At 41.4% G+C, this 233971-nt stretch overlaps 2 protein-coding genes across 2 annotated transcripts; one reads left to right on the top strand and one right to left on the bottom strand.

Annotated features, from left to right (window-relative positions):
• Positions 1-29550: 29550 nt before the first annotated feature.
• On the top strand, positions 29551-128219 carry DGKQ (diacylglycerol kinase theta). The gene is made up of 23 exons (XM_060763721.2): positions 29551-29969; positions 50760-50839; positions 72358-72457; positions 74107-74189; positions 74848-74973; positions 76984-77137; positions 80173-80241; positions 83843-83943; positions 84653-84876; positions 85691-85781; positions 88047-88101; positions 88369-88430; positions 91090-91240; positions 91829-91867; positions 92332-92447; positions 97842-97993; positions 100814-100962; positions 103130-103311; positions 110205-110305; positions 113892-114038; positions 117239-117350; positions 117936-118088; positions 120082-128219. Exons 1-23 carry the CDS (start codon positions 29663-29665, stop codon positions 120178-120180), a joined length of 2853 nt encoding a protein of 950 aa, XP_060619704.2. The 5' UTR covers positions 29551-29662; the 3' UTR covers positions 120181-128219.
• Positions 128220-133445: 5226 nt separating this feature from the next.
• On the bottom strand, positions 133446-169021 carry SLC49A3 (solute carrier family 49 member 3). Its single transcript, XM_060763722.2, has 10 exons — positions 168748-169021; positions 154106-154264; positions 145807-146026; positions 144660-144736; positions 144424-144561; positions 143209-143325; positions 138035-138187; positions 136695-136852; positions 134902-135014; positions 133446-134358 (listed from the first exon to the last, which is right to left on the bottom strand). The coding sequence occupies exons 1-10, from the start codon at positions 168862-168864 to the stop codon at positions 134204-134206; spliced, it is 1407 nt and encodes a 468-aa protein (XP_060619705.2). The 5' UTR covers positions 168865-169021; the 3' UTR covers positions 133446-134203.
• Between the last annotated feature and the right edge of the window lie 64950 nt (positions 169022-233971).

Below are 233971 nucleotides of genomic sequence, written 5' to 3'. Positions count from 1 at the left end.
AGTCTCTTCCTTGGCTATTTGGGATCTCTTCCACAAATTGGATCTTTTCCACACTTTCTCCTGGTCATCATGGCCAATGGTAGCCTATTAGGGTGTGTATACACCAGTGAGACAAACACCTTCATCTGACAGAGACAGTCTAACCAGAGTCGCACCATCTCCTGGGATACACAAGGTAGTCATTCTAGTTTCTTCTCAGGCATGAGCAAACTTCAGTCCTCTAGATGTTTTGCCCTTCAACTCCCAGAAATCCCAGCTAGCTTGCCAGCCATTAGGAATTGTGGGAGTTGAAGTCCAAAACACGTGGAGGGCCAAAGTTTGCCTATGTCTGTATCTAACCCAAATAACAGTTGTTAGCATTGGAAAAACAAGCAAATACTATCTTAACTGTTTCAGATATTTATGACTTCATGGGATGTTTTAACTTTTGTACTGTATGTTTTTTTTCTGGTGTAGCCGCCTTGGGTCTGTGCTCAGAGAAAGGCGGGAAATAAATTTCTCAAATAAATAAACAGAGCGTAATAAACTCCAGAAGATATTTCAACATCCATTTGATGGTCTGAGCAGCTCCTTGTGCTTGTTAATATTTTCTTTTTCACAGAACAACTGTTAGGAGAAATGGGACCAATAAAATGATTCTTCCTTTGGGTAGATGTTAATGGATCCAAAATTATAATAAACATGGAGAGAGTATGTGCTACATTTGTGAGCAATGCTCTGCTTATGTGGGCCTGGATCCACTTGGATGTTTGTTCTAAGAGGAAAAGCTCACCAATTACTTTCAGAAGAGGTAAGTTACTCCCTTCATACAGTGGCAATGCATTTCTCTCCGTTTCCTGCAATGTGGGGAGAAATCCATGCTAGGTTTGGCTTTCCCTTCATGCTCCACAGGCAGGGCTAACTGTCCAGCATCCATAAAACTCTTAGGCAGAGAGTTAGACCCACCTTTCCAGTTCTGTCCTGCTTCAGCTTGCCATAAGAGAGAGCTCAGTCCTCTGGGTAATCTTGGGCCTTTGTGATTATTGTGGATCATTGCCACTTACTTTTGGTCTTTAGACCCAACCTTTGTCTGAACTTTATTATCCCAATGTTGATGCAGACACTCAATTTATAAAGCAAGAAAGTCCCTGGAGTTCCATTCTAATATTTACATTTCTCACCCTGCTGTGGATGAAGTGCCAGAAATCAGGCTAAGGCTAAGCAAGAAAATCCTGTGGTACCTTTCCCTGAGGAGTTTACAGATGTTATAGAAGGGTTGGGTTCATCATGGGGCGGCACATCCAGTTCCTTTTGTTGCAAAGCACCTGTATTCATTACCTTGTGGCATTATGGGATAACTAAAGCTGACTTTTTTTTGCAATTCAATTTTATTGGTGAAAGACATGGACATAACATACACATAGACAAATATTAACATTAAAGGAAGAAATATCTATCTAACTATATATATATATATATATATATATGAAGACATACACATACGTGTGTGTATATATATATATATATATACATACAAACACAGTTATCTATAAACATTCACACAAAAAGTCCTAACCTTAAGAGAGAGGAGAGAGAAAAAACAAACCATACATATTGATCAAAGATAAAAAGTCACTCACATGATTGCGATAACTCGTTTCTACTAAAGTGATGAATGGACTGCTGTTGGAATCGTCATTCCCTAAACTTTTGAAATGGGGGCAATATCCTTAAGATTTCCGAGGGTCTACTGTGTTGCGGTAAGTCATAGCAGGACCAAGTGTGTGTGTTGAAGAAAAACCTTATGGTGTTAAATATGTTGTACAGCTGGTAATGTAGGTCAACCAGCAAGCTTGGACCACACCCAATGGTGTATATCTGTATGGGCTTTTTAGAGGCATGGATGGTGGAAAGCTTTTTCTCTGAGGAGATCTATGCTCAAAGGCTTTGCTTTGGGGAGCAACATGGAGAAGCTACTCTGAAGGAGGCTATGGTGGAATAGCTATTTACTCAAGGTTTATTTTTGCTCTCATTTGATGTAAGATGAAGATGCCTTATTTTGTGGATTATGTAAGTTTCTTGCATTGTTTGATTTTTGTATGCATTGCAAGTTTATGTGTTTCATCTCTGCTATTGAGAGTAAAGATTTGTCTGTTCATTTTACTCATGTCTGTGAGTCTACTGCATTTGGATTTTGGGCATTGGGTAAAATCCGCTGCTGCGCAACATACTCTGCCTTTCTTCGCAAGAATGTTAGTCACAAAAAGAAAAGACTCAGTTTTGATTTCTTGGTATTTAAAAGGCAACTTATATCAACTCATTCCTGAAAAATTATTTTATGTTTTCAGTCATGCTTCCAATATGCTGCAGTGGCACAGTGGGTTAAACCCTTATGCTGGCTGAACTGTTGACCTGAAGACCTGAAGGTTGGAAGTTCAAATCCGTGAGACAGTGTGAGATCCCGTCTGTCAGCCCCAGCTTCCCATGTAGGGACATGAGAGTAGCCTTCCACAGGATGGTAACACATCCAGCCATCCCCTGAGCAACATCCTTGCTGATAGCTAATTCTCTCACAACAGAAACAACTTGTAGTATATTCTCAATTTGCTTCTGATATGATAAAAAAGTCATACTTTCAAACACCAAATAAAAATAGAGTTAAGTTGTTTTAATAGGTTTTCGGAAATGATGGGATGCGTTAACGCTAATTCAGTGTATAACACTTGATAGCACACCTCTTTTTCTGAAGGCTCCCATCTGCCAGTTCATGTGAGAGCACCATGTAGAAACTTCTTCTGTCTCTCCAGAGACTGTCTGGTGCTTATGCCCCAGGTCTTTCCAAATGAGAACTTGTGACCTGATTTTGAAGAAGCAGAAGAATTAGTGAACAGTTTTCTGGAGCTTAAAAATGTTGGTAACTTTTGAACATGTTAATAGTAAATTGCTAGAAATGTAATAAATCAGTATGTTTACAAAAATATTTCCAGGCCCTGTAGGTTTCTTTTCCACAATCTGCAACTAATATGCAGGCATGGAAAGGAGCATGAACTACTCACACTTAGTCTACTGACTAACTGCATTTTTTTGCCATGAAGACTATAGTAGACAATTAGTTTCAAGCAGCAAATTGGAAATGTGGAAAATCATACATGCACCACAAAGTGATTCTTCCATCTCAGCATGGATTTTATACTCTCCCAGCACTATCTGCTGCTGAAACTCCAACACCAATGCTGAGATCACCCCCAGTTAGCACTAGCCCTTGCAATACCTTTCAGTCTAAGAAACAACATTTAATAAGACATGCACACTTATGCAAGGATTGAAAAGATGGCAAGTTTGTGCAATTGTTCTGGACAGCAGAACATGTCCTCTGTTCACTACACTGAATGTATGATAGTCAGCCAAGTGCACTGAAGCTTTATTAACAGGTGGCTTCCCTACACGCACATTTACTGTGACAAACGGATTTGAAAAACTTTCTCCCCTCTTCCGAAAGATCTTGTATTTTCACTAGATTAGAAGAGCTAAGGATTTTAGTCAGTTTTATTTAGTTCCAACCACATCTACTCCTTTGATCTGAAGACAGGTATTTCCTGCTGACAGAACGTGTTCAGACTGAAAGTGCTACTGGAGAGAGACATGAAGGCTGTTGTTGTGGCTGGATGTGTTGACCTTCATGCGTTTTGCTGACGATGAAGAACTTTTAGTTCTCAAGATATTTTGAGCATCAACTCTCAGAAGCTGCTGGAACTTTGTGAGTTGGATTAGAGGTTGAACCAGAATGTAAATATTTGGGTTCCCTCTAACACAGTGTTTCTCAACCTGGGGGTCGGGACCCCTGAGGGGGTTGTGAGGGAGTGTCAAAGGGGTCGCCAAAGACCATCAGAAAACATAGTATTTTCTGTTGGTCATTGGGATTTTGTGTGGGAAGTTTGACCCAATTCTATTGTTGGTCAAGTTCAGAATGCTCTTTGATTGTAGGTGTACTATAAATCCCAGCAACTACAACTCCCAAATATCAAGGTCTATTTTCCCCAGACTCTACCAGTGTTCACATTTGGGCATACTGAGTATTCGTGCCAAGTTTGGTCCAGATCCATCATTGCATGAATCCACAGCGCTCCTCTGGATATAGGTGAACTACTACTCCCAAACTCAAGGTCAATGCCCACAAAACCCTTCCAGTGTCTTCTGTTGGTCATGGGAGTTCTTTGTGCCAAGTTCAGTTTAAATCCATCACTGGTGGAGTTCAGAATGCTTTTTGATTATAGGTGAACTATAAATCCCAGCAACTACAAGTCCCAAATTACCAAATCAATCCTCCCCCCCCCCCCAACCCCACTAGCATTCACATTTGGGCATATTGGGTATTTGTGCTCAATTTAGTCCAGTGAATGAAAATATATCCTGCATATCGGATATTTACATTACGATTTCTAACAGTACTAAAATGACAGGTATCAAGTAGCAACGAAAACAATATTATGGTTGGGGATCACCACAACATATGGAACTGCATTAAGGGGTCACGGCATTAGCAAAGTTGAGAACCACTGGTATAGATTATTATTAATAATAATAATAATAATAATAATAATAATTTTATTTATTTTTATTTATAATAAATTTGTGATTATTATTTTATTTATTATTATTAACGAAAACAATATTATGGTTGGGGGTCACCACAACATATGCAACTGCATTAAGGGGTCACGGCATTAGCAAGGTTGAGAACCACTGCTCTAACGGTATATTTGTACCAGTTGGGCCCTTCCACACAGCCGTATAACCCAGAATATCAAGGCAGGAAATCCCACAATATCTGCTTTGAAGGGGGTTATCTGAGTCCACACTGCCATATATCCCAATTCAAGATATTGTGGGATTTCCTGCCTTTATATTCTGGGTTATATTGCTGTGTGGAAGGGCCCTAAGATGCCACTTTGTACTGACATGACAACATCCTATGGAATCCTGGGCTTTGTAATTTGGGGAGGCACTAGAGTTTTATGATGGAGGATACTAAATACTTTTTCTAAATCCCAGGATTCCATAGACATATTCCATAGGATATAGCTATGGCTATTAAAGATGAACTATATCACTAGAAGTATATAGTGCAAAGGACCCAGGGGATTCTGCAGTGTAAACAGGACAAATAGGAATCTTGTGGCTTTTGTACACAGTAGAGGTAGCTTATATTCTTGTATAGTGGGAGGATCGTCTGTCTCAATATGGTTGATGCTTGGTATCAGGGACAGCATAGCTAGTGCATCTGGAAGATGGCCAAAGAGATAAGGGTTCTATGCACCTTTCGCTGCCTGGACCAAAGAATTACCGAGAAACAAAGATTTGCCTGCCTCCTGGACCCTGGTGGCAAATGTGGCTGTTTTTGTTCTTGGCTTAGTGCCACTTGTAGCTCTTGGCATGCAGCTGTTTGAAGCAAAACCAATCCCCTGCCTCGCCGCATCCTCTGTGGTTGAGAGATGGGCCCCTTGTTTCCTTTTCTCTGAAATGTCAGTCACTGAGTTGCCTTTGCAGTTCACACACAGGTATGAGTTTTGAAAACAGTGGGCTAAATCTGTTTCCATTTTTTTTTACATAGACAAGCATAATTGTAAAGGTAAAGATTTTGCCCTGACATTAAGTCCAGTTGTGTCCGACTCTGGGGGTTGGTGCTCTTCTCCATTTCTAAGCCGAAGAGACGGAGTTGTCCTCCAAGGTCATGTGTCAAGCATGACTGCATGGAGCACCGTTACCTTCCCACTGGAGCGGTACCTATTGATCTACTCACATTTGCTTGTTTTCGAACTGCTAGGTTGGCAGAAGCTGGAGCTGACAGTGGAAGCTCACGCCACTCCCCAGTTTCGAACCTGCGACCTTTTGGTCAACAAGTTTAGCAGCTCAGCAGTTCAACCCACTGCGCCACTGGGGGCTCCTACTACGAGCATATTACTAGCACCAAAGATTGCACCTGGCTTGCCCACTTTGCTTTGCTCCACACACTGTTAGAACACAGTCTCCAAGACCTTCTATTATTTTCATAAATGGAAGAATTATTGCAAAAAGTTCATAGCCTTTAGACGATGTAACTAAGACAGCAGCCACCATAAGAATCTCGAAAGGGAAAAGACAGAGTCTCCCAAGAACAATAAGGCCAAATAGGCTTGTAGCCCCGCTGATTCCATTAGGAATATTTCAGGCCCTTTTCCTGAGTTTTCTAGTTCTTGACACATAGAGAAATAAAGCAACTGTATTCTGCCAACTTGCTGTCTAAGACATATATTTGCTTATACAGTCTTGTGTTTTGGCCAGTCTGTCTTAAGCTTGTGTCCCTTCAACTTGTGCTGGAAAGAAAATTCTAGCCAGCATGCAGGATGATAGGAGCTGCCATCCAATAACATTTGGAGCCCCATAAGTTATCCACTCTTGGTATAAATATTGTGGGACAGTGATTGAACACTAAATTGGAGTATACTTTAAAATTTATAACATTGGCCACCTCTACACTGACCATTTAATGCAGTTTCAAACCGGTATTGAAGAAAGTGGTCTCACTGTGCAGATGATTACACAGGAAATCCTGGTACTAGTTTGAGGCCTGGATGGTGATTACACAAACCACAGAGCATTGATGCACATATTATTATTATTATTATTATTATTATTATTATTAATATTATTATTATTATTATTTATACCTCACCACCATCTCCCCAAAGGGGACTCAGGGCGGCTAACATGAGGCCAAGCCCTAAGGTACAATACAGCAAAAATAAAATACAAACTACAGACAACATAATTTGCATCAGAATAAAATACATACAGTACGAAATAACATAAATAAAGCAAATATAAAATCAAACAGAATGGGCAGGCCAGTGGACAAGTTAAAATGATAAAACCCTGGATGAGGTAGGAATAAAATTGATGTGACTGAGGAGAGCCCAAAAAAAGATAAAGAGTGAGATAGGATTTCAGTTTAAGAGCTTTCTTTTGCACACTTTTGTGGGAGTTTGTTGTCTGGCCACTGCCATTTGAAGCTAGCTTTGGACTGCATTAAATGGTCAGTGTAGACAAGGCCATTGGCCTTTCTTTCAAAATCATGAATACAATTGTTGTTGTCATTACTATTTCATTCATTTATATCCCACCTTTCTCCCAGTAATGGGACTCAAGGCAGACAACCACATATTAAAACAAGGACAATAACGATAACAAGAATATATTTTTAAATTTAATAACATTGCCTTTATTTCAAAATCTTTAGTACAATTAGTTTTTATCATGTTTCTAGGTTTTTTTCTTCTTCACGGAAAGCCATAAATTGTCCCTATATAACCTTTTCCTCTTGATCTACAACACTTTTGGCAATAGGCCTGCAAAACACATAACTAATCCAGATGTGGATTAAAGGAAAAGATTAATTTCCCCCATGACAAAAATGGCTGAAGATCATTTAAGAGTCACCTTTTCTACCACCTAAACTTCTGATCTGGAGTAGATTTTGAGGACATGGGGTTGGCTGCGTAGGAAGAGGAACTCTTCAAGATGCTGTGTTTGGGAGTCACAAGGATGAGTAATAATTAGTTATTGGTGCCTGGACTAGTCACTCGGTGTCCTACACTGCATAACTTTCCCTATGGCACATAGGTACTTTTGTCCAATGTGAAATATTTGTATTCTGTTCAAAGTTGTGGAACTGCAGTTAGGCATGGGGCACTATTAGAAGCACAGATACACATTAGGCAAGGTTACATGTGCACAGCAGGCTCCGTAGCCAGCAACCCGAGTCATATTTTGGTTCACTTATGCAGTGCCCTCATTCATCCAGAGTTTTGGAGTTCGGTATCATCTGTATGCGGATGATGCCCAACTCTATTACTCATTTCCACTGGATGCCAAGGAAGTGGTTCTGGACCTAAGCAATTGCCTGAAGTCAGTAATGGGCTGGATGAGGGTAAACAAGTCGAAACTTAATCCAGACAAGATGGAAGGATTGCTGATCTTGCATAAGATGGATCTGGGAATAGGGTTGCAACCCAAGCTGGATGGGGTCACACTCCCCTTGAAGTCTCAGGTTTGCAGTTTGGGAGTTATCCTGGACTCTGCCTTAAACCTGTAAGTCTAGGTGGCGGCAGTGACTAGATCGGCCTTTGCACAATTAAAGTTTGTGTACCAACTGTGCTCGTTCCTAGAGAAATTGGACCTGACTACAGTGGTATGTGCAATGGCTACATCCAGATTGGATTATTGTAATGCGTTCTACGTAGGTCAGCCCTTGAAAAGTTCTCAGAAACTGCATTTCGTACAAAGATCTGCAGCCGGGCTTCTAACGGGGGGCTGATTTCACTGAGTATACTACTCTGTTACTGGGACAGCTCCACTGGCTGCCTATAAGTTTCCAAGCCCAATTCAAGGTGCTGGTTCTCACCTATAAAGTCCTATATGGCTTTGGTCCAGGCTACCAGGAACACCGTGTCCCTCTATACATATCGAGTCAAGCATTGAGATCCTGTGGGGACACCCTTATCTCGACATGGGTCCCCTCTAACAGGCTCTTTTTCAGGGATGGCACCAGCACTTTAAACACCCTTTCGGAAGAATTAAGATCTGCTCTGTTCCTGTTGAGTTTCCAGAAGGGGGTAAGTACCTTCTTATTTAAGAAGGCTTTCAACTAAAGACAGAACCATATATTCTAGGGCTGGGCTAAGATTTAAGGTCTAATACTTTTATGTTGAAGGGGTTTATATATTGGGGAGGTGGTAACTGGTTATATCAAATATTTGACTTTAACTATGTTTTAACTTCTGTATTGTATATTTTATATCTTGTAAGCCAACTTGGCTCCGCTTGCAGAGAAAGGCGGAGTAAATTTATCTTAAATAAATAAATGCAAGGGTCACATAGCACAATTAATGCACAACTCCACCAGTAGACCACCCAACCCTAAAGTGGGTTCTCAGCTGATTTGTGGTGCACTGGGTTAAACCCTTGTGCCAGCAGGACTCCTGATTGAAAGGTTGGTGGTTCGAATCCAGAGAGTGGGGTGAGCTCCCATCTGTCAGTCCCAGCTTCTCATGAGGGGACATGAGAGAAGCCTCCTACAGGATGGTAAAACATCCAGATGTCCCATGGGCAAAGTCCTTGCAGACGGCCAATTCTCTCACACCAGAAGCGACTTGCAGTTTCTCAAGTCGATATTGACACAAAAAACAAAAGCTGATTTGCTGTCCATTATGGTTTTATTTTTACTGCTATGGCTGGGGAGAGCTTCTTCCATTAGGGATGATGGGGCTGCTTTTTCAAGCAGGAAATTATGTGAAGCAGTAGCAGCAAGGTGTACCTCAAGCAGTCTATCCCATGCTCTCTAGCTTTACTTGCAAGTTTGGTCAATACTGAAGACAGATTCATTTGCCATGTTAGTCAACTTTTACACATAGAGTGGAAGAAGGTGCTATCTTGTCCTTTCCCTCATGCAGCAAAATCTCTTCCAAAGGCCCCAATGCTAAGTTACACTGGTTGCTAATTCAGTGGTTCTCATCCTGTGGATCCCCAGTTGTTTGGCCCACAACTCCCAGAAATCCCAGCCAGTTTACCAGCTGTTAGGATTTCTGGGAGTTGAAGGACAAAAAACCTGGAGACTCACAGGTTGAAAACCACTGTTCAAACTGTTTAAACCTATTTTAATTTGTGAGCCTGATTCCTGATATTTACCTATTGGTTTGAAATATATTTCCTTGTCTATATATTTCAGCTATTGTAACATTCAATATATTTTGTGGAAGTTATGTTATTAACTGAAATTACATCTTAAGCAGTATGTGTCAGGCGAGTCTCAATAAAGCAAACTCTGAGAAATACTGCAATCGTTTATCCAAGAAAAAGCAGGCTCCAGTTTGAATAAAATCAAAACCAATCATGGTTAGAATTACATGTTGGGGGTAGAAGTTATTTTGCTCACTTTAAGCCAGCGGTTTCAAACTCATTTTTATTGAAGGCTGCATCAACCTTATGGTTGCCTCCAAAGGGCCGCTAAATTTATGGATGGAAAATATATGGCTACAGAGGGCCAATTATAATTTTTTTTGCATAGTGACCAGTGCTCTTTATTTTTACTCAGTGGATCTCCAGATGTTATTGAACAACTAGCATCAGTCTTGATTATCAGCCATGTGAATTGGGGATAATGGGAACTGTCGTCCAACAGCACTAGTAGCTCTGAGATTGGGGAAAGGTTAAAGGACATTTTTAAAGTTAGCCATCATTTCCAGACACCTTGTATTGAAATCCAAATCCTACTCTCCTGGCTAAACAGAGCAGCCTTCCAGATGTTACTTTATCACAGCTCCCATCAGCTCTAGTCATTGTGTCTAATGATGAGGAATACAGGAGTTGTAGTCCAGCATCTGGAGAGTCACATAAAATGAAACAGCGGGTTGGATTTGAGTTTGACACATTCACTTTAAGTAAATATACAGGGATGTTGGTATAAAAAAAATTCTTACTATTTGTTAGACAGCCAAGAATTGTGTTTTCGTCGCTCACCAGCAAGGCTAGCCCAAAACCATATAGAAATGTTTTAAATGGGGTTGTGAGTATAATATGTAGGTTGCGAAACCATAAATAATCTCCTCTATTTCTGATTTCCAGGCAGTGATGGCTGCTATCTATATATCCAAAAACATCGCTACATATTCATGGTGCTTCCCAAACCTATTCTTATCTCCCTCGTATGAATACATGTTGAAAAAGTTGTGAACAAATTGAAAGAAATATATGCAGAAAAATAGCTTCTTACATCATTCAAAACAACCCCAAGTATTGATAGAATGCTGACTATAGGGGCAAGAACAGATCTGGAAATCCTAAAGAGAGATCCGCCTGCAATGCAATGTTTTGTTGCACGTCCCATTTGTCCTCTAACTTGTAAACAGCATTATGAAGAGACTATTCTACATCAGTTCCCTTTGGGATCTTGTCTGAAGCTCAGATGTCCTTTACGTTTGCGTGTCACTCAGCAGATGGAGCAGATAAAGGAAGGCTTTTTGCCAGACTGAGCATCTCACTTTCCATTTATGAGATTGCACTTTATCCCTTTTGCAAAACACAACTCATGAAAGGATTGCATACGCATCTGCACTACCTGCAGTGGTGCACCTTACATCATCGTTTATAATTGGAATATTAAAAGGACAAGCGAATTGACCTGGACTAAAAATAGAAGTTATTTCCTGTTTGCATTTAAGCTTCTCTAGTGGAATAGATTAAGGTTTTTAATGTGGAGGGCTTAAAATGAACAGAATTAGACATTTGAACAAAAGGGGAAAAGAACATACCTGGGATGTAACCAGTGTAATTTGGAACCGGAGCCCAGTCACTTCTGTACGTCAGCCAGCTTTGTTTTTTTTGAAGGACATCTCTCTTCTCACAAAATGATGCCTTTCTTCCATCTGGTCTTCGTACTTGTTCTGATTCTGGATTGGTGCTACTTGAAATAATCTCAAATATATTTTTATCAGGCAGATTCGGTGATGAAATCTAGCATGACAAATCACAGAGAATTAAACGATAATTGCTCTGAGTTTGCTCCACCAATTGCTCCACCAATTGCTCTGAGTTTGAGAGTAAGAATGCCAATTTATGCATTGCCATAAAAAAGGGGGGGGGGGATGCATCAGCCAAAAGGGGCAAAGTAGAAACAATTAGCATCATATTTGCATATCTTAATCTGTAATCAAGATAAAATTATTAAAATTTGAGCAGCAAAACACTTCATTGTACTAGTGTGTACTGAGGAATGATGTCAAACGGTTATTAAAGGGCTCAGTGTCTCCTGGTGGGCAACTTCAAAGCCCCTGCGCTCCTTCCTTTCTTCTGAATTTGCTTTGTGGGTTTTAATACATTTTTATACACTTCTGACATAATAAATAAAATCTTTCCTCACATTGTTTTTTCACTCACTCACTCGCTCACAATCAAAATGTTCTTCCAGGGTGGGATGACGTGCAGATATTTTTACACTGTTCTTTCAAACACACACTTGTGCGCCAGTTGCACCCATACCTTGAGAAGCCTGACTTGGCCACGGTAGTCCACGCTCTGGTTACATCCTGTATTGATTACTGCAACGCGCTCTACGTAGGGTTGCCCTTGAAGACTCCCCGGAAGCTTCAGATGGTCCAGCGCTCGGTAGCCAGGTTGCTAACGGGAGTGGCACTCAGGGAGCGTACCACTCCTCTGTTGAGCCAGCTCCACTGGCTGCCAATCTGCTACTGGGCACAATTCAAGGTGCTGGCTTTAGCCTATAAAGCCCTAAACGGTTCTGGCCCCACTTACCTCTCCGAACGCATCTCCACCTATGAACCGACTAGAACATTAAGATTGTCTGGGGAGGCCCTGCTCTCGGTCCCGCCTGCGTCACAGGCGCGCTTGGTGGGGACGAGAGACAGGGCCTTCTCAGTGGTGGCCCCTCGGCTATGGAATGCCTTACATCAGACAGGCACCATCGTTGCTGGCGTTTCGGAGAAAGGTCAAGACCTGGCTTTATGAACAAGCGTTTGGTTAAACAGTGCAACCGAACATAGGAAGACGGTAAATGGAACATAGGAATGGCACAAGGATTATGAGATCGGATCTGATTTCACTTGAGGCGCTATGTTTGTTTTATGTTGTTTGTTAATTGTTGTGGATCGGTGTTGTTGATCCTGTTGTTACATTTGTTGTGTTTTAATTGCACTGACATTGTTGTGATAATTTGTACCATGTAAACCGCATTGAGTCGCCTGTCTGGGCTGAAAAATGCGGTATAGAAATAAAGCAAATAAATAAATAAATAAATAAATAATAGTTATGATGATGTAATCATAATAATTAATAACTCATATACCACCACTGTCTCCTCTTTTGGCTGGGCTGGAATTTGCTGTCTAGTTTTGCTTGATTTTGCTGGAGATGTTAAATCGCGCTTAGCCTTTTCTATTGCATGAATAGCAGAAGTGGATGAAGGATCACCGTCATAGATGAGTCTTCGATAGGTCCTTGTGGGTAGGCAATCTGAAAATAGACAGAAAGACTATTTGCTACAGTTCACGGGGATTAAAAACCAAATATGCATTTGAAATCAGGAAGGCATTGCTTTAATCCAAGATAATAAAGCTTAATGTTTGAATTTCATGCTTGGTTATAATCTTGAAAAGGCAGACAATTCAAAGTATTGGTGTCTTTTTCTTTCCTCATTCACTTGCTCATTAAGATTGTAATTTCATCTGTGCTTTCTTATTAGCATCAAGCGGCTTTTGCAGTGACGCTGGAAATATATTTTGCATTTGCTCGGTATTGGGAATATGATAAGGTGGATGTTTTTGTGCTCTTTTTTGTTCAAAAAGAAAGTGGAATTGAGTTACTGTAGAATTCATTTTAGGAGGAATTGGAAAGATTTATTCGAACTGATCAGAAGTAGATTTCCTGAGGGTATGTGGCAGGGCTACCCATAAATATGCAGCTATTGAATTCAGAGTGGAGAGAAGGTCTTTACTTCCTCCTGATTCAGGGCAACAAAGACAGGGGTGGCTGTGAAAGCTACGCTGCTTGCTAGTCTGAAGTTGGGCCAGGCAGGGGCAAACTTGGGGGCCACATGTTAACACTCCCTTCTCGGAGGACTGGCTGCCCTATGATGGAAGGAAGAAAGGGAAGGAGGAAGGAAAGAGAGAAGAAAGGAAGGATGAAAGGGAGGAACAGAAGGATGGAAGGAGAAAGAGGAAGAGAAGGAAGGGAGGAGGAAAGAGGGAAGGAAGGAAAGAAAGAAAAAAGCGAAGGAAGAATGAAAGGGTGGAAGGGAAGAATGGAAGGAAGGAAGGAAGGAAGGAGGAAGGAAGGAAGGAAGGAAGGAAGGAAGGAAGGAAGGAAGGAAGAAAAAAGAGAAGGGAGGACGAAAGGGTGGAATGGAAGGAGAAAGAGAAAGAGAGGGAAGGAGGGAGGGAGGGAGGAAAGAGAGAAGAATGAAAAGACAAAAGAGAAGGAAGGGTGAAAGGGAATGGAAAGAGGGAGAGAGCAAAGGAGGGAGGAAAGTGAGAAGGAAGACAAAGGGGAAGGAAAAAACAGAAAGGAAAGAGGGAGGAAAGAGGGAAGACGAAAGGGTGAAAGGGAAGGGTGTAAGGAAAGAAAGAAGGAAGGGCAGGGGGAAGGAAAGAGAAGGAAGAAAGGATGAAAGGGTAGAAGGGAATGAAGACAAAGAGATAAAGGGAGGGGAGGCAGGAAAGAGGGAAGGAAGGAAAGACAAAAGGAAAGGAAGGAAGGAGAAAGGAAAAGAGGGAAGAAATGAGGGAAGATAGGGTGGAAGGTAAGAAAGGGAGGGAGGGAAGAAGGAAGGAAAGAGAGGAAGGATAGGAGGGAGGGAGGGAGAGGGGGGGGGGAAAGAGCCCAACGGGCTGCACCTGGCCCCCAGGCCTGGGTTCACCCATACGTGGGTTAGGTTCAAGTAGGTAATTATTTGTATCTGCTATTAAAAGGGGAGAGGAATAGCAAACTTTGAGATTCAGTCCCCAAACCTCCTTTTCTGTCGCACGCATCTGTTTCTGCATACAACAAATGTTTTGTCTGCACAAGATTGGCTCAATTGAGCCTGGAAAGACTGCAGTCAGAAATACAGATGTTGACAGTAAACTCTTTTCAGAATCCCCAATTATTCTGCTAGAATCAACCACATTTAAAATGATATTCATCTAATGCACTCAATTTATCCGATCAATAATTGTTGTTGTGCTCCATTCCCTCACAAGCCTGCTGTGAAAACTCAGAGGTTTGTTAAACCAGTTTCCTATAATGTCCAATCTAGAAAATAGTGGCTAAGGTTCTGACAACAAATCAGGATTGCCAAAAATAGTTTGATCCTGGTTTATTGACAAAATGAAAATCACAGCTTTCAAGTTCAGTAGTAACAGGAAACTGCTTCAACAAATTTCAGAAGTATTATGTTAAGGCAAACAGTGGAGGAAAGGAATGAAAGTGTCTTCAGGCATAAAGCCTGACTTCAATATGATAAATGATAGTCTATCACACAAAGATCATTTTGATCTGAACTTATTTCCATTCTTAATATTTTACACAGTCTGTTTTTTTTATTTCAACAACACTTTACTGGTAGCACAACTTGGGAAGACAGCCAGCTGACTGCCATAACAGCAAATATATATGGATACTGATGATGACAGAAAAGAGAAATGACAAATGGGAGGGAGGTGAATATAAGAGAATCAAATACTGATTTAAATATTTGAAAATTTAATGACTGATAGGCAATGTGAGGCAGTCAGCATGGTAAAGTGATCTGAGTGACGGACTAGGCCTCTGGTAGATCAAGGTTCGAATCTCCTTTGTCCTGCCATGGAAACACACTGGGAATCTTGGGCAAGTTGTACTCTCTCTACTTCAGAGGCATATCTTGAAAGAATAACCCTGTAAGAAGGTTGCCATTCATCAGAAATGACTGGAAGGCACACAACAACAACAACAACAACAACATGTATGCTCAAATTTTCCAGAGTTTCGATGTCATTTATTACTTTTCTGGTAAGCTATTTTAGTACAGTATGTCGATGGATGGATGGCATCCTTGAAGTAACTGAATTGACTTTGGAGGAGCTGGGGGTGGTGACGGCTGACAAGGAGCTCTGGCGTGGACAGGTCCATGAGGTCACAAAGAGTCGGAAACGATTGAACGAATGAACAACAACAACAAGAACAGTATGTCACTTTTTTTGTTCAAGAACATGAAATGTTATTTTAATTGACATGGGAATTCATTAAAATATGCCTACCATTCCAGGATGGCATTGACAATGCCTTTAAAAAATCCAGATTATCTGCTTTGAGCTGGATTATATGGTAGTGCAGACTCATATAATCCAGTTCAAAGCAGACAAACTAGATTATCTTTTTAATGATCTGGCTTATATGGCAGCGTAGATCCAGCCTAAGGGATGTTGATTCTAAAGTCCTAAATTTTTAAAATCTTTAGAATGTATTATGTGCAATGGATGAATTGGATTGGACCTCTGGAAATGAACCTGACTATAGCCTAAATTAATTGATATCAGATGGGGTTTTAAATGTATTGTTGTTGAATTATGTTGTGCAAGTTGCTAATTATGTCGTGTTAGGTTTTTATAATTGTTTATTTTGTTAGATATGTTTCTTTATGATGGTATTGTTCATTTTATTATATGTCATATCTTTTTGCTTTTATATGCTGTTCGGCACTTTGAGTCCCAACTCGGGAGAAAAGTGGGATAGAAATAATAATAATAATAATAATAATAATAAGTTTTATTCTTAACTATTTTGAAGTGTTTGCTAAATATCGGTATTAATTGGACCAGAATAACAAGCTATGTTAAAATTGGCATTGTCTCTGGAAATTAGGAACTACTTGAAATTCTCCTTCCCTCTCTCATAAAGTTAAGACTTAGGGCCCTTCCAGACAGGCCCTATAGCCCAGGATCTGATCTCAGGTTTTCTGCTTTAAAGTGGATTCTATGAGTCCGCACTGCAAGATAATCTGGGATAAACAGAAAACCTGAGATCAGTTCCTGGGATATAGGGCCTGTCTGGAATGGTCCTTGGGTACCCTACCCTGACATTTTCATGTTTTGCATTTCACTGCCCTCAATAGGGATAGCCAATTATATGGAATAAGTCTAAAGAAATTCACCACTTGATGCTGCATAAATACAATAGGATATAATGAAGAAATGCAATTAAACAACAACCCTTAATGGACACATATTTCCCAGATGTGGCAGTTTAGGTAATTGTATACCAGACGTCTTCAACAGGATAATCTCCAGATGTGTCAGACTGCAACTCATCCATAGCCAACATGGGTGATAATGATTGTGGAGAAACTGTTGTTGTTGTCCTCATATTCCTTTAAGTCTTTTCTGATTTATGACAACCCAATTACAGAGTTTTCCATGCTGAAAGTATGTAATTCATCCAAAGTCAACAAGGCCCCTTCTACGCTGCCATATAAAACAGATTATCAAAGCAGATAATCCACATTATCTGCTTTGAACTGGATTATGAGTCTATACTTCCATATAATCCCATTCAAAGCAGATAATCTGGCGTTTATATGGCAGTGTAGAAGTGGCTCCAGTTGATTTCTGTAGCAAAGGGAGAAATCAAACCTGGGTCCACAGAGTCATAGTCCTCTAGCCACTACACAACGCTGACTGCATCTGAAAACCAAACAATTTTGGTGACATCCCTGTGTTTCACTCAATATCAATCCTTAAAAGGCATCATTTCTTTCTGGCAAGGAAAAGGAATTCTTCCATTCTTGTTTTCCATTCTGAACTGTATTCAATAACTTTAGAATGAGAGTCATTACCATAGATGCTCTTTCTGTCTTCTGCCAACCTTGTTAAGTGTTGCTTATATGGCTCTCTGCCTGTTCTGTTGAGAAGATACTTGTGCCCAAGGATGCCAGCTTCCATCTGTCTTAATTGCAGCAACTTTGCCCGCTGGGCAAGCAGTATTCGTGTAGCATTGCCATAGGTTTCACCAACTACATTTTCAAGTTTTGGAATAAAGCCTGTGTACCTGTGGAGATAGTAACCAAAACATATTGTATACATCCTTATGTTTAAAAGGAAGTTTTCAGTAAAACAGACAACACATATCAAAGAATTAGGCTATGATCTTCAGGGTTTTTCAGGATCAGAACCATTATCTCAATTAGGCAAAGTCTAATTAGGAGAGAAAATGATTGATGAGGGACAACGGGAGCCCCCTGCCTCCAAGCTGATCTGACATGCAGCAGGGTGTCCTGCAGTTCCTGGTTATCCAGTTGGGCCAGCATCGCTGAGAATGTGGCCACAGCAGCAGCTTTAAAAAGAGACTCTTTTTCTGCCTTGCTTTCTTCCTCTTGCCCTAACATTGTAACAAATCCCCCAATAAAGTATCTTTTAATTGTATCCTTTTTCTCACCATAGTGATACCTTGTTTCCTTTTACTGCCTCTAACACTCTCCAGCATGAACCTTCCCTCTTCCGAGCCGCAGGTTGTTGCTGGCTCACTCAGGATGCTCTTCCAGCGTCCCGGGAAGGCCGAAACTGCATTTATCTGAACCGTGGATATGGAAACCCATTGGGGCCCCGTATCCGCGGGTCAACGGATTGCTTCAAAACCAGTGCCATTTTCTTCCTAGACAAATTCTCTTCAAACCCCATGGACTCTTACGATGATTTATGAACTTTCAGTGGACTCTAGTGGGTGGGATGGGCTGATATGATTTCGTCTTCCCTCTATATGAATGTATCCCCTATGGTCCCCCTGTATGCCTCCCTTTCCCCTTTCATATCCCTATATGTAATATAAAATATGAAATGTCACCTCTTCGTGAACCCAACACCCCAGGGCTACCGGAAAAAACCTCACATTTCCTGAAGCCCACTAAATCCTCTGACAAAAGGACTCAACAGAAACTCTTGCATGGACAAAAAAATAATGAGTATAATCCTTCGGACCTCGGGGTAACCCAAGTTAGCCCATCTGAAGGATGTGCCCCATGGCAGATTTAATCACTCCTCACAAAAGGTGACATCTCACCTGCGGAGGATCTAGATGTTGCCACAGCCTCTCTGTTTCCATTCCTCCGACTGACACTACAGTCAGATATCATCACTAAATCCATATCCTGGATCTAAGGATTACAAAGGGCCAACTTTTGAGTCAAAGATGTATATTTCAAGCACTCGGGACAATAAAAAAGCCAGCTTGAGGACTTAAAAAGTTATTTCCGGCAATTGTACAAATATTAGGTCACCTAATCCGGACTTATCATCTGTCCTCTACTAGGCAGAGAGCCTTCTCGATTGTAGCCCCTTATTTATGGAATGCCTTGCCAGTTGAAACCCGAACTATCCGAGATCTACTTGCTTTTCAGAAAGCCTGTAAAACCTTTCTCTTCCGACAAGCTTTCAATGGGTGAATAACTCGGAACTATGTCTGTTCTTGTTTTATTGTATTTTAAAGTTAATTGTATTGTTTTAATCTACTGCTGTAAACCGCTCTGAGACAAATTGGGAGTAGCTGTATACAAGTCAAATCAATAAAAATAAAATAATCCATTCATCTTTTCCTCCCGGTTCATTGTTTCCCACTAGGACCGCCTCCTCGCTCCCCATTGGCTGGGAGGCCAAAGTGGCGCTGGTTCTCCGATTGGCCAGCCGCACCTCCCCTCTAGCTGATGACTCCAACCAATCAGCGCAAAGCTGGCGAGGGGGGTGGGAGCAGCTCTGTTTCTCTATAAAAATATATTGTGCTTTATGTTGGCTTTGGCAAATGATTGCAGTTTGGCATCCACTCTAGCTGGAATGAAATAAACAACTCGGTGGCATTTTCTTCAACTTTGGAGATTTATTTGGGAAAACTAGGAAAATTACATTTGGGGCTTCCTTCCCGCCAGGGTTAAAATGGGTCCTCTTTGGTGGGTCTGATTGGTCTCTGTCTTCAAGGCAAAGACCCCCAAATTCTTGCTTAACATCACGATGAAACAAGAAGGATACCAAGCTTTCAGGCTGCTTCAAAAGCAGAATTTTCTTTAGCAGATTACCCATGATTGTAAAATGTGAAAAAAAGAAAAGCAGACTCTGATGATATACCACAATGTTTCCCTATAGTGATGTTCTAGTATATGTTAACAGTGTACAGGCAACCCCCAAGTTATGAACTCAGAGTTAAGAACGGGAATGAGACAATAGGAAGTGAGAGAAATCTACCCATCAGAAGGGAAATTCACTCTTGTAAGAGTTATCATAGGGGAAAAGGTATCTCAACTGAAGATTTATCACTAATCCTTGTTTCCACAGCAAGCCAAATTTTTCAAATCCAATTATCAGAGGGACAGAAAGTGAGGTGGCACAGACAGCAAAACAAACACTCCAAACCATATGTTTGTGTGTGTGTGTGTGTGTGTGTGTGTGTGGCTAGAGTTGCATTTTAAAATGGGGCTATGAAATGCTTTAATACTCAACTCATGTCTTTTTATGAAAGTCTCACTGGTCAACACACAATTGGGCACCACAAATGTTAGCCCTGTGTCTGGATATTTTTGATTACAATAATAGCACCAGTTTCCCACTATCAGTTCGAAATTTTGAGTTACAGAACATATGCTGGTGGACGATGAAAGCAGCAGCTCCCCTGGCGGCCAGAAAAAAGTTAAATAGCTTCTGTGTATTGTCTGTATATGTTGTTTGTCAAACTGGCATCGAATGTTTGCCATATATGTGTATACTGTAATCCGCCCTGAGTCCCCTGCGGGGTGAGAAGGGCGGAATATAAAAACTGTAAATAAATAAATAAATAAGCCATATACCAGTCTTCCTCTGCTCACCCATATAAAATCATGATAACCATATCTAAGAAACTAGAACTGATGCGGTCTATCCAATATAATTTTCTGAATCAGCACGCCAGATCTAATAACCAAGACAAGAAATGTTTGTTGTAGTTGTAATCTGAATGCTCTGCATGCCTTAGCTTTTACTTAGCTAAACACTTGCTGCTTCTCTAGTTATTAAGGCATGATGTTTAGTACTGAGTTATTCCTTAACCCATAGCCTTTTTATTTTTGAATGAATTTTAAATCAGTTTTGCAAGTGAGTCAAGAAAAAAAATCATATCAACTTGCCCAAACCCAGAGACCAACAAAATGTGTTGTTGCTATTGTGTGCCTCCAAGCTGTTTCCAACTTGTGAAAACCCTGTCAGAGTTTTCTTGAAAAGTTTTGTCATTCCCTTATTCTGAGGCTGAGAAAGAATGATATGGCCAAGTTAACGCAGTGGATTTCCATGGCCCAATGCACATTCAAGCCCTGGTCCCCAGCGCTGTTGTCCAACACACAAACCACTATACCATGCTGGTTCTCATGACTAACAAAATATTTGATTTTTTTTTTGGCCCTGTTTCATGATCAGTTTGTATGTATAACCTCCCCCCACCTCAAAATATAGTCATTTTTATTAGAAACCAGAATTTCTAGTACCTGGCATAGATCTAATTATATATAGTAGAAACTAACATTGACACATGGCTAATTATGGAAATATCTCTGTAAAACAGCTGTTGCCGCAAAGTTCCATTTTATGTCCTTACCCTGGTATGTAGACAGAAGTATAAGAAAGCATTGTCTTGACTGATTCAATAAATGTTTCAGGTATTTTAGGTCACAGACTTGACAGGCAGAATTGTTCCTTCAGATTTCAAGCTCTGCACAGCAATAAGAATGTCAAGTGTGCCTTAGGCAGACTTTGCTTGTATAATAGCAACGGCTGGTCACTTAAGTTTCGTCACCATAGCTACTCAAGTCAGGTGGGGATAGAATAAATAAAATATGACAAAGGTAACATGCCAACCCATACCACAAACTGTCAACACTACAACTTGATTTACTAAAACAAAGGAGAAATTTCTGATCAGTTCTGTAATGTTTGCGTTCAAACCATGTTTACTTTGGGAATACAAATGTATTCATTACTAACAGTGTGTGATTTATATGCCTTATAAAACCTGGGAAGTATAATTTGGACAGCTGAGTGTAAGTTATGTGAATACTCCCATGGTTACTGCGGAGGGAAAGAACAGACTGCAGAAAAGAAACCATTCAAATAGTAACCATCCCAGTTTGGAAAAGTGATGAACTTAAATAACTCCTCATTGAAATATTATCTCACATTGTTCAGAAAAGGTCAGTAAGTTAGAAATGAATTGAGATTAAGGCTTTAAGATCACTTCTACCATTTATCAGCAGTACCTTTATAATAGAAAAGATTATGTGGGAGGGAAAAGGTAAAGGTAAAGGTTTTCCCCTGACATTAAGTCCAGCCGTGTCTGACTCTGGGGTGTGGTGCTCATTTCCATTTCTAAGCCGAAGAGCTGGCATTGTCTGTAAACATCTCCAAGGTCATGTGGCCAGCATGACTGTATGGAACACTGTTACCTTCCCACCGGAGCAGTACCTATTGATCTACGCACATTTGCATGTTTTCGGACTGCTAGGTTGACAGAAGCTGGGGCTGACAGCGTAAGCTCATGCTGTTCCCCAGAATCGAACCTGCTCATCGCTTTAACCCACTGCACCACCGGGGTGCACTATTTCCCCCTCTATTTCGCAGCATTTAAAATGCCCACAAAAAATCTGTTACCTCTTTATGGCATGAAATAGAATCAATACAGGTTAGGGGCAAAGAAGGCACAATACATTTACTGCCTTAAGCAGAGTATCAAATGGGAAGTCTCAGCTCTTCACAGCCCCCTCCCCTCACCACCACCGCCAAGTGCATAAATCCAAGTTCACAGAACTTAACTCCAGCCAAGTTGTTTTGGCACAAGTCAGGAAACCAGGCAAACATCTCTCCCAATGCCTGGCAATAAAAAATTAACAGTAACCATCTGATGAAGTGGGTTCAATCCATGAAAATGTATGCTGATGACATTTATTAGTCTTGAAAAGTGCCAGAGGACTTTTTGCTCCTTCCAGTGACAACCAAAGGAAATAAGCCTCACTCGCTCCAGTAAATAGTAAGCACAGACCTGTCTAGAGGTCATTTGTAACCAAGGATGTTCAGCACTTGCTGTGCATGTTGTGAACAATGGGTTCCTTGCGTGTATTCAAAAAGTTTATTTTGAAATGGGATGCCTGAAAGAGTTAAATGGGAATATGACAAATACAAATTGAGAACACGCATAATGAAGTTAGTTTCCAATAGACCTCACAATCTCTGAGGATGCCTGCCATAGATGCGGGCAAAACGTCAGGAGAGAATGCTTCGGGAACATGGCTATACAGCCCAGAAAACTCACTGCAACCCAGTGATTTTGGCCATGAAAGCCTTTGACAATACATAATGGAGTTCGTTTGTTTAAAATATTTCTGTATTGCTGTGCAACTCATAAGGGTTCCCAAGGGGATGGAGAAATAAAAACCAATTATAACAGTACAGAGCTGAGACTGAATGAGACTGCATGTCTGCACTATGACAATGTCTAGATTTGTGGTTGTATTGTGTATGAAATAACACCACAGGTAAGTAAGTCTTAGAGAAGTGTAGTGGTTTAAGTGGTGGACCAGACATCCTCAAATTGCAGCCCTTCAGCTGTTTATGCCTCTAACTTCCAGAATTCATGATCATTGGACAAGCTGGTGAAGGCTTCTGGGAGATGGAGACCCAAACAGCTGGAGGACCATCGTTTGAGGAGGCCCATTCTGGACTACGACTTTGCAAGACCAGGGTTTGAAACTCAATGAGGGATCTTGGGCAAGGTGCAATCTGTCAGCCCAAGATGAGACCCTTTCAAACAAACTTTGCCAAGAAAACTGAGGTAGATTTGTCATAAATCAGACATGTTTTGAAGTCACACAGTGGAACAGATAGAGCCTATATATCCTGTGCTGTCACCACAACTAGAGTTACAAGCTGGGTAGATGCAGGGAACGCCATGGATGTAAGGTATCTGGATTTCAGTAAGGCTTTTGACAAAGTTCCTCACAACCTTCTGGCAAGCAAAGTAGTCAAATATGGGCTAGGCAAAACTGCAGTTAGGTGAATCTGTAATTGGTTAAGTGGATGAACCCAGAGTGCTCACCAATGCTTCCTTTTCATCTTGGAAAGAAGTGACAAGTGGAGTGCCGGAGGGTTCTGTCCTGGGCCCGATCATGTTCAACATCTTTATTAATGACTTAGATGAAGGGTTAGATGGTATGATCATCAAGTTTTCAGATGACACCAAATTGGGAGGGATAGCCAATACTCCCGAGGACAGGAACAGAATTCAAAATGATCTTGACAGATTAGAGAACTGGGCCAAAACTAACAAAATGAAGTTCAACAGATACTCCACTTAGGCAGAAAAAAATAAATGCAAAGATACAGAATGGGGGACGCGGCCGCCTGCCTAGAGAGCAGTACATGTGAAAAAGATCTTGGAGTCCTCGTGGACAAGTTAAACATAAGCCAATGATATGTGACAGCTAAAAAAGCCAATGGGATTTTGGCCTGCATAAATAGGAGTATAGTGCCTAAATCCAGGGAAGTCATGCTACCCCTCTACTCTGCTTTGGTCAGACCATATCTGGAATCACACCTAGGCAACACAACTGAAGGGAGATGTTGACAAACTGGAATGTGCCCAGAGGAAGGTGACTACAATTATCCAGGGTTTGGAGAACTAGCTCTATGAGGAGCGGCTTAAAGAGCTGGGCATGTTTAGCCTACGGAAGAGAAAACTGAGAAGAGACACGACATTTTGGCCACATCTATGGCCAGAGGTGGCCCTAGGTAATTTTCAATGGTAAGCAAACAGTATTTTGGCGCCCCCAGCCCCCCAACCAATCACTGATATATATTTTCTGTTCGTCATTGAAGTTCTGTGTGCCATATTTGCTTCAATTCCATCATTGGTGGAGTTCAGAATGCTCTTTAATTTTAGGTGAACTATACATCCCAGTAACTACAACTCGCCTATGTTAAGGTCTATTTTTCCCCTAGAACGCCTCAAGAGCGCCCCTGGGCAAAATCAACTATACTGCGAATGCTTACTTTGCGTAATGGTTGAGCCACCCCTGTCTATGGCAGGCATCCTCAGATGCTGTGAGGTCTGTTGGAAACTAGGCAAGTGGGGTTTATATATCTGTGGAATGTCCAGGGTGGGAGAAAGAACTCTTGTATGTGAGGCCAATGTGAATGTTGCAATTGGCCACCTTGATTAGCATTGAATGATCTGGCAGCTTCAAAGTCTGGCTTCTTCTTGCCTGGGGGAATCCTTTGTTGGGAGGTGTTAGCTGGCCCTGATGGTTTTTTGTCTGGAATTCCCATTTTTCTGAGTGTTGCTCTTTATTTACTGTCCTGATTTTAAGAGCTTTTCAATACTGGTAGCCAGATTTTGTTCATTTTCATGGTTTCCTCCTTTCTGTTGAAGTTGTCTACATACTTGTGGATTTCAATGGCTTCTCTGTGTAGTCTGATATGGTGGTTGTTAGAGCTGTACAACATTTTTGTGTACTCAAATGATATGCTGTGTCCTGTTGATTTATCCGGTGTTCTGCTATGTCTGACTTTTCTGGTTGAGTTAGTCTGCAGTGCCTTTTATGTTCCTTGATTCGTGTTTGGGCACTATGTTTGGTGGTATTAAAAAAATTCCAAGGATTCCCCCAGGCAGGAAGCAGTCAGGCTTTGAAGCTGCAAGGCTTTTCAATGGTAATCAGGGTGGCCAATTGCAACATTCACACTTCCCTCCAACAGACAAGAGTTCTTTCTCCCACCCTGGACTTTCCACAGACATATACATCCCACCTAACCAGTTTCCAACAAACCTCTCAACCTCTGAGGATGCCTGCCATAGATGTGAGTGAAACATCAGGAGAGAATGCTTCTGGAATATGGCCATACAGCCTGGAAAAATCACAGCAACCCAGCCTTCCAGGTGTTTAGGCCTCCAACTCCCAGAAGCCCTTGCCAGCTTGTTCAATGGTCAGGAATCCTGGGAGCTGAAGTCCAAAGCACCCATAGGACCAACAGGTTGAGGCCTGCTCTACACTGCAGAATAGATGCGGTTTGACGCCACTTTGACACCTGGCTTTTCTGATGTGCCTGTGATAAGTAGGTATATAATCCCACATGATTGCTCTGCCTCAAAGTTCTGTCACTGGAGTATACATCTCCCCTCATGGGAAAGTTTGATTCCACAACTCTCGCTAAAATGAGCCCCCCTCCGTAAATTACCTCTTTGCCCAAGTTTTTAATTAGTTTTAATCAGTTTGTCTTTTAATCATTACCTGTAGCCCGCCCATTATTACTGCACCTGTGCATATTGTAATTTTTATATTGTTACGTATTCATATGTTTTTATGTAACTATGATGTTATTGTTTATTGTTCGCGTTTTCAGTTTGTGTTTTGGTTTTTCTTTATTGTAATTGTCATTTGGGCTTGGCCTCATGTAAGCCGCTCTGAGTCCCTATCGGGGAGATGGTGGCGGGGTATAAATAAAGATTATTATTATTATTATTATTATTATTATTATTATTTCACTGTTATGGAGTGGTACTTTCATAGAATAATAGAGTTGGAAGAAACTTCATGGTCCATCCAGTTCAACCCCCTGCCAAGAAGCAGGAAAATTGCATTCAAAGTACCCCCAACAGATGGCCATCCAGCTTCTGCTTAAAAGCCTCCAAAGAAGGAGCCTTCAACAATCTCTGGGAGCAGAGAGTTCCACTGCTGAATGGCTCTCACAGTCAAGAAGTCCTTTTTAATGTTCAGTTGGAATCTCCTTTTTGTAGTTCGAAGCCATTGTTCAGCGTCCTAGTCTCCAGGGCAGCAGAAAACAGCCTTGCTCCCTCCTCCCTATGACTTCCTCTCACATATTTATACATGGCTATCATGTCTCCTCTCATTCTTCTCTTCTTCAGGCTAAACATGCCCAGCTCTTTAAGCCGCTCCTCATAGGGCTTGTTCTCCAGACCCTTGATCATTTTAGTTGCCCTCCTCTGGACACATTCCAGCTTGTCAACATCTAATCACCTCTCAACAAAAGATTGCCCCAGGCCCTACCAGGCCATCAAATGCTAATCAAGATGGTCAGTTGAAACATTCACACCTAGCTCCAGCAGACAAGAGTTCTTTGTCCTACCCTGGTCATTCCACAGATATATAAACTCTTCTTCCTCTGAGGATGCTTGCCATAGATGCAGGTGAAATGTCAGGAGAGAATGCCTCTAGAACGTGGCTATATAGCCCAAAAAAACCTACAACAACCCAGTGATTCCGGCCATGAAAGCCTCCGACAATACATGCCTATCATGTCTCCTCTCAGCCTTCTCTTCTTCAGGCTATTATTATTATTATTATTTTTATTAAACTTTATTTGTACCCTGCTAGCATCTCCCGAAGGACTCAATGCGGCTTACAAAGGCCAAGGCCTCAACACACAATATAACAATACAAAACCTAAGGCAAATTAAAAACAATTAAAGCAATATAAACAACAAGCAATAAACAATACACTAAGACACAATAAAACTGGGCCGGGCCAGAGTAATGGGTACAGGATTAAAAGTGCTGATGTGACAGGTGGTATATAAGGCTTATAGGGCAAGTGCAGTGTGCGGTGTGCAGCAATCTTAGTTCTAATAAAGTGCTTATGGGACTTGGTATTGGAGATTTCCTATTCTGGGAAGGCACATCGGAACAGCCAGGTCTTCAAGTTCTTTCTGAAGACTGCCAATGTAGGGGCCTGTCAAAGATCTTTGGGGAGGGTGTTCCAGAGTCGGGGGGCCACCACAGAAAAGGCCCTGTCTCGTGTCCCCACCAAACGCGCTTGCGACGCAGGCGGAATCACGAGCAGGGCCTCTCTAGATGACCGAAGTGAACGTGTGGGTTCGTAGACGGAGATGCGGTCACGCAGGTAGGATGGTCCCAAACAGTTCAGGCTAAACATGCCTAGCTCTTTAAGCCACTCCTCATAGGGCTTGTTCTCCAGACCCTTGATCATTTTAGTTGCCCTCCTTTGGACACATTCCAGCTTGTCAATGTCTAATCACCTCTCAACAAAAGATTGCCCCAGGCACTGCCAGGCCACCAAATGCTAATCAAGGTGATCAGTTGAAAAATTCACACCTAGCTCCAGCAGACAAAAGTTCTTTGTCCTACCCTGGTCATTCCACAGATATATAAACTCTTTTTCCTCTGAGGATGCTTGCCATAGATGCAGGTGAAATGTCAGGAGAGAATGCCTCTAGAACGTGGCCATATAGCCCGAAAAAACCTACAACAACCCAGTGATTCCGGCCATGAAAGCCTCCGACAATACATGCCTATCATGTCTCCTCTCAGCCTTCTCTTCTTCAGGCTATTATTATTATTATTATTATTTTTATTAAACTTTATTTGTACCCCGCTAGCATCTCCCGAAGGACTCAATGCGGCTTACAAAGGCCAAGGCCTCAACACACAATATAACAATACAAAACCTAAGGAAAATTAAAAACAATTAAAGCAATATAAACAACAAGCAATAAACAATACACTAAGACACAATAAAACTGGGCCAGGCCAGAGTAATGGGTACAGGATTAAAAGTGCTGATGTGACAGGTGGTATATAAGGCTTCTAGGGCAAGTGCAGTGTGCAGTGTGTAGCAATCTTAGTTCTAATAAAGTTCTTATGGGACTTGGTATTGGAGATTTCCTATTCTGGGAAGGCACATCGGAACAGCCAGGTCTTCAAGTTCTTTCTAAAGACTGTCAACGTAGGGGTCTGTCTACGATCTTTGGGGAGGGTGTTCCAGAGTCGGGGGGCCACCACAGAAAAGGCCCTGTCTCATGTCCCCACCAAACACGCTTGCGACGCAGGTGGGATCACGAGCAGGGCCTCTCCAGATGACCGAAGTGAACGCGTGGGTTCGTAGACGGAGATGCGGTCACGCAGGTAGGAGGGTCCCAAACCGTTCAGGCTAAACATGCCCAGCTCTTTAAGCTGCTCCTCATAGGGATTGTTCTCCAGACCCTTGATCATTTTAGTTGCCCTCCTTTGGACACATTCCAGCTTGTCAACATCTAATCACCTCTCAACAAAAGATTTCCCCAGGCACTGCCAGGCCATCAAATACTCATCAAGGTGGCCAGTTGAAACATTCACACCTAGCTCCAGCAGACAAGAGTTCTTTGTCCTACCCTGGTCATTCCACAGATATATAAACTCTTTTTCCTCTGAGGATGCTTGCCATAGATGCAGGTGAAACATCAGGAGAAAATGCTTCTAGCACAGGGCCATACAGCCCGAAAAAACCTACAACAACCCAGTGATTCCGGCCATGAAAGCCTTCGACAATACGTGGCTATCATGTCTCCTCTCAGCCTTCTCTTCTTCAGGCTAAACATGCCCAGCTCTTTAAGCCGCTCCTCATAGGGCTTGTTCTCCAGACCCTTGATCATTTGAGTCGCCCTCCTCTGGACACATTCCAGCTTGTCAACATCTCCTTTCAATTGTGGTGCCCAGAATTGGACACAATATTCGAGGTGTGGTCTAACCAAAGCAGAATAGAGGGGTCGCAAGACTTCCCTGGATCTTCTAGACACTAGACTCCTCTTGATGCAGGCCTTTCCCCAAGCCTTCTCACCAAAGGACAGCCGAGCCATTGACAGTGAGGTGTAATGAGCCCCAACATGCCAGGTGTTTCGGACTCCAACTCCCAGAAGCCTCAGCTGCGTGGGCCAAGGGCTTGGGATTCTGGGAGGCGAAGTCCAAAACGCACTTGAGAGAGGAGAGTGAGGGGGAGAACTATGAGAGGCACCCCAAGGAAGGAAGGGAGGAAGGGAAGGAGGGGGGGGGAGCGTCCTCTGTGAGGGACTTCCGACCCAAACGACGCTTCCCTCAGAGCCGCGCCTTCCGCTCCCTTCTGAAACCAACGGCCTGAGGCGTTCCTGTCCGCTCCCAAAAGGGGGGCGTGGCCTCCGGAGCCCCGCCCCCTCTCCGCGCGGCCACTCCCTCCCTCCCTCTCTCCCTCCCTCCTCGGTCTCCTGGCTCGCGGGCACCGCGGCGGAAGTCTCGCAAGCGGCTCGCGCGCCCCTCTTCAACGACTGAAGGAGAAAGAGGAGGAAAAGCAGCAGCATCATGGCAGACGGCGCCCGCTCCTCCTCCTTCTTCGGCGGGAGCAGCAGCCGAGGCTCCAGCCCGGCGTCCAGCCCCTTGGTGGGCAGGGGCCCCAAGAGCCGCTCGCTGCCCACGCCGTCGCCCTCCTCGCCCGCGCTGCGAAGCCAGACGCCGCCCGCCTCCCCCAAGCAGCAGCAGCAGCAGTCGGCGGCGTTGTCTCGTGTGAGCGCGCCCGGGCACGGCTTCAAGCGGGTCACCCTCACCAAGCCCACCTTCTGCCACCACTGCTCCGACTTCATCTGGGGGCTGGCCGGGTACCTCTGCGAAGGTGAGGCGCCTCAGGAGGCAGGCAGGCAAGCTGAGGAGAGGCTTCTTGCCTCTGTATGGACGGGAGGAGGCGGGATGGGAGCGCCTCAAAGCCAGGAGAGAGGGGCCTCTCAGGAGGTTCCTCTGGAAGTAGATAGACAAGCTCACTGTCCTCCTGACAGGCAGAAATGCCTCAGGTTGAGAGGCCTCTTCATCTATTCCTCCTTCTGTATCAGCAGAAGGACTCCTTGGGAGCAAATGGGGCTTCCTTTCTCCATAACAGACAGACATTTGTCAGGTTGAGAGGCCTCTTTATCGTTTCCTCCCTCTGTATTAGCAGAAGGGCTCTTTGGGAGCAAATGGGGCTTCCTTTCCCTATGACAGACAAGGAATACATCATGCAAAGAAGTGTCTTTGGAGAGTTGGCTTTCCTTCCTCAGAACAGACCAGGTTGAGAGAACCCTCTTCACCATTTCCTCCCTCTGTATTAGGAAAAAGGCTTCTTGGGAGCAAATAGGGCTTCCTTTCCCCATGACAGACAGGAATACATCATGCAAAGAAGTCTCTTTGGAGAGTTGGCTTTCTTTCTTCACAACAGACACATATCCACCAGGTTGAGAGAAGCCTCTTCATCCTTTCTTCCCTCTGTAGCCGCAGAAGGGCTTCTTGGGAGCAAATGAGGCTTCCTTTCCCCATGATGGACAGGCAGACAGACATTTGCCAGGTTGAGAGGCCTCTTTATCTTTTCCTCCCTCTGTATTAGCAAAAGGGCTCCTTGGGAGCAAATGGGGCTTCCTTTCCCTATGACAGACAGGAATACATCATGCAAAGAAGCCTCTTTGGAGAGTTGGCTTTCTTTCTTCACAACAGACACATATTCACCAGGTTGAGAGAAGCCTCTTCATCCTTTCTTCCCTCTGTATCAGTAGAAGGGCTTCTTGGGAGCAAATGGGGCTTCCTTTCCCCATGACAGACAGACATTTGCCAGGTTGAGAGAAGCCTCTTCATCCTTTCTTCCCTCTGTATCAACAGAAGGGCTCCTTGGGAGCAAATGAGTCTCCCTTTCCCTATGACAGGCAGGAATACATCATGCAAAGAAGTGTCTTTAGAGAGTTGGCTTTCTTTCCTCACAACAGACATGTGTTCACCAGGTTGAGAGAATCCTCTTTATCCTGCCTACCTTTGCATCAGCCTAAGGGTTTCTTGGGAGCAAATGGGGCTTCCTTTCCCCATGACAGACAGACATTTGCCAGGTTGAGAGAAGCCTCTTTATCTTTTCCTCCCTCTGTATTAGCAAAAGGGCTCCTTGGGAGCAAATGGGTCTCCCTTTCCCTATGACAGGCAGGAATACATCATGCAAAGAAGTGTCTTTAGAGAGTTGGCTTTCTTTCCTCACAACAGACATGTGTTCACCAGGTTGAGAGAATCCTCTTTATCCTACCTACCTCTGCATCAGCCTAAGGGTTTCTTGGGAGCAAATGGGGCTTCCTTTCCCCATGACAGACAGACAGACATTTGTCAGGTTGAGAGGACTCTTCATCCTTTCCCTTTTCTGTATCAGAGAAAAGGCTTCTTGGGAGAAAATGGGACTTCCTTTCCCTATGACAGGCAGGAATACGTCATTCAAAGAAGTCTTTTTAGAGAGTTGGCTTTCTTTCCTCACAACAGACACGTATTCACCAGGTTGAGAGAGGCCTCTTCATCCTACCTCCCTCTGCATCAGCAGAGGGGCTTCTTGGGAGCAACTGGGGCTTCCTTTCCCCATGATAGACAGGCAGACAGACATTTGCCAGGTTGAGAGGACTCTTCATCCTTTCCCTTTTATGTATTAGTAGAAGGGCTTCTTGGGAGCAAATGGGTCTTCCTTTCCCTATGACAGGCAGGAATACATCATGCAAAGAAGTGTCTTTAGAGAGTTGGCTTTCTTTCCTCACAACAGACATGTATTCACCAGGTTGAGAGAAGCCTCTTCATCCTTTCCTCCCTCTGTATCAGCAGAAGGGCTCCTTGAGAGCACATGGGGCTTCCTTTCCTCATAACAGTCAGACAGACAAACATTTCCTAGGTTGAGAGGCCTCTTTATCCTTTCCTCCCTCTGCATCAGCAGAAGGGCTTCTTGGGAGCAAATAGGGATTCTTTTCCCCATGACAGACAGATAGACATTTGCCAGGTTTAGAGGCATCTTCATCCTTTCCCCTCTGTATTAACAGAAGGGCTCCTTGGGGGCAAATGGGGCTTCCTTTTCCTATGACAGACAGGAATATATTTTCTCTCTCTGTATCAGGAGGTTTTTCTGGGAGCAAATCGGACCTCCTTTGCTCATGACAGATGGACTTTATCAGGTTGAGAGAGGTATTTTCATCCTGGCTGCTCTCTCTATTAGCAGAAGAGCTCCTTGGGAGCAAACAGGGCCTCCTTTCCTCATGATAGACAGACATTTCTCAGGTTGAGAGGCCTCTTCATCCTTTCCCGTCTCTATATTAGCAGAAGGGCTCCTTGGGAGCAAACAGGGACTTCTTTCCTCATGACAGACTGACATTTCTCAGATTGAGAGAGGGCTCTTCATCCTTGCTCCTCTCTATATTAGTAGAAGGGCTCCTTGGGAGCAAATGGGGCTTCCTTTCCTCATTATAGACAGGTATACCTTATGCAAAGAGGACTCTGGAGAGAGATGGATTTCTTTCCTCACAATAGACAGGTGTTCATTGTATTGTCAAAGGCTTTCATGGTTGGAATCACTGGGTTGTAAGTTTTTCGGGCTGTATGGCCATTTTCCCCAGGGAACAAAACAGACAGCACACTTTCCTCCTGACAGACAGGAGGTCTCTTAATCCTTTTTGTATTACCTGAAAGTTTTCATGGAAACAGAGATACAGGGCTTCCTTTCCCTATGACAGCCAGAAATTCATCAGGTAAAGACAGATCTCTCAATCTTTTCCTCTCTGTGTTTAACTGAAGGTTTCCTTTTGAGCTGATAGATACTGCTTCCTTTCCTCACATCTGACAGGAACCCATCAGGTAGAGAGGTCTCTTCATCCTTTCTGTATTACCTGAAAGTTGCCCTGGAAATAGACATACAGGGCTTCGTTTCTCTATGGCAGATGGAAATTCATCAGGTTAATACAGGTGTATTAATCTTTTCCTCTCTATATTAGTTGAAAGTTTTATTTTGAGCGGATGGACAGTGCTTCCTTTCCTCTTGGCAGATAGGAATTCATCAGGTAAGGGGAGGCCTCTTAATCCTTTCCTCCCTGTATTAGCTGAAGATTTCCCTGGAAGTGGATAGACAAGCTTCCTTTCTCCATGATAAAAAAAATACTGCAAGTAAAGAAGTCTCTGGCCAGGAAGTAGTGGGAAAGAGCTTCCTTTCCTCACAGCAGACAGCAGTTTGTCAGAGAGTTATCTTCATCCTTCCCTATCTCTGGAAGCAACTAGAAAAAGCTTCCTTTCCTCATGACAGAGGAATTTGCCAGGTAGAGAGATCTCTTCATCCTTTCTGTATTAGCTGAAAGTTTTCCTGTATAGATAGGCAGGGTTTCTGTTTTGTATGTCAGACAGAACATTCATCAGGTAAAGAGAGGTCTCTTCATCCCTTCCTCTCCCTGTTAGCAGGGAGCAAACAGAAAAGGCTTCCTTTCCTTGTGTCAGACAGGAATGTGTCAGATAGAGAGATCTCTTCATCATTTCCTCTCACTGTATTAGCACAAGGTTTCCCTGAGAGCCGATAGAAAGGGCTTCCTTTCCTCATAACAGCAGGAATTCCTCATGTAGAGGGAGGTCTCTTGATCCCTTGCTCTTTCTCTATTAGAATTCTCTGGCTTCCTTTCCTCATGAGAAAAATTCATCAAGAAAAGGGTTGTCTTCATCCTCTCCTCTCTTTGTATAAGCAGGTTTTCCAGGGAGCAGAAAGAAAGGACTTCCTTTTCTCACAACGGACAGGAATTCCTCAGGTAGAGAGATTTCTTCATCATTTCCTCTGCCTATAGTAAAGACAGCAGAGAGTTTTTTTCCTTATGGAAGACAGAAAATCATCAGGTAGAGTCATCATCCTTTTCTCTCTTTATTAGCAGAAAGTTGCCTTTGGAGAAGACAGAAAAGGCTTTCGTCAACCTTTCTTCTCTCAGTATTAGATTTCCCTGAGAGCAGATAGAAAGGATTTCCTTTCCTCAGTTTGTCAATGTTTTCTTCTCTGCTCGTCACACAGGCAGACAGACGTTCATCTGGGAAAGTTCCTGACACTTGTCTCTGCTTTGAGAAAAAGCTCTTCCCACCGCAAGTAAAGCTTAGTAGAGGCTGGCTAGGACTCCTGTTTCTCAAATGCCTGCCATGTTTATAATCCATCCAGGGAAGGTTTTCAGTGAGGTGTGGAGGAAGCTCTTTGTGGTTAAAAATATATAAATGTCAGAGATTGCCCTTTATAAGTTTTGCAGTGTTTTTCTTTCTTGGGCTCCAGTATCTGAACAGCTGCCTGCTTGGAAGGTTTGGATCTGTCAGGCTAGTCTTTCCTGTTAATTCCCAAGAAGAAGGTCCACATTGCATTGAATTTTCTTTCTTGCGGCTGATAGTGTTTCTTAATGAGCAGAAATGTAGCAAGAGGGAGGAAAAGCTTAATCAGGGCCCTTCCACACAGCCCTATATCCCAGAATATCAAGGCAGAAAATCCCACAATATCTACTTTGAACTGGGTTATCTGAGTCCACACTCAGATAATGTGGCATTTTCTGCCTTGATATTCTGGGATATAGGGCTGTGTGGAAGGGCCCTGATTAAGCTTTTCTTCCCTCTTGTCAGGAACAAAACTATACTTGGGTTTGGGTTTGTTTTGTTTCTTGTATAAATAAGCAGCTAGTTGTTACACTTGGGACGTGCATGGTATGTAGAGTTAGCTCCCTTCATAAAGTAGTGCGCCTGGGGATTTGCATGTATCAACCAAACTCTTAGCATGTTAGTACTTGATACTTATTATTTTAGTACTTAGTTCTTATTACCTGATAGGTGGCCAAGCTGAAAAGCTTATTTCCCCTTTATAGATTTTTCATAATAAGTCAGATATGGAAAGTTTATAACTGTATCCAACACCTTATGGAGTAACCCTTTTTAGGGATGTTAGTGTAAAATTGGAAGGTAGATTAGTGCATTGACGAATTATTTAGACAATGCATCTCAAGCTTTCTGATGTGGAGGGGTGGCAATCCCCCTCCCAACCCCCGCACACATTGTGCTAGATCCCAGTGCTATATTTGTGTCTATTGACTGCACTTGTTTCTTTCTTTCACGAAAACTAGCCCCGGATTGAAAGTTAGTGGTCTGAAAATTGGCATCAGTCTGTGGATCACTGGTATTAGTTTAAATGTTGCAGTAGAACCAGCATGCTTTAAGCATTAGGCTGTGACTCTAGAGACTAGGGTTTGATTCCCCACTTGGTCATAGAAATCCATTGGGTGACACACACTCCCCAGAAAACCTAGTAACAGGTTTGCTTTAGATTCACCATTAGATGAAAATTCCTTGAAGGCACACAGTAGCGAAGCAACAACAAAGCTTGCATGTTCTTCTCTTACTCTCTCCCTTTGAATGCTGCCAGTACAGAGGAAGACTCAAAACCTTAGTTTTTTGCAGGGTAAGAACAAGGTGAACAAATAGTCTTTTCATACATGCACTAAAATTCTGCTTGGGGTTGCTTTGGGACTTCTTTTTTGTCGTGTCAGGAGTGACTTGAGAAACTGCAAGTCGCTTCTAGTGTGAGAGAATTGGCTGTCTGCAAGGACGTTGCCCAGGGGACGCCCGGATAGTTTAATGTTTTCATCATCCTTGTGGGATGCTTATCTCATGTCCCCACATGAGAAGCTGGAGCTGATAGAGGGAGCTCATCTGCCTCTCCCCGGATTTGAACCTGTAACCTGTCGGTCTTCAGTCCTGCTGGTCGGTCTTCAGTCCTGCGACCTGTCGGTCTTCAGTCCTGCCGGCTTTGGGAATGTCAAAGTATGACTTAGTCCTGAGTGCTTTCCATGGTGAAGGTGCCCTGTAACAGATTAATGTTTCGTTAATCTGCTATTTTCTACTTTTAGAGGTTTGCAGGTCATTCATGTGCTAATATCGTGTTTCCCTGAAGAGAAAAGAGTTTTGCACACAAGCTTCCCTTGTATTTTGAAGCAGTTGCTCATGTAGGACCTGGCCATGCTAAGCATCCAGGTGAATGAGAAGGGGCAGTGTACATTCACTGAATGTCCCACACAGAGCTTAGTTATGCAAATGGGGGTACTAAGCTAGTCTTATTTTCACTCCCTGTCTGCGGCGGAGCTCTAGACATGGGTGTTGGCTAACTCATATGCCTTCTGATACTCTCACATGTTTTCTTTAATGTGTGAATGGCAGACAGACAGGTGGTGGCCTTCCACTTTCCCCCACATTTATGAAAAAATTGACAATTTGTAAGTAGTTCGTGTTAAACACCTCAGTTGCTCTCAAAGACAGAATATTGGGGTCAGAATATTTTTTAAGCTTTTCAGTAATTGGGCACTTTGAATCTATCTGAAGTTACTCTGTATTTTCCTTCCTTCCTTCCTTCCTTCCTTCCTTCCTTCCTTCATGTTGTCCTTGGAGGAATCCACTGTCCTTCCTGTTTGTTCTATATGCACATATATTAGGGTCTAAGTATCTTGAATGGCACACTGATTTGCTCTAACTTGCTAAGACATGTACTCTTTAAGATGGCCTTGAACTGGAAGGTTATACAGTATACAGAAAGAGAAGTTGCTGCTGGTGTCTAAAGAAGTGAAGCCCTCGTCTTATGATTAAGCATTGCTCATATCCATGTTACATAAAGAAGCAAGAGGGTGTGAGCCAGGTAATGTGAATAACTTGCTGTAGCTGGATAGAGTTGAGCAATAATCTAGTATTTGCATATGCATGAAGGGAGGAATTGTTTTGCATCAGCTATTTTTGGAGAACTTTAAGCAAAGACTACTCAAGTGTTCCATGCCTCTGTATGCATGTGTGTAAGAACAGGGACATCTTGTGTCAGTCGTGTAAGCTATTAAGAAACAATGACAGACAATTTAGCATAAATACAGGTGGATAACCTTAAAGACAGGTAAAAGAGAAATGATATTGCTTGCATCAAAGCAAAGTCATACTGCAATATCATGAAAATGTTCAATTTGATCTTGGACAGACACGTTCTTCTGTTACTTTTTACTGTTTAGTTTATAATTGTTGGAACTGTTGCCCTGTATCTATAAAAATGATGCTAATATTAGTCTGTTCAAAAAGTCTGTTCCCTTTTAGGCCTTCTAACCCTCTCACCTCCTTTCATACATTGTCTCATTTTAGCGAATACCCCATGCCTTTCTCTTCATAACTTTGTTGACCTTTCTTTCATGCACATACATATCACATAGCTAGTTCCTTGGCTAGAGGAGAAGTCAACATACAATTGTTGTTGAATGTGGTTATGCTCTGTGTATTTTAAACAATGAACCTAGAATATGTGAGGTGAACTTTTGTATTTCACAGATATCTATTTGAACTGCTTGGTTGGTACGACTTCACTTTTGAGTTTGTTTATTTAACCTTAGAGTTATGACTTGGAATAAATTAAAGAAGTCTGGTGTTTACTGTCTTCTTAAAATAGTGTCCTAACAATATCTTCAAAATCACCTTTTCATGGCTGGGAATGTTATAGTTCAGCTAGCATAACGGCTTGCATGTTTATTTAACTAATTTTAGTCCCTTGCACTTCTTTGAAAACTATTGTTAAATTAGAAAACATTTTTATTTGATGCAGAAAGTACTGTAAGAATTAGGAATATATGCAGCTCAATAATGAAGGATTAAGGGAGCTGCAATTCATTAATGGCTGAGGGGACAATTTTGAGCACAGTTGCCCCAAAAGTTATTGGACCAATTACAAGGAAAAGTGATTGGTATTTTCCTAGATCATTTCTCCAAGCGCTGGTTGGCATCTTTTTTAGAGAAGTCTTAGTTTGTGGAAAAATACATAGTTGCATTTGAACGCAAATACAAAATGATTTGTCACTAATTACAAGTAGACGTGTTTCTATATTTTATATGTAGGTGAGGCAGGGATCACAAAAAAACAGAATAATGATTTGTAGAAATGCTTTCATATATCTCCACCATCCTGCTATGGTTTTCTTAATTGGCTTCAAGCTACTTACTTGCTGCTTTTAAAGCTTCCCTAGTTGACTGTCTTCACTGTCTTTTCTCCATCACTGTGCCTTTTCCCATACTTTGTGCATACACTAGCCTTTTGATTGACTTGTATTCCTCAACTCCTTTAAGTTGTTTCGCATTTCTTCTGCAGTAGTTGAATCATCCCTAGTCTCACTTCATTTCAACTTCCTATGCTTCCACTGTTACTCTACAATTATTTGTTATTTATTTAACACTGTCTGGCTTTGCTTCCTTGTCTGCTTAGAGTAGATTCATGAAAGCTTTTTACAGTGAAAGGACTGCGTTTTGCGCAATGTTGAATCATGGTAGCAGCGAGGAAAGTGTTTCTTCAGGCATGATATCATAACCAATATTCAACAGGATGTTTCAAATGTTGTTACCTTTCTGTGTGAAAATACTGCAAAAATCTCTTGTGTCAAACATATATGTTAAACATAACTTTATTATCTCAGATCATATATTTTTTTATGAAGAATGCGTGTTTTATACTTGAAAATACCTGATGAGCGATTTTTTTCTTATTTGACTCAGGGCCCTTCCATACAGCCATATAACCTAGGAAATTGCAGGAAGTCCCACAATATCTGCTTTGAACTGGGTTATCTGAGTCCACACTGCCATATATTCCAGTTCAAAGCAGATATTGTGGGATTTCCTGCCTTGATATTCTGGGTTATATGGCTGTGTGGAAGGGAGCCATCTTTTAAGAAGTTCAGGAGTTGTGTCAATATGTCAGTCTGTTTGGGGAATTGGTTGCTTTATTATTGAAATATTATTGACTTATTGTATGTATACTTTTGGATGCCTCATTTGAAATGAATTTCTTAGCATGAGTTGACAGTTTCTGTAGACTAAAAAAATGGATTTGAAAGAAATCTACATCTGATCAAGTATATGATTATAGCTCCACATATGTTATGGGTCTAGTACAGGCATTACTCATGTCATGGCTTGGAGTATTTTTTGCCCTCTGGATATTTTGCCCCAGAATCCCTTACTGTTGGGAGGGTTAGCACTTCTGGTGCCTGAAGTTCCAAACTTGTGTAGAGCCAAGGTTTCACCTCTTCTAATATTACTTCTGGAAAACTGTTAGGCTTCCCCAGTGCTGGCAGCCACCTGATTGTACTTTAAAAAAGAAAGAAAGTCTTAAAGGGTGGTTTTCCGGCTGATGTAAAACCATTGGTGAACAGAACGTTAGACAAACATTGTAAGAGAAAATCACATTAGTTAAATATATTTGTTGCAATATCTCTTTATTTTCATTGTAGTGCTGCAGCAGTGGTTTTAAGTTAATAATTGCTGCTTTTGTTACTTCTTTTGGGGGCTTCTGTGTATTTATCTGATTTAGCTTTTCCTCATATGTTTCTGAGCCTAGCTTAAATTCCTTCCTTGAAAGACACCCAATGATGACCGAATAAATATTACTTTAGAAATAGCTATGCTTATTTCCAGTTTTTCTAAAAACAAAACAAAAGCAAAACAAAACTATAAAAGGACTTTTCTAGATATTTTTGAGATCTATATCCCTTTGGTAAACTGAAGAAGTAGAGGTGCAGAGTCCAGGAATATTGCTCTATAGTTGGTTCTGAGATGTTTCTTGGCTGTTTATGACGTGCTCTCCTCTGCTGGGTGTATAGTAAAAATGGACTGGAGAAAATGCTCTGTATCTTAAATAGTCTTAAAAGTCAATATTTAGGGAAGTGATGGTACCACTGCTTTGATCAGATATCACCAGGAATACTGTGTTCAGTTCTGGGCACCACGGGACAGGAAATATATTGTGATAAGATGAGTGTGTACCAAGAAAGGCAACAAAAATTATTACATGTATGGAAGCCAAGCCCAACAGAAGTTGGACTACAAAAGGTTAAGAAGGAACATGATAGCCATGTTTAAATATTTGAAAAGATGTCATACTGAGGATAGGGCAAGCTTGTTTTCTGCTGCTCCAGAGACTAAGACAAGAAGAAATATTTATTTATTATTTATCATATTTATATACCTCCCCGCTCAACCCGGAGGTGACATGAGGTGGTTTACAGTTGGCAGTCAATGGTCCCAAACAACATAAATACAGTTAAAAACATTACATATAATATAAATCATATAAAAGCAATAAAACAACAAAACCATAAACACAAGTCCTCAGCATCTCATCACTAAAATCATTTTTCCGTCGCATCATCCAGTCATTTTGTGGATCTCAATTAGTCTGTTACACTGCATCTGCAAATGCCTGCTCAAAAAGCCAGGTTTGACTCTCTTTCGAAATGTTAGAAGGGAGGGGGCGATCTAATATCCCTAGGGAGGGCGTTCCACAGCTGAGGGGCCACTGCTGAGAAGGTCCTGTCTCTCCCGGCCAATCGCATCTCTGAAGGGAGCAGGACTGAAAGCAGGGCCTCACCAGACAATCTTAAGTGCCTAGATGGTTCATAGGGAGAGATGCGTTTGGACAGGTAAATTGGGTTGGATCCATTTAAGGCTTTAAAGGCTAAAGCTATCACTTTGATTTGTGCCCGGTAGCAAACTGGCAACCAGTGGAGCTGCCGCAACAGAGGAGTTGCGTGTTTCCTGAGCGCCGCTCCTGTTAACAACCTGTTAAATAGATTCAAACTACAGGCAAAGAGATTCTACTTAAACATTAGGAAGAACTTCCTGACAGTGAGAACTTTTTGACAGTGGGATACACTGCCTAGGAGTATAGGTGTCTCCTCTGTTGGTTTCTAAGCAGAGGCTTTAATTGTGTTTGACTGGATGGCCCTTGTGGTTTCTTCCAACCCTAGTCATTGGTTATGCATGATTTCCTGTATTCATAGAATTTTCTTTAATTTCAAGGTTTGTGTTACCTAGTCAATCTGTCAGTGCTCCCCCCATCTCATTTGTTGTTGTCCTCTGGGTTTCATTACCACTTTTATATCATTTTTGTGCAATGCAAACACTTAGTGTTCTCTCCAACCAGGCACGTGTCTTAACCTGAAAAATGCTAGTAAATACTCTAAAGGTACGCTCAGAGTAAATAAAGTATTGCCCTTTCTTTTTTGACCTGAAAAATATTTAACAATGTTGCATTGGGAGAAAAAAAAATCATTGTGTGACATGTGCAGTATAGGAACACTTACCTGTACCTCCAGGATAGTTACCCATGGTTTCACTTATCTGCATCTGACAAAATATGTATTCTTCAGGAATTTACTAGGTCCTGCGGGCCAACTCTATGTTAACTTCCTGTGAAAGCTGTCCATTTCAATAGAGTTTGCTATTATCCACAATTTCCTATTCCTGTGATAAGTACAGAAATCTATCTCCTGTACTATATTTTCCCCATCCCAATGAGAATTCTAATTCATTACAGGAGAATGTTTTTAATGCTTTTAGTCAAAAGAGTGTTTGTGTGTATGTTCAAACAAATATATAAAGCTAGAAAGTACAAGATGGAATGAAATTGAAATAGTATATTGTTAAAGCAAATGCCCACTTCTTGCAGTTGGTGATATTTCCTAACCCCAGTGAATACTAGTTTCCCCCTTCCCTCTGAATTAATTTCCTCCAAATAGCACTAAGCTGCTGGCAAACAGAACAAATCCCTCCAGCTTTGCCACATCATGGTTTGTTAAATAACTGAATGGGTCATTTTTTGACCCAATATGTTGGGTTGGTCAGAAAAAAAGTATCCAGATGGCAAAAATCAATATGTTTGTTGCCACTTTTTAACCCATGCTTATGAGGGAAAACAACTGCCTGGTAGCAGCTTGCAGAGATTTGCAATTTTGAATGCAATAGTTTTACTGCGTGCTAAATAGGAGAGTTCATTCCATGTGGATTCTGCAGTAAAACATAATCTTGCAGAATTAAAATGTTCTCCCTAATAACTAGGGTTAATTAAATGCTATGAGTGAATGAAAAAAGTGAAAGGTAGTTTTTTGAATTGTTTGTTCCTAGCCAGATACACTTCTCATACACAGATAATATCAAAAAGCAAAAACAAAAACAAACAAAAACAAAAAACAACAACCACGGAGCAAAGTATTTACTGCTGGAATTGTACCCTTCAGAAGCAATTCTAATAAGAGGAGATGGTATTAAAAGGGGAAAGAGGCTAATTTGCAGACAGGTGCTGAAAATCAATGCATTGAAACTAGTGGCAGGAATAGCCTCTTATAACATAGAACTTCTGAATATTGTTGGTAAAAAAAAAAAGCTTTGTGCTACCTGGCTGAGAATCTGGAAGGAGCAGCAGTTTCTCAGACCTCTTTCAAAGTACCTTTTGTAAAATGAGAACTTTTAGCAGTGTTTCTACAACTTTGACCCACCAGCAATATGTCAGACCCTGCCGGAGTTCAATAAATGTCATTATTTAGTCTGTGTACTTGAGCCTCTAAACAATTGCCAAATAGCGATATGTACTTGATGTGGGCTCCATTGTGTTGACTGACTCCAGGAGCTGATATCTAAAAAAGTATTTTTTTCTAAACTGTCTAAAATAACATAGACATGCAATTTTTCCTGTGGACTTCAAACTACTATTTGCGAAGAGTCACACTGTTATTATTTTATATGCCTGTCGCCATATCATACTGCCTATGACTGCCTTTTGAACTATTAACTGATTAAATCAAATATATAACCATAATGCCTGTCTGAAACCAATTTTGGTCAGATTGTAAAGTAACGAATCATAAGAATCAGTAAATGCTCACTAAATAATATGCAAAACTAGGACAACTTGACAGAAAAAGTTATTGAAGGCTTGTATAAACCCAATGAATTTATGTCACTTATTTTCCGACCATATCGCCTGTGCTTTCATCTTATCTGTAAATGGAGTAATCCAGCAACATCAAGGAAAGATCTGTATTAGCCAGTTTCCTTTCCTAGTGACTGCATTTCCCCTTCTTAAATCTACTGTTGAACAGAGTTTTTTTTCTTGAAGATAATTGGGTGCAAGTGCTATAGCTCTTTAGTGAAACTTTCAAGTAAAAGGCCCCTAGTTCAGTTCCTACCATTTAGTGGTTAAAATGGCCAGCAGAACTGAGGAATATCTGAGCCCAAGACAGTAATCACTCAGCCAGTTGACTTAGGGTAACAAAGCTCCTTATAAAGGGGTATTTCTCTGGTTTCACTTTTTCTACAAAATGTTGTCTACAGAAAGTTACACACCGGCTTTCTTCCTTTTTGTTGACCATTCTTCACTAATTGACTGAGATATTTATAGAAATGCATGCTTCTTGTTTTCTTTCCCAAATAAATATTTTGGATGGGCTCATCATTTTCCCACTGGTGCATCTGAGTAATTTTATCTCCCCCATATGCTTTTCCTCTGCTTACTCCCTTTCCCACTTACTCCCTTTCTTTCCTATATTGTTACTGCCAGCTCCAAGACAGTTGATATCCAGAGTTCAATTGATTTTCACAGAGGGCAAAACTATTCTGCAAAACTAACAAAGAGTCCTGTGTTGACTTAACAATCATAATTCAGGACTATATCCCTCTTAATCAGATGCACGATTAGTGTTAGCCTGAATTTCAGGTAGATATGCACGGATTCCGTGACAGGAAGTGAGAGGCAAAAAGTAGCAACAGTTACAATTTCTGTATTTTTATACTTTCTGCAAGATTTTTTGACTTCTCTATATACTACCTCACGTTCTAACACATGCATTGTATTCAGAGTTCTAGATAATAATACTTCAAGCAGCCGATGAAACAGGATATAGTTCATGCACACTCATGCTGCAATAAATCTTCTCTAATGTGACACAGCATTTTTTGTAATTAAATTTAAAACCATAATTTAAGTCATAATTTTAGAGTTAATTGATGAGCTGTTAAGCATGGTTTGAAGGTTTTCACGGTTGGAATCACTGGGGTGTTGTGTCATTTCCGGGCTCTATGGCTATGTTCTAACAGCATTTTCTCCCGACATTTTGTCTGCATCTGTGGCTGGTATCTTAAGAGAATCATAACATGCTAAGCAAGTTATTCAGAAGTATGTGTTTTTTTTTTGTTCAATTGAGCTTGTTCTCAGCTAATTTGGTAAGAGATTCCATCTTATTTTCTATTAAATTGCTGAACGATAACATCAGCTTTTTCTTTTTCTCTCATGGTTATTTGAAATTGTAATTAAAGTACTTCACACATGGAAGCACAATTCTCTATTCATGAAAAACAAAGGCGTTCATCCAAACTTATAAACCAGTGCTTGTCTTCCAATCAACTAGGTAGATGGGTATATTTTATGATACAAAACTGGTTTTTCAGTTCTTTCAATAGGGCCACACATTAATTTTAACAATTATGACATTCTTCAAATAGCACCAGCACAGCTCAACAAAAATATATTGTTGAGTATGTAAATATTACAAAATGTGAAATTTTGTGGAGATATGGGGGGGGGGGGCGGTTTGCCCGGGAATAGGATGTGCAACCTATTCCATGTAGGATCACACTTGCCTCAAAAGAGCTGTTGTTTGACTTGACGGAACTCCCAGGTCTAAGTTTATTAATGGAGGTCTCAGAACCATTGCTGTTTGTATTCTTTTTTTTAACCAGACACTGCTATTTGACACCTATGACCATTCTTAGAAGAGGATAGCCTAGCAACAATGGCTTATATTCTGTTAACCTCCCAATTATACTACTTTACTTGAAGATGTGGCATGAAAGATTTACAGATAGCAGATCTGTAGTATTTGTGGTGTAAAAACGTCTATATTGCAGAAGACTATTTCCTCCTAATCCTAAATTGCCCAAAATCATTTGAGTCCAAAATTGTTAATCTTCTTAGTTTTTTTAATGGCTTAATCATTTGCCTTCCTCTTCTCCTACTGAGCCGGAAAGAGATCTAAGATTACTTCAGATACGGGGTCTGCTCCATTAAAAAGACAGCAACCTGAATCCGTTTCCCAAAGTCTACTTGCTAGAACTTAATGCAGAAAGCATACACTGAGAGTTAATTCTGGGCCCTGGAATTTGGCTTGAGTTGATTTGATTGCAGTTAATAACAACATACATAATTGAATTGAAATTGCAACTGTTCCAAGAAATCCATTCTTGGTTGCTTCAAGCTTTTGACATTTCCTCATTGGCAGGGTGGCAAATTATTATTTTGTTGCTATAGTTGAACATCTGGTTGTCAGAATTCCTTGCTGATGTGCCACACATCACCCAAAGATCTATCAATAAATCTAGTTCTACTTTCTGCCCAGTTGCCAGGTAGCTTTCTTGTTGTATCTAGTGACTTCCTTTTCTTATCTTGAGAATGAAGCACCCAGCAACTGGTTGCCTGATCCTGAGGTGGTTGTGTACTTCAAACACTAGGCAGTGGGAAATTTCATTCCTGGAAAAGTGTTGTGTAGTGGACTAGAAATCTGAGGGCCAGAATTAAAATTCCTGTTTAGTCATGAAAACCCATAGGATGATGTTGAACAAGTCACACTGTCACAGCCTTGGAAGAAAGCAATTCCCCTCTGAGCAAATCTTGCCATGAAAATCCTGTGATGGGTTCACCTAAAGCAGTGGTTCTCAACCTGTGGGTCCCCAGATGTTTTGACCTTTAACTCCCAGAAATCCTAACAGCTGGTAAACTGGCTGAGATTTCTGGGAGTTGTAGGCCAAAACACCCAGGGACCCACAGGTTGAGAACCACTGACTTAAGGTTTCCATAAGTCAGAATTGACTTGAAGGCACTCAACTGCAACAAATAAGAATAAATTGTGCAATTTCCCTGAGGAATGAGAAAATTTTAGAAAATAAGTTATTTTGCAGTGTGAATCCTCAAATCTTCTGGACAGCGTAACCAATGACAGGAAGATTTGGAGAGGTTTTATCAAAATAAAGTATTTCACACTGTGGTGGTGAGATGTTTGGGGACTGGGATGAGTGACTGCAATTGGCTGCAGGGAGAGGAGGGACAATCTTATGTCCAAGGACCATAGTGATTAAAAATGTCTCTGTGTTTGTGGGTGATGGTTGCAGCCTGTTTAAAGGGCAATTTTAGTTCCTTCTGAGTGTTCCCTGGAGGGTTGTTCACCCCAGCCTTGATTGATTGATTGTCCAATCTGCAGCTTTCGGTCTACTGTTATTTTGTATATCCTATTGGGAGAGGAAAATAAGAGTAAGTCATCATCTCCAACATTTTTGAGCATGTACTTGTCATTTCCTTATAAGTAGAAATGGCTGTCATACTTTGGGACTGACAGTTAAGCAACCTTCTGTACACTTACAGTTTCTCCTCTCCATTTCCACCAGACACACAAATACCGTCTATTCAGAATAAATATATCAGTTTTGCATTTGTTGATTGGATATAGACATGCATGCTTTTCAAATGAGAAATGAAATTACATTCACAGTTCTGTGGCCCTTTTTTCGATATATACTTGTCGTTGTCAGGCCCTGTTTAATTACATTAACTAAATAAATTATTTGTTAGTGTATACTGTATTGTCTCTTTTCAGTATACTTAATGAGTTCTGAATATTTCATATTTTTGTGATATGTACAGGCAGTCCCAAGTTACAAACAAGATAGGTTTTGAAGATTTTCTTCCAAGGTAATTGAGCCATTTTTATGCTTCCAGTATTCAGCCAGGAGTTAGTATTTTGCTATATCCATTGGAACACATTAAAATAATGCATCCTAATATCATGTACTAAGGTATACTTTCCCTCTTAAATGCGAGAATGAGTCAACGCCTTTGTTGATCATTTATTTGTATACTAAAAACAGCAAATATCTAAAAGGTCACATATGGCATTTAATGAGCTCTATAGATTTGAAAATGCCATCTACTAAGGCGTGATTTAATGTAATCTATCCAAAGTGTATATTTTTTTCCTTTCAAAGCATTGTTTTTAAATGTCTTCAGACTTAATAAATTAAACTCACATGACTGAATTACACTGCATTTTCCCACTCTGGTGGATTGTGCAGGTGCATTTAGGTGCAGCCAAACTGGCATGACATGATTTCTAGATGACAATTTGGCTTTTTATTTGGCCTTTAGATTTCTTTTGTATTCTGAGAAGGTTGGGGTGTAGGTCAGGAGAATCAAATCACTATGTTTTCAGTATATCGTCGGCAGTTTTGGGGCAAAAGAAACTCCTGACACCAACCTGGATTTTAAAAAAAGGACATTTGGAAACTTTGAGGGGCTCAGACACTGCACTTGGGGGCTTGAGGGCACATCATGTCTCTGCTTTGCATGAATAGTTGTATGGGAGATTTCCAGTGAATGCCATGTGCTCTAGCTATGTTTCAGAGGAAAGGACTGGCAAAACTACTTATGAGGATTCCTTGCCTAAGAAACCCCTCTGAATTCATGACATTGCCATAAGCCAGTGGTTCCCAAACTTTTTTGACCATGGACCATTTGACCAGGGACCACTTTGACCATGGAGCACTCTCCATCATTATTAGCAAAAGGGTTTTGGTCAACTTTTGATTCGGTTTGATTATTTGAGGTGCTGATTCAGAAAATTGCATTGGATAGATCACATCGGCTTTAGTTTCTCATACAGAACATATGCCATCCAGTAGTCACCATCTGCTTGCCCAGAAAAAACCATATTTAATAATCTAGAGATGATGTGGTCTATCCAGTGCAATTTTCTGAATCAGCACCTCAAATAGCCCCAGGAACAGGCCTAAAAATGAAGGAGGGAAGAGGAGTAGAAGCAGCAGTCAGGAGGCTTGTTGACGTGGCTTTCGTGGGTAGTCAGCCTTGGCACTATAAGAGGGTTTCTCAAGAACACTCACTCTCGTAGTAACAGTGAGGCCACGGACCCTATTGTAGTTCTTGGGCACCACTGGTGGTCCACAGACCACAGGTTGGGAACCACTGCTATAAGCAGATAGGTGACTTGGAGGCATTGTATACAAATATCTGAAATTTGATTTTGCATGGCTAAGAAAACGTAACTACCATTGCTTCCTAGATGAGTGGCTTGGAAACTTGTCTTGTACTCTCTCTTAAAAAAATAACAACAAAGGTTTAAAACATTTAAAATATTTTAATCAATAATGTGGGAAGTTTTCTCAGTATTTTTTTCTCTATTACATATAGAAGAAATAACATTGGCATATGTCATTTTATGGGTAATGTATTGCAATCAATCACTGGAGAGAAAAGATTTGTTTGTTACTGGATAGGCACAGAAGATGGGTGAGGGTTAGGCCTAGGATCTCAGCTGCTGGGCCATATGGGAGAAAGCAGACCTTAGGATTTTAGGACCTTACAAAGCAAGGATCCTTCCCAGCTGGTGGATTAATTTTCCCAAAATGTTTTTCTAAAGGCTGTGTTTTGGTAGATGTCACACAAAAATAAAATCTTTGTTTTTAATAACTGTAGAATTGCTTTGGCATAGTATATTGGGAAATATGAAGATCTTAATAAAAAAATTACTTCTGTCCTAGCCAATAATTGCCTTTATAAAAAATAAGTTAGCTCTAATGTGAATGGAAACATTACAGCAAAGTAGAAGATAACAAAAACATTTTGTGTTTTTGTGTTGTGGATTTAACTCTTTTCACTTCATACTATTTGATAAGCACTTTCAGGTTATCATCAGCTTAACATCACTTAGCAGAATGTAACAGTATCATATTGGTAGGTGTTAATTTAGCTTCTAACACAGACATGTAATCGAGATGACTTGAAAAAATGCGTGGGTGAGCAATAAGGAAACTTCCAAGATGCTTCAGTTTAGAAGCTACAAACAATAAGAGCTGATAACTTCAAGGTCATCTTTGATCAGCTGCTGCGAGGACAATGGGGAGAAATGAGAGCAATTTAACTCCAAGCAAATTGAGGAGCACATAATGAAAAGACAGCAAGTCTTTTAAAATGGACGCTGAATCTTTATCATCAGTGACACAGCCATTTCCTCTTTAACGTTGGTGTTGCCTATCAAAGTACAATTAAAAATGAAATTGAGCCTTACTAAGTTCAGTAATTATGTGTGGAATTGAGCCACAGGCAGTATTTAAAATGGGAAAAGCTGACTTTTGACGGTATGTTGATATGTTTTGAATGAAGGGAAATATGAGCATAGGTCTTGTATACGTAAACATTTAAAATATAACAGCAGTTAAAATGCTAGAATGCATGTAATGTAATTATCGAGTAGTCACAATCCTTTTATGCAGGCACCTTTCACTGGATTAAAGTTCTCACTAGGCTAATCCTTGCCACACCAAAATATTTTCCCTGGTTAATCACTACTAATTGAAACCCTTTCAGTATACACCTAACAACAGAAAGTTTGGCCTCAATATATGCTCCTTTCCACTCATTGACATTCAAGTTAGTTTGCCATTTTGTTGCCCATTTGCTTCATCTGGAGTTCTTCACAGTGTGGGTTTTCACTATCCTGAAAATATTTCTCAGTGTAGCACAGTACAGTGTTTCAGACTGCTTCACTTCTATTATCTCTGTGTGGGAGGCTCCTGTTAGAACTTTATAGATAACAGTGGGTGGGATATAACTGCAGAAAAGGATATGCCACATTATATTTGTTCAGAAAGAGGTCTGGGGGAAAATATAATATCTTAATGTCCTGATAAAAATTGTAGTGCGACTACAGGTGGAATATTGTGTACAGCTCTGGTTGAACTAGAAATGGTTCAGTAAAGGAAAACTAATGTGATTGGGGAAAGAGACCCTTTATGTAGAATACTGTACTACAAAATTTCTGCTTTTTCCTGTAAGGGAGAAACAAGAAAATGAAGCAATAAAATGTCAAATTAAATACACAGATTACCATGTATACGTTGAATTTTTTTAAACAAAAAGTCAACCCAAAAACTTTGGTCAACATATACATGGGTCAGTGTAAGTGTTGTATGTCCTGCAACATATTTTCTTCCCTTTCTGAATGCCTGGGGGGCAGTAGTGACACTAGGAGACATGCAGAGTGTATGTAGGGGGTTTATACCAAAATGATTGCCACTGCTGCAACCTTCAAAATCCCCCAATCCACTGAGATTCATGGTGTTGCCCACATGGAACTTCTCTTGTGCATTATGCCTTTACTTCTAGGCCACCCAAAGCATTTTATTCATGAGTAAGAAAATGGAATGTCAGTCTTGCTTTCCCCTTTGCCTAGGTTTCCTCACATCTCATTCATTATTGCGGCATTAGCCACCACCGCCACTCCTTCCTCAACCACTCTCTCCTCATGCACCATTCCTTTCCTTTGGCTCCCAGGCTCCCAGTGACACTGTAGGGCTGCTCCAGATCTGTTGCCACTATGGATGCAGCGGCCACTGTCACTAGCTCTCAGGCTTGCCATGGCCATCCTGTCATCCAGGTGTCAAAGGAGGGGAGACAGATTCACTAACTTGACTGCGGTGTGAGGTGCCCTGTTTCCAGCAAATGAATTTGCCATTCTGATTTTTCTCATCTATTTTTAAGTCTCCCATTTTGTTTTTTTCAGTTCCCCTACCTCCATCACAACTCCTCTTCAATCTCCCACCCCCACTACACTGGATGCAGGAAATAAATAAATAAATAAATAAATGTTACTCATTACATAATTAAATCCAGTATATATGATTTCATTTGAATTACATTTTCTGAATAAAAAGATAAATTTACACAATACTTTATTTTCCACAGTTTGCAACTTTATGTCTCATGAGAAGTGCCTGAAGCATGTGAAGATACCATGTTCATGTGTTGCTCCAAGTCTTGTGAGGGTAAGTTAACTATGCTTTAAGATTAGCTCAGTCCATAAATAAGTAAATATATACACACACAATATATTTTATATATTTACATATATAAATAAATGTGTATTTATTAAGCAGAGCTTTGACTTCCCTTCTCTTTTCACTTTTTTCTTTAAACTTAAAATAGGACGTTGTTGGCCCTAAACATGGGTGTTAACATTTTATTTTGAAATTTTAACTAATTCAAATATCAGTTACAAGAAGAATGAGTAAAAAAAAGTATCATAATCCCAAACAGCTGGAATGTATTCAGTGTTGAAATACTGATTAGCTGAACTGAATTAAGATATTATCTTCATGTTAAAACCCTTTGATTATACTATTTATGTCTGTTTTAATACCCGAACTATATTTTGAAAATAAGATTATTGTAGTATTACTAACATTTTTATGCTGGGTGTGTGTTCTGATTTGTACTGTATTTGCAGTAATGATAGTGGAATTTGCCTTGATGCAAATAAAATTTGACTTGACTTAAATAGTTTATGATTTGTAACAGCATATGGCTGTTATAGGTCCATCACTAAAGATTTGACTTTTAAAAATAAACTTTTAAAAGTTTATTCAATATCTGTCATAAATAAATGTGCCTTTATTGTTCATGTGAAAATATTGGTAGATAATTTCCTGTCGGTACACAATGAATACAATGCAGATGAGACTATCTATCTCATGTGGTGTAGCTCTCTGTAGTCCTGTGATTTTATAAGTATCTGCAGGTGCGGATCTTGGTGAATACAGATTTTTAGTTTTAAACACGAAAAGATGGAGAGTCATAATTTACTACACTAGATAATGAATCCACTTTAAATCAGGCTGCTGCCTCCTGCAAAGTTCTGGAGTTTGTAGTTTAGGGAGGAGCCTTTAACAACCTCACTAAACTACAAACCCCAGAATTTTACAAGTAGATTCATTCTCTAGTATGATGAAGTAGTATATTTCTTTATTTCTAAAATTATATTAATTGTATGATGCACACAAATTTCAGTACCAGCAACAGAAAAAAACTCCCTATCTATCTATCTATCTATCTATCTATCTATCTATCTGCAGTCCCCAAGTTACAAACAAAATAGGTTATGTAGGCTTGCTCTTAAGTTGAATTTGTATGTAAGTCAGAATAGGTACATTTTTGAAGTGTAACTTCAGTCACACTTTCACACACATACGTACGTACATACATACATACATACATACATGCTTTAGATTGTATAAGGAAGGTTTAACACTCCCATGATGTTTGTTTTGTTGTCTGTACTCATGTTCAGGAGATTTCACTTCACTTTCTGTCCCTGTGAAAATTGAATTTTGAAAAAAAAATTGGCTTGTTGTGGAAACAAGGATTAGTGATAAAGCTTCAGTGGAGACCCTTATCCCCTTGATAACTCTTTCAAGAGTAAGTTTACCTTTCTAGGGTTAGATTTCTCTCCCTTCATGTTGTTCCTATGAGTCATCTGTAAGTCAGATGTTTGTAACTTGGGGATTACCAGTATAAAAAACACCTGCAATTCTAAGTCACACCTCATTTTAGAGATACTTATATGGGGGGCAAAGTGCATCAGAAGGATGGTGAAGACCTGGCTGTGGGACCAAGCCTTTGGGGCAGTGCAATGAGGCAAAATGATGTCCTGAGATGGTTTTAAAGCAATTTTAATGTGAATATAAGCGATTTTAATGTTGTATATATTTATGGTTTTATGTTCCGGCATTGAATGTTTGCCGTATATATGTTGTACTCCTCCCTGAGTCCCCTGTGGGGTGAAAACAATATGTGTCCACCCCAAAGTGTGGATAGTTAGTGAGGTTTTAACTTTGTCCCTAAATGATAACATTTGCACCAGCCAGTGCTCCAGTGAAAAGTCATTGCACTATACCCAGCAACATGACTAGAGGTGAGAAGTTCTTGCTTAATCCTCCAATTTATTGCTCCCAGTGTTGGATCTGAATCCAGCCTTTGCTCATCCAATGTTTTGTATTACCCAACACAGACTTCCTCCCACCAGGATCCACAGTTGTTTGTTTGTTTATTTAAAACATTTATATTTTGCTCTTCTCACTGAAGGGGACTCAGGGTGGAGCACAGCATATATACTCAAATATTGAATGCCAGGACAAAAATTCATATAAGCATACATAAACATTAAAAACATTTATCACAATATTAAAATACACCATTTAAAACCGTCTTGGTCAATACATTGCAATGTTTTGGTGCTAAATTCGTAAATAAAATAACTATAAAGTCACCAGACCCTGTGTAGTCTTGTAAGCTAATCAGGGGTCAACCTTGGTGAGTACATGAATACCACTAATGAATACCAAGTGTTATAGGTTTTATTTCAAAACAAAGGAGCTGGCAAGTGATTAAGAAAACCCTATGAAATTCTTGGGGGTCACCATGAGACAACAGGCGACTTTGAAGTGTGCACACAAACACATAAAATGTCAATGGGATTGGTGCCCATGACTGGAGGCTCTTTTTGCATTTTCCTCATTCTTCCATAAGGTAAATGGATCTTTCAGTGGCTTGATTTATATTTTTCAAATTGGACGCATTAAATCTATTCCTAGAAGATAGCTAAGTTTGTCATCTGATCACAAAGGAGCTTAAAATCAATTCTCCTAGAACACTGTCTTATATTGATTCAAGTTCTAGTGTATCCTTTTTCCCATGGTAGGAGAAATTGGAATTCATCTGAAAGGACTTGGATATTCATTGCTGAAGTTGAGTTCAATAGAAATGTGGTGGCTTTTCTTTCCAGTCCTGATGTAGTCAAGCAAGAATAGTTCCCCAAAGATCTGAGCATTTTGTACAATATTCTTCTTGGGGAGAAAAAAACCCCCAACAGTTACTTTTGGTCAAAGCTCATCAGTAGCACTGTCACATGTGATCTCTTGTCACTCCAGCTATATTTCTCTTGGAAGCTGCAACAATAGTAATGGCCACCTAGCAGCGGCCATTTAATATCCACACAGTGCCCCAGGTATAATATTGTTATAAGGCAGGGATAGACAAGTGAAAAGTTTGGAGACCACATTTGTCATCTAGGAGACCTTGGAGGGCCATGTGTGCTCCCACTGTATATGTGGGTGTATACACCCCCCAAACACCTCTGGGAGCTCTGAAACCATTTTTATCATGTTTTTTAAAGTCCTCAACTGGGCTTAAATTCGTCCAAGAGCCCTACAGAAAAATGTGGTGGAAATGCATCCCATCCCCATTGGATATTTTTCAGCATTTCAGGGTGAAATATTTTTGAACATCTTTGCAAACATGTTTTTTGACCTTGGGAAGTCTCCAGATGTGGTAGAAATGCACTGTACACCCCCTGGAGTGCATTGGGGGGCAATCTGGAGCAAAACGTTTTTGAAACAAATATTTGCCAAAATCACATTTGTAACCCCATGGGGCCCACACACTTTGCCTATCCCATTTTAAAGGTATTGTGATGTTGTGGGAGTGTCCATTTAACTATTCTTCATCTTCAAATGGTGGTGTATGTTTGTGTGTGTGTGTATGTGTGTAAGAGAGATAATTTTCTTAAGAAATTCCTCTTGTTTGAAATTTTTGCTCTGTTCTCGTGGGATGCCTTTCTCCTTGTCCGATACAGAGAATAGATCCAGAGACAAAGAATGCATGAAGAAAATTGTGAAATTTGTTTCTGGTCCTTGAGTTCTGTTTGAGTCAGATAAAAATGTTTAGAAGGTAAGCTAGTGTTTTAGCAATGCGGAAAACACAGATGTTTAAGTATAGAGCACTTCTGGTCAAACTATTGAGATAGTGAAGGACAGAGGATAGATAGCACTTTACATGGAGTATATGGGGAAGATCAGGAATTCATGTATTACTTCAGTACAGAGGCCATACAGCAGTTCTGTTGCATAGTTAGTTAATGTAGATAGAGTGAGCACAAGAACACTTTGATTTGAAATATACTGACTATTCATCCTTAATACTAAACTGATATGGCAGAAATAAAACCAGATCCCCCACTACATATTTTCAAAAATCATTGCTGCCACAAAGTGTATGAGGGCCATACTATGTGCAGAGTGTTTTAAAGCCTTGATCTTTCTTTGTCCAAATTCTATTTAACTCTTAGGACAGAGGTGTCAAACTTGTAGCCCCCCCGGGTGTTTCAGGTTCCAACTCCCAGAAGTCTAGTGAGCTTGTGCAATGGGCAGGGATTCTGGGAGCTGAAACCCAAAACACCTGAACGGACACAGGTTTTATACCTCTGCCTTAGGAACTCCTCTTTTTTAGTCCTTTGATTCCTTACCCAAGAAAACCATATGAAGTCCAGAGAATTGCCATGACAGACTACCTGAAGGCATGTATATGCACACACGTGTGTGCACGCGCACACACACACACAGTTTGTTCCCTGCCCTTTTACAAATTAATTGGTGACTTAATCTTTATCAAGACTACTTTGTGTCAGCATAGGATACAGAGTTCAAAGTGGTTTGCACACCCTGTTTAAGAGTAAGTCTAATATTAATAATGATTAGTGCTAACTAGATTTAACACTGAAGGGAGTGAGGAGAAGAAAATTGCAAGGGACTGTATCTGGATGAGCAAGGCATGTCTTGCTTGCACAAGGGAACCAATGTTGTGTCTTCATTGTTTCTCCATGCCATTAGTCACACACATATGTGTACTCACATGCACATATATATATCCAAGAAATTTGAGAACATAAGGCTGTTTTGAAAAGGTGTGGTTTGTGCACAGCAGGCTGTGTGCTTTGCTTTAACAAAGCAGGCAAATTATCTTACTGACAAGATTATGAAGCAATAACACAGCTTTATTTTCCCTTAAATGTTTATACAGAGATGAAGGTTTGATTAGTTTACCAATCCATTAATGCTAACTCTCAGGCTGTTCTTAATAGCAGAGTTGGACAGAGAGAAAGAGAAAAGCAAAGGGTTGCAGCTCACCAAACAAGGTAGTAGGGAAACAGTGAGGCATAGCTTGGGAAGCTACTTGACAAGTTTTGTTTTGTTTTTTGATTGCACAGAGTGTGGATAAATTTGGAACAAAAGGAAAAGATGGTCAGAGGAGGGGAACGCAAAGTGCCTTGGATCCCAGTTGACTACCACTCCTTATGGATGGAGAGCAGAAGCTTTCTTCTGCTCCATTAGATTTATTAAAAATGAATTTAAAGTGGAACAATCACTCCCAGGCAATTTCAAGCATCTGGCTTTCAAGGAACAGATCTTAAATATGTCCATGATGGTTCTTAAGAGATAGGTGGTAAGAAAGAGACCAAATAGTTGGCTTAAACATTCAAGTGGTTGATATTATGATTACTTGCCAATTTCAGATTTTCTTAGAGGAAACAGATTATTCAAATCCATTTCAATCGAATTTCAAGTCATAATGTAATAACAAACAGTGACCAATGACCCACTCCAGGTGAAAAATGGGGAGTGGTGTTATCCTGTTAAATCTCCTGTATCTCACAATAGCTGCTGACACTATTCACCACAATATCCTATTTGACCAGCTTTGTCAATTGGAATGGGAGGCACTGCATTGCAGTGGTTCCTCTAATAATTTGGGGATTGTGGGGCTCCTCTTTAGCTCCATCACTATTAAGCTGTGAAGTGACATAGAGTTAGAATCTATCTTGCTTGCTGCCTAATATTTATGTAAGGTTGCTGAGATTCTTAGAACACAATGCCATTAGTGTGCCTTTCTAGTGGTTGGACTCCACTGGGACTATGCAGGTGCTGGACCATTTCCTGGGCATTGTAATGGGTTGAATGAGAGCAAGTAAAGTGAGGCTGAATCCCAGTAGAGGCTCCAGTGGTTCCAGGAATTGGTTAAGCATTCTGCTCGATTGTGATACTACTCCCCTTGAGGTGGGAGCTGATTGATAACTTGGTCATAGTCTCAGATCTTTGTCACTGAAGGCTGAGGTGGATGTTGCAGCTTGAAGTGCTGGGTCAGTATCTACAATCTTTCCTAGTCAGAGATATTCTAGCTATATTCTTTCATGCACTGTTTTTTTCCCCAATTAGATGGCTGCAGTGCTATCTATATGGGGCAGTTCTTGAAAATTATTCAAAAAGCTTAATGCAAAGTGCAAGGGCTAGAATTCTGACAAGAGCATCGGCTTATAAATCCAACATTACAGCAACAACTGCACAGGAGCTTTTCCAACAGAAGAGATGCTATAAGCAACTGTTTGCTTGCAAGGAAAGGGAAACCATGAAAAACAACTGTGCACAGCTTATTCAGGCAGTCAGATCCAAAGACTCAGCCACCTTCCGGCATATTATATCAAGCGTTCAAACTTATGATTGACCCATGGTGAACTCTCACATCCCCGCAGGGACCTGAGAGGCATATTTCCAGGATTTATATATGGACACCGCTGCTGGATGTGACCGCTCTAACCCAGATATAGAAAATCTTCCATTGTGGCCACTGGCGACAGAGATCAAGAACCTGGATGCTCAATTAAGATCAGGAAAGTCCCCAGGAGAAGATCTAATTCTATCAGAAGTCATTAAGAACAATTTGGATTTCTGGACCCCTGTCTTAGCCTCATTGTTCACATGGATCAACAAATGTGGCCAAATCCCCAAGAATTGAGGACTTGAAATCATTGTCCCCATTTATAAAAAGAAAATGGATGACTCTGCAAATTATAGCCCAGTTAGCCTCCTCAATACAATTAGCAAATTATATGCAAGACATCTATAATGGAAACTTCAGGATTAGCTATAACAGGAAAACATACTTGCCAAGGAGAAAGCTGGCTTTAGGGAAGGCTGATCCACCATAGACCAGTGTCTAGTATTATAACATCTAACAGAAAATTACTCTTCCCATAACACATCATTGCTCTATGTCACCTTCATAAACTTTAAAGCAGCTTTTGACTCCATTTCCTGAGTTAAACTATGGGGCATTAATACAATACTGCAATGCAGACCAGCTACAAATCAATTACCAAACACCAAAATCATGGTATTTGCCAAAATTCTAAAGAATCACTCCTGGAGCGTAGATGGACATAAAACTGAGCAGGTCCCATGTTTCAAATATCTGGGAGTAGTCCTCTACTCTTCCAACAGTAGAAAAGGTCATGGGGACCATGTGGCTGAGATTGCGCAAAGGAGCTGTATAGCCATTCTAAAATACTTCAAGACAAAAGGGAGCCACTTCATACTTGCAGAACTCCAGGGCTGCTACTCAGTATGGGATGTGATCAAGTCAAAGCTCTAATAAAACAATGTATAATAGACACAGAGTGTCAGTCAGCTCTAGCTAGCGCCTCATCCTTTATCAGCAATGAAGCCAGTAGATATCTCACCCTCCCCTATTGCATACTTAGCCAATCTAGAGGTACCCAACAAACAGAGAGCCTTTTCCCTGGCACTATGTCATGCCATCCCATCTGTTGTACTTGAGGGTCGATATCGGACAGCCTCCTACTCAGAGAGTCTGTGCACCTGTGGCTCTGGACACATACAGACAACAGAACATGTGCCTCCAGTATTTGTTTTACAGAGACATTCATAATAGTCTCATATCACCATTGCTTTACAAACACCCAGGACGCTCAGGACAATTTTACACCACCATGCTGCTCTCGGACACCAACTTCGTTACAGCATATAAAGTTGACAAGTTCTGTGTGGCAGCACTTAAAATTCGCTGGGTAATGACCAGTACCATGAGCTAGCATGTTAACTTATTGGAAATTTGTAATCACTGTTATAGTTAGTGCTCCATTCCCTAGTCCTTAGAAATGTGTCCAGCTGTGTCCCTCCCTTCTTGTGCCCCCTCGTGTTCCTTGTATTATTTAAATGTACAAGTTTTAATGACATTTTAAATCTTATACGTAGCACTGTTTTTTAAAACTCACTTTTTAAAAGTTGTATTTTAATGCCCAAATGTATGTTTTACTCATGTCTTCCTGGTTCTTTTAATGCTGGTCATTGACCAAAATCAAAATGTTCCATGACAGAGCACTTTGTAGAAACCATATGACAAAGTTTTAAAGGAATTATACTGATTTTTATCTGATTTTGGGGTGCTAGTTGATGGTCTTTAAAGCCTTAAATATTATAGGACCTCAAGATATGTGGGAACACCTTTTCCCTTGTATGCTTGCCCAAACATTGAGGGTCTACTAAATTGGCCTTCTCTGAATCCTTCAATTGTGGGATTCTTTCTCCTCAGAGATCCAGTTGATGTTGACATTGATTTCAGTGCCTGGTGAAAACATAATAATAAAACTTTATTTATATACTTCTCTATCTCCCCTAGGGGACTCAGGGTGGTTTCAACAAAGCAAACACAAAACGTACAGAGTAGCCATTAAAAATATAGACATAACTTGTTAACACATTCCTATACATTAAAACAAACCAATTCCAACATTATTCCATTGTGCAAAATAGGTTACCAATGGCCCAATTTACAAGTGGGTTTAGACAGTTTGAAAGGGCTGCTTGAGGTTTTTATTAAACACTAGCCATCCCCTGCCATGCGTTGCTGTGGCCCAGTCTGGTGATCTGGAAAATAAAGTAATGAGAAAGTCTTGGTTTCTAATATATGTAATTTTTTTATATTTGCGGGTAAACAGTATTTCTTGTTGTTGTTTTGTCAGTGTTGATGAAGCGATTGTCTGGTTTACCTACTCTGGAATGTGCAACATATAATTGTCCTTTCAGATCTGTGATACTGTATTTGTCATATACATATATGTGTGTGAATCATATATATATATCCATATCTATGGCTGGATGGCTCTTTGTCAGAAGGGCTTTGATTATGTGTTCTTCCCCTGGTGAAGGGAGTTGAACTGGGTGGCCTTAAGGCAGCTTTTGCCAGCCTGGGGGCTGGGATCCCTGGGGGGGAGGGCGGTCATGAGGGGGTGTCAGAAGGATTGCCAAAGACCATCAGAAAACACAGTATTTTCTGTTGGTCATGGGGGTTCTGAGTGGAAAGTTTGGTGGGGTTCAGAATGCTCTTTGATTGTAGGTGAACTATAAATCCCAGTAACAACAACTCCCAAATATCAAGGTCTCTTTCCCCCAAACTCCATCTGTGTTCATATTTAGTCATATGGAGTATTTGTACCAAGTTTGGTCTAGATCCTTCATTGTTTGAGTCCACAGTATTCTTTAAATGTAGGTGAACTACAACTCCCAAACTCAAGGCCCACCAAACTCTTCTAGTTTTTTGTTAGTCATGGGAATCCTGTGTGCCAAGTTTGGGTCAATTCCATCATTGGTGGCATTCAGAATGCTCTTTGATTGTAAGAGAACTATTAATCCCAGCAACTACAACTCCCAAATGACAAAACCAACATTTTTGAGTGATGGTCACTCCTTGGGTTAGTAGCTCTCTTGTGGCCAATTTGGCGGCAATTCGCCCAGTGGTTTTTGTGTTATGTTAATCCCACAAACAAACATTACATTTTTATTTATATAGATTTTGGGGGTGTAGTAATTTTGTCCAAATGTGTCACCTGTACACAGTTTTACATTGTGTTTACCTGAAAAATTGTTTGATATGTTTTTAGAATGTTTAATTTACATCTTACTATTTTACATTTTAAAAGTTCTTCTAGTTGTTCATTTAAAATGCCTTGATTGTATGCTGCCTTGTACTGTAACTGTACAGGGCAGAATATAAATATTTTGATGATTAAAAATTAAATTTGGACTTCATAATGAAATGTTTCTAACTCCAAAGTCCCTACTCTGGGGGTCCCTGCATGTGTTTTGTTTGAGCTCCAGAACAGTATCCTAGGTTCAGTTTGTGACTACTTGGCAGAATTTGTTTGAGGGGTTTATCTTCCTCTGAGACAGATCACATAGACTTAGATTTAGCTGTTCATAAGGGGTGATTTTCCTTTTCTGCTTTCTATAATCCCAACAGCCATGCTTCTGAAAGACAGTAAAATGTACAAAATCAAAAAGTGTCACAAGGTATTCCAAGATGGTGCTCTAATTTGCTGATCTATTTATGGGTTGCCGATGCTTGTTGTTGTATGCCTCGAAGTAATTTCTGAGTTAGAGTGACCCTAAGACAAACCTATCAAGGGGTTTTCTTGGCAGAATTTGATTTGAAGGGTTTATCTTTCTTTGAGACAGATCACATTACTTTCTCAAGGTCATGCAGTGGGTTTCCATGGCTAAGTGGGATTTGGACCCTGTTCTAGTGTCCTGGTCCAACACTTAAACCACTGTGTTTCGCTGGCTCTCTGTAGATGCTTAAGACTGGCCAGTTTAACAGTACCCTTATTAGTTGTTTGGCTGGAGTAGCATCAGGGGAGTTAGGAGTACATTTCCATTTCACCAGACTTCGTAAATGTCACATAGTGAAATAGAGCAACTCTGGATTGAGTCACAGTAAGGAACACATAGTACATTGAACTACAGATTTCACAATAGTCAGACACTATGATCAAGATCCTCTTATTGCAATCTGCTATGGATTTCCTGCACGTAAAACTTTTATCTGAGTAGTATTACATTTTAGACAAGGCATTAAGATGATGCCAAAGGGAGTGAAAATATAGAGTACTCTTGAATAAAAGTGATTAGGGCTTGAGGTGCGCATTTATATCCCTGACTATACATTTAGGGTGTAGAATGAATAGGAGAAGAAATAGTTTCTTTGTGGCAATTAATATGACTAGATTCATAGAAGTGGAAGCAAGCACAAGAACCATCTTATCTAATCCTGCCATACAGCAATACACAACTAAAGCATATTGAAAATTGCCCATCCAACCTCTGGTTAAAGACATCCAAAAATGGAGATAACATGGCAATCTATTTCACCCTCAATGAGGGAGATTCTATGTCAAAGTATATTGACAACTGTTGCTCCATGCTGCAGGAGAGAAGATGTGAAATTGGTTTTGTCTAATTCTCATTTGAAATCAAAATCACAAATAGCTGTCTGCAAATGTACAGTATGTCATCCATGAGATCATTTGAAAGCCATGTTCAAATATGATGTCCATTATTTAATTCAACCGTATTAATTACGATCCTAGTTAAGGTTTCAACAGATTGCAATCAGGGGTTATCCTTGCATGTTAAGTTCCTAGTGTGGTTTAATTCAGCATTCTGTGTCAAACTATAACCAGCCGAAATCTTGTCTTTGCGCTAGGTTTCCTGTCATTCGGTGCTGCCTCAAGGATTGCTTTTGATTTCTTGCCAAAACTCAGAGACACTTTCCCTTTTGGAAAATAAGCATTCCCGTTGAGTGCATGGCTTTGGGGACTTTGACATTACCAGGTGTCAAGGAATATTCAACTACTGCTGTTAATGGCAGATGGACTGATGGGCTGGCGAGTTAATCTTCAGCTGTACAAAAGCAGCCAGATGGGATGTCTGTTTTGTGTGTTGGCTTCAGAAAGCAAACATTCAACTTGGCTCTTAGCTTAAAACACACAACAGAAGGCTTAATGACAGTTTATTCTATGTATGGGAAGCTTTTATTTTTGTCTCTATTCTCCTTGCTAACTATACAAAGTGTCTATTTATGGAAAGCTGTAATATATGAAGGGGTGTTAAAGATTTTTCCCTGCTGGATGCTTAGAACAAGCTAATACTGTGGAAGAAATAAATTGCATTTTTTTTAAAAATGCAGCGAGGGTGGAAAATATGGCAAAGAGCTTCATCTGAATTTTTTGTTTGATCTTCAGTGAAACTGGATAATCTAGCTGTCTTGCTGAAAATGTCACACTTAAAACAGGACTGAGAATTCAAGGTCAAGTTAAGGCTCATGAACTCAGAAGGATGGCATGAGTCAGATAAGTTCTATGTCCACAACTTTCAAAGACTGAATTACAGAGTTTACTTACTGTGACTAATCTTGGTTGCTTGGACTTGCTTATGAGCTGGCTGAAGGCCATGATTCTTAAGAAAGTTTTCTCTGAAATGCTTATATTGTCAAACTGACCATACCTATTTTTGTTCAACCAAGGGGATGTACAGTTCTTGGGAAGTCCTACTTCTTCCGTTTTGCAGAACTCAAAAGTTTGTTCATCACTTTGTGGCATATAGTGTGTTTCAGAAGTATTCACACAGGCACCTTTATTGATTCACAACATTTCTACCCTGCCTTTCTCCACCCTGGAGGGGACTCAAGGCGGCTTACACTTCAAACAATGTAGAGTTAAAATAAACATTAAAATAGAATTATAAAATACATCAAAACATTTAAACATATAAAACAATGTCTTCACTGTTAACTATGCTATCCAAAGTGATAGTCTGGGCCATTCCAATGGTCATTGCACATAATTCCCTATTTATCTATTGCAAAAAATCTTCAAAGACTTTGTACATTTAATTGTGTTACAAAGCAGTATTGAAATTGATTTAATTTGTAGTGTTACCATTTAGTATACTCAAGATGCTCAAAGCTATGAAGGAACAAAGTACCTTTTTTGGGACACAGAAGTGAATGAAAAAATCAGTACTTTTTGATTATATAACTCTTTATATACCTGGCTCATTAATTGATAAAAGTATCACATGCAGCAATTACAGCTGTGAATCTTCTTAAGTAAGTCTCTGTCAGCTTTGCACATCCAAATCTCGTAAATTTTGTCTGTTCTTTTTGGCCAAATTCCTCCAGCTATATCAACTTGGATGGGACCATTAATTCATATCTTGCCACATATTTTCTTTTTCACTTAATTTTTATGAGATTTTCACAAGACATTAAAACAACAATACAGAGATTAAAATAGAAAAACAAAAAGAGATCAAATACAATATAAACCCCATAAAATATTCCCACATGTCTCATCACTGCCAACTAAAACTGACATATAAACCCCATCTGTTTCTTTAAAAATGAACAAGTAAATAAATATACAATGCCCACCTGTTTTAAATAACACACATGTTAAAGGTTTTTTGAAATCTACACATCTTTTGTAATAGTAAATTTAATTATCAATGAACTTTAGTGCCTCAAGTCTCTACCGGAGTTTGTAAAATTCACTAGATTGAAGACGCACAATTTGTCTAGGACTATAGCTATTAGTGCATTTTTTCTCCACTCAAGATTTCCCAGTGGAATTGCCATATAACTGAAGTTGATAGAGTAGTATCTTGCAAAGACATCTAGTCTTACGTAATTGTTCCAGAGCTTTCTTATAAAAGTGTATGACTTTGGGCGCTTGATGCAATAAAGGTATTGTGGCAAATGTAGAAATTAGTGGTGGGCCACTTCAGACTTCAACTGCTGTGGTGATACTGATTTTTATGTACACATGAACTATGGTGTTGTCCTTTGTATTACCCGTATTTATTTATCTATGTTCTACACATAGAGCTGAGCTTTGAAGGCTCCTTGTTTTGTATTCCTCCTTTTGGCAAATTTCTGGAGAAGGACTGTTGATGAAATAGACTGTGTGTGGACAGTCCCCCTCTTGACACAATGTAAAGCTTCACATAATTAAATACTATGCAGAGATTAGCAAAATATGGTTAGATTCACAAAGATGAATTGTGGCTTATAACTGAATTTACATAAAATGAATTTTTGAATAAAATCCATATTATAGCCAGTTGTCACTTTCCATCATGCAAAGTCAAGCTACCAGTATGAGCTAGCAATTGACACTAAGGAGCTTTTGGAGAAAGGCATTTTGCTCTGATACCAAACTGAAAAGTCAAATTGGCCTTTTAGGATATACCCTGTCCTACAAAGAAGAGGTGGCTATAGAATGAGGTGATTGCGCAAGAAGAGTATGAAGTGGATAAGAAAAAGGATGAAACGGTGCAAAGCTACTACTTTTAACAAATAATTGTGCTTACATGAAACTGGATAAAACCAAGTGCCATTGAATTATTAAACTTCTGGTCTCAGCATACCATGGGAATGCTGGCTATATTTCCTTTCTGGGAACTTTTTAGGCCTTTCAATGCAACTCTATGGTAACTTTAGGGGGAAGCATATAATAGCGTCTCCTGGAGGATATATAAAATTCCTAGAGAAACCCTTTTCCTCTGGCCACAGGTAAATGATACTGTGGATAAAGGTTTCATGGTTGCTTGGTCTTACTGTAGGCTCTATGGGTCTGGTTATGTTGTATAGAGCTGTATAGGTCCTAACCAGCATTTTGAGTTATGCTTGTGTAACCCACTATTTAGTAATCGTTAGGCAAGATTCATTCTAATGAGATGGTTGGTATCTCATCCATGGCTACTTTAACATTTCCCATGCATACAAATTTGGAGGGGAGATAATAACAAATTCTCAAAAATTATTTTCTTAATATGTTTTATTTAATTATATACATACAAAATCAGCTTCTTCAACAATCCACTGCCTGCATTTAACATTACAATAATAAGTCCTTGAGCTGAATCTGAATTCCTACTACTGAATTCCCATTACTGAAGTTGTTTCAGTAATGGAATTATGTGTTTCATACAACCAGCCATGGTCACTGAGGTTTCCAAACAGTTTCCAAAGGCTGAAATTAAAGAGACATGGGTATAGCCAGGCCTTTCCTCACTGTTACCAATATGATTTAATGGACTCTCTGTTGGTTGTTCAGTGATGATAATGATGATGATAGATCTTTATTTATATCCTGCTTTTCTCCTTAAATGTGACCTAAAGCAGCCTACAACATTATATAAATGACCATGCAAAACAATATGCATATGTAAAGCAATAATCTATAAAAGCAAATTTACAATAAGAAATAAATAAACATATTTAAAAACATTTGTCAAGACAGATGGTAAACATTAGCATGACTCAATAAAAGTTAGCCTTCCTGTCATTACAGCTAAGTGTCTTCATCTAAGACAATTAATATATTTTATAGAAATATAAAGTCTGAGGGGAAGAGGAGGAAATTTTGGGGAAAATATCCCATGCTTATTTTCCCCCCAAAATTATTATTACTCCAGAAAAAAAAAAAGAATGTGGATCATGGAATATTTCCTTTTAGAATGAACAAAATGTCTAAGAGAAACTGTTCATGTATTTAAATTATTTCTAAAAATGATGTAATAGAAAAACATTTATGTAAACATGCAATATCAGATCATTAGTATTCCTGGGGCCTCAGTTTCCCTTTCTCAGTTCTGCTTGATGCTGTGAATTACTGTTGGAGACAAAATAATTTTCTCTGTTTCACTAATGTTGATAGTTTCTTCTGTTTTTATTGGGATTCTTTTAGTTGCAACTCAAAACGACAAGACCAGAATTATCTCTTATAATTTAGGTGTTTTTTTTTTTTTACCCTTCAGGACCTTGTAGTGTCATTTGTAATTATTTTTTTAAACAAACAAAAACTCAGAGATGATAGTTTTATGCCGCCCTAGTTACATATAATGCATATTGTATCCGTGATGTTTAGTCTGTATTTGTTGTAGTTTTAATAGCCTTTGAAATGAGAAAGTCTTGTTTTTGTCTTGGGAAAAAAACATTAAAAACTTTTCCATGCCTTCAAAAGGTCAAGAAATGTTTACAAAAAGTGCAATGTTCAGCAAAGGACAAGAGGGATCCTCTCACCTCTGCAGGAGTCTACTGTATACCATGCAACTGTGGACAAGTCTACATAGGGACCGCCAAACACAGCATTGCCCAAACACGAATCAAGGAACATGAAAGACACTGCAGACTAATTCAACCAGAGAAGTCAGCCATAGCAGAGCACCTGATGAACCAACCTGGACACAGCATATTGTTTGAGAACACAGAAATGCTGGACCACTCCAACAACCACCATGTCAGATTTCAAGGAGAAGCCAACAAAATCCACAAGCATGTGGACAATTTCAACAGAAAGAAGAAAACCATGAAAATGAACAAAATCTGGCTACCAGTTTTAAAAAAAAACTAATGTCAGGACAGTAAGTAAAGAACAACACTCAGAAAACAGGAGAATTCTGGACAGGAAACAATCAGGGACAGCTAACACCTCCCAATAAAGGATTCCCCCAGGCAGGAAGCAGCCAGGCCTTGAAGCTGCAAAGCTATCCAATGCTAATCAAGGTGGCAAATTGCAACATTCACTCTTGCCTCAAACAGATAAGAATTATTTCTCCCACCCTGGACATTCCACAGATATATAAACCCCACTTGCTTAGTTTCCAACAGACCAAATAGCTGCAGCCTATTTACCACCCAGGTTATATTGATCCATAACTAAGCCAACCCTAATTTTTAGGGTGGATTTTTTTGGTCAAATTTGTCTCAACTTAAAACATTATGTATGGCAGGTCATGCTTCAGACAAGGCTTTTCAGGATAAATTATTCTGTTTCTTATTTGGCTTTTTTGTCATGGTAAATACTTTTCATCAGTCTTTGACAAGGTATATTGTTTTCAGTTTGCAATCTTGCGTGTCATTGTTCAAAGTCTGTCAATGTAACGAAAACTTGCACGGCAAAGGGAAACCCCTACCAAACTGAAACAGGAAGCATAACTGCTGAAGATAGCTAGAAATAGAATAGGCATCCTTGTGCTACAAATAGCTATTAATGCTTCATTCTTTAGAAGTAAGCTATTTATTTTGTTTCTGTTCATTTTTTTTTTTAAAAAAAGCAAGTTCCATTCAATGTTGTTTTTAAGGCCTGTATTGCCAGTGTTTCTCTGTTTTACTTTGTTATTAAAAATAACTTTAGTGTTGCAGCTCCCTGTTGTATTTCCCTCATTCAATCATTTGCAGGAGTAACTCTCACCCCATTTAAGAGCCCATTTACACGCAGTTCTAAATCATGTTAAGGTGTTAGGAGTTTAAGCTATAGCAACCCCTCACTATACACACACTAATCACTTTACTCTGTGAAGATGTCAGAAGATTACACTTCTTTATTATTCATAGTAGTAGGAACTCATGTCATATGAAGTTGAACCCAAAATTATGGTCAGTAGAAACCGGAACTCAGAACTCTACTGATAACGAGTGTTAAGCAATGCGTTAGTTTTTGCAGTAATGAGAAAGCAGTGATGTCAACCGCCATCTCCGTTTATATCACTAACACCAAAGTGTTAAAGTTGGGTGCAGTGAATACTTTAACTAGGGCTTTGGGAGAATAATTGGTGTTACTTCTCAAATGTTTTTAAAACTCATCTTGGAGGCATGTTTGATAATAAAATAGTAAAACATTTTGGGGAGGAAGAGACCAAAAACAACTAACAATGGATGAGTGAATAGGTTAGTAGGTAAAGGTTTTCCCCTGACGTTAAGTCCAGTCATGTCCGACTCTCGGAGTTGGTACTCATCTCCATTTCTAAGCTGAGGAGCTGCCGTTGTCTGTAGACACCTCCAAGGTCATGTGACCAGCATGACTGCATGGAGCACCTTTACATTCCCACTGGATGGGGTACATACTGATCTCACATTTGTGTGTTTTCAAACTGCTAGGTTGGCAGAAGCTGGGGCTAATAGGTGAGCTCACCCCGCTCCCTAGATTTGAACCACTGTCCTTTTAGTCAGCAAGTTCAGGAGCTCAGTGGTTTGACCCATTGCACCACCAGGAGCTCTGGATGAATGAATAGCACATGGTTAATGTGCTGTTTGTTGTTGTTCATTCGTTCAGTCGTCTCCGACTCTTCGTGACCTCATGGATCAGCCCACGCCAGAGCTCCCTGTTGACTGTCACCACCCGCAGCTCCTTCAAGGTCGGTCCAGTCACTTCAAGGATGCCATCCATCCATCTTGCCCTTGGTCGGCTCCTCTTCCTTTTACCCTCCACTTTCCCTGGCATAATTGTCTTCTCCAGGCTTTGCTGTCTCCTCATGATGTGGCCAAAGTACTTCAACTTTGCCTCTCGTATCCTTCCTTCCAATGAGCAGTCGGGCTTTATTTCCTGGAGGATGGACTGGTTGGATCTTCTCGCAGTCCAAGGCACTCTCAGAACTTTCCTCCAATATTTTATTCCTCCAATAAAATATCATTTTATTAATATGATATAAAAACATAAATAATGACTAAAATAATGTGTTTCCTATTTTATATCTTCATTCTAAGCTTTGATAGGAAGAAAGTTCAAGTTTGTAGAGCGTCATCTGAAGTTGGATTAAGAATAACTAACTAGAATAATGCAACAAATCCTGATTCTTTTAAGTATTCTCAATACTGTAGTATAGAGAAAATAGGGAGAGTGTTTGGCCCAAGGCTTGCCTAGGCTCATTATTATAATAATGATGGTTTAGCTTTATAGCAGAACAAGCCCTTGCATGTGCTCCTAAAAACCATAACAGGACATTAAAAACTCATAATATGATTTTATTGCTTGATCTCCAGACCTCAAAGCTGGAGTGAAGGTTGTAAAAAAAGAAAAGAGGAAGAAGGGAAAGAGGAGGAAACAGTAATAGTTGCTGTGGTTGGAAGTAAACCGATTGTTAATGACCTTTTTTTTTGGGGGGGGGGGGGAGGTAAAACCCCAGTATTGACTGTTCCATATGTATATATTTGATGTAATAAGGGCTCTTGGGTAACTTTAAAAGCATTGCATATTTTTCAGATTGATTTCAGGGGCTCATATACCGAGAGTATTCTAGAAAATGGTTTCAATAATAAATGAGGAGCAAACACTATATAGCTTTGCCATGGCAATGTGTTCCATCACTGCAAAGAATCAATGTAGATACATGCCCATGGTGCTCATTAAGAATAGGAATAATTGAGGGTGTTATGCAATGAGATTGTATGAGCCGTCCGTGTTTCCTTAATATTTTCTGTGGGGAAGGGAGGAGTGAGAGGGACAGGATGCTGCTTGATAGAGTAATTAAAACTGCAGACCTTCCTCTCCCCATTTCTGAAGTAGAAAATATACATATACAAGCTCACAAGCTATTACGTCTGTTGTCTTGGAACCCATTTTCTTCATTTACTTACGGGGAAGAAAGAGAAGCAACACAATTGTATGATTTTTTTTAATTGAGGAAAATGAAATAACTCAGTAGAAACTGCGTCATTTGATAGCTTAAAGAAGGGAGATTGTGTCTTTTGCAACGGCTTGTGCAAGAAAGTTTTTATGATTGGGTTACCAGGTCAGAAGTAGTTGGCAGTAGCCCAACCTTATCTTTAATGGTAGAATTATGCTGTCTAAAATTGGAACACTGGGTTTCTTTCTTTCTCTTCAACAATTTATCTTTTTTAAAGAGTGTTAATTGTGTCTGGTTGATGTAGTGTGCAGGCATATGATGCCTTTCTGAGGTTCAGAGTTGCATATCTTAATAATGTGTACGCTGAATTTCATTTCAAGTATCTGTGCTAGATAATTGATCCTTTAGGAGCCCCTGATGGTGCAGTGGGTTAAACCACTAAACTTGCTGACTGAAAGGTCGGCGGTTCAAATCTGGGGAGCAGGGGTGAGTTCCCGCTGTTAGCCCCAGCTTCTGCCAACCTCGTAATTTGAAAACATGCAAATGTGGGTAGATCAAAAGGTACCACTTCAGCAGGAAGGTAATGGCACTCCATGCTGTCATGCCAGCCACATGACCTTGGAGATGTCTACGGACAAAACTGGTTTTTTGACTTAGAAATAGAGATGAGCACCACCCCTCAGAATTGGACATGACTGGACTTAATGTTAAGGCGAAACCTTTACCTTTTAATATGTGCTAGATCAATCATATCCTTTAAAAGGAAACTGAACTCCTTGGGTGATCTTTGGCTAGTCACTTTCTCTTTCAGATCCTCCTACTCACAAGGGATATCAAGAATAAAAATGTATATGGTGAAACCATTCATGCTACCATGAGTTGCTTGGAGAAAAGGAAGGATGTAACAAATAATTTTTCCTTCATTCAAATATACATTTACTAATACTCATAAAGTCATCACTTCATATTTGTGAATTTCCTATGGCCAGAGTGTCAGATTCATTTTCACCAAAGGCTACATCAGCCTCATGGTTGCCTTCAAAAAGGTGTTTGTAATTATAAGACTATATAAATGTAGCAATGCTGCCCTGGCATTGCGGGCCACATAAAATGACGTGACGGGCTGAATTCAGGACATAAGTCTTGCATTTGATACTTGTGGATTATGGTGTACCCACATATGATATCTGTGGGTGGCAATCTCATTTTAGAAAGTTCTGGTTAAGACTGTTGTCTATACAGTGGGCCCTCCGTATCCATGGTGAAATGGTTCCAGGAACACATACCCACCATGGATATCCAAGAACACAAGAATTCAAGTCCTTGTTTAAAATGGGTTAGAGCAGCATGGAGCCTACCAGTCACCTGCTTCCACCTTTGAGCAGCTTTGGCAAGCAATCAGCCAGGAGCGCTGCTGCTGACCATGTAACTGTAGAAGATGTTTAGTATTCTGTAATTGGAAGTGGTTTTTTGATCACTGATTATAGCTTCTCTGGTGATACAGCATGTAGCAGCAGCATTGCTTTGTGGTAGGATGCATCTGTGGATCATGAACCTATGGGTATAGTAGGTTCAGAAGATCATTTATATGGACATGTGTTTCTGGGTGTTTGGAGTGCATTGCATATATTCTCACAGCAGCCTTAGTAATCCCCCCCCTTTTACATTGAGCAGTGATTTTATGAGCATGAATTGTCACACAGAATTTTTTAAAGTTTCAGTTGTTTTATAAACATTAACAACATTAAATGTCAATAAGAATAAGCTGAATAATAACCCTGCAAGATGGCCAGACTCAGTGTAAGGCATCTTCCATCTTCTTTTTGCTTAGAAGCTGAGAATGAAAGACCTGTATTTGTAGGGGTGAGAATCTGTGGACCTAGAGCAGAAGTGGGCAACTGTTGGAGGCTTGGGGATTGCAGAAGTCTCTCAGGAGACCTTTAAGCACCCCTCTTCTGAAAATAAACAACAACTAGTTTTGATCCTCAAATTATCTCAATTGGCTTCTGTGTGATATGGGAGCATATTTGTCATATATTATGTCACTTGGGAAGATGCATTTTAAAAAGGATTTGTTTAAGATGCCTCTCCTGGCCTGGCGGAGGAACAAATAGTGAAGGAAATACCGCTATATCTCTACAAATTGATTATGAGGTTACAAATGGCATGTTGCAACCCTGAGACCACAAAAACAGTCCTGAGGGCTGCATGGAGTCCGTGGACCAGCCTTTGCCCACTGTGGCCTCCAGCAGATCACTGTGACTAGTATTTTCCTTAGTCACCCCTCCTACTTCCCTGAAGCCATGGTTACTGATAAGGGAAATGTGATAGGAAGGAAGAAAGGGAAGAGATGTGATCTAACCTTAAAAGTGCCAGAACCTATCAGATCTTGGAAGCTAAGAAAGCTCAAATTATTTTGAAGAATGGGCACTCAACTGCACCATCTGATTTGTTGGGGGAAGTTGTACATCTGAGATATTCATATGCTTCAGCTTTGTATTTGTTTGCTTCATGTGGATAATTAAAAGAGAATGAGAGAAGTTTATTTTTAAATTTTCCTAATTAAATGTATACTGCACCTGTAGATTTTCAGAATTTAACATACAGTGAAACCATTTTCTAACTATGTGCAGGTCCCAGTTGCACATTGCTTAGGACCTCCAGGACATTATAAGAGAAAATTCTGTGCTGTGTGTAGGAAGCCATTGGAATCCCTGGCATATCGCTGTGAAGGTAAGGCAGAGTGGTAATTGGTTGTATTTCTATCCATATAACTTAACTCTGATTTTAACTGGGTGTCACACTGATGCTGGTGTGATTTTGGAGGACAATTCTAGTATCATGTGAAGATATTTTATTGACAGAAGAAGGTGTGCTGTGAGGTAAAAGGAAGTCTCTTGGAGAAATTATATGTCTTATTCCCCCAACATTATCAGAGTTTCTTGATCAAGTGGTTGTTATTTGTGGGTTTCTGTGATTTCAGAGGTTACTTTCAAGATAAAATTCTAATGCAGTTTCACATAGATATGACTTATTCTGAGCCTCGCCATTATTTTAAAACATCTAAAGTTCTTGGCTAATAGTGGCTTCCCAAAATCTTTCCCAGAAGTGTTTCTCTGAGAATCTCGAACTGTTATCTTCTGTTGCAAGGCATATTCTCTGCAACTATGGACAAAATTAAGCTTGGATGCCACACATGCAATTAGGAACTGGTGACTTTTTAAGAACTGTAAATAGAGACAGGGGCATTCGATCTGGTTAAGAAAACTGTCAAGGAAGGAGGTCTCTATTGTGTCTAATACAATGATTCTCAACCTGTGGGTCCCCAAGATGTTTTGGCCTTCAACTCCTAGAAATCCTAACAGCTGGTAAACTGGCTGGGGTTTCTGGGAGTTGTAGGTCAAAACACCTGGGGACCCACAGGTTGAGAACCACTGGTCTAATACCGTTCAAAAACAATGTATTTGGTCATTAGTTGTGTGAATGGTATCAAATCTTGTTTGGCTGTAATTTGCGTTCCTCCAGATCTACACCTGAATCTAGGTTTTGAATGCTATAATATAAATGTATAACGATCATCCTTTCACATCTGTTGGGTTTGAGGAACAGTGCCTCAGTGAAAGTAAAGAACTACAAATAAAGTAATATTATTTTTACCTCTCCAGAAATCTCTTAAGTCTTCTAGCACAACCATTATGGTCAACTTCTGCTTAGCTGAACACAGAATTATATTGAAGGACCAAGAGATTCTTAAATAGGTGTTCTCTCTCAAAATGACTAGGTCCTATAACTCAGGATTTCTTAATCTTTTCTAACTTTATGACCAAGAATTTTTTATGTGACTTTAATAGATATAAAAATCAAACATTTACTGAAAATAATCCAGTATTTGCAAGGCCTGCTAAAAGACTGATTTTTCTCTTTATGAAGTACATTTGAAGCACTTTCTTCAGGGTCCACCATAAACACTGCATGTTGTTGCTAACCAATTTGTGTAATTGGGTGGCATTCAGAAATCATTTACTGTTGCCATTTTTCATGAGCCCAACATTGAGCTAAAGGATTTGGGATGGGACCCACAGTTTAAGAAGGAGTGCTCTAATTTGACTGGAGCAATTTGACCATAGAGTCACACTAGAGAAGCTGGAAAATTATAGAGTGAACATTTTAAATCAAATACATGATTAATCATATCTGCAAAAGTTAAAACCACAAATGTGGAGGATGACTGTACTATATGATACTATATATATATATATATATATATATATATATATATATATCTCAAGACCTTCTCAGAGATAAGCATGAAATAAGATACATAGAGGTAAAGCCCCATGCAAAACAAGTGAAGTGAATCCTCCTTTTTATTTTACTTCCAGTGTGTGAGCTCCATGTACATACAGATTGTGCTCCATTTGCTTGCAGTGACTGCCGTCAGTGCCACCAAGATCATCAGGATCATGTGAGTACAATGCATTTTGGTTAAAGGATGTGGGGTGAATTCATTAAGATGCATTAGAATGTTTCCTTCTGAAGCTGAGATGTTAAAGTGGGTTCCTAATTCCTCAGTCATCTGTGGGTTGGATTTCATTGGTGCTCATAGACTGAAGAGGGAGCTGCCATGATTCCAGCTGGAGCTTTGATTGGGTTTGGTCTTTTACCCTATCCCCATGTAAGGGAAGGTGCAAGCACTCTTTACTGTACTTCCAGGAGGTTTGCTGGATTTCCATAGTGGGAGGTGATGTCTTTGATTTCACTCTGCCTTTTTCCTCTTGGGGAAAAGGAGCTCAGCCAAGTACTGGGTTTGAAAACACCATCTGTGAAAGCACAGGTTGAGCTCATTATTCCGCATCCCACTTGCCTATTCAGTAGTGGATAGACATTTTGCAACTGGAGATGATAAGCCAGAACTTGTGGGAGAATCCTCCACCCAAACCATTCTGGGATGGCTTAGGGATATCCCTGGGCTTCTCCTGTGTTCTAAGGCTTAGCACATTCAACGCTGCTAACATTTTAAAATTTTTTACACACACAGGATATATATTTATATTCACCAATATGTGATGTTCAACCTGGGAGTGCATTTTTGAAGGAATTGATTTATTTATGCTGTTTGACAGGATACATACCATCATCACTGGAGAGAGGGAAATCTTCCTTCAGGTGCACGTTGCAAAGTCTGCAAGAAAACATGTGGCTCTTCGGAGATGCTGTCGGGTATGAGATGTGAATGGTGTGGTGTCCTGGTATGTACAAATGTTGTAATTTCCAAACTTTACACTCTTAGTTTAAGGTCCTTATCAAGATCCTCAAGATGATGTATAAAAAAGATAGCTGTATATCCTTAGGTACACAACAAAATATTGAAATACATTTGTAGCATGGTGTTTAGTCTTGATTATATCAGATCATGTCCTTTTTTAACTAATGGAATATATTTAGCTGTTTAACAAAATAAGATGACTTAACTGGATGGAGGTGGCTAGGAGTTGACCCTGTGCATGAAGGGGTTATGTTTTGTTACTTAGCTCTGTTTATTTACCTAAAATAAACAATAGATAAAATGTTTCCTTTTGGTTATATTTATATGTACTTTTTTGAAAATTGGAAGGAAAACCAGTTTGCAGCTTCTAAAAAGTGGTTAACTGGAATGTCTCAAGTACGGTATAGGTAGTAGACTAGTTGTTTAGTCCAGCTAGTGCACTTAACTCCTGGAGTCTCTGGTGGCGCAGTGGGTTAAACCCCTGTGCCGGCAGGACTGAAGACCGACAGGTCGCAGGTTCGAATCCGGGGAGAGGCGGATGAGCTCCCTCTATCAGCTCCAGCTCCTCATGTGGGGACATGAGAGAAGCCTCCCACAAGGATGATAAAAACATTTTAAAAATCATCCAGGCGTTCCCTGGGAAATGTCCTTGCAGACGGCCAATTCTCTCACACCAGGAGTCACTCCTGACATGACAAAAAAACCCTTAACTCCTTTATACAGTTATCTTTCCACATTTGCTGGTGGCATGTGGATGTGCAGGCTTATGCAGGAAGCAGGACAGTGGAAGGGAAAGAGGAGAGAGCCAAGGGACTTGAGTGAGTGGGCTGGTGGCACTAGGAGAGCAAGGGAAGTGACTGTGGCAGCTGCTCTTACAGTGGTGGCTTTGGCAACTCTGGGCTTTATAGGGACTTATAAATCTCACCTCATGTTAAGCTCCGATGTGCTGAGATACTGCCCTTCCATCTGTCCAGCCCAGATACGTGTGCACCAACTACTTGCCCTTCTTCCCATCCCTTTCCTACCAGAGTGAATGAGGGAACACACATATAGCTGTACCCAGCCAGCACACTGGTTTGATTTCCTCCCAGAGACCAAAGGTTTATCTACCGACTAAACCTGATGTAACAGAAGACAGTTCAAGATGGGCACTGGTGTTATCATAGTTCCTATTAAAATGGTATAAGGCAGCAGTGAAGATTATGGCTAATCCTCTGTTGATTGTGAGGATTTTGTGTATGTTTATTATATACAGTGGGAGGGAAATTAGGGGTATTAATACTTCTACTTTCTCAGGAGTCCTGCGCCCCTTATTCTTGCGAAAGTGAAGGGATGACTATAACAGAAAATGTCTTATTTTATACATGAATTAGAAATTCTTTAGTTGTCTTTAAAAATAACTACTCCTCCATCTTGGAATTGCTTTTGCATTAATTATAATGTGACTCACTGATCACTGTGGGTTTTTGTTTTTGTTTTTACATTTTCTGTGCACTGAACTGTCAGGTTTGTGTGGGCTTCTCTGAGTTTCTACAGAAATTCTGAATTTGGGGGAATCTATGTGGTGCTATTTTGTAGAAATTAAGGGGTGCAAAATAATTATGAAATATTCATAAGTGTATATGTAATAAATTTCTTTCCTGAGGAGGAAATACTTCCTAATTTTCCTCACAGCTGTCTTTGCTACTGTTGGTATGGACTTTGCTACTGTTGGTATGGACTTTCACAAGCTATAAAACATGAACATAGATCAGATGTTGGAATAATGTAGCTTTCCAGATGTTGTAGGTCTACAACTATCAGCACTCCCTAAATAGACTGTTGGGACTGCTTGGAGTTGCAGTCAAGAGATATCTTAGAAGCCTGCAAGATTACCATACCTGTTGTAGATGTATACAATTCTGAAATATATTGGGTGATTAGTTGCTGTCTTGAATTAACCTTTGTTAATTAGACGTGACTTTAGAAGAACTTGATTCTTTGTTTTCCATAGGCTCATGCTGCTTGCTATGGGATTGTACCTCCAGAATGTACATTTGGAAGACTAAGAAGCATGATTCTTCCTCCAAACTGCGTGCGCTTATTTTCTCGCAATTTCAGTAAAATGCACTGTTTTCGGATATCAGAAAGCTTACAAACAGAAACAGGTAAAATTCAAAATGTATGAACTTGTATAATTAGCTGTTTAGTTGACTTTTCTTTTTATTTCTATTAAAGGGGTAAATGTGTTGTTGTCTAAAAGTGCAGGATATGGAACACAGACTCCAATGGTCTCATTCAGCTTCCACATACTTCTGACATTCAATTCTGGCAATGAGTGATTTTCTGACAACTGGGCTAACTCTGCAAAAGATTCTGTAGCCATAAAAAAAGATCTGAGAAGCTCTGTCAGATTTGAATTGTCAAGACACTTTCTGCATTCTGAAAATGTGATTGCTGTAGGGGACAGGTACAGAAAGTTAATAGCATCATTTTAGATAAATGTTCAACATTTGCAAAAGGTAGATAATTTTTCCTTGAACGGGTTTACACCGTTAACTCATGACGATTGATCTCTTTTGCAGTAGAGAAGGAAAATTGCTTGCTTTTATATGCAACTGGGAACTTTGTAGCAATGGAACAGGAAAGATTGTAGTCCTTTAGTGTGTATTTTTCTCTATATTTACGTCATTGCACTTTGATTTCGATTAAGTACAAGCAAAAGTTCTAATCTTTGCACAGGAAAAATCTTTGGACTATTGACAAACATTCAGGTAAGATAAACAACTTTTTAATCAAACTGCATAATATAACACAGAAAGACTTCAGCCTTGGGCAAAAATCCCCTTTTTTTCCGTTCTATCGGCTGGACTGTTCTAAAAAGACAGTTGAATTGCAAGAAAAATATTTTACTGCCACCTAGAGTACACCTACGTATATATGTACTTTCTCCATTCTAATTTTCAAGTGCATATATGTCTTGTACCTTCAATGTGAGGATATGCTTGTCTTCACATGTTAGCCACATACAAGGATCTCTCATTGGCTAATTATTTCTAAATGGAATCTCTCATTGTAAGAGGCAGCATTGAGAACAAAAGAAAAGAAGTGACCACCTTCATCGTCTCCTTCATGTAAACTTCTGTAGGGATCTGTTTGGTCATGACTGGAAGTAGAAGGATGGAGTAAAAGGATTCTGCTCTTGATCATTGCTGCCTTAAACATTTAAGTCCTTTACAACAGATATAATCACAGTTTTATTAAGGCACTTTTAAAATGCAGCTGTTCATTGGTCTTGGAGTTTACTGAGCTCTAAGGAGATATAAACTATGTATCAGTAGTAACCTGTGTAGTAACCTATGGATGTGAGTGCTGGACCATAAGGAAGGCCGAGTGAAAGAAGATGGATGCTTTTGAACTGTGGTGTTGGAGGAAAATTCTGAGAGTGCCTTGGACCACAAGAAGATCAAACCAGTCCATACTCCAGGAAATAATGCCCAGCTGCTCACTGGACGGAAGGATATTAGAAACAAAGATGAAGTACTTTGGCCACATAATGAGAAGACAGGAAAGCTTGGAGAAAATAATGATGCTAGGGGAAATGAAATGAAAAACCAAGAACAAGATGGATGGATGGTATCCTTGAAGTGACTGGCTTGACTTTGAAGGAGCTGGGGATGGCTGACAGGGAGTTCTGCCGTGGGCTGGTCCATGAGGCCACAAAGATTCGGAAGCAACTGAACGAATAAACAACAACAAGGGTGTGTTGTCAGATTTTTTGTTGAATGTGGTTGTCAGCACTTCTGAAGATGGTGACGCTTATGTGGTGCCAGGAGTTATTTAAAGTGAAAATTTAATCTCAGGTGTCCTTAAGATGATTGATGATTTTATATATAATGTGCAGGTGCTGTTTGCATCCTCTGTTCAGTAGTGTATTATAAAAGAGGCTGGTTGCTTTTTGCTTATGCCTATGTTGCAGTCTTACAGTTTTTAGATAGTGGGTTCCACTGCAATAAATAAGGCTTTGAAAAAAAATATTTAACATTGCACTGATAGTGTTGTTGGGTTTAGAGATGATGGTTGAATAAGGACTTCTGGTTTATTTAACTTCTGCTTAAAGTTGGTGCTAAAATTTCTCTTGAATTCAATTATTATTATTATTATTATTATTATTATTATTATTACTACTACTACTAGTAGTAGCAGTAGCAGCAGACTGGGCCATGTGTTGCTATGGCCCAGTCTGCATAAATGGAAAAGAAAGAAATGAGAAAGACCTGGTATAAAGCAGACATTATAGATGGTCTGCCTTGATGTTTTGGGTTATAGGTTTCTAATATATATAATTTAACCATGCTTGTGGATATACAATATTATTAGTTATTCCATTGTCTGTGCAGATATAGAGATTGTCTGGTTTGCTGACTCTAGAACATGCAACATATAATTGTCCAAGTGAGAAGCAATCTGTGTCTAGATCTAAACCGCACAATTCTAAAGATGTTTGTTGATGGTGATTGCAAACGCCAAACCTATTGGGAATTGCAATCTCTGAAATTGAAATGGCATATCCATTGGAATCATAGGAATGCAAGGAATGAGGACATCTTCAACCCAGAATATCAAGGCAAATAATCCACAATGTCTGCTTTGTATGGATTATATGTCATAGTAGACTTAGGGCCCTTCCTTATAGCCCTGTAACCCAAAACATCAAGGCAGACCATCTATAATGTCTGCTTTATACCAGGTTATCTGAGTCCAGACTGCCATATAACCCAGTTCAATGTGGATCATATACAGCTGTGTAGAAGGGACCTAATGAAAGACACAGGGTGCCCAAAGGATCCCCAGTGTAGTAAATAATAAACATACAGCGGCATTCCTGAGGGCGGGAGTGGCATTGGAGGAGGGAAGGAGGGAGGAAGGCCCGCCCTCCTCAGATGAGACAATGATTGACAGTTTTTGATTGTGAGTTGCTTTGAGGCCCTTTCCACACAGCTGAATAAATTCACATTATCTGTTTTGTACTGGGTTATAGGCAGTGTGGACTCTTGAGTGTACCTACCCATTTCCCTAATAGTTCAAACTATGGATATGCTAAAATATGAGTTTTGGAAATTGCTGCTTTCAATACAATGCTTACATTAAACCATCAATTGTTTTGTGCCATAGACATTTAAAAAACACTTTATTTTTACAGATGATGATGACGATGTTGACAATTCGACACAATTGTCACAGAAGGAATCACAGACGTCAACAGACTCAAGTAAGGAGTGTTTTCTTAAAAGAAGGAAACTTTTCAATACAACTGTATTGCTATGGCCATTTTGAGCTGTTTTTCTTAATCAGGCAATGTAGACAATGTCAAAGAATTGAGAGGAAACATAGTAAGTTGAAAGATTTTGCGTGTTTTCTGTATCGCTTCTTACTTTTTGGTACTTAGGACCACGTATTAAGAACAATGCAAAATAAAAATGCAATCTTTGTCCATGTTGCACAAAATAATGTGTTTTGATGTTTGTTTTTGTGTGTACATGTGTGTGGGGGGGTGCCCCTTTTGGCATAATCTCAGATAGCAGGAGATGTGATCCTGGGGGCTGCACAGACTAGGTAAAGGAAAGATGTTTGAAATCTGTCCCATGTTTTAGCTCACTCTAGGTTGCCCTTTCAGCCTACCTTCTGTGGTTGTATACTAGCTTAGTCTGTGGAAGAAAAACCATAATCTACAACCTGGTTGTGAATAAACAGGCTGATCTGGTATGTCTTGTAGAGGCCTGGATGAATGAGCTTAGTGGTGTCAGCTTGTCCTAGCTACTAGGTGCTGTGTTGGAGGGAAGCGGGGGGAGGGGGAAAGGAGATGGAGTTGCTGTCACCCATAAGGGTTATGTTCCTCTCACAAGAAAGCCTATCTGTTCCAAAACCAAGTTTGAAGGTTTGAACCCTGTGTTGAGCCATGGAGACGGAACAGGGATGCTGTTAGTATACTGTCCACCCTGCTACTGAGCAATCTCCATTTCTGAACTAGCAGAGGTGGTTTCGGAAATGGTGTTGAAGACTCCTGGGGTGCGGGAGCTTCAGCTTTCATGTTTATGTTGACCTTGTCAGGGCCTCATTCTACTATGACAATCATGTGCCTGACTCAATAATATAATTGTTTCTGCTACATGTGTTGATATGAGAGGACCCTTGATTTCTGCTACTGGACAGATACAGAATGATCCAGTTTTGGGATGGTGTACAAAGGAACCCATTGTCATGGTCAGAGCCCTTCCCTGTGAAGTTTGATTTGGCTGTAACTGGCCTTCTTTGCAAGGGTGAGGAACAGCTTAAAATAGTCCTCCCCAAGAAGCTTGTGAAATCTGAATGTTCTGTGTGATTTTCTAGCAAACAGGGTTGGTCTTTTTGTCAAAACCTTGCTCTCAATAATGAATGGTAAGATGAAAACAAGGGCTATTGATGCAGCCCGTTTACCTACAAATATTTGCTCATTTTATAACAAAACAGCCTTTTAGCCATGCCTTTGTAATGGCCTGGTGTGAATGTAATCTGAGAGTTTCAAAAGGAGAAGATAAGTAACAGAACTTTACACACAATTGAGTCTTAAAACTGGTTTAGACACCTAGTAACCTAATATTAAGGCTTCAATTAATGCATACAATTGAGTCTTAGAACTGGTTTAGAATCTCAGTAACCTAATATTAAGGCTTGAGTTAATGCTTCTGTTGTTGGCTTGCCAGCAGCTCCAGTATTTTATATAAATGTATATAATTTATATGCATTTTGTATAAATTCTTCTGGTCCATATGCTATTGGTTTTAGTTGTACAATCTGGCTTAGCCAATCTCAGTGAAAATGAGGGGTGTATCTTAAAACAATTTTGTGTATAATACAAAGTCTGTCTACATCGAACCAGCAGAAAGCGAAGGTGTTACCATCTTACCCACCTATCTGGACAATTTTAGATTATTTTGGATTTTAAAATTATACCTAAATAATTTTGGTTCATTATTAGCAGAACAGTTCCAAAATAGTTGTCAGATTTTCAGCTAAAAAATGAGCCAACTAAAACCCTAAAATGCTCAGGGTATGAATACACTGCCATTGGCCAATGAACAGACTGTGTATTAATGTTCCTGTGAATACTCTGGTGAAAAGTAGACATTGAAGCAAAAGGGGAAACATTAATGAAATAAGAGGATATTCCAAGTACAAGTTAAAGTAGAAAGGTTGGCTAACAGTATGCTCAAACATTTTCTTTAAGCCACAGCTTGGGCAGCAGACTTTTCTACTGTCACCTTTCAAGCAAATAAACTGCCAGATAAAACTGGCATTCAATATGTATATTCATAAGTTTTGTTGCCAATAATAGAGTTGTCACATTGGTCTCTAGTCCTATGCATCTAAAAAGTCACTAAACACTTTTAACACACCTATAACCATTGACAAAACCATGACAATCCTTAAAGCAGTCACAAATCTTAATCTGACCCTATAGTTTGTAGGCCATAACAAATAGTTTATTGATTCCAATCAAGGAAGAGAAGTCGGTATTTAAAAAAATGTTTTAATGCTTTAGCTATATTCAAGTTAGGGGTAAAAGGTACATATGAAACATCAATACAGTTTGTGTTTAGGTTTGGGTTCCATCTCCAATATAATTTTATGTGTATGCAAGTGTATCAAAATCCAAACAATGGAACACATCTGCTTACAAGCATTTTTCATAAGGAAAAAAAGTTTGATCTGATTATAGATTGAAGTGGGGGATGTCATAAATTGCATCTCAAAGGCACCCCCCCCCCACCCTTTTCAAAAAATAAAATGCAGTATTTGGAAACTGAAAAACATTCTTAAATATAACATTGCTGCATCAGATGAATCAAATACTGTAGATCAGGGGTTCTGAAACTTTTTCAGCTGCGGAGCCCTTTATGAAGCAAAAGTTTCTCATCAGGCCCTAAGAAATGCTTATATATTATATTATATATTATATATAGTGTATATATGTATGTGTATATACATACATAGACACATACACACACATATATATATATATTAGATGTGGAAAAACTGTTTGACGCATTGTGCTTTAAAATTTGACAGGCCAGCAGGGCCAGTGGCAGATCAATAGAGAGTGTTTGTGTGAACAAATTGGAAAATAATGAACAAATTCCTATGCACACTGGACATATGTTGCTTGTAATGCAACAAAAAGGAAAGGAAAGAAAAATAAAGAACATTTTTAATCAACATAAACTTAACAGTATTTCAATGGAAGACTACAGAGGCCATCCACTCCAACCCCCTTCTGCCTTGCTGGAAAAACACAATCAAAGCACCCCTAACAGATGGCCATCTAGTTATTGTAGTAGTAGTAGTAGTAGTAATAATAATAATAATAATAATAATAATATAATGCCAACAGCAGAAACCCTAGGTGCTATCCAGTCCAACCCCCTTCTGCCATGCAGAAAAAGCACAACTAAAGCACCCCCTGAGTGGTGAGAGGGAGATAAGGTTTTGGAAGAAAGGAAAGTGAGGGGGAAAGTATCTGGATGCTGAGGGAGGTGAGGAAAAAAGGCTCTTGGAGGCAAAAAGGTCTAGAGAAAAAGGCTTTTGGCAGCAAGGGAGGTAGGGGAGTGGGAAGAGTAGGAAAGAGGAGGAAAAGCTTGGAGGGGCAGGGGGAAGGAACCGCGGAACCCCTCAGTATGCTTTGTTGAACCCCAAGAGCTCCATGGAGCACACTTTGAGAACTGCTGCTGTAGATTTAAGATTCTGTTCAACTCCATCTTTAAAAGTTTTAATAGTTTGGATGTGTATAGCACTTTGATTCCTGTATGAAATTAAAAATGCAATTTTGCTTCTAGGCAAGCAGATATTAAAAATATATGATGGGAATGATGCAGTAAAACGCAACCAGTATCGGCTTATTACAGTTCCAAGGATTGCAAAAAATGAAGAAGTTGTGGTAGGAAAGACGGTTATTTGTTGTCTTCTGTGTATCTAAAAATGAAGTACTGGTAAATGTTAACTGTTAATGTATATGAGGCAACTTGTTTAATTGTAGTTCCATTAATGTTATATTCCAGATCGTTAAGTACTTATGAAATCAAGTAATAAATTAGGAATTTGAAATCCAGTTAATATCTTGTATCATAGCTCTATTATTATAAATGTAGAAATGACAAGTTGAAAAGCTTCTCTTTACAAATACTTTGTCCTTTTGCTTTTGATAGTCAGAAAATTGAACCTTGTGGGCAATTGTATTATATTACCTATGGTTTCTTGTTACCTCTTTAAAATCTATTTCCTTTTGAATGTTAGTATTCTGGTTATTTAAAACTTTGATTTGTCTAAGTTTGGTGGCCAGTAATGGAAGACCTCAGACTAAATTTTGCTTACAGGGCAATGCCATATTGGCCCATGGTTGAAGTGAAAAGACAAGGGAGATTAGCTGAAATGGTGCATAGTGAGTCCATGCAGTAAAGCAGGGAACTTAGAGTCTTCTGTTTCTCACTCTTGTCAAAAGTCCTCTTGAGAAAGGCAATTGCCTGCAAGAACTGTATTTGATCATAGCGTCTATCATGGACATAAAAACAAAATTAGTTTCAATTCAATCATCTCCATGTGGTCTTTTAAAAGACAAAATATAACTGTGTGTCCCTGTGCTGTTTTAGGAGGCTGCCCTGAGGGCTTACTACATCAATGATGATCCACAAGATTATGAACTCCAGACATTCACTCAGCAGGGCTTGTTTTGTGATGACATAATTAATAGGAATGATACTACAGAAGAGACTCAATCTGGATCTGTATTCCGAGAAGCTGTTCCTGAAGCTTGGATCATCAGAGCTAAACCCAGGGACAATGAAGTCATAAAGATTTTCCCTGGTTGGCTGAAGTGAGTGATATTTCCCTCTCTAAATTCAAAATCAATGAAGGCTTGTCATGCCGGGAATGACATTTACAGCCTGAGATGTACATTGGGATTAAGGAAAGGAGAGATCATTCTCAGTATATGTACCCTGCTTTCCCTTATAAATAAACTAAAGCAGCTTAACGTATTATTGAAACACATAAAAGCAATTATTATGCTGCATCTGTGGGCAATGAGAAGTGTAGTTAACGGTACCTTTTACTTTTACCAGAAGTTTAGTCTGAGCTCCACATCTCAACAAGGCCAGGCAGTAACTAGTTCCTTTGATTCCTACTGCAATGCAGCAACATCTGGCAGGACATATTATCCTTTACTAGCTAGAAAGTTGAAAGTATTGTCATTTTCACAAGAGTAATGTTGTATTCCTGTTCTATTTTCATAAATCAGGCAGCAATTCCAAATTTTCAGTACTGTGAAGGTAGAGTTTATTAAATAAGGTCTAATATTAATATGCAATATATTATAATACAACTTGGAAGCACTTGGATGGTTGCAAATCCATCAACTTAAACTCTAATCTGAACCAATGTGAAGGAAGAGAATAGGTGAACCTGCACTTTTAAGGCAAAAAGGTTGGGCAAGGGCACCATGCTCTTCCTGTTTATTGTTTACCTCTGTATATTGTTTTCCTGATATTATTTATTCCTTGTTTAGAGTCTGATTCTGGAAATGAGTTTGGCAGGAAAAAAGCATTTGTGGGGAAAGTGAATTGTGGGGGTGGAGGGGAGTCCTTTGCCTATATTGCTTAGTGCCTGCATAAAATGGTTTTCCTCTTTAGGGTTGGGATGGCTTGCGTGTCAATACGGATAAATAAGGAAAGCACTACTCAGACAGTAATTAAAGAAGTTCTTCCCCTGCTTGGATACCAGGTAAACAATATCCGATGGATAATTCTATTTTCCCCATTTTGACTAATATTCAATAATACTAAGAGTATAAGCGTCATATTGGTTTAGATCAAAGACCTGTTTAATCTTGTATTCTCTTCATGTGGTATTTAAGTAGTTAAAGGTGGAAAGCCCAGCAAATGAAAATGATTGAAACAGTGTTTTTGTTCACACATTCCCCAACATTTGATAATTCAGAAGCATTCTGTCCCTGATACAGGAGAAGTTGTGTCCTGTTTAGTAGCCATCAATGACTTATTTTTCCTGAATTTGTCTGCTCTCATTTTGAATCTATCCAGGATGGCACCAATTGTGGCAATAAATTTCACATTTTAATCATGTTGTGTTTGAAGAAATACTTCCCTTCATCTATTATTATTTATTTATTATTTATTTATTTCTTGCATTTATTAACCGCCGCTCTCAGCCCTAGGGCGACTCGTGGCGGTGTACAGTACATAAAAGACAATTTACAAAGAAATCAGGACAGCCAACTAACATCACTAATACACAACATCTAATTACACTAAAAAAAAATAATAAAATCATTCCCCCACCATTCAGCCTCAATAGATGGGCTGGAGTTCTAAGATTATGAGGAAAAAGAGAACAGCTTCTCTCTGCTACTATGTATTGCATAATTTTCTGCATCACTATCATTAAAATCATTTGCTATCCTCTTTTCTAAGGTGAAAATCCCCAGATTTGTAAACCTTCCTGGTAGGAAATTTTCTTCTTTTTCATCTTTTTATCGTGTACAGTGCCCCAGTTTAAGTGCAATAACTAAAATTGTATTTAGTATTGTGAATGTGGTCACATCTGTACCAGGAATTTGTATGAGATCATAGAACTCTAGGGTTTGAAGAGACCCCCAGGACCACCCAGCCCAAGCCCCTGCTATGCAGGAAAAGCACAATCAAAGCACCCCTTACAGATGACCATCCAGCCTCCATTTAAAAGCCTCCAAAGAAGGAGCTTCTGCCACACTCTGAGGCAGCACATTATGCTGCCAAATACATAGCTCTTACTATCAGTAAGTTCTTCCTAAGGTGGAATCTTTTTTTCCTGCAATTTGGATCTGTTGCTCTATATACTAGTCTTTAGAGCAGCATAAAACAAGTTTGCCCCTTCCTCGATGTGACATCCTTTGAAGTGTGTAGGCATGGCTATCATGTTGCTTCTGAGCCTTCTTTTCACCAAGCTAAACATACTCAGATCCCTCAGATGTTCCTCACAAGGCTTGCTTTCCCAATGTTGATCATTTAGTTGCCCTTCTCTGGACACCTTCCATGTCAATCTCCTTCTTGAATTGCTGTGCCCAGAACTGGACACAGTATTAATCCAAGTGAAGTCTGATCAAAGCAGAATAGAGTGGGACTATGACTTCCCTCGATCTCAACATTATACTCCTCTTCATGCAACTTAGAATTGCATTGGCTTTTTCAGCTGCTGTACCACACTGTTGACTCATGTTCAGCTTGTGGTTTACTAAGGGAAAAAATATTAATATTGGCAGCTTTATTTGTGATCCTTTTTCTTATTATGTCCAACATGGAATTTGCTGCTTATGGGTTGAGCTGACTACTGCAACCCCTAATTTGTTACTGCCAGTTTCTCCCAGCTCAGTGCATATATCAAAATAGGGATGGGTGAATGTTGGCCCTACATACATGACTTGCTTAATATCTAGCTCATTTACCATGTAGTATAATTAGTGGAATTCTGAGAAATCTTTTTAGAGCTTCTTATAATCCGTTTTTTCTTTCTTCCCATGGTAAATAACTCCAGGTCATCTACAAGTCTGGTCATCTCAAGACTTATCCCTAACTAGGTCATGTTTGAACAAGTTAAAAAGCCTTTGTCCTGATATTATTCAAACCAGTATATTGTTTAAACCATAATACAGCTAAGTGCAAAGGGCAAAGGTATTCTGTTGTGTATCTTATATCTTCCTTTCCTTCAGATTGTTCACAGTCATCCTGGCAACTTCTGGGGAGACAAAAGGTTGAATGATATTTCTCCAGGGTAGCTACTGTCCTCTCCTGTTGGAGGAAAATAAGGAGATGCAGAGTAGAAATAGCCATGAAACTAAGCCACTTCCTTCTTTCCTTCAGAAGGGTAATGGAAATCTACAGGATTGAACATGGGAATCTACAGAATCTGCAAGTTGAACATAAGCCAACAGTATGATGCAGCAGTTATAAAAGCCATTTCAATTAATGTGCGTATGTTTTTGTCTCTTAACAGTTGGAAAACTTCCAGAATTTCAGCTTGGTCGAGGTACTTATGGGTTCCAAGCAAGGCAAGTCTTAAGTAGCCTTTCATTATTATATCCTTATAATTATATGTTCGCTTTTGTTTTCAATAGGCTGGATATTAAATTTGAGTAAAACGATCCTGAGGTTTAATTTTTAAGTTGTCAATCTTGTGGTTTCATTTACTTCTCAGAAAATTAAATTTAATTGGATGAATTGGGAACCAGATTTACAATTCCAAACATGTTAATGAGTTACATGATTGATTTTAATGAAAAGGAAATAACTCAAGAATGTTCCTTTTCCCCACTTAGTTCAACGGATGGTGCTGGATGATCTTGAACTGATTCTTGGCAGATTCCAAGATATAAGAAAGGTAACCATAAAACAAAAGTTATTTTTATTCCTGGATTCTTTTTTCAATGTTAGTATCATAACAAACCCTGTCTCTATACTCTGACTCATTAAGAAAGCCCCACAATACAAAACCCAGTTCAGACAACACACAATCCTCTTGACATTCAGGTTAGTTTTGCCACTACCACTGGCAGGACACATCAGAAGGTGGGGACTATCAAGCTGCTTGTGAAGGATGAACAAATGACATCAAAGCAATGAAATGCTGTACGTTGAGTTCCCTTCTTACCTGTCTCATCTTATGATTTGGGCAAAACCACTGTTGCTCATGACAACTTAATACTTGGATTCTCTGTTCGTATTTCTGTTCTTGTTTTGATAGGGAGAAGAAAGACACTTATGTGGCACTTTTTTTCATTTCTGCTCATAAAAGAAAAAAGAGTAAAACAATTCTAGGACTTAGTTTTAAAAAGACCTATTAGAAGTGCTGAACTTATTTTAGGGCTAAATTTCGGCACCTTGGATAGTTCCTTAAAGGAATTCGTTACTCTATTGCACTGCTTCTTAAAATGTGGGTTCCCTTAGCTCAGTGTCGGGGTCTTCAAAAAATTGGCAACAATAAAAGGTTTCCCAATGTCACCTAATAGCTGATTTAGACATTTACCTGAATCTGTTGTGCAGTGTTTACAGTGCATGCTGCAGAAGATGCTTCAGCTGTATGTCATAAAAAGGAAAGTCAGTCTATTCAGCAAGCCTTGCAAATGCTGGTTTGCTATCAGTAAATGTTTGATTTCTATGCCTGTTTTATATACTTATGTATCCAGGGTCACATAAACATTTCTCAGGCCAGGAAGGATCCTGAGTGGAAAAGTTTAAGAATCCCTGTTATATTGAATAGTCCAGAAGGAATTTGTTGCTCTATTGAATGGGAAGCCCCCTGCTTCCATGATTTCCCATTGCTGTTATTTCTCCTCCTGTTGCTCCTCCTCTTCAATTTTTAAGCCACTGTCTTTTAGTCATTGAGCAGAGTTTGAAAGTGTTTTTGTAGATCATGGGAAGGTAGAGGAGGAATTGTTAACATTCGGCTTCTCCTGAGAGCATGCTGCAGCTTCTTTTTCTCTTCACACTTTCAGAGCTGACTTTAGTAAATATTAGACATGGTCTACTTCACATGAAGGTTGTGTAGGAAGTACTAAGTAAATTACTATGTGGGACATAAGGTTTGTGAACCTTTAAAATATTATTTTACTCCAACATTCACAGCATCTCTCTGGAGTTCTTTTGTCAGCATTATTAAAAGGTCCAGAAACAGGAAAGTGATGATCAGCACATATGTCTACTGGTCCGTGACTTGGGATTTTAAGATCAGAATCCTGCTAGTACTACTTAGTCCTGTTTATAGTTATAGTGATGAAAGGCAGATAAAATCTGAGACTTCTGAGTAGTCTTCTTCTCCAGTGCCTCATTGATCACCACTCAAAGTGGTGCTACATGACCAGTGCTAGACTATGACCCAATAGCTGCTGGTCCCTTGAATTTCCAGGAAGTAACAAAATGTTTGTAATCAATAGGCACAATTTTTTTTCTGTGTCAGGAGTGACTTGAGAAACAGCAAGTTGCTTCTGGTGTGAGAGAATTGGCCGTCTGCAAGGACGTTGCCCATGGGATGCCCGGAATTTTTGCCACCCTGTGGTAGGCTTCTCTCATGTCCCTTCATGAACTGGAATTAGTTTTTAATGGTTGATTATTGTCTTTTATAGGATGTATATTTATGTTTTACAGTGTTTTATTTTTGTGTGTCATTTTGGCAATTGAATGTTTTGGAAACCACTCTTGAGTCCTCTTGCAGAGATAGGGCGCTATAGAAATAAAGTTTATTTTTATTATATTGCATGAGAAGCTGGAGCTGACAGACAGGAGCTCACTCCGCTTCCCGGATTTGAACCGCTGACCTTTCGGTCATAATTCCTGCTGGCACAAGGGTTTAACCCATTGTGCCACCGGTGGCTCCTACAAGTATAGTATTATTTTCTTGTCCATTGGTAGAAAGCCATTGCTGGTTTCCACATCAGATAACTTAAGAAGTACTGACTTAAGGCATTTGCCTCATGGCCACTGTACCTATTGGCCTTGTTTCTTCCTGCTGCTGTTGCTTATGTCAGTGGAATAAAACAAAAAGATTATGGCCTAATATTTCCCTTCGACCCTTATTCTTTCTCCTTAAAACATGGAATTGTTTTTTCTGCTAAGCTTGTCCCAGATATCTTTCTCCAGAATACTTTCCCCCACAACTATCCTGGCATAAGCTGGTTAACTGAAGGACAAAAGCTTTAGTAAGCTAAGTAAGTGACATGAAATGAAATATAGCACAGTACATTCTTGCAATGGAACTTGGAATTCTTTAACAAATTATTCTAGGTTATGTAAGAGACCACCCATAATTGTGGCTGTCCTCTATTTTCACCAGTATATTCCACAAATGGCACTAAATGGGAACAAACATGATATTCCAAGAAAAGGGAAAAATCTCTGGATAAGGACAATGCAGTTAGGATGAATGATCTGCTAACTGTTTTAGTGACACTAATTTGTTCTTGTAAGGGTCTTAACCTTCTCTCTGTGTGTATGCTATTTCTTTGCAATGTGATGGGCTTTCATCATTCTTTCCTCTTCCACAGACTTCGCTACGTCAGATGAATCAAACAAGGTTTTACATTGTAGAAAAAAATGCGTCAGTTGCACGAGTCCATTTGTTTATTGGTGGTCTGCCATCTCATCTCTCTAATGAAGAATATATGAACATCCTCAAAGATGAACTGGCCATCAAAAGTAAGTCAAATGCTGTCATTGCTTCTGTTTAAATTTCTGTGGCAGAGGCCGGCTAGTTATATATAAATGAAAATTTTCAAATAATATGAAATCACTTTGATCCATGTTTTGAAAAATGCATTTTATAAAAAATGAATGCACATCCTCAGCACGTTTTTTTAAAATTCCTTTAAAATTTGTTCAGATGGATTTGGTAGTTTTTGGAAATACATCCACATATAGGTGTTCTCAGAGTCTCTGCTTGCCTTCAGCAATTTAAGTTATGATTAATGGGTGACTTAAACAAGATTTGTTTTTATCACTGTGTAGTTAGTGTATTCTATCAGTAATATTTGGACCTAGTTATGTTCTGCTGTGGACAGTTAATCTCCTTTATTGTCCTGAAGCATTTAGCTTAAAGTCCACGAGAAATTTGTGTTTATCTTTCACACATCTTCAAATAAACCACAAAATATGGGTGGAATGGGATGGTATTACCAAATTAAGCTTTATTTAGGCAATGTGGAGTTTGTTTTCATTTAGAAAACATAAACATTGTAGTACAGCACTTTGAAAATAATTCTTCCTTTTTTATTTCACCTTTTACAGCAAATGTAGTTTCAGTGAGTCATGTATATTCTTCTCAAGGTAAGAAGATAATACTTTAACTGGGATTTGGTGGGAATGTGATGAGTGTTTGAATCTGTAGGGCTGTTCAGATATGATGTACAATGAAATTGGGAGTGTTCTTTGGGAGTGCATCCTCCTAATTCCTTTTGCAGGAGGTGACACGTTTATTTGAGACTCTCCTACTTCAGCCGTTAGATTTTTAGTATGTCAGGATATCATTTTAGTGAGGTCTTCCTGGTCCACAGCTTATCTTTTGGTGTGTGATATAAATGTGCAAGCCTGATTTCACCATATGGATAAGTCTGTCATGGAAGATCTTAGTAGGTTCTGGGTTTTAGCAAATATTGAAGGAAGGAAAACCTGCTCTGAAATGCATCCTTCTACTGAAAATCAGAGACAAAGCTTTTGCATCATATTCCACATGCAGATGTGTGTATTTCACATTAACCAGTTGATAATATTATTGCATCTGTTTGTTGTAGGTGCTGTTGTTCTAGAAATTTCATGTTTTGCCGAAGCTGAAAGGCTGTACATGCTTGCTAAGGACACCACTGTTAATGATAAGCTGTTATCTTCAGTGGTCATCCCAGAAGTTCTGGTAAGACTCATTGGCTACAAACTGTTAGTTAATAAGTGAACATATGCTCTAGTTCTAAACACAGCATACTTTTGGATATAGTACTACCCTAGTATCCATGAGGGATATGTACTGTGGAAACAAGAAACCAAGGATACTCCTGAACCTATTGGAAAGACCTGGAAAGTTCCTATAGAGCAGGTATGGGCAAACGTGGGCCCTCCAGGTGTTTTGACTTCAACTCCCACAATTCCTAACTGCCTACTGGCTGTTAGGAATTGTGGAAGTCCAAAACACCTGGAGGGCTGAAGTTTGCTCATGCCTGCTATAGAGGATATATTTTGTCTAGTTGGTGGGTGAAATTGCTGGTACCGGTCCTGGAATGCCATACTGTAATTTCCATGATAAAAATGGAATGTTAGACGTTTGGAAAATATGCTAGATTCCACCTGTGTAGTTATTTTAAGGATTTAATTTTTAATGAACACCACTGATGTTTAATTCTGTTTTAATCTTCGTATATTTTATGATTTTATATTGAATTGAAATGTTTTTATTGTAAGCAGCTCTGAGTTTCTTTTGTGAAGAGCAAAAGCAGGGTATAAATAAAATAAACAACATTAATATTTATTTATTTATTTATTTAGAACTTTTATATACCGGTCTTCTCGACCTCCGGAGAGGGACTCAGGCCGGTTTACAACAAAGATTCATAAACAATAGTTAAAACATCACACCCCATAATACACTAATACATAAAATACATTAAAAAGCAATCATATAAATACATATGGCCAAGTCGTCAAATAAAATCACAATTCATCACCAGCCGTCCATGTGGTCAAGAGTTATTGACTCACGAATCAAATGCTAAATTCCAGAGCCAAGTTTTCACCAGCTTTCTAAAAGTCGGGAGAGAAGGGGCAGTTCTAATCTCCAGTGGGAGAGAGTTCCAGAGCCAAGGGGCCACCACCGAGAAGGCCCTGTCCCTCATCCCCACCAGACGCAATTGCAAGGGTGGTGGGACCGAGAGCAGGGCCCCTTCAGAAGATCTTAACAACCTTGATGGTTCATAGGGGAGAATCCGTTCGGACAGGTAAACTGGGCCGGAATCATTTAGGGATTTATAGGTCAACACCAGCACTTTGAATTGTGCTCGGAAGCTAATTGGCAGCCAGTGGAGCTGGCGCAACAGAGGAGTAGTATGCTCCCTGTACCCCACTCCTGTTAGTAATCTGGCTGCCACTTGTTGGACTTATTGCAGCTTCCAGGCAGTCTTCAGAGGCAACCCCACGTAAAGAGTGTTGCAGTAGTCTATACGGGATGTAACCAGAGTGTGGACCACCGTGGCCAAGTCAAACTTCCCAAGGTACGGGCGCAGCTGGCATACAAGTTTTAATTGTGCAAAAGCTCCCCTGACCACCGCCGAGACCTGGGGTTCCAGGCTCAGCTATGAGTCCAGGATCACTCCCAAACTGCGAACCTGTGCCTTCAGGGGGAGCGTATCCCTGTTGAGCACAGGCTGTAGCCCTATGCCCTGTTCGGCCTTTCGACTGACCAGGAGTACCTCTGTCTTGTCTGGATTTAGTTTCAATCTGTTGGCCCTCATCCAGTCCGTTACAACGGCCAAGCACCGGTTCAGGACTTGAACAGCATTCTCTTAAAACAGTTACATATCTTACTTACCATTCTGTTTCCATCCTGACTCCATCATCGCAGTACTGTTTGCTAAAGGCTTAATATGCCCATTACTATTTTTTTTTTGAGCTTCCTTTTCCTGCACTAGCCAGAGAATAGAAAATTCTAACTCCACACAGTGAGAAGATGGTCTGTGCTATGTTTTTCAAGATTGGGGAACTTAATTATTTCAATCCAGACAGTTTGGAGTTATACTGATTCTATTATAATGAGGAGAATGCATTAGTCTTTGAATATCTTGCGTGCCAGGAGTCTGAAACCCAAGCTGATGGAACAGGTCACCTTGGGTCTTTTCACACAACATAATTAGAGCATTACGAATCCACTTTAATGACTGTGGTTTAATCCTGTGGAGTTCTGGGAGTTGTAATTTAGGGAAGTGTATTTAGAATTTTCCGCCAGAGATCTCTAGTGCTTCACCAAGCATCACACTATCTAGGACCCAAGGCTATTAAGATAAAATCACATTCCTGTAATTAAGAAGTGTGCAAAGGCCTCTTCTAATCTAAACTACACATCATTCCATTTTTAAAAATCCACACCTCTTTCTGGCATATATGCATATGATGTTTTGGTTCAACATAAGTTATCTTTCAGAACCATGCTTAGCATTTCCTAATTAGGATTGTTGGGACGAGGTGCGGGGATATCCTTGGCATTTAATTCCAATTCTGTGTGATTTGATAATTTGCTCCTCTTACTAGGAAGTTTTGATTAAATCTCCGTATTTCATCTTGTTCAAATATCAGTGCCAAGGGAGACTTTTACTTCACAAACCAAGTTTATAAAATCTGCAGCAGACAGAACTAATACTTCAGTCACACAGTTTAGACCAGTGGTTCTTAACCTGTGAGTCCCCAGGTGTTTTGGCCTACAACTCCCAAAAATCTTAGCTAGTTTACTAGTTTCGGGGAGTTGAAGCCCAAAACATCTGGAGAGCCACAGGTTGAGAGCCACTGGTTTAGACAGTGCTTACCTGTGGCATTTTCTTCAAAGAGAACTAGAAAGGTGGTGAGGAAAAATTATATTCCTAAGAGAGTAATTAGAATCACTGTTGAAAAATTAGGAGTTCGTTGATGGTCACTAACAATTTCTGCCTTGTATTAATGTTTTTTCACCTTTCCCCCTTTGTATTAAATGATTTCCTTCATTCGGAATTTAAAAATAATTCCAGTGTCAGTTTTAAAAGCATGTTTATGCCTTTTTCCTTAACCCAGGACTGTTCATTTTATGTTGGGCTATTAAAAGAAAGCACACATACAATGGGAAAGAATGTATTTAATGTTGTTGCATGGTGTTTTGAGATGGTTTTAAACAACTGATTTAAAGTAGATGTAACTGTTTTTAATGTTTGTGTATATTTATAGTTATTTTATGTTCCGGCATGGAATGCTTGCCGTGTGTATGGTGTGCTCCATCCTGAGTCCCCTTTGGGATGAGAAGGGCAGAATATAAATATTTTAAATAAGTAAATACAAATATTTTTAAAAATAATTTTTATTGCATTTATATTCATTTCATTTCATTTCAAAAAAAAAATCTCTACAATTCATATAATTACTTCTTCTCCTTTCCCCGTTGTGCTACCCCTTGGGCTTTCCATCTCTGGAGTTTTTCTTTTCCTTATGCTACCACCAGAACCTCATTTCTTCTGGTGGGGGTTGGTTTCCATCTTCTTTTCTTAATGTTTCCTCAATAAATATTTTTCGTATATTTTCAAAATCATTTCCCTTCCTTAGGCCCTTTTTAACCTTTAGATTGCATGTTAATTTATCATTTATTGCTAATTTCCAAATTTTCTTGTACCATTCTTCTATCTTAATTTCCACCTCTCCTTTCCTATTAGTAGCCTTGCAGCCGTTAACAACATTGTTATCAGATTCTTTTCATTTTCCTTCCATTCATCTGTATTAAATATTTTATATACCAATTAATTTTTATCATCCTTTTACATTAAATTTAATTAAATGTGTACTCATTATTATACAAAATTTAACTTACTATTCAAAGTAGAATAGTATTCTTTTAACCAGAGTAATGAATGAAAGTAAGTTAAATTAAGCCCAGTCTTATTTTGCTGTGCTATTGCACTCCGACGACAACGAGAATGAAAGCAATTAACAAATAAGGAAATGGGGCATATTTTACTCCCTTCAAAGGAATGTGTGGTTATAAACAAAGAACAGTCATATTTGGTATTGGCGTTCAAAATAATGAACTATTTTTGTTCTAGCTACAAGAAAAACAGATAACACATATATCTTTATATGCAGTTTTTTTTTAAAAGAAGCAAACAAATAATCTTCCAATCTATCTTCATTCACTAGAATTAGGAGCATAGGACCCTTGAGAATGTGAAGAACCATAAATAAAGAAATTGCTGTTTTTTCACTTGAAAGAACAACTCTGTAGGAATTTCTGGATCTTCCAGCATGACTTCTTCTGGAATTAAGCCATATAATAGCCTTGGACGATCTAGAGATTCCTAGAGAGATGTTCCCTCTAGAAATCTGTAAGTCTTCCTGCATGACTGGAGGAAGTTGACCACAGATTCACACTAGGAGGACCTAGGGATTCCTAAGAGGAGATTTTACATTAAATCTATGAATAATCAAATCTGCAAAGTTCAAAACTGAAAATGTAGAGGGATGACTGTTTGCTTGGTTGAGTTAAACATTCACTCTTCTTGCTGCTCTTTCTAATTTTCTCAAGCTCACAAAAGTTGCATTCTTCACCCAACTCTGATATGATGAATCAGAGGCAGCTGCTTAGGACAACTGGTTCCTTATTCTCTGTTCAGATGGCAAAAGAAATTGTTGAAGCCTTGATTTTGCCATGAACCCAGGGTGGCTCCATAATCCCCTTGTATTGTATTCAACATGCTGGCTTTGTGTCCTCTAAGTGTGGCTTGCAGTGAGCAATAATTACGAATGACATGCCGTCAAAATATTCTGTGTACCTCTGTTGGTGTCTCCACCCAAGTAGTGGCTCCTTAGGCAGAAATTCAGGGTTGTTTAAAGAAGCAGATGTGTTGATTGTACGGTTAAGTGCACTAATCATGTTTGCTGTGTAAAGTCTGGCATTGTCTTTATTATGTTCTTTAAGACGTTTTGTTATCATCTGATTAATACTATCTGTGCTGTTAGTTAGTTGTAAAACGTAATTATTAGGATAAGACTGGAAATGCCCTTAAAACACTTTGAATCACTTTTGAAACACTTCGGAAGTTTATAATGATCTGTATATGTTTTCATTGTCATTGGTTGTCATTAAATGTGTATCAGAGCAGTGCACTGAGTACATCCTACTAATTCCAAAGTTCAAAGGTAACTATACAAGATAAACCTGTGTTATATCGCAGAATATGTCTTTTTTTTAAAGAATAATTTTATCAATTTCAAAGAGATCGGTCATTTCTACATCATACGAGCAACAGCAGTGTGCCAGAGAGAATAATAAATAAGGTTCAAATCTGTAATCAGTGAAATTGGGATTTTCTTCTCCTTTCCCTGCCATTGTAATGAAAAAAGGTCCTGCTCCAAAGAGTTTCTTGACCTCTAGAACAGATTTTTTTTTGTAGTAGACAGTTCCTTGAGTCAGCTGTGAAGACTTTGGTTGTAAAATATGGCATTCTTTCTTGAACATGGTTAGCTATTTTTGGATTTGGGCCTTGTTGAACTCATAAAATATTCTTTAATTGCTTTTCTTTGCTCCTAGCAAGCCAAGCTTCCACAGAACTGCTATCCATTGCTTGTATATGTGAATCCAAAGAGCGGGGGACTTAAAGGCCGGGATCTGCTGTACAGTTTTAGGAAACTGTTGAATCCTCATCAAGTCTTTGAATTGACGAATGGAGGTCCACTTCCTGGGTAAAATATATTACAAATTTCCTGTTTCTCAGTGTGCCCCCTCTGCCAAAGTGGGACTTATTTTGATCAGTACAGGACATGTTAGGAGGAATTGTATGATAGCCGTGTGGGTTTCTAGGAGAAAGGGTATGATGTATATCTAATAAATAAAACCACTAATCTTTTCCTGCTCTTCAATTTATTATTTTATTTATTTATTTTGAGTGCTTCTGCCCCGCCCTTCTCAACCCCCGAGGGGGGACTCAGGGCGGCTTACAAAAAAAGGCACAATTCGATGCCTATACAAAATACACAAACGTACAAAACAGCAGTTAAAACAATTATCACAGTTAAAAACAATTTTGTTGTTTTTAAAACAATAAAACAATCTGCTGTAGCCATTTCCCTTCCCAGGTTCTTTATGTTAGTTAACTTCTTACACAATCCTATTTTTTAAATATGCAGGTTTTGTTTTGTTCTTACCTAAAATTACATCCTTATAGTATGGATGATAAGGCAAGTTTACGTTCAGTGTTGTCCAACAACAAGCACAGTCTTTGGGATTCTCAAAACTATTCCAAATATAACTGCCTAGTGGATTGTGAGGTTTTGCCCCCCATTGAAAAGGAAAGTCAGATGCCATTTGATTTTGAAAACTAAGTAGGGTCACCACTAGTTAGTAATTGGATGGGAGACTGCCAAAAATACTAGGTGCAGTAAGCTATATTTCAGAAGAAGGAACTGGGAAAACCACCTCTAAGTATTCCTTGCTTTAGAAAACTCTATATACATCATGAGGGTGCGGTAAGTTGATAGACAACTTGAAGGCACATACATACATGCCGTATCATACAGTTGATTTTGAAACTTGTCCAAATTGAGTTTGGAACTTAATATTTGTGAGCTGGAAAACAAAGGCCTTACTGAAGTCATCTAGCAGGTTATTGGACATTGCCTCTTGGTTTTAAAAGTTTTTAGTGCTTGAATTGAATTGAATTTGGCAAACCCACAGTCTGAGGATGAATAATGTTGATAACAAAAGGGACTATGGAGTGGTGATTTTTAATCTTACTGTCAAACAATAAATCTTTCAGTTATTTTCAATAGCTTTTAATGTCAGTTAACAAAATTGTAGTTGTGAGTTTAATAAATGGCATTTCTATTTTTATGTTTGGAATTTGGCAGCAGTTGCTTTTAGTAACAGAAGCTCATTTGTCAAAGAGACTGCTGTATTAAGGGCGAAATAAGGGAGAAGATCGCCAAGTCTAGTTAACCAACTCATCGTTTATTGTAAAGTGGAGTGAACATTTTTTATGTTACTCTAAGAGTCAGTGGATTTATTTTATTTTATTTTATTTTATTTTATTTTTGCTATATGCTGTTCCTGTCAGTCCTGGTCAACTGCTGCTGCTTAAAATAAAACATTGTATGGCTTTAATTTTAACCATATACACCTTGCCCACATTTTTAAAAAATAGTTTGAAGCAGGGAGCCTATTTCAGACTAGCTGAAGTACTTACTTTTTCTCTTTCAGTTTTGTACCTTATTTACTGAATGGATTTATTACTGACCCAACCAGCAAGGAACTTGCCTTGGTTTCATGTTGAAATATTCAAATCTGTAATCTCTTTTTCGATGCAGCATGATTTGGAAAGGGAAGGTGTAAAACACTACTGGATTCGCTGTAGTTCACAGACTTTTTGTAATTATTTGTATAAGTTATCTCAGTGTAGTTTTTTTTAGTCTGGATCTTTTTTTAAAGTGTATAGTAGTTTTTATCTTCTTTGTGCTGGTCATGGACTGTAATAAAGTTTTGTATTGTGTTGTACTAGTTTTTAAGTGTACCCTATGGCATTTTGGAATTATATGTCCAAAATTACATTATCTCTTAACGCATGACAAACATGGTTTGGGATTAAGGGGAGTTTCAAAACCAATATGTGATAAAGCATCAGGCATCCAAGGAAGAAAGTCATGTTTTCCTGAAACAAAGGAGTATCTAAGACAGATCTTTAGGACCAATCTGTATTGTTAAATGAGTTAGTAGAATTGATGTTTTTAATAGTTAATTCCTGTTTCAATTTGCTAATATCAGATTGAGACAAAACTCTGTTTCTTACATTTTTTATAGTAAGAGTAATATTATTCTATGATCTTCTATGATATTTTGTGGTTATGACTAATTGATTTATAATCAGATTTGAAGTTAAGAAAAATTGAAATTAGGATGCAGTTGTTATAGTCATTGTTTAAATGAAAGTACAAAGTGGGGGAAAAGAAGAAAAAGCACACAATGGGAGTGTTTGTTGATTAATATTAAAGTAAAAGGAATTGGTTAATAAGATTTAAATTGAGTAAAATTGCTCAGAGTTAAGAGCAGAATTTATTAACAATACTTTCTAGTTCAAATTCCTCTAAACCTTTTATTACAAGAACTGGCAGCTTTTTATTAATCTGTGATCTGTTAACTTCGAGTTTCAGTGAAGTGTTATACTAAATCTTTCTGAAGTTGGGATCCAGAGAACAATTTTAGAAGCATCCGAGACACATGAGCATATCGAATAAGATTTTTTGACTTTGGCTTTTGAATGCCAGAGATCAGGGCCAAACCCTGGGTACTTTAGAAGTAGAGAGTGCTTTGTGCTTGGATATAATCAGTTCCCAAAGTCACCTTAAACATGCATAGAAGTTTTACAGTTCTATGGATCCTGATCTCTTAAAAGACAGACCAGTTTGTTTATTTATTTTAACTTGGCTGAGAAAACTAATGAAGTCTAAATGTCTTTTTTGACGTTACTGTATTTGCAGAATAATGTTGTGCTCACTTTTTAAATATTGCAGATTACATACGTTCTCCCAGATTCCATATTTCCGAATACTTGTGTGCGGTGGTGATGGCACTGTGGGTTGGGTCCTTGGTGCACTAGAAGAGATCAGGCACAAGCTTGTCTGTTCAGAACCATCTGTCGCCATTTTACCTTTAGGAACAGGTGAGGCTGAAACTCTTTTCCCTTAAGGAACAGGTGAGACTGAAACTCTTTTACTTTAGAAACAGGTGAGACTGAAACTTGATTTCAGGAATGAAAATGACAAAATTATTGGGCTGAGATCCTGCATTGGAGGCTACAATTCATAACTTTGTGATGACCTAACTATGTATCTGACATGATACACAGCCCTTCTAGTCAATTGCAGTGATACATATCAAGGGGGCCTATATGATGTCCTATTGGGTAGTGGGAAGGTGTGTTGAGTGACAAGGCCTTGTTTCAAATGAACATTGCAGAGATTCTTCTTGCACAGTGATCCCAAACATGTGGATATATTTCTGCTCTTCTCCTAAAAATACAAACATTGTGAACTGGCACAATTCAGATTTGGCTGATTGTAGGTCAATTTGCAATGATGCACCTAACAAGAAGCAGGCCTTAGTGTGTTGATAAATTCACAGATACCCTTCTCCTCCTTGAGCCCTTGTGTGCCAGGATTTTGAAAAAAAAATGTGACATTGAATGTTTTGTGGGATATTTTTTGAGCCCAGTGGGAATTCCATTGTACTGCAGGTACTGTACCGTACTGGTACTGTTAGGACAATCAGAATATGTTGCTTTGTGTCTTGGCATTATGGTTTGCAAGAAAAATGACTCTGTTTAGGATGAAAAAGTACCCCAATTAACAAACAAACAAACAAACAGGAGATCTGCTGGAATAAACAAACAAACCTGCACATGGCAAATGACTGAAACATGAGGATGCTGTTTACAGCTCTTCAGGCACCAATACTTTTATTGGAGATATAGTTCTATGTGAATTCTGCAACAAAATGTGAAAAGTTTGCTATACTGCCCAGTCTTGATAAATGGGGGGTCTTGATAAATGGAGGTTAAAGAGATGATATTCACTGTTGTAGAATTTATTTATTTTAAATGTATTATTGTTGACACAGGTAGAATAGCATCACAATCAGTTACCATTATTAAATATTGAATTACATTATAAATACATATCACATATTGTTTTCCTAGTGATTTTATCCAACCCACCTTTACCTTGCCCTTGTGTCTAACGATTTTACACCCCTCACCTCCTCCCACCACCCTCAGGGAACAGTATTTATTTTAATTCAGATATTAATTTAATTGAACAATAGTAAAAAGAGAATGGTTCAACTCTTTATATCTTTCTTTTCCTTTGACTTTTTCTATCAGTCTTTTCCATTTCTGAACCCAGGTCTTCTTAAATCAGCACAGGGATGTAGCCGGAGAGGGGGGGGGGATTTTCATGGTGGTTCGCAAAAAGGCCTTATTGGTGCATTATTTAAACTGTTATGGTTATTCATATCATGATGTGATCACCATACTCAATATGCATGGGGATATTGGGGTAATGATACAAAAGGTTTGCTAGGCCAGACCCTCTTTCACTCAGACTCAGCCCCCCCCGAAACTCAGCCCCCCTGAAACCTCCCCTGAAAAAAATCAGCCCCCCCCCCCCCCCCAAACAAAATCCTGGCTACGGGCTTGAATCAGCATGTTGTATATTTGGCTCTTCTTTCATAAATGTAATCCTGAAGCATATAATCTGCTAAATAATCATACCATTTTTTAACCTCCCACTTTCTATGGTCTTTCCATCCCAAAGCCACAGTTGCTTGGGCGGCTACTATCATGTGTTTTATAATTTCCCCCCAGGCTTTGATATTTTCTTTTTTGTCTAATTTCTGTGTGAAAAATTCTTTTTTGTTCAAAGCCAGTTTATACCCTATTAATTCTTCCATTTCCTTCTTTACCTTATTATAAAAATCTTGTACTCTGTCACATTCCCACCACATGTGGGAATAGGAGCCAATTTCCCGACATCTGTGCCAACAAAGTTTTTTGGTAGTTTTTGTTATGTGGGCTATTTTAATTGGGGTTCTGTACCATTTAGTCAATATTTTCCTTTGTGTTTCTCTAATCTTTAATCTGTATTGAAATTATTGTCAGGCAATTACAGTAAATATTTCAAGGTACTTAAATTTGCAGATGATTGTTAAACCAAAAACATTTGCTTAACCCCTCCTTAAGCCATTAGAATAGGTGGCTAACACAAAAAAGAACAACTCTTTCTTCTTTGTCTGTTGTCACTATTCATGATAATGTGTCTTTTTTAAATCAGGTAATGACCTGGGTCGGGTACTGCGCTGGGGTGCTGGATATAGCGGTGAAGATCCATACTCCATTCTTATATCTGTGGATGAGGCTGTTGATGTACTTATGGATCGTTGGACAATCCTTTTAGATGCTCAAGAACCTATTGAAAGTTCAGAAAATGGTGTGTTGGAGCCTGAGCCTCCTAAGGTATTTCCTCAGGTTTTTTTCGTTCTCACAAAACAGAAAGAAAGGAAGGAAGGAAGGAAGGAAGGAAGGAAGGAAGGAAGGAAGGGAGGGAAATAGAAACTAAAAATCTTAAACCAAGGGTGGGCCTTTGTGATTTCTCAGATGATGTTGAACAGTCATGTCTAGCAGTCCTAGCCAAGATTTGGTGAAGGATGATGGACGTTGCACTTCAGCAACATCTGGAGGGCCACAAGTTCCTCCACCTTTGCCCTAGCAACTGGTAAATTCCAGCAACTACTGTATTTCCTCTTTTCCCTTTCCTTCCTTCCCTCTCTCTTTTTCACACACAGTCCTCCATGATTGCTATCATCCTAACTACCCAATCAAGAGAAATACTTTTTTCTCAGAAAAGGACAATGTTTCTTTTCTCCCAATCTTTGAGATGTGCTTGTCCATCCATCAGTAACATTTTTTTCCTTGTCAGGAGTGTTGTCTATGCTAACATTTCACAAGAAAGCATGCTCCAGATAAAAAAATACCATCGAAAAGGGTAGTTGGAAATATATAAGAGGCCAGGGTCTCAAGAGGCGCTGGAAATGGCTGCCAGTCTGTGCAGACTGATGAAATCCAACCAGTTAACTATTAGAGTTTTCTTTTTCAAAAGATCTAAGAAAAATTGCACACAACGTGCTGCCATTTTCCTTTGTAGATCAGCAGATCACAGTGATTTAAGTATAAATAGTGGCAGAATAAAAAAAAATAGACAGTATTTCCAAATAAGAGGTCATTCTTCCAGCTTTTTAAAATATGGTAGAAATTTTCTACAGTAAGATGTGAATTTTTTGTAAGCTGTATTATATTTCATAAGCTGCTCTTAAACTTTCATTTGGAATAAGTACATCCTTGCCTTGGTATGGAAGGATATTGCCTAGCAATATTTGTGCTTTTGAATAATTTGTTTTAATTTATAAGAACATTTATAGAACTTCTTCATATTATTCAGAGCAGAGTACATTGTTCAGATTGGTATCTGAGATATAAACCTAAGATTAAAGTACATTTAGTTATAAATTGGCCATCCCCACTTTTTCTATCTGTACTGGTATATTTATAATTTTACTTGAACTTGATGTATACTGTATCTTGTGTTTATATTGTCTGTTTTGATTTGGCCAATTGGCTAATCGATAAAATTGTTTCTTCTGCGTGGTGCTGTGAAATCCACACCTGTGGTACTTCTCTGCATCCACGCAGCTGAATCGGATCTTTCTTGAAAGCTTTATGCAATTAGGGACTCCAAGCCCGCCCATTTCCTCCCAATAAAGCCAGGCAGCGGGGCTTGGAGCCTCAGTTCTTTTCGTCCGTGAAAGCTGGAACATCGGATTACTTTGTCTCCACTTTTTTGTTTGGGACTCCTTAGGATTTTTTCTTTCATTGGGACTATCAGGCCAGTATGTCTGCCCCTTTGGCTGTAAAATGCCTTAAATGTGGGGGTAAATTGCCTCAAGGGGACCCCCATCCCCTTTGTGTGCTCTGCCGCCGAGCAGAGCCAGCTGCTTCCTCTCGTGCTGGCGCCGCGTCTTCTGAAGCGCAGGCGGCTGTGCGCCTTGATACGGCTGCTGTAGCAGCCGGGGAAGCTCTCCCTCTCCCTGCATCTCAAGCAGGGAAAAAGCCTGCTAAACGGCCCTCCGCCACCCCAGCAACCGCTAGAGAGGAGGCAAAGCCGGCACCTTCTGAATGCCGCCGGAAAACCAAGCGGCTTCCGGCGAGCGACACTGAGGAGGGGCAGAGCCTGTCGGGCCGACAGGACTCGCGTTCTTCTGTTCCCTTGCCCTTCATTCCTCCTCAGCCGGTAAGAGAGGCTCCCCCTCCCACCCAAATGCCTCAGCCTCTTCTTACCTCAGCAGCCACGCCGCCTGGCCGAGCGATGGCTTGCCGCTCCGTTGGGACTCAGCCCTTGGAAGATGATCCCATGGAGGGCCCCTCGGGTTGCCCTCCCTATTTAGACTCTCGCCAGCTGTTGCCTGGGTTCCCTCCTTCCTCTTATTTTCCCTCTCCTCTGACACCTTGGCCTGGTGCTCAGCAAGGGGGTTGGTATTTTGTGCCCCATCCCCCAATTCCTTCCCATGTCCCTCAGGGATTTCAGGCTCCTGGGATCCAACCTGTTAATAGGAGCTTCCTTCCTGTTCCCAGGGCAACTAATGAGCCTATTAATGATTCTGACTGTGATTCTGATTCTTCTGAGGATCAGGATTTGCTTTCTGCTCAGGAGGATTTCTCCTTTCCAACTTCTGCTTTAGAAGAGGCTTCTTCGTTTGCTTCTTTAATTTTGCGTTTGGCTCATTCCCTTCAGTTGCCTGCTGTTTCTTCATCAGATGAACCTGTTGATGATTTACTTTTTCCTGCCGATCAACAGAATGAGCAATCACCTCCTACTGTTTTGCCTGCACTTAATTATTTGTTGAAGCTGGCTAAGACTCAAAAAGGGCCACCAGCTTCTGTGCCTCCAGTGTCAAGGAAAGTCAATACTCTTTATCGCGTGGATACCTCCTCTGCGGAATGGTTGGCTAGACCTCTGCAGCCTAACTCTGTTGTTGTGAAGGTGGTGCAGCCTAAAAAATCCAAAAGACTTCAATCGGCTCCTCCTGACGCGGAGGGCAGGAAGATGGATGGTTGTGGCAAAAAGATTCATTCTGCAGCCAGCTTGATTACTCGCATGGCTCATTATCAGGCGTATATGGGGGAATATCAGTCTTTTTTGTGGAACCCTTTAACCCCTTATTTGGATTTCCTTTCCCAAGAGCACCAGGAACTTCCTAAGACTTTGTGTCAGGAAGGCTTGATTTTGGCTCGCCATCAAAAGAATATGGGCAAACATAGTGCTGATACAGCAAGTAGGCTATTTGCAACTGCAACAGCTCTTCGACGACATGCCTGGCTGCGATCCTCTACATTGTCTGAGGAAGGACGATCTATGGCGGAGGAGTTGCCTATGTCACAGGATAGTCTCTTTCATCCTGAGACTGATGCTCAGTTAAAGAGTACGCAGAAGATTCGTGTTGCTGCACAGGATTTTGGTTTTTCATCTAAGCCCCCTGCTCAGTTTAAATATAGGTGGCCAGCCCCTCAGCCTTTGTCTCGTCAGCCTTTATGGCCTACTCCTTTTCGACCTTTGCAGGGTCAAAACCCTAGGTTTCCTGCTCCTGCAGGCAGACGTAATTCCCAACCATACAAGGGGAATAAACAGGCTAAAGGGAAGCAACAGGACCAGGGTCGGCGTCGTTTTTGATGACCATACCCCTTCCTCTCTTGGTGACGGTTCTTCCCTTTCTTCACTTGGTGTAGGTAATGCACCCTCCTCTCCTGTTTTTGGAGCTCGTTTGGCGCCATATCTGGAAGCTTGGCGTGCTATCACTTCTGATTCCTGGGTATTGGAAATCATTGAACATGGTTATGCCATTGAATTTTTTGAAGAACCCCCTGTGGGGATGGTTAAGGTTACCCCTCATTCCTCTGTTTTGTGGCAGGAGGTCCTTACTTTGTTAGAGAAGGGAGCGATAGCACCCTTACCTCCTTCTATGTTTTCCGTTGCCTTTTTTTCCAAGTATTTTTTGGTATCCAAGAAGGATGGAGGACTTCGTCCTATTCTGGACCTCAGATGTCTTAATGCCTATATTATATATCGTAGATTTCGGATGGTGACATTGACAACCATTCTCCCCCTCCTGTCTAAAGGTGCCTGGTTTGCTAGTATCGATTTGAAGGATGCTTATTTTCATGTTGCCATTAGGGCGCGCCATCATAGATTTTTGTCTTTTTCCACCAATGGTCAGGCTTTTTCGTTCCGAGTTTTATCTTTTGGAATTTCCACAGCCCCCAGGGTGTTTACTAAGGTCATGTCGGTGGTGGCAGCTTACCTTCGGTCACGTGGTATCGTTGTCTATCCTTATATAGATGATTGGTTGTTGGTCGGTAAGACCGCTGCCCAGTTACACGACAACATCCAGTTTACTTTGTCATTATTGCAGAATCTGGGTTTGATTATCAACGAGAAGAAATCTCATCTACAACCAACACAAGTCACCCAGTTTATTGGAGCAGTTCTCAACTCTCAGCAGTCCAGAGCTTACCTACCAGACGACAGATTTCAAATCCTTCGCACGCTGGCCCTCCGGATCATGCGCAGGTCTTCGGTCCGAGCAAGAGACGTCCAGTGTCTTCTAGGGCACATGTCCTCCACAACGGCTGTGACTCCCTTGGCTCGTCTGCATCTTCGGCCTCTACAGAGTTGGTTTCTCAGGACATTTTGTCCCTTGGTCAACAGTCCAGGCAGACGTTTGGTCGTCCCTTTTTCTGTGCGCCAGTCTCTGGACTGGTGGACTCATCGGTCCAACCTTTGTGTGGGGGTACCTTTTCAGCCTCCAAAACCCTCTCTTATCCTGACTACAGATGCCTCACTTCTGGGATGGGGTGCTCATCTCGAGGACTTCACCAGCCACGGCCCCTGGACTGCAGCAGAGGGGACCAAACATATCATCTATCTAGAACTGCTGGCAGTAGAGAAGGCACTTCATTCCTTCGGCCACCTGCTCATGGGCCGTGTTATTCAGCTAACCACCGACAATACTACGGTGGTCTTCTACATCAACAAGCAGGGAGGAACGCGCTCTCGGACTCTTCTTTCTTTCACCCTGCGAATCTGGAATTGGTGCGTACTCAACAACATCTCCATCTCAGCTGTTCATGTTCCTGGTGTCGACAACTCTCTTGCCGACTCTCTCAGCCGGACCGTTTATACCGACCACGAATGGTCCCTGCATCCATTCCAAGTTCAGCAACTTTTTTTCAGATGGCAAACTTCTCTGGTAGATTTGTTTGCCTCTCCCGCCAACACGAAATGCCAGTTCTTCGGAGCACGGCTTCCTTTCAACGACCAGACAGGATGTTTAGGAGATGCTTTCCTCCTGGATTGGACATCTGCTCTTCTGTATATTTTTCCACCTCTGCCCCTGCTTTCCAGAGTGGTGTCCCGTCTTCAGGCAGAGCAAGTGGACTGTATTCTCATCACTCCATGGTGGCCCCGCCAGCCTTGGTTTGCCACTCTTCTTCAGCTTGCAGGCAACAATTACATTCAGCTGCCACTCAGACCGGATTTGTTGACTGTCAACGACAGCCCAGTCCCGTTCTCCCAGATCACTCAGTTGCGTCTGACAGCATGGCGGATCCAACCTCAACCCTCTCTCAATCAGTAAAGGATATTTTGGACCTTGCCTTAAGACCTGCCACTAAACATTCTTACCTCTGTAAGTGGTGTCATTTTTGCAGTTTTTCACAGCAGCATGGGGTCCCACCTCTGTCTGCTTCAACCTCTCTCCTCCTTGATTTTTTGATTTCGTTGTCAGACTCAGGACTCTCTTTGTCTTCCCTGAAGGTGTATTTGGCAGCTATTGCTTCGTTTCGCAGACAATATTTGCTTCCCTCCCCCTTTGCCGATCCTCTTGTACGACGATTTTTGCAGGGCTTTCGTAATTTTCGGCCGCAGGTCCGACCTGTGCCCCCTTCTTGGAGGTTAGAGGTTGTTCTTTCTGCCCTTGGATGGCCACCATTTGAGCCCATGTCCACTTCTGACATGGCCCATCTATCCTGGAAAACGGCGTTTTTAGTGGCCATTACTTCTGCTCGTCGTGCTAGCGAGCTTGCGGCTCTTCGAGTCGACATTCCCTACCTCAGATTTCATAAAGATAAGGTTGTGCTTCGCACGGACATTTCTTTTTTGCCTAAGGCAGCATCTCAGTTTCATATGTCTCAGGACATTGTTCTTCCAACATTGTTTCCCAATCCCTCTACTCCCCTGGAGCGGTCTTTGCACCTGTTGGATGTGCGGAGAGCTCTTGCTTTTTATGTCCACCGCACGGCTCCACTCCGGAAGTCGCCACGACTTTTTGTTAAATACCGTCAGGACTCTGTGGGTCTCCCGGTTTCTGCCCAAAGGTTGTCAGCCTGGATAGTTGCGACTATCCGGCTAGCATATGAGCTCGCAGGACTGGACTTACCTGTTCAGATCCACGCTCATTCCACTAGAGCCCTGGCAGCCTCTACGGCTTTTTTGCATGGAGTGCCGTTGGATGACATCTGTCGGGCGGCCATTTGGTCAACACCGCACACTTTTGTCTCCCATTACAAATTGGACTTGGCTGCCAAGAAAGAGGCAGCATTTGGGAGAACAGTACTTTTTTCTGTACTAGCATGACACCCGCCATCCGTGGGACTGCTCGCTAGTCTACCACAGGTGTGGATTTCACAGCACCACGCAGAAGAAAGTAAGGTTGCTTACTTGTAAACATGTTTCTTCTAGTGGTGACTGTGAAATTCACACAACCCGCCCATCCTCCCCACATTTGTCATGCCTTTTTTGCTCCGACTGTCTTTCACGGTACGGAACTGAGGCTCCAAGCCCCGCTGCCTGGCTTTATTGGGAGGAAATGGGCGGGTTTGGAGTCCCTAATTGCATAAAGCTTTCAAGAAAGATCCGATCCAGCTGCGTGGACGCAGAGAAGTACCACAGGTGTGGATTTCACAGTCACCACTAGAAGAAACACGTTTACAGGTAAGCAACCTTACTTTCATATCATTCTAGCCATTCAGATCTGAGAAACTGAGTTAGGTCAGGTAGTTTGTTTTAATTATTTCTTTCTTCAAAGAGCTCTGGTTGATCTATATCATAATTACCCCTGATTTATCCTTCAACAAATGCAGAGAGCTGTCTTATCACCTGGAGAACTTTATGGCTTGCATTCATGTGTTGCTCCACTAAGTCTAAATTGACAAAATTGTATGAGCTGTTTCATTGTATCTGTTTATTGAAACGCTGGACAAAAGTGTAGAATTTTATTTCTGTTTTCAACTTTTTTCAGATTGTGCAGATGAACAATTACTGTGGTCTTGGAATTGATGCAGAACTTAGTCTAGGTTTTCATCATGCCAGGGAAGAAGAACCCGATAAATTCAATAGCAGGTATCTGGGTTTTGTATAATCAATCTCTCTCCCCACCCCCCTTTCCTCTCTTTCTTTCCACTTGTACTTCCTTGCTCTGACACTTTCTGTCTCACACTGTCTCTCTTGTGCCTTCTTTGTATCACTGTTATTCATAAAGGAAAAATCACATGTATCCTTACCTCATTGTTGCTGTTGGGGATTAATAAGGCTTTTGCTAATCCTCTAATATGTTTTCAGTATATGTTTGCCTTCCTCCTGGGCATCAGATATGAATTTGGAGATTAAGTATGAATTTGGATTTGCTCCATGGGGCAACAAAGGCCTTCATTGCAGCAATATGTATCAGGTGGGTGTGAGAGCCAGGATTTGTGTGGCATCCTGCCATGCCATCTGTGGAAAACACAACTGGTGGCAAAATGAGTGACATGGCTATGTTCTCTGTCAACATCACCATAAGTGATTGAAATGATTGATAAGGTATGCATGTTCTAGCCATTGCCAGTTCTGAAGAACTTCATGTTTTCAAACAACCATAGTTGAATCCCTGACTATAAAATCCATGTAGCAATTTAATCTGTGTAGATGGAATTTTAATATTGTTTTAATGTTCTCATTTGGGGCGAGGTTAGGGAAATGAATGAATGACAAAGCGATTCGGTGACCACAATTATTCTTAAGTACTGTATTCCATAATTGTCATCCTTCCAGAAGCCATCCACACCTTTGGTACAGATAGATAAAACATTTTTAGAAAAGCTAGGAAATCAAAGTGAAAAACATTCTTCCCTACTACAGTTAGGATGAGGTAATCTAGGTCTGCTTTACAAAAAAACAAAAAACAAAACAAACCCCTGCGATTTGAGTCAGAATTCCAGTGAGTCATAGGGTGTGAGAGGAAACTACAAAGGTACAATCTCTTGATAGTTGATAGAAAGAGCAGTGGAACGGGGAGGGAGAGTGATATGTCTGTTGCTCAAATGTTATGAAAATTAGGAGTGAGCAAAGAGTGGTCCAAAGCTGCATCCACTCCAAGGCCTTTTGGTAGCCCTCTCTACATTCCTTTGCCCCCAGCTCCCACACCACTTTCTTTGATGGGAGTCAGAAGCAGACCAAAAATAACAATTATAAAAAAAATGACAGTTCTTACAGGCACATTAGCTACAAACTTTCACATCCCATGAAAAATTCAGGAATTGCTATCAGAATTTTGAACTAGGGGAAGAGGGGTTTATTTACAGCATTTGCAACTCTGGGTGTAAATCAATTCTAGTACACTGTTGTATAAACCAGGCATGGGCAAAGTTCCACCCTCCAGGTGTTTTGGACTTCAACTCCCACAATTCCTAACAGCCTACCAGATCTCCAAAACACCTGGAGGGCTGAAGTTTGCCAATGCCTGTATAAACTCTTTGTTTTCAATAATCTCTCCTTCAAAAGAGTATTAAGCCAGATAAGACACATCTCAAAAACCTCTCACCTCTTGGGAAAGAAGGGAGTGCCACAACGTCACTGAGTGATGCACACTTGTTTACTCCGTTTCTTTTAATCACTGTTGAGGAATATTTGAGTGTTGCTTTCATTTGTTTGTTTTTAAGCAACCCTGTGCCACTTACTGTAAGGTCAAGCTGTTCTTCTTTGAGTTACATCTCCAGCATAGAGCACTTCAGCCACTGTTTTGATACTGGTGTTTCAAGAAGTATTTTGCCATGCTATAAAGCAGTGGTTCCCAAACTTTTTTTGACCAGGGCCTACTTGACCAGAGATCACTCTCCAACATAATAATAATAATAATAATAATAATAATAATAATAACAACCTTATTTATATACCATCCTATCTCCCCTAGGGGACGCAGAGTGGTTTCCATATATGCGAAATAATACAAAAACATACAATATAAAACAAAAACATAGGCATAAACTGTTAACACAACATATACATTAAAATCAATTTAAAAACAGTTCCACTCTCTTCTTCATGCAAGGTAAGCTGCTGGGGCCAAGATGTCAATAAAGGGCCTGGACTGTTGAATGGGCTGGGCCAAGGCTAGTGCAAGGAGAAAGGGAAACATGGGGCTGGCAGAATGCTACAGTGCAACATTAGTACCAAAAGGGTTACACATTAGTTTTTGGTCGACTTTAGATTCGGTTTGGGGTGCTGATTTAGAAAATTGCATTGGATAGACCACATCAGCTCTAGTTTCTGATACAGAACATATTCCATGATCAGTGACAGGGAAGGAGTGGCAAGTGGCACAAAAGGTGCAGAAATAAAATAAAATAAAGAGGAAGGAGGCTCATGGACCAGATTTTCATCCTCGCAGCTCACTGGTGGTCCATCACCCACAGGTTAGGAACCACTGCTATAAAGCCACACCTAATAAGGAAACTTGTTTGGGTCTGGTTTGAGTAATGCAGTTCCCAGGAGATAGAATAAGAAGCTGATATTCTTATGCGTGGTGGCTTGATTCAAGTTATTGAATAAACTTTTGGGGAAATGGGCACTTCAGGTTGCAAGAGAGTTTCAGTCTTTCAAACCTCAAGGTCTGTGGTCAAATCCTGCCCATTATGTCAGCTGGTAAACTGATTGGGATTTCTGTGAGTTGTAGGCCAAAACACCTGGAGATTCACAGGTTAAGAACCATGGCTCAAGATGCTGGACTACATCTCCTGTATTCCTCATCATTGGGCATCATGATTAGAGCTGATGAGAGTTGGGATACAACAACACCTGTAAAGCTACAGTTGTTCCATTTAATAAGGAGAGTTGGGTTTGAATTAAGAAAAAAAGCTTGTGGATTTGATGCCTGACTTTAAAATGTCATTTAACTTTTCCCCAACCACAAGTGCTGTTGGATTGTAATTCCCATTATCCCTAGTCCGTATGACATATAATCAGAAGTAATGGAGTTGTCATTCAATAACTTCTGGAGACCCAAATTGGGAGGGGGGAGAGAGAGGGGGGGGAGATGGATGCTCTGTGTATCCGTGGATTTTCCATGGATTCAATGACCCTTTGAAGGCAGCCAAAATAAGGCACCCCTGCATTAGAACAAGAGGGTGGCTTCAACATAACCTGTGGGCATTTCTGCCAGTTGCACTATTTGGGGTTGAATGGGCTGGTATCAACCTTTTAAAACTGCAATTCACTGCTTATGTCATTTACCCGACTTCAAAGCACACAACAACAACAATAATCTTATCTCATCAGCCAAAAGCAGGCCCACACTTCCCACTGAAATACTAATAAGTTTATATTTGTTAAAATTGTTCTTCATTTTAATTATTGTATTGTTTTTAAGTGGTTTTTTTTTGCTCTACAAATAAGATATGTTCAGTGTGCATAGGAATTCATTCATGGTTTTTTTTTCAAATTATAATCCGGCCCTCCAACAGTTTGAGGGACTGTGACCTGGCCTTCTGTTTTAAAAGTTTGAGGACCCCTGCTGTAGAGCATCTATGTAATTTTTTCAAAGCCTTTTTAAAATCTTGAGGGGAAAAGTATTCTAATCACAAGGTACAACCTATGATGGTGCAAGAAATATAAAAGTATTAAGTGAAAGTGTGTTAAATAATAACTAGAATGTAAAAATCTCTGTCTCCAGGTTTCACAACAAAGGTGTCTATGTAAAGGTTGGATTGCAGAAAATGAGTCACACCAGAAATCTTCATAAAGAAATAAAACTTCAAGTGGACCAACATCAAGTTGAGCTTCCTAACATCGAAGGCCTTATCTTCATTAATATTCCCAGGTAGGATATTCCAAATATCTTCAATAATATTCCCATGCATCTACCTCTTTTATTAGAAGGTCTGTCTCTGAGAAGAAAGTTTTTGAAGGTTGTAATACTCAAATTCGTTTGTGTGAATAGAAGCTTCTTAGGGCTTTTTTCCTCTATGGGAAGTTTTTTATAATTACGTTTTGATATCAAACGAATAATGTTTTATTGTTAGATGCATGACCAAGGGAAACAGTAATATGTGACTTGACATATTTCTTCCAGAGATAGAGCTGAAAGAAGACTCTGAATTCTGTTTAATCTGAATCATGCTAACTTGAAAGTGATTTAACTAATCCTAGTGGCCACAGTTTGTCTGGCTTAAGTCATAACACTTTATGGCAGTCATTCCAAAATGGAAATGAAAGCTTCGAAACTTTACCTAGAATACAACTGCTTTGTAAATGTCATGCAGTTTGACCCCACTTTAATGGACGTGGCTCAGTGAGATGGAATCATGGAAATTACAGGCTCACAAGGACTTTAGCCTTCTCTCGCAAAGAATGCTGGGGCCACACCATAGTAAAACTTCCAGGATTCCATAGCATTGAGACATGACAGTTCATCTGGGGTCATACTGCATTTGTTCTGCTGTGCAGATGCCTTCCTAGCCATGTTGGAGGAGAGGGCACCATAGAGCATGACGCCATGTATTCTTTCCATAATGTTAAGTGAACCATGGTGCAAAGACTTTGGCTTAGTCAGCAGCTCACCTGCAGTGTTTGTGTACTGAATTAAAGAGAGACCTTTTTTTCATCAAGGTGTACGAAAACATAGAATATAGAGACAGATTAATACTCAAAGATTACAATCTTGCAAGGATCAGTATAGCATAATAGTTCTGCATATGGAACTGTAACTCACCAACCATTCTGTACTTGCAGAAAAGGGATGGTGATCTCAGAATTGACTGGTTATTTCCTCGTTGCCAGATGCAAAGTGATTACCTTATTCACTGAGGTCGACCAGAATCCTCTGGAAATCTCAGCATCTCATGTAATTATTTGGCTTTTACTATGGGGACATAACCAGATGCTTTTCTGATCCCCCCTCCCGCCCAGTTCTCTTCAGGTACAAAATAGTAGGTGTGCAGAGGGAACGAAATCACTTCAAAGGGAGGAAAGCAAAGTCAGATTCCAGAGCAGGCAAATTTAGATTATAGAGATGTTAAGCTATGTTTGTGCATGGCAGTAACAGGAATCCAGCCAACCACTGTTCTTGCTGCTCTGTTCATTCTCTCTCCTGTCTTTGTCCATTCAGCTTGGGGCATGGCTATATGAGGCTTCGTTCTGCTGAATCATACCATTGATCTCAGTACTGTTTGTTTCAAGCTGACAACAGCTCCTCATTGTGTCCAGCTGAGTTTTCCACCTAGTGTTACTGCCCAACGGATTTTCTACAGGAGATGCCAGTGATGGATCCTCAAACTTCCTAAACGCAATAAATGGGCTTATACCCTTGAGATGCTAATCAAACCAAACATCATGGCATACAATGATTAATCACACAGTCAACAACCCCATTTCCCACAGTAGAGGTGGAGTAGTGGCAATAGTAGTGGCACCCTCAAAGATTTATGTTGACAGCTATGAACAAACTTCAGCGATATCACATTACTGTGTAAACAGAGTTTTCAATAAAATATTATCTGGTGAAAGCATATCTAGTAAGATACAAAATTTCTTACTGCCATTTTTAGATACTCTTATTGTAAAAGAGTTCTATTCTGACACGTTTGTTGCCTTATATTCATCGCTCAGCCTGTAAAAAGTTGTACATTCATGTAGGGCTTACTGTTAATCTCTATTTTTTGTAATTAATGTTATTTGTTGGTGCTGTCTTCTGTTTGCAGACATAAACTCAAAAATAGTATCTGCCTCATTACTGATCATTTCCCTGATTATTGAAGTATCTGAGCTGCAAATACTTGGCCCAAATACCTTTGGTGATCATTTAGATCAGGATGAGAATTGTGTAACCCTTCAGCTATTGTTGGAACTACAACTCTCACTAGCCAGCACAGCCAAGAATGCGGATTGCTGGAAGTTGCAGTCAAACCACATCTCAATGGCTGAATTATTCCCATCCTAACCTAAACAAATTATGACTCTTAGGGGATGGGAAGTGGGGATGGGATATATAATCAGCCTTGCACATGTGCTGTTACACCTCCATGTTGACTACTTGGACCGCAACTGCAACTTACTTTCATCTATGCTGAGAGCTGCCATGGATGACACGTTGGGAGAAATGCAAGAGTCATAATAAACAACCTAAATCTAAACACTAAAATGCAGCCTAAAACAAGGGTATCAAAAACAAAATACACCTGTGGGTGAGGAGAAGTCTTTGCAGTCAAATTGATCATGGGCCTGATGCATTCTTCACTCTCCAGTCAAATAGTATCAGACTTTTTTACACATTTTAAGGGATATTTAAACTGTATTAAATAGTAATCCCATGTTATACATGAAAAAGCAGCTCTTGAGGTTTTGCGTTTTTTACCTAAGACTCAAGAGTCAGATTGACCATTCATCCATGAAGCGTACTAGGTGAACTTGGGCTTGTTGTGCTCTCCATTCGCCTTATTCGCCTCACAGAGCTTTTGTGAGCATGAAGAAGTAGGTGCTATTATCATAAAGGTGGGATAGAAATTTATTCAATTTAAATTATTCGGCACTAAGTAGACAAGGTGGGGAAAAATATTAGATGTAAGAGAACATTAGATGTAAGAGTAGGACATGGATGTAGCATCTGGTGAACAAAGAAGTTTAGACAATGCATGTCCTGTGATAAAGTCAACTCTTTGGGCTTCTAAAGAATCAAAAGAGCCAGGTTACCCAGCTCTATCTTCATTTTCCTATATGCAGCTCCTTTCCTACCTTCTCAGCCATAAGTTGTAACAGTGGTAAGCTCATAGGGCACTGAGATCAAAGAAGGAAGCACCAAGGACTCCCCCTTTGTCTTCTGTCATGTTTGAGTTATGGGGCCACAAGCTCTTGTACATATTTAGACTCTAATCATGAAAGGGGCGCTGTCTTCCAGCCATCTTTGTAAACACTCTTATAAACCATTTATTATAGAATTATCATGTGCCGCACTGAAAAAAGTAAAGTTGCTTCATTTTTTAAAAAGTTGCCTATGGTTATTTTGTTTTGTTTTGTTCTGCCCAGTTGGGGATCTGGTGCTGACCTTTGGGGATCGGATAATGATAACCGGTTTGAGAAACCAAGAATTGATGATGGTTTGCTGGAGGTTGTTGGTGTCACAGGGGTAGTTCACATGGTAAGTCCACTGTTTAACCCACTGATTATTAAATACCTCCCAGATACAATGTGTTCAAACATACAGTATAAATGGTAATATAGTAGTATGCTATATATATATATATATATAACTGGCCCTCTGTATTAATTGATTCTGCAACTACTGATTGAAAATATTTAAAATGATAAATTCCAAAAAGCAAAACTTGATTTTCTCATTATATATAAGGGACACTATTGTACAACACCATTATATATAATGTTACTTGAATATCAATAAATGCAATTTTTCTCTGTGGAAATTGGGGAGGGGGTCCCACTGGATACCAAGGGTACATGACTCCATTTAAACTGTGAAGTTAGGTTATTTGCAAACTTAAATTAAATTGTTACTTACAGAAAACAATAGAATACAGTATGTCACTGTACAGAGTATTATTTTTTCATAAATAGGTTTTTAATGTGATATTATCCAACAAATATTTTTTTTTGAAATGTTAACATCCACTACATTAGTATTGTATGAGCTTTACCAATCCTTCAGTGTGCAAATATCGAATGATCTTCTCAAAAATGACTGTCCTTACTGAATTGCTTTTGATAGGGACAAGTCCAGGGTGGGCTACGTTCAGGCATCCGGATTGCCCAGGGCTCCTATTTCCGCCTGACACTTCTGAAACCGATTCCAGTTCAAGTAGATGGAGAGCCCTGGATTCAGCCTCCTGGCCAGATAATTATTTCTGCAGCGGGACCAAAGGTATTTGGACATGTTTTGTTTATGTTATTATTGTAGATAGTTTGCCCTCCGGATTCATGGATTCTATATTCACGGATTCCACCGCCTTGAAGATATTCCCTCACCCTTCAAAAATCCAAAAAGCATACCTTGATTTTCCCATCCTCATTTGATGTAATTGGAGTTGAGAATCCATTGATTTTGGTATCTACAGGAGGTCCTGGAACTAAACCCTAACAGAAAGCAAGAGTCCACTGAATATATCTCTGTGTTACAAAATCCAAACCATTCCACTTATAACATTATGTAACTAAATTTGAAAAAAAATCTGTTCCTGGTTTGAAAATGTTATTTCGTATTTAATTGTACTGTAGTTACTTTGAAAGTAGTTGTTATACTCCATAAACTTCATTATTGTGGCTGCCACAAACTATGTTGAATTATTTGAGACTCAATGAGAAAAACTTTAGCAAATTGTGCTGCAGGATGTCCTTCCCACAAAAACAAAGTTTTTGCAGTTTAATAAACTTTTTCCATGTTTTCATTCATAACCCAGGAACAAAAATCATGTAACATAGTGTAATATCGTTTCTCTTAAAATACCCACTTTCTGTACGTGATAAACAGTGAATATTCAGAAGAACATTTGTAAGATTCTTCTAGATTGGATGTGACAGATTGGATATAGATTTCAAAGAACTTGCCGTGTTACTCTCTCACATCATAAAAAGGATTCCATATGGGCTGGGAACTGTCAAATTAACAATTTGTAGTCTTCTCTGAAAGCCTTTGTGGCTGAAACACAGGGTATAAATATTCTAAATATTTTTAGAGTAGAGAGAACATATTTGTTGGTCATGTTGGGGAACTAGAAGTGGCAGCAACAAATACAGTAATCTGCAAATAATCAGATCTGTGAATTCTTAATTTGCAAATGTGGAGGGATAATGTGGCCGGGGTGGTTCATGCCTTGGTCACCTCTAGATTGGACTACTGTAATGTGCTCTATGTGGGGCTGCCCTTGAAAACGGCTCAGAAATTATAACTGGTCCAACGGGCGGCAGCCAGGTTGTTAACTGGTGCTCCTTACAGAGAGAGGTCAACCCTCCTGTTTAAGGAGCTCCATTGGCTGCCATTCATTTTCCGGTCCCAATTCAAGGTGCAGGTGCTCACCTACAAAGCCCTAAATGGTTTGGGACCCGCCTATCTGCATGACCGCATCTCCGTATATGAACCCACACGATCCCTCCGTTCATCTGGAGAGGCCCTGCTCATGATCCCACCTGCGTTGCAAGCGCGTTCGATGGGGACGAGGGACAGGGCCTTCTCTGTGGTAGCCCCCTGACTCTGGAACTCTCTCCCCAAGGACATCAGACAAGCCCCAACATTGGCAGTCTTTAGGAAGAGCTTGAAGACCTGGCTGTTCCAGTGTGCCTTTCCAGAATAGGAAACTCTCAGCATCATGTCCCAAATGCACTTTACCAAAGATTTAAGATTGCCTGCACATCGCACCTACCCTAAAATCCTTACATTTCACCTGTCATGTCCAGCACTTTTAATTTATTCATTACATTTGGCCTGCCCCTAGTTTTAATTGTGTCATGATGTGTTGTTTGATGTTTCACTGTTATTGCTTTAATGTTTATTGGTTTGCTTTATGAGTTTTATTGTTGTATTTGTTATGCTGTTGTTTTATTGAGAGCCTTGGCCTTTGTAAGCCACACCGAGTCCTTCAGGAGATGTTAGCGGGGTACAAGTAAAGTTAACAATAATAATAAGAAGAAGGAGAAGGAGAAGGAGAAGGAGAAGGAGAAGGAGAAGGAGAAGGAGAAGGAGAAGGAGAAGGAGAAGGAGAAGGAGAAGGAGAAGGAGAAGGAGAAGGAGAAGGAGAAGGAGAAGGAGAAGAAGTGTATCTATAGAGTGGGGGAAAATACATTGAAGTTATAGCTGCTATTAACGTTGCATATTGTCTTTAATTTTTTACATGTTTTCTTTCCCATATTTTTTATCACAGGTTCACATGTTAAAGAAATCAAAACAAAAACAGAAAAAAACTGGAAATGCAAAAGAGTCAAGAAATGAGAACCTGTCCGTCAATGAAGTGGGGCGCTGATAGAGGAAGATATCCCCAGAAGAAATGCAGCACATCTACTGTAGACAAAGTGGGTCTGCTTGGTAACGCTGTATACAGTTCAGGTTAAGAAGCGTTGTTTTTGAGCCTACTGCTATATTCCGTTCTATTGTACAGTGCCTATCTAGTGGCTGAAATAAGATACGTTGATTCATCGCAAATTGGTCAGAGACATTTGCTTTAATCGCTTTTCCGTAAAAAAAAAACATTAACCAATTTTTTGCATTGTGCAAAAAAGAGAAAAGAATAAAGCAGCGATCCATTGTACTGTGCTTTTTTAATGCAATTTCTCACCTATTCCTCTTTGGGGAGTCACTTCTTTTAGGGCAGTATATTTGTTATCCCTCTTTAGAAAATGCACATGCTAATGTTTCCTGTGTAGGGATTAAGTTAGCTCAGCCTTCTCAAGAGGAAAATAAAGGTAGAGAAGAGGTGATAATTAGTAACTTCATGTTTCTTACATTTTGTGCAATGTTGCTGTAAGTGGCATGGGAACAAATTGATTTAATTCATCTACCTGCACAATTTGCCAGTGTTCCTTCTAAGGTGGCACATAGAGAGATGCCACAACCTGCTTCTTTCCACAATGCTCACATTGCTTTCATTCCTGGGACTGGGTGTGTTGTCATCCTCACAGTGCTTTTGGGCAGGGTGTCACTGTCCACAGGGGTAGATTTGCATGCATTGAATCCCAGTATTTAGTTTATTATTATGGTTGTGATTATTATCAGTGCATGTGTGTGCCATGAACACTTCCTTTTCCCACACTACTAAATTAAAAGGCTGTGGTGGGAAGGTGGAAGATCCTACCATCATTTTATCTATTTTTACACTGTACAGACATTTTTTTTATAAACACTACAAGCTTCTGGACTTCTATTCATGCTTCTGATTTAATTTCCTACAGTATTTCCTTCTTGGAACATACTCTCACTAGACTGTTGCTGACAAACCAAATGCCAAAACTAGGATTTACAATTGTTGGACAATATGCTAAATTTACCTCTTTTAGCATTAATTGTGTTCAGTATTGATTCACTGAAAAGAAGGATGTTTTACTTTCGCTGTACTCAAGGATAGTTCAATACAGAATAATCTCATCTAGATTGTTTCCAAAATCACAACTTCTGATCTCTGGTTGTGTTCCACATCTGGTTGGAGAGGAAATATTGCAATGGTGGTCCAGATTTTGTAAATGAGGAGATAGGGGTGGGATAGTGCATCAGACAGAGATCTTAGCTGATCATTCAGACTAGCTGTTAGTCTTATGGTCAGCCATTGTGAGATATTTGCCTGCATATTTTCATATTAGCTTGCATGTTGTAGTTTGTTAGTGTTGCGAATTCTAAAGGGGTCGTTCCTAGTTCTTTATATTAATAACTTTACAAAAAAACATGCAGTATATAGGCTGTATATAGATGATTCTGGCGCTCCTTTTAGATGAGGAGAGCCAACATTTTTGATTCTGTGTTTGATTAATTGCAGTTTGTTCTTCTGTCTGAATGTGAGCAAACTGGTTAAGCTCAACTGTGGTCTGCTAAAACAACATTTAACATTAATATACCATAAAAAGTTTATGGTTTATCAAATACAATGGTAGGCTGCAGTTAATCAGAAACAAAAGTGAAGGCTTCTGTTCTTCTCAGTGCCATAGTTGAGCAGAATACAGAGTTTACTACACTTGCTTTAATGACAAGCAATAGTTGATCATTACTTCCAGATAAATAAAATATATTTCTGTTACAACACAGAACTATGGAGAAGGATGAAGTAGGTTAGCTGGATTGTGTTTGGTAAAATTTCCCAAAATGGGAATTGTTTTTGCAGAATCCTATTCACCGTGACTGATTTGCTGAAATTGTACAAACATAGAAAAATAGAGTTGGAAGAGACCTAGTGGCCCATCCAGTCCAACCCTCTGCCAAGAAGCATAATTCCTAATAGCCTGAATGTAAGAACAGCAGCAGTAGCGCCCAGAGCCCCCAGTGGCCCAATGGGTTAAACCCTTTGGGTTGGCAGGACTGTTGACCAACAGGTTAGCGGTTCGAATTTGAGGAGTGTGAGTTGAGCTCCATCAGCTTCAGCTTCTCATGCAGAGCATGAGGAGAAACAAACAGGCACATGAAATCACTCTCAACAAAAGATTCCCCCCCCCCCCCGGCGCTTCCAAGCCATTGAATGCAAATCAAGGTGATCAGCTGAAACATTCACAGCTAGCCCCAGCAAACAAAAGTCCTTTGTCTCACCCTGGTCATTCCACATATATATAAACCCATTTTTCCTAGTTCCAACAGACCTCATTACCTCTGAGGATGCTTGCCATAGATGCAGGCGAAACGTCAGGAAAAAAATTGCCTCCAGAACATGGCCATATAGCACGGAAAAACCTACAACAACCCATGGATTCCGGCCATGAAAGCCTTCGACAATACATGAGAGAAACCTCCCACAAAGATGGTAAAACATCAAACATTGGGCATCCCCTGGGCAGTGTCCTTGCAAATGGTCAATTTTCTCACACCAGAAGTGACTTGCAGTTCTCAAGTTGCTTCTGATATGAAAAAAAGCAGAAGCAGCCTGAGAACCTTCATGGTTATGCTATCCCAGAAGTACTTAACCACTGGCTGCAATCTTCAGTCAGCCCTTCATATTTGCAGGTTTAGCTTATTCCGATTTGATTATGCTTGGATTTGATTAATTTGTTGTCTATAGCAACCTCTTGGTCATCCAGTACAATTATATTGTCAACTTCCTGCAGAGCTCAAGCATAGAGTCATCTTGGAGGACCTAGAGATTTCTAGAGATAACACTTCGTTAGGAATCTCTAAATCCTTCAGTTCAATTTATGATCAGCTTCTGGAGGAAGTTTACCATATTGTTGCTTTGGAGGACTTAAGGAGTTCTTTCGGATTTAACAACAGCTTTTCTTAAATGTGTAGTTTTCCCATGTTTGCAGGGATTCTGTGGCCCAAACTCCCATAGAAGTTAGGGGCCTACTTCACTGTAATATTCTACTTCACTGTAATATCCTCTTAGGTAATTTTTTCTTAAGATGGTGGTGTGTGCATACACGTAATGGTGGATACCTTTAAGTCAGAGATGCACACTATTTTTGGCTTTGAATGCAACATCTGTATTATATTTGGATATGTGCACACATATATGGATTAATGGGATGATACTTACACTTGGCCTCCATCCCAGGAGTCTTGTGCCAGAATCCTAGGACCAAGATTGGTCCTTTGGCACAGGAATAGTAATCGCACCATCTTGTGTGTTGAGCAGGTAATGAGACAGATGAAGCCTCATTCTCCTCCGTCCTCCCAACTGCACTGGTGTTGCAATGATATGACCCTATTATTGGCATACAAGGAACAGCCATACTTTCTTTATGGGGGTTATTTTAAGGGGAAACGACAGCTTATTAGTTCATGAGGAGGAGGTATTTGAAGAGTATACAAAGGGACTAAGTAGGTTATGAGTTATGCACCCCTGGTTTAAATTGAAGACATCAGAAGAAAAATGTGGCTGGGAGGACATGGTGTTGCTGGGGTTTTTTTTCCATGTCAGGAGCGACTTGAGAAATTGCTAGTTTCTGGAAGCTGCTCCGGGTCCCCATTGGGGGAGATGGTGGCAGGGTATAAATAAAGATTATTATTATTATTATTATTATTATTATTATTATTATTTAGTTACATTTGATGTGAGACAGTTGGCCACCTGTAAGGATGTTGCCCAGGGGATGCTTCGATGTTTAATGTTTTACCATTCTTGTGGGAAGCTTCTCTCATTTCCCCACCTGGGGAGCTGGAGCTGACAGAGGGAGCTCAACCCTCTCTCCTCAGATTTGAACCCGCTGCCCTCTTGGTCAGTGGTCCTGCTGGCACAAGAGTTTAACCCATTGTGCCACCGGGGGCTCCTGGAGGACATGATTAAACAACTCCTTTCTCCCTCTGCAGTGTATTCAAGAGACTGCAGGTAAGCAGAGGAAGGAACTGTAATACACTCCTCATTGATATTGCAGGCACCATTCAGCCCGAGGCACTAGAACAGCCACATGTCAACCCAAAGGATTGTCTGGTTTGCAGCAGGTATGCCTTTTTTTCAGCTGTCCCCTCATTGGCTGTACGATTGCTGCAAACATTTGCTGCACAGTCAGAGCACACATTAGAGACTATCATTTTCTTCTGCAGTCATTACTGCAGGGTTCTCCTGGGACAGTATCAACATCTGGAAAGGGCCTCTTGTGGACTCAATCAAGACATTTGCCCACTTCTTACCAGTATTTTTTGTGGAATGCTGCTATGTTTTCTGAAAAAAACTTTTCACCCATCTGCTGCTACACATGCAGAATTTGCAGTCTTGTTACATGCCTTTAGGCATCTGTCTTCCAAGTTGTTAGAACACACTGCAGTTAGGCATACACATATTTTATACAAGGCATTCATATAATCCCTCGTGGCCAAGTATGATTGTCTTTCAAGGGTAGAGTCTTGGTGGTGGGGTCTGTAAGTGACTGTGGAGACCTATTCTGGATCCGCATGGGCTTTAACACTGAGGAGATAGATTTCTAGATGGAAGGCAGTCCCGACAAGGGTTTGCTTGATGCTCCTTCCTCTTGATACATTTCTCTCTTTCACCCTCTATTTGTGCCTCTTCAAAATCCATGACACTGTTGGTACCAACTGGCCTCCAGTTAGAAGTGCCAAGGCTTCCCATTTGCAGACATTAGACATTTAGGACCTTTAACCTTAGGCTCCAAGTCAGAATAAGACCTAAGAGATTGCCTTGCATTGCACGAACAGCACGTTGTTTCTATGACCAAACTCCGGCCATGACTTAATCCTTCTCCCACAAATTCTCTTTCCCCAAACAAACTCAAATTGGGACACTGGACTGTACATGTGTTTCAGGATTCCTTCCAAAATCAGACACCTTTAAATCCTTCTAGTTTCTAGATTTAAGCTCTTTCTCTTAACCACTAATATTAAACAGGATTTAGAATGGTTTGGCTGTGTGGATCATGCCCATAATGTACTGTGTCAACATGGAAAAGGGGCATACTGACACAATAACAGAAAGAACACTTTCCTTAGTCCAGAAACTTTTTGCTGAAAATATTTTCCGTATCAAAGGAATCATAGTTTTTTAGTGGATGCTAGTAATTAAAGTTAAGAATAGTGAATGCCATTCACGAAAGGAAAAAAGTGAAGCAGATGACTGAACCTTTATCTTGTTTCTGATGTTTGTAATATTTAGGCAGACTTAAGTATATTTTACTACAATTATTAAAGATTGTTGTGCTTCCTAAAATTGAGTTTACATGGATTGATTATGATAAGGTTGAAGCTCAAGCACATTTTTATAGCTTTTGATGATTTTTAGCATTTCATAGGCTTACAACAATTTACAGATTATTGGAAGGTATTACCAATACCTTATTTTTGTGGTTCAAAATAGTTTTGTATATTTTCATCATGCAGTTGTTGATGGTAGTTGGGCCTCAAGAGAAGCAATACTTTACACCATCATTCTTTTGTCTTTAAATTGTGTGTTTTATGAAGGCACTGTGTTGGTGTGCCTGTGCATTAAAAGTAATATTTAAATTTGCACTACAATAGTCTTTCCTTTGTACACTATGCCTCGAGCCTTTCTTTTAGGTGGAATTCAAAGACATAGTTGTGTTATGCAAAAGGATCTTGTAGCACTTTTCAGAATAACCGGAGGTTTAGTTTTCAGTTACTCTCAAAGATGCAGCCAGATCCCTTTCTTTGAGAGGTAAAGTGGGTTTCTTGCCAGTTTTTCTTTTTTCCTTCGGAAATCAAAGAAGTTTGCAGCTGGAATGGTGTGATCTCTATTGGGCAACTATTCTTGTACAATAGACTATTATTATTATTATTATTATTATTATTATTATTATTATTGATTGCTTAGCAGACTGATCTAGTGCCAGCCATTGGAAAGTGTATATTCTTTCACAATTCCTTCTCTTTTCAGAATTAACCAGGGATTGGTTCAGACTATGGATATGTAAACATAACTGTAGTTTGTAGACCTGCTTCAGTTTATAAAAGTTTTGTTCTTGAGGCATATATAATTTGCAGTTGTAGCTAAAATCAGGGAAGGAGTAGTGGGAAGAAATTACTTTTGAGGAATGTATTAGATGAGGGCACTGGCTCTTAATTTGCATGGCACTACTGTTATATCTTAGGACTTTCTTTCTATTTAGACGGCAGTGGTTCTCAACCTGTGGGTCCCCAGATGGTTTGACCTTCAACTCCCAGAAATCCTAACAGCTGGTAAACTGTCTGGGATTTCTTGGAGTTGTAGGCCAACACACCCAGGGACCCACAGGTTGAGAACCACTGTATTGAAGTGAGGATGTGAGTTGAGTCCCATATTACGTCTTTATATGCATTGACCTGGTCCATGCTTTTCTGTAGGGATGTGAGTACTTTCTAATGAATTTGGAAATGAACTTGGTCAATGTGTGTGTTAAAAAGTAAATGCGTTGATTCATTTTCTTGTGTGTAAACTAGACAAGAGATCATCACTAAGGCAACGTTTTCTCACTTAACAAAATTCTTGTGCCTTCATATACAAGCTTGGCTCAGCAGTGACAAAACTGTAAGACTGGAATGGGTCTCTACATAGGGATCTCAAAGCTACTTTGATCATTGATTTGAGAGCATATATTTTGTGTGTAGTTGTCAAAAATCCAGTTTTACAAAGATACACATCAATTGTTTACGTGAGCATTTCACTTTGCACTTGTAAATATAAACTAGGTTGTGTTATATATTTTTATAGATTACTGCAAAATTTGAGATTTAAACCATAGATTATATGATGTACATTTGGGAATTGGGAATGTCTGTGGTACGCAGCTGGAAATTCTGTCCTACAGTACTCGTTCTGCAGTTCTCGCTGCAACATGTCTTCCCTGTGGTTCACCTAAAGATTCAGGAGGAAAATAATAGCAAGTACTTTTGTAGTTTATTCTATAGGCAAGCATGGGGATTTTGGACTCCTACCACCATAATTCCCACCAGCCCTAGCCAATGTAGCCAAAAGTGAGAGATGGCAGGCTTATAACAAGCATGTTTCCTATGCTTGTTATAAGCTACTAATAAGTTAATTGGAAGTTCACTTTGAAGTGAAGTCTGAATTGGTTATTAAGTAGAGACCTGTGCATTCAGGTGTTCTGTCCAATGCACTCTGGGAGATTTGGACTGTGTTGTTGGTGCTTTCCTTGGGGCCGACATGTTCCCATAAAAACCTCAGTATTGTGTTGGATTAATCTTGTACTTTGGGTTTGTCGGCAGGCTGTTTTGTAAATGTGATGCCTAGTTTATGGCTAACAGAGGGATCTGGTGTGGTTGAAACATTGGTTCTGTATTACTAAGCTGAGCAATACAGGGTGAGGCAGCATAACTTCCTTTTTTAAAATGTGCGCCATTTAATCGGTTGAAGATGTAGCAGAGCACTAGTGGTCTCATTCGAGAGGCGGGAGTATAACGTTTTGTTGTGACACAGTTCAGTCGCCATCATACGTTGGGACAGTGAGGACTGTGCTTTTGCCGTTGAGGCCTACTTTTCGAGCGGATTTGGAGTGGCCAGCCCGCTCTCCAGATTTGGCCCCTTGTGATTTTTTTCTATGCGTTTTTTTGAAATCCTGTGTTTATGTGAACTGTCCAAGAACCCTACAACAATGGTTCTCAACCTGGGGTCCCCAGATGTTTTTGGCCTACAACTCCCAGAAATCCCAGCCAGTTTACCAGCTGTTAGGATTTCTTGGAGTTGAAGGCCAAAAAACATCTGGGGACCCCAGAATCACTGTCCTACAAGATTTGAAGAACAACATCCAGGAAGAAATTACCAACATAACGCCTGCTATGCTGGCAAGAGTCATAACAAACGCCAGAAATCAGTTTATTCAGTGTTTGGAGAATGGGGGACGTTACCTAATTTGATCTTCAAAACTACGTAAAACAAAACTTTAGGTATGTGCCTACATTATATATATTCATAGAATGGATTTTATTAAGTTTTGAAAAAAGGAAGTTATGCTGCCTCACCCTGTATTTATATCATGTCTAGGCTTCTGGGGAATTGTGTTCACAGAGCTTTGTACCCACCTAAATGACCTCAATGGAAGCACTGACCCTGTTTCAGATCTCTGTGCGAGTTATTTCTGGGTGCTTGGGGATTTGGGGGGGACGGATTATTTCCTAGTCCCATTTTAGCCCAAACTCCTAAATACAGCTTCCGTCTGCTCTTTAAACATGCTAGTCTACAATTCCTGAAAACTGAATCAGCAAGGATCAAAGTCCTGATTGTGGTAGAGATCTGTGATCCGTTCTGTTTCTCACAAGTCAGAACAACTAAAACAACAGGTGTGAGTGCTGCTGGAGAAAGTGGCATTAACCCTTTATCCTCAGTGTTCCTTCACCTGAAACCATGGCTCTTATTTTTAAAAGATGAAATCTCATGACTGGCCTCCAACCAAATGTTTAGCTAATGGGAATCCATGTACTCCAGACAGAATCAGTTGTGAATGAGATTTTACTGGAATAGGCACAGTATTCATTGCAGTTTGGGCTTAATTCTGTTTTGAATGTTAAGCTGTTCTTTGCTTTGCTTACAGTAGCACAGTGTGTTTTGACTCGTAGGTTTGATGTTTACAAGGTGGCGACTGTTGATTGTAAACTTCCGTATCAGTGCACCGACTGCATTTTTGGAAGGCTTCTCTGTTTTGCTTATGACAATAAATAGAATAGTTGCCTTTCTTGACCCTGCCTTCTAAGTACAACCCTTCAAAGCTGTAACGTGTGGGTATTGACTAGTAATGAGCAGTTTGTAGCAAGATAAATATTGAATAGATATTTCTAACCAGGAGGTTTCTATTTTCTGAAGATAATTTATAAGGAAGGTTTTATATGCAATTATTGTAGTGTTGATATAAATGTTAATTCAGATATATTCATCATATAATCAAATATAATAACAAATAATATATTTTTAAGTGTCTCCCCTGCCTTCCTGGTTAGTAAAAGGTGTCTATAATGTCCTTTAATGCTGCATTTTCATTTCTTGCAACATTGTAAGCACATGAGCACAGCACATGCCAAACCTATGACACAGATGATTGTTTCCATACTGGAAATTGGCATCCTGTCCATACACGGAGTTGCATAGGATGAAGATCTGTTTCTGTTTTTTCCATATGTAAAGACACATGTTGGAAGCTCTGATTGACAGTGTTTTGCTGCAGTATTTACATGACAAACTTGTCGAAGAATTAGTGCACTGCAACAATATCAGCAATGGACTTGGCTTGTGCATTATTTCCTATATGGAAAATGATATTTGGCCAGATTGAAATAGTTCTGTTCCATGAAGAAAAAAACCTTGTTGTGACATGTGTGGCTTTTCTGGTATGCAGACCAATCTTTTGCATTCTTCTACAGTAAGGAACAGGTTTCGCTTTACATTTTCCATGTATGTATGTGGCTACACTACTTTATCCCAGTCAGTGCTTTTAAAAATTGGCTGAACCCCTGAAACTTCAGTGTTGCTCTTTGCGAATACATTATAAAACACCTATAACTGACTACACAGCAATCCTTTGTGGGAAGCAAGATGTTTCTTAGGGAAGTTTGCATGCTTCCAGTGTTACCTTCTGGAGGGGAACACATGTCATTTTAGGAACCCAGAGAACACAATTTGAACCACACATCAGCATTCAGAGTTAATTCTTATGGTTTGATCACAACTTGACATTCTGTCATTCTTGGTTTTTTGTTCCTAATGGTGTGTTTATAACAAAGTGGTCCTAAATAGACTTGTTGGGATATATTTACTCCTTACACATCCCAACAAAAACTGTACAAGGAAGACACAAACAATATGCCAGTGCTCCAGAAGTCAAGGATTACTCAATTTTTTTTCCTAGCAGCAGGGTGAAATAAATGCTTACGACAAGAGGGAGAGAATCCCGATTTAGCACTTAAATTGTTTATGACCAATTTTAAAATCTGTTTCTAAGGAAATTTTGGAGCCCCTGGTGGCGCTGAGCTGCTGCACTTGCTGATCAGGTCACAGGTTCGAATCTGGGAAAAGGTGTGAGCTCCCGCTGTTAGTCCCAGCTTCTGCCAACCTAGCAGTTTGAAAACATGCAAATGTGAGTAGATCAATAGGTACTGCTCTGGCGGGAAGGTAATGGCGCTCCATGCACTCATGCAGGCCACATGACCTTGAAGGTGTCTACAGACAGCGCCAGCTCTTCAGCTTAGAAATGGAGATGAGCACCAACCCCCAGAGGTGGACACGACTATACTTAATATCAGGGGAAAACCCTTACCTTTACTAAGTAAATTTTACTCACTCCTTTCTATAAGTAAAAAAAAGATATCTAGAAACAATCTAGCTTTAATTAAAGTTGATTAGGAGCTACCCTAGTAGAATTGGAGAGTTCATATTGGGGCAACCACATTACACAAATCTGTTTTCATACCAGTTTCTTTATGCTAACTTCCCCCAAAAAGTCTTCAGACCAGGATTTGATGAGGCTGCTCAGCATTCTCCAGAAATCCTTCGCTTCCTCTCCCCACAAATAGTTTCCAGGTTCTTTGAGGTATTTGGCTAAAGTGATATGTAGCCAGTTTTCCAGTGCAGATGAGGTACAGTAGAATGCGATAAAATGGCTAAATATTGCCCATACTTTCAAGGCTATTATTGTGGCTCAGCTTGGTTTTAAGACATTTTCACTCATGTTCTTCTCAGTCGTAGCAAATGCAGCATTCTCCTATTGAAGGGTGAGCCATTGTGGAAGTGCTAGAAAAAGAGTTTGGATGGAGAAGCCAGAGACTGGGATGTGTAGCAGGGATAGGGACCCCCCCCCCCCCAACCAAATGTTATTGGGCGAGAGACCAAGAACATTAGGAAGAGCACTTGTTTCCAGTTCTGCTGTGTAGTCATCAGAAGAGCTACACTAAACCTGGAAAGTGCAGAGTCTGAGAGACAGATGAGAGCTGCTTCTTTCCCAGTTGGCCTGGCTACAGGTCTTTCCTAATATTAAAATAGAATTAGTCCTATTCACAGACTTGTGGGCTTCATATGTGTAACGAAGTATAGGGAACCTAGCTACGTAGCTGCCAAAGACTTAGACTGTAGAGTTCGCTGTGAATTGCGAAGCACTGAGTTAAAATGTATGCATGGGACTCAACTCTTTAGTTTAAATAAGCTAAGCAATATTTAGTAGCAAAGACCTTTGAAAAACCATTCCTGATTATGCCACAACACGAGGCAAAGCTGGTCACCTGGACTAATGCACCTCTTGTGTAGTGTTTGTGTTTTGCAATATTTGTGCTGGACAATTCGCTGAAGAACTGTACCATTGTATAACCATTAGGGGAGCACTGTTTCCACATTGTGTGCCTAAACAGAAGCTAGAAATGCATATCACACTTGTTTACTTGTCCTTTCTCAAGCAGGGTCTGGTTGTGTACTTTACTTTTCTAGTTCTCTGCCTTGCAAACGACCTTTGCTTTTTGAATATCAGTCCTGAAATGCAATGATTGTAACATTTATTTATATGATGTGCTCTTTTGTTTTGTATTTAAATATTGGTTTGTCTTCAGAGTATATTCTTAGGGGAAATTCTGTATATATTTTTGCTATGTGTTTGTGTTTGGTTTCATTTTGATGTATATTTTGCACTGATTTTAAAAATCTGTATTGATTCTGTACCAAGTGCTTTGTGAGTATTGGGCAACGGATTAGAATTTGTCTGTGACAAATATAACAGCTAATTTCTCTTGTTCTGTGGATACACGTGTCTCTTGTGTTTTATTATGGCAGGAAGAGTTTCTTGCTCATGTACTACACGTCACCATTCTGCTCCCACTTTTAGTCCACAAAGTAGCCAATTTAGGGAAGTTTGTGTCAGTATGTTGTTGTCGTTTGAATATTGGGGACAACACATCTGGAGGGCACTATGTCGGGGAAGGTTACTGTCTGGGTTCATAACCCTTACTTTTACTTGCAACACTGCAGAGCACGCTCTTTACATCTGCTTTCCATATATTCACCCCATCAAAGTGCAAGAGCCATATCCTTTTGAATACCAAACATCTTACAATTCAGACTACTGAAATAAGAAGTGGGACCTATAAAAACAGTTTTCTGTATTAGGATTCCAACCCAAAAATCCTTTCCTTTGAGTCACCCCTTGATCCTCTGCCGGTCAGTGATTTATGGACACTTTTTGCCTCCAAATACTTTTGTTGTTCTTTGCTCTTTGCACACTTTGAACTTGCTGATAATGCCTTTTTGTGCATGAGTCCGGCTGGTGACTACATTGCCAATGGAACCCAAGTCTTAACAGCAGAAAGTGGAGGAAAAGTTATTACCCAAAGCAGGAAACAGAAATATTAACCAACAAATTAAATCCCCCTTTTCCATTATGAAATACTCTTCCAAATAGTATTTAAATTGCATCTACATAACTGTGATCCATATGGAGCTCTGAGTATTCAATGTGGAACTCCAGGAAGAACATCTCCAGAGGCAAGTGAAATATAGAGAAGGTTAAGAGGTCACAAGATAGCATGTTTAAATATTTGACAGTATGTCATATTGAAGACGGAGCAGGTTTGTTTTCTGCTGCCCCGGAGACAAGAACACAATTGAGCAATGGATTCAAACATCAGGAAAAGATATTCCATCTGAACATTAGGAAGAACCTCCTGGTGGCAAAAGCTATTTGGCAGTGGAATATGCTGCTTCGGTGTGGAGTCTTGTTCTCTGAAGATTTTTAAATAGATTCTGGATGGCTATCTGTTGGGAGTGCTTTCATTGTATTTTCCTGGATGACAGAATGGGATTGGACTGGATGGCCCTAACTTGATTTTATGATCCCTGCAGCAAGACTTCAGCTTGTTTTTTGTACCTTACTAGGGAAATGAAGACTGCACACAAGGCTCATCTAAATAAGGATTACATCTTACTTACTGGGATGGATCCCTTGTAAACCAGGATGAATACGGTATATTATATGAATCAGTTGGGGAATGTGTGGGGAATATATGAGTTCTGGCTCTATGACTTGCACACAAATATAGAAGGACCTGAACACTACTTAAGCCAGGGCTTCTTCAACTTTTCCATTTGTGACCCTGGATTTATAGGTATATAAAATAAGAATAAAAATCAAACACATAACAAATCAGCATTTCAAGGCTTGCTAAACAGGCTGATTTTCCTTTTTATGAAGTATAGCTGAAGCATCTCCTGGAGCGTCCACTGTAAACATGGCACAACAGAGTTGTATAAATGTCTAAAACAGTCATTAGGTGACATTCAGAAAACTTTTACTGGATCCTTGGGACCCACACAAGAAGAGTTGCTTCAACCACCCACTCTTGTTCCAGTCAGTTTCCATCAACAGATGATTTACTGTGCTGTTTTTTTGAGTAGCTGGGATACTTGAGTTCTTTGAAGTTCCAGCAACTTTCAAAGGCATTTGTATTAGTCTATGACAGTGGTTCCCAACCTTTTTTTGACCAGGGACCACTCTCCAACATTAGTACCAAAAGGGTTACGAATCAGTTTTTGGTCAACTTTAGATTTGGTTTAGTTATTTGAGGTGCTAATTCAGAAAATTGCATTGGATAGACCACATCAGCTCTAGTTTCTGATACAGAACATATGCCATCCAGTAGTCGCCATCTGCTCATCTGCAGAAAACCATATTTAAAAATCTAGAGCTGATGTGGCAGTAGTAGTCTTTCGTGGGTAGTCAGCCTCTCCACTCCCAACATCCCCGTTGCCTCAGCACTATAAGATGGTTTCGCCAGACCAGCCGCTCTTGTTGCTACGTGGTTTCAAGGCAACGGTGTAGTAATGGTTAGGCAGTGGACCATATTTTCGTTCTTGCAGACCACTGGTGGTCCATGGACCATAAGTTGTGAACCATTGGTCTAAGAGTTCAACTGGAAACATTTCATATTTGTCCTGCTACTGCAAAATCGTCTTCGGTCTTGTTGACTGAACAGGCATGAGATGTCTCTGCATAGATTCTCTTGTAATTGGTGTGAAAAGCCACAGTGAAAAAACAGGCTATAAAAGTGCACAATCCAGCCATCACTAGCATCGGAGCTGCAGTAAAAAAAAAAAGGATATTGTCATTTATTTCTAATAAATAAAGAAACAAAATACTATTTTAAAATCTATTAAAATAGTGTCAGTTTGCGGCCCTATTCTTAATTTGCATTTCTATAAGTATGCCTCCCTCACATCAATAAGAGTTAATTCTGAAAATACAAGACTGTGCCATGAGGTAGCAAAACAGAAAACAAATTCTCCCAAGAGATTCATTAACTTTCAAATAATAATCAAGCTAACTTTCTGTATTGCAATAAAAAAAGTTTCCTGATTTGTATTACAAAGAGTGACTACATACTATAACTTTCAAAAATGTGTGTCGCACAAACATAACAAAAAATGACAAAAATCTTTGAAATGTAAGGTATTGTCTTACAAATCATATATTTTTTAAAATATATAAATGAAAAGTTTTCATGAGATATGTTGTGACCCCGTACATTTTGTTATTACAACATATAGATGTGTCTCTATCTCTACGAAATTCAGGAGGAATTTAAAACGCAACACATCACAAGACTTTGGGACGAGACTTACTTGACCAGTCCAGTGCTCCACCTTGGTCTGTAGTACAGGTAGAAAGAGGGGCATTTTCCTTCTCCACAGCCAAACTTTGGAACAAAATCATGAAGAGCACTCCTAGGAGCTGGCTGTGGAAATACGTAATATCAATTACAACCACCCTTGTTCTCATCCTTCTCCATCCTAGCTTCAGGTCTGGCTGAATTGGATAAAGATTTTACTCCTTCACAATTAAAATAAACCTTTATGGATATATTATACTTTGTCCTCTTGCCTTTCGATGAACCATCGACTTCCTACAGCATCTCTATCCAGACAAATAGGTAATATTCAGTATCTTCCTTCCTATCAGTTATACATTAGGTCAGTGGCAACTTGTCAGTTGGATGTGTCTGCCACTAAAATAGTTGTCAGTGCTGTCCACCTAAAATTGAAGCTGGGCTTAGCACAGCAGGCTAAACAGCTGTGCTGCAGAAAAATCCTGCCGATCAGAAGGTCGGCAGTTCGAGCCTGGGTCAGCATTGAGCTCCTGCCATTAGCCTCAGCTCACCTGCCCACCTAACTGGTTAAAAGCGGAAATGCAAGTAGATAAAATAGGTACTGCTTTTAGTGGAGAGGTTATAAAGGGATGGAAGATGTAATGACAGCACATACACCCCCCCCCCCCCCGGTGGCTGGAGTCATATCAACATCTATAATTATTTATTTATTTATTCATTTGTTTATTTATTTCATAGACTTGTACCCTGCCCTTCTCACCCCTGAGGGGGACTCAGCACGGTCTCACAGCAAACACCATTTGAAGCCATCATAATGATAAAAATAATCAACAAATTCATTAAAACCAAACATTAAATAAACAGTTGTTAAAACATGCCAATTAAAATTTGGGTCTGGGACAATTCATTGTCACTTTGAAACCGCTTATGTCTTCTTCATACAAACCACTACTCAATGGTCAAACGCAAGGTCCCACAGCCAAGTCTTGAGTTTCCTTCTAAAGGACAGGAGGGAGGTGGCCAATCTGATGTCTTTGGGAAGGGAATTCCACAGATGGAGAGCCATTGTTGAGAAGGCCCTGTCTCTTGTCTTCACCAATTGCATTTGTAATGGCAGTGGGATCGAGAGCAGGGTCTCTCCAGATGATCTTAAACTTCGTAATGATTCATAGCAGGAGATACGTTCGGATATGTTTTTGCCCTCAAAACCTGCCCTTCACAAGGTCGGCTTCTACGCAAGGGTATATGGTAGCTGCCCCTCTTCCACTCAATGTAAGCTGAACCTTCTGGGAACACTGAAGCCTACTTGACGGCCTGTAAATTGTAACCTAATCAGTTTGTTTTCCTGAGACTTGCATTGCTCATGTAGGCATCCAACCTGAAGCGTGATAAGTACATTTAAATTTCAAAAGGATGAAAACCAGCCAAGCAAGGCAGAGGTGGCACAATGTTTTTACCACTGGGAACTATGAGAGCTGCATATATTGCACAATGCCTAGGATCTTGATCCTTTGCATACACAAAGCTTGTGGAATAAAAAGGAATAAAGAGGAATTGACAACCCATTACATTTTAACCATGGCCTGCTTCCACTTTCCATCTCCTTGCTTTATTTTTGTCCCACTTTTCTCCAAGTCAAAGTATACAAAATGATATTTTGGCAAGTCTTCCTCCTATTCTAGGATCAGAGTCTCTCCAGGTGTCGCGGAATGACAATTATCATCATTCCTCACCAGGCTGTTTGGAATTTGTGGCTATCCATGTGTCCTATTCCCCATTTGAAAAGAAAGAAAAAAATCTGCTCCTTACCTTGTGACAAAAATCAGCCCAGATGTTGTTCCTTCTCCTACAGGGTAGGAGCATTCAACAGCTAGCTCCAAGGCAACAGGATAAATAGCAAATCCAAATAAGCCAAAGAGTGAGCTGATGGTTGCCAAAACATAGGTCTGGTTTCTAAGCTGAGACACCTGCAAGAAGGAAGAGTGCATTACACGTGGTGAAAATGGCAAAGTGTACCTTATAGCGGTTCAGCTTCATCATGAGCAGATACAGGAGGTCCTAGACATGTTTCCTTCCTTCTCAACTCATGGTACAACTAATGGTATGGCAGTTATCTCAGGAGAAAAGGGGTGAAGTCAGGTAACCCTGTTCTCCAGGTCTTGTATGCATTATACTCTTGAGGACTACAGAGACCCAATCTACAAACAATGAAAAAAAAAAAAGACTACACAGAGAAGCCACTGAAATCCACAAGCCTGTGGACAATTTCAACAAAAAGGAGGAAACCATGAAAATAAACAAAATCTGGCTACCAGTATTTTAAAAAAAACTAAAATCAGGACAGTAAATAAAGAGTAACATGCAAAAAGCAGGGGAAAGCCAAGTAACGAAGGTGGAGGCATTATTTATCATTCAACCCTCATACCTTAAGCTGAGAATGACTTGAAGGCACACAATGACATCCTAGCATATGCTTACTTTTCACTCTTCTGTATTTACATATATCCTGTCATTTCGCCAACTTTTTTATCGTGTCAGGAGCAACTTGAGAAACTGCAAGTCACTTCTGGTGTGAGAGAATTGGCCATCTGCAAGGATGTTGCCCAGGGGACGCCCGGATGATTTGATGTTTTTATCATCCTTCTGTGTTGGATAGTTAAGATGGGAGATAGAGGAGGGTGTGTGCATGGGGGAAAGCGCCTTCAGCGGCCACTCTCCATATCAACCTAAAAAGCCTTAAAAAAGGCAATTAAACTGCTGAGCTGCTGAACTTGCTGACCAAAAGGTCAGCGGTTTGAATCTGGGGAGTGGAGTGAGCTCCTACTGTTAGCCCCAGCTTCTGCCAGCCTAGCAGTTTGAAAACATGCAAATGTGAGTAGATCAATAGGTACTGCTTCAGTGGGAAGGTAATGGTGCTCCATGCAGTCATGACCTTGGAGGTGTCTACAGACAATGCCAGCTCTTCGGCTTAGAAATGGAGATGATCACCACCTCCCAAAGTCAGACACTACTGGAATTCGTGTCAGGGGAAAATCTTTAACCTTTACCTACTATTCACGGTGCTGCTTAGTGCTGAAAGGGGTGGTTGAGTATAAAAGATACAGCAATATTTAGTTATAAGAAACATTATGTAGTATTAAGGAAATTACCACGGCGAATGCAATGCCAACCAGGGCAATTAGACAAAAAGAGATCTTGCAGGCTTCTGTAAATTTCTTTGTCCTGTCCACATACAGGCCAAGGAAGAAGGCTCCAATTAGTCCGGACACAGTAAACAAGGCACCAGTTACACCTGCAAAGAGCTGTAAAGAGGGATTTCATTAGGCATCATAGCTCTAGTAGAGGTTAAGAATATAGGGGAGCAGCTTGGTGGCATCCCACCATATGAACAGATGACAATTCTAAGACCATCTGCGCAGCTAAACACCCAAATGGCATCCTTTTCCTGAGAGGGAATAAAACTCCATGTAGATACAGATGTATTATTTACCCAAGTTTTATCACTTGGGTAAATAATACTGATATTTGGAACTTCCAGCGTAGTTACTGAAGCTGGAAATGAAAACAAATAAAAAATGCAACCAAACATAGGTTCTCTACTGCTTGTATTTGCATGCCACTCAAAGCCATAATTTGTTTAACTATGACTTGTTGTTTTAGCTATTAATTGTCATAATACACTTTCGTCATATCTGGCATGTTTCTCTTTCTACCAGCTCCCATTACAAGGTGCTCAGATGACCAACAAGTCAGGAACAAGCCACTATTTGTGTGCTGGCACGGTAGTGCCAGGAGATTTGAATTTCTTTTTCTTGCACTGCTAGTTTGTATGAATTTATTTAAGCCATGCATTTTGCAATCAGGTAGCTTCCCCAGGTTGCAGTCATAGGGCCAGCAACCTGGCAATCATCGTTCATAATACACTTTCCTCATATCTGGGGTGTTTCTCTTTCAACCAGCTCCCATTACAAGGGTGCTCAGATGACCAACAAGTCAGGAACAAACAAACAAAGGTCCTATGACAATTAATAGCTAAAGCAACAAGTCATAGTTAAACCCACCCCTTTTCCCAGGGTTTTGGAAGCAAAGGAGGACCTGTGTTCAGTCTCACTGTTTGAAGCCTGTGTGGGATTCTCTTTCCCACCTGCACAAAAACTTCACTTCTCGCAGCTCTGCTGGGGGAGTAAAAGGATAGTTGCACAGCTTTTGCTGGGGGAATACAGCCATCCTTTGCTGAGGCAACAGGACAGTTCCTACAGCCTTTGGGGAGTAAAACTAAAGGACACCTTTTGGCTTGGCAGATCTACAGCAACCACTGTCTGGTAAGGGACCACTGGGGCTATCCATAAAGTAGCTTGAAGCCAGGAGTAGGGGTCTCACGCCAGCAAAGTAAAGAAAGATTGCCCAGGGAGGGGACAGAATATTTCCCTAAGGAAGAAAGGAACAGTTTACCACCAGTTGCCTGCCCTTGATAGCAGACTGAGGAAGCTACCGGTTTTCCAAGGTTATAGGTTATAAAGCATTTAATTCATTTGTTTGAAGATTTAAGCCCAAATAAAGAACTTTGTTGAACTTATTTTGAGCCTCAATAGAACGGCGGCCCAGAAAACATTCATCACAGCCAATATTGCATCAGCGAAGAACCGTCCAGCGGAGCTTTTCCGAGTTGTCAGAGGTCTGTTAAATCCGCCAAAAAGCGAGGCCTCGGATAACTCGGTGGCTCGCTGTGAAGCATTTGCTCGATTCTTCGCGGATAAAATTGAGCGGATTCGGTCAGGTTTTGACGTCACATTAACGGCAGTCTCTGGGGATGTAACGAGAGCATCTGCTTGTCCAGTTTTGTTGGATTCGTTTCAATTGGTTCAGCTTGAGGATGTGGACAGGATTCTTGGAGAGGTGCGACCCACCACATGCATCCTAGACCCCTGCCCTTCCTGGCTGATTAAGGAAGCCAGAGGGGGTTTGGCAGGGTGGGTGAAGGTGATGGTTAATACCTCCTTAGAGGAAGGAAAATTTCCAGCGAGCTTGAAACAAGCTATTATAAAACCGCTGTTGAAGAAACCATCACTGGATCCCACCCAATTCGACAACTATCGGCCAGTTTCCAATCTCCCCTATTTGGGCAAAGTCATGGAACGTGTGGTGGCGACACAACTCCAGGGGTTTCTGGTAGACACTGATTATCTAGACCCGGCACAGTCTGGCTTCAGGCCGGGACATGGAACTGAGACAGCCTTGGTCGCCTTGGTAGATGATCTACGCAGGGAACTAGACAGGGGGAGTGTGTCCCTGTTGGTTCTGCTGGACCTCTCAGCGGCCTTCGATACCGTCGATCACGGTATCCTTCTGGGTCGTCTCATGGACATGGGGCTCAGAGGCACCGCTCTGAGGTGGCTTCGATCCTTCCTTGAGGGACGGACCCAGAAGGTGTCATTGGGTGACACCTGTTCGACTCCACAACCGTTGTTGTGTGGAGTCCCACAGGGTTCAATTCTGTCCCCGATGTTATTTAACATCTACATGAAGCCGCTGGGAGAGATCATTCGGAGTTTCGGACTAAGATGTTATCTCTATGCAGATGATGTCCAAATCTGTCACTCCTTTCCACCTGTCACCAAGGAGGCTGTCCAGACCTTGAACCGGTGTTTAGCTGCTGTATCGGACTGGATGAGAGCTAACAAATTGAAATTGAATCCAGACAAGACAGAGGTCCTACTGGTCAGTCGCAAGGCCGAACAGGGTATAGGGTTACAGCCTGTGTTAGACGGGGTTACACTCCCCCTGAAGATGCAGGTTCGTAGCTTGGGAGTGATCCTGGACTCATTGCTGAGCCTGGAACCCCAGGTCTCAGCGGTGGCCGGGAGAGCTTTCGCACAATTAAAACTTGTGCGCCAGCTGCGCCCGTACCTTGGGAAGTCTGATCTGGCCACAGTGGTCCACGCTCTTGTCACATCCCGGTTGGATTACTGCAACGCACTCTACGTGGGGTTGCCTTTGAAGACTGCTCGGAAACTGCAACTAGTCCAGCGAGAAGCAGCCAGATTGCTCACCGGAGCAGCGTACAGGGAGCATACCACCCCCCTGCTGCGCCAGCTCCACTGGCTGCCGATCCAATTCCGAGCACAATTCAAAGTGCTGGTTTTGACCTACAAAACCCTATACGGTTCCGGCCCAGTGTATTTGTCCGAACGGATCTCCCTCTACATCCCACCTCGAAGCTTAAGATCTTCTGGGGAGGCCCTGCTCTCGACCCCGCCACTCTCACAAGTGAGGTTGGCGGGGACGAGGAGCAGGGCCTTCTCGGTGGTGGCCCCCCACCTGTGGAACTCACTCCCTGGGGAGATTAGATCGGCGACCTCCCTCCTGGCATTCAGGAAAAAACTAAAGACCTGGGTTTGGGACCAAGCCTTTGGACTCGCTGGCAGTTAAATTAAGGATCTGATGACAGACAAGGACAATGGAGTGGAATGGATATATGGACTCTGTACCCGAGCATGAGACTGTCTTAATTTTTATTATGTGCTGATGTTTTTAATTCTAATTGTTGAATTGCTTATTGCTTTTTGTATTTGTATTACTGTCAATTGTTAGGCATTTAATTATGCCTCCTCTGTAAGTCGCCCTGAGTCCCCCCCGGGGTGAGAAGGGCGGGGTATAAGTAAATGAAACAAATAATAAATAAACTTTGTGTTGGGAAATCTATGGGGCCCTTCAGCTGAGGCACCCTGCCGTCCCGTTGGGCATACAGAAGGCACGTCCTGTAAACAGACATTATTTCAGGCCCAGCGGGCGACAACACAATTTGGGATACTGAAGTAACAACAAACCACAGTTTAAAAGCTACAGCAGATAAGCCAGAAAAGAAAATCATGTTTGCAGCCAGTTTGCAAAACACTGTTTATTTTCATAGACAGGTTCATATCAAAGAAGCCAGAATGTAACAAGCTGCAACCTGCCTTAACATTGCCCAGTCAAAACATCAGAGATCTCCATGTTCAAGTAAGTGATTTGGGCTGTTGTACACTAAGTTATACCTGCAGCAAAAGAAGGGGTGGAAAGGGGGGGGGGATGTAAGAGCCAGAGGCCCACTCCCAAGCTTTTCTCGACTAGAATTAAAGTACATGCACATCCATTATGCTGAAAGAGGAAAGGATGCTTCACCTTAACACCGCCCTTCATTTGTAAATTACTGAAATGAGGTTTCTCCAACACAGTGCTTATTAATTAGTTCAATGTATTGTCGAAGGCTTTCATGGCCGGAATTACTGGGTTGTTGTAGGTTTTTTCGGGCTATATGGCCATGTTCTAGAGGCATTTTCTCCTGACGTTTCACCTGCATCTATGGCAAGCATCCTCAGAGGTAGTGAGGTCTGTTGGAACTAGGAAAGTGGGTTTATATATCTGTGGCATGACCAGGGTGGGAGAAAGAACTCTTGTCAGTTGGAGCTAAGTGTGAATGTTTCATCTGACCACTTTGATTAGCATTTGATGGCCTAGCAGTGCCCGGGCCAATCTTTTGTTGAGAGGTGATTAGATGTCCCAGATTATTTCCTTCTGTTGTTTTGCTGTTGTAATTTTAGAATTTTTTTTAATACCGATAGCCAGATTTTGTTCATTTTCATGGTTTCCTCCTTTCTGTTGAAATTGTCCACATGCTTGTGGATTTCAATGGCTTCTCTGTGTAGTCTGACATGGTGGTTGTGAGAGTGGACCAGCATTTCTGCGTTCTCAAATAATACGCTCTTTCTAGGTTGGTTCATCAGGTGTTCTGCTATGGCTGATTTCTCTGGTTGAAGTAGTCTGCAGTGCCTTTCATGTTCCTTGATTCGTGTTTGGGCAACACTGTGTTTGGTGGTCCCAATGTAGACTTGTCCACAGCTGCATGGTACACGGTAGACTCCTGCAGAAGTGAGAGGATCCCTCTTGTCCTTTGCTGAATGTAGCAATGAAACATTCACACTTAGCTCCAACAGACAAGAGTTCTTTGCCCCACCCTGGTCATTCCACAGATATATAAACCCACTTTCCTAGGTCCAATAGACCTTGCTACCTCTATGCTTGCCACAGATGCAGGTGAAACGTCAGGAGAAAATGCCACTAGAACATGGCCATGTAGCCCGAAAAAACCTACAACAACCTATTAATTTGTTGTTTGTTGCTGCAAACTTTGTTGTTTGTTGCTCTTTTTCCATCTGTCCACCATGTTCTGCCCAGGACTTGTGATGGCATCTGGCTAAGTTGCCAAAGGTGTGAGTTGCCCATCTTTGTCAACCCACCCACAAGCTTTCTCCCCTCGCAAGATGATAAATATGGAGTAACCTACATCTGAGTATCCGACGGCACACAGCACTTGTTCCAACAGAGCAGAGTAGCATGTAAAAATTGCGACTCCTCCCCCAAGGCAGAGTGTCAGGATGATGTAAGGCCCATTTCGCATAAGCTAAAAATGAAAAACAGAAAACGGTTGTCAGAAAACAGCATAATACCATTCGACGGCAAGCCGTATTTGTTAATGCTCTGTGCAGGTTGTGGAAATTGGCATAATAATAAATAATAATAAAACTTTATTTATATACCACTCTATCTCCCCGGAGGGATGGGGACACAGGTTTCCAAGCAACAACATCGAAACATACAGAATCACAACATAAGCAAAAATAACAATAACAGCAACATAAGCATAACATTATCCAACAACACATAAATATTAAAATAAATTCCTGTTTGCTCTTTGTGTCTGTTTGTTAGGGCATAGAAAAGGAATGGGTCAGGACAATGAAAAAGGCGGGTCATGCTGGCTACATGACTTTGGAGGTGTCTACGGACAACACCAGCTCTTCAGTTTAGATATGGAGATTAGACCAACCCCCAGAGTCGGACAAGACTGGACTTAATGTCAGGGGAAAACCTTTACCCTAACTAGTGTAATCTTTGTGATTCAGATATGCACAGTCTTGTTTTTGTACAGACCTAGGATTGTTAAAATAGTAAAGAGTAGAGACATCACACTGGCAACAAAGATCTGCCTAGTCAAAGCCATGGTATTCCCTGTAGTAACCTACGCATGTGAGAGCTGGACCTTAGGGAAGGCTGAGCAAAGGAAGATCGATGCTTTTGAGCTGTGGTGCTGGAGGAACGTTCTGAGAGTGCCTTGGACTGCGAGAAGATCCAACCAGTCCATCCTCCAGGAAATAAAGCCCGGCTGCTCATTGGAGGGAAGGATACTAGAGGCAAAGTTGAAGTACTTTGGTCACATCATGAGGAGACAGCAAAGCTTAGAGATGACAATTATGCTGGGGAAAGTGGAAGGTAAAAGGAAGAGGGGCCGACCAAGGGCAAGATGGATGGATGGCATCCTTGAAGTGACTGGACTGACCTTGAAGGAGCTGGGGGTGGTGACGGCTGACAGGGAGCTCTGGCGTGACCTGGTCCATGAGGTCACGAAGAGTCGGAGACGACTGAACGAATGAACAACAACAACAGGATTGTTAATTTGCTTTACACCCAGGATTCATGCATAGCTTTGCTCACAACTTACCATCTTCAAGCCGCCACAGAAGGATGGCGCATTAAGGTGGGTGGCACTCACAGATGGGGGTGTTGGAGGGACCTTGTCGTGAACCCCCAACGTGGCCAAGACACAGGCAAACACAGCAGGGCCTGCATACACTCCAAGCTGTAAGGCAGGAACCCAGCAAAACGTTACAAAATGACAAAAAAGACTCTGCTCACTATCAGGTAAGCGGTACAGAATTAGAAAATTATTTCCTTTACCATTAAAGGAATATCTTTTCCTTCTTTTACGATCACAGGTGACAACAGGTTAGCAATGAGCAAGCCCAGTGGATTGGCTAAATGGGGATTAAAAAGAGAGAGGTGGTTTTACTCAAGCAACAAAAACGCAGTGCCAAACATTTCAGAGACATGCCTGAAAGGGAAAGGGAGTCCACATCTTTATCGAGTTAGAATTCAAAAACCGTTCCTGCCCAAAGTACAATTTAATAATAGTTATTTATCAGCATTTCCCCTCTCTTAACACTTTTTAAAAGCAATTTTAAAAATTGCTGGAAGAAACATTAACAACCTTAGATATGCAGATGATACCACTTTGATGGCCAAAAGCAAGGGGGAGCTGAGAAGCCTTGTAATCAAGGTGAAAGAAGAAAGTGCAAACGCTGGGTTGCAGCTAAACATCAAAAAAACCAAGTTTGTGGCAACAAGACTGATTGATAACTGGCAAATAGAGGGAGAAAATGTGGAGGCCGTGACAGACTTTGTATTTCTAGGTGCAAAGATTACTGCAGATGCAGACTGTGGCCAGGAAATCGGAAGACGCTTACTTCTTGGGAGGAGAGCAATGTCCAGTCTCGATAAAATAGTGAAGAGTAGAGACATCACACTGGCAACAAAGATCTGCATAGTTAAAGCAATGGTATTCCCCGTAGTAAACTAAATTCCCCAACAATGGCTATGCTGTAGTTCTCTGTAGAGCTGTGGGACGAAGCTTTCTACAGGTGGAACTGATTCACGTCCTGTACGAAAGGCTTCTCTGTATGAACTGAACTAGAAGTCCACTTTTTCCCTCCTTAACCCAGAAAAAGGGGCGGAACTAAAGAACATAATGATAATTGATGGGTCATTGGCCCTATGATTGCAAACCAAGGGAAGCCACCTTATTGCAAAATGCATGGAACTTTGGAATACATGCAAACACTCATTAGAAAGGAAAAGAAGTTGGAGCTCCTGGTACAGCCATACTAGCACATCCTCCATAAAGTAGTCTGGAGTTAATATTTGAATACAGCAGAGAAAATAGGAAGCTCAGCATAAATACAAAGTGAGAAGCAGGAGTGTCTTAGCTCATTTGCTGGTCACCTTGCTACCACAATAACTTGAGATTGGCAAATCCTCAGTTACTTACACATTGAGCCAATCATATTGGCCGTGGCTCTCTGATGCTCTGGGAACCATAATGCTGCTAGTTTGGTTGGTGAAAAAATGATAAGAGGCTGGGCCACCGCACAAAGGCACTGTCCTACCAGCAGGTATATGATATTCAGGGAGCCGAGGCTCAGCACGCTGACAGTGCTGAAAATCCGAATAACGCTCCCAATCATGTTCAGCCAGGCACAGAGTAAAATCTGCAATACAAGAAAACATGTCACCCATATTCACTTTCAAAAGACCAGCAAGACTCAATTGCATTATAACCGTGGCATTATAAAAGATCCCATTTTCTACATCAACATTAGAGAGACTGAGCGGGGGGCACTGATGTACTTTTCCCAAGTTAGTCTAAGGCAGTGATTCCCAACCTGTCAGTCTCCAGGTGTTTTGACCTACAAATTATTTTACTTATTAACAGTACTTATATTCTGCCCTTCTCACCCTGAAGGGGACTCAGGGTGGATCATTTATTTATATATTATTTATTTGTTTGTTTACGGCATTTATATGCCACCCAGATAGGCAGAATTGAGATTAGCTTGCAGGGAAGTCCTTCCCCCACTTTTACCCTCTGTGACTGTCTTTCTATTCTCTCTTCCTATGTCATTATGATGTTAGATTGACAACTTTCGGGGCACATCTATTTGTGCAAAGGTTTCTGACCTCGTGGCATGTGAGAACTGTAGAGTTCTTCCCTTTTCCTCCTCTAGAGGAAAGATTGAGACATCATGGTGATGGTCTCCAAAAAGAGATAGATAGTTAGACCCTAACTTTCCTATCTGGAAAATGTCATACTTTCAATTTTTTTTAACTTTGCTGAAACCAACTTGCTGTTCTGCAAACTCTGACACCTCCCGCTGTATGGGTGTGCCTGCTGTTTTATTCCTGCTTTCTTTATTAAATTCTTTTTGTGTTTGATTTTATATTATGTTATTTTGCTTTGTTTATTCTATTTTGCTATTCTATGTTATTGTGATGTAATTTTTGTTGTTTTTTGTTGTTTGCATTTTGTATTTTATTTTGCTGCATTGTATTTTCGGGCTTGGCCTTATGTTAGCCACCCTGAGTCCCCCTCGGGGAGATGGTGGCAGGGTATAAACAAAGATTATTATTATTATTATTATTATTATTATTATTATTATTATTATTATTTTGTCGTGTCAGGAGTGACCTGAGAAACTGAAACTGTTGTGAGAGAATTGGCCGTCTGCAAGGACGTTGCCCAGGGGACGTCCGGATGATTTGATGTTTTTATCATCCTTGTGGGAGGCTTCTCTCATGTCCCCGCATGAGGAGCTGGAGCTGATAGAAGGAGCTCATCTGCCTCTCCCCGGATTCGAACCTGTGACCTGTCTGTCTTCAGTCCTGCTGGCACAGAACTTTAACCCACTGCGCTACCGGGGGCTCCTATTATTATTATTATTATTATTATTATTATTATTATTATTATTTGAAACACAACAAGATGAGTCCACAGCAGACACTCTGCTGGCTGTTGTATTGGATCACACATCAGTGACTTGCTGTCTCGGCCCTGTTCTTAACCATGAGTCGTTTATAAGTTGGATGTTTGTAACTCAGGGACTGCCTGTATATTATTATTATTATTATTATTATTATTATTATTATTATCATCATCATCATGATGATTTCGCAGCAGACACTCTGCTGGCTGTTGTATTGGATCACACATTGGACACTTCCCAAGTGCCTAGGACTGTATGATGTATTGGCGAATAATGCGTGCAGATCCCAGTAAGGTGGCCTTCTGCAGCTGGCAGATGGTAATTTTATCAGTGCCAATTGTGTTTAAGTGCAGGCCAAGGTCTTTAGGCACTGCACCCAGTGTGCCGATCACCACTGAGACCACCTTTACCGGTTTGTGCCACAGTCTTTGCAGTTTGATCTTTAAATCCTCATATCGTGTCAGCTTTTCCAGTTGTTTCTCTTCAATCCTGCTGTCACCTGGGAGTGCAACATCGGCGATCCATACTTGGTTTTTTAACACGAACATGAGGTCAGGAGTATTGTGCTCCAAAACTCTAATTATTATTATTATTATTTGGAAATTACTGCAACAGGTAGAACGTATCAAGAACCCCACTGTTCCTTAACCTCAAGCTCAAGGCTCTTGATATTGACCTGATTTTCAGAGCTGAGAATGGGAGCGAGTTAATCTGATCTCTTACAAGGCTCCCTGTAAATGCCAGCTTGTTATATACATGTCTCTGAACAAGACAGGTTGAATTTCTAGAGTATTGTAATTTCAGTAGCTACCTTGTTGATCTTCCACTTAATCGTCTATCTAAAGGAGCATGTCATTCGAAGCAGTTGGAGAACCTGACATTTACAGCTGTGTACCAGCAATAATGGATTCATCGCACCAAACCAAACTTAAGAGACTGCTCCTGAGCCACTTTCCCACAATGTTCTCAAGAGTTTGCAATGCTTGTGGGCCTCACTGAAAGTGGTAGGTGGTCAAGCAAGCAGCATGGTTGATTAACAGGGATGCCAGACTTTTAATGTCTCATCCATGTTGGCATGAAAACTCTTCTGTATGAAGGTCTTGTCCACGTTAAAGGTGACCCTATAGCTGAAAAACTCTCCTCTGAATGGATGATTTTCAGTAAGACTTTGGAACAGAATCTCTTCCTGACCACCTTTGCTTTATGGAATCTTCCCACTCATAAAAGAGTGGATCATGGTGACTGCAAATCCCACGTTCCCTTACTATTTGGTTATGCTTGTTATGGCTGATGGGGAATTGCAGTCCAACAACTAGAAGACCATATGCACACCCCAGTCTGTTACAGATTTAGTTCTATCAAGGCAAAATGCTCACTCTTAGCCATATTTACGATGCTTTTTACTATCAATGTTTCTTCTCTTTTGTATATATCACTTTGTGATACCACACCCCTAAAAGGCAGACTATCACTGCTTCCATTGGAGCCCTCGGTGGTGCAGTGGGTAAAAGTGCTGATCTACTGGGGAGCTCAGCACAGGAGATCCTGCTCTTAGCCTCAGCTTCTGTCAACCTAGCTATTCGAAAACATGCAGATGTGAGTAGATCAATAGGTACTGCTTCTACAGGAAGGTAACGGCGCTCCATGCAGTCTCCTTCTGCTGCAAGAGAGACCCTGGGGCCTGAGTATTGCCACCCAGCTTTGCTGCCTGCTCAGCCCTGGGCTTACCCACGAGGAGACCTGCAGCCACACCCTCATTCCAGCCAGCTGATCCCGCAGGGAGAGAACATGGCCCCCACAACCTCGCTGCGCTGCTACTTTAATGACCACACCACTCATTGCCCGGCTGCTGGAACATCTGCGCCAGGTGCCTCCATGGCCACGCTGCCCATCATTTGGACACTGGAACACTTGTGCGGGCACTCGTTTTGGGGGTTCCCCTCCCTCTCCTGTTGCTTCTGACCACTTATTCCATCAGCCCACTTTGGTTAGGATTGAATGTTTACTTTTAAGCTTTTTTTTGTATTTATATTTGAAGTATTGTATGTTTACTTTTAAGCTAATTGTATTTCTATTTGAATTACTTCTAAGCTTTTTATTGTATTTATATTCCAATTATTATGTCATGTTTATTATTAACTAAATTAACTAATTTATGAGGCCATAAAAAAGGCTCCAGCAAAGCACTCCAGCAAAAAAGCATGCGGGGAATGTGGAAGTACTTCATCAGTGCCGCAGATGAACAATGAAAGCGACAGCTCCCCTGGCGGCAAGAAAAAGTTAAATAGTATGTCTGTATATCTCCAGCAAAGGATCACCGCCTTGTCGGGGCGCTGGAGCTTGAGCACCTCAATGATGTCATGAGCGAAACCGTGAAGGGACACCCAAGACGGGACGGTTGTGGCAGAGAGGTCAGACCAAGAGTGATCCCTGGGGAAGGCAATGGCAAACCACTCCAGTATCCTTGCCAAGAAAACTAAATGGACCAGTACAACCAGAGATATGTCGGTATGCCATTGGAAGATGGGACTCCCAGGTCGGAAGATGGCCAAAATGCTACTGGGGAGGAGCAGAGGATAAGTTCAACTAGCCCCAGATGTGATGACGCAGCTAGCTCAAAGCCGAAAGGAAGGCTAGCGGCCGACGGTACTGGAGGTGAACGACGAATCCGATGCTCTAAAGATCAACACACCATAGGAACCTGGAATGTAAGATCTATGAGCCAGGGCAAATTGGATGTTGTTATTGGTGAGATGTCAAGACTAAAGATAGACATTCTGGGGGTCAGCGAACTGAAATGGACTGGAATGGGCCACTTCACATCAGATGACCACCAGATCTACTACTGCGGACAAGAGGAACATCGAAGAAATGGAGTAGCCTTCATAATTAATAAGAAATTCGCTAAAGCGGTGCTTGGATACAACCCAAAAAATGACAGAATGATCTCAATTCGAGTGCAAGGAAAGCCTTTCAACATTACAGTGATCCAAATATACGCCCCAACCACAGCTGCTGAAGAAGCAGAAGTAGATCAGTTCTATGAGGATCTGCAGGACCTACTGGATAATACACCAAAAAGAGACATTATTTTCATTACAGGAGACTGGAATGCCAAGGTGGGAAGTCAAATGACAACAGGGATCACAGGCAAGCATGGTCTGGGAGAACAAAATGAAGCGGGACGCAGGCTGATAGAATTTTGCCAGGAAAACTCGCTGTGTATAACGAATACTCTCTTCCAACAACCTAAAAGGCGGCTTTACACATGGACCTCACCAGACGGTCAACACCGAAATCAGATTGACTACATCCTTTGCAGCCAAAGGTGGCGGACATCCATCCAGTCGGTGAAAACAAGACCTGGGGCTGACTGTAGCTCAGATCACGAACTTCTTATTGCCCAATTTAGAATAAAACTAAAGAGATCAGGGAAAATACACAGACCAGTTAGATATGATCTTACTAACATTCCTAGCGAATATACAGTGGAAGTGAAGAACAGATTTGAAGGACTAGATTTAGTAAACAGAGTCCCAGAAGAACTATGGACAGAAGTCCGAGACATTGTTCAGGAGGCGGCAACAAAGTACGTTCCAAAGAAAAAGAAAACCAAGAAGGCAAAATGGTTGTCTGCTGAGACACTGGAAGTAGCCCAAGAAAGGAGGAAAGCAAAAGGAAACAGGGATAAGGGGAGATATGCCCAGTTAAATGCGCAATTCCAGAGGTTAGCCAGAAGAGATAAGGAACTATTTTTAAATAAGCAATGCATGGAAGTGGAAGAAGACAACAGAATAGGAAGGACAAGAGACCTCTTCCAGAAAATTAGAAACATTGGAGGTAAATTTCAGGCAAAAATTGGTATGATAAGAAACAAAGATGGCAGGGACCTAACAGAAGCTGAAGAGATCAAGAGAAGGTGGCGAGACTATACAGAAGATCTGTATAGGAAGGATAATAATATTGAGGATAGTTTTGACGGTGTGGTGAATGAGTTACAACCAGACAACCTGAGGAGTGAGGTTGAATGGGCCTTAAGAAGCATTGCTAACAACAAGGCAGCAGGAGACGACGGGATCCCAGCTGAACTGTTTAAAATCTTAAAAGATGATGTTGTCAAGGTGATGCATGCCATTTGTCAGCAAATATGGAAAACACAAGAATGGCCATCAGACTGGAAAAAATCAACTTATATCCCCATACCAAAAAAGGGAAATGCGAAAGACTGCTCAAACTTTCGTACAGTGGCCCTTATTTCTCATGCCAGTAAGGTAATGCTCAAGATCCTGCAAGGAAGACTCCAGCAATACATGGAGCGAGAGTTGCCAGATGTTCAAGCTGGGTTTAGAAAAGGCAGAGGAACGAGAGACCAAATTGCCAATATCCGCTGGATAATGGAGAAAGGCAGGGAGTTTCAGGAAAACATCTACTTCTGCTTCATTGACTATTCTAAAGCCTTTGACTGTGTGGATCATAATAAATTGTGGCAAGTTCTTGGAGGGATGGGCATCCCAAGCCCCCTTGTCTCTCTCCTGAGGAATCTGTACAAGGACCAAGTAGCAACAGTCAGAACTGACCATGGAACAACAGACTGGTTCAAGATTGGGAAAGGCGTACGGCAAGGCTGCATACTCTCACCCAACCTTTTTAACTTGTATGCAGAACACATCATGCGATGTGCGGGGCTGGATGAATGCAAAGCTGGGGTGAAAATTGCTGGAAGAAACATTAACAACCTCAGATATGCAGATGACACCACTCTGATGGCCGAAAGCGAGGAGGAGCTGAGGAGCCTTCTAATCAAGGTGAAAGAAGAAAGCGCAAAAGCCGGGTTGCAGCTGAACGTCAAAAAAACCAAGATTATGGCAACAAGAATGATTGACAACTGGAAAATAGAGGGAGAAACCGTGGAGGCCGTGACAGACTTTGTATTTCTAGCTGCAAAGATTACTGCAGATGCAGACTGTGGCCAGGAAATCAGAAGACGCTTACTTCTTGGGAGGAGAGCAATGTCCAATCTCGATAAAATAGTGAAGAGTAGAGACATCAGACTGGCAACAAAGATCCGCCTAGTCCAAGCCATGGTATTCCCTGTAGTAACCTACGGATGTGAGAGCTGGACCTTAGGGAAGGCTGAGCGAAGGAAGATCGATGCTTTTGAGCTGTGGTGTTGGAGGAAAGTTCTGAGAGTGCCTTGGACTGCGAGAAGATCCAACCAGTCCATCCTCCAGGAAATAAAGCCCGACTGCTCACTGGAGGGAAAGATACTAGAGACAAAGTTGAAGTACTTTGGTCACATCATGAGGAGACAGGAAAGCCTAGAGAAGACAATTATGCTGGGGAAAGTGGAAGGCAAAAGGAAAAGGGGCCGACCAAGGGCAAGATGGATGGATGGCATCCTTGAAGTGACTGGACTGACCTTGAGGGAGCTGGGGGTGGTAACGGCCGACAGGGAGCTCTGGCGTGGGCTGGTCCATGAGGTCACGAAGAGTCGGAGACGACTGAACGAATAAACAACAACATGTCTGTATATGTTGTATGTTAAAATTGGCATTGAATGTTTGCCATATATGTGTACACTGTAATCCGCCCTGAGTCCCCTGCGGGGTGAGAAGGGCGGAATATAAAAGCTGTAAATAAATAAATAAATAGTATGTTTAAATTGATATGTTAATTGTTGAAACTGATATGTTATGTTTATTATTATATGTGTAATGCGGCATTGTATGTCATAGATTGTAAGCCGCCCTGAGTCCTCCACTGGGGTGAGAAGGGCGGGGTATAAATGTATAATAATAATAATAATAATAATAATAATAATAATAATAATAATAATGCTGGCCAAATCACCTTGGAGGTGTCTACGGACAACACTGGCACTTCGGCTTAGAAATGGAGATGAGCACTAACCCCCAGAGTCGGACACAACTAGACTTAATGTTAGGGAAACATTTAACTTTACCTGTCACTGCTTTCAGTAAAAAAGTGAGCATGCACATCCATTCAGCAATGAGAACAGTTGGTGAGGAACTGAGAGGATTGCAGAAGATGTACTGGGATACATATGTTGAATAAGTGACCATATGTGCATGTGTTTAAAAGCTGATGATGTATCCCTGATATGGAGCATGACTGATACAAGGGCAATTATTCCACCTCCACTGCTCCATGGACACACCATGGTCCTCATGAACTTCTGCAGCTGCTATTTGGCTTAGAGCAGTGGTTCTCAACCTTTGGGTCCCCAAATGTTTTGGCTTTCCACTCCCAGAAATCCTAACTGGCTGGGATTTCCTGGAGTTGTAGGCCAAAACACCTGGGGATCCACAAGTTGAGATTCACTGGCTTAGAGGGAAAGCTGCTCTTTGGACCCATTATCAGCTTCCACTCTTGAGCCCAGAGAGAAGTTTCACACAGGAAAAACAGAAGCAGAAAAAAGGTCTGAAGCTGGATTAGCAGCTCCAGTTTTGTGTTTAAGGATATATAAGAGAGAGAGAGAGAAAAGAAAAGAAAAGAAATACAAACAGCAATATGCATCTAATATGCCATATTTGACCTTACTTTATGAAAAACATACTATCTCTATCCTTTGGAATCACTTGTACCATTCTACAATCTTTGTCTTGTTGTCCTACCTTTTTACTGTCGGAAGTCATCACTAGGGATTGGCAAATGGTTATTAAATTAAGGTTAGTGGCCATCATATATTTGCTAATGGAGATATTTATTTCCAAGGAATTTATAAGAATGTGCTTTAAAGACTGCCATAGAATAAACCAGGTCTGGTCAATCACTGTCCCAACTTACAGCACATTTAAGTCCAACGGTGTCCAGAATCCATATTGCCAGGAGCCCCACGGGAACCGAAATCACAAGGAACACAAGCGAAAGCCAGTTGACTATATTCATCGTAGTTTGAAAATATTCAGCTGTTTTATCAGCCACTGGAGCAAACGTCAACCATTCCTGAAGGAGAGAGATAGAGAGTGGTGTCTGTACCATCTTAGACCAACACATTGGGATGGAAGTTGGAAATATTTAGTATGTTAATGGTGACTAATTTGGCCCCTTAGTGACATCATGCTGCAACCCTATTCAATCCATAATAATATTTACTTCTGAGTAAGACTGTACAGTCAGTCTTGTATTGTCATTGCAAATTATTATTATTATTATTATTATTATTATTATTTCAAATATTTGTACCCCACCCTTCTCAACACCCGGGGGGCTGGCAACGATTCAATGCCTCCATGTGCACATAATAAATTAATAATTGCATACAGTTAAAACATTAAGTCAATTCAATTAAAACATACTTAAATATAACAGCCTTGTGGCCTTATCTAGCCAAATTCTGTGGTCGGTTACTCTGAGTCGCCTGCAGGCTGATATGGGCGGGATATAAGTGATGATGATGATGATCAAGCTTGTCCATAGTCTATTACCATAGCAATTGTCATTATTGTCCTTGTCCTTGTTAGCATAATGACCTGAAGGCCTGGTCCCACATCCAAGTTTTCAACTTCCTTCTAAAAGAGAGGAGGGATGAAGATGACCTGATTTCCCTGGGGAGTGAATTCCACAGGTGGGGGGCCACCACCAAGAACGCCCTGTCCCTCATTCCTGTCAAGTGTGTCTGTGACAGAGGCGGGGTTGAGAGCAGGGCCTCCCCATAAGATCTTAAACTTCGAGGTGAGGCGTAGAAGGAGATACGTTCGGATAGATACGCTGGGCCGGAACCGTATAAGGTTTTATAGGTTAAGACTAGCACTTTGAATTGTGCTCGGCAGCCAGTGGAGCTGACATAACAAGGTATGCTCCCTGTGAGTAGTTTAGCTGCCGGCCATTGGACTAGTTGAAGTTTCTGAACAGTCTTCAAAGGCAACCTCAATTTCCATTCTCTTAGAGGACGACATCTCAAATTAATATGCATGTGTACATATACGAGGATGGCTCAAAAAGGATTTTCTCCTGTGTCATAAATACATTATAAATGAATACATAACAGCAGAAGTTGCTACAGATCATAGCCTGAAGTTTCCTCTATGTAAAACTACCACTCAATATAGTCGTCATCAATTTGTACACATTTGTGCCATTATTTAACCCAGGCATCAAAACCATTTTGGAAAAAATCAGGGTTTTGCTTTGTGACCCATGATTTTAAAGCTGTTTTAATGTCATTCAAGTCATTGAATTTGAAACTACGTAGGTTGTTTTTCAAAGGTCCAAACAGATAAGTCAGAAGGGGCCAAATCATAAACATTCTTCAAGTGATTATGGATTTCCTTAGGTGCACAATCTTTTTTTTGCCAGAAATTAAATGGAGACTCTCTTTTAGCTTCAAATTCCTAGTTCTAATCAGTCAATGGGAAAAAAGAAAAGACTATTAGTAGAGTGAAGAGAGAGGGGGACAGTTCCTGCATATGTCATCATTTGGGGGCCCCTCCCCCCAGCACCAACTGCTGCTCTGGGACAGAGTGAAGAGGGGGGGGGGCAGGGGACAGTTCCATCTTGTCTCTGGCATATGTCATCAGCTGGGGACTGCTCCCCCCAGCACCAACTGCCACTCTGGGACAGAGTGAAGAGGGGGGGGCAGGGGACAGTTCCATCTTGTCTCTGGCATATGTCATCAGCTGGGGACCCCTCCCCCCAGCACCAACTGCCTCTCTGGGACAGAGTGAAGAGAGACGGGGCCAGGGGACAGTTCCATCTTGTCTCTGGCATATGTCATCAGCTGGGGACCCTCCCCCCAGCACCAACTGCCTCTCTGGGACAGAGTGAAGAGAGACGGGGTCAGGGGACAGTTCCATCTTGTCTCTGGCATATGTCATCAGCTGGGGACCCTCCCCCCAGCACCAACTGCCACTCTGGGACAGAGTGAAGAGAGACGGGGCCAGGGGACAGTTCCATCTTGTCTCTGGCATATGTCATCAGCTGGGGACCCCTCCCCCCAGCACCAACTGCCACTCTGGGCCAGAGGGAAGAGAGAGGGGGCCAGGGGACAGTTCCATCTTGTCTCTTGCATATGTCATCAGCTGGGGACCCCTCCCCCCAGCACCAACTGCCGCTCCGGGACAGAGTGAAGAGAGATGGGGCCAGGGGACAGTTCCATCTTGTCTCTGGCATATGTCATCAGCTGGGGACCCTCCCCCCAGCACCAACTGCCTCTCTGGGACAGAGTGAAGAGAGACGGGGCCAGGGGACAGTTCCATCTTGTCTCTGGCATATGTCATCAGCTGGGGACTGCTCCCCCCAGCACCAACTGCCACTCTGGGACAGAGTGAAGAGAGACGGGGCCAGGGGACAGTTCCATCTTGTCTCTGGCATATGTCATCAGCTGGGGACCCCTCCCCCCAGCACCAACTGCCTCTCTGGGACAGAGTGAAGAGAGACGGGGCCAGGGGACAGTTCCATCTTGTCTCTGGCATATGTCATCAGCTGGGGACCCTCCCCCCAGCACCAACTGCCTCTCTGGGACAGAGTGAAGAGAGACGGGGTCAGGGGACAGTTCCATCTTGTCTCTGGCATATGTCATCAGCTGGGGACCCTCCCCCCAGCACCAACTGCCACTCTGGGACAGAGTGAAGAGAGACGGAGCCAGGGGACAGTTCCATCTTGTCTCTGGCATATGTCATCAGCTGGGGACCCCTCCCCCCAGCACCAACTGCCACTCTGGGCCAGAGGGAAGAGAGAGGGGGCCAGGGGACAGTTCCATCTTGTCTCTTGCATATGTCATCAGCTGGGGACCCCTCCCCCCAGCACCAACTGCCGCTCCGGGACAGAGTGAAGAGAGATGGGGCCAGGGGACAGTTCCATCTTGTCTCTTGCATATGTCATCAGCTGGGGACCCCTCCCCCCAGCACCAACTGCCTCTCTGGGACAGAGTGAAGAGAGATGGGGCCAGGGGACAGTTCCATCTTGTCTCTTGCATATGTCATCAGCTGGGGACCCCTCCCCCCAGCACCAACTGCCGCTCTGGGACAGAGTGAAGAGAGATGGAGCCAGGGGACAGTTCCATCTTGTCTCTGGCATATGTCATCAGCTGGGGACCCTCCCCCCAGCACCAACTGCCACTCTGGGACAGAGTGAAGGGGGGGGGGCAGGGGACAGTTCTATCTTGTCTCCTGTGCTATGCTAATAATATAATATAATATAATATAATATAATATAATATAATATATATTGTATATAGATATAATATTTAAAATATTATAATGTAATGCAATATAATACTAATAATTATACTATGATATTATAATTATATATTTATATTACATGTAATATTACTAATAATGTTACAATATAATGGTATAGTACAATGTAGTAACATTTAATACTGATATTGTACTATGCTAACAACATAATATATTGTATGTATATATATCTTGTAAGTCGCTCTGAATCCTCTTCGGGGTGAGAAGGGCGGCATATAAATGTCGTAAATAAATACATAAATAGAGTAAGGTTACCTCTATTCTATCATGCATAGACAGTTCGGTAACTGTGAAACAAATAAAAGTTAGAGCGATGCAGGCATTACGTTTTGGCCCACCCGCGTACAGTACAATTCCGTTACTCACAGTTTCGTTCATCTATCCACATCTAACAAAACATATCTTCTCTAAGAAATTTCTGAATCCTCCAGGTATTCTGTGGCATTATAAGGCAGCAGCTTCTGTCTTCCTGATAGTAGGCAGTTCTGATGAAGTTAATCATTTGACTCTCCCAGTGCTGGCTATTCTTACAGATGGGGCATCCCCATTCAATTGTCATTTATGTGGGAAAATGCAGCCTGTCATTGGTTTCTGTACACTGACTCTCTTTATAGTGCAGGCAAACTCGTGAAACAAAGGCTACGGCTCTATAGACTAAAATGTTTGCCTTAATATGGATATCCAATCCAGGGTCAAAATCTGCATTAGCCTATTTCCCAATTGACTGTCAAAGTGTTCCAGAGCCCTGCCATGTTCAACACGCTGACAAGCAAATCTGCCCCTGTTCATGGTTGATTTGCAGCCTCTCTCAAAGAGAAGTCCTCCGTGTCAAGTTGTCAAGAAAAAAGAACTCCGCATTGAAATTGCCAAAGGAAATGAAATTAATGAAGCCTTAAATGTATCAAAGAGGTTCCCTGACAAACTGACAAGGCCTGTCAAGCTAATTACAACCAGCATACGATAATCCCAGAGCGAGGGATTGCAGCACTTCCAAGTAGGTAAGGGGTTTGCAACGTGTGGGGAAAAATCATCTTAGTGCAAGGCAATGACCTGAACAGCAACTCTAAAAAAGATCAGGCAGGCAACGATATTCAACTGCAGTCACCTGGAATGGCGCAATGGGTTAAACCCTTGCGCTGGCTGAACTGCTGACCTGGTTGAAGAAAACACTACTCACTTCCACCTAGGAGGCTAGGATACTTCTTACTCCTGCCCTGAGCAAAGATACTCAGAATTCTGATGCCTATCAGAAAGAATGTATAGCACCGCCTTCCGCAGCCTGCTGCTTTCTCCAGCCAATTACAAAGCTTCTCCACATTTCCCTCCAGGCTGCTCCTAAGCTCCGCCCCCTCTAGGAAATGGGTACTGGATTATATTCTGCAGAAATGGTGGGTCCTTCAGGGCTGGGGTTGGGTAGGACATTTAGGCAGATTGCATCCTCAGGGGAAGTAAACAGCCAGAGGATGCCTCTGTGGCATGCTAACTGAGCAATTTGCTTCAATTGCAGTTTTGTAGTGTTACCAGTAATATAAACTGCACATGTTCACGCATGCATGGTGTGAAAGATTGGGGATTTATTCTAACAATCCCAACGCTGTACCACCAAATTGTAAAGCAACATTATATAAATTCAATTAAGTGTTTGGAGGCTGTTGAGTTTTTGCCACCAACACACTATATTCTGAGGTAATGTTCAGTGATCACTGGTTACCACCACACTTAAAAGGAATATTTAGCTTCTGGTTTGGCAAGAGGTTTTGAGTAAACTGGATTGTGCTGGATTCGCACTCAGGGCTCTGAACTCTGAGATAAATATAAATAACTGATGAGAGTCTTTTAAAATGTCGCTGCCACCAATCTTAAAATTCTGTTTCTCCACCTGCTATGGAACTATTTCACATACAGGCACTCTTGAGACAGTTGTTGTTTAACAAAGAACAAAGTTGTTTATTTGTGAGAACTTCAACAATACAGGCACTTAAGCTTAACAGTTGCAATAATGTGTTGGAACGTATGGTTACTTTAAAAAGACACTTCAATATTTAGTTCCAAAAACAACTCTTCACTCCCTCAGGAAACTAGCAGACTTCCCTCTGACTAGAATTCCTAGAAACTCCAGACAGTCCTTTCCCTTGGATCTGTCTATTCTCTATACTAGCTATTCTTCCTAATAGCTATCTATCTTTACTAACTAACCAACTTTTGGCTTCTCTGACTTCTCTTCTCCTAACACTCCCAAACCCCAACTCTCTTCTTCACCACACAAACCCTGACTCAACTTTTCAAACACCAGACCCTGACTGAGCTGTCAGATTTTAAAACTTCCCCTTACAGGCATTTTTTTTCTGCACTCAAGCTAAGCTCCGCTCATTCTTTCCCAGCCAATTAAAAAGCTTCTCCACATTTCCCTCCAGGCTGCTCCTAATCTCCACCCCCTCTAGGAAATGGGTACTCTTTGCACCATCTCATAAAATGGCTGCCGGAATACTTGGGCCTACTTCTTGAGCTTTCCCTGGCCTAAAAGACAGGCAATTCATGACACATGGCCATCACTTGATGATCCCAATTCAAAAAGAGGTTCACAACAATCTGTGACTGAACAGGCATCACTCAAGCTAAGTTCCGCCCACTCTCTCCCAGCCAATTACAAAGCTTCTCCACATTTCCCTCCAGGCTGCTCCTAAGCTCTGCTCCCTCTAGGAAATGGGTACTCAAGATGCTGCCTCCTTGCACCATCTCATAAAATAGCTACCGAAATACTTGGGCCAACTTCCTGAGCTTTCCCTGGCCTAAAAGACAGGCAATTCATGACACATAGCCATCTCTTGATGATCACAAAGAGGCTCACAACAATCTGTGATTGAACAGGCATCATTCAGAATCCTCTGAATCCTTGTAGCAGCTCTTGATCGTGACAGCTATCACAGATATTGAGAGAGCACCAATGCTTGAATACTTGTGATAGCAAGTGGTGACTTCCAATTCAAAGGGAAATGATAAATGTGGGAAATATCATAATTGTTCCTTCCCTTCAGGACAGGTGGAGAACAATGGAGACGTGGCAAGGGTTTTCTCCTATCAGCATCATATATGTCTTAGAGGCATCAAGAGATTTCTTATTGATAAATGATTGCCTGATTCAACTATGAATCATCACAGATAGAAATGTCAACGCGCCTCCGAAGTGTGGCAAACTACTTTTAGGAAGTAATATAAAGACAGCCATTCCTAACAGAGCTCTGGGATCCTGGGAATCATCCTCTAACTGCTCAATTATGAATAGTTTCAGCACTTTCTTCTTCTCAAAAATAACTTGCCAAACTCTGTGATTTCTTTGTTTACCTTCAATACAGCTGTTCCACCCATTCAGCTGATAATCATCAAACTATGTACACATATATTTAAATAGGCCACCGGACTACATTCTCATCTCACTGTTTCCTGTGTTTCTAATCCATACACTATTCCGCTTTTAGTTACAACATAACCAGCTCTCCTCAAAGGGCAGGCGAATTTCAAACAACCCAGGAGACACTTATGGTAAGACCCTCAGTATCTGTGGGGAGTATGTTCCAGGCCAAATCATCGTCACCTAAAACCATAGGTACAATAGATTTGTGTGTGTGTGTGAGCAGCGACTTTGAGAAATTGCAAGTTGCTTCTGGTGTGAGAAAATTGGCTGTCTGCAAGGATGTTGCCCAGAGGACGCCTGTATGTTTTGATGTTTTACGATCCTTGTGGAAGGCTTCGCTCATGTCACCACATGGGGAGGTGAAGCTGACAGAGGGAGCTCATCTGTGCTCTCCCTGGATTCAAACCTCTGACCTGTCTGTCATGCTGGCACAAGGGTTTAACCTATTGCATCACTGGGGCCTCCCCCAGTATATTCTGTTGGTCCTGGGGGTTCTATGTGCCATGTTTGGTCCAGATCCATCATTGATGGGGGGGGGGTGTCAAACTGGTCTCTGGAAGTAGGAGCCAATTGGAAATCCGTCGCAAACATACAAACACCGTCACCCACATACATACATAACCTGTCAGTTTTCAGTCCTGTCGGCCCAAGGGTTTAACCCACTGTGTCACTGGGGGCTCCTGGTACAGCAGAATTATATTATCTTACTTCCTCCCAGCATATCATTTTTTTATCGTGTCAGAAGCGATTTGAGATAACTGCAAGTTGCTTCTGGTATGAGAGAATTGGCCGTCTGCAGAGACGTTGCCCGGGGACACCTGGATGTGTTACCATCCTGTGGGAGGCTTCTCTCATACCCCTGCATGGGAGGCTGGAGCTGACAGATGGGAGCTCATCCCATCTCATGGATTCGAACCTCCGACCTTCAGGTCAGCAGTTCAGCCAGCACAAAGGATTAACCCATTGTGCCACTGTGGTTTATTCAGTTGAATTGAAAGACCTAGAAATTTCAACACAACTCTATAGTAATGAATGAAAGATACCATAGAGCAGTGGTTCTCAACCTGTGGGTCCCCAGGTGTTTTGGCCTACAACTCTCAGAAATCCCAGCCAGTTTACCAACTGTTAGGATTTCTGGGAGTTGAAGGCCAAAAACATCTGGGGACCCCAGGATGAGAACCACTGCCATAGAGTCATCTAGACGACGTAGCAAATCCCCATAGAAACCATTTTCCCCTGGGGATATATAGTTCTGTGGTTATGGGGGGTCTTCCTGTAGTTAACTTATTGAAACTTAGTTGCTTTACTGCAGTGTTTCTCAACCTTGCTAATGCCGTGATCCCTTAATGCAGTTCCTCATGTTGTGGTGACCCCCAACCATAACATTATTTGCGTTGCTACTTCATAACTGTAATCTTGCTACTGTTATGAATCATCATGTAAATATCTGATATGCAAAATGTATTTTCATTCACTGGACCAAATTTGGCACAAATACCCTATATGCCCAATTTTAAATACTGATTTTGATTTTGTCATTTGGAAGTTGTAGTTGCGGGGATTTATAGTTCGCCTACAATCAAAGAGCATTCTGAACTCCACCAATGATAGGATTGAACAAAACTTGGCACATAGAACTCCCATGACCAACAGAAAATATTGGAAGGGTTTGGTGGGCACTGACCTTGAGTTTTGGAATTGTAGTTCACCTACATCCAGGGAGTACTGTAGACACAAACAATGATGGATCTGGACCAAATTTGGCACAAATACTCAATATGCCCAAATGTGAGCAATGGTAGAGTTTGGGGGAAATAGACCTTGACACTTGGGAGTTGTAGTTGCTGGGATTTATAGTTCACCTACAATCAAAGAGCATTCTGAACCCCACCAACGATAGAATTGGGCCAAACTTCCCACATAAAACCCCAATGATCATCAGAAAATACTGTGTTTTCTGATGGTCTTTGGCGACCTCTAGGACACCCCCTCGTGACCCCCCCTAGGTCGCGATACCCAGGTTGAGAAACACTGCTTTACTGTGTCACGACGGAAACAAATGAGAGAATTTGTAGCAAATTGTTTTAATTTCCTCATTAAGCAATGCAATAATAAGTCACGGAAATAGTCTATGCAATAGTTGTTAATGAGCACAATTGATCTAATTTAATAACTGGATTTCATAATTGAAGTATGTCAGTAGTAGACACTCAGCACTTTGATGAAGAGAAACACATCTGATGGTTTCTCCAGGAATCTGGGGAGACATAGCAGGTTATCCTGGACTGTGCTTATGAAAGAAGCTCAGGCTGGACTATATTTTAATTTTTCTTTGGCATATTCTATGTCAGTTCTTCATTAATGATATGGCTCTGAATGCTGTCGTTTCCCCGTTCATCCTGCCATGAACTCGAAATTCAAGGCAATAACCTAATTGACACTAAATGTATTGCTTTAAAATACATCTAACTCAGAAGTCCTGGCTCAGGAGAGTTTATGGCAAGGGGAAATGTATTCTCTGTCATGTTGTAGCCACTCCTAGTTTCTACTGAGCCTGAATTACACACAGTACAATTTGCTTATCCCAGCAGAATGGTTGTGTTCGGGCTAAATTATAGGTGATGGTTGATTTGCCTTCAAGTCTACTTATGCTAAACCTATCATGGGATTTTCTTGGGAATATTTATTCAGAGGAGGGTTTTCTTTGGGCTGTTGTAGGTTTTTTTCGGGCTATATGGCCATGTTCTAGAGACATTCCTTCCTGACATTTCGCCTGCATCTATGGCAAGCATCCACAGAGGTAGTGAGGGTTTTCTTTGCTTCCCTTTGAGGCTGAGAGAGTGTCATCCAAGGTCATCTAGCGGGTCTGAACTCTGCCCCCCAGTGTTGTAGTCCAGCATTCAAACCATAGCACCACACTGGGTCATAACTATAACTATAGGTTATACTTAATGCAATCTATACACTTAACATTTACTGTATGGAAAACGGAATGTTGGAGGACAGGAAAAGATATTTAAAGACGGGCTCAAAGCCAACCTTAAAAACTCTGGCATAGACATTGAGAACTGGGAAGCCCTGGCCCTAGAGCACTCCAGTTGGAGGTCAGCTGTGACCAGCAGTGTTGTGGAATTTGAAGAGGCACGAATGGAAGGCGAAAGAGAGAAACGTGCCAAGAGGAAGGCACGTCAAGCCAACCCTGACCGGGACCACCTTCCACCTGGAAACCGATGTCCTCACTGAGGGAGAAGATGAAGATCAAGAATAAGGCTCTACAGTCACCTACGGACCCACTGTCAGAACACCGAACTTGGAGGACCATCATCCTCGGACTATGAGGGATCGCCTAAGTAAGTAAAATAAGTACTCTACAAGCAGTCTCCAAATTACGAACAAGACAGTTTCTGGGTTGTTGTAGGTTTTTTGGGCTATATAGCCATCTTCTAGAGGCATTCTCTCCTGACGTTTCACCTTCATCTATGGCAAGCATCCTCAGAGGTAGTGAGGTCTGTTGGAACTAGGAAAAAGGGTTTATATATCTGTGGAATGACCAGGGTGGGACAAAGGACTCTTGTCTGCTGGAGCTAGGTGTGAATGTTTCAACTGACCACCTTGATTAGCATTGTGTGGGTTCGTATATGGAAATGCGGTCACGCAGGTAGGAGGGTCCCAAACCGTTTAGGGAAGTCAGCCATAGCAAATCACCTGATGAACCAACGTGGACACAGCATATTATTTGAGAACACAGAAATGCTGGACCACTCTCACAACCACCATGTCAGACTACACAGAGAAGCCATTGAAATACACAAGCATGTGCACAATTTCAACAGAAAGGAGGAAACCATGAAAATGAACAAAATCTGGCTTCTGGTATTAATAAACTCCAAAATCAGGACAGTAAATAAAGACCAACACTCAAAAAACAGGGGAATTCCAAACAGGAAGCAATCAGGACCAGCTAACACCTCCCAACAAAGGATTTCCCCAGGCAGGAAGCAGCCAGGGTTTGAAGCTGCAAGGCCGTTCAATGCTAATCAAGTTGGCCAACTGCAACATTCACACTTGCCTCGAGCAGACAAGTTCTTTCTCCCACCCTGCACATTCCACAGATATAAAAACTCCACTTTCATAGTTTCCTCACAACCTCTGAGGATGCCTGTCATAGATGTGGGTGAAATGTCAGGAGAGAATGTTTGTGGAATATGGCCATAGAGCCTGGAAAATCCACAGCAACCTAGTGATTCTGGCCATGAAAGCCTTAAACAACACATTCCATTCTGGGTTATACTCCAGAAATGTCGTTTTTGTGGCTGCCACAAACTCCCCGTATTTACGCGAGTCTAATGCGCCATCGAATCTAATGCGCACCCCAGTTTTCAAAACCCTGAAACTAGAGTTTTTAACTCTTCTCAGGAAGGTTACAAAAATGTTATGATCATTCTAAATGGTAGCGAATGCCAATTAATCTCCAAAAGGTCACGTTTCCAAAAGACTTTGGAGAGCCTGGTTTTCCAAAAGATTATGATCTAAAAGCCATCTTTTCCCAACAACAACAACAGGATGAATGGAGCTGGACCCCACTTGCACTATGGAATCAAGGGAGATACAGTTGGGTGAGGCACTAGCCCTCTATGGCCAATATGGCTCAAGACCAGGCATGGGCAAACTTAGACCCTCCAGGTGTTTTGGACTTCACCTCCCCCAATTCCTAACAGCCTCAGGCCCTTTCCTTTCCCCCCTCAGGCCCTTTCCTTTCCCCCACTTAACTCTAAAATCAGAACAGTAAAGAAAGAGCAACACTCAGAAAATAGCAGAATTCCTGACAGGAAACAATCTGGGCCAGCTAACACCTCCCAACAAAGGATTCCCTCAGGCAGGAAGCAGCCAGGCTTTGATGCTGCAAAGCTATCCACTGCCAATCAAGCTGGCCAGTTACAACATTCACACTTGCCTCAAGCAGACAAGAGTTCTTTCTCCCACCCTGGACATTCCACAGACATATAAACCCCACTTGCCTAGTTTCCAACAGACCTCACAACCTCTGAGGATGTCTGCCATATATGTGGGCAAAATGCCAGGAGAGAATGCTTCTGGAACATGGCCATACAGCCCGGAAAACTCACAGCAACCCAGTGATTTTGGCTATGAAAGCCTTCGACAACACTCTGGACATCTTAATGCAGTGTTTCTCAACCTTCCTCATACCGTTCCTCATGATGTGGTGACCCCCAACCATAAAATTATTTCCGTTGCTACTTCATAATTGTAATTTTGCTACTGTTATGAATCGTCATGTAAATATCTGATATGCAGAATGTATTTTCATTCACTGGTCCAAATTTGGAACAAATGCCTGATATGCCAAACTTGAATACTGGTGCGGTTGGGGGTGGATTGATTTTGTCATTTGGGATTTGTAGTTGCTGGGATTTATAGTTCACCTACAATCAAAGAGCATTCTGAACTCCACCAGTGATAGAATTGAACCAAACTTGGCACATAAAACTCCCATGACCAACAAAAAATACTGGCAATTGACCTTGAGTTTAGGAGTTGTCGTTCACCTACATCTAGAGACTACCATGGACTCAAAGAATGATGGATCTGGACCAAACTTGGCACGAATACTAAATATGCCCAAATGTGAATCCTGGTGGAGTTTGGGAGAAAATAGACCTTGACAATAGGGAGTTGTAGTTGCTGGGATTTATAGTTCATCTACAATCAAAGAGCATATTGAACTCCACCAATGATGGAATTGAACCGAATATGGCACACAGGCCTCCCATGACCAACATAAAATACTGGAAAGGTTTGGAGGGCATTGATCTTCAGTTTGGGAGTTGTGGTTCACCTACATCCAGAGAGCACAGTGGACTCAAAGTTGGCATGAATACTCAATATACTCTAAACTGGTGGAGTTTGGAAGAAAATAGACCTTGACATTTGGGGCTTGTAGTTGCTGGGATTTATAGTTCACCTACAATCAAAGAGCATTGCGAACTCCACCAATGATGGGGCTGAACCAAACTTGGCACATAGAATTCCCATAACCAAAAAAAAATACTGGAAAGGTTTGGTGGGCACTGACCTTGAATTTTGGAGTTGTAGTTCACCTACATCACCGTGGACTCAAACAATGATGGATCTGGACCAAACTTTGCAGGAATACTCAGTATGCCCAAATGTGAATTCTGGTGGAGTTTGGGGGGAAATAGACCTTGGCATTTGGGAGTTGTAGTTGCTGGGATTTATAGTTCACCTATGATCAAAGAATATCCTGAACTCCACCAATGATGGGATTGAACCAAACTTGGCACATAGAATTCCCATGACCAAGAAAAAACACTGGAAAGGTTTAGTAGGCATTGACCTTGAGTTTGGGAGTTGTAGTTCACCTACATCCAGAGAGCACTGTGGACTCAAACTTGGCATGAATACTCAATATACTCCAAACTGGTGGAGTTTGGAAGAAAATAGACCTTGACATTTGGGGCTTGTAGTTGCTGGGATTTATAGTTCACCTACAATCAAAGAGCATTGCGAACTCCACCAATGATGGGGCTGAACCAAACTTGGCACATAGAATTCCCATAACCAACAAAAAATACTGGAAAGGTTTGGTGGGCATTGACCTTGAGTTTGAGAGTTGTAGTTCACCTGGACCTGGATCTGATGGATCTGGACCAAACTTGGCACAAATACCCAATATGCCCAAATGTGAATATTGGTGGAGTTTGGGGGAAAATAGACCTTGACATTTGGGAGTTGTAGTTCCTGGGATTTATAGTTCACCTGCAATCAAAGAGCATTCTGAACATCAATGATGGGATTGAACCAAATTTGGCACTCAGAACTCCCATGACCAACAAAAAATACTGGAAAGGTTTGGAGGGCACTGACCTTGAGTTTTGGAGTTGTAGTTCACCTACATCACAGTGGACTCAAACAATGATGGATATGGACCAAACTTGGCACGAATACTCAATATGCCCAAATGTGAATACTCGTGGAGTTTGGGGGTAAACAGACCTTGACAATAGGGAGTTGTAGTTGCTGGGATTTATAGTTCACCTACAATCAAAGAGCATTGTGAACTCCACCAATGATGGGACTGAACCAAACTTGGCACATAGAATTCCCATGACCAAGAAAAAACACTGGAAAGGTTTGGTGGGCATTGACCTTGAGTTTGGGAGTTGTAGTTCACCTCCATCCAGAGAGCACAGTGGACTCAAACTTGGCATGAATACTCAATATGTCCAAATGTGAATCCTGGTGGAGTTTGGGGGTAATTATACCTTGACATTTAGGAGTTGTAGTTGCTAGGATTTATAGTTCACCTACAATCAAAGACCATTCTGAACCCCACCAATGACAGAATTGGGCCAAACTTCCCACACAGAACCCCCAAGGCCAACAGAAAAGACTGTGTTTTCTGATGGCCTTTGGTGACCCTTCTGACACCCCCTCATGACCCTCCTCCCAGGGGTCCAGACCCCCAGGTTGAGAAACACTGTCTGAATGATTTCAGGGCAGTTCAAGTGGGGCCAAAGTGCATTGACTCTACAATGAAGATGCTCTCGAGATAAAGCCTGGAAGTTTTCATTTCCACTTCAGAGCAACTCCCAGGAAGTGGGATGACTCAACCCAGACCAACTGTGGCTAGGCGGAGTGAAAACAAACCCAATCTGAACGCGGTTGAGGTTTTCAAGCCCGCCTGATCCAGATCAAGCAGAAAGCAGAGCCTCGGCGCTTTGGTTCAAGTGCTAAGCGGTGCCAAGCTCCACAATGTAGATGCAGAGAGGACCTACCATGCCATTGGAGGCGTTGAGGAGGCAGGTGACGGCCAGGAGCAGCCAGCGCCGCTTGTACACCTTGAAAGGCGCCGCCTCGCCCTCGCCGCTCTCGGGGGCCACCTCCGCGTCCATCCCGAGAGGAGAGCCAGTGGATCTCCGGACGGAAGGGCAGGCATGGAGAAGAGATCCCCGGGCTGAGCCCGCCCCCGCCCTCTCCGATTGGGCGATGCCCCGAAAGCCGGCTTCCCTCGCAAAGGGGAAAACAAGAGGCAGCCGACCAAGTTCCTGGTTCGGGGCCGCGCCCGACCTCCGCTGGGTCCTAGCACCGCTTGGGTTCACCTCCCTCCTCCCTCTTTCTCGAGGCACACTGTACAAGGAATGCAGTTTAGCAACACTTTAATTGCTGGAAGAAACATTCACAAACTTAGATATGCAGATGATACCATTTTGATGGCCGAAAGCAAGGAAGAGCTAAGGAGCCTTCTAACCAAGGTGAAAGAAGAAAGTGCAAAAGCTGGGGTGCAGTTAAACAAACAAAAGAAAACACAGATAGTTCTTGTGGGTTTTTTCGGGCTATATGGCCATGTTCTAGAGGCATTTCTCCTGACGTTTCGCCTGCATCTATGGCAAGCTTCCTCAGAGGTGAGATCTCACCTCTGAGGAAGCTTGCCATAGATGCAGGCGAAACGTCAGGAGAAATGCCTCTAGAACATGGCCATATAGCCCGAAAAAACCCACAAGAACTGAGTGATTCCGGCCATGAAAACCTTCGACAATACATTAAAACACAGATATATTGTCGAAGGCTTTCATGGCTGGAATCACTAGGTTCTTGTGGGTTTTTTCGGGCTATAGGGCCATGTTCTAGAGCAGTGTTTCTCAACCTGGGGGTCGGGACCCCTGGAGGGGTCACGGGGGGGGGGGGTGTCAGAGGGGTCACCAATGACCACCAGAAAACACTGTATTTTCTGTTGGTCATGGAGGTTCTGTGTGGGAAGTTTGGCCCAATTCAATCCTTGGTAGGGTTCGAATGCTCTGATTGTAGGTGAACTATAAATCCTAGCAACTACAACTCCCAAATGTCAAGGTCTATTTCCCCCAAACTCTACTACTGTTTACATTTGGGCATACTCAGAATTCGTGCCAAGTTTGGTCCAGATCCATCCTTGAGTCTACAGTTCTCTCTGGATATAGGTAAACTACAACTCCCAAAACTCAAGGTCAGTGCCCACCAAACCCTTCCAGTATTTTCTGTTGGTCATGGGAATTCTGTGTGGCAAGTTTGATTCAGTTCCATCGTTGGTGGAGTTCAGAATGCTCTTTGATTGTAGGTGAACTATAAATCCCAGCAACTACAACTCCCACAGGACAAAATCAATACCCTCTCCCAATCTGTTACTATTCATAACAGCAGCAAAATGAGTTATGAAATAGCAATGAAACTAATTTTATGGTTGGGGGTCACCATAACATGAGGAAGAGTATTAAGGGGTCGTGGCATTAGGAAGGTTGAGAACCACTGTTCTAGAGGCATTTCTCTTGACGTTTCGCCTGCATCTATTTTCAACAGAAAGGAAGAGACCATGAAAATGAACAAAATATGGCTACCAGTATTAAAAAAACTCTAAAATTACAACAGCAAAACAGCAGAGAGGAAACAACCAGGCACATCTTAACACCTCTCAACAAAAGATTTTCCCAGGCTCAGCCAGGCCTTCAAATGCTAATGAAGGTGGTCAGTTGAAACATTCATGCCTAGCTCCAGCAGAGAAGAGCTCTTTGCCCCACCCCAGCCATTCCACAGATATATAAACCCATTGTCCTAATTCCAACAGACCTCACTATCTCTGAGGATGCTTGCCATAGATGCAGGAGAAACGTCAGGAGAAATGCCTCTAGAACATGGCCCTATAGCCCGAAAAAACCCACAAGAACCAAAAACACAGATATATAAAGCCATTTTCCTAGTTCCAACAGACCTCACTACCTCTGAGGATGCTTGCCATAGATGCAGGCAAAATGTCAGGAGAGAATGCCTCTAGAGCATTCTCAAATGATCAAGGGTCTGGAGAACAAGCCCTATGAGGAGCGGCTTAAGGAGCTGGGCATGTTTAGCCTGAAGAAGAGAAGGCTGAGAGGAGATACGATAGCCATGTATAAATATGTGAGAGGAAGCCACAGGGAGGAGGGAGCAAGCTTGTTTTCTGCTTCCCTGGAGACTAGGACGCGAACAATGGCTTCAAACTACAAGAGAGGAGATTCCATCTGAACATGAGGAAGAACTTCCTGACTGTGAGGGCCGTTCAGCACTCTGCTCCAGAGTGTGGTGGAGGCTCCTTCTTTGGAAGCTTTTAAGCAGAGGCTGGATGGCCACCTGTCAGGGGTGATTTGAATGCAATATTCCTGCTTCTTGGCAGAGGGTTGGATGGCCCATGAGGTCTCTTCCAACTCTTTGATTCTATGATTCTATGATTCTCAACCTGGGGGCCGGGACCCCTGGGGGGAGGGTCGTGAGGAGGTGTCAGAGGGGTCACCAAAGACGATCAGAAAACACAGTATGTTCTGTTAGTCATGGGGCTTCTGTGTGGGACGTTTGGCCCAATTCTGTCATTGGTGGGGTTCAGATTGCTCTTTGATTGTAGGTGAACTATAAATCCCAGCAACTACAACTCCCAAATGTCAATGTCTATTTTCCCCAAACTCCACCAGGATTCACATTTGGGCATATTGAGTATTCATGCCAAGTTTGGTCCAGATCCATCATTGTTTGAGTCCACTGTGCTCTCTGGATGTAGTGAACTACAACTCCCAAACTCAAGGTCAACGCCCACCAAACCCTTCTAGTGTTTTCTGTTGGTCATGACTCATGGGAGTCCTGTGTGCCAAGTTTGGTTCAATTCCATCATTGGTGGAGTTCAGAATGCTCTTTGATTGTAGGTGAACTATAAATCCCAGCAACTACAACTCCTAAATGACAAATTCAATTTTTTTGCGTGATGGTCATCCTTGGGTTAGTAGGTGTCTTGTGGCCAAATTTGGCGGCAATTCATCCAGTGGTTTTTGAGTTCTGTTAATCCCACAAACGAACATTACATTTTTATTTATATAGACTAGCCGTCCCCTGCCATGCGTTGCTGTGGCCCAGTCTGGTGATCTGGGAAATAAAGTAATGAGAAAGTGTTGGTTTCTATTATATGTAATTCCTTTCTGCTTGTGGGTAAACAGTATTTCTTGTTTCTTTGCCAGTGTTGATGTGGAGATTGTCTGGTTTGCCTACTCTGGAACATGTAACATATTATTGTGCTTCTTTAGGGGTCCACAGGTTAGGAACCACTGCTCTACAGTGTAGATGCTGCTAAAGGTGTCCTACCCCTGAGGGGGAAAAGGAGTGGGATATCATGTATAAGGTGCCACTCAACTTATGATATTGGAGCCCCTTCCTCCCAAAGTGTTGTTTTGCTTTCAGTGGCCAATGATGCCCATACTAGTTGAAGATGATGGCAGGTGCAACCCAAAAAATGTTGTGAAATGCTACACTTGAGCATTTCCCCTTTTTCATCCACTTTAAATGCTGTGACTGCCTCGTGCAGAATTCGGGGGCTTGTGGTTTAGGGAGAACTTCTCTGGATGAGCAGCTTAAAGGCCCCTCCCTAAACTAGAAACTTTAGCATTCTGCAGAAGGCAGTCACAGCATTTAAAGTGGATTAAAGTGGGGAAATGCTCAAAATCGGTGAGGTCCCTAGGAAAGGATGGTGTCAGAGGTACTGGTATTAAATAAAGGGGTGTGCGGATGATGGCATTGCACACTTTTCTGTCTCTCTTATTTTGCAATGGTGGCATATACTCAAAATGATACAGCCTGATTGATTTTATTATTATGTATTACCCTCATTGGACACACCTTTATTGCAACAGTTAGATTATTAACTAACTCCACTGGCTGCCGATCAGCTTCCAAGCACAATTCAAGTGCTGGTTTTAATTTTTAAAGCCCTAAACGGTTCTGTCCCTGACTACCTGTCCCAACGTATCTCATCCCATAAACCATCACGAAGTTTAAGATCTTTAAGAGTGGTCCTGCTCTCGATCCCAACATTATCGCAAATGTGGTTGCTGGGGACGAGAGACAGGGCCTTCTCAGCAGTGGCCCCCCGTCTGTGGAACTCTCTCCCCAGGGACATCAGGTTGGCCACTTCTCTCCTGTCCTTTAGAAGACAAGTGAAGACTTGGCTCTGGGACCAGGCATTTGATTAATCGGATAGCGGCAATTGGAAAAAAGACATGATATTTACAACATTGAATCTGCCTAGACTTGGATTTGGTTTCACCGGCATGTATAACCTACTGTCTTAATTAATTGGATAATGTGTTTTAATGATTTTTAATGTTTTAATGGTTTTTAATGCTTTAATTCTACTTCGAATTGACAGCATTGTACAGTGCTTGTATGAGGCCGCCCTGAGTATCCCTTTGGGGGGGGAGAAGGTCGGGGTAAAAGTGCATGTAATACATACATAAATAATTATTAATTATAAGAACTTGGATGTGCAATTAATTTTTTCCTTCAGTCCCCATTTTGGCCTGTATCAAAAGGAGTTTAGTGTCCAGACGAGATCAAGGGAAGTCATGGTGCCCCTCTCTTCTGCTTTGGCCAGACCTCACCTGGAATACTGTGTCCAATTCTGGGCACCATGGTTCAAATGAGATATTGACAAGCTGGAAGGTGTCCAGAGGACGGCGACTAAAATGATCAAAGGTCTGGAGACCATGTCCTATGACAGTGGTTCTCAATCTGGGGTCCCCAGATGTTTTTGGCCTTCAACTCCTAGAAATCCTAACTGCTGGTAAACAGGCTGGGATTTCTGGGAGTTGTAGGCCAAAAACATCTGGGGACCCACAGATTGAGAACCACTGTCCTATGAGGAACATCTTCAAGAGTTGAGAATGTCTAGCTTGCAGAAGAGAAGGTCCAGACATGATAGCCATGTTTAAAAATTTGAAAGGCCATAAGGAAAAGGGAGCAGGCTTGTTTTCTGCTACCTTTGAAACTAGAACTCAGAGCAATGGGTTCATATGACAGAAAAGGAAATTCCACCTGAACATCTCTTGACTGTGAGAGTTGTCCAACATTAGAACTCTGCCTTGGAATGTGGTGGAGGCTTTTAAACAGAGGCAAGATGTCCATCTGTTGGGTGTGCTTTGATTGTGCCTTTCCTGTATGGCAGAGGGTTGGACTGGATGACCCATGTGGTCTTTTTCAATTGCATTATTCTATGATTTTACCCAAGTCTACAACTGCCATATAATGTAGTTCAATGCAGTTAAACTGCATTATGAGACTGCATTATATGGCATGTAGATGAGGCTTTTATCACCCTGTCACATTGATATTGAGCTGAGGGAAACATGACAGAGAGCTCCAAAATTTTCCTAAAGCGATACAGTCCATTCTACCAAGCTCCAGCTTTACTCCCCTTCCTCCCAATTAAATGCTGTGCCCAATGCATTGCTTAATAGGTTTCCTCCTCTGCAGTCTCCTGGCTTAAATAAAGATGGCACTGGCTAGACTCTAAGACGGGCAACAGATGGAATGGAAGCATGAGGTTCATTCCCACACTTTTCTGTCTCTCCTATTTTGCAACAGTGGCATATATTCATGATGATACAGTCTGGGTTATTTATTATTAATGCCCCTAATTTATTTCACAGTTGGATATTAAATGGTAACCCTATATGTTAATATTCACTAGAAAAGACAATAATGCTTGGTAAGGTGGTGGAGGCAGGAGAAAAAGAGACAGAGCGCATTAGAATCATGGAGTTGGAAGAGACCTCGTGGGCCATCCAGTCCAACCCCCTGCCAAAAAGCAGGAAAATCTATTCAAAGCACCCCCGACAGATGGCCATCCAGCTTTTGTTTAAAAGCCTCCAAAGAAGGAGCCTCTACCACACTCTGTGGTGGAGAGTACCACCACTGAACATCTCCCACAGTCAGGAAGTTCTTCCTGATGTTCAGATGGAATCTCCTTTCTTGTAGTTTGAAGCCATTGCTCGGCATCCTAGACTCCAGGGCAGCAGAAAACAAGCTTGCTCCCTCTTCCCTATGACATCCTTTTGACAGCGAGTGCTGAGACCCCTGCCTTCAAATTGAGTTTCACAGTTCCTGGGAGCATGAGTTTTCAAGTATCCGCAGGACAGTGGCACCAGCAACAGCCTCAACAAAGAACTCTCTTTTCCCCTCCCTACTAACTTCCCATAGCCTCTTTGTAACAATCCCCCAATAAAAGTATCATTTTCTTCAACTTTTTCATCCCTGAAGTGAAACATGGTGTCCTTTACTCACCCCAACTATAAACTTTCCCTCTCCCGAGCCACGGAGCTCTGCTGGCTCAGCCAGGATGCTCCAGTGGCATCCCGGGGAGCCCGAAACTGCGTTCCTTTAAACCACGGATATGGAGACCCACATGGTCTCGGTATCCGCGGGTTAACTGATTTGCTCCAATTTGGTACCATCTTCTTCCTTGATGAATTCTAAGGCTAACTGCCATCTTACTTTCTGCTGAATGGACCCCTACGCCCCTCAGATCCGTTTCTCCTGTCCAACCCCCCCCCCCCCCATGTGGGAACCTAAGGCTTTTTCCATGGCCCCATGGTTCTGCATGGCAACGATGTTTATGTGCCCTTCCTTTCTTGTGCGTGTCACCTCAAAATGGTACCCCATGGTGCCTGCAGACTTTGGAAAGCCCCTCTTGTGTCACCCCGTGACCCAGAACAGCACGAGGCCAACTTGGTTATTTTTGGACTTCCTTTTTTTATGAATGAACCTCCAGTTTTATGGATGGACTTTGGCTGCTCAGTGCTTCTATGGACTTTATATAAACTTTTATGAACTCTGGGTGACCAGGACAAGTCTTTCCCCAACCATGCATGTTCCCCCTTCCCATATGAACTCTGTATATGCCCCATGTTCCCATTTCTGATATGTATGTATGCCTATATAAAAATATTGAGCAAGGCGACCTCTTCATGAACTATGCCCAACAACTTAAGGCCCAGCATGGACAATAAGTAAATAGTCCATTATCTTGGACTTCGGGGAATCTTTTCGACCAGACCACCTAAGGCATGGGGTCCATGGACATAACAAGCACTCAACACAAAGGACATTTCCCCAACCGAGAGGAGAAGGAGATTGTTGCTGCTTCCTCCCACTAAGCCATTCCCCCATCCCAGGAAAAGTATCCAAATCCTATCAACAAGTCAATATTGCTGGGCTTTGGGACAATGGGCTGGCTCTTCGAGGCCAGACAGGAATGCTGCTTCAAAACTCAGGACAATAGTCAGGATCAAGACTGGAGAGCTCAAGCTATCTGTCTTGATCACTTATCATCAGGGTCCAGGAAGGACCATTTATAATCCAATCACCTAGGCATTCATTTTTTGTTTTCCCTACTGCCTGCCTCCCTCCACCTCATTGGTTGAGAAGCTGAAATGGGGCTCGGGCTCTGATTAGAGGAGCCGCATCCACCCCCAGCCGCTCCTCCCGGCTCACTGACATCACAGCCAATCACCACGAAGCCACCTCAGGGAGCGGGCACAGGAAATTTGAATCTGACAACTCTATATATTCTGTATTTTTCTGCCCAAAAAAGCATGAGTGATTTGCACCCCATCTACACTGCCATATAATCCAGATTCTGAATGCAATTTACCTTCTTTAAACTAGATTATATGGCAGTGTGAACTCATACAATCTAGTTTAAAGCAGGTAAACTGCATTTGGGAGCTAGATTATATGGTCAGTGTTGATGGGGCATTGAAGGTCTCTCATTCATAGGGTCACCATAAGTGCAAATCAACTTGGAGATAATGCACACACAAAAAATCTGTAAATAACACGTCGTTCCCTGCCCCCAATTTTTTTGTTACTGTAATACAAATATTGATTTTTTTCCTTGAAGATAATCTACAGTTATATGTATTTAAATATGTGGTGTATTTTTATATGTGTGAGGCATTGAATTTTGCCATTATTACATTGTGAACTGCTTGGAGTACTCCCAGGGTGAGGAAAGCAGTATATAAGTAGAATAAATAAATAAATGTTCTTCCAATTATTGAGCATACAGTATTTTTTCAGCTAGAGCCATATAGTATTATATATCACTAGCTGTTCCCTGCCACGCGTTGCTGTGGCCCAGTCTGTGTATACGTGTTTTGTGTGTGTATATATTTATGTATATGTGTGTTTGTGTATATATATGTGGTTTTACGCATGCGTTGTAATGTATTTTTTGTAATTTTTGGCTTTTAAGTCTCTTCTGCTGTATTTTTCAGTGTTTTTATGAGTGATGGTCACTCGTGGGCCTGATAGGTGTATTGTGTCCAAATTTGGTGTCAATTCGTCCAGTGGTTTTTGAATTATGTTAATCCCACAAACGAACATTACATTTTTATTTACATGGATTTTGAATTATTCATTCAGTCCAAATAGAAATAATGCTGGTTCTAAAATCTTTTGCCTCAAATCTTGAATCAGCCAATATTTCTTAGTTTTATCACATGTCCACCACATATGGTAAAAGGTGCCTCAATGTGTTTCATATTTTTAGCATTTTTTTGTTTTATACATTTTAGAAAGTTTTGACAGGGTCAAGTACCATCTGTACATTATCTTATAGTAATTTAAGATTAAAATTTAAAATATCCTTAAACCTATTAGACTACATTCTTTCCCATATCAATATTATGTCCAATCTTTTGGCAAATTTTAACATGTCAATATACTTCTAGCATTGAGTCTTTTCCCCAATTCTCTTTTGAATCCAAAGAGAATTTGCCCTTGGCTTGTATCTGTTTTAATGCAGGGCATTTTGGTACCTGAAACAAAAAACTCAAAATAAACCTCTTGCCTGGAAACCAGTGGGAAAAATATAATGTATCCAAAATGTATTGTGTTTTAATGGCACACCAAAATCTTTTGCTTCACTATCACAAATGATGAGGTGCCATGATACGTCTTTTACTCTCTGCAATGATATAGCTATAATTAGATGAAATCATGTGGAAAATCCATTTTATTTGTCTGTTTTCTTTTCTTTTGAGTTTTCTTTAAAGTGCACACAGTCTTCCAAAGCAGTTTATCTAATTTTGAAAGGATGTGACAGACTATCACAACAAAAGGGCTTTTAAAAAACTAGAGAAACCCATCAGTAAAATAGCTCACACCTGTCTATTCTTCTGAGATCCAGCATGATGTAGTAGTTTAAGTGTTGGACTATAACTCCCGAAACTAGGATTCTGTTCTGATTGGCTGCTGTTTCTAGCTTGCTGCTGGGACTAATGGTTTTAACTGCCATTTTCATCTTGGAGGGTGAAGAGAGTGCTGAATGGAAACAGGCAAGAAAGAAATGGCTGCCAGCTCTCTGAAGCCTGATCATTTATAACAGGGGTCCTCAAACTTTTTAAACTGGGGGCCAGTTCACTGTCTCTCAGACCGTTGGAGGGCTGGACTATAGTTTAAAAAAATCAATTAAAAAAACCCTATGCACATTGCACATATTTTATTTTGCTGTGTGGAAAGGCCCTTAGAGGGGGTTCTTTCTAGCCCTCTTTAGGCAGTAATTCCAGGAGCAGAGAATGGGAAATCTTCCTATTTCTAGTCTGAACAAAATCTGGCTACCAGTATTTAAAAAAAACTCTAAAATTATAACTGTAAATAAAGAACAACACTCAAACACAGGGGAACTCCAGACAAGAAACAATCAGGGCCAGCTAATCACTTCTCAACAAAGGATTCTCCCTAAAAACTGTCAGGCTATGACATGGTAATCAAGGTGGCCAATTGAAACATTCATACCTACCACCAACAGACAAGAGTTCTTCCTCCCACTCTGGATCTTCCACAATTTTCCTAGTTAAAGGTTTTCCTCTGACATGAAGTCCAGTCGTGTCTGACTCTGGGGTGTGGTGCTCATCTGCATTTCTAAGTTGAAAAGCCGGCATTGTCCATAGACACCTCCAAGGTCATGTGGCCGGCATGACTGCATGGAGCACCGGGGCAGCCTCCCTTGGCTGGCTCACGTTGCCCATCGGGCCCGATGGGCAGCATGAGCCTGCCAAGGGAGGAGCAACCCCGCGCGGCCTACTCGTGCGTAAAGCACCTCGCAAGGTGCTTTACATGTGAGTAGGCCACGCGGAGCAGATGCCCTTGGCTGGCTCACGCTGCCCATCGGGCCTGATGGATAGCATGAGGCAGCCAAGGGAGGGGCACTGTGTGGGGGGGGGCGCTCCTCCTCCGCGGGCTGGATAAGTGCCCTTGGCGGGCCGGAAGTGGCCCGCGGGCCGTAGTTTTGGGACCCCAATTTATAAGGTATGAAGCATATTTAAAAGGACTATTTAAATACTGTTTATCCCTCTGTTCTCTGTGTGAATTCAGAGAGACTGCTGTATATATTGTTGCCCTGTTTGATCTTTTGAACAGAAGTAAAGATACTGTTACTTGTTACACATGACTGAGTGACACTTTACTATACTCCAGGGTTTATTTTGAATGAGAAACTGTGGTAAAGCTTCTGTTTATTTATTAGGCCTGGGCAACAACGGAAAAATTTGTTTCTAAAATCGATTTGTATTTGGGGGTTTTTTTTGTTTCGATATTTAAAATAATTACAAAATTTTCCTTTTAAAAAGTTCGATATTTACGAAATTTCGTAAATGGTAAAAAATTAACAAATCGATTTCCGAAACAATAACGAATCGATTCGTTAATGGCGGATGCGACCGCGAAATACGCTAAAAAACCTCCAAAACCTTCTGAAGCTTCCCTCTCCGTCTGTTGTTGACTGTTGGTGTGATATTATACTTTTTTTCACTAATTAAACCATAAAACTGGCCCAGACATGCGGAAATAATAACGAAACGACCTCAAAACAATAACAAAATGAATACAATATCGAAATACGAAGCATTTACAAAACGTTTTTGAAAATTCGTTTTTTTTAATAATTGCTCCAGTATGGTTCGTTATCGTTTTGTAATTGAAAAAATTAACGAATTATTAACGAATTATGAATTAACGAAACGAAACCGCCCAGCCCTATTATTTATACCTACTCTCCCCCTCCCCCCCCGAAATGACCTGAAGGCACACAACAATCTTTCTCTTGCAATGAAAAGATAAAAGTAGGCAGCACATTTTCTGCATGAGTATCCAGTCATAAGGTGCCACAGGTTAAAAGGCCATGCCTCATATTTCGAACACCAAATATAGTATGGAAATGTGACAGAGTAAACACATTGTTCTTTCACATTGCTTAAATTCTATACATTTTCTGCATATCAGTCTGAATACTGAGTGCAATTGTATTGTGGTTCAAGCCTGATTCTGTCATTAGGTAGAACTGTGTGGTTAAGCACTGATGACGTTGATGACGTTGATAAATTTGTTTCCATCCCACCTTTTTCTCTGTTTGAGGTGGTTTACCATTTTTTTTAAAAAAAAAATAGATAAAACCTCACAGTGATAAAATCTCCCCAGAAGATCTTAACGTCCTAGATGGTTCATAAGGAGAGATACTTTCGGGTAGGTACCAATATGATCTCCAATGATGATCTTAAAAATGGGGCAGGATCCCATGGAGAAGGTAGTTCTTTAGGTAGAGAAAGTGTATTTGTAATTCCCTTGTGGATGCATCTGCATCCACGATCAGATTGCAGACTGTGGCCTGGCAGAGAGCAACCACAGCATGAACAGCAGGTCATTTTTGAGCTGTATGTACTCCCAGCCCAGCTGCCCTGCTTGCCTGTTGCCACCAGATTGCCGTCCTCATCAGATTGAGCTTCCAAAATGGTTAGTGTCTGTCCTTGGAACTGGAGTGGGATAGAGAGTTTCTTGTCCTTTGTCTCAGGCAGACAGCAGTTTTGCCTTGGCTCCCGCAGTGAGCAGAGAGATGGCAAACAAATGCTTACTCACAACTCCTATGAGTCACTTTCAATACATCCCTCCTTCCCTTGCCTGCCCGCCTCCACTGCTGAACAAGCAGCCCTGATCTTTGCAGAAAGCTCAAAAAGCCACTGCAGACTGTAGCGCCAGACAATGCAAAACAGACAGGAATGAAGACAGTGGTCATTTCTCACCCTCATGTTCTTTTTAATTTTAGCATGTCCTGAGGTCAAAATGGGACTTCCCTTCTGATCCATCACTGATGGATTGTAACAAGATGTCCAAAGGCTAACACAAATGCTGAGGAGACACTGCCACTTATACTTCCTATGGCACCTGAAAGGTTTCCGAGCATTTTGTTACCCTTACAACAACCTTAGGACCTCATCAGAAGGAGTTTGCTCCCTCTCCTAGCACGCTGCCAAGACGGAGTTGGGATGGAGCCCGACGAAGCCCATCATATGACACAGGGCTATTTCTGGCATGGCTCCATCCTAGCTCCATCTCGGCTCTGTCCCAGCAGCATACTCAAAGGAGGCCCTGAGGATATGAGCAGTCACCCATACCTCCTTGAAGAAGAACAGCTGGGAAATGTTGTCTGATGGTAAGGGGATGAAGCTGGTTTCCCCTGCTGGTTTCCCTGGCTTCTGGACCTCCATCTGATGAGGTCCTTAGAGGGGAAAACTATATAGTTCAATTATTTCTGTACAAAATAAAATATGGACTTTCTGGACAGCTCCCATGGAATCATAGAGTTGGAAGAGACCTCATGGGCCATCCAGTCCAACCCCCTGCCAAGAAACAGGAAAATCGCGTTCAAAGCACTCCCAACAGATGGCTATCTAGACTCTAAAAGCCTCCATAGAAGGAGCCTCCACCACACTTTGGGGTAGAGAGTTCCACTGCTGAACAGCTCTCACAGTCAGGAAGTTCTTCCTAATGTTCAGGTGGAATCTCCTTTCCTGTACTCTTACTTTGTGTACTCTTATCCATTGTGTTGTGCTCATTTCATCGGCGTCTACATTTCCAAAAACTGAATGAGCCCTGTTATATCCTTTCTTCAATTTTCCTACTCTCTGTTGTTTTCCTCCAATAGGCAAGCCTATTGTGTAGCATTCAGAAGTGATTTACCACTGTCTTCCTCTGAGCTGAGAAAATGTGATTTGCCCAATATCATCTAGTGTGTTTTCATGGTGAAGTGGGGATTCAAACCCTAGCCTCCTATAGTACAATCAGATGTCAGAATTTAAAACGCAACTGAAGACTCATCTCTTCTGGCAGGCCTACTCATTCAGGTTTAACTTGTGAATTTTAAACTGCATTTTACGGGTTACTTTTAAGCTGCATTTTACCTGTATTTGTTATATGCATTTTAAAAGAGTGTTGTTTTACTTCGCTGTTTTAACTGTGTTGTACCCTGCCTCCAGTCAGAAGGAGAGGCTGGTAATAAATATATTTATTATTATTATTACCATGTTGGCTCTCCACTTTATGACTACATTATGAATCTTTGACTTGGGCCATTAAAATTTCCTCAAACCACCTATTGGTCTAATTGAACCTACTGATAGCTTTCAATTATGCAAATAGATCCTTCCTATCCACCTGGAAATAGTGCATGGAATACTGGGTGCATCTACTGTGGAATTAATATAGGTTTACATCACTCTTACAATCGTGGTTTAATGCTATGGAATCCTGGGACTTGCAAACCTACAACTCTCATGATTCCATAGCACTGAGCCATGGCAATTCAAGTGGTGTCAAACTGCATTAATTCTACAGGGTCAGTGCACTCATTGTAAGAATCAGTGTGTCTTCATGATACAACCAAAACAGGTCCCAAGTTGTTTTAGGGACTACAGCCTGGAAAAGCTACTTTTAGGCCAACAGCCCCTTAATGCTCCCTAGTTGTTATGGCCTTAGCATATATGCTCTTTGGAATAAAGTTCTCAGAATTTCCAAGTCCAAAAAGTAACTTTGCTCATTTCTGATTGGAAATGTATCAGCACATGAGTATTGACGGTTCTCCAACACAGAGACACATCCCAATCCCAATGCCTTGTTTGGGAGATAGATAGGGGTGGGGGTGGGGGGAGAGAGAGGGGGGGGGGTATAATTTTTCTCTCTCTCTCTCTTTCCCTCTCAGTCACTCAGGGCCCTTCCAGACAGGCCCTACATCCCTAGATCTGATTCCAGGTTTTCTGCTTTAAACTGGATTATATGAGTCCACACTGCCAGAGAATCTGAGATAAACAGAAAAACTGAAATCAGATCCTGGGATATAGAGCCTGTCTCACTCTCTTGAGCCACCAGTGAGCACAATATGATGTAAATGGCTTTTCTCTTTCCAACTTGGTCAAACTGGGAAAGAGGATTACAATAACCAATATCTCCTATCTGATCTCTGCTCCATGTGGATTTTGTGAATTAATATTCATAACTTGCAGTGCTCATTTCCTCTTTTAATTGGGGGGGGGGGGGGAGAGAATGACTGTATTAGTCACTTCGAAAGTCACATTTCTGAAATCACATGACAGACTAGTTTGTTAATTGAAGTCATATTGCCAACAAAGCCACTGTGACAAGAAGATCTTGGGCTTGACTGTGCAATTATCGTTGGTTCCCCTGCTTCTGAAGCCCCTTCCACACAGCTGTATAACATCCACATTGAACTGGATTATATGGTAGTGTGGACTCAGATAACCCAGTTCAAAGCAGATATTGTGGATTATCTGCTTTGATATTCTGGGGGCCCTTCCAAGCAGCTGTATAACATCCACATTGAACTGGACTATGTGGCAGTGTGGACTCAGATATTCAAATTGAAAGCAGATATTGTTGATTATCCGACTTGATATTATGGATTATATGGCTGTGTGGAAGGGCTCTGACATGGCGATTCGAGCAGGCATTTGCGAATACTGAGTAATGGACATAAGAACGGAATCAACTACAAGATGGATTGGACATTGTTTTAATGAGTATTTATTGAATTATGTTTTATTACAACTGTTATGATTTTATTGATGTTAAAGTTTTTATATTGTAACTTGTGTTTTTGGTGGCATTGAATTTTGCCTTGTAAACCGCCTTGAGTCACCAGAAGGCTGAGAGCGGCGGTTTACAAATACTGTAAATATCCTAAAGGCACCAGATCCTTTTTGATCCTTGATGTCAAGCAATGTCTGCCCTGGTTAGTACTTGGATGGGAGTCCAACAAATACCAAGTGCTGTGCTGTAAGTTATATTTCAGATGAAAGAACTGGCAAAACTACTTCTGAGATTAATTGCCTAAGAAAAAACTATAAAATAAATGGGACACCACTATATATTAACAGGTGACATTGGAGAATAACCTTTGAAATCATCCCTCCTTGAATAGGTATCGGAGAACCTGTGGTTTTTCTAAGATGAAAAGGCAGACTGGAAGAGTTTATCCTTTTTGAAGAGATAGATAACCCATTAAGATAAAGAAGGTAATTGTTTTGGCAAAGGCGAATCATTTACATTTGAGGAGCAGCTTAAAGGCGTGATTTCCAGACCAAAGGATACTTGGCATTACTTTGAAATACATATTTCCTAGGGTTTGCCACACTTCTAAGTGATTCTATCAGCTTTCCTTTTAAAGGAAGCCTCTTCAGTTTTATAGAAGAGGTAAAAATGAATCAAGAAAGAACTTTTTTTAACCTCTCAGTCACAAAATTGCCCACTATAATGTGTTCTCATGAAAGTAGTTTTGCTCTGGTTACCAATAAAATACTAGAACAAACAAAAGCAATCTATTTAAGGAGGAAGTATAATATCCAAAGAGCATATCTATATATATAAAAAGGATCTGTGCATAATGAGTAGCTTAAAAACAAAAGAAACAATGAACGAAATCACACCAAATTTGGCAAAGCGTCTCACAACACAAGGAGTGACCATCACTCAAAAAATTATGATTTTGTTGTAGTTGTTGGGATTTATAGTTCACCTACAATCAAACAGCATTCTGAACTCCATCAACGATGGAATTGAACCAAACTTGGCACACAGGACACCCATGACCAACAGAAAATACTGGAAGGGTTTGGTGGGCATTGACCTTGGGTTTTGGAGTTGTAGTTCACCCACATCCAGAGAGCACTGTGGACTCAAACAATGATGGATCAGGACCAAACTTGGCATGAATACTCAATATGCCCAAATGTGAATACTGGTGGATGATGGATCAGGACCAAACTTGGCACAAGCACTAAATACGCCCAAATATGAATACAGACGGAGTTTGGGGGAAATAGACCTTGACATTTGGGAAGTGTAGTCACTGGGATTCACAGTTCACCTACAATCAAAGAGCATTCTAAACCCCACGAACGACAGAATCAGGGCAAACTTCCCACACAGAACCCCATGACCAACAGAAAATACTTAAGGCCATCCAATCAAACTCCCTTCAAGAAAACGCAATCAAAGTCCTCCTGACAAAGAGCTATCCAGCCATAGATATAGATAGATAGATAGATAGATAGATAGATAGGGAGTTGTAGTTGCTGGGATTTATAGTTCACATACAATCAATTAGCATGATAGAATTGAACCAACCCGGGCATACAGGATTCCCATGACCAACAGAAAACACTAGAAGGGTTTGGTGAGCATTGACCTTGGGTTTGGGAGTTGTAGTTCACCTACATCCAGAGAGCACTGTGGACTCAAAGAATGATGGATCTGGGCCAAACTTGGCATGAATATTCCATATGCCCAAATATGAACACAGATGGAGTTTGGGGAAAATAGACCTTGACATTTGGGAGTTGTAGTTACTGGGATTTATAGTTCACCTACAATCAAAGAGTGTTCTGAACCCCATCAACGACAAAATTGGGGCAAACTTCCCACACAGAACTCCCATGACCAACAGAAAATACTCAAGGCCATCCAATCCAACTCCCTTCACCAGGGCAAGAAAACGTAATCAAAGTCCTCCTGACAAAGAGCCATCCAGCCATCGATATAGATAGATAGATAGATAGATAGATAGATAGATAGATAATGATTCACACACAGAGAGATATAGTATCATAGATGGGAAAGAAGGACAATGATATGCTGCCTGTTCCAGGGTGGGTAAACCTGACAATCTCCACATCAACACTGACAAAGAAACAGCAAGAAATGCTGTTTACCCACAAGCATAAAGAAATTACATATATTAGAAACCAACACTTTCTCATTACTTTATTTTCCAGATCAACAGACTGGGCCACAGCAACGCGTGGCAGGGGACAGCTAGTAATATTATAAATATTATATGTATATACAATATATTACATTATATTACATTATATTATATTATATTATCATATTATATTATTAGCATAGCACAGGAGACAATAGTTGATTTGATTTTCCTACACCCTAAATACTAGATGTTCTGTAAAACAGGGCTTTTTAAATGCGAGATCTGATGGGGAAAATGTGGGGTTCATATCCCCATCCCACATAAATATATTTTCAAATCAGATGGTTAAATAGAAATATGGTGCAGTCTATAAATTCATGAATTGATTGCCCCCAGTTATGGTTAGGTAACTATTTCATATTCATGACCATTACTTAGTCACAATTTTAAAATGATTGTTGCAATTGTCATTCAGCTCCCAATCTACTTTCCCAGGCATCAGCCACATGGGGAGAACCTGACCATTCTCCTGGTGTTTGGAGCATAGTTGGATTATATTTTGACAGGTTTGGGGCAGGAGAAGTTTATTTATTTATTTATTTATTTACAGTATTTATATTCTGCTCTCATCCCACAGGGGACTCAGGGCGGATTACAACGTACATATACAGGCAAACATTCAGTGCCATAGAAACACAACACATATAGACAGACAGTCAGAGGCTATTTAATATTGCAACTTTTTCTGGCCACCAGGGGAGGTGTTGCTTCACCGTCCATCTGTGACACTGATGAAGTACTTATATTAGCCTCCCCACATAAGTGGTACCTAATTTTTCTTACTTGACAGATTTTTTTTTTTGTCGTGTCAGGAGTGACTTGAGAAACTGCAAGTCGCTTCTGGTGTGAGAGAATTGGCCATCTGCAAGGACGTTGCCCAGGAGACGCCCGGATGATTTGATGTTTTTATCATCCTTGTGGGAGGCTTCTCTCATGTCCCCTCATGGGGAGCTGGAGCTGATAGAGGGAGCTCATCCACCACTCCCTGGATTCGAACCTGTGACCTGTCGGTCTTCAGTCCTGCCAGCACAGGGTTTTAACCCTCTGTGCCACTGGGGCTGCAAAGGTCGACAACAAGCTACACAAATTGGTTGGAAGCTCACTCTGACCCAGGCTGGCTTCAAACTCATAACCTTTTTGGTCAGTAGTGATCTTAATGCAGCTGACTCCCAGCCAGCTGTGCCACAGTCCCGGTGAAGTAATTAAGCATAAACTGGTACAGGATTCTGGTCAATTACTATACATATACTTGTTTGTTGGCAAAGGCTAAAATTGACTCCTATCAAGTGGCATTATTTAGGCAGTCTGACTGGTAGATTCCAGCTGTAGTAAAGGTAAAGGTTTTCCCCTGACATTAAGTCCAGTTGTGTCTGACTCTGGGGGTTGGTCCTCATCTCAATTTCTAATCTGAAGAGCTGGTGTTGTCGGTAGACACCTCCAAGGTCATGTGGTCGGCATGACTGCATGAAGCACCGTTACCTTCCTGTTGGAGCAGTACCTATTGATCTACTCACATTTGCATGTTTTCGAACTACTAGGTTGGCAAAAGCTGGGGCTGACAGTGGAAGCTTGTGTCACTTCCCAGATTCGAACCTGCAACCTTTTGGTCAACAAGCTTAACAGTTCAGCAGTTTAACCCACTGCACCACTGGGGGCTCCAGCTGTAGTCCCCCCAAAGTAATGCTCTGAGGTGTCAGGAAAGTCTAATTCGTTGGAGTCATTATGTTAGCCCATTCACCCATGCTGATTATGAAGCTGCAGTTATAGACAAGTGAATCTATATAAATAAAAATGTAATGTTTGTTTGTGGGATTAACAGAACTCAAAAACCACTGGACGAATTGACACCAAATTTGGACACAAGACACCTAACAACCCAATGTATGTCCTTCACTCAAAAAAATGATTTTGTCATTTGGGGGTTGTAGTTGCTGGGATTTATAGTTCACCTACAATCAAAGAGCATTCTGAACCCCACCAACGATGGAATTGAACCAAACTTGGCACACAGTTCTCCCATGACTAACAGAAAATACTGGAAGGGTTTTGTGGGTCGTGTCCTTTGGTTTTGGAGTTGTCGTTCACCTACATCCAAAGATGACTGTGGACTCAAACAATGATGGATCTGGACCAAACTGTACAAGAATACTTAATATGCCCTGGTGGTATTTGGGGGAAATAGAATCTTGACATTTGGGAGTTGTAGTTGCTGGGATTTATAGTTCACCAACAGTCAAAGAGCATTCTGAACCTCACCAACGATAGAATTGGGCCAAACCTCCCACACAGAACCCCCATGTGGGCCACAGCAATGCGTGGCAGGGGGTGGCTAGTTAGAGTATAGATATGAGATAATTCTCATTTTTCTACACCAGTGGTTCCCAACCTTTGGGCCTCCAGGTGTTTTTGGACTTCAGCTCTCATAGTTCCTAGCAGCTGGTAAGCTGGCTGGGATTTCTGGGAGTTGAAGTCCAAAACACCTGGAGGTCCAAAGGTTGGGAACCACTGTTCTACACAGAATAGCACAGGAGAATTGATCTTATGAGATTGAGTCACGCAGGAGCAAATATCTCACATGTTGTAAGGTACCCAACTGATTCTAAATTACAGTGGGCAGTAAAGATTTTAACCTGGTCCTGGAGAGAACTACAGGATGGCCAATGTCTTTAATTTGTGGTACCGTATGTCTCCTGACCCCATTCAATCACTAGTTATTACTTTCAGATATCAAAACAGAATAAGGGGCTGTCAGACTGTTTAAACCCTATCCATTACTTTATATAGCCAGAAGAGGGAGCCCTTGGAGACCTGATTCCAATAAACTGGCAGAATTCAAGATCTCAGTTGTTTCAAAGTACTTTCCTGCTCTATAAAGACTGTGCTGAAATGGTGTTGAGTTGATAACTTTTTTTACTAATCTCTGCGCAAACTTTAATATAAATGGAGGACTGTCAATCTGATGGTGGTGGAGTTAAAACGGAGATGATGATATTAGCGTATATGACAACAACTTGCTAAAATAATGTCACTCATCGATTTTTGTACTAATAGGTTTCAGTACAAAATTTCTTAGGGTAATCCTATAATCTTCTGAATATACTGAAAAATTAGCTAAATGTAATATTGTATGAAAAAGGGTGCTTGTATTGGATAATAGTAATTGTATATACACTGTGACACTGAATTCAGTGAGATTGACTTCTAGATTGACCACCAGCATTGAAGTGATGTTCCTTCTCCATCAATTCGACTGGACTGGCCACGTTGTCTGAATGCTGATCACTGCCTTCCAAAGCAGTTACTATATTCCCAACTAAAGAATGGAAAATGAAATGTTGGTGGACAGGAAAAGATATTTAAAAATGGGCTTAAAGCCAACCTTTAAGACTGTAGCATAGACACCAGGCCCGTAGCCAGGATTTCGTTTCGGGGGGGCTAAAAAATTTTCAGGGGGGGTTTCGGGGGGGCTGAGTTTCGGGGGGGGGGGGGCTGAGTCTGAGTGAAAGAGGGTCTAGCCTAGCAAACCTTTTGTATCATTACCCCAATACCCCCATACATATGGGATATATTGAGAATGGTGATCAAATCATGATATTAATAAACATAACAGTTTAAATAATGCACCAGTAAGGCCTTTTCGCAAACCACCATGAGAATTTCGGGGGGGGCTGAAGCCCCCCGAGCCCCCCCCCCCCGGCTACATGCCTGATAGACACCAAGAAATGGGAAGCCCTGGCCCTCGAGCATTCTAACTGGAGGTCAGCTGTGATCAGCAGTGCTGTGGAATTTGAAGAGGTACGAATAGAGGGTGAAAGGGAGAAATGTGCCAAGAGGAAGCCTTGTCAAGCTAACTCTGGCCGGGACCACCTTCCACCTGGAAACCGATGTCCTCACTGCAGAAGAACTTGCAGATCAAGAATAGGGCTTCTTAGTCATGTATGTATCCACTGCCAAGACACTACACTTAGAAGGCCATTATACTTGGACAACGAGGGATCACCTAAGTAAGTAAGTAAGTACTGCTAATCCCAAAGTGTTAGCAAACTATCAGAGCCCCTGGTGGCACAGTGGGTTAAACCCCTTGTGCTGGCAGGACTGAAGACCAACAGGTCGCAGGTTCGAATTTGGGGAGAGCACAGATGAGCTCCCTCTGTCAGCTCCAGCTCCGTGCCAAAAGGAAGGCACATAAGCAAACTCTTGTTGGGATTGCCTTCTATGTCCTCATTGTGAAAGACCATGTGGTTCCAGAACAGCTCATTACTGTCACTCATGAACCCACTGCCAAGATGGCAGATGCCATGAGGGGTTGCCTATAGCCATAAGTCAGAAGTGACTTGAAACGTGCACAGCAACAAATTCTTCTTAGGGCCTTTCCAGATAGCCATATAATCCAGGATATCAAGACAGAAAATCGCACAGTATTTGAATTTGGGTTATCTGAGTCCAGAGTTGTTTCGCTGGACTGGCCACATTGTCCGAATGCCCGATCACCATCTCCCAAAGCAGTTACTCTACTCCGAACTCAAGAATGGGAAACATAATGTTGGTGGACAGTTAACTGTATGTCCAGTAATCTTCTTCTCTGAATCTACAATTTGGTGATGGATCTGAGCATTGTATGTTTTTACCCTGTTTCCCTTTCCTTTCCGCTCCCTCACCCATATTGTGCTTCAGTAGTTATATTTATATTTTTAATGTACCAAACATACCAAGTTTGTATGAAAATGTGACTCTATTTCCTGTGCTGGTCAATGACTGAAATAAGTGATTTGATTTGGTGGACAGGAAAAGAGTTTTAAAATGGGCTTAAAGCCAACTGTGATGTAGACAACAAGAACTGGGAAACCCTGGCCTTGAGCACTCTAAATAGAGGTCAGCTGTGACCAGCAATGCTGCAGAATTCGAAGAGGCACAAATGGAGGGCAAAAGGGAGAAACATACCAAGAGGAAGGCATCTCAAGCCAACCCTGACCAGGACCGCCTTCGATCTGGAAACCAATGTCCTCACTGTGGGAAAACATGCGGATCAAGAATAGGGCTCCACAGCTACCTAGAGACCCAGCGCCAAGACACCACATCTGGAAGACAATCATCCTTGAGCTATTAGGGATTGCCAAAGTAAGTAAGCAAGCAAGTAATCTGAGTCCACACTGCCATATATTCCAGTTCAAAGCAAATAATGTGGGATTTTATTCAGCTGCGTGGAAGGGGCCTTATGCACACAATGTGTACAAAGATGGGGGTAGGGAGAAGTGTCAGCCCAAGTGTTTTGCAACATAAAGGCCATGGAGAGAGAGGTTCTGGCTGGGAACAACAAGGAGACCCACTATCCACAAGCAGCAATAGCTGACCTAACTTTATCCAAGAAAGCAATGTGTGCCATTGCAAATTGGAGATGGCAGATCCAGGGAAGGTGGGGAAAAACAGCATTAAGGGCATAGCTGGTCCCCAGAGCCTCATCTCGTTCTTGGAGGGGGGAATTCAGCTGAGAGTCAGAGGGTGGAAGGAAAAATGTTTGTGAAGGTCATTTGAGAAAATACAGGAATGTGATCATGGCCAGCGCAGGCATGTGTGAGCCAGCCCTGCATTTGTGCCTCTGGAGTTCAACTGAGTTCAGGACCGAGATGTTTTGCTTGCACTGTGTGACATCATGTTGGAGGTATGGATGAAAAGCCAGTTGCAATCATAGAAACAAGCTCCAGGAAAATGATGGGTAGTCACAGATTTGCACAAGGAGAGAAAGATAAAAGCAGAAACCACTATCCCGGCATCATCACCGTCCCAATGCTTTTGCTGCCTTAATCTTACCCCAAGGCAAAGTACTTATCTAGCCACTGATAAAGTCTTGCTGATTAACACCTTCTAATGACACCTAGCCCATTTACAGTCTTTCATCTGTAAATCTCAAGGCCATTTAGCACAGATAAGCAGTTCTCCTTTCATGGGGTCAGTGTCTCTCAATTGCTTGTCACGCTGAAGCCTGAAACTCTAGGGAGATGGCAGAGATTCACTGTGTTGTTAAACCTTCAGCATCTGGATGTTAACAATCAGACCTAGCTAGGGGTGTGTGTATTTATATGGCTTCAAGTTGCATGTTGACTTACGGAGACCCTGTGAATTTTATAGGTTTTCTCAGCTAAGGAATACTCGGAGGTGCTTTTGTCAGTGTGTTGCACATTGCTATCACTAGTCCCAATAGGCAATATTTCGACATCTGTGCCTTCAAGTTGCTTATCAACTTTTATTTCCAGGAAGAAACTGACAAAACTATCTTTGCCTAAGAAACCCATGGATTTCAAAGGATTTTCTTAGGCAAGAAATACTTAAAGATGCTTTTGCTAGTTCCTTCCTCTGAAATATAACCTATTGTTGTTGTTGTTCATTTGTTCAGTCGCTTCTGACTCTTCATGACCTCATGGACCAGCCCACGCCAGAGCTCCCTGTCGGCCATCACCACCCCCAGCTCCCCAGAGTCAAGCCAGTCACTTCAAGGATGCCCATACCTTGGGAAGTCTCACTTGGCCATGGTAGTCTACGCTCTGGTTACATCCCGTATAGACTACTGCAATGCGCTCTATGTGGGGTTGCCTTTGAAGATGGTCCAGAAGCTTCAAATAGTCCAATGAATCGGAGCCAGTTTGCTAACAGGAATGGCTCTCAGGGAGCACACAACCCCTTCCTTGCGCCAGCTCCACTGGCTGCCAGTTTGCTATTGGGTCCAATTCAAAGTGTTGGCTTTGGCCTATAAAGCTCTAAATGGTTCTGGCCCAATTTACCTGTCCGAATGCATTTCTCCTTATGAACCATCAAGGACTTTAAGATCATCTGGGGAGGCCCTGCTCTCGGTCCTGCCTTCGTCACAAGCACGTCTGGAGGGGACGAGAGACAGGACCTCCTCAGTGGTGGCCCCTCGGCTATGGAACACCCTCCCTAGGGAGATCAGATTGGCTTTCTCCCTCTTAACGTTTTGGAGGCAAGTTAAAACATGGTTGTTTGAGCAAGCATTTACAAATGCAGAGTTGCTAATATAGGAAACTGAATGACTTGACGATGGAACTGGACAATGATGATAATAAGGAGATGCTAATGATGTTGTTTTTATTGCTCTTGTTGTGTTTTATACTGTTTTAATCTGTATTATGATTTTATGTGTACTGATTTGTTGGAAACCACCTTGAGTGGCTGAGAAAGGCGGTATACAAATACAGTAAATAAATAAATAAATAAATAAATAATCCATCCATCTTGCCCTTTGTTGGCCCCCTTCCTTTTTCCTTCCATTTTCTCCAGCATCATTGTCTTCTCCAAGCTTTCCTGTCTCCTCGTGATGTGGCCAAAGTACTTCAACTTTGTCTCTAGTATCTTTCCCTCCAGTGAGAAGTCGGGTTTTATTTCCTGGAGTATGGACTGGTTGGATCTTCTCGCAGTCCAAGGCACTCTCAGAACTTTCCTCCAACACCATAGCTCAAAAGCATCGATCTTCCTTCGCTCAGCCTTCCCTAAGGTCCAGCTCTCATATCCGTAGGTGACTACAGGGAATATCATGGCTTTGACTAGGCAGATCTTTGTTGCCAGTGTAATGTCTCTACTCTTCACTATTTTATCGGGATTGGCCATTGCTCTCCTCCCAAGAAGTCAGCGTCTTCTGATTTCCCAGCTGCAGTCTGCGTCTGCAGTAATCTTTGCACCTAGAAATACAAAGTCTGTCACTGCCTCCACGTTTTCTCCCTCTATTTGCCAGTTATGAATCAGTCTTGTTGCCATCATCTTGGTTTTTATGATGTTTAGCTGCAACTCAGCTTTTGCACTTTCTTCTTTCACCTTGATTAGAAGGCTCCTCAGCTCCTCGTTGCTTTCAGCCATCAAAGTGGTATCGTCTGCATATCTAAGGTTGTTATTATTTCTTCCAGCAGTTTTAACCCCAGCCTTCTATTTCTCAAGCCCTGCACATTGCATGATGTGTTCTGCATACAAGTTGAATAGCTTGGGTGAGAGTATACATGCCCTTCCCATTCTTGAACCTATAGTATTCTTTGGCAGTCTCTCATATAAGTATAAATCAGGCCCAACCCTGCTAAGTTTCTAAGATCAGATGGGAGCTAGTCCTTCAGGATATTTAGGCGATGGTTTGAGTAGCCTAAACAAAATGTTTTGGGAATGAGGAGCACACAACACCATTCGAAAGATGAAAGAGTGAACACTGCTGTTATGGCTCCTCACTGTAGAGCAACTAAGAGTTGGTGCCAAGCAGGCATGTAGCCGGGGGGGGGGGGGGGGCTTGAGGGCCTTCCGCCCCCCCCCGAAATTCTCATGGTGGTGCATTATTTAAACTGCTATGTTTATTCATATCATGATCTGATCACCATACTCAATATATCCCATATGCATGGGGGTATTGGGGTAATGATACAAAAGGTTTGCTAGGGTAGACTCTCTTTCACTCAGACTCAGCCCCCCCCCCGAAACTCAGCCCCCCTGAAACCCCCCCTGAAAAAAACTCAGCCCCTCCCCCCCCCGAATCGAAATCCTGGCTACGGGCCTGGTGCCAAGGGCAAACTGTTAGTACAGGTATGAGGAACTGCAACCTCACAGTTCATCCTTCCCTTTCTCTTCTCCTACCTACTGACTTCCTACTCTCTCACACCTACCTTTCTGCCAAGGTTGGGATGGAAGGCAGCTTGAATGATACTAAAAGCATCTCAATAAAAGAAGTGTAAATTATAGGTATAATATCACATTGGTTTAAAATACCTGTCAACACACTTTAAAACATCACATTCAGCTCCACATTAAGAAAATAATTAAAATGTCTGAAGTCCGGAACGTCAACTTAGTGAGTCACTTAAGGCCTATTTCAATTAACGGCAGAGAGGGTGGAAAGGATAGAGGCCTAGTACTAGTGGAAAGGACAGTTGCATCTACACTGTTGAATTGATGCCATTCAACACCAGTTTAACTGTCAGGGTTTAATGCTATGGAATCCAAAGATTTGTAGTTTGGTGCGCTTTGGCAGAGAAGCCCAAACACATTGTAATATTACAACTCCGTGATTCCATAGCATTGAGCGAATGCAGTTGAAGTGGTGTCAAACTACACTAATTCTACAGTGTAGATGCATCCTTGGAGTGGCCACCAAGAAGTCCTCTTTTGATGTTCCCATATGATGTTCTTCTGAAGGTGATACAAAAAGAACCTCTTTGGTAGATCTCTGGGGAAACATGGTGCTTCAAATAACACAGAGCAGCACTTTGAATTGTATCTCCAAAATAGATCAGTAACCAGCGAAACCGTTCTGTTAGACTTCTCTTTCTCTTCTCCTACCTTATATATTCCCTGGAAATGGCTTCAGTTTACAGTCTGTTTACAGCATTTTGAAACTGTTGCAGTTTTCTGGACTAAAGGAAATCCACTTTCTGTGTTAGCAGCAGTGCCAGATTTATGCCCAAGATAAGTAAACTGTAGTTTAGAGTTCAGATTATGAAGGGCTTACACATAAAAATTGTAATTTTTTGGATAATGTCATGGGTCCCCTTAAACTTGCCACAAGTTGGGGTCTCAGCTTTTCTCAGTATAGCCCTGATTACCCGCGTTCATACTGTGCCTTAAAAATTGTGATTGGCAGGGTACTAAGTGGTACTCAGACAGTATAAAAACACATTTTCCCCAATCAGAGATATAAAATAAAACATGGACTGGTTTAGGATTGGTAGATCTGGGGACTTGGTTTTGAGTCTTGAATTTTTGTGGGTCATCTCGAGGATGGGAGACCAAGATACAAATGTTCACAATAATAAGAGGGTATTATCATTATTTGAAATACAACAAGATGAGTCAACAGCAAACAAGATGTGGTCTCCCATCCAAGTATTAGGAGCCCTTTGTGGCACAATGGGTTAAATCCTTGTGCCGGCAGGACTGAAGACTGACAGGTCAGAGGTTCAAATCCAGGGAGAGTGCGGATGAGCTCCCTCTGTCAGCTCCAGCTCCCCATGAGGGGACATGAGAGAAGCCTCCCACAAGAGTGGTAAAACATCAAAACATCCAGGCATCTCCTGGGCAACGTCCTTGTGGACGGCTAATTCTCTCACACCAGAAGCGATTTGCAGTTTGTCAAGTCACTCCTGACATGAAAAAAAGAAAAACCCAAGTATTAACCAGGGCTGATCCTACTTAGCTTTCAAGATCAGACAAAATGCCTTTACAGTATATTGTTCAGAATATTACAGTTCTTTCATTTGCATTTTAGGCTTGCTTCTTTATTCACAACCCATGCTCTGAACTGTACAAGTTGCTCTATTTTGACTGTTCTCTTCTGTGGTCTTCTAGCTTAAGGACCTAATGAATTAATCAATTAATTAGATGCCTATCTTACCTTATCACATGTAGTCTCAAGGTAGCTTACAATTAAAAATGTGGGAAGGGTCAAGGCAAAACCTAACATCAATACAAACCATCAAAGCAGGAAAAAACACACACTGTGCAAACCAGCTGGGGAAAACTAGTAAAAGCATCCATGAGCAAACAGCAGTAAAAAGGGTCACAAACATGAAGTGTCATTAAAGTTTATGCTTTGTTAATACTGTAAACTCTTGCCATTTAATTTCAGAGATTTTAGACTGCACTGGGGGGTCTCAGGCTAGCAACTGTGACCAGATCACAAAGTCAGAATGCGTGTTTTTTTCTTTTTTTGTTTGTTTCATTAATTAATTAAAGACTCAGATGTGACTAAGTGTGTGCCTAGTGGCCCAGGACAGGATCACTGTATTGCAATGGCAGCAAAAGAGAAAAGAGCTCTTGCACCTTGAATTACGGTGGGGGGGGGGGGGGGCATTTGGCATTTGTTACTTTGGACTGGATGGCCCACGAAGTCTCTACCAGCTCCCCAGGCGGGGACATGAGAGAAGCCTCCCATAAGGATGGTAAAACATCAAAACATCTGGCCGTCCCATGGGCAACGTCCTTGCGGACAGCCAATTCTCTCACACCAGAAGCGACTTGCAGTTTCTCAAGTCGCTCCTGACATGGAAAAAGTCATTTCAGACTTAGGGCAAACCTAAGTCTAACGTTTAGGGCAGGGGCCAGGTAAATGACCTTTGAGGGCTGCATCTGGTCCACGGACCTTAGTTTGGGGACCCCTGATCTAGTTATTAGGGAGACTTCAGTTTGAGAGTTTCAGGGTATAAAATATGGGGGCCTAAATCCAGTTGTTAGTCTCAACTACGGCAAAATCTTTTTTTTTCTTCAATTGGATTTATTACCTTGTTGACTTAAAATTCAGCAATTGGATTTTGGTCTCCAGGAAAACAACAATAACACATAACCCTGTTTGTATTTCACATTCTGGGCTACACCCAGAGCTGTTGTTGTGTCTCTTCAAACTGTTCCTAACTTATGGTGAGCCTAAGGTGAACTCTTTTGGGGGTGAGAACACATCACTCACTCAAGATCACTCTGTGGGTTTCCATGGCTAAGCGAGGAATCAAACCCTGGTCTCCAGAGTTGTACTCAATGCTCAGACTACTATACTGTACTGAATCCAGAATGCGGCCACATGCTATCTTGATCAGGAGTAGTGAGAAGATTGGCTCCTGGGGGTAGTAAATCTGATTTCACTATGGAGGCAATGATTCTGATTTTGGTCTTTTAAAAAAATAATCTTTATTCAAATTATTGACATTTATAATTAAAATTCAATCAGAAAGAAAACCAGATAAAGAAAAAAATAGATAAATAGGAAAGAAAATAAGTCAAAGAAGAGAGGAAGAGAAAGAAAAGAAGAAAATAAAAGTGTGTGTGTGTGTGTGTGTATGTATATATATACATATTTTATATGTATTTAGGTTGTGATTTAAATCATTTTAACTGATTTATGTCTGTTTTTATATACAGCATCTAATTGTTGTCGGTTTGTACACTGCCCTGAGTCACCTTCGGGCTGAAATGGGTGGGATAAAAATGATGTAAATAAATAAATAAATAATAAATAAATATTAAATTAACATCTTCATTTAACACTAAAATAATTTCAAAGAGCATCTTGAATGATGGCAGTGTAGATAAAAAGGGCTAAAAGTGGCTCATGCCCTAATAGTAATGATCAATAATGGCACTATTACTTCTAGCAGGAAGCCAGCATGGTGCAATTGTTTAAATTATGAGTTATGACTGTGGGAGCCTAGGATTTGAATCCACACTCCGCCATAGAAATCTTGGGTAAGTTACACTCTCTCAGCATCGGTGAAAAACAAACCTCTTTTGACTAAACCTTGCCAAGAAAACCCTATGATCGAGTTGACATTGAAGGCACACACATAAGAAAGCAATTTGTTGTGTGGGTTTTTCAAAAAGCATTATGTCTTATGAAGTGGCCTGCAGTCCATGAAAGCTTATACCAAATAAAACATGTTAATCCTCAAGGTGCCACAAGACCTCTCATTGTTTTTGATGTATTTAACAACACAGTTGCTGTGAGATTTCTGCAGATAAGATTATCAGTGTATGGAGTTTTGCCTTACAGCAAGAAGAGGCTTAGACAAAAGAATGCTAATGTTTCTCAATGGTTTCTGAAAGCCAACAATGTCTTTTCATGATGGTTTATTGACACAGAGAGCTCTCTGAATGTTTAGAATGGGAAAAGACTCCACATTTGGAGAATGGGTGTCTCTGTTTGTGTACATTTAAAGGAGACAAAATGCTGTACCCTAAAGTGGCCTGAATATCATGAAGACACTGACAAAACCACTTCCGAGGACCACTTGCCTAAAAAAAACACTGCCATGGAATCACCATAGGTTCAGTGCTACACAAACACACAAATGCCTTAAAGTCAACAGATCCTTTCTGATCCTTGGCTAAGCAAGGTCAACCCTAGCTAGACCAGAGTAAAAAGGAGGGCCAGCTAATATAGGAAATCGAACAATTTGACAATGGAACTGGACAATGCTTAACAATAATGAGACGCTAATGATGTTTTTATTGCTTTTGTGGTGTTTTATATTGTTTAATGTTTTAATCTGTATTATGTGTTTATATGTACTGATTTGTTGGAAACTGCCTTGAGTCGCCGATTGGCTGAGAAAGGCGGTAAACAAATACAGTAAATAAATAAATAAATAAATAAATAAATACTTATTGTATTTACATATTACTTGTAAGATGCTCTGAGTCCCCTTTGGGGTGAGAATGTCATAAATAAATAAATATTTGGATGGGAGATTGCCAACAAATATCAGGTTTAGTAGGCTACATTTCAGAAGAAGGAATGAGCAAAACACCCCTAAATATTCTTTACTTAAGAAAATCGTAAAAATCATGGAGTCATTATAAGGCAACTTGAAGGCACACAAAGAGCAAATCTCCCCTGAGTATTCCTTGCTTAAGAAAATCCTGAAGATAGTCAATGTGGTATAATAGTTTGGACGTTGGATTGTGACTTTGAAGATGAGGGTTCGAATCCCTACCCAGCCATGGGAACCCCTTGGATGACCTTGGGCCATTCACACACTCTCAGCTTCAGAGGAAGGCCATTGCAAACCTCCTCTGAACCAATTCTGTCAAGAAGCCCCCATGGTAGGTTCACCTTACCATCACCATAAGTTGGAAATGACTTGAAGGCTCACAACAGCAGGAAACTCCCATTGAATTTACTCTAAGTCAACAGCCAACTTGAAGTCTCTTTCTTTCACAAACATACAGGAATAACACAAGGAGTTTTGAAATGCAAAAAGAGAGAGGATCAGGAAGTCTGATTAAGATAGGTTTTTTGGTTTGGTTATTTACGGCTCTACTCTTTGTGAATAGATGTCATCAATCTCCAGGGATTGGTTTGAACCTTCCCTCTGTCAGGAGCTCACAACATGAGCTTTGGTAACCGCATTTTCTTAGCCCCAGACTACATCAACTCTTCTAGGGATGAATTGTGATACTGACATTTTTGCATGTTTATTGTATTGAAATGCTTATAACGTCTTCACTTTAGGGTTGCCAGGTCTAATCCGTGCCAGTCTGAGAATTCAAAACCTGAAATCCAGAGATGACTTCTTGTAATGTCGCAGGGTGGGGACTCTGGTTATATCCTGGTGATGCCAGCATGATACATTAAGCATCAGCCACATTATATCAAAAATTAAAAACCTACCCTAAGAAAACTACATACACATCCAAGGAAGCATTCTCACCCTGATGTCTTCCTCTTGTCTTGAGGACTGGCAAAGAAGGGCCAGGTTCTGCGATCATTCACACTACACAATTACAGCACTTTGATCCCACTCTAACTGCCTTGGCTGTTATATGATGGAATCCTGGCCTTTGTTTCTTGAGGAGGCAGTAGAGCAGTGTTTCTCAACCTGGGGGTCCATAGATATTTTGGCCTACAACTCCCAGAAATCCCAGCCAGTTTACTAGCTGTTATGATTTCTGGGAGTTGTAGGCAAAACCATCTGGGGACCCACAGGTTGAGGACCACTGCATTAGAGAAACTTTCTGGCTGAGAACTCAAATGACCCCCAACTACAGATGCCAGGAGTCCACCGGATGGAACTATGGCAGTTAGAGTAGAATAAGAGCACTATAATTGTGTAAAGTGAAAGGGCTTCTGGCAACTCTTCTCTTCATGTGAGAGAAAGACTCAGGATGGTGAGTTACTTCATATACGCTGTGGTTTCTCAGTAATCTTCCGTTCTTCCCAAAATGAGAAGGTACATACACTTTGGGCTCCTCCAAACGGAAAATATAGAAGGTTGTTGCTCTCTACCACTAAAGCCCTATGCTCAGGAGCCAGGTTGTGGCCAGAGTCAGCCTGAATAGTAAAGTCTTTGACTGCTGTTGAAAATACAATAGATAAAGGGTCAAACTTGCCTTCTCTGGAAGGAGGTGAAGGGGAAATCAACACATTAGGTAAAAGTAAGGTAAAGGTTTACCCCTGACATTAAGACCAGTCATGCCTGACTTGGGGTGGTGCTCATCTAGATGTTCTGTAAAACAGGGCTTTTTAAATGCGAGATCTGATGGGGAAAATGTGGGGTTCATGTCTACCAAGACTTTTACATTTTTAGTTCAGACATATTCCCGTCCCACATAAATATATTTTCAAATCAGATGGTTAAATAGAAATATGGTGCAGTCTATAAATTCATGAATTGATTGCCCTCAGTTATAGTTAGGTAACTATTTCATATTCATGACCATTACTTAGTCACAATTTCAAAACTATTGTTGCAATTGTCATTCAGCTCCCAATCTACTTTCCCAGGCATCAGCCACATGGGGAGAACCTGACCATTCTCCTGATGTTTGGAGCATAGTTGAATTATATTTTTGACAGGTTTGGGGCAGGAGAAGTTACTAAGTTAAGTAATTAAGCATAAACTGGTATAGGATCCTGGTCAATTATTATACATATACTTGTTTGTTGGCAAAGGATAAAATTGACTCCTATCAAGCGGCATTATATAGGCAGTCCGACTGGTAGATTCCAGCTGTAATAAAGGTAAAGGTTTTCCCCTGACATTAAGTCTAGTTGTGTCTGACTCTGGGGATTGGTCCTCATCTCCATTTCTAATCTGAAGAACTGGTGTTGTCTGTAGACACCTCCAAGGTCATGTGATCGGCATGACTGCATGGAGCTCAGTTACCTTCCCGGTGGAGTGGTACCTATTGGTCTACTCACATTTGCATGTTTTCGAACTTCGAGGTTGGCAAAAGCTGGGCCTAACCGCGGGAGCTCACCTTGCTCCCCAGATTCGAACCTGCAACCTTTTGGTTAGCAAGTTCAGCAGTTCAACGTTTTAATCCACTGCGACACTGAGGGCTCAGCAATCAACCCGTTATGACCTCCAAAGGAGAATCAATGTAGTGTAGGTGTTGCAATGCTGAGTCAGAACTCTAGTGTCAGGATTCTCAACTTAGGATCTGCCATAATATGAAATGTGGACTACTGTACACATTGACGATAATCTGCCTGCCTATCATTTGATTGAAATGTATTATTATGAACTGTTCCAGTATATTGTGTATATTTCATATTAGGCTAGTCAGTGGGAGTTAGAGAAGGCAGTGGCATATTGTAGTTTGTGGGAGCCAGCACCAATTTACACTCAACACCTGGATGATAAGGGAAAGGAGTCTGGGAGAGCTGAGAACCAAGGTCATTTCCCCATGTGAACTGGTGTTCAAAAAAGTGATGTAATGTTCAGATTTATTGACCAGTTACTGAAAAAGATTGCAAAAAGTGTAATGAGGGGTGTTGTGGGCCAATGAAGTTATAACGCACAAAACATCTGAGTGCAACATCTTTATAAAGTATGTACCTTATGGTAAACTTTATTGTTAACAACAGTGTGTTGTTTGAATTTATTTTGAGAGACAGATTTGGTCTTGCACCAGACAGAATTTGAATGCACAATTGACGATGGAAACACACTGAACAACCTTGGGTAAGTCACACACTCTCAGTATCAGAGGACAGCAATGGTAATCATCTCAATAAATATTTCCACCTCCACCCAATAGTAGGGATGCCATAAGCTGGCAGTAATTTGAAAGAACGCAACCATAACAACTTGTGCTGTCCTAGTTATAGCCTATAAAGCCCTATACAGGTCCAGATTATCTGAAATACTATTTTTTCCTCTCTCTTTTTTTTGATGCTTTGGGTCTTGTTCCTGAGAGAAAAGCACAACAACAACAACAACGATCTTCTATGGAGATCCTTCATTTTGCTCTACCAACATAATGGAGATTTTTGTTGGAAACACAGGGGAGGCCTTCTCAGGTTCCCTAACCCTGGAACTCCCTTTCTATATGGACACCTGCTTTTCTATCCTTCCATAGGTATATAATTTTGTTTTGGCAGGCCTTTGAAGGCTGACCACTCAGAGGAAAAGGCCCTTTCTTGTGCTATATTGTTTTGATTGTTGTTCTTTTTTTGAACTGCCTTTTATTTTATTTTAATTATATTTTTAAATTTTTAAAATGGCCTAAATATCTTTAAGTCACCACGCCCTGTTGGACTGTATACGCTAAGCAGAGTCATCCCTGGTTAGTAATTGTGTGGGAGACCACCAACAAATACCAGGTTACACATAGGCTATATTTCAGAAGAACGAACTGGTAAAACTGCCTCCTAGTATACCTTTCCTAAGAAAACCCTATAAAATTAAGCAGGTGACTTGGGGCCCTTCCAGACAGGCCCCAAGTCATATCCCAGGATATGATCCCAAGTTTCCTGTTTATCCCAAATTATCTGGCAGTGCGGACTCATATAATCAAGTTTAAATCAGAAAACCTGGGATCAGATCCTGGGATATAGGACCTGTCTGGAAGGGCTCATGAAGGCTCACACATACTCATTGAAATCCTTGTAGCCGTGTCTTTAATAAAATCCTCTTCAAGCAGTCTTGGGGAAATGGTGGGTTGATGATGATGGGAATGAGGCTTTATAGGTCATGACCAACATTTCAAGTCATGTCCAGAAATGGACCACTAGCCTGTGAAGCTGTCACAGCAAGACACTTGTGTTTTCTCTGCAACCCTGTCATTGCACTGCTTTGATTTGCACACTGTGATGATCGGGCCGCCCATCCCTACTGTGTGTTTCAGGAGAATTCTTTACACTTTGTGGTCCCCGCAGGGAACCTGGCTCTGAAAACCAAGCCTGCCAGTGAAGGTTCAAATCAACTCTGAAGGCTTCTTCAGACATCACATTACTTTGAGCCTATGGCTATGATTATTTTACATTTGTAGATTAGTAAATTACTGTTTCAGGTTTCAATCATGCATCAAGGAGTGAGCTTGGCTGTGAGTCCTTGGTGATAGTAGAAATATTATTATGATATGAAGTCGATTCCAACACAGTGGATCCATTTTCTCCTCCACCTCTTACTCCATAATCGGGTCATACATTTCCCACTCTTACCTATACAAGCTGGTAATTTGTGACAGAGGTGTGGCAATGATATCTGAACAAGGGTTAGTTTTGCCACATGCTAGAGGAGTGAAGTGAATGGATTTGTCACAGAGATGCTATTATTTAGCCCAGCACAATTTTACCACTAAATATAGTGCTGCTATGTTAATTCAGACATAGTCACAAATGTGCTGCTGCGCAATATGTGAAGGGCATCTTCAGTTAGCACATGCCATTTGCTGGTGCTGTTCTGCTTGTGATAATACCAACAGACTTGGTCATCCACAATCATTGCTGGGTAAAATGTGGTCCTCCAGATATTGCTGGACTACAGCTTCCATCAACCCCAGACAGCATAGCTGAAGAATGCTAGGAGGTGCAATGAAGCAAGATTTAGAACAGTGTTTCTCAACCTTCCTAATGCCGCAACCCTTTAATACATTTCTTCATGTTGTGGTGACCCCCAACCATAACATTATTTTGCTACTTCATAACTGTAATTTTATTCCTGTTATTCATTGTAATACAATTATCTGATAAGCAGGATGTCTTTCCATTCAATGGACCAAATTTGGCACAAATACCCGATTTATTTACTTTACTTCTATACCGCTGTTCTCAGCCCGGGGACGACTCACAGCGCAAATTTGAATAGTGGTGGGATTGGAGTGGGGATTGATTGATTTTGTCATTTGGGAGTTGTAGTTGCTGGGATTCACCTACAATCAAAGAACATTCTGAACTCCAGCAACAACGGAATTGAACCAAACTTGGCACACAAAACTACCATGGCCAACAGAAAACATGGGAAGGGTTTGGTGGGCATTGATCTTGAGTTTGGAGTTGTAGTTCACCTACATCCAGAGAGCACTGTGGACTCAAACAATGATGGATCTGGACCAAACTTGACATGAGTACTCAATATGCCCAAATGTGAACACTGGTGGAGTTTGGGGGAAATAGACCTTGACATTTGTGAGTTGTAGTTGCTGAGATTTATAGTTCACCTACACTCAAAAAGCATTCTGAACTCCACCAACAATTGAATTGGACCAAACTTCCCATACAGAACCCCCATGACCAATAGAAAATACTGTGTTTTCTGATGGTCTTTGGCGACCCCTCTGACACTCCCTGGTGACCCCCACAGGGGTCCCGACCCCCAGGTTGAGGACCACTGATTTAGAAAATGACCCTTTTTCTAAATGGCATATCAGGAGCACTGAATTCTAATATTGTTCCTTCAGCTATTGTTGGTGTGTGACTCACTAGCTAGTATTTCCCAATGATGGGCTCAATCGTTTCCAAGTTTCATCAGTGAACAACATCCTGCCGTTAACCAGATGTGGCATGTGTGGCATTGCTTTCCTCAGCACAGATGCTTTGGTATGGGCAAATGAATTGAACCATCTGTTTTATTCTTTTAGTCAAGTCATTTTAGACATATTACACACACACCATATCAAATGGTGTGTGTGTGTAATTGTGTGCTTTGCATAAATTGTTGTTATTTTAATTGTAATATCCAGATATTGGCTAAAATAGGGCTTCTTGAGCTATCTGATGTGGTTGGTGATTGTAGCAATTTTCTCCTAAAAACTGTTAGCATATTTCTTCTGGAGTACAATTGCTTTGTTGTTGTTTTTGGCTAAAAACCGCTCAAAGAATGGCAGATGAAGCCTTGTGTCTTGGTATTAGTCCATAGATCTCCACTTTGAGTAGCAGTGGATTAGAAAATTGACTTGAAATTCCCAATTTCTGGATGGAGATCTTACTCCAAGTAACAACAACAACAACGCATCTTCCTTCACCTTCTAATACTAAACAATTTCCCCCTTGGTCTCCCATCTGTTTCATGTATCTAGAGGACCATCTACAGGGTTTAATATATTCCACCGAGGTTACTGTCAAGATTACTATAGTCCGCATAAAGAAAGCATTTCTGTTTCACAAATGCACCTCAAACTTGCATTACATTTTTCTCTCAAGCTTTTCCCCAATTCCATATGTACATTCCTCCTCTCATTCAGGAATGCTGTTCCTAGGAATGCTGTTCAGAATGCATTTAGTATTTAACATTAGCCCTCCCTACCCGCAGATTCTTTATCCATGGATTCTATCATCCACAGCTTGAAAATATTTTTAAAAAAATAAAAAAGCAGAGCGTGATTTTGCAAACTGATATAATGGATACCAATTTTACTACATCATTATACATAATGGTACTTGGGGGCAGGCTGGAACCAAACCCCAGCAGATATCAAGGGCCCATTGTATTATTTTGTTTCTTTTTAAGATAGTGTTTCTCAACCTTCCTAATGACGTGACCCTTTAATACAGTTCCTCATGTTGTGGTGACCCCCAACCATAAAATTGTTTTCGTTGCTATTTCATAACTGTAATTTTCCTACTATTATGAATTGTAATGTAAATATCTGATATGCAGGATGAATTCTCATTCATTGGACGAAATTTGGCACAAAGACCCAATACACCCAAATACTAGTGGGGATGGGGGGGAGGGGGATTGATTTAGTCCATTTGGGAGTTGTAGTTGCTGGGATGTATAGTTCACTTACAATCAAAGAGAATTCTGAACTCCACCTCCGTGACCAACAGAAAATACTGGAAGGGTATTGACAGGGAGCCCCTGGTGGCGCAGTGGGTTAAAGCCCTGTGTTGGCAGGACTGAAGACTGACAGGTCACAGGTTCGAATCCGGGGAGAGGCGGATGAACTCCCTCTATCAGCTCCAGCTCATCATGCGGGGACACGAGAGAAGCCTCCCACAAGGATGATAAAACATCAAATCATCCGGGCGTCCCCTGGGCAACGTCCTTGCAGACGGCCAATTCTCTCAGAACAGGAGCGACTTGCAGTTTCTCAGGTTGCTCCTGACATGACAAAAAACAAAAAAACAACAACAAAAAACCCTTGAGTTTTGGAGTTGTAGTTCGCCTGCATCCAGAGAACACTGTGGACTCAAACAATGATGGATCGGGACCAAACTCGGCACAAATACTCAATATGTCCAAATGTGAACACTGGTAGATTTTGAAGAAAATAGGCCTTGAGATTTAGGAGTTGTAGTTGCTGGGAATTATAGTTCACGTACAACCAATAAGCATTCTGAACCCTACCAATGAGAGAATTGGGCCAAACATCCCACACAGAATGCCCATGACCAACAAAAATACTGTGTTTTCTGATGGTCTTTGGTGACACCTCAGACACCCTCTTGCGACCCTCCCCCAGGGGTCTCGATCCCCAGGTTGAGAAACACTGTTCTAAGACATGGATCCCCATACTCCAGCCCTCCACTCGTTTGGGCCTCCAACTCCCAGAAGCCCTAGTCACCTTGTTCAATGATCAGGAATTCTGGGAGTTGGAGACCCAAACAGGTGGAGGGCTGAAGTTTGTGGATACCTATTCTGGGAGATCTCCTCAACATAAAAGTTTCCAGGGTAGCTGGTAATGTAACAAACACAGTGTATTCATAAAAGATTAACGCTAAAACTTTGGTAACAGTAGTTTAACATCTACATGAAGCCGCTGGGTGAGATCATCCGGAGTTTCGGGGTGCGGTGTCACCTGTACGCAGATGACGTCCAACTCTGTCACTCCTTCCCACCTGCTACTAAGGAGGCCGTCGAAGTCCTGAACCGGTGCCTGGCCGCTGTAATGGTCTGGATGAGGGCGAACAAACTGAAATTAAATCCAGACAAGACAGAGGTACTCCTGGTCAGTCGCAAGGCCGAACAGGGTATAGGGTTACAGCCTGTGCTGGACGGGGTCGCACTCCCCTTGAAGGCGCAGGTTCGCAGCTTGGGTGTGACCCTGGACTCGTCGCTGAGCCTGGAGCCCCAGGTTTCAGCGGTGACCAGGGGAGCATTTGCACAGCTTAGGCTCGTGCGCCAGCTGCGCCCGTATCTTGGGAAGTCTGACTTGGCCACGGTGGTACACGCTTTGGTCACATCCCGCCTTGACTACTGCAACGCTCTCTACGTGGGGCTGCCCTTGAAGACGGCCCGGAAGCTTCAGCTAGTCCAGCGCGCGGCAGCCATGTTGTTAACGGGAGCTGGACGCAGAGAGCATACAACGCCTCTGCTGTCCCAACTCCACTGGCTGCCGATCTGCTACCGGGCCCAATTTAAGGTGCTGGTGCTTTCCTACAAAGCCCTAAACGGTTCCGGCCCAAAATACCTTGCAGACCGCATCTCGGCCTACGAGCCCACGAGGGCCTTGAGATCATCCGGTGAGGCCCTCCTCTCGGTCCCGCCCGCCTCACAGGCACGTTTGGCGGGGACGAGGGAGCGGGCCTTCTCGGTGGTGGCCCCCCGGCTGTGGAACACTCTCCCGGTTGAAGTCAGACAGGCGCCCTCCTTGATGGCCTTCCGTAGGGGCCTAAAAACATGGCTCTTTGAGCAGGCCTTCAACTAAGTATAGTTAATTGACACTGGAATGAATTAGGACTGCGAATTTTGGCTATGACCCCAGGACTTGACGAAGCGGATTTTTAGTATAAGTATATGTTGTGTTGTATTTGTCTGTTTTGTATGTCTAGACCCGCTGTACACTGTCTTCTTTGTTGTTGTTCACCGCCCCGAGTCGCCTCCGGGCTGAGAGGGGCGGTCAATAAATGCAATAAATAAATAAATAAATAAATAAATAACAATACAAATTATAAAACAGAAAAACAGTATTGACCGAGTGTTATTTCTTGAGAAATTGACAAATCCTTTCTTAGGAGCCTAAAGGATATCAGTATGGGTGCAAAGAACCTCTCCAGGGGGCAATTTCCCACCAAATACATTATTGTAACTGAAAATCCAATTCTGTGATGGTAATCCACCATAGCTTGCCATTGCCTTCCTTTGAGGCTGAGACTTGCCCAAGGGAGGTCACTGAAAATATGATTATGATTGGCACACCAATGGGCTACACAAAGGTAGTCTAGAGGGAAAATAGGAGCTGCTCCAAGGCTTTTTCATTTTTATTCCTAAGAGAATAGCCATACAGCTGGATACTGTCTAATTAGCCCTTCCACTCCCAGACTTACTCTGTATTGCACTCTGAATCATCTGGGACAAGTCTGATCAGGGAATTCACTTCCTACTGGGTGCAACTCCTGTAGGATCTCAGCACCTTCAGTCATGATTAATTGCACATCAGGTGAACATAGGACACAAGTGAATTTTTTTATTAAGCACGACAAAAGGCACGACAGTCCCAAAGCTGGCGTAGCCGCCAATTCCCTCTTTGACTTTCCTGTCTTTCTTGGTAGAGTACATCTCAATTATATAGCTTAATAATGATATCATAATTTAATTTTTAAATTAATAATTTAATAGAAGGGATTCTAAAATGAACAGAGAATCACAATGCTTTTACAAATCACACATTGTCAAGGACTTATCATTTTCAGGTGAACCTTCATTCCTGTACATTATGTAGAACGAAGTGGTGCACACAGGAATATGGTTAACAGAATGTGCACGGCTATCTCTTAAAACCGAGAAAGCTTTCTCTGACACCTTTAACAACTCGATTAAGGCATAAGCCTTTATGGAGTGCTATATACTTCATCATATACTTATATGGATTGCCTGGTCAGAAGCATCCCAACTCAAGGATTTGAGAGGAGAAACCTGAAACTTGGGGTTGCCCTCCGGTGATGTCATGGGGTGGGACCCTGCTGATATCACTGAACAAGCTACTGAATCATCAACCAGTTTGTGAGAGCATGGCATCCAAATAATACCATTTTGATTCATTGAAAAAAAGATTTATCTAGCTGAAAATTAAATTTTCTAAGCTCTGTATCAAACTGAGGATTTTTCCAAGCTCTATTTTTGATAGCTTTGCAAGTAGTATGTTAAGGTATACCTAGGAGTTGTAGTCAAATCAAAACAATGCTCACACCCTGATATTCCACCCTTTCACTGTGAGGATTGGCTGGAAATAGCAGTTTGGGAATTCTAGAGTGCATCTAAACCAGGCATGGACAAAAAAAATTGCTTTGGGGCCACATTGTGGGCCTGGATAGGCCGGTATGGCCAGGCACATGATGGGTGGGACAGGCCCAGAAGAGGGAGGGCCTCGGAAAGGGAAGGGCCAGGAAGGGGCAGGACAGGGCCCGGGTCATCCTCCGGGTTGTCCTTCTGGGCTGTTCACCCCACACTTATTCCGGAAGGAAAATGAGATATGCGGCGATTGATCTTCCTCCTCAATATTCCTCTCTCAATATTCAGGCTGTCCTCTTGGCATTATGCTGGGAGGAGGGCAGAGGGGGTGTTTAGGAGTTCAACCCTCCCGAAATGTTTCAGATTTTAAAAAAACTCTGGTTTACTCATGATTTTAACTGGTTAACCAAATCCCCATGCTAAGTCTATGCGATGCAAAAAAAATAAGAGCCCCTCCAGAACTGCAAGCACTATCTCAAGCAAATATTGACAATTTATTCACACTGTCATTACTTGCAGCAATAGCCGATGTAGTGAAGCAACCAAGTTGGGGGGGGGGGGGAGTGTTGAATGCTCTCATTAAGGAGGCCAGACTTGGTGGAGGTGGTTGATAGGGGCGGAGCTGTAGGCTATTGAAGGCTGCTCTACCCCCTTCTGTGCTCTTTGCTTCAGCGTGAGCTAGGAGGCAGGTTTCAACCCCCCCCCCCCCGGTGAAATTTTCAACCCCCCCCCCCTAAAATTTCAACCCCTCCCGAAATTTTTTTCTGGCTACGGCCCTGGAGGAGGGCAAGAGAGACAAAGTCCAAGAGCACTCCAGAGGGCTCTCAAATGCTGCATGCCTTCCTCTTGGCATAAGGACAAGGCCACTCATAATGGCCTTATGCCAGGAGGAGGGCGATACATGCTGTGGCTGAGAGAGCTCCAGAGGCTCTCAGCTGCTGCGTGCCTTCCTTCCTCATCCTTTCTGCATAAGGATGTGGTGGGCTGCTGCATCCTTATTTCGAGAGGACAGGGAAAATGAGGAGGGCTTGAGGTAAGTGCCCAGGGGGCCATATCTGGCCCCAGGCTTTAGTTTACTCATGCCAAATAAACTTGATCAATTTACAATTACATATTGCGACTCAGGCCCTAACTACACTACCATATAAAATCTAGGTTACCTGCTTTGAACTGCATTATATGGCAGTATAGACTCATATAAGCCGGTTCAAAGCAGATAATTTTCATTTTCTGCTTTGATAATCTGGATTATATTGCAGTATACATCCAGACTCAGTAACAGTGTGATTTATTTGGTCTTTTGCACTTCATGAAATCAAGGTTTTTCCTTCTCTCTGAATGTTATTTAATTTTTACATTTTTATTTATATTAGTTGAATGTATTTACTATGCATTATTTGTACATACTTAGCTCTGTTTAATTATTAATGATATAATTGTCTAGAGTAGGTTTTCTGCTAATGAATTAATTTAAACTAAAATTAAATCCATCCCAATTTGACTGGTGAACTGAGAATAGCATTTCAATTGAGTTTCATTTCTGCTGGCTTGTGTGGAATGATAGATATGTTTAGCAATATATCCAATCTTAAAATAAATATTTATTTACCAAATTGAGTCACATTTCCATGAAAAAAATGCTACTTTCCTATAAAAGGAAAGTGATCATGATGAATTAACTAGTTCTCTAAATCTTCCATCAAAAGGTTTCTCACAAAAAGATCTTCCATCATTATCATCACAAAAATGGGCAGGAGTATTACAACAACCACTGAGAAATGTTATTCAGCCACACTCCAAGTCTAGTCCCTACCATAACCTATTTCTATTCAGTGGCAATAAAATATAAAATTATAGTAAAGACTGTATTGATCCAGTTGGCCCTCCTTATCTACGGATTCTGCATCCATGAGTTCGGCCAGCCACAGCTAGAAATCCTAAAAAACCCAAAAGGCAAACCTTTGTTTCAACAATTTATATAAAGATTACCATTTTACTAGGGAATTGGATATAATGATTTAGGTATTCATGATGGGTTCTGGAACAAAGTTGCAGTTATATATTTCTTTCTTTTCTATTTTGCACACTTTACAGCTCTAAAGTGCATTGTTGCCAGTGGCTGGTTCTTCTGAAAACCAGTAATAAATAATTAAAGTCGCAGTAAATACTGGGAGCCCATAGTATTTGATTAGAACATGTTACATGTATCATGGTTGAAACAGATATTTGAGTCAGAGAAACAAGTGTAGAATGTCATAGAGGCTGTGCCTTACAGCATTTCATGTTCTATACAGTAGGGATCTTCGTTGCCCATGGATAAATGGAGGGGGGGGGGGGAATGAAGGAGAGGAAGACTCTCTTTTCAAATGGGATTGGTTCAGTTTCTTAGAGCAGGGGTCCTCAGACTTTATTTAGCCACGGAGCCCTTTTTGAAGCAAAAGTTTCTTGTGGAGCCCTAAGAAGTGTGTTTGTGCGTGTGGGGCACAGCCGGGGGCACCCAGGCAGGGGGGAGCTGCGCCTCAGGCCCCAGCACTAGCAACCCGATGCCTGATGCAGTGAGTTTGAGGAGTTAAAAGTGTGTTTGTGTGTGTGTGTGTGTGTGTGTGTGTATATATATATATATATACCAGGCGTGGGCAAACTTTTTGACACATTGTGTTTTAAAGACCGGCCAGGCCAGTGGAAAATGAAATGAATGGAGAGTGTTTGTGTGAACTAACTTGAAAAAAACATGAACAAATTCCTATGTGCACTGCACAGATCTTGTTTGTAGTGCAAAAAGGGAAGGAAGAGGAAAACATGGAGCCCCTCACTTTCCTTTGTGGATCCCCAAGGGCTCCATGAAGCACACTTTGAGAACCACTGGCTTAGAGGAATGCTTTATGATGAACTGCTATGAAATGCCACACCGAAAAAATGACAATACAGTCATCCTTCTATATCTGTGGTCTTGACTTTTGCAAATTTGATTTTTTCAGAGATTGGATTTTACATGTTCTCTCTAGGAATCTCAAGGTCCTTCAGTGTGACTCCATGATCAACTTCCTCCAATCATGCTGGAAGACAGTTTCAGAGAGAACACCTCTCTAGGAATTTCTAGATTCTCCAATGTGATTATTTGGATAGTTTCTAGTGGAAGTTGACCATGGAGTTGTGTTGGAAATAACCTAGAAATTCCTAGAGAGGTTTTCTCAGATTAAAAAATAGCTATTCCCTTTTGTGATTTTTCACTTTCATGGGATTCCTGTGCCCCTAACCTCAACAAATGTGGAATACTTGTGTACAGATCTCTTGATTATTCTCAGTTGATAAAAGAAAAGGAAGAAGAGACAACTTGATTGTTGTGGCACAGTTGCAAAGAAAAGTCATCTGAACAATCCACTAAAATAATGCCTGTACCTGAAATCTTAACTGTGAGTGCAGAGGGAGAGTTGAAGGATCAGATTAAGAAGTTAACAGAAAACATGCCTTTCCTAAGATGCGAGAAAGCATCTATTTTTGTTATTGGTGTGAAATAAGTGGATATTTCATGGCAATCTGTGCTAATAAAAAAAATCCACCAAGACACTCCATAAGTTCTAGTATATACCACTAGGACTGTTGAGAGCCAGAAAAGATTATTGTAATCCACATAAAATAAGGGGTTTTGTCACAAAAATACACATCTCTCTCCCTCTCCATAGAGAAGCTCCACAGTTCCTTACTCACATTTCCCCCTCCTATTCACGATGTATGTTCATGGGAAAGATCACAAGCCTTACAACAGTAATAACATAAACAGAGATCTAATGTCAACTGCTGCTAGCGCGAGAGGGGAGCTGTCATTCCTAACTCCTTTTCCCTTCCCTGTTCTGGCAGTGCCTTTGCAGCCTATAGCAGTGTCCTTAGCAGCTGCAGTGTGCAGCTCAAAAACATATCCAAGCCAACCTGATCTCCACAAATGGCTGTTCTTGCTCATGTGTCCTGAAAAGGGAATTGCCATTTTTTTGTCTCTGAAGCCACCTGATGAAGATGTTTTAGAAATTAGACACCTCTCAGAACATCAACTTTTTTGCACCCCTCCAATTCTGTTCTTTTCAAAGTCTTAAAAACCCATCAGGACAGTAGTAAGGCATTTCAATCCTGAAAATAGAACATGCTTCTGCATTGAAAAGTTTGGCTCCAGAGTTGGCTCCAATTTATCGCTTATTGTTCAGTAAACTGAGGCTATCATATTTTGGATGTACCATGAGACTACATGACACAATTGAAAACTTGGTAACATTGGTAAAGTGGAAGGCAGAAGGAAAAGGGGGTTGCACTATGTGGATGGAGTAAATCAAATCAAAAATTAAGTCATAGTTTGCAAGGCTGAGGAGCATATTTCGTGAACAAGGAAAATTCTCATTCATAAGGTTGCTGTAAGTCTAAACCAGTGGTTCTCAACCTTCCTAATGCCGTGGCCCCTTAATACAGTCCCTCATGTTGTGGTGACCCCCCCCCCAACCATAACATTGTTTTTGTTGCTACTTCATAACAGTCATTTTACTACTGTTATAAATCATAATGTAAATATCAGATATGCAACATGTATTTTCATTCACTGGATCAAACTGGGCACAAATACCCAATGCACCCACATGTAAATGATAGTGGGGTTGGGGGAGGATTGATTTTGTAATTTGGGAGTTGTAGTTGCTGGGATTTATAGTTCACCTATAATCAAAGAGCATTCTGAACTCCACAAGCGATGGATTTGAACCTAATTTGCCACTCAGAACTCCCATGACCAACGGAAAACACTGGAAGGGTTTGGTGGGTATTGACCTTGAGTTTGGGAGTTGTAGTTCACCTATATCCAGAGAGCACTGTGGACTCACGCAATGGTAGATCTGGATCAAACTTGGCGCAAATACTCAATATGCGCAAATGTGAACACTGGTGGACCCTGGGGAAAATAGACCTTGACTTTTGGGAGTTTTGCTGGGATTTATAGTTCATTACAATCAAAGAACATTCTGAACTCCACCAACGATAGAATTGGCTCAAACTTCCCACATGGAATCCCCATGACCATCAGAAAATACTGTGTTTTCTGATGGTCTTTGGCGACCCCTCTGACACCCCTTTGCGACCCCCTCAGGAGTCCCGACCCCCAGGTTGAGAAACACTGGTCTAAACTGATTTGATAGCAAATAACATTGACAACAAAACAACATCAAATTGATATGGCCCATTTGATCATGAATTTAAAGTTAATTGCTTGTTTGTATTATTAAATTGCTTGAATTGCAACTGTTTATTATTATTATTTGAAACACAACAAGATGAGTCCACAGCAGACAAGATCATTCTGCTGGCTGTTGAATTGGATCACACGTCGGACACTTCCCAAGTGAGTTAAATACACTAAAATTATGAATCTGTATTTGAATTACTGCTTATAATGGAATCTAGCAGCCCAGTTTCTTAGCATGTTTGGAGGCTATTCTGAAAGCCTCAAGAGCCAGATGGCTTAGGGCAGAGGTCCTCAAACAATTTAAACAGAGGGCCAGGTGACAGTTCCTCAAACTGTTGGAGGGCCGGATTATAATTTGAAAAAAAGAAAAGAATTCCTATGCAGATCCCAATCTGTTGCTGCTGCCACTAATAGGAAATTTTTCCAACATTTTAAAACTGTTCTCAGTGTCTGACCTTGGCTTTGATAGAAACTAGAGTCAGGTCTATATTGGGAATGGAAGAATGAAGTGGGCTGAAGTTATGCTACCTGTTTCAAGTACAGAGAAAAAATATGACCTAACTATCAGATAACTATAAAAATTCGTCTTTAGTCTACTGTTTTCCAGATGTTTTAGTCCAGAGTTTCTCAAACTGTTCTCCTGCAGATGTATTGGACTTCAGCTTTAAGAATTCCTAACAGCTGGTAACCTGGCTGGGATTTCTGGGAGCTAAAGTCCAAAACATGTGAAGGAGCACAGTTCGAGAGACACTTCCTTAGACTATAAACCCCTTCAGATGGGAGTTGTAGTCCAGCATATCTACAGGGTGATGGGACGGGAAAAGATGCATCAATTCTTTAACTATGATCAGCTTTGCTTGTTTTTCCTGCTGCTTCCCGGTCCTTTCCCTGCCTACACATTTTGTAAACAAAACAGATTCTTTTTGAAAGTAAAAACAAGAGTACCACAAAGGTCTAAAGTATCTGTGTTGCAGCTTGCCACACGCCTGTGGATAAGTTTCCAAGGAGAACTGGAAGGTATTTGTGTGTGTTTGGTCTCAAGATATAAACACCCAGCCTCTCCCGAAACTAGGTGTGAGAGATTCATCATTGCTGACAAGTGCAACCACAAAAGTACAACCACAAAAACAAATCTGGTAGCATTTCTAATTGGGTTTATGATTCACCCTGCTTCCCAAATGTTGCCACAAGATATAAAGGCATTGGGTCATTGTGGATATAAGGCATCGTCTGAGGAAAAGCAGAATGGCCCTGGAGTATAGTTGTGGCTTGATATCAGACCTACTTCTTTTTTGCCTACTTCCCTGCACCAGATAAAACTACATCAAGGAAAAGAGCCTGTTTGCATATCTTTAATGACATGTGCTGCATTTGCTGTCTGGCTTGTAGTGAGCAGTGCACCAGTAGACCTCTGAAGTTATGGGCTTGTACAAAAGGACAAACAGTTATATTCCTTCAGGAGTTTCTGACCAATAAATAATCAGGTATAGCCAATGATAAAGGATTATGGGAGCTGCAGTCCAACTAGATTTGGCTTGGAGAACTATAGTTGTTCATGTATGTAGATCAACCTGTTCAGCTCTCTGCTTGATTCAGGAAATCTACAGCTAGAGCAAAGGCAGATACTTGCTAAAATCCATTAAGTTATCAATAAAGTTTGACATTTTCCAATTTTAATTAAATTTATTTTAAACTGAAGTGATTAACAAAGTGATTCATGTGGAATTTTAGCATTAACTTAATTCTGGAATTAAGACATCAACTCACTTTCTGAGAGACAGTGTTAAGGAGCTAACAGAATGTTAAATTTCCTTGCTAGTTTTTTTTAAAATCCAAAGCCTAGTTATCTTCAATTTTGCAAAACCACTTCTTCTTTTTTTTATTAGTCCCTCAAAACAGAGGAATTACATTTGGTAATGCTGGAGTTGCTGGGATTTATAGTTCACCTAAAATCAAAGAGCCTTTTGAATTCCACCAATGATTGAATTGAATCAAACTTGGCACACAGAATTCCCATGACCAAGGGAAAATACTGGTAAGGTCTGGTGGACATTGACCTTGAGTTTTTGGAGTTGTAGTTCACCTACATCCAGAGAACACAGTGGACTCAAGCAATGATGGATCTGGATCAAACTTGGCACAAATACACAATATGCCCAAATGTGAACACTGGTAGAGTTTGGAGAAAATAGACCTTACCATTTGGGAGTTGTAATTGTTTGGATTTATAGTTCATCCACAATGAAATAGCATTCTGAGCCCCACTGATAGAATTGGACCAAACTTTCCACACAGAACCCCCATGACCAACAGAAAATGCTATGTTTTCTGATGGTCTTTGGCGACCCCTCTGACACCCTCTCGTGACCCCTACAGGGGTCCCGACTCCCAGGTTGAGAAACACTGCATTAGAGGATCCTTGAAAGATAGCTCTCCAGCTTTTGCCTGAGGGGAATGGAGTAGAGAGACTTCCTTGCATTTCCCAGTTCTTATTTCCATTACTGAAATGCTTTTAACATTTAAATCCATATGGCAAACCCTTCCCCAATTGATATATTGCATTACAGCTCTTACAGTCCCTCACCATTGGCCATGCTGGTGAGACTGGTGGGACAAAGCATCTGTGAGGTCAAAGGTTGCCCATCTTCTATTTAAGTTTAACCTAATGTTCAACCACTCTCTACCCTTCTGGAGGAGCAGAGTATGGCAGAGTTCTGGAGGAGCAGGAGGATGGCCTACTGGCAAGGGATGGGGTGCATCTCACACAAGTAGGAAAACACCTTTTTGCTCACAGACTCGCAAACCTCATTAGACGCACTTTAAACTAGGTCCACCGGGGGAGGGGGACAACAGCCTTGCGAACACTACTTTACCCACATTATCTGGGAATCGCCAGAAGGCTAAACGGAGGGCTGCACAAATACAACAAGGACCAAGTACCCAAAGCACAATAATCCCAATTAAACAGCTCAGGGGAAGATCTCAGGGGCTCACATGTCTTTACACTAATGCACAGAGCATGGGAAATAAACAAGACGAACTCCAACTTTTAGCACAACACCACAAATATGATATCATAGGGATCACTGAAACCTGGTGGGATGACTCCTATCGCTGGAATGTAGATATCGAGGGGTATAACCTCTTTCACAGAAACCGAACAAAGGGGAGAGGAGGCGGAGTAGCCTTATATGTCAAAAACTCTTATGCTACAGAAGAGATTCAAGACAGCAATCTGGGAAACCAGCTTGAAATCATCTGGATAAGAATCAAGGGAACTGGGACTCAAAAAGATGTCGTTGTAGGCGTCTACTACAGACCCCCAAGCCAGGAGGAAGAACTTGATGAAGTCTTCTGCCAACAGTTGACCAAACAGGCACAGAGAAGAGATGTAGTAGTCATGGGCGATTTCAACTATCCCGATATTTGCTGGAAAACAAACTCGGCCAAGAGTACAAGGTCCAACAAATTCCTCGCTTGCCTTGCAGACAATTTCATGGTCCAGAAGGTAGAAGAAGCAACAAGGGGATTGACTACTCTTGATCTCATCTTAACAAATGCGGAGGACCTGATCGACGCGGTCGAAGTGGTAGGATCCTTAGGGGCAAGTGACCATGTGCTCCTGCAATTTGAGGTACAAAGGAAGGCCGAAACTAAGACAAGTCAAACCCGCATTTTGGACTTTAGGAGAGCTGATTTCCAAAAAATGAAGGAAACGCTGAGCAGCATTCCGTGGACACAGATACTAAAAGACAAGGGAGTTACGGATGGATGGGAATTTCTCAAGAGTGAAATACTCAAGGCGCAATTGCAAACTGTGCCAACAAAGAGAAAAAATAGGACAAGTGCAAAGAAGCCAGAATGGATGTCCAAAGAACTTCTAACTGTGCTAAGACACAAAAGAGACATGCACAAGAAGTGGAAAAAGGGAGAAATCACCAAAGAAGAATTCAAACAAATAGCCAACACCTGTAGGGAAAAGGTCCGCAAGGCTAAAGCAAAAAACGAGCTCAGACTTGCCAGGGACATTAAAAACAATAAAAAGGGCTTCTATTCTTATGTCAGTAGAAAAAGGAAAAACAAGGAGGCGATAGGACCTCTTCGAGGAGAAGATGGGGCAATGCTGACAGGGGATAGGGAAAAGGCAGAACTACTTAATGCCTTCTTTGCCTCGGTCTTCTCACAAAAAGAGAGTCTTCAACCTCAGCAAGATGGAGTGGATGAGGGTTTGGAGGACATCCAACCCCAAATTGGGAAAGAAGTCGTTCAGGAATACCTGGCCGCTCTTAATGAGTTCAAGTCCCCAGGGCCAGATCAACTACACCCCAGAGTATTGAAGGAACTAGCGGAAGTCATTTCGGAACCATTGGCAACCATCTTTGAGAGTTCTTGGAGAACGGGAGAAGTTCCAGCAGATTGGAGGAGGGCCAATGTGGTCCCAATCTTCAAGAAGGGAAAAAAGGATGACCCAAACAACTACCGTCCGGTCAGCCTCACGTCGATACCGGGCAAGATTCTGGAAAAGATTGTTAAGGAAGTGGTCTGCAAACACTTAGAAACAAATGCAGTCATCGCTAATAGCCAACATGGATTTATCAAAAACAAGTCATGTCAGACTAATCTGATCTCTTTCTTCGATAGAGCTACAAGCTGGGTAGATGCAGGGAATGCCGTGGATGTAGCGTACCTGGATTTCAGTAAGGCCTTCGACAAGGTCCCCCATGACCTTCTGGCAAGGAAACTAGTCCAATGTGGGCTAGGCAAAACTACGGTGAGGTGGATCTGGAATTGGTTAAGTGGACGAACACAGAGAGTGCTCACTAATGCTTCCTCTTCATCTTGGAAAGAAGTGACAAGTGGAGTGCCGCAGGGTTCCGTCCTGGGCCCGGTCCTGTTCAACATCTTTATTAATGACTTAGATGAAGGGCTAGAAGGCATGATCATCAAGTTTGCAGACGACACCAAATTGGGAGGGATAGCCAATAGTCCAGAGGACAGGAGCAGAATTCAAAACGATCTTGACAGATTAGAGAGATGGGCCAAAACTAACAAAATGAAGTTCAACAGTGACAAATGCAAGATACTCCACTTTGGCAGAAAAAACGAAATGCAAAGATACAGAATGGGTGACGCCTGGCTCGAGAGCAGTACATGTGAAAAATATCTTGGAGTCCTCGTGGACAACAAGTTAAACATGAGCCAACAATGTGACGTGGCAGCAAAAAAAGCCAATGGGATTTTGGCCTGCATCAAGAGGAGCATAGTGTCTAGATCTAAGGAAGTAATGCTACCCCTCTATTCTGCTTTGGTTAGACCACACCTGGAATATTGTGTCCAATTCTGGGCACCACAATTCAAGAGAGATATTGACAAGCTGGAATGTGTCCAGAGGAGGGCGACTAAAATGATCAAGGGTCTGGAGAACAAGCCCTATGAGGAGCGGCTTAGGGAACTGGGCATGTTTAGCCTGAAGAAGAGAAGGCTGAGAGGAGATATGATAGCCATGTATAAATATGTGAGAGGAAGCCACAGGGAGGAGGGAGCAAGCTTGTTTTCTGCTTCCTTGGAGACTAGGACGCGGAACAATGGCTTCAAACTACAGGAGAGGAGATTCCATCTGAACATGAGGAAGAACTTCCTGACTGTGAGAGCCGTTCAGCAGTGGAACTCTCTGCCCCGGAGTGTGGTGGAGGCTCCTTCTTTGGAAGCTTTTAAACAGAGGCTGGATGGCCATCTGTCAGGGGTGTTTTGAATGCAATATTCCTGCTTCTTGGCAGGGGGTTGGACTGGATGGCCCATGAGGTCTCTTCCAACTCTTTGATTCTATGATTCTATGATTCTATGATTCTATATGCTGACAGCCTTTAGCTACTTGAAGAATGCACCATATTCTTCTCTAGTATTTTCCTCCTTGTACCCAGTTTGTCTTCTCCTCTTAATGCTTATTTTCTATATTGCCAACTGCTTTGCTGAACCTGTTTCCATGTATCTATGCTCTTCTAAAAGTATGGTGCCCAGATCTGAAAACACTTCTCCAGACTAAAATTTGAATTATTAAATTATACTTTTTCTTCTTGCAAATTAATGCATCGTAAAATCACAGTTTAATCTCACTGTTGTATAACTTTCATACCTATCAAAGCCAGGCTGAACATGTTCCATTTTAAACCTGTATATTTCCCCCTCTTTCTTGTCTAAATGCAGAATTTATCACTTATCTCAGCTGAATTGCATTTACTTGGATTCAGACCACTTTTCCATTTTATCAAGATCGCGGAAAATGTTATTCCTAGCAAGCTGGCCCTCTCAGTTTTGTGTCTTGGGCAAATCTGATAAGCCATTGGAATATATGGAGTCCATGTCAGAACCCCGAAGCACATCATTTAAAACCTCCCTCAGGTTTGATGAAGAACAACTGATAAAAACTCCTTTGCTACAGATTTCCAGCTGTGAACCCCCGAACTGGAACTGTGTGACTAGTATATGAAGAGGATTTGTCTCTGAACCTGACAGAACATTATTGGAGGATGAACAGAGCACACTTCTGGAAGACCATTTTGACAGGGAAAGCGTCCCACAGGATTCCTCTTTCTTTTTGAAATGGGCACTACTGGAAGATCCAATACTAGTTAGGATCCCAGGGGAATCTCTGGGCTAGAAACAAAGGAAGCAGAGATACACCAGGAGTCAGTTTGGTTTGTCAGGGAGGACAACAGGTTATGGGAAAAGTATTAAGAGCAAAGGAGACACCATTCATGATAGGACAAACCTGAACAATTGTATAGATATATACAATATCTAGGTCCACATTTTGCTGCCACAGTAGTCTAGCAACTGATATTGGAAGATTTGATACTAAAAGCAATAATTACTAATCTACATCTCCCAAGAATTTACCAAATGCTCCTTTCAAAGTATCATCACAATATCTTGCACCAAATTAATAGTTTAATTTTGGGCTTGGTGAAGATTTACTCTCTAACTGAATTTCTCACCTTTCGGCCACATAGTGTGACTTCAGGTGGATTTGATCAATTTGACTTTTGTGGATTTGATCAAATGTGCTCTTTTGGAATCTCTAGGTTCACCAGCTTGACTCTATGATCATCAATCTCTAGTCATGCTAGAGGAACTAGAGATTTCTAAAGAGAGCTCCTCTCTAGAAGGCTCTAGAACAGTGGTTCTCAACCTGAGATCCCCAGATGTTTTTGGCCTACAACTCCCAGAAATCCAAGCCAGTTTACCGGCTGTTAGGATTTCTGGGAGTTGAAGGCCAAAAGCATCTGGGGACCCCAGGTTGAGAACCACTGCTATAGATCCTGCAATATAATTGTATTTTCAGTTTCTAGCAGAAGCTGATCATGGAATCATGCTGGAAGTCCTAGAAGTTCCCAGAGAGGTAGTAGTAGTAGTTGTTTATTCATTTAGTTGCTTCCAACTCTTCGTGACCTCATGGACCAGCCCACACCAGAGCTCCCTGTCAGCCATCACTACCCCCAGCTCCTTCAGAGTCAAGCCAGTCACTTCAAGGATACCATCCATCCATCTTGCCCTTGGTCAGCCCCTCTTCTTTTTTCCTTCCATTTCTCCCAGCATCATTATCTTCTCTAAGCTTTCCTGTCTTCTCATGATGTGGAAACAGTACTTCATCTTTGCCTCTAATATCCTTCCCTCCAATGAGCAGTTGGGCTTTATTTCCTGAAGTATGGACTGGCTGGATCTTCTCGCAGTCCAAGGCAGAGAGGTAGTATCTTGTGTGTGTGTGTGTGTGTGTGTGTATGAATTTATGTTTTTTTTCACTTTAACAAGGGGTGGGGTGGGTTGGGGTGCTGGTCTTGCACTCCTAACCCCAGTCAATGTTGAGGGCTGACTGTAATATTTATTTATTATGTATTTACAGCACTTATATTCCGCCCTTCTCACCCCGCAGGGGACTCAGGGCGGATCACAGTGTACACATATATGGCAAATGTTCAATGCCAATTTTTGACATACAACATATACAGACATACACAGAGGCTATTTAACTTTTTCTGGCCGCCAGGGGAGCTGTCGCTTTCATCGTCCATCTGTGACACTGATGAAGTACTTCCGCATTCCCCGCATGCTTTTTTGCTGGAGTGTTTTGCTGGAGTCTTTTTTATGGCCTCATAAATTAGTTAATTTAGCCTCCCCACACTTTAAGGTGGTACCTAATTTTCCTACTTGACAGATGCAACTGTCTTTCGGGTTGCAAAGTTGACAACGGGCTACACAATTGGTTGGAAACCCACTCCAACCCGGGCTGGCTTCGAACTCATGACCTTTTGTTCAGAGTGATCTTAATGCAGCTGACACTCAGCCAGCTGTGCCACAATCCCAGTGCTGTGAAGCACAATACTGTGAAGCACAAAAATGTTTCACCAACCACTTTCCCCAGTCTTTAGTCTGTACTATAAAATTTCAAAGGATATACATGTTCTATATCAGGCATCCTCAAACTGCAGCCCTCCAGCTGTTTGGGCCTTCAACTCCCTGAATTCCTGACAATTGAACAAGCTTGTTAGGGCTTCTGGGAGTTGGAGGCTCAAACAACTGTAGGGCCGCAATTTGAAGATGGCTGTTCTATACATATGTACCCCAAATACTTAAACTGTTTTAATTGTCATTTTCTTTTTCTGGAAATGGCTGAGGTTTTTTTTAATGTGAAGGTAGGATTGTTAATAGAAAAATCCCCAACAGCCTCTCCAAACTATGCTTTCCCAGAGTTCCTTGGAGGTAACAATGACAATTAAACTAGTATAAAAGGTATGTTAGTTTGTAGTGTCATTCTGCCCTTAGTATTCAACAGTGTTAAGAAGAAAAGCAGAGGAAAATGGGATCAATTACTTTAGCGAGAATTGTAGCAAGCAAACAGTGTTCTGTAAAAGTTGCATTGTAAGGCTGGTGAATGCAGGCATTCTCAGTGGTTTCTTATCTTAATAAAAATACCTGGGAACATAACAAACTACATAAGAATGTTTAGGCTTGAGAGGTAGAAAATGAATGGTTACATATTAACTTGGCAGCTCTTAATACTGTCCTCTTGTGCAAATGCATAGATCTATGGAATGGCGTAATGGATTGGAAATCCGACTGAAAGGCTCTTTAACCGTGCAGACAGAATTGCACAAGGGCTGAACTGAGGCATCATAGCCAAACCAAAGCCTTTTGTGATTTTTAATGGTAGTGATAGTGCCACAGAGTCTTGTCTAGGGTTGCTACCTATTCAATGAATGGAAATGAATAGTTTCTCATTGCTTCAGCCAGGGAAAGTCTCAGAGACTTTGCTTGGGAGAGAAGGACTTAAACATTCTCACATATTTAGAAAGACACACCACTACCTGTCCCTCTAACCTACCTTACAGGGTTGCTGTGAAAATAATGTCAAATGAATCTTGTGTGTATTGTGCTGAAGCATTTTTCCAGGCAGGGAGCAACTAGTTTGGCAGACTCTTAAAGGGCATACCGCAAGAACAGCAAATCCTGTGCCACACCCAATAAAACAAAAAAACCTGTGTGTGAGGAGAGACCCTTACTAAACCAGCATTACTATCAACAGAGGGCAAACAAAGAATCAAATAAATTGGTTTCTATTCATCATTATAAATGTCAACATGTAGTTGGACATGCTGTTGCATAGGGGTTACACACTGGAGTCATGGACAGATGGGAAAGCTTCAACTTCACATGTAGTGATTGAATCCAGAATGTCACCCTATATATTTGGATCCTCTGTGCACACATCATTATGTATGCATGGATTCAACCATCCACAGCTTGAATATATATTTTTAAACATCCAAAAAGCATTATTGATTTCATCATTTTATGAACAGGACATCATTTTACTACACTGTTGTATATAATAGGACTTGAGCATCAACAGATATTGGATTCCATGGGGGGTTTTTTTGGGTGGGGAGGGGGTGTTCTGGAACCAAACTTCAGTGATACCAATTACCCTCTGAATTAAGAAAAATGGAGGATGCCTCCCGAGCATACCTGAGCCACTGCATAATTCCAAACATGCAATTTGGTTCTTGCTGGCAACCCAAGTGGCCATGTGTCCTCCCCCTTCCCTCAGTCAACCAATGCCTCATGCCTTTTGGCAGCAGCACTCTTCCCACTTCTGCACCCTGGAAGACCACTTGTCTACGTGGGATCACTGAGCACAACCCACTTCCTTCAAACCCAACTGGAGACCACCTGAAACCACCCTACTAGGTTGGGCAAAGGGTTCTCTAACTCCAGTATGGCCCCCATATTCCTGGGACCAATATTAATTTATCCATCTCTGATAAAACATATCTCTAGAGACATATGGTATTTTTGGACCATATGGGTTTGCTACAATCTGCAATTTTACATAGACATACAAAGTCCAGGAACATATCCCCTGTGGATATGGGGAATGAACAGTGCTTTTCCCTTTCCTGATCAGCATCATGAGTTAAGAAGATCCTGAAAGGAAGACACACATGGCTGGTTGCCAGCCTGCCTCACCCCCACACATCAAAGCAACCAGCTCTTATTGGGAGAACTGTCAGCTGTTAAATTATGAGCCTGGTTTCCATTGTGGTCTACGTGGATAGGATGGATTCAGTGCTTGGGAGAGAGCACGTTGTAGAAGGCAAAGGGAAATAATCAAGAGTCAGCAATCAGAATACATTTCTGCATTGTGGGTATCTGCACAGAAGTCGCTCTGAGTCGCCTAAGGGCTGAGAAGAGCGGTATACAAATAAAGTAAATAAAGAAGTGAAAGTGAACATTGAGTTGGTGGTACCTGAGTGCTTTGTAGATGCTTCATCATCTCTTCTATGGCTCTTTGGAGGCACAACAGAAACAACTTTGTGACAGGATTGCTCAGGTTGTCCTATGTCTTCTATAGGGATGGAGCCTCCTGTGTAATCTCAATCTTTCTCTTGTGATGAGCCTTTTCAAAGCTAGCGTTGGCTGGAAGCCTTACTGTGGGACACAACCCTGGTGACTGGACCTTTTGAGTGAACTAATTGAATTCTGGACCAATATTTTGGAAAGGAAAGCTGGGTTGCATCTGAAGAAGGGGGGAAATTCAACTTCAACAAGTAGCCCTTCTATGTTACACTTTTGTGTGTGATCATGGAAAGATACTAGTATCAGCAGAGTTGGCAAAGATCTGGATGACAAGGGTCATCCAGTCCAACCCCATTCCAACATGCAGGAAAACATAATCAAAGTGCTGTCGACAGATCACCATCCAGCATCTGCTTTCAAATCTCCAGTGAAGGAGACTCCATCACACTTCCTCTGAAATGCATTCAATTCTTTGGAGTCCTTTGTCTATTTTTACTCTTATGATGGGACTTCCCAAGTCTGATTTGTCAGGTGAACGCTCAGAAACTGGAACCACTCAAAAAGGGTGCAGTCTGTTATTGCACACAATTCAAAGTGCTGATGATGACCTTTAAAGATCCAGATGGTCCAGGTCCAGGCTATTTGGTCAACTGTGTCCCCTTGTAAGAACCTTGCCAGGTCTTGAGATTTTCAGGAGAGGCCTTTCTCTCAGTCCCATCTCCATTGCAAGCTCAATTGGTGGGAACAAAAGATCGAGCCTTGCTTCTCAGTGGCTCCCCCTTGACTCTGGAACTCCTTTCTTCCCAGGAAATCCAGAATGGCTCCCTCCCTGCAGTCCTTCTGGTCACAGGCTAAAATCTTCTTATTCAGACAATAAGGTTTATCAGATTGTCAGGAATTGCTGTGGTCTGATATGCTTTTAATGATGATAAATACTGTTTTGATACTTCTATATTTCTATATTTGATGTGATATTGCAATGCTTTTAGTTGTGAGCCACTTTGCGTCTCTGTATGGAAAGAAAAAGCAGATACAAATTAACATAATAATATGTGTGCAATGTGACATATTATGTTTATTTAAGTTTCTACTTTTAGTTATCATTGGTTAATTATTATAAGTTTATATTGTTTTATTAATTGTGTTGATTTGTTGTTTATGTGTTCTTATGAGATTGAATGTTTGCCACTTTTGATGTAAATCACCCTGAGTCACCTTGGGGAGACAGGGTGGATTACAAATAAAGTCTTATTATTATTATTATTATTATTATTATTAATAATAATAATAATAATAATAATAATAATCAGCCATCTATTTTCCATAGGACAAAAGCTGATGAACTGCATGGGACAGAGGTTACCAACACACCTATTTATTTATTTTTATTGTGTGGGTGTGGAACTAGGTAGCATAGTCCATGCAGAGAGATGTTGGGAACCGCAGTTACTTCTAAGATAACATCCATCCATCTTGCCCTTGGTTGGCCCCTCTTCTTTTTCCTTCCATTTATCTTCTCCAAACTATCATGTCTTCTTATTATGTGGCCAAAGTACATCATCTTTGCCTCTAATATTTATTTATTTCACATATTTGTATCCTGCCCTTCTCACCCTTGGAAGAGGATTCAGGGCAGCTTCATAACAGGCATTCATTCAACGTCAACGACAGCAATAAATGATAAAAGCAATTAAAACAAATCATTAATGCTTTAAAATTACTAAAACATTATTTAAATCACACAGGTTTGAAATCATAGTCCAGGTTAGTCCATTGTCATTCACACAAATTGGATCTCATTCTAAATTGTGGCCTCTACTGTTTGAACGCTTGGTCCCATAACTAGGTTTTGTGTTTCATTCTAAAGGACAGGAGGGAGGGGGACAATCTAATGTCACTAGGTAGAGAGTTCCACAGGCAATATCCTTCCCTCCAGTGAGTAGTTGGGCTTGGGTTTTATTTCCTGTAGTATGGACTGGTTTGATCTTCTTGCAGTCCAAGGCACTTTCAAAATTTTCCTCCAACATCACAGTTCAAGTGTCTATTTTCCTTTGCTCAGTCTTCCTTATGGTCCAAATCTTGCATCCATAGGTTGCTACAGGGAATATCATTGCTTTAACTGTGTGGATCTTTGTTGCCAGTGTAATGTCTCTACTCTTCACTATTTTATCGAGATTTGTCATTGCTTTCCTCTCAAGAGAGCCATGCAGGGAAAGCACAATCAAAGCACCCCCGACAGATGATCATCTACCCTCTACTTAGAAACCTCCAGAGAAGGAGACTGCCACAATCTACAGTATTTATTTATTGTATCAGAAGCGAACCAAGGGCACAGTTGTAATGTATTTAAAAAACACAAATTTTAAAAACTTGGCATTAGACCAAATGTCCTTTGACCAGTGCCTCTGGTGTTGCTATAAGGTCCTCCATTGTGCATGTGGCAGGGCTCAGACTGCATTGTAATAGGTGGTCTGTGGTTTGCTCTTCTCCACACTCACATGTTGTGGACTCCACTTTGTGGCCCCATTTCTTAAGGTTGGCTCTGCATCTCGTGGTGTCAGAGCAAAGTCTGTTCAGCACCTTTCAAGTCACCCAGTCTTCTGTGTGTCCAGGGATGAGTCCCTCATTTAGTATCAGCCACTGATTGAGTTTCTGGGTTTTAGCCTGCCACTTTTGGACTCTCACTTGCTGAGGTGTTCCTTCAAGTATTTCTGTAGATCTTAGAAAACTATTTCTTGATTTAAGACGTTGGCATGCTAGTTGATATCCGAACAGAGGATGGACCGGAGATGTCAATGCCTTGGTCCTTTCATTATTGGCTTCTCCTTCTCGGCAGATGTCAGGCGGTGCAATACCGGCTAAACAGTATACTTTCTCCAGTGGTGTAGGGCATAGACATCAGTAATATTAAACCAGTCCACCAGACTTCTGGATTTGTTCTGCAACAGTAGCAATAAACCAAAAGATCTTTGAAAAGAAATAACATAATACATTATTCAAAAGTTCATCATTGTTTGCATGCTCAGAGTCAACACAATTGTTCACAGAATTAATAGTTGTACTTATACAGTTAAGTTATACTAACGGTCTGGGAGATACAGCATGGAAAGAAGACTAATAGTACTATGATGTTATAGCGCATGACCATATTTGAATATAATCACAGTTTAACCCTAAAGGCTCATTTACCTTGCCCCTCTGCAGCACAATATAACTATGTAGAATGTCACTTATGTATTTGATTACAAGTGTCATAGGGACTTGTGTTGACCACTAGGGCTGTGCAAAACTTCATAATTCAGAGATTTGTATGATTTGTTGATACTGAATAACTAATCATACTGGGACTCCTCTGAAGCTTGAAAAATCAAAACAGATGCCTCCAAAAAGTTTCAGAGAGATTAGTAAAGATTTGTTGTTTCAGAGAGTTTCAAGCTGTGGTTTTTGTCAATGTAACATATTCCCTAATTGTCTGGGCTGGGAGGGGATTGAGAGCGTAGACATCCTGTGATAAGGTGGCATGTCTCTACAATCATTTATTTATTTCGTATCAAAAACATAGCATAAATTAGTATAAAACTGATAAAAATAGAAGGTGTGCAGGCAGCTAAATATCTTTTGACCAAAAACGGGCAACAGCAATGGCATTGTCTGTAGTCTCCAACAATTCCTCCTCTGTACATGAGGGAGGGCACAGTGGACAAGCATACAGATGTGGAGTTGTCTGTTCTGCTCCAGTCACACAAGGTTTGGGATTCTTTTAGGTAGTGCCATTTTGCCAGGTTGTCTTTTTGATCTGCCCACTCCACTTCTGAGTCTGTTCAGGGACTTCCAAGTTGCCCATTCCTGGTTTGCCCCTGGAGGAAGACCCTTGTGGGGGGGCATCCACTTGGGATTTTATGATTTAGCTGGCCAGAGGGATAGTCTTGCTTTTGCTGGGGGGACGCCAAAAGGAGTGGTAGTTCTCATAAAGCTTTTCCTTGATTTGAGTCTACTGGGAGGAGGCTGGTAGCCATGCAGTGGATGGCTTTCACAGTGTTCAACCTTATTTCTCTCACCTTTAGCAGCAACTTCCCGTCGCACATGGGGGGGGGGGGGGAGGGTGGCCAATGCCAGCTAGCTTGTAGAGTTTATCAACAGGTGTAGGTTTAAGACATCCAGTGATTATTCTGTATGTTTCATTCAATGTTATGTTCATCTGCTTTGCATGGGCAGACCTATGCCAAACAGGGCAGGCATACTGGGCAGTTGAGTAAGACAAGGCCAGGGCTGATGTTCTTCTTAATTTTGGGTCTTCACCCCATGTGCTGCCAGTACGTTTTCGCAGGATGTTATTGGATGCAGCTACTTTGTGCTTGGTGCTCAAGAGGTGTTTCCTATATGCTAGTATTCAATCTAAGGTAACACCGAGATATTTAGGATGGAAACAATGTTCAAGCTCTTGACCTTCCCAGGTGACTTTCAATTTCCTGTTGGCTTCACAGTTGCGTAGATGGAAAGCACAGAGAGATCTTTCAAGGCAGGCATGTAGCCGAGGGTGGGGTGGGGGCTTGAACCCTCCCCCCCGAAATTCTCAGGGTGGTCCACGAGAAGCCCTTACTGGTACATTATTTAAACTGTTATGTTAATTAATATCATGATCTGATCACCATGCTCGGGATGGTTTACCAACTGTAAACCGTCCCGAGTTGCCTACGGGCTGAGAGGGATGGTATATAAATGCAGTCAATAAATAAATAATTAAATTCCATATGCATGGGGGTATTGAGATAACGATACAAAAGGTTTGCTAGGGTAGATCCTTAGCACCCCCCCGAATCACCTCCCCCCCCAATCAAAATTTTGGCCATGGGCCTGTTTCAAGGCATTAGTAAGTTGGATTTCAACTGGGTAATAAGCTGGGTCCGGAAGCTCCGAGCGTTACGCACATTCCGCGACGGTGGTCGTGTATAAGGGATGGGGAGAGCGGCACATTGAGGGCGGGAATATACTTCAATTTGGTGGAAGGATAGAAAGGCGGGGAGGGTTAGGATAAAGTTTAGGGTAAGGTTTAGGGTTTGGAGTAAGGGTAAGGGTAAGGGTTAGGGTTAGAATTAGACTTAGGGGTTAGGGTAAGGTTTAGGGTTTGGGATAGGATTAGGGTTAAGGATTAGGTTTAGGGTAAGGCTTAGGGTTTTACCATTAAAGAACTCTTACATTTCTTCTATATTTATTTATTTATTTATTTATTTATTTTTTGCATTTATTGACCGCCCCTCTCAGCCCGAGGGCGACTCGGGGCGGTGAACAACAATAGAAAGACAGTGTACAATAAATCAAGACAATACAAACCAGACAACACGACATAACATATACTTATCCTAAAAATCCGCTTCGTCAAGTCCTGGGGTCATAGCCAAAATTCATAGTCCTAGTTCATTCCAGTGTCGTTCCAAGATACACTCAGTTGAAGGCCTGCTCGAAGAGCCATGTTTTCAGGCTCCTACGAAAGGCCATCAGGGAGGGCGCCTGTCTCACTTCAACAGGGAGAGTGTTCCACAGCCGGGGGGCCACCACCGAGAAGGCCCGCTCTCTCGTCCCCGCCAGACGTGCCTGTGAGGCGGGCGGGACCGAGAGAAGGGCCTCCCCGGATGATCTCAAGGCCCTCGTGGGCTCGTAGGCCGAGATGCGGTCTGCAAGGTATTTTGGGCCGGAACCGTTTAGGGCTTTGTAGGATAACACCAGCACCTTAAATTGGGCCCGGTAGCGGATCGGCAGCCAGTGGAGCTGGGACAGCAGGGGCGTTGTATGCTCTCTGCGTCCAGCTCCCGTTAACAACATGGCTGCCGCGCGTTGGACTAGCTGAAGCTTCCGGGCCGTCTTCAAGGGCAGCCCCACGTAGAGAGCGTTGCAGTAGTCGAGGCGGGATGTGACCAAAGCGTGTACCACCGTGGCCAAGTCAGACTTCCCAAGATACGGGCGCAGCTGGCGCACGAGCCGAAGCTGTGCAAATGCTCCCCTGGTCACCGCTGAAACCTGAGGCTCCAGGCTCAGCGATGAATCCAGGGTCACACCCAAGCTGCGAACCTGCGCCTTCAAGGGGAGTGCGACCCCGTCCAGCACAGGCTGTAACCCTATACCCTGTTCGGCCTTGCGACTGACCAGGAGTACCTCTGTCTTGTCTGGATTTAGTTTCAGTTTGTTTGCCCTCATCCAGACCATTACAGCGGCCAGGCACCGGTTCAGGACTTCGACAGCCTCCTTAGTAGCAGGTGGGAAGGAGTGACAGAGTTGGACGTCATCTGCGTACAGGTGACACCGCACCCCGAAACTCCGGATGATCTCACCCAGCGGCTTCATGTAGATGTTAAACAGCAAGGGGGACAAGATGGAACCCTGAGGAACACCACAGGTCAACGGCTGTGGTGTTGAACAGGAGTCCCCCAGCAACACCTTCTGAGCGCGACCCTCCAGAAATGACCGGAGCCACTGCAGAGCAGTGCCCCCAAGACCCATCTCTGCAAGGCGCCCCAGAAGAATACCGTGGTCGACGGTATCGAAGGCCGCTGAGAGGTCCAGGAGCACCAACAGGGACACACTCCCCCTGTCTAGCTCCCGGCGCAGATCATCCACTAAGGCGACCAAGACCGTCTCAGTACCATGTCCCGGTCTGAAACCAGACTGTGCCGGATCCAGATAATCCGTGTCTCTCAAGAATACCTGGAGTTGTGAGGCCACCACGCTTTCCATGACTTTGCCCAAGAAGGGAAGATTGGAAACAGGCCGAAAGTTTGTCCAATTTAGTGGGGTCCAGTGATGGTTTCTTCAACAGCGGCTTTATAACAGCCTGTTTGAGGCTCGCTGGAATCTTGCCTTCCCGAAGGGAGGCATTAACCACCACCGTTACCCACTCGGCCAATCCCCCTCTGGCCTCCTATATCTGTGTTCTGTTCTGCGTTGCGCAAACAGTGCTCCCGAAGGAGCGAAGCGGAAAGAGCGTAAGGCTCCGAGCTTCCAGACACAGCTTTCATACTATTACCTAATAATAATAATAATAATAATAATAATAAACTTTATACCCCGCCACCATCTCCCCAGTGGGGACTCGGAGCGGCTTACATGGGGCCAAGCCCGGACAACATATTACAGCAATAAAATCAAAACATAAACAACAAACATCAAAATTACATAAGAGAATGGAAAAAAAGGCAATCATAAAATAACATTCTAATAAAGACAATCACAGTAACGATAACGATGGGTGGGCCGCATATACAGGATAAAACAATTAAAAGACTGTAAGGAGAAAAATAGGAGCAGGACATTTACGGGGAACTCATAAAAACACAGAGTTGTTAGGCTAAACTTCCCATTTGGAGGGTGCGCGATCCAGTAGCAGAAAACGTTGGGGGGTGCAAAATGTCATGGTGTGCACCTACTCACCAAAGGCACAGCGGAAGAGCCAGGTTTTAAGGTTTCAACTGTTTCAAAGTATTTTGCTTAGGACAAGAGACACTTCACACCGGCAGCGCTCAAGCTGTTTGAAGCCAAGTCATTAGCCCAACTCTTGTATGGTGCTCAGCTGGGCCCCTTCCCCAGTTTTGCCCCATTAGAGCTGGTTCAGTCAAAGTTTCTGAGATCGGCCTTGCAGGTCCCTAAATGTGTTTCTAATGCCACCCTGTGACTAGAGACGGGCTTTATGAGAGTGGAGGCCAGGGTGTAGGTGGCCATACTCAACCTCTGGCTCAGACTATCCCGTGCACCCCTTGGTCTTGCCCCACTAACCATGAAGGATGACTTCCAATCCACATGGAAGCAGGCGGTAGCATCAAAAATCTCCTCATTGGGATTTTCTCCAGGTCTGCTATTTGCTATGGATTACAATCAAGCCAAAGCACTTATTAAACAACGCATCACAGACACAGAGTGACAACTAGATCTGGCCTCAGTTCCAACCTTCCTTATCAATGACGACAGCAGATATCTTGCCTCCCCTATGGCATATTTAACAAACTTAGAGGTTCCTCTTCATCGAAGGGCTTTCACCCTGGCTCGATGCCACGCTCTCCCATCAGCTGTACTCGAAGGCCGCTACCAGAAGATCCCTTTCCCAGAGAGACTCTGCCCCTGTGACTCGGGTCATGTAG

The sequence above is a fragment of the Anolis sagrei genome, chromosome 2, assembly GCF_037176765.1.
Source record: "Anolis sagrei isolate rAnoSag1 chromosome 2, rAnoSag1.mat, whole genome shotgun sequence".
NCBI classification, from domain to species: Eukaryota; Metazoa; Chordata; class Lepidosauria; order Squamata; family Dactyloidae; genus Anolis; species Anolis sagrei.
The sequence above is the reverse complement of the archived record's forward strand: the minus strand, read 5'-3'. Positions and strand labels throughout refer to the sequence as shown.

What these genes read in the sequence shown, in the direction of transcription:
- DGKQ (XM_060763721.2), top strand. Translation starts at nt 29,663, where the DNA reads ATGGCAGACGGCGCCCGCTCCTCCTCCTTCTTCGGCGGGAGCAGCAGC. An exon ending in TTCCCCTGCTTGGATACCAG is followed by an intron (nt 85,782 to 88,046) that starts GTAAACAATATC and finishes GTCTCTTAACAG; the next exon opens with TTGGAAAACTTCCAGAATTT. An exon ending in TTTCTGCAGCGGGACCAAAG is followed by an intron (nt 118,089 to 120,081) that starts GTATTTGGACAT and finishes TTTTTATCACAG; the next exon opens with GTTCACATGTTAAAGAAATC.
- SLC49A3 (XM_060763722.2), bottom strand. Translation starts at nt 168,864, where the DNA reads ATGGACGCGGAGGTGGCCCCCGAGAGCGGCGAGGGCGAGGCGGCGCCT. An exon ending in TCAACGCCTCCAATGGCATG is followed by an intron (nt 154,265 to 168,747) that starts GTAGGTCCTCTC and finishes TCTCTCCTTCAG; the next exon opens with GAATGGTTGACGTTTGCTCC. An exon ending in CCGTTGGACTTAAATGTGCT is followed by an intron (nt 146,027 to 154,105) that starts GTAAGTTGGGAC and finishes CTTGTATTGCAG; the next exon opens with ATTTTACTCTGTGCCTGGCT.